A 255,659-nucleotide genomic window follows, 5' to 3' on the forward strand; every position below is an offset into this window, starting at 1 on the left:
CTACCTTATTGCAGACCAATTCAGACCTTATTGATCACCCCGTACCCCTTATACATCTCAATGTTCATCCTACAAAGTCCTATCACAAGGGAGAAACACAAAGTAGACAAACACATTTTTTTAGCCCATATTGAAACGGCTGTACGCCATATGGACCTGAAAACTCAATTTCCCTGTACAAGAATACGGGGTAAATCTTGACTTAAAGCTTTCGTGACTGCGGGAAATCATATTCTTTGGGTCTTTCGGTAAAGTCACGTAGATAGGTTCAGAAAAAAATACAAAAAACCACGACGTTTCAATCGCAACACAAGCGGTCGTCATCAGGAAGAGGGGGTTAGCTTCTAAAGACAAACTGTTTATAAAGGTTTGAAATGGGCGTAGCCCAAATGTCAGCAGCTAATGTTAATGTGAGTGGTGGGCAGCGACTGTGACGGTGGTGGGTTTTCCACCAATCAAAGGGCTGCCAAGTAAACATTGGCATGTTAATGTGAGAGATTAGCATGTTAATGGGAGATCGCCGAGGTGGCTTTGTTAATGTGAGAGATTAGCATGTTAATGGGAGAGATTAGCATGTTAATGTGAGAGATTAGCATGTTAATGTGAGAGATTAGCATGTTAATGTGAGAGATTAGCATGTTAATGTGAGAGATTAGCATGTCAATGTGAGAGATTAGCATGTTAATGTGAGAGATTAGCGTGTTAATGTGAGAGATTAGCATGTTAATGTGAGAGATTAGCGTGTTAATGTGAGAGATTAGCATGTTAATGTGAGAGATTAGCATGTTAATGTGAGAGATTAGCATGTTAATGTGAGAGATTAGCATGTTAATGTGAGAGATTAGCATGTTCATGTGAGAGATTAGCATGTCAATGTGAGAGATTAGCATGTTAATGTGAGAGATTAGCGTGTTAATGTGAGAGATTAGCATGTTAATGTGAGAGATTAGCGTGTTAATGTGAGAGATTAGCATGTTAATGTGAGAGATTAGCATGTTAATGTGAGAGATGAGCATGTTAATGGGAGAGATGAGAATGTTAATGTGAGAGATTAGCATGTCAATGTGACAGATTAGCATGTTAATGGAAGATCGCCAAGCAGCAACCTTGAGAATGGCGCGCGAGGTAGCTGTGTTAGTGTGAGAAATTAAATCTGTTAATGTGAAAAATCAGAGAGCCGAAAATCACAACTAACATCGGAAGGTGGTAGGATGGGAACATCACAGCCAGTTATGACTTAAACTGGTTAATAACGTCCTTCCAATGATTGCTCCGTTTGTACCCATCTTCTCGGTTGAAATTGTGCCTGTGTCTAAATATATGGATGGCTTCATGAACGAATCTTTGTTGATAGCCAGTGGGTTTGCAGAGTACCTTCGTCTTAGAGAAATACATTTCGTGTGAGCCCACCGCATTAAAACAATGATCAGCCATGGCCGATGTATTGGTCCTACCGTGTTTCAGATCTGCCTTATGTTCACTGCCGCAAACACAGTTTAGTTTGTAGACGCCGGGGTATTGCATGTCAGGGATCACTTTATTTGTATTATTTTATTGTTATTTTCTTTAAACCTATCTACGTGATTCTAGATTTGAAGCTTTCGTGACTGCAAGGATTCATATTCTTAGTTTTTTTCGGTAAAGTCACGTAGGTAAAAACATTAAAATTAATAAAAATTAAAAATAAAAATCACGACGTTTCGGAGGCAACACAAGCTTCCGTCTTCAGGTGAAACAGTCACAGCAAAATATCTGTACCTTATATAGTGGTTAAGGGGGGAGGAGCCAGGAAGGGCAGCGGGGGAGGAGTTGTGAACATGGTCAAGCACCGCTTTTGTTATGCTGTTGGGTGTTGAAATTATTTGAATACGGTTAAGCCGTTCTTTGTTATGCTGTTATGCGCAACCGTATTCAACACCCAACAGTATAACAAAAGCGGTGCTTGACCATGTTCACAACTCCTCCTCCCCCGCTGCCCTTCCTGGCTCCTCCCCCCTTAACCACTATATAAGGTACAGATATTTTGCTGTGACGGTTTCACCTGAAGACGGAAGCTTGTGTTGCCTCCGAAACGTCGTGATTTTTATTTTTTATTTTTATTAATTTTAATGTTTTACCTACGTGACTTTACCGAAAAAACCTATCTACGTAACTTTACCGAAAAACCCAAAGAATCTGAATACGGGGTAAGACATATGGGTTGACAGGTATGGCAACCATTGGCCCAAATGTTTGGTGGGGACGCTGGAATAGAGCGATAGAGTCGTACCCACGACAAAGTCACCCATCAGAGATATTTCGCCTCTCCCATATATATGGTAGGTGTGGATCGTGAATCGAGGTTAATTATGTCGATTCCGCTCAGTCGATCCGGCACCACCAAGCTGAAAAGTCACAAATGTAGTTTTTTTTTTATCTTAAATTACATTTTGCGGTTCACGGATCGGTATTCACGTGCGATTTTTGTCCTACATTCGTTTGTTCATATAATCGATAAGACTGCTGTGTAAAAAAAAACGGACATAATAGAGTAAATAAGTGTAGAGGTATTAATCGGCACTCTCCATGCTGGTTAAATTTCGATTTAAAGCTTTCGTGACTGCAGGGATTCATCTTCTTGGTTCTTTCAGTAAAGTCACGTAGAATGGAAATAATAAAATAATAAAATAAAACATTATAAAATAATTCTCACGACGTTTCGGCCACAACGCAAGTAGCCGTCCTCAGGTGGAGAACAGGTCTGAGAGACAGAGTCTGACAGACCTGTTCTCCACCAGAGTCTGACAGACGTGTTCTCCACCTGTGGACGGCTACTTGCGTTGTGGCCGAAACGTCGTGAGAATTATTTTATTATGTTTTATTTTTATTATTTTATTAGTTCCATTCTACGTGACTTTACCGAAAGAACCAAGAAGATGAACTCCCCATGCTGTTAGCGGGTAGCTCCTCCTTCTCGTCAACAGGGGGCGGAAGCGGGAGGGGGGGATTGGGGGATGACGTCACCTTCCAGAAGGTTTTGGAAGGGAGGCGTGGCTAGGGCGGAGCAAGCCACGGACCTGTATATAAGCCGGACCTCTGAAGGGTCCGGCTCATTCATCTCCAAGCTGAAGAGCGAAGACGGAGCTGAAGGATAGGACCCTGGACCTCAAGCTCCGCTGTCCTTCTAAGGGCTGGAGCTCAGTGGCCTAAAATATTAACATAATTTATCATTCATTCTGTCGCGGATGAATTTTATCCTGTTACAGCGCTCCTGAATTTAACGATTCGCCGTGAATACTCGCACATTGAGTAGTAAACTGCCGAATGTAGCTTGTGGGAAAGAGAAAAACACTCATTAGTGTTGTGTATACGCTGCTGCTGCGGTGCCTTACTGATATGATTATTATTTTGTATTAAATTGTAATGCTATTAGAATTCACTGGTGGACCCAGATATGTTTTCGCAGGCCAAATGTTTTTGCTAAATCGGAAGGGCAATTAGAAATGTAAATATTGAATATTTACACATGTCGTATTTTCTTTTACACGCTTTAGTAAGCCATCAATAACGGTTCACATTCGCAAGTTTTTTTTACTATAAATGTCAAAAAACACAAGGAAGGAATTGTATAAAATTGCGCTGTTGCTGACTCAGCATTGCCATCATTACTATATTTATAGTTATGGCTTACATTTCCAGTAGAAATGTTGGTAAATGAACACCGGTAAAATAATTAGGGAATAAGAAACAGTTTCCCGAACAAGCAATTAAATCGTATTAATGTATACCTACAAATGTAACCTCAAAGATTAAAAACCGAGAAATTAAAATGAGCTACAGTACTGGATTGTTATACAATTCGCCGTGGTTAAAGCTTGTAGAACGATTATTGACATTCTTTATACGACACGTAAATCAAGTAAAATATAAAGCCCCTCTGTTAATCCACTGCTGGTGAAGGTCTCTGCATGTCACGTGTGTCATGAGGATCGTTTGACAATACTGGATTTAACTGGATTTATTTATATTCTCGACAATAATTTTCATAGGTCGTGGAAATAATGTACAAACAATGGGAAGCATAAAGTAAATGAGCATACATTGAGACATTACACAATAAAGTCAAAGCACCTCTCTGTTTAGCGAGTAATTGGGGTGTCGCGTATTTCCATTGGCAGCCCTAAGCCAATGGTAAATAAATCCATCTTCCAAGATAGAAGCTGGACTGTGCAAGGCTACTACTGTTGATTTGGCGCAACGCAATACTGGAGTGATTTTTATCAGTGAAAAGAGAAGTGACAGGCCATGTCGAACCCTGACGAGTATTTGAACTCACCAACTTCCAATTGTAAGGCAGGGGCTCTTATCTCCGCAGGGTTACCTGGTCAGGTAAACATTAGTCACAATAATCATGATCATTATCCTTATCATCGTCAGCCAAGATGTATTCACTGCTGGATGAAGGCCCTCCCACGCCGTTGCCATCTCTCATGATATCACGATGGAACGATCCATGTCGCTCCTGCACACCAGCTAACATCTTCCTCGTGATTGCCACTCTTTTTAAATCCTTTATATTAAGTTCACTTGCTTGCTTGCGCGCTTACGACCGTGCAAATCTTTCGGTCGTTTTTAACCCACTTCCCGTGATCCAATCGAGCTGACATTTTGCACACAGACTCGTTGTGCGTGACAATTTATTTTCGTAAAAAATTTTTAGAAATTTTTTACACTTTTTAGGAAAAAAGAAATTATATTTAATTACCAATTGCTTAATGGTGGCAGGCAATCATCTGACCCATAGGTGGCAGCCATCTCAAGCCAGAGGACGAGAGGACTCTAGCCGCCACGCATATAAAGGATTTATAGTGAAAAACTTTGTTTTTACGGGTTAATTTTTGTGAGTCTCAACCACAATTATTTTAGTAGCATCAAGTCGCCAATACGAACTGGAATAGTTACACAACGATAAGCATTACATGCAAGTTAGGCAGATTGTATTAATATGCTTAACGGCAGCCGATTTTGGCGTGATGTTGTGGTAAATGTCATGCCAATAATGGCGATGTGTTGTGTTTGAATAGTGCAAGAAAAACATTGATTACTTCCATTTTAAATGCATTTGATTTATTATTCACATTTTAATTTACATGTATGAAAGAGCAAACATTTAACTCACACGATTTTAACAGCATTGGTTCTTATTTATATTGCTGCTCTTGCCTAAATAAGAACATAATATATTTAAAAACATTTCAGCTATTATTGTGATGCACGTGACAAAAAAACACCCCAATGGATATTCATCCTCGGAAATCTTTAAAAGTCATGCATTTATGGAAGGTCACAAATTGATGGATCAGCCACGTTGATGCAAACCAATTAGCAAAGACACTTGCAAAGGCACTTCCTTCGTTATTGCACAACAAGCAAGTTTATATAATAACATTTGTATGTAGAGTATATATAATCTAAAAGCAACTGCATCTTAAGACAAGACATCATTTATATATCAACAAACTCAATTTCAATGCTGTGCAGCAAAGGCTTTTGTAATCTGGCTTTACGTTCAGAGGCAGATTTGGGTCAATTGATAATGGTAGTTGGCTTTCGGGCATTACGGGTTTCTCCTTCAGGCGCAGATGCACGCTTTTTAATGCGGAGGTCTCAATGAGCATGAAAAAGATCGGATAACTGTGTTGCCAGCAACGTGATAAGGTATGTTCGTGGAGCTGCGGAGCAGTGGTTAGCAGACCGCACCTTGAACACGACCACCTGAGTTTAAATCCCCAGGCACGGCTAAAATGAGTCCTAGCTGTCTGCCCTCTGTACCAACACACACTGACCAGTATGGAGCAGTTTGACCAAAGTGACACCCACAACCAACACGGCCTTCATCCAGCAGTGCAATGACAGAGGGCTGTGAATATAAACAAAACGTAAGAAAGTGAGACAAAGCAACTCATGTTGGTTAATCTAGGGAATAAAAAATGCCGCATGGTTGAACTTAGAATTCATACAGTTCTTCTTCTTGGTTCTTTTGGTAAAGTCACGTAGAAGGAAAATAATGAAGTAATAAAAATTAAACATAACAAAATACAATTCTCACGACGTTTCGGCCACAACGCAAGCAGCCGTCCTCAGGTGAAGAACAGGTCTGTCGGAAAGACAGCGTCTGACAGACCTGTTCTTCACCTGAGGATGGCTGCTTGCATTGTGGCCGAAACGTCGTGAGAATTGTATTTTATTATGTTTTATTTTTATTATTTCATTATTTCTCTTCTACGTGACTTTACCGAAAGAACCAAGAAGATGAATCCCTGCAGTCACGAAAGCTTTAAATCGAAATTCATACAGTTCTGTTTTTTTATTTTACCGCATTTTTGTGGGTAGGTTGCGTAAATGTTCTGATTATTATGGTTATTTAGGCGTGCGTGCAAATTTGCATTGCATAATCCGTTGCTATGTGAATTGTTTTGGCATCTGTCGATGGCATGAATAAAGGTAGATGCTCGTTCTTCATGGCAATATCAAAATGTGCTGCCATGCTTGGGAATTGATGACTGCCCTAGGATATCTAAGGTGACAGTTTCAATTCTGTTCTTGGCCACAATTCAGAAATGCGTTACTTTGCCAACTGGAATATTGCATTGAATCCAAGCCTGTCTGGTGGCTGGTTGGAATGCTGGACATTGTTCTGAAAATGAGGCTGAGAGGAAAACATTAATCTCACGTGAATTGCTATATGACCTCGTTTGATTTGAATATCAAGCGATCGCTGGCAGTCGGCTTGCCTTGACAAACATGAAATGTTGTTCCATGTTTGACAATGTGTTTGCTTTTTTATGGACCTATGCATCGGCTTAATCAAAATTTAGTAAATTATATGTCTAACCTAATTGGCAACGTTACATAACCAAAACAGGTATTACGACGGTCGATTCCAGCAGAGTATTGTTGAACAGTGTGAGGCTCGAGGGCACGGCGGCAGAGGGCATTTCTCGCAATCGTTGGGGTGCGAGTCAAATCCGAGTGAAGAATTGACTGAGCACTCATGATTCTCGGGTTGATGAAATGAGCACTGATATGTGGGGGTCGTCAGCAGTGGTCGTCCTATGGAACAACAACTCTCCTCTACCATAGGAATGTGGAATTTCCACGGCAAGTGAAGGGCTGTAAAAAATGAGCTCAGTGCCATTTCGTGCTCTACTGAGCAAATACACATTTTAACTTTTGGATGTTGAATAAATCAGCGTCTTACCTGGTTTGCTGTCTGCAGACTCGATGCTGGGAATTGTGCTAATGGAGGAAAATAAACATATATGTTCATCATTGTTCATCATGATATTCATAATCAACGTTGTTGGGTTAGATCGCGTTGGGTTAGATCGCGTTATTTATAAATGTGTCGTAACCCTCCACCACCCGACACGGCCAATCAGCAAAAAAGTGTCACGTTGACAAAAGACAAATAGTTCACTACTTTACCCCACCGGTGTGTTGAAGCGTGAAACCACAACATTTACAAATTTTGAGGACGACGTTTCGCTGGTAATTGCATCCAGCATCATCGGGCAATTCGCCAGAATGGTGTTTAACTTCATCATGATATCTTAACGTCTTGCCAGCTTTGTTCTACATGATAAGTTTGAGTGTCTTGAATGACCCATTGCATCTTAGTGCATGGCGAAGACTCAATGGAGACTGAAAAACGTTTGACTCGTTGGATAAATACATTTTCCCTATACATAGTGGTTGAAAGCTGCTTTGTTGCATGCAATGTTCTGATGTCCACGATTGTGACAGTGAGCCTCGTTGAAAGGGCTTGCAGGGGTGTTTTTTTTAAATCAATCATTGGGCCAGAACTAAACTGATGGGCTGCCAGTCACGAAAAACCAGTGTAGTGATTTAAAAAAAAATACCAAGGATCAGAAACAGCAGTCCGTGCAGTTCCACGTGACATCGTTTCATCCTCCCAGACACCAGCTGCCTGGGTGCAGAAATCATTCGGGAAACACTGAACAATTCAGCCAGGGCTGCAAAAATGTCATTATTGCTCAAGTCTTGAAATGACTATGGCTTTGAATAAAAACGCGTCTGATGAATCCATTTAGCACTAAGTTTTCAATGTCCTTAATTATTAATAGCACATTTTGGCACTCTTCATCACCCAATATCATTGATTCAGACCGTAGGTGTTGTCCGTACGTGATAGACTTCGCAGTAGAGTGGAAAAGGATAATTATACTGCAAACACTTTTAGTGATGAGGACAAATGGTTGGACCTAAAGCACCAATGAACACAGTTGGGTGATCTCTAGCTTGCTTATAAATCCATGATTTTTGTTGTCAGATGATGGTTAAACGAACTCTGCGATGCCCTGGCAAGCAATCACTTGAATACATGTGCAGCACCCACCCCCACCCCGCCCTAAATGCCAAAACGAATCTGCAAGAAGGTAAATGTGCGTCTTTTCTGCAGATAGATTTGAAAAACAAAAACAAATCGATGGAATGCAACCAATGTACAACGAATTGACGAAAAATGTTTCCTTGAAAGATTTCCTGCCATTGCAATGCATCGGTCGCCAAATTCACCGCTCCCACTGAAAACTCTTAATTTCCCTAATGTTTTATGCGTACAGTATATCACACGTAATTCAATGTTCTTGTTGCCGGTATAGGAGATAGTATCTGTGCTCCAGCAGCCAGCTGCAACCGATTCGCAAATCATTAGGTGGAGCGTGACATTTAATACTGCCCTTGCATTCGTCCAAAGTGAACCCAAGGCCATATTATCAAAGGATGTATTGCTTGTGATGATAGAATGCAATACCGCGCTCATTTATCACGCACAGCCCATGACTCAGAACAGCTTGTACACAGGGTTTCTCAAAAGTCACTGCCGACGTTGTTGCTCCTCCCCAAATCACAGCCCGAAATTAGAATGAATTACCATCGCATTAATCACCCGTGACAGCCAACATTTGCAGAAACTGCTTATAGCTCTTTGGGGTGAACTGAACTTTTCGCGACAATAAATGTATTCTATATACATCAGGCAGCGGGAAATATTAAGGTCACTCATACAGTATATAGATGCGTCATACAGAGCAAGGTTACACGCAACGTGGAATTAAATATTTAGCGTCGTAGAATTTAAAACGACATTTTGAGCTTTTCAGACGGATGATTCACACGCATCCGTGTGTTTTTGTGTTCATGCGGTACGTGCGTAAACGTAATGTGTCACTTTAAATGTTTTTTTTTCTGGACGTGGTAAGAAGGTATGCAAGATCTCTTCTGATGGATTTCATCAACTTAGAAGTGTAAATGTTTATACGTTTTTTTTATATTAAGGTAATTGCTTTTTCCCCGCATCAGTCCCCGGTTCTCATGGAATCAATGAAGCCTCGAATTAAATCGCAGGCTGAGCACAATTCTTGATGAAGGCGAGGGCAAAACACACTGCGTCGGGTTATCTCGACGGATTTTAATAAAATGATCGCTGAAAACGATATCATCACAGTGCATTCCATGATATTTATGCAAAATGCAAGAACGTCAATTCATTCACCTTCACTCTTTCATCTTTTTAATTGCTGCACGAAGGCCACCATTGCATCGTTTCAGTAATTTGTGGTTGTTTGACAATACTTCACCATGCTGGTCCATACGAGTTGGTGAAATGGGGAAGGTGGGGGTGGGGGTCAAGGACCAATTCAGAAATGGCTCGCCACTGATCTGAGCTTTGGCTGGGATGCAAAAGCTAAGTCATTGGGTTCAAAGTACCATGCCCTAATTGCGGCACAGCTGCTGCACCCAAAGATGAAACTAACCATAGAGATAGTCAACACATTATACAGGGCTATATTTACTGTAAACTTGTATAATTAAATAAATAAACCCGCCTAAAATTAACTGACAGTGTAAATTTACGAAAATTGTTCCCGCTTACAACCCATCGAACCAGAATTCATAAATAGGTCGGGCACCTCTAGGAAAGCTGAGTGCTCAATGCTATGTACAGTGTACGCAGATAAAACACCGCTGGATGAAAGGCATCTGGCTCACACCATTTCAGTCATGGGGCTTCAGTGACCGTGCTATCACACTGTTCAGTGCAATTTAGTAATGAGGGTGCCCAGAACCAGGTCAAATATTCCACGCCGCTGATTGTAAGCCAAGGCGGGGGACTCGAACGTAAGTCGCCGGGTTCATGAGCGCAGAGTGCTGACCACTCTGCCACCGCTCCGCCTCAACACACCTGAAGCGTTTTAAAAATTACAAGCTCCGTTATAAAACTAGAAACATTTTTTTATTTTATTTTACCAGGTAAGGCCCACTGAGCTATAGAGCGCTTTTACAGAAACGACTGGCCACAGACGATAGCTCAACAAAGTGAAAATGTAGAGCAGCCCTACACTCTATACGCGTGTTTCTATATGTGGAGGGAAAAACCGTAAGACCCGGAGAAAAATCCGCGCGACCACGGGGAGAACACGCAAACTCCACATGCACAGGCATCAGGGTCGGAGTCGAACCCACGACCTCCTGTAAATACCAGGCAAGGTCGTAAAAAATTTGCTACTGTGGCGACCATAATGTTAATGTTTTTGACGGCAACCATTAGCTACCAGGAGTTGAAATTTGTTCTACTGCTGAGGGGTGATTGAGAGCTTTTACAGATTATCATAGAGGGAACATTCGTGTCATGCATTATTGCACTCTGTGACCTTGGAATAAGTGACTATCTGGTTTCCAAGCGGTAGAGAGCTGGAATATTAAATGGAGGATATAAACATTGCGGTTTGCTGTTGAGCAATTTTAAGATTATATTCTTGGTTCTTTTGGTAAAGTAGCGTAGATAGAAAATAAAATTTAAATAAAATAATAATAAAATGATACAAGTAATAAACTCCCGACGTTTTAAAAACCCACGACGTTTTAATTTATTTTTAATTTAATTTTTTATTTTCTATCTACGTGACTTTACCGAAAGAACCAAGAATATGAATTCCTGCAGTCACGAAAGTTTTAAGTCAAAAAATTATTTTAAGATTGTTGCATCCACTGCCTACCACCACGTCTCTGCATAGGGATCAATGCCTTTCTCAGACACTGCTATGGGAATCTATTTTTTGGCGTGATTCCTCAGATTAATTCGTGATTTTAAAACAAACAAAATTCTCTTGTTGCTACGTTATTTTATTTTGCGGCATTGTTGTGGATTACAGATTTGCTGGGTTTTTTTTATTTAGAGTACAAACTAAACAATGCATATCACACGTCAGAAAGTCAGACGTCTCGCTGTGCAGGTGCATTACTGGCTTCAGATGGACAGGCGTCGTTTCACAGGGGAGTCGGCCGAGTCTGAAGCTACACTCTGTTTCGATTTAAAGCTTTCGTGACTGCAGGGATTCATCTTCTTGGTTCTTTTGGTAAAGTCACGTAGAAGGGTTTTCACCTGAGGACGGCTGCTTGCGTTGTGGCCGAAACGTCGTGAGAATTATTTTATTATGTTTTATTTTTGTTATTTTATTACTTCCCTTCTACGTGACTTTACCGAAAGAACCAAGAAGACTACACTCTGTTGTTCTTCTTTTGCATGGCGGGGAATTAATCAGGGTTGGAGAGTAAGTCAGTGGATGGCTTCAAGAGTAGCCCGATGAATATCTGTAATCTTGCCAGCAAATTATTTTTTTTTAAAAGGGCAGCGGTGATGCATGTTGTGCTCCACAGTGTGATATCGTTGATGGCGGTAACACTGTGGGCCATGCTTAATTGTCCTATGGTGTAGAAGATAGCTGATATCTACAATGTTCTGATGCGGTTCAATGCAGACCTGTTTGCGGGATGAATTTAAATTGGGAGCTTCTTCTGTGGGGTTGGCGATGTGGTACTTGTTAGGGATGCTGGCACTATCCCAGTTGCTCTACACTGTGCATCGTGATTGAATGTGGGCACTAAGCGGATTGAATAATTTCAATATTGACTTTGGGAGGTTCTGAACGTCCCCTTGGATAGGTAGGTTCGGGTTGATTTCTCTTTGTTAAGACGGGTTTCATAAAAAATGTCCTGCAAACTTGTATTTCTGCAGGTTATATTATATTCGGCCCGTTCTCTCACCGTAGCAGTTCCACACACCACACGAAATATGTAGCTGTTCAGGTATAAAACTATAAAGAAGATACGATTATACGTCATTTTATCATCATCACCAGCTACGATCATTCGACTGCTGGATGAAGGCTTCCCAAGGCCGTTGCCATCTCTCGTGATCCGTTGTTTCCAAAAGCCACCGAGCAGCACCTGCACACGACACGATTGTGTGGATTGTGTCACTCCATCCTCCTGGACGCGTTCCATTGCTTGGCTGCGTCTGCATCACGATTGTTGATCACCGATCATCATTCCTTCTCAACCAATGTGTCCTGCCGAAGCCCATTTCATGTTTTAACAGCTGGAATGATGTATGTGCAGTATAACACGTAGGCTTTCGCGACCAATATTATCCACAATAGAGGTTTTATGGTTAGATCTCGTAAATAGAAATGTGTCGTTAAACCCCCCACCACCCGACACAGCCAATCAGTAACGTTTGTCCCGTAAACAAAACATGCCAATTCGTTACTAGTGCAGCACACCGCTGTGTTGGAGAGTAAACATTACTAATTGGCTGTGTCAAGTGGTGGCGGGTTTAACGACACATTTATATTTACGCGATCTGACAAAAACAAACCCCTATCATGTATATATGTACATTCATAATCAACGTTTTTGGGTTTAGATCGCGTTATTTATAAATGTGTCGTAACCCTCCACCACCCGACACGGCCAATCAGTAAAAAAGTGTCATGTTGACAAAGGACAATTAGTTCACTACTTTAGCCCACCGGTGTGTTGAAGCGTGAAACCACAACATTTACAATTTGAGTACGACGTTTCGCTGGTAATTGCATCCAGCATCATCGGGCAATTCGCCAGAATGGTGAGGCTCTGCTCTGTCTCCCCAGCGAAACGTCGTACTCAAATTGTAAATGTTGTGGTTTCACGCTTCAACACACCGGTGGGCTAAAGCAGTGAACTAATTGTCCTTTGTCAACGTGACACTTTTTTACTGATTGGCCGTGTCGGGTGGTGGATGGTTACGACAAATTTATAAATAACGCGATCTAAACCCAAAAACGTTGATTATGAATAATATTGGTCGCGAAAGCCTACGTGTTAAAGTATATATGTACAGTATGTGTGTATGTTGTCTACTAATCAATGTGTCCCTCTGTCTCGCAATGTGATTCCAAGCACAACTAAGCCGGGTTATGTTTTCAAATTGACTCCGGCGAGATAGCGTCCAGAAAGTGTGAGGTTCTTATTGGAATAAGCGCGCGCACACACACACACACACGTGCTCTTAATCTAAGAGCCTGTAATGAAATCAATGTTGTTGTGAAGTGGCGTTATTCTACGGAACTCGTAGCGAGGCAGTCAAACTAGGAAAATAAAATAAGTGTTTGCAAGTGTCATTTGTCATCAACCGTGTTGTACGTTTCACACAAGGATAAAGGGTTTCATTTGCACGAATTATACGGAGCTCTTTGGAGCAGCTGCAGTATATGTCTGTGATACATCTCGCACGACACAAAGTTGTGGCTGATGTGGTGGCTGATTACGGTTGTAAAAGGAGGACTGGTATTTACAGCTTGAAGTGCGTAAATTGATTGTGATGAAAAGCACTGCATAGCACAACGCATGTGAGCGGTGGCGTAGTGGTTAGCGCTACGCTGCGCTACGAACCCGGCCACCTGAGTTCGATTCCCGCTCACGGCCAACACCAGTGATGATTATCTGAAGCGGTCCTGAGCCTTCGCTCGGTCGACTCAGCCTCAAATGAGTATCTGGCGTGGTGTGTAAACATCGCCACTCGGGAGACAAAGGCGGCCGGGCGTGGTGCTGGCCACCCACCCCCTCGTGCAACCTTGCCGGCCTTCATAGGTGCTCGCTAAAAGCACTTGCCCCAACAGTCTGTTAAAGCTATGCCGGGGGTGGGGGGAGAATCTTTGTCTTTGCGTATACACGTGTGACTGTCGGTACGTCTCATTTTGTCAGCCTTTGGCTCTGTGTGAATGAATCTGTATCCATTGCTCGCGCTCACGTCTCTCTGCATCTCCCGCTCATTCCTTATGCGTCCGACACGGCGCCACGCAATTGTATTTTCTCGTGGAACCTGCTCAAGTGATCCGAATGTGAGCGGCTCCCGTGAACGGGGTTGCGAATGTTGGATTTCGGACAAAACACGGGGCCAAATTTGGCCACGGCAACAGTATCGCACTTACACCATTGGAACCTCATTTGCCAGTAAAAAATATGATAATTGTTTTTTTACCCTTCTATCTGGTCCAACCCATGTGAGACTAGGCTCTAAGGAAAGCTGTCTCGGGTGTGGACCAATCAACTTCAAGGACAGTGCACATTATAAGAGTTGTGTTTTTTGTTTGCATTATGACTGCAGGTATTGTGGTCTATGTAAACATGACTCCTTGTAAAAAGGTGTCAGTTTTGTTGCCAGATAGAAAGGTAAAAAAAACAATTATCAATTAGCATCGCACTTGTTCCGCGTTGTTAATGAGTCAGGAGCAGCGTGTGGAAATTTCGCTGGAATAAAATCAGACTTCTTAACATTTACCACTTTGTCATGGGATCTCCTTTGCCGGTATCAAAATATGAGAAGAGGGTTTCCCATTTTTTGTGGCCTTTTAGGCGTCCTCTGGTCTAGCACCGTTAGAGACTAGGTTCGAAAGAAAGCTGTCTCTGTTGTGGACCAATCACAGAGAGAGAGACACACACACACAGAGTCGTAAATAACAGCTGACATAGGCAGGTAGGATGGAAACATCGCAGCCAGTTAAGACTTTACCTGTTTTGTGGCCAGAAAAAAGGGGAAAACATGTTCTCATTCACCACTTTGGTTTCCCCCCCCCCACACACAACCCCCTCTGTCTCATGATAGGTTGTTTTCCTCTCTCTCTCTCCAACTCTTTGGGCCATCATTAATGGTGTTGCGTGGTTCCGTCTCTGCTGGGGGTGAGTCATTTACAAACACCCAGCGGCACGATTCATCCTCAAGCAGAAGGATAATGGGGTTCGTAGTCTGGTATACATCGGGGGACCATCACCGCTGAGTTGCCAGCGTCAGGCACCGTAAAAAAAACCACACTGGCGAGCCTATGCAGAATATCAGCATCATAAGCCGCGTGGTCAACCCACTGCTGAATGAAGGCCTCCCTAAGCTCGTCGCCATCCGTCACACTTGTGCGATGTGACAATACACCTGGCCACCTGCACAGCGGCTGATTTATTTGCTCCATCTCCCTTGCTAGACGTACTCTCGCAATGCATTTCATTCCTCGGTTGCCGTTCCCGTAGCTCTTCTTAACCGTCGGCCATCGCCCCCCCCTCTTGTGACGTGTCTTGAACAATGTCTCAAATATGTGCAGAAGTTTCTATGGACCATCTGTCAATGTAAATCCAAGCAATCACACACTGCTCCATGCTTCTCGGAACACATTTCAGCCGTCGTTTTCATTTTTGTGTTGTTGTTGTTAATTATCGTGTTTCTAAAGCAGATGCCATAGCAGGTGGTAGGCAATGATTAAAAACACTATTTTATCGGGCACGTATGTATTTTAATTTTCACGATCAAGTTTCAGCTTTTTAAAAAAAATCACTGCGACCTGCTCTCGTCTGCCTCTTTATTTCGTCGCTTCAACTCCAGTCGGCCTTCAGTAACAAGAGCCATTTCATTATATCTTGCATATATATTCCGATTACACTGCAGCAAACTTTGAGCGACGACAAAGAAACGCAATGTGTAATCACGAACAACAGCAATGAAAATGTGTTCAATTGTAACGCGCGCGCCTAAAAAAAGATGCAGCCTGCCGTTAAAACCGTCGTGAATAGAAGCTGCGAAAAATTGCATAATGCATATTACCGCAAAGAAATGTACTCCCAGTTGCTGCTGCGGGCTTCTTATAACGCGTGGCTGCAGTAAAGTTTAAGGAGCGAGGCATCAGTCTCATCACGCTCCGCTGGCCTCAATCTTAGGGCAGCCAGGCTTGCACGGGACTGCATTTATTATCAAGCCTGGCTGTGGCTCCTCCGAGGGTTGCCATATGCCGCGGCATTCCATCACCTGCAACCGTTTGCCCAGCTTGGCATGCGTGCGAGTTAATGACCGTAACCAATTTTGACCCCGTTTTTTCTCTCCAAATTTCGGGCACAATAACAATGTAGCGCAAAGACCAAAGTTAATTAAACAACAAAAACATCTCCACCAAGGCCCGATCACAGCGAGGAATACGTACGATGCGAGACCATAAGCGATGACGTCTCTGTCTGGAAGACTTCGTCCACCAGTTGATAGATCATTCCTGCTGCTGCTGCTGCTTGTAATGGTGCACTTTATACAGCTTGCTGCTCCGTACCAATTTCAAACTGTTTGCCCGCGTTGAAATATGTCATGTAAGGACTAGTTCAGACAAAGTCGTATCCTGCTGTCTAAACGTACAATGTTGGGACAAACTGGGCAAGTAAGTCTGAAATCAATAGCCTTTGCTGCACATCGGGGAGCCTTGAAATTGGAATCTTAGCTGACTGCCTCCTAGAGGGCAAACGGGGGAGGGGGGAAAGAGATCATTTCATCCCCCGACCTATCTCCTGCACGGAACTGATTTACTGTGTGGTGTATTCATCCCAACGTCACCTGCTTTGCTTGCAGTAACTGTATTAGAGATCGGCAGGACACCCTTGATTTACCGGGGGCGATGGGCCAGCCTTCGTGCTTTCATGGTCCACAACTCACGTGAGATTACATCAATATTTCACAATATTCTGCCCTGCTCCTCCAACACCAGCGCACCCCGGTCAAGGAAAAAGTGAAGCATATTTCTTCGTTACCTAAGAAGAGGATCAATTACCCTTAATGCGACCTCCCGAACGCTGTCGTCTCTTATGTCTGTATCACGATGCTAAACTTTGGAAATCTTCATCGAAAGACCTTATTTTGTTGTATAAGAACACCGTGCCACGACAAAAGTGTACCGTGTGTAGATTTGAAATGCTGTATATATGTTTTGTCAAACATATCCACCTGCCATCCAGAGATGATTTCCCATAAAAATTCAGCAAGAGTGTCATTTCCATGTTTCAGAGAGCGGCTCGGTGCGCACCTGTTAGCCTGCCATTTCTTAAGTAAGATGCAGTCGATTTCGGAGGAGTGTTTCGGCAACTGAGAGTCGGCGGACCGACCCAGAGGCCTTCAGGTAAAATCAGAAGCACATCTGCAGGCAAGGAGGTTTTGCATGAAGGGCAGCATCGCGCATCCATCTCGCCTTCGCTGCCATAATTTCTTTTTTAAAAAGCATCCTCTCTCCGAGTGGCACATTGGAGAGAGTGTTTGCCTCAAATTGGATGGTTGCGAGCTCATATCCCCGGTTGGGGGTGTTCCTCAGCCCTATCATCTGTACGAGTTCGATCAAATAAGTACCGTTTGACGGCAGTTGTCATGCGGAGATAAAATTGGAATGCGGTAGTTCCATTGCCGGCTTCGGACCGCCCCCAAATGCTCGCCTGAGCAGAGAGACACTTCCACTCGAGTTCCACCCGCCCTGCTATTTGCTCAGTCGGGCATCTGTTCATTCCGTACATTTGGAGACTATGTGTGTAACCACCAGGCGAGGGGGTCATTGAAATTGCAATATGAACACGGGAGACGTGAAAAACGGCGAGATTCAAATTGGGAAACCACCTGCATTCCAAGTCAACATTCATACACGGTGCTGATATATCATTCCGTGTCTATCGTTACAGAGCCAGCATCTGCACCTATTATTGTCAGCATCGTTTACTGTTGCTGCCATTCCATCACGTACAGATTGTTGGCCGTTTCCATGCAGTATTTCCTTCGCCTGAAGGGACTGAATGGCTGCGTTAAATCAAAATAATGAGAGACGGGCCCTGCTTTATTGGTGACTCAAAGGTGGATAGGGCTCAGTCCAAGCAATTTCAAAAAAATAAAAGTCAGAATATTGTGGTGTGCCCACCAGAAATTCATAACTGTGCACGATTTCCAGCCGAGGAGCGACATCGGAATCTCTGACTACCTGCCAGATGCACAGTCCTGTTGAGCGCAGAAATGTATGCAAATGTAGGCACTTAAATTTCAGTATCGACAGAGAGAAACGTCAAGTCAATGAAAACCCTACAACATACGATGGTAAATACTTTTTTTTTTTACTTTTAGGAGATAACAAAACTTTATTGCAGTGTAGTTTCTAAAATGTTTTATGACAGCTGCTGCTTGTCCGAATATTAATCAGTAGTTCCACGATTGGATATAAAATTGGGCATAATTTAAACTCACATTCTAACTCACTTATACGATTGTATATAGTATCGACAACATACGGTGGTGAATACTTTTTTACTTTTTGGAGATAACAAAACTTTATTGCAGTGTAGCTTCTAAAACTTTTTTTATGGCAGCTGCTGCTTATCCTAATATTCATCAGTAGTTCCACGATAGGATATAAAATTGGGCAGAATTCTAACTCACATATAAGACTGTATATAGAGAAACACGGTTTTTTAATGCAAACTTTACAAAGATTGCTGGGAGTTTCATTGTTAAAATGAATAACGACTTTTAAACGAGAATTATAGATTGACAGGTTAAATCTCCATATATATACAAGGCAAAGTTGTGATTATGTGTCTGTTCAAAATGTTTAGCGTATTTCCCGACATGCAACAAACTTCAAATTTGCCATGTGCGTACTTTCCAGACTGTACACCATGCAAAAATTCTAAAAATGCATTTTGGGTGGGGGGGGAGCTCAATAATGCATATATTTTTTGCACGCCAAGTGAGCTGTGACGTCAAATCTGTCACGTGACCCGCGCACGTGGAAGCGTAACGCATTGTAGTGTAGCAGGTAGCGTGCTGCGCTACGCACCCGGCGACCCGAGTTCGATTCCCGCTCACGGCCACCACCGGTGACGATTATTTTAACCGGTCCTGGGCCTCCCCTAGGTCGACTCAGCCTCAAACGAGTAACTGCTGTGGTGTGTGAACATCGCCACTGGGGGGACAAAGGCGGCCGGGCGTGGTGAATCCAACTCCAGAGCGAAGCCGGGTAGTCAAGCTAGTATACCTATATATTGAATACTAAGCTGCATGCAAAATGTAATTAAACGGAGAACCTGCGATTAAAAATAAATGCACATTGTCCTCATATGGATAACTTTTAATTTACCCCAAAAATAATTTGTGTTGTAATAACCTTCCGATGAAGGGCTGGCACGAGTCAGCGATGGTCAATATTAATACATGCACAACCATTACTTGCACCGCTCGGATAATTTCACAACACCGCACCGTCTCTGCAAGGCGAAACGGCGAATACAATAAATGCCTACGTCCAATACACTTAATCAAAACTGTTTTGTTTTTGCTGCGTCTGTGCGTTGTTGTTGTTGTGAGCAATGACCGGAGCGTCTCGTGGCTAAAGCGCAGTGAAGTTGGCACGGTAGTCGGAGCAGGTGGTGCGTCTGCTCGACCACCAGAGTCTCTTCATCCAAACACACACTTGGGTCTCGTGACTTGTCAGCGAGCCATTGTCTCTCCGCGCGGATTCAACCCGCACCTTGCCAGCCGCAAGCGACGCAGTGACATCGCCGCCACTTAGGGGCGAATAGCATCTGCTCTTGCTGGAGCTGCGTGCTGTGGGCGGAGGATTGATGTCTCCGTGAAGCACAATGCACAATTTATGATCTCGGACAATGGGGTTAATTTTCTTGCCATGCCCGATGCAAATGACAAACTATGAGTCCTAACCAAGCCCGGGGCAAATCACAACCGATGCCATCAAACTAAAGCGTAAGTATTACATTTGAAACCGTGACTTCGAATGCTCAGCCCCCCCCCCCCCTGTAAAGCGCGGGGCCCGGGGCGGTCGCTCCGATTCGCCGTACCCTAGGGACGGCTCTGGCTGGAGGTGTCCAGGTGGCAGGCTATGAAGGGGGGGGGGCATCGGAGGGGAGTCCCAGTTTAATCCCTTGCACGTGGCCCCACGACAATCATGCTCCGCCACTGGTGTCAGATGAGTATCATCAAGCAGACAGACATGCAGCTTTGCACAAGCTCGCTGTGCGGTGTTCTCGTCTCAACTGACGATCACAAACAGCACTGCACAATGAGTCAAACATCGGACAATTGGGAATATATGGCAAACCGAGGCACGACAACAGCATATCGATATTCTATGGGTCTTTCGGTAAAGCCACGTAGATAGAAAAATAATAATAAAAATATCACGACGTTTCGATCGCAATCGTCTTCAGCAAACACCTGAAGACGATTGCTTGTGTTGCGATCCAAACGTCGTGACATTTTTTGACTATTTTTATATCTACGTGGCTTTACCGAAAGACCCATAGAATATGTATTCCTGCGGTCACGAAAGCTTTAAGTCAAGATTTAACAGCATATCTAGGTGTTTTATTTAACAGTCGAGACGTTTGACGGCAGCAAAGATTGTTAAGTCACCGTCGACAGCCTTTTAAAAGGGAAAGACGCCGTTAAAGGGGATAGGGAGATGGGCGAAATTGGATAGGCAGCTCACGGCCATGCAAATATGCATTTGTTAAGCTCTTGAGGGGCAGAGGAAAGTAACACGAATGTGGTTGCTCGCAAATTCGACATTTCCAATTCTCAATCCACACAAACCCGCCGTGCGATCCTCGCTTCGTCCGAGCTTTGCAAAATTATTCTCTTGAAAAGGGCGTCCCCGTAGGCAGGTGTCTCTGGTGGAATGGCAGCGGGTGTTTGGATCAGATTTGGACAACGAGCAGCAGTCTAACGGGCACGGTACAGGGGTGGGTGGTGGTGGCCCCCCTCCCCCTCTCTCTGATGTTGGGCCCCCCCACAACTGCACCAAAGGCCCCCCTCCACGTCTCAGCCAACAGCCGCCCACTACTACCCAGGTAGCCCGCCCTTTGCTGCCATATACAAAGAGTGGAGGAGCGTAAAATTTGGCACACACAAAAAAAACATCTAAAAATGTCGTGTTCGAAACCCATTTTATTCACAATCGGACCCTGCTCCAGCCCAAACCGGCACGTGGCGTTGCTTTGACTACGATCTTCTTGGTGCGCTCAACACTTCTCAGTCATTGTTGAATTCAATTGCTGGTGTACCCCCGATCTTGCTTCGTAAGACAAGGTTCAGCACTACTGGTTCAGCAGTTCCACTGCTGGATTATTTTTTCCACCCGAGGACGACCGCTTGTGTTGCGATCGAAACGTCGTGATGTATTATTTTTTATTTTGTTTAATTTTTCTACCTACGTGACTTTACCGAGGTGAAACTATGTCGCAGTGCTTTACTTTATGCAAAGAAGGAGATTCATGAAATACGTTTATTGAGTAAAACACATTTCGGTCTACATTAACAATATATCTAATAATACAAAAAACACAACCTTTTGTTAACCCACTGATACACGAAGGCCGTCCAAGTAATAGAGGATTTCTGATCACACTTAATGCCGGTTAGTGCGGGTTGATGATGGGGAGTGGCCGGGGACCGCATTAAATGTCACTCATTGCTGACTGCGCCAATTATCCCCAGGTCTACATTTAGAATGCGAAACATTTATCGGTAAATCTTGTCATGGGACACGTCTGAGACTGAGAGAGAGAGAGAGCGGGCGTCGACCAAGAAGATGGAGCGATGGAATTAGTTCATGTGCAGGTGCCATGTGGATTATTACGTTACAGGATCGTGCGAGGTGACAGCGGCATTCCTTCAGCAGTGGATTGAGCATTGCTGATGATTGTGAAATACAGGACTGTACTTCAGTACTCAAATTATACACAATTCTTGAGTAATAATTTTCTGCCATCTGCTGGGCTAGCTGAACATTTGAAACATTTGTCCAGTGTATAAACAATTTGTATCAAGAAGGGGAAAATAATAACGTCATAAATCATGGTGGTTTTCTTGAAATCAACATACATTTTCCGGCTCTGTAATAAGATCTCCCTGTCAAACTAACCAATGTCCATTACTTCCTTGCCTAATATTGACTTTCATCAGAGGGTAAACAGCTGTCTACTAGCCACCACTTTTTGTTCTTCACTCATTCATTCATTGAATGGATGTTTTTTGTTAATATAAAGTCTGATTCATTTGTAAGTGGAAATTCGTTTTCTGCAGATTTCTCTTGAAAAATGACCAAATCGGTGAAAAGAAATGGTAAATTTGGCAATTTGTCATGCCAGATTGTCCGTGAACACTGCCTTTCTGCCAACACTTGAATTAAGCCCTATGTATAAAACCAGTTACGGTATCTAAAGCAATAACTGAAGAATAATGCATAACAAAACCTTACATCACGCGTATTCTTGTTTAGTGCGATCAAACTTAACACACAGAAGGTGTGAAATCGGTGATACATATTTCTTTTCGCCATGCACTATCCTGTTAAAGCGAAATAATGGCATGTAAATTGTTTAATGTAAGTTTCAACATGAATCTGTTCTGTAGCGCATAGTAAATTTAAAAAATGCGGACCTAAGTGCAACGTCGTAGCATACCAATCCATAAGAGAAAACAATTTCACGCTTGTAAAAATAAGAACATACGATGTAGCTACGACCCATGAATGAAAGCCTCTTGAACTATTTCGGTTATGGCCCGAGGGCTTTTTGATCATACTTCACCACTCTGGTCAGTGTATGCTCGGACTGGTGAAAACCATCACTCATCAAGGTCAGTAAACTTATTACAGACCTTTGTTAAAGACACAGGCAGCGTCGGTCACAGGAGTTGCTTGATCACACTTCACCACTTGGGCTGGGAATACAACTCAGTGATGACAGGCTCATAGCGCAGTTGCGGTAACCACTTGGCCACCGCTCCAGCCCGTAAGGCGAAGTAAATGACGCCTGACTTAAAACGTTGATTGTAAATTGACTCTAAATAGGCGCATTGCTCCATTGTGTTGTGTTTACTCTGCTTATATGCCAGGCCTTCCGTGACCACTGGAGCGTTGTGTACTAAAACCAATTGGGCGTACGTCCGCGTATTAAAACGTGGGTGCGTTTCATTGCCATTTGCGCTGCTCCAGTTAAAATGTGGAAGCTGTTTGAAAAGGGCTGTGCTTTGACCATTCCCTTCATTGACTCGACTACTTATCTATTTTGCGGGGGTGCTGTATATTATTCTGAGCACGTGACAAGTTCGCCTCTAAAACAACATAATCGTCATCAATATTATGTTTTATTAATGTCATGTAATCGGGGGCCTTCTCTGAAATTGTGTTACTCATGCCACTGCTGGCGAAGTGGTCTCCACTAGAGGGAGCTCTAGGCACAAACATTGATTTTCTACAGCACGGGTTTCCCAAACTCCAGTGCTCGCGTTTACCAATTTGCTTCGTCACAAACAAATAGTACAAATTGACACGTTCAACGCCGCACGCGCCTGATGATTGTTAACCACGTCCCACGTGACGGGCCAAGCAATTAACGCTGCCTGCGTTGATAGGAGCCGATTGCAAATTTAAGAATCAGAATTTGTCTGATTCTGATGAGCACGTGAAGCAATTCTTCACGGATGATTGAGACCTCAAGAGTGTGCGTGCACACGTGTATACACGTGTTGCCACGCGTGTACACGTGTACGCGTATTCCATGCGAAGCAGGCAGCGTTAATGTTTTAGCGCGTCGCGTTGGACGTGTTTAAAATACATTCGACGACGTTTCGGGCAATGTCTCTTTTATGATGCTATTATTTTACGTGCAACGAAGAAGGGCAATTGCCCGGCACGTCACCTATTGTATATATATCCCTTTTAAGGTTATTGACGAATGTGTTGAGCTATCACACGTCAACTAAGATTCGTTTACAAAATCGAATTTAAAAACTGTGCGCGTGCGTATATATTATGAAGCGACAAGCGAATTTAAAACATTGAAACGGCCATCCGCTAGAGGTCGCCAAAGATGCATAGTTACCATAAACGCCAACGAGAAAGCCCTTTCTCGTGCCAAACCCCTATTTTTGACTTGGGAATTCTCTCCTGATTTACCCTCACCTACTCTTTTCAAAGAGACAACGATAAGTTTCAAATCAAGATTAGACAACGATACGTTTGGCAGGAGTGGGCGAGATGTCGCCACGTGCTCTCCGAATTGAATATTTTGCGGATGTTGTTTGAATATAATTTGGCATATGTGGAACATGACGTTGGCAACAACAGCAAACAACAAAGACAAAGATCCCTCGTGTAGCCTTAACAGACTGTTTGGGCAAGTGCTGTTAGCGAGCACCTATGAAGGCCGGCACGGCACACGAGGGGGTGGGTGGCTAGCACCACGCCCGACCGCCTTTGTCTCCCCAGTGGCGATGTTTACACACCCACACAAGGTGAACAACATAACGTTGGCACACACATCATCGCAGCATAACACACAAAACTCAAAATATTACACATAACGCCATCACATTGGATTTCTTTATATTTATATTCATGTGGCTTTGCAAACTGCTGGGATTCTCCGTCATGTCTTTGTCTCCTCGAGCCTGTATTTCTACAAAGCTCTCTATATGAGGGTTCCCTTTAAGTTCCATCAACAGGCTGCAGATGAATTTCGATTTAAAGCTTTCGTGACTGCAGGGATTCATCTTCTTGGTTCTTTCGGTAACGTCACGTAGAAGGGAAGTAATAAAATAATAAAAATAAAACATAATAAAATAATTCTCACGACGTTTCGGCCACAACGCAAGCAGCCGTCCTCAGGTGAAACCAGGTCTGTCGAGGCGACAGCGTCTGAATGAAACAGCACACGAGCTTGGAGCATATATATAAGCTGGGCGCCTTGACAAAGGAATTTGCATATCATATGCTCCAAGCTCGTGTGCTGTTTCATTCAGACGCTGTCGCCTCGACAGACCTGGTTTCACCTGAGGACGGCTGCTTGCGTTGTGGCCGAAACGTCGTGAGAATTATTTTATTATGTTTTATTTTTATTATTTTATTACTTCCCTTCTACGTGACGACTTTACCGAAAGAACCAAGAAGAGGCTGCAGATGGTGCGGATCAGCCAGGAGTCTTGTGGGAACTAAGCACCGTGATCACGTGACGCCTTTCCTTTGCAGGGGTAGGAAACGTCCGGCCCGCGGGCCGTATAAGGCCCACGAAATCATTTGGTGTGGCCCTGCCAAGGCAACCGCAGGCGGGACTCGAAATTCAATAAATCTCGGAGCAAACCTGGAAAAGCAGTTGCGAGTAGCAACACCATCTATACCAGCTAACATCACCCATGCCTCACCATAGATAAGCAGTTCCAGCCATCACATTAGGGGTCGGTTAATTAAATGTTTGACCAAATATAACAGGATAATTTTTAAGTTGATAATTTTGTATGGCCCGCGAATGATGTTATAAATATCCAAATGGCCCTTGGCAGAAAAAAAGGTTCTCCACCCCTGCTTTAATGGCTGCCTGTAAAGTCACGAATCGTGTACAACGTTCTATGTATAACCTCACAACAATGGCCCTGCATACCTCACTGATCTACTACCCCCATGAATAGTTCAAAGTAACCTTAACACGCTCGTCAATTGCTCTGCCTTAAAAATAAAACGTTTAAAACAAGAGGCGTTGTGGGCAATGGCTCTTCTTCACGGTTCAGATGTCTTGTTATCCCCCGTTACATTCTCTAAAACTTAATATATATATATTTTAAGTAAGGTTTATTTAAAACAGACATGAACGTGCAAAGGGAAACATATGAGGGGTCAATCTGGAGCGCCTGGTTGGTAAGTCAGGGTGGCAGAGTGGCTAAGTGAGGAAGACAATCGCTTAATGGTCGCTGAGTTACTACTCTTTGGTTCTTTCGGTAAAGTCACGTATAAAGATAAAATAATAAATTAAATAATAGCATACGACGTTTCGATTGCAACACAAGCAATCATCATCAGGCATAAATGAAATAGCAACAAAAATCTCTCTGTGTGCCTATGTGTTGCTCTCTCTCTCTCTATGTATCTTGGTGATATCTGTCTGCTTATATGTCTGTCTATAGTTTTCTGGTTAGATTTTTGTTGCTATTTCATTATACCTGATGATGATTGCTTGTGTTGCAATCGAAACGTCGTATGCTATTAATTAATTTATTCTTTTATCTTTATACGTGACTTTACCGAAAGAACCAAAGAGTAATTCCGGCAGTTACGAAAGCTCCAAATTAACGCTGAGTTACTTTTTTTTACATAATCCACTTAGCGATGCATTCCTGACCCCCTATGCCCCTACATGGCATCTGAGATCCTGTGATTCATGTTTGAATGTTCCTCTTAAAACAAATTCTACACTTGGGGGACGCTCTCTCAGCTATGATGCACCCTTACTCAACCAGTACCTTGAGGGTTTTATGTATAAACTAAGGACGGCTCCATTCGGGGGGGGAGGGGGGGGGGTTCAGGGGTTAGCTTTGTCCCTTACATTAGCAATCGCGAGTGCATATAATTTGCCCATATATTTTTCTTAATTGTAAACTACTAAAAATGTATTTATAAAGGTGTGCAGTTTTGGGCGGCATTGTCCATGCCTGTGCCCTGCCCCCAAATTCCGCCCATGGACGAATCGATTATATGTCTAGCTTTTCCCTCGAGTTATATCTCATTATATAGCCCCGATCTGTTGTAATGAGGTAAATCACCTCTCTTTTGGAAAACTGCATTATTAAACCGTGTATTTTTGTGCGTAAATTGTACGAGTTTCTCGATATGCCGAAGTTGGTGTTCATGTTTTCTGTGACTGTAAATGTACTCCTTGTTGCTGCTTACACTCTTGGATGATTGTAACCTTGTAAAGTGCTTTAGGGTAATTATCGGGATATGGCGCTACGTAAAATAAAGTTGAGTTGAGCTGAACTGGCTCGCGTGTGCGTTATTCGTGCTGCCCAATTCGAACAGGAAAACATTTTACTCCACCGATGAAATCGTGGCGTCACGCGACTCATAAATACTTTCCTAAATGATCTCTGTGCCCAGACGCGTGCATGCAACCACAACTCGCGAAATACCGTAGACGGTAATCACAAAGCCAGTAAAGAGGGCACTGCCTTCATTACGTTTTCGAATCCACACAGACACGGGGGCGTATCGTGATGAATTACTCACCATCATCATCAGCCATGGTCGATCTACTGCTGAATGAGAAGACCTCCCCCGAGCCGCCACCTCTCACAAATCCTCTGAGATTAATGAACGGGATACGAATACAATTACGGCCCTATGCACGTAGGCAAAAAAAAAAACCACACAGTTCCAGCGAACACCGGCTTTTCCTCGTTAGCAGAGCACGTGGAATTGGCCGTCGAGTAAACTGCCGTGGAGTACATTTGTGCAAAGCGACTCGTGGGCACACGCGATATTGCTTTGGGGCTCCACCCAAATTCTGCATTAATAGGGAGCCACGGCTGGGAGAGGCTCAGAGACAGCGGAGAGGCGAAAACGTGCGGATTGTGGTGGTGGCGGTGGAGATGTTGTGTGTGGTTGTATTGACGCGTGTGGGTGAGAAGCAAATTCTGCTCGGTTGGACTGTGGTTGGCGTGCCCTGTTCCAAGAAGATGCCATATTTGTCTCGAATTTCACTCCACAGACGAGGTAGGGGCATTCTGGTGTAGTTGAGGGTATTGCATGCGTCGTGGGAGCGTGAGAGCTGGGTGGTGTCTGTAACTGTGAAGACGGCGTTACACTCGTGCATAAAGCGTGGGTCGCAAAACATACATTGTATATACAAGACATGTATGCAATCGGTTTACAAACTGCACTGAGGTTTTTTTTTAATGAACATCGGGTTAAATTGTGCTCTGCTTATAACTGCTCCTGAAATAAAATCACAAAAAAACCATAATAAGCGACGTGATGTGAAATTGCCCTTCAAAGAAGTACCTACAATATCGCCCATCTCTCTTGTGAAGGACATTTTCCAAAACGTCGTCTGTTATATGCTGTACATTTCGTGTATTTTTTTTTTAGTTTTTACGTTTGTTCACCACCTGCCAACGCAGTGATTGCATATTTTACCTGTGCTTGGTAAATAATGCGCAAATTCGCAGTTGTGGAGGGTGGTTGCGAGTTCAACTCCCGGTTGAGTCCGTATTTTGGCTCCTCTGTGGGGGCGTAACCGTGGAGCGAGACCCACTCCTGGCCTGATGAGAACGTGACATTTCTATCACCGACTGCATGTACTGTATGTTCAACTTCTTTCGCACCACACGTAGTCAACCATGCTAATCGAAGATGTTGGTGGGGGGGGGGACAACAAAGTATGTCATCAACGGAGGTGGGAACCACTCGGATATGTTGACGTAAGCCACCGGGAAAGGGGGAGGGGCACGCTAAATTATTTTGAAGTTACTGTGTGTTTAGTTTCTTTAAATCACGGTGTTATTGAAGAGGCGATTCTCCTGTCATGCTTCAACGTGTCACTCGTTGTAAGCAAGCTTTTTAGTCTTTGTTATAGCTGAACAGCATGCATTATTATTGAATCCAATACTTCATGAATACAAACTATGAACGCGTGGAGCATAGTAATAGTTCGATTATCGTGCGTGGCGAACATCGATGGAGAGTGAGTGAGATCTAATATCACGTGTTCGAGATGTTAAATATCTCCCTCGGTATGCAGGAGGTCGTGGGTTCGACTCAACCCTGGCTCCTGGTTAACTGCAGTTTGCCTGTTCACTCCGTGGTCGCGTGGATATTTTTTCCGGGTCATCCGGTTTTTCCCTCCACATTTAGAAACATACGTTTGGAGTATTTGTCCGCTGTGGATTTCTCACATGATGAGCAGATTCGTCGGGCTATCATTCGTGACGGCCACGTTGGTTCTGAAAAAACAGCTCTGTAGCTCACCGGGCCTTGGTGAAATGAAATTAGTTTTTATAGTCATAGAATTTGCACTAAATGTTTGTCAAGGGAATCGCGATTGGTAAATGATACTATGCAATCGTGCTGGTCAAGACTAACGACGGAACGTAATGAAGGGGGGCGGTGTGGGGCTAGAACGCGCCCTGGAAGGATGTCTCCATCCTTGGAGATGTGGCAATTTAAAGGCTCCCATGCGAGACCGTGTGAGATGACGCCGGCTTACGAAAGACCTTCATCCAGCAGTAGATGGATCATGGCTCGTGCACATATTTACACACAGCTCCGCAGTGCGTACAATCGGGAAGTATTTATTGTGGACTTAATTTGAGGAATAACAATTCGTTGTGGTTTTAGTATATACGTGAGACATACACCGTATGACGGCGTCAGCTCGATGTTATGCCTGAGCGCCATCATGTCGCCTGCATGGATTCACCGCCCGACTTATTCGGGGTTTATATAAGGGATCCAGCCCTCGATTTGAAGTTTTCGTGACTGCAAGGATCCATATTATTTGGTTCTTTCGGTAAAGTCACGTAGGTGAAAAAATAAAAATAAAAAATAAATCGATTGGATCCAGCCCTCGATTATTGGTTTGTCGATTTTGATTACACACTCTTACGATGCATATGTTCGAAACGCGTAATAACAATTATATATATTTTTTACATTGTAATTTTATAAAGTGTAAGAATGTGCGCTATTCGATGCGTATGTCTGGACGGATGAGGCTGAAGGTACCGTCTCAGCATGGAGGTCAATGCCGCACCATACGCGATTGAAGATCCAACATTATTCTAGAACTGTATTGGCCGCTACAAACATCAACCATACTATAGTCGATAAGGCCAAGCCTATACTTGAATTATCGCTTGTTAAATTAGCAACAATATAAGTTCTTGAAGGATAAATACATTTCTTTGTTGTTGGAAACACATTTTTGGAAGAAAAAAAATGTATCTCGGAATATGCTGAACTATTTTCAACAAAATTTGTATTTTGCCAAGTAAGTCCCATTGAGCTATATATCTCTTTTTTTAGAAGCAACCTGGCCACAAATGATAGCTCAACAAAGTGGATTATCTTGTGGAAAGTTCTAGCAGCCAAATGCTCTAAACGTGGAGGAGAAAAACCGTAAGACCCGGGGAAAAATCCACGCGACCACGGAGAGCGAGAGAAGCACGCAAACTCCAAATATACAGCAGCAGGCGTCAGGGTCGGGATCGAACCAACGACCTGCTGAATACCAGGGCGAGTAAGTGAACATCTCCCAGCCACTGTGGCGCACCCCTTTTAAGCGATGCGAATCGGGAGCGCATGCAAATGACGGCGCGAGAAAGTGAGTAGGCTGGGGGCAGGGCACGGCTAGAATGGATGACGACGGATGGGGGAGACCCGTGACGGGCAGGATGGCAGTCAAGCGAGAACGTGGCCGAGGAGAACACGAGGGTCGCGGGAAGCGGCGAGACGAGCTCGCGTGCAGTTCGGAGTGCGAGATGGATGATGGCATCGCACGGTTGAAGGATGGCAACGTCGTGCGGGAGTGGGGTGGTGGTGGTGGGGGGCGAATCTTTATCTGGCAGTTTGACGGGACCACGTTTATACTCCGGTTCTTTGATCCAGTAAATCCTCCCAGTCACGAGCCTCGCTCCATCATTAGTCCGACGCGATAGCGCCTTGTGCTACAAACAACACGACGTGTGTTAACATTGACGTATGACTTGTGCAATGCGCAGCATTTGCCGAGCTTGTGGAGACTTAAAGGAGCAATATTAAATCGCATTCACCTCTCAACCCCGTTTGGAATACTTACATGCATCCGTCCAACTTGTCATTTGCACTGCCAGAACCAGATGGGACTTGATGCGCGTGTCGGCGTCGTATCTCGGAAGCGAAGCAGATCTGAGTCTCGTTAGAAGGTGGATGAGCGAGAGAGAGAGAGAGAAAGTGCTTTCATGAGTTATTGGCTTGGGCTAAGGTGTGGCCAGATGGCGGTAGCCAAGCCGTGTGCTCGCCGATCCATCTGTGCGGATGTTTGAGTGTGCCCTCGGTGGATTCACGTGGGTGCAAAGCCGAACATGAATGGAATTGTTTTTTCGGTAAAGGCACGTAGGTAAAAAATAAATTAAATACATTAATTAAATCACGACGTTTCGGAGGCAACACAAGCTGCCGTCTTCAGGTGGAACCGTCACAGAAAAAATACTGTATCAAATTATGCTGTGACGTTTCCACCTGAAGACGGAAGCTTGTGTTGCCTCCGAAACGTCGTGATTTAATTTAATTTATTAATTTTCTTTTTTACCTACGTGACTTTACCGAAAAAAACAAACAGTATGGACCCTTGTAACGAAAACTTCAAATCTAGAATGAATGGAATTGGCCTAACATCACAATTCGGGACCGTCCTTGAAAAAGGCTTCGTGCTCGGTGAAGCTTGCCGGACAAAATGCATTCTAAAGTAAGTAGTTGTACGTACTTAATTCTAGATTTGAAGCTTTCGTGACTGCAAGGATTCATACTCTTAGTTCTTTCGGTAAAGTCACGTAGGTAAAAAATGAAATTAAACTTAATAAAATAAAACAATAAAATCACGACGTTTCGGAGGCAACACAAGTATCCGTCATCAGTTGGGACCGTCACAGCGAGATTTGCTTAGCTACGTGACTTTACCGAAAGAACTAAGAGTATAGTTGCACGTACTGTCGAAGCGCTGTGCGGGCAACGTCCTTTGGTGACGAATTTATCGGCCACTTAACCCGCGTGTGACGCTACCACGGTGTGATTGGTTAACACACTGGGCTTGCGATCCGGAGGTCGTCGGCTCGATCTCCCGCTGCTGCAGCTTAAACAATGGGCGAGTTTATTTTAAATTATCCCCACCTCATCAATGGGTACACGCAGTCGATCGCCAGGTCGCCTGTGTGTGTGTTACTCAAACCTCTTCGTGGGCGTGGGAGAATCGGTCAAAACTCCTCGCTAAATGGTTCATCTAAAGTGGAGGCTCTTCTGCCAGCAATGATATTGACAGGTAATTGCAGGGCTTCACCTTTACCCGCCTGCATGCACCAAGAGTGCTTGCGCGCCTGCCGGGTGATGTCAAAACAAGCGCACGTGTGAAATAGACCTGAGCACGTGGCGTGCAGCTTGTCGCTACAGCAACTCCCGTATCACAATGGCTCACGACCAGACTCTATGAAATGAACAGCCACCGTAAGTTTTTTTTTTAATGTTTATTGGACGTCGTTGTTCTGCCCCCGTCTCGCGCAGATTCACTTGGCAGTCCGTGATCTCTGGAGCAGTTCAAGTTCAAGTTCATTTATTAGGTATAGCCCTGTGAGCCATTCAGCTCTTGAATCGGGTGCAACCGCAACAAACAAAAAACATGAACAAAAAACATCTTAAAGTGAATATGTGACTAAGTGCAAACAGAAAATTCAAGAAAAGACTGCAAAAATGTTGCACACCCTTCACGCGAAATGTCGGTGCCCGTGTGCTGTCGGCGGTCGGCCTATGCATATGTCAATTGCCCCATACATTTTTATTTTACATTTTATTTATCGAATCGTTAAGTTGTCTGTCCCCGATTTATTCAGACCCACGTCATGGTCAGTGGTCTGTGTGAAAGGGGCTGTGCGCGCGTGTGCGTATTTGTGTGTTCTTGACTTGATGTAAAATTTGTGTGTATGGTTTATGGCTGAGCAAATGAATTTCCAGCGATGTCAAATTTATTTGCATATCACCGCTCAATACGGAATGGGGCGCTTTTGAGCAAGCGTGCTATAAGCGCCAGTTTTAACATCAAGTGGAGTTTATGGAGAGGAAATGACGTGAATTTTCATGCCCTGTTTTATTTATTACATGTAGTTTTTATACAGGATGCATATGACGTGAATTCGCGAAGTGCATTGTATTGCACATCGACTTAATGGCATAGAAGACCCTAAGGTGGTTGGCAAAGGTGCAGCCCTGCAACTGCACGCGAATGCCGCTGCTGGAGGAAGAACCTCCCACGAGTGAGCTGTAGAGAGCACCTCGGAAAGGTGAAGTATGTGTACAAACAAACAAAAAAAGAAATCTCACAGAGCCGACACGACGAGGAGAGACATTTAATCCAGCAGTGGATTGACACGTGTCACTAAATACAAACATATGGTATGTAAAGTATGACGTGTACCCTGACGAAGACGCTTATTTAAAAGTGCATTGTTTTTTGGAAGACGAAAGCGCTGTTCCGTCATGGGAGACGTAAAGGGAGTACGAGTCATAGTTCACAAATTTTGGCAACCTCAACGCACTGTTAATGCCGATAATTATTCTCTCCCGATGACATTTAACCATTTGAGGCCCATTGGTATTTTTCCCCTCCCAAAGTAACTTGGTTAGTGCACAGTTACATAGAGCGACTATGCATTTGTCTCATTTGGTTGCGAATAAATTTCTCATTCGATTTTTGCAATTGAGATATGCGTAAAATTGCTACTTTATACTGTTTTCTATGATGTCGTGAGACTGAACATCAACTTGATGTGAGACGTGCCGGCATGCTTCGTTATTGCTCGTAGTTGGGACAAGGGTCGGTTGTGGGAATGAACTGCGTGTGACCTGGCTCGCCACTTCTGAAAGAGTGTTACGATTCATCTTCTTGGTTCTTTCGGTAAAGTCACGTAGAATGGAAATGATAAAATAATAAAAATACAACATAATAAAATAATTCTCACGACGTTTCGGCCACAACGCAAGCAGCCGTCATCAGGTGAAAACAGGTCTGTCGAGACGGCAGAGTCTGAATGACACACCCCAGGCTTGGAGGACGGCTGCTTGCGTTGTGGCCGAAACGTCGTGAGAATTATTTTATTATGTTTTATTTTATTATTTTATCATTTCCATTCTACGTGACTTTACCGAAATAACCAATAAGATGAATCCCTGCAGTCACGAAAGCTTTAAATCGACAGTGTTACGATTGTTTTGTCTACATCGACACAGCGCTATATAACCATCCAATTATGGCAGCTTCGGGAGAGAAGAAAACGTTGCTGGGGCACGGCAGACGCGGTCACCTCCTTCATCAAAGGAAAATGAAGAACAATCCGCAATGTGACTGCTACGGTCACCAGAGACAGACCATCAGTCCCACAATGCAGCACGGCCCGCGACTCCGTTTGAATGACATTTAAATACCTCGATAATCACACGCGCGAAATGTAGCTACTTCCACCCTCCCATAGGAAAGGAAGGAGAAACGATGCCCGCAGTAGCGCGTGGCGAAAGATCGGGAGAAGAATTTCTACAAAGGCGCAACCAAAGCCGGGAAACCTCACTTGGGATGCAAGCGACTGCGACAACGCTGCGTGTGAAACAATTACATAGAGAGCCGCGTTGCCTTCAATCATTGCTTCTTTCTTTCAGACTGTGAGTGCTTTAAAATAACAGTTGCACAACGTTGATTACGCGGCGTGTTTCTTTACCCAATCCTTAATGTGCATCCAAATTACACCGTCGACTGGAAATGTTGTACATAATCGAGCAACCCAGCGGCGATTAGGTACTTGGCCTCTGATGTAATTGGCAAGAGTAGAGAGCATCCGGTTATGGGTGGTGTAGAAAGAAAGCATTTACACTTCCTCCTAACTATATTTAGTCCTATCGCTGTCGTTCGGCGTGTGAATATAGCAGCACTAATGTAGTCATCCAGTGCCAATTGTATCCAGGGTGTGTGTGTGTGTAAAACTGTCCTGAGCTAAAATTATGGCCATTCGCCAAAGTGCCATTTAAGCAATTGTGGCTTCCGATTGTGTATAGAGACGGCAGATAATGACCGATTAAACTTAATATCATAATCGTGGTACTTATTGCAAACACTAACCGTTATTTTTGTTGTGTGAAGCTGAGAGAACGTGTGGATTGAATAACACTGGAACGAAGCCGTTGCACTTTTGTTAAATTGAAGAACCATTCCTCGTGGTAAATTTTCATTGGTTAAACTATATAGTCAGAAAATGTGAGACTATTAACACGTTCTTCATTACAATACATTTATTTAATAGTGAACTATAAACGGCTTCCAAAATGCGAACCGCCAATGCGTGAGAATTGAAAGAAAAACACGTAATAATATCTAACCGTGTCGGGTGGAGAAAAGGTTCATGGTTACGCTTAGAATACAAATATTAACCTATCCAGGAAAGCCTCACGACCGGCTCCAAGGGGTGGGGGGGGGGGGGGTCCTGCTTAACGTGTTTTTTTTGCGAATTCCTTTTCTATAGATGGATTTACGCCCGAGAGTAAGCGGCACACCTGAAGAAGCCTAATACAATAGCAGGGGGGGGGCGGGGGGGAAACGCCCCGAAATCTAAACAAATAGGGCTACCCTCCGCTGGTCGTACTGACTTCTACGGGGCACCTGGAGGCAGGTGGCTTGCCGCGTACACGATGATCTTTGTGTGATCCACCAACACCCCGACAGAGAACGCGGGCACCACCCAGCGATCTAAACTACGTAATAGTATGTGCCCTAATGTATCCTGTGTGCGATATTTGGTGCGCATTATAGCCCTCCGACGTGCCTGGCTTGTTCGCTACTCGTGGTTGTTGCGGGCGCGACCCGCAGCCGTAACGCCGCTCGTCAACCTGTAGATCGCGTCCGCGCTGTTCGCCGTCAAATTCTCATCCCGACCGCCGCCAAATATGCGTGCGGAAGCGTGGCGCTCAACATGCGGGGAGAGGCTCTCAACTCGTCGTCCTGCACGCCCACCCACATCACCGCACCTCCTCCTCCTCCTCTCCCTCCTCCTCCTGCTCCTCCTGCAGTGCCGCCACCCCCTCCTCTGCCTTCCCCTCCTTCCATGAGCTTCTTTTGAGGGAAGACAGCCCGCGTCGCCTGGAGCCCCCTTCGTTGAAATAAAGAAAACTAAATGAAAAATACAAATAAATAAAATCTGCCGACACTTACGGAATGTTTTAGGATTGGGGTAAAACGCGTTTGATTGCCGATTCGGAAATCGATCGCGCGCTTCTCGTTTTTGAAGTGAATGAGCAGCAAGTCATGAGCTGCTCTGACAACAACTGATCGGTTCCTGTGGTCGAGGTTCTGCGCAGTCGAGGTAAGAATCGTGGGGAAACGCCCGAGCAGATTTATTTACCCGCCCTGATTTCTACGATACTAAGTTTGGACAATCTCGTCCGCAGCCGAGTACACGTTGTACTCGCGTGCATTAAGACAGTTGCGCGTTGATTCATGCAGTCATCTGTGTGTGTGTGTGTTCTATGACGTTAACGCTTAATCTCTAAAGGTGGTCATCGCCCATCATCTATGCGAGTCGTGTAAGCCACGTCTCAAAGCGCTTGTATAAACGGTGTGTGCACTAATTGTGGCTATAGACTTGATATCGCTCCTCGCATGATTTTGGCTCAACAGCTCGTCGCGTGCGATTTGCTGAGCTCCTCCAGCTTCTACGTAACAACAAGGATCGAGCATTTGTGTTTTTTTAATTATATAAATGTGCACTTAAAGACGTATGTTTGTGGAGAATGAAGCATGCGCTCAGATACGGTGTCGGCTGTCCACAGATTGTGTAGCGCACAACAACCACGGACAATTTGCCTCCGCGCGTTGACAGCTTTGCAATGTGACATTGAAGTCATTCGTGTTGCAAACGTTTTCACATCGAGGCTGAAGGCGACGCGGGGGGGGGGGGCGGTAGAAGAATATTACAAGAATAAGTAAAAGGCAATGTTACGCATAAACATGTTTTGCTATTATTTAAAAATGTGTGTTTTTGTTGTCTAATATTAGTTTAATAGTTGTATAGTAAGGCGTGGCTTTAGCAGCGGTGCGGATTATGTAACGTCAGCACCCTGGACAGCGACACGGCGCTGAACCAGAGGTCCCATTCAAGGCATGTAGTACGAGCTCGCATTGAATGTGGTGCTTTATTCCTAACCAAACGAACGATATTAATTCGTAAAAATGCTGAAGCCAAAACCACTTTCCAAAATACATTTAAAGAAATTCCATAACGTTATGATGTCATGAACTGACCTTGGCAGCATTATATTGCGTTTAGTATTGCACTGCCCTTAAACCATAACCCCTCTATACACAGGATTTTAGTTATTGCAAACGAATATTGCAATTCACGAATTAAATATATGCAAATGACAGTGAATTGCATACGCTTTAAATAGATCTCTGTGCAAGTGAAAGACAGTCGCTTTTGAAACAGAACACATAGCGTCTATGAATGTTACTTTTTACACATTGGCCGCGCTGGTCTTCATCAGAATAGCTGCAATTACAATAGCCGTGGCATTGCACACAAAAACAAGTGTTGTCCTACATGCAAGTGTTAGACAATTTTACCTTTCTCTATTTTTTATGGTGAAAACTGCACGATTTATCAATGTAATTGAACAAATCGGGAAGACGAAGCGATTCAGCCGTGCTTTTGAACGTGCAAATGTACCACCCTCGTTGCATCAAGAATCCAGAGTTGTGAGATGCAGATGCATTTATACGCCGTTATAGATAAAAAACATTTTATTTCTGAGCTTTAGTTAGTCGCTTTAACCAAAATGTGGTGATCTTTGGCAAATAAATACGCGTATGGAATGCGGATTCTATATGAGTATGGATCTATAACGTGTTAGCTGCTTCATAATGTAAAATATTGCACGTTCTTTTTTATGATTTTTTCCGTTGTCTTTGATGTTTCTGAAAAAAAAAAACATCGAAATTGAAGATGCGCATTCTGAACAAATTTAACGCATTCCACTTTGGAGCATTTCTCTACCGCTAAGTGACATTTCACATTGTTTTTTTTTGGTTATTCTTTCCTTCTAAATCATTTTTTTTTATAAAAAATGAAATGTCTAAAACTCAACAACTTTCCGAATGCTCAAGGCTCACGCTTGTTCAGGCTGTCGTACGAGGGACGGTGAGCTTTGGGTTCTCCGCGCCTCTGAATTCTCGATGGAACATTGCGTACGATTCGTGAAATATGCGTGCGTTGTGAATTGTGTGTGTTTCTTTAAATTGGGCTATTAAAATACACGGTAATGTAAGGCTCGCCGTAATTACACCACGTTTAACATAATAAGTGAAACCCCATGTAAGACTTATGTAATAAACACCAACGTTATTATACAATTTAAGGCTATATTACTCATCTTAATGAGTAAAATAAATATTCAAGTATTATAATATAATTGTAGAATGTTTCAATTCAGTAATGCATGAAGGCATCTTCCCCATTTTATCGTCGGTCACAGGGGTTGTTTGACCATATTTGACCACGCTGCTTAGTGCCGGTTCATGAATCTGGGATAGGGGGGGGTGTCTAGATCCGATTCAACTATCACTGGCCGCTGGTATTAGCCACGGACAGAAATCAACCTCAGGTGGTCGAGTTCGTGGGCGTAGTGCGTTAAGCGCTGCGCCACCGGTCCACGAATTCAAATATATTGTCTTGCAAATAGAGTAACGACTTCATCATTACAACGTGCGTGCGTTCCGGCTCTAAAATGTAGTTGTTATCTTTGTCTATAAAGACATGTTGCGAGTGTGTTAAACAGCACGCGTTGTGCGCGGTGTGTAAGTGCCGTGTTTTGTGGTTTGTAGAGCGCAAACAAGATGGTGCGTGTGCGCCTGATCATCCTGGTCTTGGGCTGCATCGCCTCGTTCCGCTCGGCCACCGCTTGCCCGGAGCCCTGCAAATGCCTGGACAAGTTCGTGCACCAAATTGCCAACTGCGCCTACAAGCAGCTGGAGACGGTGCCAAAGGGGCTGCCCGCGAACATAACCTCGCTCAGCTTATCCGCGAACCGCCTGCGTAGCCTATCACGAGACGCCTTCGAGGAGATTCCGCTCATGAGTTCCCTGTGGCTGTCCCACAACGAGCTGGTGAGCATCGAGAAGGGTACCCTGGCCGGCCTGGTGCAGCTGCGCAACCTCGACCTGAGCAACAACCAGCTGGCCGACTTCTCGTGGGAGGACCTGCGCAACCTGACGGCGCTCCAGGTGCTCAAGCTGAACAACAACAATCTGGCGCGCCTTCCTCGCGACGCATTCGAGACGCTGACCGACCTGCGATCGCTGCGTCTCCACAACAACCTGTTCGCCACCATCGAGGAAGGCACCTTTGAGAACCTGCACGCCCTCTCGCACCTGCTTCTCTACGAGAACCCTTTGCGGTGCTCGTGCAAGGCGCGCTGGCTTCCGGCGTGGCTCAACACCACCTCGATCGACATCCCCAGCAAGGAGAAGATCGCGTGCGCCGAGCCGGACGAGCTGAAGGGGCAAGCCGTGCAGCAGATGCCCGACGTCGAGTGCGTGGCTCCCACCGTGCGGCTCACCAGCAGCCCGGACGTGCGCGAGACTCGCCTCTACCCGGACTTCGCGGTGGTCCTCGATTGCCAGGCCGATGGCCTCCCCGCGCCCACCGTCTCGTGGAAGCTGCGCAAGGACGGTGGCGAAGTCGACCTGGGGGTCTTCGACGAGGAAAAGGTCCCCGAGGAAGCGGCCGTCGAGACCAACGACGTGCTGGACAAGCGCGTGATGGCCTTCAGGAACGGGACGCTGCTCATCCCGCAGTTGAGCGAGAGCGAGGAAGGCGCCTACACCTGCGTGGCGACCAACGACATGGGGGAGAGCTCGGCGAGCGCTCGCATCACGCTGGCGCAGCGCGGCGGCTACGAAGCGCGGCAAGGCCAAAGTCAACCCGCTCCTCGTCCCGGGAACGTCGAAGAAACGCAAGTACGCCTCGTCTCAAGCGAGCATCACCGACAAGAAAGGCGCCGGGAAGGATCGCGCCGGCGGCTTCGTCGAGAGGAACGACGTGTCCGCCCACGGCGACAGCGACGACGACTACGACTATAACGAACACGGCGCGCCCTTCCCGACCCCGGTGAACACGGCGTGCGCGCTCAAGCACGCGGGGGGTTCCCCGCTCGAGCAGGCGCTGAATGGGACCCCCGTGCCGGCGTTTGGCTACGAGCAGCGGCACCGCTTCGAGTTCGGGGTGATCGCCCTCGAGGTGTCCGACACGGACGCGCGTGTCCAGCTCACCCCAGGTGCCGCGCGGCGGCGACACCAAGCGCGCGCTGCCTGTGCGCCAGGGCGACAGGGGTTGGTCGGCCCTCAAGCAGCAGCAACAGCAGCAGCAACAGCAGCAGCAGCAAGCAGCAGGCGAACGGCAACCTGGGTGCCGCGGCGAAATTCGAGATGATGTACCTGTGCACGGGCGACGCGCCTGACTCGTCGCCCGTGCAGTGGTCGCTGGTGCAGAGCGAGGTGCACTTCTACCGCTTCCACGGCCTCAAGCCCGGCACGCAGTACACGCTGTGTCTGAGCCACGCCGGACAGTCGTGCGAAGTGCAGGTGCCCTTCGAGACGCGCAAGCGCATCCCGTCGCTGCTCATCATGGTGGTGGTGAGCTCCTTCCTGCTGGGCCTCGCCACCATCCCGCTGCTGGGCGCCGCCTGCTGCCACCTGGTCTACCAGTACCGCGCCAAGACGTACAAGCCCATGGAGAAGCCGCAGCAGCAGCAGCAGGAGAAGACGGGCAACGGAGGCGGCGTGGCGCAGGCGGCCGCGCGGGTGGTGGCCGGCGACCAGCGGGTTGTGCACTGCGCGCAGCGGGACTCGATGTGCGACTCCATCGGAGAAGTGGGCGACCACGCGAGCCTCCAGCCCAGCGAGGAGGAGGCGTCCATCGCGCCCGCGGGGTGCAAGGACGATGCCGTCCAGTTCGACCTCGAGTCGGAGTGCAGCGATCGCCTCCCGCTGGGCGCCGAGGCCGTGAACATCGCGCAGGAGATCAACGGCAACTACAAGCACCCGGCTCGCTGAGACGCGAGAGGCGACTCGGTGGCGTAGCGCGGTTGGGCATTGGGGCCGTGGTGCAGAGGAAAGAAATGGGGGGGGGGGTGGGGAGCCCCCTGTTCAATATTTACCCCTCGTTCATCCGACGCATGGGCACCTCCGCCCCTATACTCATAGGGCCCGTGTGCAGTTGCACCGCCGGCACACTCGATGGTAGCTACGCCGCTGACCCGACCGTCTCCGCTCTGGTTCCCCTCTGATGATGTTGTTGTTGTTTAAGATCGCGCGAATGGTCTTTTTAAGCAAACAAACACTTTTTTGTTTGTGTCCTTTACGGTATTCAAATTAAGATACGCACACATATATGCACCACATACTTTATCAATCGGATTTGAAGCTTTCGTGACTGCAGGAATCCATACACTTTGGTTCTTTCGGTAAAGTCACGTAGGTATAAAATAAAATAAAATACGTGACTTTACCGAAAGAACCAAAGAATATTTATCAATCGGCTTTGCCATGTGTCTCAAAAGGTGACGATAATTCGAGTGTACGTAGCGGCTTTACACCCCCCCCCCCCCCCCCAGCCCATATCAACCCTCGTAGACGGCACAGCTGGAACCAAAACACCAAGGGGCGAGCAAAGCGATAGAATAATAATAATAATACGACTCGGGCCGATTCGGCAGCGGCGCGACGCGACACACCACACACACTCGGGTGCATCGAGGCGACATCACGCGTTCCAATTCGTAGTCCACTTCAATTTGAATGAATGTGCGGTGAAGCCCTCTGCCAATCCTCTTCTGGGTGAGCGGGTCCAGGACCGGTTCCGCTAACGGTCGTCATCGATGTCGTTCGGACGTGTGGTCGAGAATCGACCTCGGGCGGAGTTTCACAGCGCTGCGCACTAACCAAACCACTGCGCCACCGCTCCATCCAAACGCATTGCTATTGAAGGGTATACGTTACAGCCTAGTTATAAGAGGTGTAGGCGACAGTAACAAAACTAAACTCATGGCTTGATGCTGAGTTCTTGACCTGTTTTTAAAGAGTACTTGTGGTCTGGCTGGATTGTATGCATTGGGGGCACAAACCGCCTCTCGTTGCATGTCGATCACGACCCAATCGAGGCACGCACCGGTCACTTTACCTGCCATGAACAACAGCGCAGGTTCTTCACCAGTTTGCTACGCGTGGCAGTCATGTCGCAAAAGCGTCCGTGTTTTTTTTTTACTACCTACATCAGATTTCAGTTTTTTGTCCAATGGACACATATGATCTTGATTTGAAGCTTTCGTGACTGCAGGGATCCATACTCTTTGGTTCCTTCGGTAAAGTCACGTAGGTGTAAAATAAAGAGTATGGACACACATGCTGAAGATTTCTGTTTTTGCCACTTGTATTTTCCAGCGGATGTGACGGAACGTATTTGTTGAACTTCTTTCGCACCGTACGTAGCCAGCCTTCCATCGTACGTAGGTGCGATGGAGGGAAAACAAACCAAACCTTAACAGCAGTTCAAAATAAATGAGTTTTCAATCTCGATCATTTAAAAGTGCATAGCTCCAGTGGCTTCCTAATATCGGAAGGAAGAGCGATTCCAGACGGCCGCAGAAGCGCATCTGAAAGCGTGAGATGCCGTGACCGTCTATTGAACGCTCCCTGTGTAGTTAAGTGCGCGCGGCTGTCGTTTGGAAATATTTAATTCAGTCATGGAATAATTTTCGCCCCTCCCCTACCTAAAACCCTTCCATTACCTTGAGAACAGGGCGGAGGGGAGGGGGTGGGGGGGTTATTTTCCAGAGCTCAGCCCCGGTTGAAATGAATCCCTTGGTCTGTAACGTAGCTTAACGCTGTGGCTTTAGCGATGTACGCAACGTAGTCTCAGGAGTGACATTCGTGAAACACTCAACACAGGGTTGACTGGCGTTGCTTGTTTCGAATTGCGCTGTGCTCTAGATGTCATCCGTTTTTCAGGTTAAAGTACGTGGCTCTGTGCATTCAAGGCAGATTATATATACAGTATATATATAAGCCGACAGTTCAGTGTCATGTCTTTTTTCCTATTAGCACTTTCGATGCCTTGACAAGCTATAGTGAACAACATGCTATGTTGTGAAGCATAACATTGAGAAAAAAATGTACGATAACGTCAGTCTATAAACATTTGTACTAGTTCTGTTAGACACGTTCTGTCTCTCGTATGTATTTTACTGGGTGTGTGTGTTTTTTAATTTAAACAAAAACAAACTAAACAATGTAAACTAAATCGGTTGCATAATTTGTGCGTGGTTTTTTTTTAAATCAAACTAGGGGCGAGGATCGATGCTATTCCAGGTTTTATTATTACGATGGATTTCATGTGATGGCAAACATCCGGCTCGACTCAAGGTTTTTTAAAATCTTTTTACCCGTCTGTGTATGAGTACGTAGATGTGCAACAACAGGTCGCTTGAGTTTAACACGTGGCAGGCTTTCGCGACCAATATCATTCATAATAAAGGTTTTTGGGTCGATCGCCCAAGTATAAATGTGTCGAAACCTCCACCACCCGACACAGCCAATTAGTAAGGGATTTGTCACGTAAACAAAACGCCAATTAGTTTTGGCAAAACGCCAAATAGTAACGTCGTTTTGTTTACTAATTGGCTGTGTCGGGTGGAGGAGGGTTTCGACACATTTATACTGACGCGATCTAACACCAAAACCCTTCATTATGAGCTCGCTTGAGATGAACGTTTTTGTTTACAAACCTGTACATACAGTTGTGATCCACAGCTTTGTCCATCCGTACGCGTGCGACGACTCTCGCCATTCGTAAGGCTCTACCTTTGCAGGAGGGAGAAGACGCACGAATTCCCCGCTGATCATTGCAAACGAAAAAAAAGGGGTCAAGGTTCATCCATAGGCGGAGTTTGACTTCTATATTGGCGGGGCGGGGGGGGGAGTTTCGCTTTGTCCGTCACAATACGAATCGCGGGTGCATATAATTGCGTTTTTAAACTTAATTGTAAACTACTGAATATAAATTCGTGAAGGCGTCCAGTTTAGGTGGGGTGGTGTGCCCCCCACTCCGCAAACTGGGGCCGTGGCCGTTCATCTCGCCACTCTGCTGGCGGAAGGGCCGCTCGAGTCGAAGCGGGTCACAGCGGCAGCAGCAGCAGCAGTTCGGCGTGACCGGCAGCAGGTCGCGTGTATCGTGGTCGGGTGTGGGGGTTCTCTCCAACCTCGTCCAAGACGGTGCTCGCCTGGCCAGAGTGGGACAACTTCCCTCGAGAGCTCCGTGGTTAAATTTCGATTTAAAGCTTTCGTGACTGCAGCGATTCATCTTCTTGGTTCTTTCGGTAAAGTCACGTAGAATGGAAATATTAAAATAAAATAAATAAAACATAATTAAATCATTCTCACGACGTTTCGGCCACAACGCAAGCAGCCGTCCTCAGGTGGAGAATAGGTCTGTCAAGGAGACAGAGTCAGAATGACAAGTCCCAGGCTTGGAGCGACTATTCATGCTGGGATGGAGAGGGCGAAGAGCGCCTTGACAAAATAATTTGCATATCAAGAGGAATTTAGCATATTTATGGCAAATGCAGATATGCTATAGTATCTAGTGCTTAAAGTTTTGTGGAATCCCACCCGTAGTGGTGGTTAAATTTCGATTTAAAGCTTTCGTGACTGCAGCGAGTCATCTTCTTGGTTTTTTCGGTAAAGTCACGTAGAAGGGAAATAATAAAATCTTTCTTTACCGAAAGAACCAAGAAGATGAAGCTCAGTGCTTCTCCTTAACCTGCGGTGCACGCACCCACTGGGGGTGCGAGATGCCCTCTCTGGGGGCGCCATGCATGGCCAGATTTTTTTTTATATGAGGTAAATCATCGAAAACACACAGTGATCACGGGCACGTAAGTACAACTACTTTGTTTCATAAAACCTATGTGTTTATTAACATTATAAAAAATGTTTACGATTAAGTACCCAAAGGGATGCATGGCTGCAGTAAAGGTTAAGAACCATTAAGTGACGAGGGAGCGCTCTCAAATTTCCGTCGGAGTCGAGAAGAAGGAGCGGAGGGGTGGTGGGGGTATTTGACCTACTCTTCCAAAGCTGGTCAGACAACGTCTTGAACGAGGTGGAAGTAAAACCTTGACTTAAAGCTTTCGTGACTGCAGGAATTCATATTCCTTGGGTCTTTTCGGTAAAGTCACGTAGATGGAAACGTCATAGTTTTTGTTATTTTTTTTTAAACCTATCTACGTGACTTTACCGAAAGACCCAAAGAATACGAGGTGGAAGTAACCACACACCTTCGCCCCCCCCCCCTCATACACGCGACCTGCTGGTCAACTCCACGTGTATACTGCGAGGTGGACACAGGGGCACACGTGGCACACGTGGCACACGTGGCACACGTGGCACACGTGGCACACGAGGCACACGTGGCACACGTGGCTGTGACAGGCGTGGTGGGTGATTGCGCGAGTATCGCGGCGAGGGCGAATGAGATGAATGTCCAGTAGAAGGCAGCACAGCAAGTAGGGCTATCACCCCCCCCCCCCGTCTTCTGTGTGTGAGTTTCTCAGTGCAATCCAATTTTCTCCCATGTATACCATGTGCCCAAATGGACTTTAGGCTAATATCCCCAGGCCAAGACCTTCCTGGGGAAAAAAAAAACACATTGAGACCACACTATTACTACAAGATTGTTGTTCACGTTGCTTGCTGAAACCAGAGCTCAATTCTCTTCGTAGTCCGCACAGTGCATTAATAACTTGGCCTTACAAGCAACCGCTTTCACAAATCACCACATGGCCAGCAAACACGTGGAAAGCATTGATGCATAGCTCGGGTTTGGACATGCGGATACTATTCTAAGGATGTGTATATATAAATTTCGATTAAAAGCTTCGTGACTGCAGGGATTCATCTTCTTGGTTCTTTCGGTAAAGTCACGTAGAAGGAAAATAATAAAATAATGAAAATGAATACATAATAAAATTATTCTCACGACGTTTCGGCCACAACGCAAGCAGCCGTCTTCAGGTGGAGAACAGGTCTGTCGAGAACTCTGCCCTTTTCGACAGACCTGTTCTCCACCTGAAGACGGCTGCTTGCGTTGTGGCCGAAACGTCGTGAGAATATTTTATTATGTTTTATTTGTATTATTTTATTATTTTCCTTCTACGTGACTTTACCGAAAGAATCAAGAAGATGTAATATACTGTATAGTTTTTGTTGTTGCTATTCCACTCCTGGTTTGGTGGCAACACTCTCCACCCACCATGCCGTGCAGCTCACCGGTGTTCGCTGACCACGCTGCTCGGTTTCGGCTTGGTCGAATGCAGTTCCAAAGAAAATTGATTTCGCTGCACTGCCTTTCGGCTGTCCGCAACGCTTCCAAGCCGCTCGCATCTCACCTGGTTTTAATTCCTTATCGGAATCTCCATCTTTAATTCAGACCGCTCCCGTCATTCGATTTGATCGCCCATTCCAAGCACTGTTCAGAACTCAAGCCCGGTTTCGCTTTGAGTATCTGATGGTAATCGTCGTATTCCACGTGATGTTGTTTTGTTTTAGCCGTCAGCTTTATGTAGGAGAATTCAGCAATTCGCGAGTCGCTCGACGGCAATTATGGCCCCGATACTCTCTGCTGCCGATGCCTTCACAAGCTCGACAGCCTTCATGAGCAAACACCGTCTAGTTACGACTTGCTCTAAAACAGGCCGGATGAAATGTTTTTATTTGGTAGATATTTTCAACATTGACGATACGCGTGTGTATGTGTAGTCTTAACTTTTAGACGCCTCGATGTCCGTGATGTTACCTTGTCTTTTGTACAAAGTGCAAATAAACGCGTAAAATGAAACGTTCTTTTTTTAAACATGAAATCCATGGTAATATTTGTTCAAATGCAACACGTTTGGATGTTGTGTTCAGGCAAGGCAGTGGTATATGTACTTTGTAAATGATGTGCGTGTGTGCACGTCTGGTTATGCACCGTGGGTGTGTTTTGGTCCATGCAATGTTTAGTGCATGCATATGTCCATTAACAATGGGGAGCAACACGACTTTAAGTGGTAATAAAACAAAGCTAAGTTTATTTTCTATTCATCCTTGTTTGCATTTGATTACATTGTCAGCGTGTGCATTTTTAAAAGTAGATCGAGAAACACAACTGTTGATACATTCATTAACAAAATATATATGACGGTGCATTGTTCTTCGTGTTATATTCATGTTTTCTGATGGCAATTTATATAGCTGAATTGAAATAAAGTACAGTATATGTACCCCTAATGGTTCAGCAAGTGAGTATTGCATGCAATTTGGTTCGTCTCATTAGTGTTACGTTTCCCACACTGCACACTTTCAATGTCTGGATGATCTGCCAGTGTTAGGGATTTCGTTGTTTAGCACAAACTCAGATCTTTTTTTTCAATTCTTTTGTAAGCTTGCTAATGAACGCTCACTGCCAGCATGGTACAGACATACTTTTACAAGTACAGTCTCGTTAATGCTAAGCACAGTTTAGTGCCAAGTATTGCACTGCATTTCCAATGCGTGACTTGGTGTGGCAATGTATTGTGTCTGGCGGGGGGGGAGGGGTGCAGTGGTTAGCGCACTGCGCTATGAACCTGGCGAAACCGAGTTTAATTGCTGTTCACAGTCAACATTGGTGATGAATATCGGCAACACATCCTGGGCCTCCCCTAGGTCGACTCAGCCTTAAATGAGTAGCTGGTGTGGTGTGTAAACATTAGCGCTGGGGAAGACAAAGGCAGCCGGGCGTGGTGCTGGCCATCCAACCCCTCGTGTGCCGTACTGGCCTTGAATAGGTGCTCGCTAACAGTACTATCCCCTACAGTCTGTTAAAGGCTATACGGGTGATCTTTGTCTGCACATATTCCGCACTTGCAGCAAAGGATTAAAACGGCATTCGTGTAAATTTGCATTCATAATTTTGTAAAAAAAAATGAACAGTGAAAGGAGAGTAGCTTTATCTGTTTGCCGTTTGTTATTTTGGCACATACAAATTAAAACTTTGGCAAATGACAAATATTCGATGTAACATTTTCTGCACTTGGTTTAGATTTAAAAAATGATGCTTCAGGGAGCTACATTGTGCAATGGTGCTGTTGTGAACGATTAGCAATCATCTCTGCAAATGCTAAACGCACACACACACAAAAACCCCACCTCTGCTGCTTTAATCATTGCATGAGCTCTGGTGATGGATGAGAGCAGCCAGAGAAAAAAGACCCGGCCACACACCCAGTACCCACTTCACTACGACCTCAGCAAATTTCCGCTTTAGGCTTCCAGCCTTTCTTCGATTGCTGTCGGACACACTGATTAGCGCGTCACTTTGTCAGGGAAGGCGCTGCCCCACCGCCCCTCTTTGTGAACGAGAGGCACCCAGGCGCTCGCGGTTCCACGTGTTCTGAACTGTCTATCTTCTCTTGCGCTTGTTTTGGCGTCGTCATTGTTCAACGTTTGTACATTGTCCGTGCATAGTGGTGAGATGTTAACTACCTCGACTGGTAAGCAGGAGTGCGTAGGTTCGATCCCGACCCTGACGCCTGCTGTATATTTGGAGAGTTTGCATGTCTCTCTCCACCGTGGATCGCGTGGATTTTTCTCAGAGTCCTGCGAGTTTTCCCTCCACATTTATAATCCAACATCACGCGTTTAGAGTATTTGGCTGCTATACATTTTCACACGATAAGCCACTTCGTTAAGCTATCATTTGTGACCAGGTCGCTTCCGACACAGAGCTATACACCTCAATGGGCCTTACCTGTTCAAATAAAAATTGTCGTTTAATTCGTTTAGTTTCATAATTTTCACTACATTCGACTGCAACTCATAACTCCCCGTCGTTATTCTCACTTTTTTTTTTCGTAATAACGTAAATGAACTTTAACTGAACGAACTTGATTTTTTAAATCCTTTATATTAAGTTCGCTTGCTTGCTTGCGTGCTTGAGTGCTTGCTTGCTTGTTTACGACCGTGCAAATCTTTTGGTCGTTTTTTAACCCACTTCCCGTGATCCAATCGAGCTGACATTTTCCACACAGACTCGTTGTGCGTGACAATTAATTTTCGTGAAAAAAAATGTCCAAAATTTTACACTTTTTAGGACAAAAATATTATATCTAATTACCAATTGCTTAATGCTGGCAGACAATCATCTGACCCATAGGTGGCAGCCATCTCAAGCCAGAGGACGAGAGGACTCTAGCCGCCACGCATATAAAGGATTTATAGTGAAAAACTTTGTTTTTACGGGTTAATTTTTGTTGTTGTTAACACCACTAACGTATCCGGCTCATCATTGTCGTCAGCGCCAGCAGCCAAAACCGTCAACATCTCTTCGCGGACGATCTCGCCATTGTAATAAGTCGAGCACGGTGACGATTCAGTCTTCTAAGAGAAGACTGATGGATACGACAACTAAATGTACCTACACAGACCTACGACCATAATCAAAGGACTTGCATTACCGATGAAACCTTAAGGGGGAGAGAGCGGCGTTGGCATTTGTACACAGATACAAATCAAACAGGCTCACCATGCACACGTCATCGACGCCGGTTTATATAACAAGGAAAGCCATTAATACGCCGATATGTTGAGGAGCATTAGTAGCTTTCTCATATATTTGTTTTTAACTCATGCAGTGTTAATCACGAATGCAGTGAATATTTTAAGAGAGTTACAAAAATCCAGGCACGTGGCGTTACAATGATTCACATTACCGTTGTTTGTGTACACGTGCTTTCATGTAAAATCTAGGCTATGGATTCACCTTGTATATGGTTTAATTGCACTTGCACAAAATCTGTCACTCCATCGTAACCTGCTGTGTCTAAAGCTTCTAGATGTGCATTCTGTTTCTATATAATTAGCAATAGGAACAATTTATTGCTGGATAGGGACCTCTCCATGCTGCGTTGGTCATGGAGGTTGTTTGACCATATTTCACCACGATGGTCCATTCAGACTGGTTAAGGGGGGAGGGGGGCTGATGGGGGGTGAGTGGCTTCAACCTAAGATGTATTTACAATTTACGACGCCGTGTAATGTAACGCAAATTCGACAAGGCTAATTCTATATACCCTGTAACTCGCTATATATCTCGTCGAAAGGCATGCAAGGTGTGCAGTTCTGTCCAGAAAGGCCACTGAAAATTACAAAACTACCGCTTCTAACACTCATACATTGGCGAGCGATGCTGTATGATGTAACGGTGGCGTGGCCGAGCAGCGAGCGCTTTTGACGTTTTGTTGCACAGGTTTTGCAGGTTCGAGCCCCATGGCTGCCCTGGTTAATACTACGGGTGTATTAACCATAAATGCACGCAGTCTCGACTAGCAATGGACGCGAAAGATCCTGTAACGTTATTCTATAAGAATAGGGTTTCCCCTTTTTTCTGGCAGCAAAACAGGTGTTAAGATATTAAAACACCAAACTGAAACCTTTTTCAAGGAATCATGTCTACATTAACCACATATACTTGTGGTGAAAATACAAACAACAAACATGCTGTGACAGTATGTGCATTGTCTTTGAAACTGATTGGTCCACACCAGAAACAGCTTTCTTTAGAGCTGAGTCTCAAACAGTGTTAGACCAGAGGACGCCAAAAGGCGTACACAGCACAAAGACAATGCACTATCAGAGTAATGCGAGCTCGGGGTGAGCAGCTACATCATGGGACCTCATTTGCCAGTATCAAAATATAACCTCCTTTTGTTGCCAGAAAAAAGGGGAAAACCTATTCTTATATTTTGATACTGGCAAAGGAGGCCCCATGATGTAACGTTATTCTATATAATAGTGGGTCACGTGTGCCAGCGTCACGGTCCAAATTTGAAATATGACTCGCCGATTGCCGAATTGGGTAAAGCCGCATAGCAGGCATCGCGCCCTCCTGAGAAACTACTGTCGACTAAACGCCTGTGAAATACAGCGCCTCCGTATTAGCCTTCGTGCTATAAGAATGGTACAAATACCAACGTATCCATGATACCCTTTGGTTCCTTCGGTAAAGTCAAGTAGGTATAAAATAAAATAAATCACGACGTTTCGGGCGCAACACAAGCGTCCGTCATCAGGTGGGAAAGCATGGTCTGCTTCAGCAGACTGCCTCTGCAGACCATGCTTTCCCACCTGATGACGGACGCTTGTGTTGCGCCCGAAGCGTCGTGATTTATTTTATTTTCTACCTACGTGACTTTACCGAAAGAACTAAAGAGTACGGATTCCTGCAGTCACGAAAGCTTCAAATCAAGATGGTTTTCACGACAGCCCAGCGCTGTACGAACGGTGCAAATACCACCGTGTCGCGCTATAAGAACGGTGCCAGTACCAACATCACTGACGGGTATGAACACTCAAACAGGACGCGCGTCATCGCCGACCTCGGCGGTCACATCTTCTCCGTTTCGCCGCCGGCCGTGAGGCCTCCTCCGTTCGTGTTCGTGCTGTGTGCCCCCTGGGCGGGCGGCGGCGTCCTCTTGAGGGGCAGCAGGCACGGGTTGCGCAGGAGGGTGTAGGCCACGAGCCAGCGGCTGCGGCTCTGGTGGGCTCGGAGCAGCCGCACGCCCTGAGCCCTGCGCTGCACCAGCTGCACTCCTGCTGGTGACGACAGATAACCATCACCACCAACCACGCCACACCGTCAGCGCACGGATTTGGCTGACGAGGCGTTCACTTCTTGCAGCGATGTGTTATCTGGATTGAATGTTTTGGATTTAATATTTCAAAGGAATAGAAAGCAGAATACCTGGCCTAAATGTGACATTTCGGATGATCCCAAAAAAACGTTGTTCCGACAAATTTACGTTACTTTTTTGGCATTGCTTCAGTGCTATTTCCTGCCAAAAGTGCCCTCTCGTGATTTAACTTGATGATACGTGACGTCACTGTTGCTGAGGTTATTATTATTTAACTTGGTCTCAAAGATAAAGAACGACTTGAAGGTATGAAGAACCACAGACAAGCGGGAAGGCAGCCAGGCGTTGATGAATCGGTGCCAACAATTTTCCAAGCTCTGCAGTCCTCATGTGTGAAGATGGTTTCAGCCAATTAAGGTGTGCTTACACATCTGGGAAAAACTAAAGTAATCTGAGAAAACCCAAGCGTGCGAGGTGGGGGGAATGGGGGAGGGTGTAGGGTGAGGCAACACTCCCTGTACAGATGGAAAGAGATTGAAATGAACCCACTTGCTGTACTGCCATCTCCTGGCAAGCGAGGGAATGGTAAGGGCGCCACGGTGGCGAGATGTTAACTACCTCGCCTGGTCTACAGGAGTTCGTGGGTTTGATCCTGACCCTGATGCCTGTGTATTTGGCGTTTGCGTGTTCTCCCCGTGGTCACGTGGATTTTTCTCTGTGTCTTCCGGTTTTCCCCGCCACGTTTAGAAACGTGCGTTTAAATTATTTGCCTGCTCTACATTTCCACGTGATAGTCACTCCGTTGAGCTATCATTCGTGGCCAGGTCGGTTCTGAAAAGGAACTAGATAGCTCAGTGGGCCTTACCTGCTAAAATAAGAAATAGTTGAGTGTAGTGGTGACCTCGACGCTCAGTGGAAGGGTAGTTTCACGACATTTCTGTGATCCACAAACCCTCGCCACCACGGCGCACCATTACGAGCGTGCATAGCCACCGTAATCTGTGGCTCAAATAATGTTGAATTGTGCTGCCAACAAAAGAATTAGTAAAAATTGCACCGATACCAGGAATTCGCTCCTCTTCACAGTTACAGACTGAGTAATTTTCCTGAGACAGATGTTGTATTATTTCTAAGCCGAACGTTCAATACGTGAAATTATGAATTCAGTGGCGTGAAATAATGTGACGCTAAAAAACGCCGAAATGAATTTTGGCTCCGGTAACTCATTACGTCTTTGCATAGTGCACACGGTACATGGTGAGAACATCGGTGCGTGGTGGCAGTTAATTTCTCAACGCGATGTTGTGTTTGAACATCCACCAAGAAGACGGAGCGACGAGATCCACTTGTGCGCTGGTGCTCGGTGGATTATTAGGAAGGATCGTGAGAGAGATGGCAGGGACTCGGGAGAGGCCTTCATTCAGCGCTGGATCGATCATGGCTGATGATGAAGACGACATCTCTTCGGGAGTCCACCGCTATGAGACAATTTTGCCCGTGCTGAGTCAGTCGTCAGTGTTGTGATTGTTTCACGCAGCTCTATTGACGCCGTTGTTGAGCTGACGCCTCAAGGCCCAGACCGTCAATTGGCCAGCGTCATACAGCAAAGTAAAAGTGGGAACAGGTCGTGAAAAGTCGCGTGCATTAAGCATACCCTTTGGAAACAGGTTTAAAGTTTTGTAATATATACTACAACAACAACAACCAAAAAAACACTTTCGATTATAATCTCATGATACCCCAACTGATGTAACCTGATACCTTCCGGGCACTGTTTGTTATGCATGATGAGCTAATCCCAATTTGCCTCTCAGCATGACCATATGTTGCTTCGAATATCAGTTTGCTTTTTGATGTAAGCGCCCGTGCGTGTGCCCACTGGCTTGTTTCGCCCTGTTCATGCTAACGTTGTCGATGTTTACGAAGCGATTCGACGATTTTGAGTGCCGGTGTATGCGTTTCGTTTTCATTGGAAAACACTGCGCAGTACAGGGAAAGCTGTTTGTATCACATCAGCTATGTTCTATCCACTGCTGGATGAAGTCCTCCAAAATCCGTTGCCACCATTGGAGGTCTGGCTGTTGTACAACCCACCTTGCCGCTGCACATGAGCTGATCTCATTGCGTCATCTTCATTGGTGGGGATCTTCTTGTCTGCGATTCCATCGCCAGTCGTCATCCATCAGCCATCCCTCCCTCCCTTCTTGCGACATCTCCTCTTCATGTTTCTTCAGTCGTTCTGTTTATATTTTGCGTCGCCCGATCTTCATGTTTCACCCCCCCCCCCCCCGTATCTCAGTGGTAATTCCAAGCGAGTATCTCTCTCCATGCTTCTTGGGATTCTTTTCAGCTTTTGTTCCATCTTCTCTGTTATTGTCCCTGGTTCTGATGCATATCTTTGCAGGTGATATGCAATAATTCACAACATTACCCTGGAGATAGACTGATATGCAACTTCTAATGCGGTCATACAATTCAGTTTTACAAAGGCTTTCATGTAATAATTTTGATCCAGGTCCGCCTTCAAATATTTCCCGAGATATGCACAATCTTCAGTATTTTCCAGTTGTGTGCATACGTGGCAGGTGGATGAGTGGCAGACCCGAAATATGGCACGTTATTGAAATCTACAATGCGAAATGACGTTGACATTTTTTTTCTCTCATATAAATATAGGACCCTATTTAAAAAAGCCTGAAATTTGAGAAATGCCTCCCGTCCCGTGGGGAAGTTTCTAGATCTGCCACCGAGGTGGATCGGTGGTGGGGCTGGATGGTGGGGATGCTAGGTGACAGAGCTCTCACCTTCCTCCACGTCGCGCGTGGGGACGACGCTGGCGGAGCAGCTGCTGCTACTCGTCGCCCTCACCAGGGCCTTGCAGAATGCGCGCACCACGGGGTGAGCGTGCGACGCCTCCAGCTGCAGGAAGCCCACGTAGCAGCGGTAGCCTGCGCGGGGAGGCAGGGCGCTCTCGAGCTCGACTCCACTGCCATCGACTCACCGCTCATTCGTCTGTACATTTGTACGTGTGCCCGGCAGGGCCGAATTAGGGGCTGCAGCCCAGTGGCCTCCGTCAGCTGGAGGGCCTCCAGAGATGAAGTGAAAAGTTATTTCAATTGTGAATGCTGAATTTTTATTTGTTGTTAGCCTTGTGAAAATAAATTTTATTTTTCTTAAACTTTGTTATCATTTTGAAAATATTACCGGGGGCCTCACAGTACCTGCAGCCCAGGGGCCTACAAAATCTGAATCCGGCCCTGGTGCCCAGTCGTATAGCTGGCGTTCCAATTATATATCCACACCGTAGGCCGTGGTCAACCCACAATCCACTGCTGGATGAATGCCTTCCCCGAGCCGCCGCCGCTACCTACCACTGATTTTGTTACTCCATCTGCTCGGTGGTTGTACTCTCGGATGCATTCCATGAACGGGACACGCTCCCCTCCGTGTATAGTTAGCTACCCCACTAAAGTTCTATCGATTTGGACTCGGCCGGCGGTCATCATTGATTCCATGCAACTGCCATTATCATCATCATCATCTCTTCGCTAAAATATTCGGGAGAAATCAACATTTAATTTCAAAACCTCTTCATGTCTCCCACCGATTGCAATACACATGTTAAATCCGTGAGCTATCAAGCCAAGCTCTATTGCTGTACTGATGGCACCGAGTCACCTTGCAAACCAAGCCGACAACACCTGGTACAGGTATTTCCAGGCAGCTTCCCTTCCAAGTACTAACCCGGTGCTATTCTGTTCGCTTACGAGAACTGACAATCGCACACGTGCAAGCTGACCCAGTCCCTATGTGCAGCCGAATGGAACGAACGATATCTTCCGATGAAGAAAGTTCAATGCCCTTTCCGATTGTCTCGGCTTGCCTGGGTCATAGAGCGCCACTCCTTGGCTGAGTAGGCTCACGTCCATCCTGCACAGGTGGACCGTGTTGTACATGGCAGTGATGATCAGCCTCCAAAACCCCGTCAGCACCCCGACGAAGATGTTGTAGCAGAACAGCATGTATGTGGTGATGTACAGAAGTCGCCTGAAACGGCAGACAGGGTGAAGTGAACAAAGCGACGTGAATGAAATCACCGGGGCACGTAGGGATACGCCGCTGCGTCGGTTTTTCGCGGTTGCGCCGCGCGGCTTCTCTCGATGTGTTTTCCGGTTGCACCGCTCTACGTGCTGGGAGCTTCTTCGGGAATTGAATTGTTAAATTTCACACGACACAAAAACCGTATAAAGAGCACCGAGCCTTTTGTGCAGTGCGCTAAAAACCCCATCAGCAGTTCCTGATTAAGTGCATCGTAGTCCTTGTCTTTAAACCATCTTGCTTTTGTTATGCAAGCAACAAAAAAAACTCAATACATTCGTCAATAACTGCCCATGAAAGTAAAAAAAAAACATAACATTTCGAGCAACGACAAAGGGCCATTGGCTCGATGAAATTGTGTGTAACGCAAAATATATTTCATAAAAAACGTACAGATTGTCCAAAGAGGAATGGTGCTCGGATTTCTTCAGGAAGACGAGCCTGGCAAGAAGATGCTGAACCACGATGACCAGCACGAGCATCAACCAGAAGGGCCTGCGGCAAGAACAATGCGGTATGAGCATGACACACAACGGGTTTGCTTAGGCAAAGTGATGCTTACGCTTTAATATTCATGCTCCTGTGCGAGAGACGGTGGCTGTAAAATTCCCTGGAAGTGTCACCTGCAGTGGACAGAGCCGTACTCCTGAGTGCCTTCAGGTGGAGTTTATGGGTGGTTTATTACCGATTAAATTGGAATATAGCATCCTTCTCAAGTCCTTCCTATTATGCATCACTCAATAATGTCACGAGACTAACTCGTTTCGTTCATTTTAGGGATGAAATACAGTGAAGTGCATGGCAACGAATATAAATTATCTCGAATTCCCTCTGGCAGAGCAAATGAAACCTCCAGCATGGCATTAACAGCCACATCATATCCAAATGATGCTGCTATGGTGCAATGGTTGGCACACCGGACTTGCTGCTATCCAGTGGTCACTGGTTCGACCTCCTAGCACAGCGGTGGAAACAATGTGCACATTTCTTAACCCCCCACCCCTCCCCCCCACATCTGTCCACCCAGCAATAGACATGGGTGCAGCCAGAGTTGATCAGTAGGTCGTTTGCGTTGAGGTAATGTGTGGGCACGGCCACCTCTTCCGAAATGTCTGGCCAGTGTGAAAGAGTAGTCCAGAAATACCCTCCAGGGGGCCTCTCTGGAGCTCCTTCTAATGTCGGCCCTCATGCCAGCCATGGCATGAGCAAGTCATTGCAGGGCTGCAACCTTACCTTCTTTCAACTTTACCATGTCAGTATATCGCTGTGCGCTTTGCGTGTACTGGTTTGTAAAGCTCTTGATATTCGTGTCCGCTATTGCGCATGGAACAGGGAGGGGGGTGCGGCTATAACGACGATAACGACAATCTTGACTTAAAGATTTCGTGACCGCAGGAATTCATATTCTTTGGGTCTTTCGGTAAAGTCACGTAGATAGGTTCAACCTTTTTTTCTCCACCTGGCGATCGAAACGTCGTAGTGTTTATTTAATCATTTTTTTTAACCTATCTGCGTGACTTTACCGGAAGACCCAAAGAACAAGATACCGACAACGTTGATCCGTTGGGGGCACTCACCACATGTTCCGAACGATGTTGAGGGCGACAGCCGTAAGACCGTACATGGAAGGGATGATGAGCAGGAACGCAATCGCCATGGAACAGATATAGTAGATGATCGCCTGTATAACGAACCCTGCATTCGACAGAGCAGAGCACTGTGACCACTCCTGCCGCTATACTATATTCAGCAACACGATGCCGTACGGTTATATATGTCATGGCGGTTATCATTTTGCCGTGACTTTGAAATTGTATTTCACATTTTTATTATATTGGTTTTTGAACTTTTGCTGGATTACCGTCGAAAAAAAGGTTTCTTAAATGTTTTTCGACTGCAGCTCACCCAGCGTATGTCTGTCATAAGTGTTTTTCATGATTATAATTTATAACGCACAATTTAAGTTACGTCATATGTTTATTAAATTATTACGCAAACTGTGGAATTGATTGTCGTATTATCACCACGCCTTCCATTAGTCTGAAAGATGTTTTGTTACAAAGATTAAATTCGATAAATAATAGCTATTTATTTATAAATGTAAATGTTGGGTTTGTTATTTCACAAATATGATGTTAGGGGATGGTTAAGAAACATGCAATGAGCAAACATAATTACTGCATCACAATATTTCGCAAAACGGACGATACGATTGTTGTAGATTTCATAGTGTACGGGACCTTATATGTATTATATATATGGTATACCATAGTATTGCCATAACGTGACGCAACTCTAATTGTAACCATGAACACACGAGTAAGTCTATCAACCTGATGTGCATTATGCAAAAGAGATTTGTTAAGTTGGGATTTTCTTTTTTAACTCAGAATGGAGCTATGGAAAAAATAAAAAGTGGGTTCGTCTTTTTTTTTAATCTAATTTCATTCTTTAAATTTGATTCGGAAGCTGACAATGTTCATTCTTATTGAAGGCCTGAATATTGTGAAACAGAAAATGGTTTCTGCACCCTGGACAAAAATGAAAATTCTCTTTACATTTGCGTTCATGCTCCCTCATGCATATGCAGCACTTTGGGCATCTGTGCCTTATTTATATTTCACGAGTCTGGATAATTAAACAAAATGCAATAAACAAAACGCAAACAAAGTGGCACGAGCCAGTGAAATATTACAACCGAGGCATTTAGAATGCCTTAGTATTTAGCGATGTTTTATATGATGAGTAAATCTTACCCAGGAATATGCACGCCGTTTGAAAACCACTGTAGGTCATCCAGGACACCTGGTGAATAATTAAAGGGGCAATCAGCATTTTCTATTGATTTATTTTATAATAGTGTGTTTTTTTTGCGTCTGCTCTGCCTGCACGAGTCTCTTAGTTTTAGATTTTTTTTGTGCACAAGGCATTGACCGGAATTTTAATGAGATGTCGAATAGAATTCACCAAATAGCTGAACGGTAATTATAAGAACCATGTATTTTTAAAGTCATGCATATGCTTTAGCACCAGCAAACAAGCTCAGCATAACATGCTCACTAGTGTGGTATGTTGAAAAGTGGAATATATTTTTGCACGTGCATAAGGTCTTAGAAAAATGTGTTACATGTGGGGGCTTTGTAAAAACAGATTTGTATTCCTTAAACACAACATTTTCTGTACATATCGACAGGCAACTATACTATTTAAAACATATATCACTCCATTGTACAGGTTCACAATAGACAGCATTATAACAAAATGTATATTTCTACAAACTAAAAGCCTTGGCTAGCACATTATCTCAGTGCTTGCTGGGGTTTACATGGGCATCAAGCATAAATACAGGATTGGAAAAATAATTCTTAAAATTATTTTTCTTTACCACAGACAATCCTGAAGATGGTAATGATTGATTTTTTGGAATGATCTCAGACGTGTCTCCTCTGTACATTTGCAGGAGGTGTTCTCTGTAAAGGACAAAGACAAAAAAAACATATTAATGATCAAGACAGGTCTAGAAAGAGAACAAGTAGATTGTGTGATGATAGTCCAAGTTATATGTATTGAGGCAGCGTTCATATCCTGTTTAGAATTCCTAGAGATAGTCGTGGAAATTCCACATTTCTATGACAGAGGCGAGTCTCTTATTTTATCGGCCCTGAAGGGATGGTGGGCTGTGTGATGATGGAGAAACAAGAGTTGTGATAAAAAAAATGCTTTCTGCTGACTGGTGCAGTTACTGCCAGGAACCTAAGCACCAGTATTAATTAATACCCATTATGTGCTAATGGCTTTCATAAAAAAAAATCAGTTAAGTGCTACACCTTGCCACGAGTAAATGTTTTATACCACATGCAATAATGGAAATTAACAGGCCACAAGGCTAAACTCTCATTTAAAATTCCGATGTTTGTATCTGCATGCTCAAATGAGGGCCGGAGTCATGCTTATCTTTGTGGTGGCCCGGGGCCATGTGGAGATACCCCCCGTGCTCATTCTGGAGAACAATCTTCCTCCAGGACGACTATTGACTTTTCCCAAAATAGTATTTACTTTATTGACCCCTAGGGGGTGATTGCCTGATGTTACCCCCTTAATCGGGTTTTGTTGAGTTTGCAAACCTCGTATTGTGAGTCGCAAGCTCGAACCACAGTGTGGCTCGCAGGTGCGTAACTGAAATAAAATTTGTAAATGATGAGAAAGCTCATCATGAACGGATAATCATGCATGCTGGAAAACTATACGTTTTAAAGGAGACAACAAAAAGTGTTTAAAGCCACACAGCCATTGTATACATTTCCTGAAGAAGTGCATTGTGGTCCGCTTGTTTGATAGCAGCAGTGATGCTGTTGTCTGACAAGAGCCGTTTATATTTGCTTTAAAATTTAATTTGATGGTGATCTAAGACAAGAGGACCACAATGGACCTATGCAGAAAATGTGCTTTGTGATCTTTCAATCACAGGAGCAATATTGTTTGAAACTTAAGATGCATATCTCTTCACCCTCATGATGAACTGATGAATTGTCGTAATGTGTGGCCACGATTCGACTCAATTCTCTTTCTCGCTAATTGTTTTCATTATTTCTGACTGTGTTAGCCTGACTGTAACATTGCCATATTATTTGCATCACAATTTTTGTAGGCGATAAATTATCACTTCTTCGACGCACAATTAAGAATTTACTTATCAGATTAATCACCGCCACGTTATCAAGAGCGACACCCAGCCCGAAATGACACATTGTATAACATCTACTTGTAGTTGTAAACAAGAAACAACTCACGTGGGAAAATAACAAACAGCATAAAAATATTGCCGCTGCATGATTGTAGATGCAACGTTGGACAGTGTGACGTGTGTGTGTGCATTGTCACACACGTCACGCATGTGGCTTGTACCTCTGCATCGCATAGGTCCTCAGCAGCATGTAGATGGTGATAAAGCAAGCAGCTGCCACACTCACCACGTAGCACACTGCGACAAGAAAACAACGTTACCTTGGGCACACTTTAACAATAAATGGCGGCCACTGCGCTCAAACACAACGTTTAAATGTGTCGCATCACGCTTGCATTTCATCATCGTCGTCTGTTCCTTCCGTGGGCTCGTCGCGCGACAATTCGGGGGCCAGACAATTCTCCGCCGTGGTTCTCTTCCTTGAGGCGGCGTTACTGCGTCGTTCAGTCTCAATTAATTTATCTTCTGGATTCGTTTTTTATTTATTTTACCTCTGCATCTATCCACCCGCTTTTCTGTCTCCCCCCTCCTCCTCCCTCTGCACTTGCGTCGTTTGCAGCATTGCCAAGTGCGGCATCCTGCCCGGGACTCGTACTCATAACGCGTCCTAACCGCCAGTGGCCTTCTTCTTGATTTCGTCAGTCTCCGCAGTCGTGATGCCACGGTGGACCTCTCTCTCAACGGCATCAGAACAACACAATCCCAGGTGTGGATATTTCCCTCCACTCATGGAAGATGAACCCGGTGAGGTGCAAACCATCGGGCGTATGTAAATGACGCCTCCTCCAATACAAAGTGCGTTGTCTGGTGGAACGAGTGGACTGCTCAACTCAGCTACCCAGGATGCCGTGGAATGGTGTACATCAACAGAATAATTGTCGCCTCTTCGCTTTTTTCAAACGCTATACGAAAGAAGAAGAAGCAGGCTTGATACTCCCCATGATTGTATCTTTAAAGCTTTATTGATCTAAATTGTGTGGTATTTTTTTTTATAAAAAAAACCTCATTGATGTAATGTTACGATATTAATGAAGGTTGCTGTGACCACAGGTGACCTGAGTTTGATTCACAGCCACAGCTGACATCAGCGGTGACATCTGAACCTTATCGTTTTTACCTTTCACCAGATTACACTGACTTGTGTGGTAAGCTATGGTCAAGCAAGCCCTATGACCGTCATAGTGTGGGGAGGCCTTCATCCAGCAATAGATTTGAAGGTCATGGATTCAATCCCGACCCTGACGCCTGCTGTATATTTGGAGTTTGCGCGTCTCTCTTTCCGTGGTCACGTGGAATTTTCTCCAGGTCCTCCGGTTTTCCCCTCCACATTTAGAAAGATGCGTTTAGATCACTTGCCTGCTGTACATTTGTACATGATAAGCCACTTCGTTGAACTATCATGTGTGGCCAGGTCGCTTCTTAAAAATACCGAAGTGGGCCTTACCTGGTAACACAAACGTGGTTTAAATCTTCACTTAAAGCTTTCGTGACTGCAGCAATTCTATCTACGTGGCTTTACCGAAAGACCCAAAGAAAGCGTAGTTTATCTTCTTGGTTCTTTCGGTAAAGTCACGTAGAAGGGAAATAATAAAATAATAAAAATAAAACATAATAAAATAATTCTCACGACGTTTCGGCCACAACGCAAGCAGCCGTCCTCAGGTGAAGACCCGGTCTGTCGGGGTGACAGCGTCTGACGCTGTCTCCGTGAGAATTATTTTATTATGTTTTATTTTTATTATTTTATTATTTCCCTTCTACGTGACTTTACCGAAAGAACCAAGAAGATGAATCCCTGCAGTCACGAAAACTTTGAATCGAAAAGCGTAGTTTAGTTTTAGTTTCACATTAATTGCTCAAGTTTATTCTTGCGTTTCAAGCATCTCGCATTGCCGGTGTGTACCTTCCAGGACCCATAAGAAGTGCTTGAAGATTTCCACGGCCTCCGCGTTGTCCTGCGAGAGGATAACGCCGAACCCGGCCAGCAGGTACACGATGTCCACCGACACGCCCGAGCGCACCTTCTGCAACAGTGGAACGAGCAACACCACCAGCACCAGCGCGACCTGGAGACATGCAGAGTCGCGCAGAGATGCAGCCGCTGGTCAGTGACGCCCTCACTCAAATCCACGACGTTCATTCAGGCGCTTGCGGCTAAGGTAGGTGCTGCAAACAATTGTTACCTGGTAGATGGTGATCGCAGAGATAAGCGCTGTGATGACCATCTTGGTCGGGTAGCAAAAGCCTGTTCGACAACACGATGGTAAAGGTCATTGAGAACACCGCTGTGTTGGAATCGTTCGTGTCTTCGTGCTCCAAGGGAGCGCTTGTGGGAGTAAACTACACCGGGAGATCCACATTACTGTGGTGATAATAAAACAGCCACGAAGCTGAACTTATGTTTATCAACCACTCAAATAATGGCAGTCAAGTTGTGGAGGGCACGTTTGGTAGGTTAACTTGTGGAGTACATTATTTATTGATTTGTTGATACCCATTTGCTGTTTGCCATGGTGAAGATTGCGTGGTAGAAATGAATACGGGTATAAAATTAGTGCAAATATGAGTGCCAGGCTGCAACAAAGTAATTTGGCCCTGTATTTGTTCGTGTGGATTTTACAAAACCAAATTACTTAATAGCATGAATATACGCATCATCTATTAACAGACAGTACTTTTCCTGAAACAATATACAATTGTGGTTTTATATACAATACAGTACTGCGTATATTACTCCCAATATGCAATTTTTTTTAACATTTTACCTTCTGTCTGGGAGGACATATATGTAGTTATGAGCGATGAAAATGCAAAGGAGGTTGTTTTTCTATAAGAAAAGCGAAAAAACAGGGCAAAACGTCAGCGTTAAGTTGAAATGGCGGTGCAAATAAATAACTGCAGGTAATCGGCTGAAAACAACATTATCCTTGGCTACAAACAGAATGCGTCGCATTCGAACAAAGTTGTTCCGTGCAATTATAATTGGCAATTAATATTGTGCACCACCACCTGACTTTCGGAGCTTTCCTTTTGAACAGCCATCTGACGTACTGTGACTCATAATCCTCTTCTTGGCAGCCATACTAGGAGGGAAATTGGTTTGCGGAAGAAAAAAAGATGAAAATTGTAATCGCGTGCTTGAAAAATGGTGAACGCGGCTGACATTGCACTTAAAACGTGTGGCATTTCTGCGATGCTGAATTTTCCCATCACTGGAGAGATGAAATTATAACGTTGCGTTACAGATGTTTTGTGACGTAAAGCACTTCCTAGAATCTGCTCAGCCACACGCGAGAGAGAACCCGAGGTCGTTTGCATTACGAGGAATGAAATGGAGAGAGAAAGAGAGAGCAGACATGCTTCCAGTTATTTGTGAGCCACACTTACCACCGGCTTCTTGCATGCTGAGACCAACAAAATTGGGTATCGGACGCTCAGATAGAGCAGACACAGCATTTGCGGGAGCGAGGATAGTAGGTCGTAGTAGCTGTGTAACTGAAATGTGGAACAACGCACACACACGCGCGCGCGCACACACACAGCATGTGTCATACTCACAATTATTCAGACATTTAAACAATGCGATTCGGAATCGGCCACGGTCAATCCACTGTCGGATGAAGGCTTCCCTCGAACAGAAGCTGCCTCTCACAATCCCTTGCAATGTAACAATCCACCGAGCGCAGGCACGAAAACCGAGTTCATCGCCTCCGTCTGCTCGGTAGGCGACCTCTCAGAGGACGCGGTTACGGTACCGTGTTTATTTGAATGCTGCTGAATTTTCGACACTCCACGCAATCTCTGTAATCAAACGTCGACCTCCGGTAGATGGGACACAGAGAGAGTGGAGATTTTAAAATTTAGAGACCGAAGGTCACTGGCTCTGCACCGGCTTTCAAGATCGATGTATTGTTGTCTGAGACCACAGTCAGTCACACAGCAGTGAGAGAGAGCTTTGGACTTGCTGAATTTGCTGGTAGTTCAACATCATATTTCTTTCTCAGTGGCCTTGGCTTTCATGTGGTTTCATGCATGTCATCATCATCATCATCATCAGCTGTGTTCGATCCACTGCTGGATGAATGCCTCCTTAAGCAACTTCTCGGCGATCGTGAGATGTAACAATCTACCCCAGCACGAGCACATACACAGATTTCATCACTCCATCTCCTCAGTGGGCAAACCTCTCGGACACCTTCCCACTAACGTGGAATTAAATTACTTGAGTAAACTAAACTAAGATGATTATTATTTTAGCAGGTAAGGCCCACTGAGCTATGTAGCTCTTTTTCAGAAGCGAACTGGCCACAAATGATAGTTCAAGGAAGTGCCTTATCATGTGCTAATGTATAGCAGCCAAATGCTCTAAACGCATGCTTCAAAATGTGGAGGGAAAAACCAGAGGACCCGGAGAAAAGTCCACGTGACCACAGGGAAAATATGCAAACTCCAAATATACAAGCGTCAGGGTCAGGATCGAACCCACGACCTTCTGTATATCAGGCGAGGGACTTAACATTTTACCACCGAATACTGTGAGGCTTTGGGAAGTATTTAAGGTTAAGTGTTAAATGTATTTTTATCGTATTTAAAAACATATATATGCTGTTTTTTCATTAATAAAAAAGATTTTTTTAATTAGGATACACAAATTAAAATGTTCTGCAATTGAATGCGTGACATTATAATTAACGCGTGTTTTATAAACCGGATCGTAGCGAAGATAACAAGGTTTACACATGCACAAATATATCAATGCAGCGCATGCATATATTACGCATTTTCACGTCGTCGTTTTTTAAGTGACCTAAAAATCTACTTCATCCAGTTAAGGATCCACACTTTTTTCCTATGCATATTAGAATGTACTGAAACGGAGGAGATGTTTGCACGTGCGCCTTCCTAATGTCTCTTGTGCTCTGCGTGCATGAGTACAAGAGCACAGTTTGCCAATTATTGCACAATAGAAAACTAAAACGCAGGATACATTTCGGCATCTAAATTTTCAGATATTTTAGCTCTGGGAATTAAAATACAATTTTACTTCATGGGACTTTCTTTGCCAGTACCAAAATATGAGAATACGTATTCCCTTTTTTTCTGGCAACAAAACAGGTGTTACAATGTTACAACACCAAACTGAAACCTTTTACAAGGAATCATGTCTGCATTAACCACAATACGTGTGGTCAGAATGCAAACAAAAACATACTCTGATAATATATGCATGTATGCATTGTAAAAGGTTTCAGTTTGGTGTTTTAACATCTTAACACCTGTCTGTGGTCAGAAAAAAGGGGAAACCTCCAATTTTGCTGTCATGTCACAAACATTACTCTCATATCGATTTAAAGCTTTCGTGACTGCAGGGATTCATCTTCTTGGTTCTTTCGGTTAAGTCATGTAGAATGGAAATAATAAAATAATAAAAATAAAACATAATAAAATAATTCTCACGACGTTTCGGCCACAACGCAAGCAGCCGTCCTCAGGTGAAGAATAGGTCTGTCAGAAAGACAGCGTCTGAATGAACACCACCAGGCTTGGCAGCGTATATTTAAGCTGCTGGGTTGGAGGGGGAAGAGCGCCTTGACAAAGGAATTTGATATGCAAATTCCTTTGTCAAGGCGCTCTGACAGACCTGTTCTTCACCTGAGGACGGCTGCTTGCGTTGTTGCCGAAACGTCGTGAGAATTATTTTATTATGTTTTATTTTTATTATTTTATTATTTCCATTCTACGTGACTTTACCGAAAGAACCAAGAAGATTACTCTCATATGCAGAGTGAGCAGGACGAGTGCTGCCCCCTGCTGTGTGGACCACAACTCTCGAAGGGATCTCAGAGGTAGCTCCCTGACATCCGCTTCCGCATGCCCTTCTCTAACACGAAGGGTCGCACTGCTCTGCGAGATATCCGAATGGCTCCTCCCAGAACCGGCCCTAGACCTTTGGGGGCCCTAAGCAAAATTTGGTTGGAGGCCCCTTTGATGTATGATTTTTTTTCACCCACTAGCTCGCAGTGACTCTAGGTGGCCCTCTGCTGGCCACGGGGCCCTTTCCAATTGCAAGGGTCGCTTAGTGGCTGGGCCGGCTCTGGCTCCTCCATCTCGTGACGATACGCCAACAGCAACAACCGGGATGAAATTGGCGGTGGGGAGGTGGGGGGGAGAATAACAAAAAAAAAACCTCAAATACGAATAACTAAATAAAACACGAGTTAAATAAGCGCGGGCTCGACACTGACGGTAGGAGATCGTGGACATTCGATCTTGTGGCAGATGAGGGTCGCCAGGTGGAACCAGGAGAAAAGGGCACCCAGGATGTGAGAGGGGCGGCTTGGAACCGTGGCGCACGCAAGGAGTGGGTAGTACACCAGCGTGTAGTAGAGGAAGGCGAGGATTTTCAGCAGCTCTGCAAACGGATAAAAAACACACACGCACAAAGAGCAGCGATGACTGCCTTTGCGCTCGTTACATACACACTGACTCATCGCTCGTCCGTGAGCATTCTGCGAGCATGCTTGCCATGGCGACGTGACACCGAAAGCGTGGTCATGCCGGCACTGAAGCACTTCACACGATTGTGCAACCGCTAGCGGCAGCAGCAAGTACGATGCCTTGCAGAATAACTCGCAGCGTGCATGCAAATTTTGTGTCATTTTTTTTAAAAACACGTGTGGTGGAGCCGCTCGAGATGATTATGTACACGGATATGTTGTGTTATAACGACATCGACAAGTCATATTTTAATATGTCCTGGGTCTTCAATACTCAGTCAACCCAGCATTTGCGTAATTATTTAATTACAAAGGAGAGCCACATTGCATAGCAGGACTTTATTTGGGTTTTTATTTCAAGATGTTTTCAGCCAATTAACAAGCGGGAGGAAACTGCTGTGTGGACAGAGGCTGGGCGGGGGGGGGGGTCGGATTAAAAAAAAATTCCCATTGTTTCAACTGCCGCGCACGGAGATCCAATTGAATCGGCGACTTAACCATTACACCACGGTAGCATCCCTGTGTTTGTGGCATCAGTTTTCAGGACGCCGTGATGGCGAGATTTTGACTACCTCGCCTGGTACACAGGAGCGCGTGGGTTCAATCCCAACCCTGATGCCTATATTTGGAGTTTGCATGGATTTTTCGCCGGCTCCTCTGATTTTCCCCCCTCTACACTTAGAAATTAACGCGTTCAGAGTATTTGGCCGCTACAAATTTCCACATCATAAGCCACTTCGTTGGTCTATCATTCGTGACCCAGGTCGCTTCTGCAAAAGAGCTCTAATATCGCTCGATAAAGTAAAACGTAGTCGTGTTTTAAGTGTCAATCAAGTCCGGGATCACTGGACGGTCAATCGATGAACCTTGCATCTCCTTGATGTCTCCTGTGGCGAAGGGCAGGGGGGAGTCCAGGAAGGCCACTCGGCACAAGGTGCAAAGCACGACCCCAAAGCCTGCCGCAAACAGCTTGCGGTTGGGTCTGTTTTCCAGAAGTGGACGGGCCTGCAAAGTTCAAAATGATGGATTGTTTTTTTTAATGTCATCACAGCTGGTGAGGATTTTTTTCTCTTCATACGCGTTTGCTAGTCTGGTCAGGTTTATTATCATGCACATCGTAGAAAAAAAAAACACTTTGGGATTCGCGTGAGCGTTGAATGTGGTGGGTGGAAGGAATGCACGCGCGCGTGTGTGTGTGCGTGCGTGCATTATCTGAACCGGTCCTGGGCCTCGCCTAGGTCGACTCAGCCTCAAATAAATACTCGGTCCGGTGTGTAAACATCGCCACGCGGGAGACAAATGCGGCCGGGCGTGGTGCTGGCCACCCAACCCCTCGTGTGTCGTGCCGGCCATCATAGGTGCTCGCTAACAGCACTTGCTCCTACAGTCTGTTAAGGCTATAAGGGGGATCTTTGTCTTTGTTTGAATGTAGGCATGGTGTATGAGTGTCTTGAGATAGATTTTTTTGTTCCTTGCTATGACAGTTTCCACAAAAGACGAAATAATTAACTCGCTAGAACCTACAGTAATTATAGGGGTGTAGGTATTGTCGTGTTTCCCGAGCCTGTAGCTTAACTCCAGAGGGTCCAGTTACATCCTTAGCATCACAGTGGTTAGACTGCCCGCTGCACAACCGGAAGGGCATGAGTTCAAATTCCGGTCATGGGTTGACTCCGGCCTTCATTCCTTCCTTCTGCTGCCTTCCCACAACATCGGATGTCCCTCTTGATGGGAACTCAGCGGTGGGTTTTCCCGTGGAAAAACTGAACCTTGCCATAGGAATACAGAATTTCCACCACTGCCTCTGAGCTTTGGACTGGACATGAGCATCCCCTTTGAGTGCTAAGCTACTTTGATGTTTTTTGTTTGTTCCATGGATGTTACACTATTCTTTGGATTACGAGATGCTCGGCCTCAATAACGTTACACATATTCCGGATTATAACACGCAACCACAACTTTTGCTTTAAAATCTAGGGGAAAGATACGGTGTGCCTTATAATACAAACAATACGGTAGGAGCTGAAGGATGCTCACATGGTGATGATTGTTATTATAATTTAGACGTAAAGTTTTGCATGTAAAATGTACCCTGTTCTCCATGATTCCGAATTCCAGTGTCAGTTTCAAGTGGCTGGCAAATAGCACAATCTGTTTTTGGTTCACAAATACATCTACTGAAGTTTGATGTTAACAGTAACTGAAAGAAAATATTCAATGTTGTGTAATGTTTAAAAATCTTGTAAACAACGACCTTGATCATGGTAGCACCTATTTTTCACTCGAAATCTTGGTACATATCTTTGTTGAAATGTATTATCGTGTCCATTTCTAAAAAGTTGAGTTGGGTGCGAAATCCACAAACCTTAGTCCTTACAAAGCTGTCAGTCAGTTTATACTCGGGCTTTTTGAACGCTTACATTTCAAAAGTCAAAGTGATTTCCTACTTAAGTGAGCATCGAGGCGGTGCTTACCTCTTGTTTACAGCACCTCAAATTAGCACGGTTGGCTACGTACGGTGCAAAAAAGGTCAACATACCGTACATACAGCCCTAAGTCAGTGGTGGAAATTCCACATTATTGCAATGGGGAGAGAGTCTCTCCATAAAACAGCGAACGTTGACTTCCCCACAATGTGGTATTCACCTTATCGACCCCAGAGAGATGATGGGCTAACGTTCAGCCTGCCAATTATATGTATGGCTATGACGATATCACCCGGAATATCCAATCTCGTCGGCTAAGCAGGTTGGAGCCTGGACAATGCTTGGATGGGCGAGTGCCGTGCATAACATATATGTGGTAGGCTTGCTACAGGGCTACATTGGGGCCAGTATGTCAAAATCCATTGTTGTACTATACTATGTTTCAACGTCTATGCTCCCCACCTCCAGCCTTCATTGATCAGCAAGGTGAAGTATGTTCGGATAACCTCCATGACCCACCCAAATGAGGACGTTTTCATACAGCAATAGATTGACAAAAAATGGGCTGTACATTTACAATTGTGTATACAATTCAATACAATAACAATTAAATATATTATACCAGACTTGATCTACGATTCAACATTAATGACGTCATCTTATTGTGCAGATATTTCTCGATAAGAGACAGGACTAGCTTTTGACGCTTCACTTTTACACAGTGATAAGATCATTCAAGTTCATTATTCCAGTGATAATAACTGTTCAGTCCCTTTCAAAAAGTGTTTCATGAGCAAAAAGTTCCGTCAATTATTTTTGATTCTGCAGAACAAATTTGCAGAAATCCAAGTTCCACAATTTCAAGGATAGGTTTCGAGCAATGGATTATAGCTTTATTTTATTTGGTTAGATATAACTGATTGTGATTTACGTAAATTATGAATGTGGCCCCTAAATTCTGTGCCTTGGTTCTTATTCTCGCTTGTGGTGGCGGGATGTTATCTCCCTCGCCTGGTTTGCAGGAGGTCGTGCGTTCGGTCCCAACCCTCATGCCTGTATATTCGGAGTTTGCATGTTCTCCCCGTGGTCACGTGGATTTTTTTCCGAGTCATCCGGGTTTTCCCTCCACATATAGAAACATGCGTTTAGAGTATTTGGCTGCTACTATGAATTCCCAGATATATGATATGCCACTTGGTTGAGCTATCATTTGTAGCCAGATCACTTCTGGAACAGCGGTAGTCACTCTGTCGGCTTTACCTAGTAAACGAAATAGTAAATAGAAAAATAGTAAAGAGTTTAATTTTACCTGGTGTAATTACACTGAAACCTCGTTATTAATCACGTGATGGACCACACATTGACATTACTAGCAACATATTAACGTGTTAAATACCGCGCAATGCTAGAACGCCTTTTTTTCACACCGAATGTGCATCACAACAAGAAAATGTCGTGTATTCTAGATTTGAAGCTTTAGTGACTGCAAGGATTCATACTCTTTGTTTTTTTCGGTAAAGTCACGTAGGTAAAAAATAAGATAAATGAAAACAACTAAATTAAATCACGACGTTTCGGGCGCAACACAAGCGTTCGTCGTTTAAACAGTCTTCATCAGCAGCAGGCCATGATTTCCCACCTGATGACGGACGCTTGTGTTGCGCCCGAAACGTCGTGATTTAATTGAGTTGTTTTCATTTATTTAATTTTTTTACCTACGTGACTTAACCGAAAAAAACACCAAAGAGTATGAGTGTAAAAATGCCGTGTACTTACGCCAACAGACCCGGATATCCTTTGGAGCAATTCTTACAAAACTGTCGTCGCTTGACAATGAAGGAAAGTCCGAGTGTGCAAACGAGCTGTGGGCGAAGCACATTTGAGCTCAAAATCTTATCGAGAAACAAATTGATAAACAAGCACGTTCCATAATACCAAATACATTTTTGAAACAGATCGACGCCTTTTGGCGTCCTCTGGTCCAACACCGTTTTGAGACGAGGCTCAAAAGAAAGCTGTCTCTGGTTTGGACAAATCAGTTTCAAGGACAATGCATATACTATCAGAGTATTTTTTTGTTTGCATTCTGACCACAAGCATTGTGGTTAATGCAGACATGATTCCTTGTAAAAGGTTTCAGTTTGGTGTTTTAACATCTTAACACCTGTTTTGTTGCCAGAAAAAAGGGGAAACCCTATTATCATAATTTAGTACTGGCAAAGGAGGTCCCATGATGAAGATCAACGGCATGAAGCGATTGTACTTTTCACGAGTGATGTTTCACTGCTGAGTAGGGTTTTCACGGTTGTGCTGCCGCACAGCTCTCTGATGTGCTTTCAAGTTCCACCATGTATCGTTCGGTACGATTGTCCGATGTTTCACCCCGCGTGCCCGGGGGGTTTATTTTAGGAAGAGAAATCAGTGCGGCACAATCCGAGAAAAGACATCGGAGAGCGTGACAGCGGCTATCGTTAGGTGATCTTACCGATGCCACGCCAACCCAAGGGTGGAGGAAGTCTCCCCTGAACTTGGGTTCACACGGTGGCTCGGGCCTAAAAGAAAACGCAAACGCAAGGTCAGTTTAACACAAAACGGCTGTTATCTGCTTACCACGCTTTTGTATCCATTCGAGGTTTTGTTGAGTTAGATCGCGTATATATAAATGTGTCGTTAAACCCGCAACCATCGCCCGACACAGCCAATTAGTAAGGATTGTCACGTAAACGAAACATGACAATTAGTTACTAGTTCAGCACACCGGTGTGTTGGAGAGTAAACCCACATCATTTACAACTGTATGTCGGTGGTGGAAGGTTTTACGACATGTTTGTATTTACGCGATCTAGCCCAAAACAACTCTATTTTGGCGAATATTGGTCACGGTAACCGACGTGTTAAGTGTTTTTGTACGTGTAGCATTTGTGTTCTATGTGCTGTGCTCGTACGGTGCGGTGTGTGTGTAGCAGTGTGTTCATATACCAGTGACGCTCATCTGAACCGGTCCTGGGCCTCCCCTAGGTCGACTCAGCCTCAAATGAGTACCTGGTGCGATGTGTAAACAACGTCACTAGGAAGACAAAGGCGCCCGGGCGTGGTGCTGGCCACCCATCCCCCCTCGTGTGCCGTGCCGCCATTCACAGATGCTCACTAACAGCACTTGCCCCAATAGATCTTTGTCAGCACTTGCCCCTAGAAGTCTGCCATACACTGGTATGGGTGTGTGTAGCAGTAAGTTCCATGTGCCGCAATGTTGGGTGTGTGTAGCAGTAAGTTCCATGTGCCGCAATGTTGGGTGTGTGTAGCAGTAAGTTCCACGTGCCGCAATGTTGGGTGTGTGTAGCAGTAAGTTCCACGTGCCGCAATGTTGGGTGTGTGTAGCAGTAAGTTCCATGTGCCGCAATGTTGGGTGTGTGTAGCAGTAAGTTCCATGTGCCGCAATGTTGGGTGTGTGTAGCAGTAAGTTCCACGTGCCGCAATGTTGGGTGTGTGTAGCAGTAAGTTCCACGTGCCGCAATGTTGGGTGTGTGTAGCAGTAAGTTCCACGTGCCGCAATGTTGGGTGTGTGTAGCAGTAAGTTCCACGTGCCGCAATGTTGGGTGTGTGTAGCAGTAAGTTTCACGTGCCGCAATGTTGGGTGTGTGTAGCAGTAAGTTCCACGTGCCGCAATGTTGGGTGTGTGTAGCAGTAAGTTCCACGTGCCGCAATGTTGGGTGTGTGTAGCAGTAAGTTCCATGTGCCGCAATGTTGGGTGTGTGTCGCAGTAAGTTCCACGTGCCGCAATGTTGGGTGTGTGTAGCAGTAAGTTCCACGTGCCGCAATGTTGGGTGTGTGTAGCAGTAAGTTCCACGCGCCGCAATGTTGGGTGTGTGTAGCAGTAAGTTCCACGTGCCGCAATGTTGGGTGTGTGTAGCAGTAAGTTCCACGTGCCGCAATGTTGGGTGTGTGTAGCAGTAAGTTGCATGTGCCGCAATGTTGGGTGTGTGTAGCAGTAAGTTCCATGCGCCGCAATGTTGGGTGTGTGTAGCAGTAAGTTCCACGTGCCGCAATGTTGGGTGTGTGTAGCAGTAAGTTCCACGTGCCGCAATGTTGGGTGTGTGTAGCAGTAAGTTCCACGTGCCGCAATGTTGGGTGTGTGTAGCAGTAAGTTCCATGTGCCGCAATGTTGGGTGTGTGTAGCAGTAAGTTCCACGTGCCGCAATGTTTGGTGTGTGTAGCAGTAAGTTCCACGTGCCGCAATGTTGGGTGTGTGTAGCAGTAAGTTCCACGTGCCGCAATGTTGGGTGTGTGTAGCAGTAAGTTCCACGTGCCGCAATGTTTGGTGTGTGTAGCAGTAAGTTCCACGTGCCGCAATGTTGGGTGTGTGTAGCAGTAAGTTCCACGTGCCGCAATGTTGGGTGTGTGTAGCAGTAAGTTCCACGTGCCGCAATGTTGGGTGTGTGTAGCAGTAAGTTCCACGTGCCGCAATGTTGGGTGTGTGTAGCAGTAAGTTCCACGTGCCGCAATGTTGGGTGTGTGTAGCAGTAAGTTCCACGTGCCGCAATGTTGGGTGTGTGTAGCAGTAAGTTCCACGTGCCGCAATGTTGGGTGTGTGTAGCAGTAAGTTCCACGTGCCGCAATGTTGGGTGTGTGTAGCAGTAAGTTCCACGTGCCGCAATGTTGGGTGTGTGTAGCAGTAAGTTCCACGTGCCGCAATGTTGGGTGTGTGTAGCAGTAAGTTCCACGTTCCGCAATGTTGGGTGTGTGTAGCTGTAAGTTCCACGTGCCGCAATGTTGGGTGTGTGCGTAACATTGCACCGTCCAGGTTCACGTGACACGCTGCGTCCGACGCGGTTGTGCGGTGTGTTTGACCCGAGCGTACGTGGCTACTGGCTCCTCCGGCAGCTTTACGCCAATCTCGTAGTAGTCGTAGCTCATGTCTGTTTCGTTGAGGGCTGCCATTCTGCTTATTTTTTATATTATCAGACTCCACTTGCTGCTTGGTTTGCAGGTGTACCTGAAAATAAAGAAATCACAAAGTATTTTTTAAATTACACTGGACACTGCATCGATATTCAACTGTTTACGATTTTGGCTTGGAGCAATTTCAAGCAAAGCCCATCGTAAGTAACTCTAACATGACCAATGCTGACATACGTCAACATTAGAATTACACACTCGTAGTTAATTTAAATAAAACTTGGCCAAGATACGGCCACACACGGTTGGTTTACGCGTGGCATACATGTGGGGCAAATATAGACAATATAATGCAGGAACTTGCTTCATGTGAAGTGCCAATTATCACGCTGAAGGTATTGTGCGTGTGCAGCAGCAATATGCCACGTGGAGCGGTGGCGTAGTGGTTAGCGAACTGCACCGTGAACGCGATGACCTGAGTTCACTTCTCGGCCATCAGTGACAAGTGATATCTGAATCGGCCCTGCACTGACCAGTGTGGTGAAGTATGGTTAAACAAGTCCCGTGACGCACAGAGCATCGGGAGGGCTTCATGCAATAGAGGATTAACAAAAGACTGTAAATTGTTATTATTATTACTTACATTGTGTAGCATAATCAAGCCACCTGTGTGCTTGACCACAATAAAATGTCGATACATCGTGGACCTCACCTGCACTTCGCGAGACTTTTCTCACCGAAGCGAGCCACACTGACGTGCTCCTGAAAGTTGCTCGACATCATCAAGAAGCGATAGAAACTCACCTGCGCGTCTTGCAAGCGAGCACCACCGGGCGGCCGCCTGACGCGGAACACACGTCGCGGCAACCTCCCAGTTGGGGCGAGCGACTTGTTGGGCACCAAGTCCTGCACAAGAGTGCGAGCGAAAGGAACGTAATCCTGTTCGAGGCGGAGTTTATCCCCTAAAGCTCCGGCAACGAATTAAATCCCAACTCTTCCCCCATTACTCCTCCTCAAGTGAAAGCCTGGACGAAAGCCAAAGAGGGCCCGCTCACAAGTGTCGCTCATTGCGCGCGCGGGCGAGTTTGCAGAACGCTCAACGCCACAAAAACAGGGCCTTGTGTGAGCACTGCTTCATCAAGCTTCTCCCCCACTTGCAAATAAGAATAATAATAATGATTCTTGCTCATCTATCTGCACTGTAAAACATTGTCTCTGGTGCGAAGCTCCAAGTTTGTTGAGGATGTTGTGAAAATAAACGTGAGAACACATCGTCATCACGGGGCCTCCTTTGCCGGTTACCAAAAAATGAGAATAGGTTTTCCCCTTTTTTCTGGCAACAAAACAGGTGTTACGATGTTGAAACACCAAACTGAAACCTTTCACAAGGAATCGTGTCTGCATTAACCACAATACTCGAGGGCAGACACAATTTAGAGACATCGCATTGCCTGTTAAGAAAGAGTGAGTAGGCTTGCTGGACAGGGCACCTCACTAAAAACAGGGACGATGGGCGGTGGTTAAGACTCGTGACGAAGTGGCAGCCAAGGAATGGAGAGTGCCCGGGAGGACGTTGACACATCAGCTTGTGCGCTGGTGCGAGCAATGGATTGTCACATCGAAGGGCTGTGAGAGACGGTGACATCGCTGGCTTTGAAATTCCCATGTTTCTAATTTTAATTACAACTGCGTTTAAAGTGTGTGCCGTGGTGATTACGATGCGAGTTTGGTAACACTCGGTAAAATAAGGGACATTGGAGTGATGCGAATTAAAAACAGAAAAGAACCCTCCAATGCCCTTGTACTTGGAAAACTTAAACGCATGCAACTATCCACGTGGAACGAGCGAGGCAAAACAGACCACTGTACCAGCAACAAGCGTGCGTGCAAACGGACAGTCAGGACAGGCGACCATGTGCCTCGGATCGGTGCAGAGTGATTCGTCGAGGGGCGAAGGTTCAAAAGAGGCATTCGAGGGGATTTCTTTTTTTTTACGTAAGAGGCGTGGAAGCGAAGGGTGGACGGTCGGTGCGACGGTTGACAACCAAGGAGGAGGACGGCGAGGATTGGATGAATGGAAGTGGGGGGGGTGAACGAAGCTTCCAGAAAGGGGGCTCGAGGGGGTGGAAAAGAAGGGGACGTTTGGGAAGAGGACGAACTTCGAGCATCAAGAATGAAGTCCCACGCGTCGTCGCTGGCGCTGCGTCCGAATAAAAGGGCTCCGAATAGCAAGGCGTGTGTCGGCGTCATTGCATATGTGTTATATTGTACCCTTTGTAAATTGACCTCTGGATGAAGGCCTGGTCATGAGTGTAGTTTGACTATACTTCACCACGCTGGTTAATGAAGTTTGGTGAAGGCAGACCGGGGGGGGGGGAGCAGGATAGGTTCAGATGTCACTCGCCACTGATGTTAGCCGTGGCTGGGAATTGAACCCGTCACCCGGTTTGTAGCCCAGTACACTAACCACTGTGCCACCGCTCCTCTCATACTACTATATGTGATAAAGTCACCTTATATGAATGCATAAACGTAAAGCAAGGTTCTGCACTTGTCCCAACGTCTTCCACCCACACTCGTCGTTAACATTGGCCCGTGTTAATGATGGACGTGGGACCGATATTTAATTACGCATTAATTTTATTTTTCTTTGAAGTTAAACCCATTACAGATGTTGCGAAAGGAGCGCAAGTCGATTCACACGCGAGAAGCCACCGTGCAGCAAAAGAGCTTTTTTGTTTGTCCCAGACACACTCAGCAGAGCCCACTATCGGTTTTCATGCCTGTGAATGTGCGGGGCATTAAAGGATTGAGAGCATTGGAGGCATTTTTCCCTGCCGATGGGGGCCGTAGCAGCCCCCGCTCCCCCCTCCTCGTGCAGCTTTTTTTCAAAAAGACTCACTTCAGAGTTTTGCCGTAAATTACACACAACAGACGCACAATGGTGCTATTATGTTGGCTGGATATTTACTGGCCACTAAATTTCCCTCCACTGAATGCGGGGCCGATCGACTCGCTGTTCAACTTACGCAACGCATTCAACATGCGCAGAAACATTTTTAAAACGTTCTTCTTTTGGAGACTCTCAAACTACTTATTTTCACTTACATATTTAACGTGATGTGCATATTTATCTTATTAAATTATGAAGTCTTGTCTCACGCCACATATTCAACCACTGGCACACGCAAGCATGTGCACATCTATATAAGAACAGCAACACTGACGCCAGCGAAATACTTGTGCCAAGATAGGTTCACTTTGAAGTCACAAGGCCATGTGCATAAGTACATACTAACGCAATAACGGTCAATAAAAGAAAGAATACCACAGTTACAGTATTGGTATCATTCGCCATAAACATTATATACATGGATTATTTGGCACTTTCACACATGCAAGACATTAACGTATTCAAGCGTATTAGAAATAGCAGTCCATCGTCCAGCACACTTAAAATCACTTAAAAGTGATACACCATTTTTCGATTTAAAGCTTTCGTGACTGCAGGGATTCATCTTCCTGGTTTTTTCGGTAAAGCAACGTGACTTTACCGAAAGAACCAGGAAGAGTGATACACCATTTGAATATATACAGGATATTATTCACCAAAACAAGACATAGTTTAAGGCATATGAGGACACGCATTTAACAATACAGTCAACACTTTTGAACACTGTCTTTTAAAACAAAGCAGTGGTTTTTTTTACGTATTTTTAAAATCAGTGAATTACCGATTTTTCATACTCAAACGACGTACCTGTGGTTTAAGCGTAGAACATGCAGCCTATGTTTCTGGGTGCACAGAACTTTGAGCCCTGTCTTTCGGTGAAACTTTGAGCTCTCTCTCTCTGTCCCTTCCTTTGTCTGTCCATGAATGCACATGTACACACCACGTACACATCGAGCTCACAATACAAAGTCCTCGAACCAACGTGCGTAGATATTCCCACAGCGATGATGCAGCTCCTCAAGAATCGTAGTGTTGCGCTGCAGAGATGTTTAGAACAATGAGAGCCAACTCACCTGTTTGTTTTTTTAATTGTTAAGTCGCCAGACCTTGGAGTTTGTGGCAGTTGCGTCGCGATATGAGAGGCGTCACACGGCGGTCCTGTTGAAGAGCGAAGCAGGCACCCACCGCGGGGTGGAGCATCACAAAAGGGTGACTCGCTTATCAGAGAATCCTTGAGTCTTATCTCGCAAAATGGCAACAGCGGCTGATAAAAAACAAACTTCAGCGTCGACAGCCAAGAGTGTTAAATGTTTACGGGTGTTATTTAAAAGTTCCCGACTGAAAGCGATACCAATGATAACAAACTGAAGCAAAAAATAAAAGTTCAGCAGACCTGCAACGGAGCGCACTCGAGTTAACTGTCACGAAGCTGATAATGGCTTTTTGAGTCAGATTTTTTTTAAAGTATAAAAATATCGTGCAATTACGTTAATGCAACGGCGATACACATTCTCGCTGGCTGTCGTTAGAATCTAATTCGATGTAATGCACACACTTTAGATGATACATTATGGTTTTAAATTGCACTTGCAACCCCACTCACCCCCCCAATAAAGACCTGTGGTGTGGTGTAAAGCTTATGCTGTGCATTACAGAGGCGCATTGCAATCTGTAATTAAAGCGTTTCTTAAAAGCTTCATAGTGTGCAGTTTACAACAGGTGTTTAGCGTCTGACAACCCATTTCAACTCACTGCACCTCAAATGAGAGGAGCCGGTGCTCGCAGACCGTATTCTTATACACACGTCGAATGTTTATTGTTTAGGTGTCTCAGCACAGATCAATGCAACAATAAAACAAACCCTTTTGACCGTGCAACACACGCATCTTTTGCTTGTGTTTAGTCTATGTTGGTTCACGGTGGTCAAACAAACCCGCACAGCCTGAACAGCACGTGGAGGCCTTCATTCAGCAGTGGCTGTACATGTAAGTTGAAGTTGAAGTTAAATGAGTTGCTAACAAACGGTTGTCCGATGTTCCTATGGAGCAACTGACCCGTGACACGTGAATGCATCAAGTCTGCTGCCCGTTCAGTGTTGCCAGCAGACACGAGTGGCATCCCAATGCTCACTTTTATCGGCGAAACACTTTGTATATTTGGCCTTTGTTTCAACACAACGTTTAAAAGTGCAACGCATCGCTAACAGCAAACATATCTTACCCGCACGTGCATCGTTAAGGAACACTCCAAATTCACACCCCAGTTCATTCCCGGGGCGCTCGTCAACAGATTGCGTTGTGTCTTGGCAACAGTGGAGTCGCTGCCTGACACGGTGTTTGTACACCGACGCTGCCAAAATAACACAGCGTCCGTTTAAACACAGAAAAAATAATATATAAGCCATTTATCATACGTGTTTATTCTGCTCAAGTAGTATTTGTGACGGTTGAAAATGGTAGAATATATTTTTGTTCGTCGCAGGATTTTGCCGAGATAATCTTTCGCCGCCAAGGATTATTTAAAGTCAGGGATGTATCTCATTGTGGTTTATCAACAAGAAAAAAGGGTGCCCATCGAAACTGACCATTCCGTTTCACACACCCCACCCCTCTGCTTTGTGCACACTCACTCTTGCGTTACGAACCGAATTGATCGTCACCAAAGCAAACACGGTGGTGTGGGTGGCTGCTGCCGGCTCTGTGTGTGTGTGGTGTGGTGGTGTGACCGTGGTTCAATCAAACTGTTTATATTTCTCAGCCCGGTTACCAATGGAGCCGTGACGCGGATTTTCTTCTGACGCCTTGGATGCCGACTCTCGCTCTCCCCACAACACGGATGACTCTATTTAACACAAGTCTATCGGTGCTTACTTGGGGGAACTGATCTTGCATGAACGCGCTTGGATATCAAGCAGAGAGATACACACACGCACACGCAAAGCGGTGGATTTTGTCATAAAGTGTCACCGAAGGATACAAAGGTAAGTTAGAATTATAATGTCACACGCATTCATCGTTAAGGTATATCAAACCGTTATCGTCTTATCATTCAAGTGATATTCACTTTAAAGTGACCGATCGTAAGTTATTAAGTAATGATTTATGATTAGATAATTACTCATTTCATTATTTGGTAGAATATATGAAGCCATTGCAAGTGAAAAGAGTACATGTAATTAAACGTAACGTTGAATATTGTGATGTGAAGAGCGATGCGTTGTCGCAACACGACGTTGCGTATGATTGCGTTGCGTTTCCAGCGAGGTTATTGAGTTCTTCATGGCACTCGATCAATTCCCAGGGCGAGCTCGGAACAAGTTGGAAGAGTCACGTAGAAGGGAAACAATAAAATAATAAAAATAAAACATAATAAAATAATTCTCACGATGTTTCAGCCACAACGCAAGCAGCCGTCCTCAGGTGAAGAATGCGGTAACCGATACAAGTCAGACCTGTTCTTCACCCGAGGACGGCTGCTTGCGTTGTGGCCGAAACGTCGTGAGAATTAATTTATTATGCTTTATTTTTATTATTTTATTGTTTCCCTTCTACCGAAAGAACCAAGAAGATGAATCCCTGCAGTCACGAAAGCTTTAAATCGAAATTTAAGTTGGAAGAGAGTAAATAGAGAAACAGAAGGCACTCCTAAACAAGTTATAACCGAGAGCAATTGCCCTTCCACCTTACTGTTGGGCTCCCTTCTTTCCCCTGCAAGGCACGGCACACGAGGTTGATTGACACGGAGACGAGCCGAACATCTTCAACGCCCCGCCACTGAGAGACCCCCAGCGTATCGAGACCAAAACGACGGCTGGAACAAACAAAAAATTAACCCGTAAAAACTAAGTTTTTCACTATAAATCCTTTATATGCGTGGCATTGGGGCGGCTAGAGTCCTCTCGTCCTCTGGCTTGAGATGGCTGCCACCTATGGATCAGATGATTGTGTGCCAGCATTAACCAATTGGTAAATAAATATTTTAAAAAAATTCCCTAAACAGTGTAAAATTTTGAAAAAATGTTTCACGAAAATTCATTGTCACGCACAACGAGTCTCTCATGCAAACGCTCGAGTACAATATTAGATGGGGAAAGGTGAGACCTGAGAGAGATTGCTCATACGGCAGGCAGCCATCGTGAAGAATGCGGTAACCGATACAAGTCCTGACTATGAAAAGCTGCACGCACGACCGCGCGTGCCCTTTTAAGTTTAAACTGGAAGCCGGAACGGCACAAGACTTGGAAGCCATTCATCCCCTGCTATTGGGGCAGTGGAATTTAGCAGAGTTAATTTCCTTTTTTTTGTGTTGCCACTCACCCCGGCTGAAATGCTGAGTCGACGGCTGCTGCTTTGTGTTGCTGTAAAAGTCACCTCCCTTAAAGCAATGGCAGCAGTTGGAGTCTTCCTCTTGTTGCTGTTGTTGTAATTGCGGGCTTGGCAAATCGCACAGCAGCAGCAGCTGCTATAGGCTTCAGAATGTTTCTGGGGAAAAAAACGCTGCCGCGTTGTGTAACGTTATTTCTCACAAAGTAAATAGGCAGAGGTCTCGTTAATGAATCTGTCTCTCCACATGAAGATTCATATTTATTGTGCAACCCATCAGGGGTGCATAATTTGCAGCAGCATTGATTCAAGACATGCAAACTCTGGACTGGTTTTGACACAGTCACGCTTTGACACGCAGTCAGGTTGTGATACACAGTCATGCCTGCTGGAACCATTGTTGGTGAATTTCCAATCTTACAGGCAAAGGGCCCTCACCATACACTTTGGGGTCCCAGTTCCACGCAAAATTATATCGTGAAACTTTGCTCTAACGAATGACGCCAATGATTATTTTGAGTTATTTATTGCAAAGGGCCATTTGTGCCTCTGCTTCCTGGGTGTTTGCGGCTTCGTGCTGCTGTACGGCGCTCCAAGGGGTTTTTCTCTGCTTGTACCGGCGCATTGTTTCTGCACGATGCCCATCGTTTTGCTGCGCGTGCTGGGTGGAAGTTTCCGCGGTACAGCCAGAAAAAAAATCGGAGCGGCCGTTTTGCGTTTGTCAAACTGGTGGTTTGGGAAGAGTAAAATCGTGAAGATGACGACCGCTTGCGTTGCGATCGAAACGTCGTTATTTTTTTTTACCTATCTACGTGACTTTACTGAAAGACCCAATAATATAAAAACGTGAAGATATGCGCATGTTTTTCTTTCTCCATGTTTTGTTGCATTAAGTGCACTGGCAAATGCAGATTCAGGTGTGAAGCATTGAGAGAGCGTAAACACCATAAATGATCAAATTAACCGATGATTAATTTTTAAAAGGGCGTTCTGATAAATGTATAAAAGCCAAGATTTGTATTGGATGCTGAGTTCCGCATGGAAGGCTACGTGCAATTTATAGCCATTTCTCCAATTACAGAGTCAGTCTGTTTACGTGGCAGTCAGCTAAGAGCATCAGCCGAACCACATCGCATTGCCAATTTTCCCCCTTTGTAGAGATGGGAAACCAGGACAATGTCTTGAAGATTGGGTGAAGAGCAACACTTGTCAAATACTGAATTTGTTTTGAAATAAGTCTTGACATCAATATTGAAACGGTGTGGTCTGCCATTCGTGCTATCTCAATAGGCTATGTGTGATGTTTTAGGTTCGGGATTTAGAGTTAATTTCTCATCTTTTCAGAACCATTTCTGCCTCAATTTTTTTAAAATCACAATGTCTTTTGCTACAGCCCAAGCAGAACACTTTTTGTGAGTTTACTCTTTTCTTTGCTGAATTAGCATTTGTTGTAATTGCATCCACATTTTATATCATCATCAGCATTCGTCATGACAAAATACACTGCCGGATAAAAGCCTCCTCGAGTCATCGTAATCTTTCATGGTTCTGTGATGAAACAGTCCACCTCGTATCTGCACATGAGGTGGTTTCATTGCTCCATCTCTTCCTCAGTGGATGTAACCTCGGATTGCATGCCATTCCTTGGCTGCGAATCTCTCACGCTCCATAATTATTGGCCATCGGTCCTTTTAGCGACTTGTCCTCCCCAAGCCAACTTACTTAAACTTGGGAATGACGTCTTTAACATGTGTGAGTTATTCAATTCACGTGTTCCTCTTTCTGTATCACCATGTTTCTGAGCCATGTCACAGCAAAGGGTAAACAGATATTATACCACTCTGTGCAAAAGTATTCACGGCACTTAATTTACGTGACGTCAAGTAAAAGTATCTCTGCTAAAACGAGTACGGTAATGGGGTGGTGCTCATCCATAGTGGCTGTGGTGGTGGCTCCGAGTTTACAGTGGGAAGTTCACAGGACGAGCACTGCTGACTTAATATCGAGTAGTATACATTTGATCAACCCTGGAAGCCTGATGTTCTGTCAACCTTCAACCAGGATTTAAGCTTGCAACCTGCTCATGGTGAGCAACGTGCTCTAACTTCAACACCAAGTTCAAGTTTATTTTGTTTAACCCGCAGGTGAGAACTCAAGAGACCAGGATAGTCTCATTTTCACGAGTGATCTGGGTCAACACAATGTCAAGGGGAGAGAAATAAAATAAAGTACGGGAATGCTGCGAATAGAAACCAGGACAAAAAGCAACTGCGTCACATGAGAAATAAAAAAATATATTGCACAATCATAAATTAATGTGAAATCGTCAAAAATAATTACAAATGTATTAAATATACAATTACAAATAAAATTTACAGAAACGTTTAAAACATATATAGGGTGACTATTGTACAAATTTACAAACCGCCCCATGTTAACATGCACCGCAATCCTCGTTCTGTTTTAAACAATAAATATTTGACGTTACAAAAAACGTCAGTACGGTAACGGTAGAGCCCTGTGATGTTTTGTTCGCACCGCTGCTGGCAGAAGGACCTTAACTAGAAGGCCTACTCTTCCATGTTGGCCAGAAATCTTGCAAGAGATAGGAGTGTTCACACCCAGGAGATAAAGACAATGGGAATCGTAATTTAGATGAAATAGTTCACGTGACAGTGTCGACAGGTCCTGTTTTGCTCTCTCTCGAAATACAATTTTCGTTCGGGGTGTTTACATGGGGATGAGTCAATATTCCTACGGTGGCTTTGATAGCTCAGGACAGAAGCGTCACCCCACGGAGACATTGCCTGCACATCCTTTGTGCGCGAGGATGGGACCCCCCCCCCTATCCCCGCTGAGCCGATGCAATCTCCGCTCCACACGTGCGTCGTCGCTGCACGACACCCAGCGTGTCCCGAGATTACAATGCGTGCCCCAACCGCAGGGGTCGGAGTGCACTGAGTGGAATATTTTTACAATAATATTCGGCTCTTAATTTTCGTTCATCTGTGAGCAAGCGTGGGTCTCTAATAAAGTGTGTTTTTGGGGTTAGATCGCGGAAATATAAATGTGTCGTTAAACCCGCCACCACCCGACACAGCCGATTAGTAAGTGTGGGTCGTTATTAACTTTTTTCGCACCGTACGTAGCCAACCATGCTAATCGAGGATGCGGGGAATGACCACAAACTACACACAAAAATCAGTTCTAAAAAAAGGAGTTTTCAATATTGATTTAAAAGTGCATTGCTTCAATGGTGCCTTAATTAATAGGCCTTTGAGTTTACGAATTACACAAGTCTCTGATGTGTTTACGAGTCGAGCTGCCTCGCTATTTTGGCGTGACATCCAACGATACGCTGCAGCGTGCTGGGAGCGAAACGTTGGACAAGTGTGCTGAACAACGCACAACCCGAAATCACATCGGAGAGCTGTCCAGAACAACCGCAAAAACAACCTACACGGTTGTTGCATATTTGCAGATTTCATGCGATGTGAAAAGCACTCAATGTGGAATGGAACCATTTTTGAGTTTAATGGTCGTAGCTCAAATTCTGCAATGAAAGCTTTCCGCAATGGGTGTAGTGAAGCTCATTTGTGATTTGTGATTTTATTTTTTACCATTAGGCTTTGGGCAATTTGGATATGTAGCAACGCTCGAATGTCCCTTTGAAGAGTGGAATGCAGCACACAACAGCGCCGTAACCAAGGGCAAATAAAATGCTGCGGTGCAAAGTTCGACGCGATATCACGGGAGGCAAATCAATGCTGTACACGAGGAGGTTGCTGCCATCCTCTAATAGATTGTGCTCAAATGGCTGTCTGGAGTAGAATTCATCCACAGCTGCACTCACACGGGCAGCACTCAAAAATGGCATGGTCTTGATCACATTCTACAAATGCTCTGTGATTCACATCGTTTTTGATGGAGTGCCACACGCTTGGAATTACAGGAAGAAGAACACATGAATCAGCGAACATAGGACATTATAAACATCACGTTGACTTAACACGTAGGCTTTCGCGACCAATATCATTCATAATACAGGTTTTTTTTGGATTAGATCGCGCAAATATATAAATGTGTCCTTAAACCCGCCATCACCCGACACTGCCAATTAGTAAGGTTTGTCTCGTAAATAGAACATGCCAATTTGTTGCAAGTACAGCACACCGGTGTGTTGGAGAGCCAAGCCACAACATTTACAATCTGAGTACGACGTTTTGCCAGTAATTACAACTAGCTTCATCAGGCGACAGCCAGATTTGCTCTCCAACACACCGGTGTGCTGTACTAGTAACGAATTGGCATGTTTTGTTTACGTGACAAACCTTACTAATTGGCTGTGTCGGGTGGTGGCGGGTTTAACGACGCATATTTTACGCGATCTAACCCCAAAGAAACATGTATGATGGATCACGTTGACTGTTAAGAACAAGACATGTTGCTAGAAGGGATCATGGCCAGTGGTTGAGACTAACAAAGGTGTGGCAGTTAAAGGAGGAACATTCTCAAGAAGAAGTTCAGCGATGAGGTGGGGTGATGTAGTCAGCTCACGTATCGGAGTTCGATGGACTGTTGAATGGTGATGATGTACAGATGCCTTCATCCAGCAGTGGATATGTAATGACTGATGATGATGCTGCTGCTGGTGAAGCTATACCAAAGACCGAGTTTGAGTTTAACATCAGTGGAGTCTCAGAGGACATTCAGGATGAGCTGTCTTTTAAAGCTTAATATATAAATAAAAAAATATACCATCAATGATTGATGATACTACTTTTGAAGCTTTCGTGACTGCAAGGATTCATATTCTTAGGTTTTTTTTACCGAAAAGTTCCGGGTAATTAATCTATAAGAGTATGATTGATGATAATTAAAATAGAGTGGTATTGATACAATATGCAACATGGAACTTTATTAAAATATACCTGGAATGGTCTTAGTTGAAATAACGTAAAAAGTCATTTATAATGTGATTATTTTTTCTGTAGATAACTAAAGCAAGTGGTAAAAAGGTGATTTGGAATCAATAAAGTTCCGGGTAATTAATCTATATATATTTATAGCGAAATTTAAATTATATGAAATACAAATTTTTATTTAAGTTCAGTTAATGTATTGTGTGTGTTTGTTCCAAGTGTATTTTTCATAGTCCAGGGCAAATTTGGTTCATGAAGAGTTTATGCAGTTTTGTGTAACTTTTACCATAACCCCGTGCTGATTATTTATCTTTCTACATGCCATGATTTTTCAGAAAACAGATGAGGTCCTTGCATTTTGGATGGGACAATAGTGTTTTGCTTATTCTAGCAAGACAGGGTTTGTTGAGCCTGGAACTTGTGATAATGAGACAAAAACATTTAATAGACGTCATTTGTTCTATTTTCCATAGAGATGAAGTCTAAGGAGTAAATAGTTTATTCGTAGTTCAACTGGAAAGGTTGATTTTTGGAAGGGAGCTTTTGCAGTTGTCAATTATACGATTTGTGTCCATGCATATGGACATGTTTTCCGCTTTATTTATTGAACTTATCACATTGTATGTGTCTCTGTGAGCGTTTGGATAAGGTTGAGTTTTGTTAGCAGTGTTTATTTGGTTTCATTGCTTTTGCATTTAATCTTTACTCAAATTGGATGAGGATTTTTTTCCGTTTACATACAGAAGATACAAAGTCTGGTTAACCTATAAACAGCATTTTTTTCACAGCCCTTTGTCAATATACTGCTGAATGAAGGCCACCTCGTGCTGTGTCGGTAACGAGAGTGTTTGAAAATGCTTCTCCACGCTGATCAGTGTGGGTTATTCAAGAGGGGGGTCAGAAAGATGTAGGTATCACTCGGCCACTGATTTAAGCCATGGCTGGGAAAATAACTCGGGTCTCCTAGTTATTAGTTCAGGTCATGATCCACTTTTCCACCTCTCCTCCTCCACCTATTTCTATAATCAGTCTGTAAATATTATGCACACGTTCTCCCACCTCTAGTTTTGTGCTACACGCGTAAGTGGAATTCATAAAGAGTGAACACGCGTGTCATTGCATATGAACCATTATAGCTTACAATTATAATTCCCCTCAACGATGGAGTGTGCCAGTGTGTAGGCAACTATCTCACCTTGGGGTAATCCGGCTTCCACACGGCTACCATCCAAAAGCATGAGAGATATGAGTTTTTTTTTAATGCTTAACCTCAGGCCTACACCAACTTAAAGTTGATAGGCATATTACAATTTTGAAGAAATTGGATCATTTTTACGAAAGGGTTAGGAAGAAAATTGCATTATTTTAAGTTGCTGTATCGTTATTTACCAAATTTTGTTTATCAAGTGCATTTTTTAATGGCGTTGACCTCTGTTTGAGATGAGATCATTGCAATTAAATTCCATTAATCACAGCTTGGGATTGTTAAACCATTCATAAATCTTACCTCTCGCCTTTGAGTTTAGCTTAACTTTTGAAGGTAATTGTGCATGTCAAGTATTTGTGGTTGTAATGAATACTTTTGCTAGAAAATGACTTAGCCATGGTTCCTGCTGTGAAAAAAAATGACCCGATGACACTTGTGGCAGATCACAAACCCAAATATGAAAGTTGCCCAAAGAGGCATGGGGAGATGCGTGCTTGGAATAGACTTTAGACAGGAAGAGATCAGAGAGAATGTGCCAGTAATAAACGTCACGTGGAACAGCAAGAGGGCTTAAACAGGACACTTTGCTGGATGGGATGGTGGCTGGCGGTTGAGATCATCGATGGATTGACAACCAAAAGAGGAAACTCACCTGAGAGTCCATCCACCCTTGAGATGGAGTGATTCAATCAGCCGATGTGCAGGTGCTCGATGGATTGTCGCATCTCAGAACCATGGAGGGATGGCGATGGCTTGGGGACATTTTATTCGGCAGTATACTGTATTGATCACAGGTGCTGATGGTGATAATGACAACGGTGATGATCTACTTTACAATTCGATGCGTAGTTAGATACGTATTTAAATGCTGCCACATTTCAGACGGTATGGGGGTAATGCTTAAAGTGAAGCCCATTAAAGATAGCATCAAACCACTCCTTTGATCGTGGAGCTCACACGTGTCCATAATTCCCCGCTACAGGGCCAATTGCTCGGCTTTGACTTTACGATGCTGTTTGAGCCGTGGGCTGCGAGAAATCGTTCGAAGACGCTGCTGTTTATATAGCTGCAGCTTGTAACTGTGGGGTGAGCTTGGAGTTGTTTGCCTTTTTGGCCATGGAGAGAACGCTATGCGGGTCCTCCACAGCCAGCCCCACCCCCCACAACAAACGCTGGGCAGTACGCACTGACTGCACTGTGATCGCATGGACACTCGTCCTCGCAAGGCAAGTGTGCGTTTCTTTGCGACGTTGCTCTTCCTCGGCTCTTTCGTGGCGTGCCTATGCCGCCTACATGGAGTGTCTTCTTGGTTCTTTCGGTAAAGTCACGTAGAATGGAAATGATAAAATAATAAAAATAAAACATAATAAAATAATTCTCACGACGTTTCGGCCACAACGCAAGCAGCCGTCCTCAGGTGAAGAACAGGTCTATCAGCCGTCCTCAGGTGAAGAACAGGTCTGTCAGCCGTCTGAATGACGCTGTCTTTCTGACAGACCTGTTCTTCACCTGAGGACGGCTGCTTGCGTTGTGGCCGAAACGTCGTGAGAATTATTTATAATGTTTTATTTTATTATTTTATTATTTCCATTCTACGTGACTTTACCGAAAGAACCAAGAAGATGAATCCCTGTAGTCACGAAAGCTTTAAATCGAGATACATGGAGTGTGCTCGTGAATCTGTAAATCATGACGCACGCTGCTGGCCTAAATTCTTTGTGGAAAATTACATCTTGCGTGTGGTCTGGCATTTGTCAACCCTACGGTTTGTAGAGGCTGTGTCAGTGGGAAAAGAGGCTTCAATCAAGGGTTCTCTCTGAAAGCACTTGCCCCATTTGACCTCAACAATCGGTGGGGGGGGGGGGGGTGAAAGGGCCAAAGTGAGACCTAAGCCATTTCCTTCAGCTGATAGGGTGAACTAGGTTTATCTGATTGATTGTTATAATCACATTTTCTCGTAAGAGTCCTTTATAGTGATGACACCATTAGGCACTGTCCTCTTTCTGTGTTCACTACGGCAATATGTTTTGAATTCTGTTTTAGATGGTGGTTTATAAGGGATAAGGACTTTTTGCTTGTATATATACGTATTCATATATACTATTGGCAACATGAAGAAAGTCAAACTGGCGAAATAGTAATTGTATTTCTTGTATTGTATTTTTGTAAAGTGTATTTTCTATAAGGGACATTAAAGAATATGTAGTTATTTTTACTTAGACTTGATTGCGTGTTCGTGTTATAATCTGCGTACGACTTACATAGATTAGCAATCATTAATTAAATGAAATGTTCTTTTGCGCATTTAAATTAAAGAAGAACTGCCCCTTGTATGTTCACATGGGTATCTGGCTTAAACACTGAGCTCTGATACATTAATTACATTACAGGCAAAATATAAATGCAAGTTGTATAATGGCTGTTGTTGTACCGAACATTGATGGTAACATCTTCTGAATGTCCTCAGGTCCGGCTGTATCCAGGCTCAACCCCATCGCAATACAGAAGGATATAAGGAGTACAAACCCACAAAACATTGCTATCGAACACCGAGATGGCCCGAACCAAGCTCAAAATTGAGGAGAAGCGACTGGACTTCGTTTTTGAGATCCTGAACGTGCAGTTCAACGAGAAGGGCCGCTACCAACTGCGCCTGATGGTTGAGAACCCTTTGCTGGAGAGCGCGGGCAAGGGTGTGATGATGCGTGAGGCGAGCTCCAGGGAAGTGTTGCGCACCAACGCTGTCTCCACCGATGTCCTGGAACAGGCCAACCTCACCGCCACCTACAGCTTCAAGAAGAGCAAGTTTGTCTTCACCCTGCCTGCAGGTTAGAGGGCTGGTTGCATCGGCGCTGTTTCTGCGACGCATTTCTTTTGAGGTTTCAATCTAACACGTAGGCTTTCGCGACCAATATTATTCATAATCAACGTTTTTGGGTTGAGATTGCGTTATTTATAAATGTGTCGTAACCCTCCACCACCCGACACGGCCAATCAGTAAAAAAGTGTCACGTTGACAAAAGACAAATAGTTCACTGCTTTAGCCCACCGGTGTGTTGAAGCGTGAAACCACAACATTTACAATTTGAATACGACGTTTCGCTGGTAATTGCATCCAGCATCATCGGGCAATTCGCCAGAATGGTGAGGCTCTGCTGTATCTCCCGTTCTTATATAGAGCAGCAGGGTGACGTCATCATTAACTCATCAGGTGCAAAGATTTGAGGGGTTTCAATCTGTGTAAAAAGCACACTAATTAAAGGGACGCCTCACACCGCTGCTGGCAACAAGGATCTCCACTTGGAGGGACATCTCTTGAGCCCCGTTACAGGGTAGTTTTAGTCTACTCTTCCACGTTTGGCAAGACGTCTTGGTTGTAATTGACGTTATGATTGGAATTGATATGCATGAAGATATATATGAACCTTGTGGCGGGACCCCGGGGTCCCGAATAAAGTCAAAATCGCAATGAATCTATTTCTTTTTTGGCGACTCCGTCCCACCGCGCACATAAACGCCGCGACCCGCCTGGCGCAGATCGTTCTGTTGTCATGTCGTCCAAGCGCAGCGGCGAGGACGAATGAGCAGAAGAAACAAAACTTTGAATTTTTGTTTAGTGCATCGTGTAGAGCTCGTCGAGAGGAATAGAGTGCCGCACCGTTCGCTTTCAACAGACATAAAATGACGTCGCAACGCAGTTTATGGGTCCCGCCATTGGGTTCATATGGTCTTTTTTGATGGGTAAGAAGAAATCATTTTCTAAATTAATGTTTATGTTTATAGAGCCAGATTGTAAGTATGTATGTTCAACTTATTTTGCACCATACATAGACAACAGTGCTAATCGGAAGTGCATGGGGAAGGACACCAAACTTAAAACAAAAATCAGTTCCAGAGAAATTAGTTTCCATTTCGAAAAATGTACTTATAATAGAAACTTACTTCATGGCATGTTTGTGCAAATTGCCTTTCGACCAATGCATGAATTAGGCCCAAATTGTCTACGTGTGAAACTAAAAGCAATTTGTGGAATTTACGTTTTTTTCTAAATGTAAATCTGAATCGTAACGTGTTTATGTAATTATGAATTTGACCGCGAGGTACTGTATACGCACACAAGTGTAGCATATAAGCCCATAATAATGTGTGGTGGGGAGAATAGAAATATATTTTGGCGTATGACCTTTTGGTACAAAATTGGTATGCCCAACCATTAACTGTTTTGATTGTATACGTAGGAGAAGCTATTTGCACAACTTGTGAACTATTTATTTCACAATATTAGATTTTTACTGGGCGTCGCGGGGATTCAATGTGTGTTCCGTCTAATTTCGTGCAGAATTTTAAACACTGCACTACTGCTCCACACGCAGGTGTTGAGTACACATGAATACAAGCATCGACTCTATAGGCAGTTGAGAACTTATTTTGAGAATCAATGCACATTACACATATCCCAGTGCAGAAAAAAAACACACCGCAATTGTAAAAATCAACAAAGATGAAAAAAACATGTTTTACAATACTCAAAAATGCATTTGATCTAAAATATATAAATTAACATAGAATACAAAAAAAACTGTATCATTTAGAACCACTATTTTTACATTTTAGTTTGTGGATAAATGCATCGACATGTATCTTTGTTACATTATCCTCTCAGCGCACTGTTCTTTGTTCAATGATTATTTATCAGCGCACACTACACACACACAAGTCGATAATGGTCCCGCTGTCTTCAATGCACGATAAACATCTCTCCGTGTGCTGCATTTGAAAAAAAAACTTTTTTTTAATGGTGTGCTGGACTATTTGTTGTTTGAACACACCGAAGTAGTTGATGATATATATATTTTGGGGGACACACACATCTTCTGGGTTCTTTCGGTAAAGTCATGTAGAAGGGAAATCATAAAATAATAAAAATAAAACATAATAAAATAAAATTCTCACGACGTTTCGGCCACAACGCAAGCAGCCGTCCTCAGGTGAAGAACAGGGCTGTCGGAAAGACAGCGTCCCAATGAACACCGCCAAGCTTGGAAGCGTATATTAAGTTGGGTTAGAGGAGGAGAAAGAACCAAGAAGATGAATCCCTGCAGTCACGAAAGCTTTAAATCGAGACACACACACACACTTTAACACTAACTTTAAATCATGCGTGGAATTAGATAGAGGGCAGACCAAATGAATGGGACAACAACGGCAACAAGAACGTTTCCAAATACATATTCCACAATCGTTGTGGATAGCTTTTTCTCGGTGGCGCATTCTCTGGCGTTGGTGTTTGCGTTTCTGTTCACGTTTCATCCACGCGGGTTTTTCCGCCGCTGCCTCTCACTCCAGCAGCACCGCGTGCAGTAGGAAACCTTCTCAGCTGCCGGCAATGTACGGACACAAACCCGCACAAAGGACACTAATAGGATTTGCCATCATCTTGGTTGCCCATTAATCCAGTTATCCATTTTCGTAACAGGATTACCCTTTTCTTGCAGAACATGCAAAAAAAAATTGTGTTGGCCTTGTATTTCTTTCATTTCGTGGTCATGAATGGCTGTTAAGTAAACACAATTAAGTTGCAGATGCGGTTAACAAATACTCGGCGCCTTTGTGACAAATGGTTATATTTGTATTTTTTTTTATTTTCTGAGTCAATATCTGGGTTCTATGGGGATTTCTTCTTAATTGTGACCTACGTTCACTCATCTGCATCATGTCACAAGGTGCGCTAATGGGCGCTTGTTGCGAGGACTCAACGGATGACATCTGCAGCTCAAACGCATACACAAAAGGCCATACCTCAATACTTAAAACGTTATCCAGCTCAGCATAGATCCTATTAACTAATACCACACGAGTAGCAGGTACAGCAATGCATTTTTAAACAGCCTATATCCAATTTTTATTTAAAGCTTTCGTGACTGCAGGGATTCATCTTCTTGGTTCTTTCGGTAAAGTCACGTAGAAGGGAAACAATTAAATAATACAAATATAAAACAATGAAATTCTCACGACGTTTCGACTGCAACACAAACAATCATCACCAGGTGTGAAATCCACAGCAAGAAAATTAGATTTTTTTTTATTAAAATGGCCACTTTGTTCAAATTTTCTTGCTGTGGATTTCACACCTGATGATGATTACTTGTGTTGCAGTCGAAACGTCGTGAGAATTTGTATTGTTTTATATTTGTATTATTTTATTGTTTCCCTTCTATGTGACTTTACCGAAAGAACCAAGAATATGAAGCCTATATCCATTCAACTATCTGAACGTATTCATGCGTTTTTAGATTAGGCAGCACTCGGTGAGGCTTGCTGTGAAAGTGAAAGAGCTCACACAAGTACTACAGCAGTCGTGAATTTATTGTTCATTAACGTTGGTACGAGGCACCGCTACTTCAACGTTTATCGCAGTGTGGCACAATGAAAGCGGCGTGCATTCAATAGCATCGCGAAACGATCACCAACTCCCCCAGGCTATTCTGTGCTGGATTGGACTTCTGTGTCGGCAGTCTGCAGGCTGCAACGCAGCCACGGTATTTGAACCACTGAAGGATACTTTTAAGTCCTGCTGATATGCATAATCAGTTTTAACCTCTAAAGAATGATAGAAATAGCGAGCGAGGCAATTCACGCTCATTTGAAAAACTTGCTATTCACAATTTAAGCAAATAATATACATCTCTGGCGGATTCATAGTTTCAAATTTCATTCTAAAATGTGTCATCGTTTTCTTGGTTCTTTCGGTAAAGTTACGTAGAATGGTTGTCATCGTTGTGCGTGACTCCTGCAGTCTAAGCACGTTGCCTATCACCAAATCATCCGCAACTAGCCTTTTGCCCGTCCAAGGACGGGTGAATTGCAATAAATTTGAAACTTGCAAGCGAAAAGCAGAACGCGACGTGATATTCATTGCATCACGTGACACAGACTTATTTCATTTAAAGGTGATAATCCCTTGTTCGTTAAGACGTCCTTTTTACTTTGATGTCTCAACAGCGTGACGGAGATCGCGTGACGTGAGGGTTCTGCCTTTGTAGTGAGGGTTGTCAGTTGACGCCGAGGAGGGGGGAGGAGGCGCCTCGCCTCCCCCCCATGTGGAGTGACATGACCCGCTAATTATTGGGGGGTGTCCATTTTGAAGACGTCACCTCTTCATGATTATTAATGAGGGGGGCTGTTCGATGTGGAGTGACGTCACCTGTTCATGATTATTAATGGGGGGGGGGGGGTCCATGTGGAGGACGTAACCTGTTCATTATTATTAATGAGGGGGGCTGGCCGATGTGGAGTGACGTCACGCGCGGGACACACAGACATTCTTGGCTCAGCAAGTAAAAAAAACCTGGATAGCGCCGTGATTACCGATCACCATTCATATCAGGTGTTACAGGCTGCTTCCGTCTCTCCCGCTGCTCCTCGCCATGCCCCCTGCTCCAGGCTTCTGCAAGAACGACAAGAACCACGACGTGCGCCTGCGGGCGGTGGCGACGCGCGTGGAGGGCCAAGAGCGGCAGCGCGCGGGCGAGGGCTTCTTCGCCATCTACCCGCGCACCGACACGCCGCGCATCAACCTGTACGCGCGCCGCGGCCAGGACCTGTACCGCTACCGCGGCGTGCTCGCGCTGCTGCGTGTGCGGCGCGACGAGCTGGCCATGCACTGCGGCCGCCTCGCCTACGAGGTGGCCCTGCACGAGCACAAGCCGCTGCCGCCACAGCCACCGCCGCCGCTACTACCGCTACCTCTGCCAGAGCCGGCGCAGAAGCACGAGGTCGAGTCTGACCCCGAGCGTGACCCTGATCGCGACTTGGATTCTCATGGGAAATCGAGAGAGGGGCCCGCGGTCGGGGTAGACGCGGCGTCAGCCTCGTGGGATTCGGCAGCGCGTCAAGATTCACCTGCCGGAGAGGTGAGTCTGCCAAGGGTGTCAAGTCCTGCTTGTTTGTTGTTGGGCTTCATGCGCATGGGATAGTTTAGTTCTCACAGTATGTTTTGAATCAGTCTACTAGCACCATGACGATCATCATCATATACCATGGAAAATTCAACTATGGATGGAGGCCTCCCAAATTGACCTCCATTTCTCGTGGTCCGGAAATGTAATTAATGAAAATATATCTGCGCTATTTACCCAAAGATGTATATCTCATAAACAAAATAGTATCAGTGAGACCACCCTGGGAAAATAAAAGACACTAATGTTAATATTATTATTTTAAAGACACCCACTCAATGTTTTTAATATAATTAACATTTCAGTCACATCGCAGTACAATTCATCGTGCAATATTTGTCAAAAGTTTTAGTTGATTTTAATCCATGGTGAACCGCGGGGTTAAGACTCTGTCACAAATTGCCTTTTGTACCTGTGGGCTGAACTGGAGTGGCTGCAAAAACTTCCAGGCACGGGGAAACTGTCCCGCTGGTCACAATGAAAATTGGATTTGAGCTGCAGTGGCAGAGTGATGTCTGTGGGGAATATCGTTTTAATATCCGTCAGAATTAACACCTGCGGACTGCAATAATAACGTCCTTGAAAATGGCCTCGGGCAGTATGGAGCGGCAAGAGGGGAAGGCAAGATCACCGAGCTGTGAAAATGAGGCTTGGCAAAAAAAAAATGTGCGGAGCCCTTGTGAAAATGCTGCTTGAAATATATATATTGAATTTTGTGATTGCTGCTAGTCATGAAACTTCTGTGATAATTGTTTTGCATGAATTAAAATGAAGGGAAATACAAGGAGCCATTAACGATGGCTATTTTTCCTTTAAACGGAAACGCCTTATAGAAAATACATTTTATAAAAAAAAATGTTTACTGTATAAAATGATTTAAGTCAAAATGGCAAGATGCCTATGGGAATAATATATATTAATAATAGAATATAATAATATAATATAATAATATTAATAATATATTATAATAATATATTATAATAATATAGTATATATATAATAATATTATATATATGCATCCTGTCCTTCACAAAGGGAGGCCAACCAACGTTGTTATGCATTCACCCGCCAATGAATCACACGTTAATTACATTTGGTGAGCAGATACAAATGCATATGAACACAATAGCAATGCACAATGTTATCGCTATTTGTTTCCAAGTCTGCGACGGGTTTCTCTCATCATTTGCAACAAAAAAGTGTTGGATTTGCATGAATGCAGATTGAGCAAAAATCATCTCCTTTCAAATATATTCTCCACTGATAGTTACTTCATCGGTAAAATAGCGAGTGCACATGTTGTGGCTTCGCTCTTACCTCTGAAACCGCTCCTCCCATGTTTCCGTACAAGGGGACAGTCTTCCTCTATACAGGCCCCAGTGCTCTCTGGTGGGTGTCCCACCCACAAGGTTCCATCCCTTGCACCAAGGAAATTTGCCCTGCATGAAATGAACACCTGCTCGTGGAGTTTGCATTAAGCAGTGCTGGACACGCACGCACGACAGACGGCTGATGAACTAGGCACGATGGATGTAAACACACTGAGATCAGCACACACGTGCACACAGACGGTATCAGAATATTGCTGTGTATAGACATTCGCTATGTTGTAGCAACAATTTTCTTTTCTTTTAAAGAGGCTCAACAAAGGGGTGATATCGAGATATAAATAACGTTAAACTCCATTGCAGAGTTAATAATAATACTACTACATTCTGCTGTATATTTATTATACGCACATAAATGGATACCCATTGAGAGCGAGTGTAAGTCAGACATCATGTTGAAATTACATGGACTATTGGCGGGACACGGCGCAAAGCAAAAACGATGGCAGATAAAAGATGGGACATGCCCGAAAGTACGACCACCACAGAGACAGAGCCATGAGATTGGTGCAAGTGGAGGAGTGAGATGGATTGTGGCATCACAAGACCACCGTGGTGGGATGGCGTCGGCATTGGGAGGGCCTTCGTCCAGCAATACATATTTATTTGGAACTGATTTTTTGTGTTTAGTTTGTTGTCCATCCCGCGCACCACCGTTCAGCACGGTTGACTACGTCCAGTGCGAAAGAAGTTCAACATAAATACAAATAGATGTCTGATGATAATAATCATCACCAGCAGCATCATAACCATGACCATTATACACCCGTTAAACCGTTGACCGAACGGACAAGCGTTGTCAGCAAGCACTTATTAATGCTTGCACTATATACAATAAGTGGCTGGCCATCGCGACACTTACCCACCATTGTCTGCCCAGTGCTAATGACCTACACTGTTTAAGGCTGAGTTGACCCAGGGGAAACCTGGGACGGTCCCAGATACCTGCTTGCCACCTTCTGGTGATCATGTCCAGAATTTGAACCCGGGTTGCCATGATGATCATAGCAGTACACAAATGACTGGGGCTGCCCTTCTCAAAAATCAACAGACGTGAGCACACACGCACATTCATTTTTATTAGTATAGTTCCTAGCAACCTCTAGCGTGGTTAAAGACAATAAACGTTTGACAACAACACACAAACATATAGCTAAATCAGTGCCGAGAGACACAATTACCATGTAAAAAAAAAGTATGGTGAAATTGTATTATCCATTAATAGAAGAGTTTATCGTTCAATTTTAAATTTTTGTTATTTATCGGCGTAGACTGGTCATGTGTCATTCGTGAGACGCCATGTGCTTTGATTGCGCTCGTCCGGGCCAGGCTGGAGGAGGAGCGCCTTGTCTTGCTTCGTGTTACCGGGGGGCATCCGCGAATACTTTACGGCTCCCAAGGAGCGTGATTGGTGAATATTTAATCACCCGGACACGTTATTATCAATCAGCCTGACACGACCGCATTTGATGGTGGGCTTTTACTTCTCCCCAGATTCACATAAACTGCAGTGTGGCGCGATTATTTACGGCTCTTGATGTGAAAATTAAATCTTTTTGGGGCATAAGTACCGTCAGAGCTGTGTACCTAATATGATTACTCCTGATCCAATGGGTAACAACGTTTTCTACAAAAGACATAAGACAAGAAACCTTTCAGCTACTTTATTGAATTGCCTTTACATTTTGTACATTAAATGGAAGTGGTCCTATTTTAGTTTGTTTTATTTGATGTATTGGAAGTCCATTGGCCGGCACTTTGTCTGACAGAATACACCAGTGGTGCGTTATTACTCGCATTTTGGTTCCTTTATCTTATCACCTATCTCGTGTTTTCTTTTTTTTGCTATGATTACAAAAATAATAATGAAAAATTGATCGGGGAACATGAACGCAGTTTTCTCAATTTTAACTGAAAAGGTCCCCCACCAGATGATAAAATCGGCACTGGTGTCTGGCTTTTTAATGACCACGGGTGGGGGCAGTGGCATTGTGACACAACATGGCCCAGTTCTCTATCTGTTTGAGATCTCATGCGAGCAAGCGGCACGAGCCGTCTCTGGATGCTTTTACCTGTAGATAAACGGCGCACTGTCCGTCGGTTTTTATCCATTCACATTCATCATCCCTTGGATCTGAATGGGATAAAAAAAATATAGACTTCTAACGGCATGCAGCGTCTGTTCTTGTGTGAAGTCCTAGTGGCGTTATTCATATTGAAACACAAGAAGGTTATATGTGTTAAAAGCAGGTGCCAAATAAATAGTGTTTGTGTCCTTTGAAACCTTGCCGTTTTGTCCAGCTAGGAAAGCCACAGTTTCTCCCCTGGATCTATTGGCATTTCAACTCGTGTGTAGCATTAACGTGCATCGTCGTTTTGCCTGTGACAAAATCACATGGAATGTGCCCATTCTCATCGGATATTGGAATCCAAGTACGATTCGTTCTTGGATAGTGCTCGGATGGGTGACCACCGTGCTTAACACAGGTGCTATAGGCTGCATATGCAGGGCTATGTGCAGGTCAGCAGAGACCAGTGCGGCAAAATGCACCGTTGTACTCTACATTCTAGGCTCCCGCCATTTATGGTTCACGCCTTCACCAATCCACGCTGACCAGCATGGTGAGGTATGGTAAAATAACCTCACATTTTTACTGGCACGGCATGGAGAGGCTCTCATCCAGCAGTGGATTGATAAAAAAGGACTGCTCCTTTACAAGTACGATGTCACTTTAAATGAGCACTTGTTAAATGGCGATGATCCAAACATGGACATTCGACATTTATATGGCAGGGCCAGTCTCCCTATGACCATTGATGACTTCCCACAGACTGAAGGGTTGATTGGCTTTTGGCTATGTCGACTTCCAACAGGAAGATGAACTTGCAACCTTCGGAGTGATTGCGAGTTGATTACTGCGTGTAATAGATAGTTTGAAATGTCAATATAACATTTTTGTATGCGAAAATGAACTCAACACGTTCGTCAATAACATTTCCTTAAAAACGAGAAATATATAATAGGCGGCGTTTCCGGCAATATCCGTTCCTCATAACGATCTTTAGCACTTAAATGTATGTGCTGTTAAGAAGGGTTATTGCCTGAAATGTCACATCATATATATATTTTCCTTTTAAGGCAGAGTTGTTGACAAATTGTACTTGTGCGCCACTGCCAACGCAGCGGTGCCACAACACACTTCGTTTACATCTTTATAATTAATGTCGGCATATTTTTTTTTATACATTTACCTTCAAAATGCAAGACATTCTGTGTTCAGGATCTGACAGTTTGCGCGTGTGGCCTGCAGCCTGGCCAGGAGCCGTTCGGAAACGCTTCCCCGTCACCTCCGGAGTCGGAAGAGGAGCAGGTCCCTCCGTCTCCACCCTCATCCCCAGAGCCACTCGGCCCCTCTCCGTGGCCTCGTGCCAGCGGGCCGCTGCGCATCGTTTCTCCTGACAGCGGTGCCGAGACCTCGCCCCTGCAACACGTGAGTTCTGCCAAATGTGGCAAGGCCGTAATTATAATATATATTGGGTCGGGACACACATCCCCCCCCCCCACCCCCAATATTCAAATATGCTTAAAATGCCCCCCCCCCCAATATATTGCTAGTAAATAGATTTCTGTTTATATGATTGTGGTTATGGTTGTACTTTATTAATCCCTAACCTCTGCCATTGCATACAATGAAACAAGAAAAGGTAAAAAAAGAAAAAACAGAGCAATGGAATACAATATACTATTAGACATTATTGTAAAACATAAATAAGAAGTCCATCCATATGTGTTAGTGAATTTTTTTTATATTTTAGGCAGGAAATTAGTTTTCAAATTTCGATTTTTTTTTTTCTGGAGGGGACCCCCAGACCCCCTGGAAGATTTGGTCTCCCCCAATGTTGACGCCATGGCTACGGACTTGAAATGCGGCCACCTGTATTTACAACTTCACGTTCTACTTCAGTGATCGTCAGCCCCCCCTTGCCCCCCCCCGCCACCGTGGTAATTGTTTGAACCTGTGTGCATGGGATTTGCTTATTAGACGCCCTGATTATTCATAAACCTGATATTGTAATCCAGAACGACTGGCACCGCGTGCATTCTGAAAATGTTAATGATTGTAATTTCCCCCAGGCCCGTGCAGAATTTTAATACATTGGGTCAATTGCACGGCGTATTTTTTGAATAATAGAGCGTTGAGACGTTTACAGCCATCTCCTCTAACCGTTGAGATGTAGGGTAGCGTGAATGATCAGAAGTGATTTTTTTTTCAGCAGCAGCATGAAGATAGGGTGCACTTGGAAATAGTCGAATTAAAGCGTAGAGCCATTATTAATGCAAGTACACTTGTGTGGTGGACACTCCCTCGATGAATAAATCAATTTAGCTCGGCGTCCATTATACAAGACGCTCCCAGCGGAGTCGTGCCCGATTTCTTTCCTTGGAGGTCTAAGTGCCGATGAATTCGGGACTGATTATGTTTCACCTCTGAATTTCAACGGCGACAAAGGTCAGCGCGATCACTCACACTGGGCACGGTTGGCTGGCAGGTCCCGCTGAACACAAGATTCGCGTGGCGTTGGGAAAGTCACAGTGGCCCAATGTGGGCCAGAAAGCGTTCGGATTAGGGGTAGCGCACGGCTAATGGCAGGGGATAATGAGCACGTGTGCCCTTCTCTCCGCCGACACACCACGTCCTCAGCTCCCCTCGGAACAACGTGTGTTTGAATTGGTAAACAGCTTTCAATAAATGCTAAATCCATCCCCGTGAGATTGATGTATTCTTCTTCTCACTAACTCCTGGCTATTCGACTTCGTCTGCGAGAGGAAGTTGAGCCTGCAGCGGGGTGGGCAGGGTGGGGGGGGGGAGAATTTGGGACTTTTGTAAAACAAAAAATATCTTGCTGGATCGTCCGTCATGTTGCTGTGTAACGTCAGCCAGAGAAAGCAGAGGCATCGCCAGGGAAAAAGTAAACATCGAACGTGAAAATGATAATGCTGCAGGCAAGGGGTGATTTCTGGACAGCGACAATTTGCGCCATTCTCCCATCATTACACATGCAGTGTGGCAATGTCACATGACATGCAAGGCGATTGTCACAATCGTACCTTTTGCTGTCTGAAAGTCACATTTTTGTGGGTGCGCAACTACGCCTTTTCGTTTCCAGCCTGCTTGCACTGCTCGGTTTGGTGGCTTTCCCATTTTTTTTTTATAGAAAGCTCTATATTAGAAAAGGAAACATTCAAACTAATGGCAAAACGTTCCTGTGGTCGGTTGACGTTACCTTCTAAGATGTATTCGGTGACAAAGACCTACACGTACAGCGAGGTTGCATGCAACTGAGCGATGCACCTTGGCCGAACTGCTCAAGTGATATCGCAATGCATCTATTTTGAAAACTATAACAGCTTCACCTGGGGTGCACGCACCCCTTGGGGGTGTGAGATGCCCTTTCTGAGGGCGCGAGACATGCCACATTTTTTTAGAAGGTAACAAAAATTAAGCACGGGCACATAAGGTACAACTACTTTGTTTTTATCAAACCTATGTATTAATTAACATTACACTTTTTTTTACGATTGAGAACCAAAGGGGTTGCAAGGCTGCAGCAAAGGTAAAGAACCACTGCATCATAGCTTTGACAGTGGACCCTGATTATTTTTTCTTTTAAGTTTATGAGCACGAAACAGGTTGTATATTTTATTCGCTTGCGTTCGACAACGTGTTGAAAACAAAATTCTCTCTAACACACATCGGCGGTAATGTGAAAGTGCATTTAAACACTAAGTTACAATTTATTGGCACTATAATGACCCACATTCACTATACATCCTTTATTTTTGTACTCGTAATGTTATTGCGGTGATTTTTTAACGTTTATTTCCAGTCACTGATATGATGTTACTATGTTTGTGAACATCACAATTAAGTAAATGAATAATCACCAAATAGTATTTTGAATGTTATTTTTTCGAGGAATACTGTAGCAACAGTTTTTGACAGAGCGTTTTAAAAATTGCAAATGCTTAACTGCATTAGTGTGCAGAACATAATTCAATCTGAATTAAGAAGGTAACATTCCTGCGGAGGGAGATGGTAGGAACGTTGGGTTGCTCGGTCAATGGCCAGGGTCAACGGCGGCGTGGTGTATTCCGCAAATATGCCAGACTTTGAGGGCGGGCACAAGCCGGCTTGAGTAGGTTAAACGTTGAGTTTTATAAGGGCACCACGGGGTGACCAGCCCCTCTCCACCCAGCCCCACCCCTCCCACCCCCCACCCAGCCCCACCCCTCCCTCCCACCCCCCACCCAGTCCCACCCTCCCCACCCAGCCCCACCCTCCCCATCCCCACTCTCCCCACCCAGCCCCTCCCCACCCTCCCAATCCAGCCCCTCCCCACCCTCCCCTCCCCACCCCACCCAGCCACACTCTCCTCACCCAGCCCCACTCTCCTCACCCAGCCCCTCCCCACACTCCCCTCCCCACCCAGCCCCTCCCTCCCCACCCAGCCCCTCCCTGCACGACGGACGGACATACTACTCCCCTGTGGGCTGGTGTAACCAGGAGGTTCCAACCAGTAATATGTATTTAGAGTAATCGGGTGCTATACATTTCCACATGATACGCAACTTAGTTCAGCTATCATTTGTGGTCAGGTTGCTTCTGATAACGAACCAATGGCTCAGTGGCCTTTTCCTGGTAAAATAAATTTAGTGAATCGTTGTAAGCAAAATGAACAAGGACACAGTAGCTAATTACCATTATTGAATGTTGACTTCAAGCTTTCGTGACGGCCGGAATTCATATTCTTTGGGTCTTTCGGTAAAGTCACGTAGATAGGTTCAAAGAAAATAACATAATAACAAAAAACTACGACAGATCGATCGCAACACAAGTGGTCGTCATCATGCTATCTAATAGGACTGATGACGACCGCTTGTGTTGCGATCGAAACGTCGTAGTTTTTTGTTATTTTATTTGAACCTATCTACGTGACTTTACCGAAAGACCCAAAGAATATTTATACCATTATTGACCCTGAAGTATTTTTGAGGAAATTCCACATTTGTTTCGCATAAGCCAGTTGACTTTCCACAAAGTGGTACTACTAATTTTAAGGACCCTTGAGAAATGATGGGCTGACTAAGCCTATAAATGGGATTGCAATTTCCAACCTAATTGCCCGAAACGTGACCGATTATACATTTATTTGATTTTCAGTGAGCGTTATTTATTGATTTATATGTTGAGCTTTTATTATTTGTGCTTGTGCACCGCTGCCAACACCAGCATCAGTTTCTTTCACATTCAAATATCGAGCTTATTTGCATTGCGAATGCATCCGTCTCTGGCAGCAGCAAGTGCTTGCTTAAACCAAACAAGAAGAGCCGAACGTGCTGGGTCACAGCTGCAGCAACTCACGTGTTATTAACGCCTGCAAATGCCCGGTGCCAAAGCCATTATTACTGGAGCCTGACAACGAAACACAATTGGCATGGCTAACCACGCTTGTCATAATATTACAATTGTGGAGTTTGTCGTTGATATTTCATTACCATTTCGCATGCTTGTGTGGGCCGGAGCATTGGCACACTGGTTAGTGCGCTGCGCTATGAACCCAGACAGCTGAGTTTGATTCTCTGCCATGGTTAGCATCAGTGGCAAGTCGTATCATGCTCTCTCCCCTTTACCTACCCGCACGGACCAGCGTGGTGAGGCAAAGTGAATAAAACCCCGTGTCTGTTATGGAATAGGCATGCTTTCAGATTGAGAATGGCAGGCATTAGTCAATTAATGAAGCTATTTGTTTATTTATTGCGCTGATGCACAATATCATTTGTGCTGTTGTCTCTCGTAACTGACTATGCAAGTTCCACAGTAGTTCTCGTCTGGATAGTTCGAGGCATGCTGATAATTCCTTATGAGGGGTGAAGCACACGCATCTGTGCGATATTGCAAACGACGCTTTACATTATTGCAAAGGACAATTGGATGAAAGATTGAGCTGTGTTTTTTTCCGGCGAGTATATCTTATCTTGATTGTTTTTTTTATCCTCTATATTTGCTATTATATTTGTGATAGCGTTATGCACTGTCAGGGGATGCTATGGGTTTCTTGATAGTTTTTGCTGTCGTCTCTAATTGCCAAGGTGTGCAACTTCAGCTAAGGAGGAAAGACATACAGCATCAGCTGCAGGCTGCACAACGTAACTTAAGTGGATATCTTTATTAGGTTAGCATTTCCCTCTCTGCCAGATTTAGTCGAATAAGAATTGTAAGCTTGCAAACATGCCTCAGTGACCAATTAAAATCGTAACAAATCTTGCATAAAAAAATGATTTCTACAAAATGCTGCATTAAAGCCTTGCTTGCTGTATGCGCTGGAATACAACAAATGGCAAGGTTTCTAACGGTTCCAACCCAGGCCCCACGGATGCTGCCCTGTAATTGAAAGGCAAAGCGGCCAATTGGCACTCTAATGGTACGTGTCATTGCTTACATAAGGCCCTGTCTCTCCGGCACGCTGTTGACAAGCGATAGATTGTGGTGCTTGCGGGGAGCCGATTTATCTCCGTTTGGTTTGTGGGATGGTCTATGGGTGTTGGGATGTTTGACCTTTTCACTGTGACCTCTGCCCCTAACCCCTTCTTCTCTCTCTTCTCATTGAGTTGTGAGCTACACCTGCTTAAACCAGGAGATGTTGTGATGTGTATCTCCATTGGTATTCCTTGTTGTTACCATCTCTGGTGGTTCATTAAGCGTGGAACCGAATGCTTTAATGAGAAGACAATATTGTGAATGCTACAGTGAGGGTCGTCGTGGTTGTACTGTTAAGCTCTTTGATGTGGGCTCTGAAAAGACAATTTGTGGTGACTTGAAATTTCTGTGGTTAAATCATATTTCTTTATGTTGTAGGTAACATAATTTTGTACATATAGTTGGGCTGTATGCGTTACAGTTTTCTCCCTTTGTTAAATAACATTTTATCACATGAACAAACATTCACAATGAAAATCTCATTTCGACGACATTTATTACATAATAGTCGAGTAGTAAAATATATTTATTGCTTATGCATATATGTACTGTATTTCCTCACAACTTGGCAATAAGGTCGATAATGTATCTGTTTACATTTAGATACGTTCACTGCATTGCAATAGAATATAAAATCGTCATTGTAAATGTAAACACTTACCATAGCATCCAAACATTACTCAGATGGCCATTTATATTACAGCAATTGATCCTTATGGCGGTACCCCACCATAAGGATCGCGTGCCGATGTTTGAGATTTTTTTGGGAGGTGGTGGGAATGACTAATATTTCTCAACGTGTGGCTGATTTTAGATTACGTAGGTTGAAAAAACTCGATTTATTTTTCAATAGCATGCTGTGCACTGCCAGTGGAGCGCACACAGAGCCGAGCTAGCCCCCGTGTGTGTGTGTTTTTGAGATAAGTACGCCTTCAAAGGCTAGTGATGTAGAAAGAATTGCTCGTCCGAATTGGCAGCTGATGATTTAACAACATTTTCGTAACAAAGGCATTGTAATCTACAAAATTTAGGTGTGTAATTTGTAAGCTTAGCATGCATTCATACCAGGATAATTTTAGTTACATGTGACTTTACTGAAAGAACCAAAAATTTGTAATACCCGATTTTTATGTATTTACTTGTGCACACGTCTTGCTTGGATGATCAATATATATATACATTTCATCATAATGCAGTTAAGTGCAGTAAGTTTTAAAGAGTGCAATAGCCTTGTGCAAGGTGGTGGTTGTGTGTGGGAACTTATTCTTGTGAGGTTTTAGTCATATTTGCAGTGTTTACTTGGAAATCTGTCAATGCACAATTTGTGATATTTCGACCAACAATATTTGCAATGTTACACATAAATGGTTTGACCATTTTGAAATTTAACTGGTCGATCAAATAGCGTATCTATATTCATGAACATAGCGTTCATCATTTGGAATGTAAAACTGTAATATGTCACGTGACCTTGTCAATCCACTGTTGTATGAAGGCCTCCCTTCACCACTCTGGTCAGTGTGGGCTGGTGAAGGTCGTGTCCAGGACCGGCTCAGACATCAATCTCCACTGACGTTAGCCGTGGCCAGCAATTGAACTCAGGTCACCGGGTTCATGGTGCAGCTAGGCTCTGCGGTACCGCTCCACTCCCGTTCTAAATGCATGCTGCGCTATTTCATTTGCACTCATTTGGTTGACTTCACGTTATATCTTAGGCTGCCACTGCCTTTATAGGAATGGTTTATATACTGCGGTGTTTCTAACATTTCTCTGCATCTGACTTGTAATCCTTGAGAGTGTTTGATTTCAAGTCCCAGTTCAGGTCGATGCTCTCCCATCATTAATTTGTAAAACGAGTACGTGCATATGTACAACCCTTATTCCAATCCACTGCTGGATGAGGGCCTCCCCATGCCAAGAGGGGTTATAAAGGTGGTGGAACATAGACTTGGGTGCATAATACAGTACAGCATTGCATTTCGCTGCACTGCCCTCTGTTGACAACGTAACATGTCTACAGCCTGCAACACCTGTCTCATACATGGTGAGATCGGGCGTCATTAGTTTGATTTTGTGACAGGCAAATGAGATGAGTGCCGTACCACCTCGTGGAAAGTCAACATTGTCTTTGTCGGACTTGTTCCTGCCATAGGAATTTGGAATAATTTTCACTACTGGCGGTAAAACTGGCGATGGAGATGATAGCTTCTCGATGCTCATTGAAACGCGAGGACATGTTGAATTTATTTTGGTAGCACAAATGCATCAAGTATTTCGTGCAAATGCATTTCTCAAACAGTGTATTTGCCGGAAGAAAAATAAACCGGTTTATCTGAAACGTGGGCTGTTGAAATCACAGAGTCGCAGACAATTGAATGTGGTCTGCACCTACAATAGTAAGCAACAGCCAACGGTGGCTCTGGGGGAAAACCTCTCACGGTGGGGCCCGTTGCCTAGAAATGTGAGCCTCGGTCTCTCGACGCAGCACAGCCAATGGAATGAGCCTTTACTGCAGGGCGGAATGTAGTAAATAAATAACACTTCGCCAAAAGTGGCTTTTGCCTTTAAAGCCACGAACGACCGACGAGACGCGTCGTCGTTGTTGTTGTTCATTGATTGGACGCTTGCCTTTTCTTGTTTTCCATGTTATTAATTGCCTCCACCGTACAGCGGAAAGGTGAGATGAAGATTAGTTGCGTGCACGCATTTTACAAATTTTAATTTGCGGTCCTTTTTTTTTATAGCCTCCTGCCTTGTCGTGTGCGGTGGTACAGCCGAGCCGAGTGGTTGGCACGCACTTTACTGTGCATCACTGTCATCGCCAGGATAATTTGTAGTTTCAAAGGCATGTTCATACAGCCAGTCAACCGTGTATTTATGGCATGGTATGCCTTGTGCTCATAATTCAAGTTATCGGCATCAGATGTATGTTGTAATTGGGTCTTTTGCATTTCACCATCCCCTGCCTGAAAGCACGCGTTTCAAAATAGCGTTGCAATGCAACCCTGCTCGCAATTATTTCAACCATTTGTTATTTTTAAAAAAGCAAATTGCTTTCGTATTCTAGAGGAATACATTTGCCGTTAATTAACACTGCAAAGCCATCCCAATTACAAGTAAAGGATTGTATTGAATTATTGATTTGTTTGAAGGGCTCCATGTGTATAAATTTATCACGGAACACTGTCTCAATTAGTGTTACCAACGGAATCATTAATGCCAGAAACCCCAGCTCTCCTCGGGTGCTTGCTGACCATGCGTGTGTCGCGTTTCACGATGTCCATCAAACGAGGGGGGCCTTCAGTGGTGTATTTCGCCGTGTTCATGGGACCTGGTCGGGTCGCAGACGGCCTGGGTAGGTCCTGTCCTGCGGATGTGCCTGGCTGGTATGGGGTGCGGCTCTATATACAGACAGAGGAGCAGAGTCTGGCTGGTAGGTAAATTCATTGGCTTGGTATTGAGACGAAAGCTTAAATGGCTAAATCCGTTATGGCATACATTGGTAATTTTGCATCCTGCCCGCGATTCGATTTGTCACGATTTTGGGGTCATGATTCGATTAAAACAATTTATTTTTGGATTGTTTCTTAAATTGTCTGTCTTGTTTGAGCAGGTGTTTTCACGCCCATCAGCCTAAATGAAACAGCCTAGCATTTGCATGTAATTTCCATCATAACTGAACATTCTAACTTAATCTGAACGTTATTACTTAATCTCGTGTGTCAGGAAATGGTCCTTTCTCAAAGATCTAAAGAAGGGCTTATAAGAGGGGGCATTGTCTACCAATTTAGGGTATTATTAGGCATGTAAGCACCCAACGAATCACCAATTGATATGCATAGAATCATGCTCATGATAATTGATTTACTATGTATAAATAAAAAAGCACATGAAATGTTAATGTTACATTGATACCCACGTATTGAACACAACTGTACAAATGAGAAAAGGAATATGAAAAATACGAACAAGATGGTGATATTGAGACGAAAAGGAATTGATTCTTTAATTGTGACAATTCATCTAATCACTGGGTGAAGTGGTAGACGCATGTGTATTATGTGTTGTTCAACTACAAGCAAATGCAAATAACAATGGCAGTTTAAGTATTTCCAGCCTATCAAGTGATTCATCATATAATTTTGTTTTACTTAATTTCATACGTCTGTGTTTCAGTTTCTTATAATCGATGCTTATTTTATATGATTTGTATGGATACTAGAAATGATGTGTTTGTGTGTGTCGTGGGAGATGGTGGCACAGTCGTTGGCACACTGTGCCATGAACCGGGTGGGCCCGAATTCCATTTGCGACCATGGCTAACATCAGTGGTGATTCTCTGAAGCGGTGCTGGGACTCCCCTGAGTCAACTCAGCCTTGAAATGAGTATCTGTTGCAGTGTGTAAATGTTCAGCACCATGGAGACGAATGGCCACACCACCCCCTCGTGCGCCGTGCCAGCCTTCATCGGTGCTCGCGAATAATACTTGTCCCAACAGTACACATGTAGCCTAACTCGGGTGATCTTTATATATATATTTTTTGCTTTTCTCATAACAGACATTACAACGCGAATGAAATATAGAATTTATATAAACCCTGGAGCTTCACACTTTCCTTTCGTATATTACTCCAGCGCAGCATGAATAAAAAAAATTGAGATGATTTGCTCTTGAAACAATTTTTTTTTTGCTGCAGGTGCAGCTTTCATTGTTTGTTGAGGATTTAAAATGCTGTTCCATTATTCATGACTTTTTGGCCCCTGCACATTAGATGCTGCCTGAAATCGATATTTCAGCTGACGCCGACTTATCAAGAGCAAACGTGGTGTAATGGAATATGGCAGTGGCATGCTGGGCGCAGCTTCCTGTGGTGTGGAATGGATCGTCTAAGTCCTGATATCGTATTCCCAAGAATGATGCTGAACCCTTATTAATGCATGAGAAAAAAAAAAAGTTCCAACACAATTCATGTTTTGGTTAATTTTGTTTTGAAACATTCTGAATGAAGTAGAGCGTTGACTTGGTGAGTAGATGAAAATGTGTATTTGGAATACGACAAAAAAATATGTTAACACCTTACTACTGCAATAGGTGATCAAGGTTGTGTTGTTTAGCTCTCCGATGTGCATTCGGTACAATGTCTGATGCTTTGCTCCACGTACTGGGTGCTTCTGCCATGCATAGAGAGAAATGTCAAGCATCATAGCGAATCACCCGTGGGACGACCAGAAAGTGTATTTTATACCTTGCAGGGCTTTACTTTTGGGTCTACTTTTGGTTAAAGCTACAGTTTCTCTGTTAGAAAATGGTAATTTCATCTCCTTTTGATGAGGTCTATTCAGCCTTTTATACCTCAAGAATGATTAAAATGAATACCACCTTGAGGGAAATAAGCATGGTGGTCGTATGGATATGCCCATCTGCTCCATATAGGATTTAATGTGGCATTTACAGTAGTGGCAAGAGACGAGGAACACTTTTACGTTGACAATATTCTATACAGAACAGCTCTCTCTTTATATACAAGCCTAGATTAGCCTTTGGGGCTATGCTACACTTCCATGCTGATTAGAAACCAGATCTGAGTTGTGTTTGGTTTCTTTCGTGATCATGCAAGTTTGCATTTAAACCCCCCCCCCCCCCCCCCCAAAATAGGAGTCGAGCTTAACATGTTTTAATGCTTCATAGCAATAAAACACAAAGTTCCATGGCATTAAACATGTATTATCTGCTGAGTGTCTCAATTCTCAAACGAGCATTGGGCTGTGTCGGAGACCTTGACACCGTGGTGTATCTTCACATTTCTCTCACGCGGGCCATAGCAATTTAAAACCTTTAGCAAAACACGGGAGGGTAACGCGGTGGTGCATGTTTATTCATGTTTGTATGTTGAACTTCCTTCGGAGCCAGCCGTGCTAATTAGGAGGTGCATGTATGTTGCACTTTTTGGTTCTTTCGGTTAAAGTCGCGTAGAAATAAAATAAGTTAAATAATAGAATACGACGTTTCGATTGCAACACAAGCAGTCGTCATCAGCTAGAACTAAATTTGAGAGAGAGACAAAACACAGACACGGAGGCACACAGACAGACACACGACTGCTTGGGTTGCAATCGAAACATCGTATTCTATTATTTAACTTTTTTATTTCTACGCGACTTTACCGAAAGAACCAAAGAGTAATTCCTGCAGTCACGAAAGCTTCGAAATTATGTTGCAACTTCTTTCGCACCGTACGTAGCCAACCGTGCTAATTAGGGGGTGCGGGGGTTAGCCCACTGTGCTATGAACCTGGTGACACAAGTTCGTATTCCTGGCTACGGCTAATGCCAGTGACATCAGAAACACTCGTGCCGCCACCACACCCCCCTCATTATCCTGCACTGACCAGCATGGCGTGATACGAAAACATATCCTCGACTGACAATGGCATGGGGAGGCCTTCATCCTCTGTTCGATTGTTTTCTTTTATAAGCACAGCTGCTGAGCACAGGCCCAAAAGCTCAAACGCTAAGCAGCCAGCAACAAACAGTGATATTAAAGTTGTTAATAGACAGATATGTGTTGAGAATGTGTGGATAAAATTCCGTCATTTATTTATTTAACTACTCAGATTAAGCATATTGTTAAGATCACACACAAAGCTTACTCGTTTGAAACAGTAATCTCCTTTTTTCACGCCGATAGTTTCATCTATAAATGGCAACATTTGAAAAAAATATCATTGCAATTCTCTTATTTTTTTAAATGCCAATTTCAATGTGAAATTGGTTGGTTTCATGTCTGGCCTTCATTCCCCAGGGTATGCCGTGATGAAGGAACGTGACCCAATGCTCATGTTTGCAATGACGGGGCTAACATTTCCATCAACCCTCAGCTGTCCATCACAGCGAATTCCCCAGACCTACAGGACATTCATTCTGGCTGTCTCGGTGTTAGCAAACACACGTTGAACGTTCATTTCTCCACCCTCCACTCGTAATTAATTCCCACTACAAAATCTCAGATCACCAATCTTGAACGCAAAAGTCGAGCTTATGGGTTTTAGATGCAGGCAGATATCACGGTCCATTCCACACGCCGAGGTGTAATCGATACCACACTGGATTTCCAATGCAGAGGCCGCCGGTTCGATTCTATCGCCCGGCGCGATTGCGGAAACAAGGGCCGAGTTTCTTAATAAATCTCCCATTTTCTTGGTTCTTTCGGTAAAGTCACGTAGAAGGGAAGTAATAAAATAATAAAAATGAAACATAATAAAATCAAATAATTCTCACGACGTTTCGGCTACAACGCAAGCAGCCGTCTTCAGGTGAAGAATGAGACACTGCCAAGCTAGGAGCTTATATATAAGCTGAGTTGGAGGTGGAAGAAGAAGAGAGCCTCAACAAAAGAATGTGCATATCAAGAGGAATTTAGCATATTCATGGGAAATGCGTAGGATGAATATGCTAAATTCCTCTTGATGTGCACATTCTTTTGTTAAGGCTCTCTTCTTCTTCCACCTCCAACTCAGCTTATATATAAGCTCCTAGCTTGGCAGTGTCTCATTCTTCACCTGAAGACGGCTGCTTGCGTTGTAGCCGAAACGTCGTGAGAATTATTTGATTTTATTATGTTTTATTTTTATTATTTTATTACTTCCCTTCTACGTGACTTTACCGAAAGAACCAAGAAGATGAATCCCTGCAGTCACGAAAGCTTTAAATCGAAATTTAAATCTCCCATTGCCTCTCTCCATCCAGTGATATGAATGGGATACGCCACGGTTAGTCAATCAGCAGCTTGAAAGAGTAGGCCAAAATACCCACCTTTTCAGGAGCAGTGGCGTGAATAAGTGAAGTCTTGGGTTTCATCTTTACCCAAACTTGATCAACCACCGTTATTGTTTATAAAATGGCTGTTATACCCTTTGTTTGCTCATATCCTGCATTCTTGCTGAGATGTATTTAATAAGTTATAATATATAGAGTGAGCTGTTAATTTGACCAGCTAAAAGAGTGTGCAAAGTTCAAAGGTGGATAACACGTTGATCATAAAATCACTGCTCTGGTGACAAATTAGCGCACGAGAAGCAATATATTCCTGGCAGCAGTGGACTGAAGTAACAGCTCGCATCACTGTACGTGTTTTTTCAGCGTTCATAGATTCCGTCTTGTCATAAAATATTCGAGTGAATTGCCGCCAGAACATACCACACCTATTGTGCGCCAAGGAATTGGCGCTGATTGCAGGCGTGAGTAGTGTTCGCTGCCGATGCACAAAGCTTAGTGATTTGCAACTGGGACCTTGCAAGTATGATTGTTTGCCTTCTTCTTCTCTATAGTTCATGCGGAAGACATGGGAGAGACATGCAAATTAGACATGCGGCTGTCATAGGTGCACTTGCCTGCCTTTGGGGACTGAAGTAGATTCGGTTTCTAAAATAACGGGAACAGTGGATTATGATTTACACGTTCCTTAAAAATGTATTCCATTAAGACCGCGCATTTCAATTGCGGGGGGCTTTGAGGCAGTGCCTCGTCTCTGGCAGATGTACTGCACGAGAACATTCGTGGCGAAAAAAATAAAATCCAAAAGGCAATCCACTTACAGCATTTGTTAAATACCGCCTCGTGTTTCTGTCGTTTTTTTCTGTGAGCAATAGCAGACTTTGCAAATAAGTTACAAAATAATACAATCGCCAGCGATAATTTAACAGTAGCTTCACAGCTGTCTTACAATGTAGGTTTGCTTATCAAACAACTGTTGTTTTGTGGAGTAGTTTGCGGGAGAGGCTTAGGGGTTCAGTAGGCGGCGGCGGTGGTGGTGAAAGAAAAAATACATTTTTGAAATGGCAAAACATTGATGGCTGGGCCGCCGTGACCGGGCACAGTGTCCCTTGGGAGACCGCTGGTTCGGGGTGCTTTGGTAGGGGGGGTTGATGGTGGTGTGGAGGTGGGGGTAGAGATTAAGAGGGGCTGCTAGCCATGTGTTGTTGTAAGCCCATTGGGGGTTGGGGGGCCCGAAACACAAATTATTTTTTGCGGCCCGATTCCAATTTCTAAATTCCTAGTGAGCTAGAGCCAAGAGATTTAGATATAGTGAGTTGTAGACAAAAATTGTAGACAAAAACATAGAGATGCCGTGAGATGAGAGAAGAGATGCAGACAAGATAGAGATGAGCGAGCTTCATTGACTTTTTTGACGTTATGATTTACAATGGTTTGAATTTCAGCCGACATTTTATGCACTCCATCGTTTTCATTGATCTAAGGCCCTTGAGCTGTGCGCGGGGGGGGTGTCGGGCCCGAAGATTTTGCCTGGTTTGCTTATGCCTAGCGCCGCCTCCACCACCGGTTGCTATCCGTGTGGTTTGCGGCCTCAGTAAATCACACACTCCAAGCTCCCTGTTGCACTTCTACATTGGGGCTCGCCGATGATGGAGAGAGAGACCAACCCAGCCGGAACAGCAGCACTGCACCTGCCTCCTTCTGGGAAATGAGAGGATCGAACCTCATGAATATTCTGCATTGAGGATGCGAGCACATGGATGTGAAAACACTGACCGGTCTATTGGGATTGAGGGGAAGCAAATTCCAAAGAACACAGGATGAGATGTTATTATCCTTTGTGCAAGCACTTCCAAGAGTTCATTTTAAAATAAATGAGGAATAAGTACAAAGTTTGGAGAAGGATCAGCACCCCCTGGCACATTGTCGATTTGCAATATTTCTGATACGTTTTGACAATTGAGTCGTAAGTTGGTTGGCTCAATCATTTTTTAAAGAAATGTTCAATTGTAATTTATTTACTTGTATATTTACAGCCTTTTGTCAATCCACTGCTGGATAAGGACCTTCCTTGGCTGTGTGGGGTTATTTGACCATATCATGCTGAATAAGAACGTGGCCACCGGACTGAATAAGAACGTCCTTTTGAATGCGGGGATCATAGAAGTAGGAGCAGAGCAGTCTAGTACAACATGTATTTATTTTTCTACACTGCCCTCTGCTACCCACCATGTAGTCTGGCAGCCTCCTTTAGCAACCTGTTTGTAAATGCTGGTCACCAATCCAGCAAATATCTGGGCTCTCAACCCTGCTTTATTTCTGATATTTGATGGAATTTGGTGCATTCCAGGTCATTTGGACAAAAAAAAACTGTTTAGTGTTTCAATAGCCAAACACGCATGAGGAGATGCTTACCCATCTAACAAAAATGGCCACTAAATCACTTGCTTTGAGATGTGCTTCTGCGGCCGTGTGGAACACTCTTCCTTCTGATATTATGAAGCCATTGGAGCTATGCACTTTTAAATATAGGTCGAAAACTCACTTGTCTCGAACTGATTTTTGTCTTGAGTTTGTTGTCCTTCCCCCACACTTCCGACAAGCATGGTTGGCTAGGTACGGTGCAAAAGAAGTTCAACATACATGACATGGTGCTCGTGCCCATCGGTGTCCCGAGGCTCGTGATATACGTTTCATGTTTCCTCTGTTGGGGGACCAGTATCCTCAAATACAGAGATGGGATTGGAGGAAGTCGTGACCCCACCCCCATCATCTGAGGTTAAACTCACGATGTTTTGATTGTGAGCCGAGTTTTTTCATCAGCAGCACCGGTGGCTGTAGGAGCCCTGTACCAGAGAGGGGCTTCTGACTGACGCCCAGTCATGGATTTAGTTGGGATAAAATGTTTTCGTTTAAACCTCGGATACATTCTGAAGCAGAGACACATTTGCATATGTATTGATATTAGGGGTGGAACGATGCATAAAATCACCGATTAATATAAATTCTTCAGCTCACAATTCACATTTCACTCGGCACTGATGTTAGTCATGGGGTGAGGAATAAAACGCAGGCCTTCGGTTCCAAAAGCCGTAAGTCTTCTCGATGAATAATTAATATTTAAGATATTAGAACCTATTTGTAAACATTTGTAGAAAAAATGTTGGCACATGTTTACTTTCACTCGGTAAAAAACAACTAAAATAATATTCATATGGAAATAATCTCAATACTGAAAACTATTAATTTTTTATACAAAATTCAGCGATGTCAAGACAACCGTTGGAAATGGTATTAAAATAGCTGCATTTATTTTTGTAATATTTCCATGTGTGAAGATAATCAGGAGTGGCATTTATTGAGGAAATGATTATGTTAGTAAATTGAGTGTGCTTTAAATTACATTACTCATACCCTTAACAAAAGTAATTATGTAAAAAAAAATCATAATCGTAAGCCATGGTCAATCTACTGCTGGATGAAGTTCCCCCCTAAGTCACCAACACTTCTCACAATCTTGTGATTAAACAATCCACCAATCACCTGCACGTGAACTGATTTGTCAAGAATTATGGAGTCTGTTTTAAGAAATTTGTCCGTGACTGAAAAATAATCTTCTGCAAAAGACAGGAGAGTTGGATAACTACCATAGGCTTTTTTCCTACATGTTGTTCTTGTAATGCATTCCTACTCATGAATATTTCAAAACCTTAATTCACACTACTGCATGTTGAAATCAACACCATCGACTGTCTCACTGCATACAATTGCATCAAGTTGTGCTGAACCATAGTGCATGAAAAAAACGAGTTTCATTGCCAATAATTCAGCACAGATAAATGCACAATTCCTACATGGAACAAAAAGAATAATTTAATTCTGCTACCAACACTAACCTCAATGTTTACAATTGCCATCGCTTTTGATTGTCAATGTCACTCGCCGTAACTTGTACATGTGTGTGTGATTCTATAGAGCATGCACAGTGCCTTAGCAATGTGAAATATTCATCTGGCCCAGGTAATGGAGGGAGCAGCGAGGCCCTCGGAGCCGCCCGTCAATGCCGCCACGAATTCCTGGCACGTGTCAGCGCCCGGGCAAGGAGACGGTGACGCTAATTCTCCACGGCGTGAGCAGCCTGCCCCCGCCGAGCGACGGAGGAGTCCCGCGACCATTCGCCGCCGTGTAAGTGCTGCGCGTCACGCGAGCGTGGAGATCATCCCTCATTACCGCCATCTCGCTCCTTGCTCTATATCGGGGATGGCGGCGGCGGGGGGAACTGTTTCCTATACCGATTGCCAAAGAAAACTTTCAAATTTCGTGTCGCCAAAGGCGGGACCGCACATTAGCGCATGCGTCGGTCAGATGTAACTGAGCGTGCCGAATTTATGGATGCGGTATCGCCACGTCGAAAGTGGGCCCCCCTCTCGTACCCTGATGAGTGCGGCTAAGGTGCAGTGGCTGGATAACTATCGAAGGCCTCACGTGGCTGTGCGGGCCGCGTGATATGCAATCATAGGGCATAGGTTCTCCACCACTGCCCTACGTGTAATGTCTGTATCGGCTGTTTAATTGCTGTGGCTGGAATGTTGTGAAGAATGGAGATGTATATTATATATGTCGTCCGCAAGATATCCATTATAAAAAATAGTATAATTAGACAGCAGGTTGAGCTAGGCTGATTAAACCAAACTCACCACATATACCTGGTAGTGTTCATATTTTATCACGTGAGTTTCATCTCTCTAAACCAGTGGTTCTTAACCTTTACTGCAGCCTTGGTTTTCTAATCGTGAAACAAAGGTATGTTAATAAATACAAAGGTTTGATGAAACGAAGTGATTGTACCTACGTGCCCGTGCTTAATTTGTCTTTCGATGATTTACCTTCTAAAAAAATGTGGCCATGTCTCGCACCTCCAGAAAGGGCATCTCGCATCACCAGGTTAAGAACCACTGCTCTAAATGGAATGATACGTGAACCAATTCTGGTGCAGCTCCCATGCAACCCCCCCCCCCATTCGCTGATTCATTGACTAACGTGGTGAAGTATGACCAAACAACTCCCATGCCTGACATTCTGCTGATAATGCCACAAGGAATATGTTGCCAAGATTTCAACCACCCAGATCTGACACCATGTATATGCTCAATTGTGATGCAGGAATGTTGTAAAAAAAAAATGTTGGAAAGAGGTCAGTTGTTTTTTCAAAATGTATGACTGGTAGATTAAAAATAAATAAGTAAATTATATATGTGGCACTATTTAACAAAAGTTATTTTTTTTGATATTCTGTTGTATAATTAGCTGCTAATATACTTTAAAGAACGCATATTCAGTCTTAACATGCGCAAATATTACAGACAAATAAGATGATATTTAGGATTTTGACCGCAAGCGATAATTGCTCTCTGTGAATGTCACTCGACGTTATTGATGAGGCATTGGGAGGTATTGCATTTCTTCCTCCTCACTCACTCAACGACATCGCTGCTGACCGTGTTTAGACAGCCGGCGAGACAGCCCCTGCCTTTGTTTAAATCCCACCGAATCAGAAGCCCATTTCTTGCTCCCCACTTTCGTTTGACCTCCATTCCAGGTCTCTATAGTGACGAGTTTGGCACTTGACAGAGCAAAACCCGCACAGTGCAGGGCCTTAGACAGTTGATCTGACACTCAGCTCTGCAACCCTGATGTGGCTTGGCAGCCCGTAGAATTCACAAAATAGGACGGCTTAATTTGGACTTGTCGTATTCCATTTGTAGAGAATAAGGCTTACGCATGGACTTTATTTTAAAACTAGAGCACGTGATACATGTTTGCTCGTATGCTGTAATCCTCAATGCACTGTGTATTGACATTTTACCATCACGAGCCCTTTCAGATGTTATTAACACATTACACCTAGACGACCCACGCAATCTTCATTATCATCATTATCCAAAGATATTGAAGGCAAGGGTACAACGCTGCCAATTAGGCCAGTGCTTAAACACCAATCTATGTTGTTGCTAAATTCCTTGGCCATAATGGAAGGCATATTGATCCCTTCCCATTGGCTTTGCAAATCGACTACGTTGCTCTTCAGAGACGGGGAGCGGCACGTCCGTCTCCACCTCATCGGCAAATCATCAGCTTTGTCCCCAATGCGCCGCTTCATTAAACTTTTATTTGGGCCGGGAGATGGACAGGCTGCAGATGAGAGGCTCGGATGCATGCAGAGGCACGAACCCACCTTGATTGTTGTCCTAGGCGTCGTTGTTTAGTCGTGTTCACGTCTCGAATCGGTATTCGTAAATGCGAGTGCGTGCGCGCGTTTCGTACCGTTGCCTTAAAATTGTTCACAAATGCACGTGTCTTGATTTGACATTGTCATCTTTCGTCTCAGCTGCTGTCAGTAAGACCGTCGTATGCGAGTGCCTGTGAGGTTAGTGCAAATTTCCATTGAGAAGATATTGCCAGTCCTAAGCTTGCGATGTTGACCACATTGTATGATTGGCAACCGTTCGAGGTATATTTAAGTGCAGCTGCCACTGAACTCTTATTTTGGCACAAAGCATATATATTACACACACAAAATTATGACAGTATCGGAATGTTCATTGTGCATAAACAAAAAGCATGAAAATGAATGGGATTATATCATGGTTAACAATAGTTATTTTAGTCATTTGTAAGGATCTGATGAAACTTGTCATCACCAATGATTGTGCAGTTTATTGTCATGGGACAGTGGAACGATTCAACCTCGGCGATTCTTCGAATTGTAGCAAACCAGGCATGAGATTCGACTCGAGCGTTCATTATATACATCGTTAGCCGTGAATGGTATTGACTTTAAGGTTGATGTGGGCTATGTGAACCCATTTCAATTCAGCATAAACAACGTTGGCCACACACTGCTTCTTACACACGTCATTCAGTGCATATAGTGTGAGCCGATTCACTAACCGATGAGTCTTTCCAACCCGTATCATCGTCACGTGATAACAACAACGCCGTGTACAATAGTGGTGTGGAGATTGTGGTGGTGGTGGGTGGTGTCCATGGGTGAAAAAAACCCGATTTTTACAGCGGCAGGCATCGGGTTTTTTCTTTAATACAATTACACCCGATTTCGGGGAATTAAAATCTGGTTCAATGAATACGAAACTCTGATCCAAGGCTTGGGCTGCTTCCTCGTCGGTGCTGCTATCGTACTCGGGGGGCCGTCGGGCACAGGGTAGTCGTAGAATGCGGTGGGCAGGTTGGTCTTGATGAACACGAAGAGCTTCTCCTCCACAATCGTGGGCGCCAGTGAGTTCCTTCGCTTGGAATGGATGAAGCCCATCGTTGAGAAGTTGGCGAAGTGCGGTTCTGCAATTAGAACCAATTAAACCGGATTTCTCCCAATCTCAGATGATCGGGTTTAATATAAAAAGACACTTAAACCCGATTATAAAAACACCCGACTGTGCCACCCTTGGTGTCCACGGCGTTTTAGGCAGCGACTGGGCTCAAGCCGTTTAAGGAGGGCACGTGCTTGGGCTTAAGTGCGAGTTTTGCCGAGGCTTGCCACCTCTCTCAGTTTCACCAGAATGCTCTCTCTGTTTTGAGGTAGGTAATCTTACTGGGACACTTATAGCTCCAGTGTTTTGTCAGTTGGAGAACAACAACAAGATGCACTTACATGTTGTTCTCCCCTCTTCTGGGATCACGAGATATGCTTCCCATTTATGTATCCTGCGTATTTTGTAGCTCAGAGGTGGCTACCTTAGTTGCACCGTGTCAAAATCTTGTTCAACAGGGGGCGCTTAGTAGCAATTTTAATACATTAATGCTCTTCCATGGATCAGAGCATAAATTGGTAAAACCTAAAGTAAAACAACTTTAGTCGTGCCTATGTATTTACATGGTTGATAAGGTTATCACATAATTCACTGCTATTGGCCACATTTTAAACCATCACGCAAACTCCGGTCATCCTCGCAGTGTCTTTTGACTAACCATCGAACAAAGACGGTCACTGCATCACACGCTTTCAGATGCTGCTTCTGCGGCCATCTGGAGTGCTCTTCCGATATTAGGGAGTCACAGGAACTATGCACTTTAGATCTAGATTGTAAACCCATTTCTTTAGAACTGCTTATTGTGTTTAGTATGTGTCCTTCGCCTGCACCTCCGATTATCACGGTGGTATGAACAAGTGAAATATCTGCTCTCACCTCATGGACTATGCACTGTGATTTTAATTCATATCCACTTTCGGGACAGTCCTATAGATCACGAAAACGGATTATTTTCAGTTTTTTAGTTTTTGTTTAACAATGCATGCTATGTCAATACTCCTTAAAAAATTACAACTCGCAGTATTTCTCTTATTGGCAATGACATATTATAGCAATTAAAGATGTCATGTGATTTTATAATAATGGGAATACTGTGCATGGCAATGAAGAGCTGTGAATTGTACCCCATTCAAACGGCTAGCATTTGAATATCTTTAAAAAAATGTTTTACATACACTCATACTTACACACTTTTTCGGTTTGAAAATGCCACAGAAAACATCAATTTAAAACAGTATTTCATCATATTTATAACTTCAAGAAACAAAGGAAAATATTTTAGCTTGTTTACATTACAAACGTGTACATTACTGACATATAAGGGGGTTTGCTCATTTCTGAGCAAGTATTATTTTTGAGTAGTCGAAACGATTAAATTCCACATGTGTTTGGGACTGAATTCTGTATGTATGTAATTTACATTTAACAATTTTACATTAAAAAAACATCACGGCCTTCAGGCACGGCCCAGACTGTGAAAGGAAGTGAGGTGTCATCAATTTTTCATTAGCCCTGGTCTGGTTTTAATATTGATTTTATGCCTCGCCTATGTTCTCCGACTGATTTTAATGGAAATTCCCTTCACCTTGCCAATACACTTTAATGACTTAAGCCAACACATTTCTGCACCAGCAAAATGACTTTGGGGTAGGGGAAATTATTAGGATGCGCACGCGATTTAAATAACCCGAAGATTTACTTTGTGCGTGAGAAAAATAATACTTACTGTAAAGTGGCAAATAGGAAAGCCGTGCTATTTTGTACAGCTGGAGCTAAGAATTGGTTCGCACGCATCAATTGAAAATCTGATCTGGAATCCAACCATATGTGCTCATACCTCTAGGCATGAAACCACCTGATCTGCTAATTGGCTGATGAATATTTGCGAAGGGAAGGAGAGGCCACCGTTAATCCCTTTTGGAGAGCCTCGGCTCACGCTTGAGCACTATCGTGTGCGCTTAGTTGGTGTTTTGAGAGGGAGCGCGTGGAGGTCCAGGCCATAAATATTACATCACAGGGATAAGGCTGAACTCCCCCCGAGACTGCCTACACACACAAGGACCCTCTGTTAGCCAGCCGTCTGAGCCCAGCCTGCCTCTCGGCCTGTTTGCCCAATTAGAGGGATTTGAAGTCATCTGACTCGGTTTGTGCTTCTGGAATGCATTGCTGGTATTAGCATTCAATTACAGATGGCTCCATAGTGGCAGTGTGAACAGGGAATTTTCCACAGGATTTACAGAAGCACAAATTGAAAGCAACACGCGAATGGCACTAGGCAAAACTGTATGTGCTATTCGCTCATTGTATTTGTTTTCATTGCGATGTCTTTTTTTAAACATAACAACCAAAGAAAATAGCGTACAAAGCAGGGACAATGCAGGAACGATAGAGAAAAATAATCAATTGTCTCTTAAATGGATTGAATTAATAGTTTACGAATGTACACTGTTCAGATGTGGTTTTTGTATTATATGAACAGTAGTGTTAATGCCTGAAACATTAAATTAATTAATCTGATGGTCTGTAGCACTGTGGGCCAATTTTACGTATAGTAATTATACAAGTTGAACAAAACGTACTAGAAGAAAGGTAAAATTTAACAATTTATACTTATTTGTATACTACCCTGTAATTTATATTTGGAGTAGGCAGGTAAAAAAAAGATGCAGCAGTCACCTGATGACATTGAACTTGTAAAAAAAACGATACAGACTGGAAAAGGGTCAGCATTTCCATTCTCAAATCACCACGGGATCTATGCTGATCTCCACTGGTGGCCGTGAGGCGCTGATGGAAATGCCACGTTCCCATTGCGGGTGAAAGTGTATCCATACCATGACCACTACCAGAGCTTAATTTCAACCGAAGCTGTTTGTGAGCCAAGCTCTTGAGAAAAATATTTCTGACGGGGGGGGGGGGGAGGGATTCGATTAGAAATTAATCCCTGATCACTGCTGGTACAGTTTTACATATTTTCATTGTAAGTTTACTTTTGTAAACACACAATTATATTCACCCTTTCCTCCGATCCTGACACCCACCCCACTTGCGGATTATTCCTTCCCTTCCACAGCGGACACGTCCATTCCTCGGCCGCCACCCCATCATTATTCTTCACCGTAGCTCATAATCCCTTCGCGCAATGCAACGCGATATCTTCAACCTACGTATGCTATCTAAAAAAAGACGACAAAACGCATGTTGGAAACCATTCATTGGGCGATATTTATTTCTCGTTCTGGAATTGTTTGCACCGGCAGAAAGAGCGGCACAGACGAGCAGCAGAGCAGGGCAGCCCAGGGCGTGACGCACGCCAGCAGCCAGGCCACACACTCGCCTTCGTGGGAGGAGACCGTCAGTGTGGAGATAGACGAGAACAAGGCAGATGATGAAGGTATGGTTTAACAAACAGGTGCATCATCGTCGTCGTCGTCATGAACATCATCAGTCATTATTAATCCACTGCTGGATGAAGCCCTCTCCAAGCGGCTGCCACCTCTTGCAATCGCTGCGAAGTAATACTCCACATAGCACCTGCGCACGAGCTGATATTTCATTGCTCCATCTCCTCGGTTGGTACCCTCTCAGACACGTTCTGTCACTTGGCTGCCACTCCGTTATTATTCGTGACTATTGGTCATTCATTCTAGATTTGAAGCTTTCGTGACTGCAAAGATTCATATTCTTAGGTTTTTTCGGTTAAGTCACGTAAGTAAAAACATCAAAATAAAAATAAAATAAAAATAAAAATCACGACGTTTCGGAAACGTCGTGATTTTTATTTTTATTTTATTTTTATTTTGATGTTTTTACTTACGTGACTTAACCAAAAAAAACCTAAGAATATTGGTCATTCCCCACATTTGGTTGCCGGCTTACCGTATTCTGTCATTTCCGGGCACTGCAGGTGGTTTGCTTATTACCTCTTTGTGTGATTAAACCTGGCCACGCTGTCTTAACACATTTGGATTCTGATTGTTAGTTTATTACCGCCTGCAAGTTTACTGGAATAGCTCTCGATAAGTACCATGTGCATTTGCGCCCAAGAGTTGGATTAAAAACAAAACCCCTTTCAGACTAACATTTCTCAGCCCATTTTTATTGTTATGGACCATGGCTAATATAAATAAGGATATTTGGGTAGGTTTGTAATTGGAATAAATTATTTGAACATGTAAATGTTGAGGAATGAAATATGACCTTCAGGCCGACTGATTGACAGAGCTGTCTTTCGTGATGTGACTGGCTCTTGTGTCACATTTATGTCCCAATTTTCATTCTCATTCAGCAGGGCCTAGCCATTCTTCGGGCATGAACTTGAAATGCATTTACCCATGAATGCCTCTTCCGAATCTCTCTGCGGGTGTCCCCTGGAAATTGTCTGCAGCCATTGAATTGGATTAGCGAAACTGAAATGCCGGCTTGAATCAAGCATTTTCCCCCCAAAGCTGATTGTTTTTTTTGCCCTAAAGCGGAACATTATTTATTTACGTATTACCTTCTGCACCTCTAAATTGCTGCCATTACCTTCGTTCTGAGGGGAAAAAAAATCTCACTTAAACCAAATCCCCGATTCTCAACTACCATGGTATATTCTAGCGTTCCAATCCTCAGCGAAGTATCTGCAAGAGTCACCCATACTTAATCGAGCAGTTGACACGCCATTGTCCACTCAACCCAATTTAACCCGGCTTCTATACTGGCCTTTCGGATTGAGATTGCCTCTCATCACGTGGTCAATGGTCATCTTTCCTGTGGCCACGGTTCACTTTCACACCTCATTTTGCTTCATCCCGACACTGCTTTTGACACCGGAGACACACAATAGCCTTCTTGATGCTCTTGAAGACTGTATTCTACAAATTACAGTCATGGATCCAACAGGTGATTGACAAAGGGACTGTAACTTACAAGTCAAAATTTTTTTTAACAAAATTAAAATATAGATGTGACATGTTTTTCAACACTTACACTGATGAAGGCGGAGGAGTATCTATTATTACGTGCCGTCGAGATCATTTATATTCACAGTGCGTGATAATAAAAATCTGACCTATTTCAATACACGAGGGGATACCCACACACTACGTATTAAACTGCATTCTATAAACGTTTGTATTGTAGTGGTATAAATCCATCGAGTAAACAAAAGAGTATTCATTTTATACACATTTCTTAGTATTGTCATAGTTTCTATTCGAGAGCACTAGTACAGGTGTTCGTGTATTGTGCAATGTTTGTTGTATATGATCTATACACAGGGAGACTCTGTCATTATGGGATGCCCTAAGAGAAAACAAGTGTTCTTATCACATTCATATGTTAGTATTTATAATAAGCCTGTTAGATGTCTTTTTTATACTAATATAATCTACAGTACCTTGTCAATCCACTGCTGGATGAAGTCTTCCATGTATGTATGTATGTTGCACTTCTTTTGCACCCTACTTAGCCAACCGTGCTAATCAGAGGCGTAGCGGTGGCGGGACAACAAACTACACACGAACATATTTTTTTTTGTTTAAAGCAAACGAGGTTTCCCTGAGAATGAGCATTGGGGAGGGTGCAGAACCGGCTAAGATGCCACGATTCACTGACGTGAGCCATGGCCCAGGAATTGAACTCAGGTTGTCAGGCTTGTAATCGTAATACACGTATTCCTGTGCCACCACTTCCCCAGTGTTCTTTTGTTGTCTTTTACACGTATTTGACACACCCATGTGGACAGATGTTTTGAATTATGTCCTCTATATGACCCTTTCATATCGATAAAACAAACACGACACAATAAGTGCGGTCGTATTGCCAAGCAGGGTCATCCATGTAAAAACATTTCCATTTATAGAGGTTTTATTGGGTTTGATCGCGTAAATATAACTTGTTGTTAACCTGCCACCACCTGACACGGCCAATTAGTAAGGTTTGTCACGTAAACACAAACGGGTCAATTCGTTACGAGCACAGCACACCGGTGTGTTGGGAGAGTGAACTCACGACAATTATAATTCGAGTACGACGTTTTGCCGGTAATTACAACCAGCATCATCAGGCGACAGCCTGATTTGTGGAGATATCCTCCTGTTTTGTTATTAAATGGTCGCGAAAGTCTACGTGTTAAACTGACATTTCCATTTCCTGCACAGTGGTGGTGGTGAACGTGGCAGATGAAAACACCAAGGAGCTTCTAGTCAGCTATAGGTTGCCCGTCTGGTATTTGCAACCGTTCCACCACTACCACCTGGAACTGGTCAAGGTATTTTGATCGTTTGTCCAACGCATGCAGCTGAAATTAAACATCTCGTTCGCTCAGTTGTTCTGGTGATTTTGTTTCTTCTATAACCGTCACCTTCTGCTCCCTAAAGTAAACTAGACAACTAGAAATGTATTTATTTTGACCAGGTAAGGCCCACTGAGCTATATAGTTATTTTTCAGCAGTGACCTGGCCACAATTTATAGCTTGACTAAGTGGCTTATGTGGAAATGTATAGCAGCCAAATACTCCAAACGCTTGTTTATAAATATGGAGGAAAAAACTGGAGGAGCCGCAGAAAAATCCACGTGACCACGGGGAGAAGGTGCAAACTCCAAATACACAGGTTTAAGGGCGGGAATCGAACCCACGACCTCCTGCATATCAGGCAAGGGAGTAAACATGTACGGCAGTAGAAAATAAGCATGTCTTGGTTTTCTAGCACTATCTATTTTGTCGTGCATTTACCAAAACAAATCATTGGTCTTGCCTTGAAATACCGTCAGCTACTTTGTAAATAAAGCAAAGCACACATGCGTGAATTCATAAACACAGCAATAATGCAGACCGGCTTTGTTTTGACTGAACACGTTGGTTTTCGTAGCCAATGTTACGATTTTTTATTCATTACGATTCACAAGCATAACGATCTGCCATAATACCCTCCAACTACCTGACGTAGCCAAACAAATCTAATTAAATGTACGCGTTTGCAAAGCAATTTAAGGTGGCTGTAGAATAATCTGCACTACAATGCAAAGTTTACGTTATACGTGCATAGACTTTAACATCTAAATTAATGACTTACACAACAGATGCGGTCTTTAAATTGCAAAACGGGAACCTTCTTGAAGAATGAATACTACTGCAATGAAATGGCAAAAGTTTACGTGAAGAAGTTATTTCAATAAACCTGCTCGGCACGTGCTTCTTTTGCTATACAATATGTTTAACGCACACGTGAATGCACAACAAACACAAAACAACAACAGACACACATGCAGTGGCATGCGTGAATGACGACACGTTTAGCGCTCGTATAAAAATGTGTTTTGATAATGAATGACCCCTTGCGAAAAACGTCCTGGGTGCCCTCAGCCTGACAAGCGGATCGCGGTTGGGATCCGGCTGTTTGCCAGCGTGGTGAGGAAGGGCAAGGCCATTCCCAGGCAGCACGGCTTCGCCTTCACCAGCTTGGAGGTCAGGCGCGGTTGCACAATCCTCAACCCCCGCGCCAAAATGTCTCTTCCCCCCCTCCTCCACCTGTTAGAATATTTTAGCAGGCGTAGTAGTAATGATACAAACAAATCGAAGACAAAGTGATTTCCTGCTCAAACGAGCATTGAGGCGGTGCTCATCCTCCGATCGCAGTCCTGAGCCAGTGGTGGGAATTCCACTATCATATGACAGGGGCGAGTATCTGCGTAGGACAACTAATGTTTACTTATCTAGAAAGTGATAGTCATTTTATTGACCCTGGACGGGTGATTGTGGCCGAGTTGACCCGCAACCAGGATTTGAACTTCGCAACTTCCTTGCTCTACTGCCAAGCACCAGGGTGAATTAAATAATAATAATAATGCAAAAACCCTAAAGTGCGTAGAGAAGCAGGGGCATATGGACGGTTGGAATTACACGAAGAGATTGAAAGATGACCACTTGGGTTAGAGGACATCTGCAGGTTAAAGACGTAATTCGTTAAGAAAAGTAAGTGGGCTTGGGCGGGATGCTTCGCTGGAAGGGGGGATGACGGCCGATGGTCAAGAATAAAGATGGAGTGGCAGCGAGGGAATAGAATGCATCCGAGAGGAATTCCATCAAGGAGATGGAGTGATGAATACGCTCTTGTGCAGGTGCTAGGTGGATTGCTGCATCGCAGGATTGCAAGATTTGGCAGAGGCTTTGTGAGATCTGGCTGATGATGATGATGATGAATAATAACAAGTGTCCACTACTTATCCATGAAAGCCTCGAATGCATCTGTAATTTCTCAGGATGTGTTATTCTTGGAATGTTTAGTCAATTCCTTACCGTGTGCAGTGATGTTCATATGATAATTATCTGGACCACTTGGATATTAAAAAAAACACCCACACATGTTAGCAACCTATTTGCTGTACTGCCGCCTACTGACCACCTCTTAGCCCTGCAGGTTGGTGTCTTATGACCATGATGATCTGTGCACAATCCACCAATCCCACATGAAACACAATTGTACTTTAGACATGAACTACCAACGCCTGGCTCGTTTTATTGTCATGTTTTATTTATTTTGTGTAAAGCTAAATTTGGGCTATTGGTTTTTATTTAGGCCATCCCTCGGTAGCATAGCAAAAAATGCAATTTTTTTTAATAAGCATCTAATTATTATTTAATTGGAGTAGGCAGACTGCCGAATGACGATAATGCCATGTGATGCCTTGGCTTAAATTGCACATGTAATGCAAAGAATGTTAGTAGGATAGACTGCTGTAACTAATGTATGTGACTGTAATTCCTTTCATTTTACATTTCATTTTTACCGCTGACTTGTGTTTGTGGACACTCGTCAGTATTGGTAAACATCAAGAAAGGAACTCAGTTGGTTGGGGTCATAGACATGCACAGGGAGATGGATTAGTGCACAGTGTGTATATATTCACATGGGTGGAGCACTGCTCTATTATCTCAGTGACCTGAGTTTGATGCCTGGCTACGGATAAACATCGCTTGTGAGCAATATCTGAACTGGTCCTGGGCACGCACCTCGCCAACTGGCACTGACCAGCATGGTGAAGTATGGTCAAACAACCCCCGTTACTCCATTGGAACCTCATTTGACAGAAGAAAAAATATGATAATTGTTTTTTTACCATTTTATCTGGCAACAAAACTGACACCTTTTTTTTACAAGGAGTCATGTTTGCATAGACCACAATACCTGCAGTCGTAATGCAAACAAAAAACACAACTCTGATAATGTATGCACGGTCCACACCCGAGACAGCTTTCCTTAGAGCCTAGTCTCACATGGTGTTGGACCAGATGACTGATATGGTGTGACGAGACCTTCATCCAGCAGTTGTTTAGCAAGGGGATATACATTGTTTATTATCATATATATAACTACTGACCAAAGGATAAACAATTATTTCAGCGCAAATACACCAATAACGGAACGTCCAGTGGTAGTTCTACAATTCTTATAATGCTTAATACATTCACAGTAATTGGTATTTATGCATTATATTTTGAGTTAACTATTGCATAAACTTTAAATAATACGTTTGCTCATTTATTTTCTATCGCTGTAACCTGAAAATGTCCAAGGCTCTACGTAATGATTCTGCCAAATTGAACAAATGTAAAGTCAACTTTGAAAAAGATGGGATTACATTATCCGATGTCAACCTCATCATCAGCAGCAGCCATTGTTTCTCCACTGCTGAATGAAGGCCTCCCCACACTGTTGTAATCCCTCAGTTTTGTGATGCCACAATCCATCTCATTTATACTAATGAACTGACCATATTGCTCAGTAATTAGAAATTTTAAATGTATAAAGCGTCTAAATGCAGGAGCGTATTAAGACAAGACAACACGTATATATACGCAGTACACAAAAATACAATAAAAAACGTTAGTTGGGCAGATTGAGCAGCTGTACATCACCACGCACAAGCTGTCTGAAGACGTCACAACTGCCGGTCAATTTACTATAATGTGTATAATTCCGCCCCCCCCCCCTCCCCCAAAAATGTATTTTTTTATGTATGGCAACTGCACATTGAGAGTGAGTAGCTGACACGGATGTTGTTTTGCATGGCAGGTGCTGCTACGGGCCGTAGAGAAGCCCCTGAAGGACCCGACAGGGCCCATCCTAGCCGCCGCTCGCATTGTGCCCGACTTCGTCAGCTACAGGTTTAAAACTAAAATAAATACGAGGTTTATGATTTAGTGAGAATGATTTATGTCCATTGCACAAATTGGGATTTTTAAAGGGTGGCAGCAGGATGATGCTTGTAGCATTCATGACGAAAGTAAGAGTTGGAGGTGCATCTTATAATCCGGTAGGTGTGTGGGTATGTTCAGATTTGCGTAACTTTAGTGATACGTGGCACAGTTTTGTGTGGGTCTTGCTTTTCAGTGTCCTTTATATTACATAAATATAGACGAAGGTTACTGTTAAATGTATAGTTTGACGCAACACTTGCATTATTGCAAACTACCTCATTTGTGTCTTCCATTTCTTTTTACTTTACTTGACGAGGAATAATCGTTATATTTAATAGTGCTAATCTGCGGGATATTGACGCACTGATGACCACAGCAAAGTAGCATGTCCAATTCCCATTTTCACAACGGCACGTGCAGGCACGCTTGCGTGTGCACACTTGACTTTTTCACTTCTTCATAGCGTGACTGTCGTTTTATTGGATATGCCTCCCTGGAGCAGGTTATGGGATTTAGAGGTAATAATAAAAAAAGCCTTGCTCAGCTGTTTCTATTTTACACACAACATCATAAGACATGGTGGTGGAGCAGTGGCATAGTGCCCAGAACACTGCGCTCTGAATCCAGTTACCTGAGTTCCATTCCCGGTCACGGCTAACAGAAGTAGTGAGTGATCTCTCCTGGGTACCCATCCATTCAATCCACACTGTCCTGCATGGTAAAAGTATGTGCAAACATGCCCCACCACTGATACGGTATGGGGAGACCTTGTTCCAGCAGTAGATTATACAAATTTGCTGTAAAAAGATAAGACACATTATAGCACATACTGCATTTTCTACATATTATAAGGCACACTTCTTTCCCCTGTATTTTAGAGCAAAAGCTGGGGGGTGCATCTTATAATCCAGTAAGTGTCTGTCTGTGTGTGTGCGTGACCATATTTTTATAACTTTACTCACATCGGGTTTACGTTTGGGTTGCGGCTTACTTACTGAGTCGTATGATAATTCGGAGAATATCACATCACAATCCTTATATCACATCACAATTCTTTCAAATGGTGCCAATAATTTGTTTGCTTTGCTTTTGTTGTTTACCTTTAGATCTCATTCCTACCCCACAACTTATTTTCTTATAGGAGATGTGTGGAAAAACTAAAGTGGTTTTTTTTGTGACACGTATTTTTATGCCAAAGGAACTCCCTGCTTCAAAGGACTCCGAGGGCCTTCGGGATCAACATAACAACAATCAATTTCCCCATGCAGCATTTGGCAGCATTCCACACGGTGACCAGCCAGGGCCACCCGCAGGTACCGATATAATGCGAGTGAGCGAGAAAACCACAGCCAGCGATGAATGTGCCTCCCACGCTCCGCCGGCTAATTGCGCATTAGGCACGTAATCATTCCCCTCCGCCAAGAGAATCGATGGAGCATCGTGAATCGGGGTGTTGTGCGATTTGGTTCATGATTCTACTATTTATTTTCGTCCCATGTTTTACCATCTCGTTGGTGTTGACTTCCTGCCTCTGCACATGTTCAGGCTAATCTTCTCTGCCTTTGACCGACTGCCTTTAGTCTTGAAAGAGATATACAGTATAAGTCCCCTGTAATAGAAGTCCCAACTGTTTTGCGCAGTGTCTTGAGAAACATTTGCAGTTATAGTGCGTTCTTTTGTTTATAATTGGTTCTGAAATGTGTACATTTTTGGTCAAGCCTGAATATTAATAATGGATTCAAAGACAAAGATTCCCCTGTATGGCCTTAACAGACTGTTGGGGCAAGTGCTGTTAGCGAGCACCTATAAAGGCCGGCACGGCACACGAGGGGGTGGGTGGCCAGCACCACGCCTGACCGCCTTTGTCTCCCCAGTGGTGATGTTTTACACATCGCACCAGGTACTCATTTGAGGCTGAGTCGACTTAGGGGAGGCCCACAATCGTTTCAGATAACCGTCAGTGGTGTTGGCCGTGAGCGGGAATCAAACTCGGGTCGCCGGGTTTGTAGCGCAGCGCACTAACTACTACACGACTGCTCTACACACACAATTCGATACTTGCATCATGAATATAAAAATGAATTTACTCGATAAATAGATGCATTGTCACATGCCTAGTCCTTATGATTTGGGACACTTGTGCACACACACACAAAATCTATGCAGATTAGCATAGTCCTATTCAAATTCATATCATGTCTGACTGATTCCTTAGTAAATAAAATATTACAAAATGCTCTGCTTAGAGGGCTAATACATTCTAGAATATTAATACGGTGGATACTACATCTGCCCACATATCAGTTGATTTTGGACACTGCGATAGTGTGAATTTGTCATGTTTTTTTACATTCCTACCAATGACTGTTACTGTTAGCACAATAAATCATTATACTGCATCTTAAGTGACGTAAAAGGACTTGAGGAAAAACATGCATTGTAAGTTTTGGGTAATCTACTTCATTTAATATGACAAAAAATGCTTTGAGCTTCAGAATACTGATGCAATCCCTAAGAGAATCAGTTTGCCGGTAAACCCTTTTTTTGGCCTCATTATTTTGTTAGAATGTCCTCAGGTTTCCGCTATGGATCTTGCATTGGCGTACGCAGGGATTATGAAATGGGGGAGGCTGAGGGGTTGATGGTAATCAGAGGGTAAAGCCATGCGATTTATTTGCGTGGGAGGAAGAAACCTCATAGGCTTGTGTTCTGCCTGACCAAATGAAGAGGTCACCTGAGGTTGAAGGCCTGCAGTGTGGGTTCGCACGTGACTCTCTTGTTCAGTTGTAGCTAGGTAATGCCTTGGCAGCTTTGTCGCTCCACGATAATGGCATTCGATTATGCGGTCACTTTCTGGTTCTTTCGGTAAAGTCACGTAGAATGGAAATAATAAATAATAAAAATACAACAAAATAATTCTCACGACGTTTTGGCCACAACGCAAGCAGTCGTCATCAGGTGGAGAACAGGTCTGTCGAGAAGACAGAGTCTGAATGACACACCCCAGGCTTGGAGCGTCTATTTAAGCTGCAAGCCTGAGGTGTGTCATTTAGACTCTGTTTTCTCGACAGACCTGTTCTCCACCTGAGGACGGCTTCTTGCGTTGTGGCCGAAACGTCGTGAGAATTATTTTATTATGTTTTATTCTTATTATTTTATTATTTCCATTCTACGTGACTTTACCGAAAGAACCAAGAAGATGAATCCGTGCAGTCACGAAAGCTTTAAATCGAAATGTATGCAGTCACTATTCATACTCGTGAGAAATTATTGGATTCCGAGGAGAATGTCCTCTGTGGAGATGGAGCAATCAAATCAGCTCCTGTGCCTATGCTCGGTGGATATGTTGTATTGCAGTACCTTGTGATATGGCAACAGCTTGTGCAAGGCTTCATCCAGCAGCGGATTGGTCATGGCTGATGATGATGCCTTTGCTGATAGTAATTACAACAAATGAGCAATTTTTTCTTGCTGTGGTCGTTCCCACCTGATGAATGTTGCTTGTGTTGCAATCGAAACGTCGTGATTTATTTTATTTGATTTCTAACTACGTGACTTTACCGAAAGAACCAAAGAGTATATATGTTCACGTTTAGAATTGTGCTCACATGATAGGATGATAGTGTTTGTCCAGCTGAGAGACGACCCTCCGCCGTAGGCATGTGGAATTTTCACCAACGACTGAGGCCAACGAATAAGAGATTTAACTCCACCCAGTGCCATCGTTTAGTACGGACACTGTCATTCGCTTTGCTTTCACTGCAGTGATATCTACAATTCTAAAAATTTTTTTTATTGATGTTATGGTTGCTGAGCCCAGGCCCAAAGGCCCAAATGCCAAGTGGCCAGCAACAAACAGCGCTTATTGAAGTTACGATAGATAATAGTTCGCACTGTACGTTTCTTGAATTGAGCAAGGTTGTGGGAATTTGGGAATAGAGACGATAGGGGAGAATTCCAACGCCGAGCAGCGTCAGGGGAAAAAGCAGAAAAAGAAGTGTTTGAAACTTGCAGTATGGTGGTTGAACAGAGTATGGGTGAGATGAAACATTAATTCCAATACACCAAATCCTCAACATGGGTGGAGGAATTAAAAAGTGACGTTCACGGGACGATTACAGTAGCGATTACGGAGTGCTAAGGAGGTGACCGGCCACCTATGAGCAAGTGACCTGGAGTTAATCGGTGAGTGCTGGGTCGTCAATCGGCCCGTAGAATTCTATCAGGCACAGTGAAGGAGGAATAACACTGGTCAACAAAAAAAAAACATTTTTTTTATGGCCTGGAATTTTGCAGCTGTTTTAGACTAATTTCAAGGTGCTGATTCCAAATCTGATCTCAGATTTGCTCTATCACATCTCATTTTATGCTATCGGCATACCCCATTTTCATTGATTTTACCCGAAATTAACGCTGTCACTTATGATTGCAAGTTGTTGCGAGTCAGTGACTGCTTTAGTGTTAAAATATCATTTTATGTAGATATCCACATTTATTTAATATTTTTCTTCTGCAATATTTGATATCTCAAAAACCTGATGTGATAGACAAAAACTGATGCCAGATTTGGAATCAGCACTCCAAAGTTACCTTAAAACCGTTGGAATACCTTATGCCAGCAAAAGTGTGTTGACCTGTGTAATAGTATTTCAACTACGGGCCAAATGTGTGCTCTGTGTAGTTGTAATGATTATTCAGAGTTCTGAAATGTGTAGAGCAAAGTCAACGTGCGGTCATGTCACTTACAATTACTTTCATCGGTTAATAAGTTATGTTTTTTTTATGCCGAAAGTAGGGAGTGCAAAATACAATTTAAAAAAAATATTGCATGTGAACATTACACACGTGTGTTTTCTCCGGGTGCTCCGTTTTCCTCCCACTTGTATGCACGCTCATCATTTATTTGCTGAAAAATCTTAAAATGAAACAAACAGCCTCAACGCAAAACCCTCCAGAGAAAGAGTCCAACGACTCAGTGTGGCTGTCCCGGATAAATAAGTACATTTCCAATTAAATTACACTCCGTTCCCCACGCGCAGATTTGTTTACCCTCTCTCGCGTTTGTGTTGCGGGTTCAATTAAACACGTAATAAAAACAAAAGACTCTCCTAAGATGTCCATCCCATAGGGTGTGTGCTACCAAAAAGCTAAGATGTAACGTTAATGCCACCAGCATGTGAACATTCGTCATAGTATCTGATGCCAGCGTGTGATATGTGCTCCCATGTAGGTCTCAGCTGGAGGATTTCCTAAGGAGCAGCCCCAATGGGACCATACCTTCTTGTTCCACAGCAGAGATTGCGCCACCGCTTTTACAGCTGATGCCGCGCTCATCTTAGAGTTTTACCAGCTTAGCACAGGTGCAATTCATTGCAACACATTTCATTGCCTCCTCACAGCAAACGCAATCACTCGCAGCGATAACGACATCCACCGCCAAATGCTTTTCGGCGGCGATTGCTCCAATCACATTTATAAACTTATTTAACAAACCCAGCTTGATTGAACTAAGCCTCTCCGTGTGCTGCCAAAACGTGTCAATGCCATTGATTTGATAGAGGAGAAAAAAAGCTTTTTCCATTCAACGTGTGAAACTTGGCACACTATAGCAGAAAAAGAAGTGTGGAACAACAGCCGGCACACACGACTGTGGTACAAAGAAACGACGGGATAACACAAATGAAGACGAATGCCGGAGCGCGGCATAATTGGGCTCTCGATGGCCAGCTATTTTTAATCATCGGTGGCTCTCTCTCTCTCTCTCTTTTTCGTGGCAGTGATGAACGCCGCAAGCTGGCACTCCGGCAGCCCCGTTGGCATCTCGGTGGTGCCGCTAGGAGATGACATGTACCACCGGCTCATGGAGGAGGGCTGCAAGCGGGGCATCCGCCTCGACCACGTGCCCGTTCACGTACGCTCGAGCGTGGATCACATGGCAAACGTGTTGGGTCTTTTTTTAACACAAAAAACTGAAAATGCCAAATGATAGGAGGAGGAAGAGGGGGTAAGGAAGAAAAGGAAATAAACATAGCACCTTGATTAACAATATCTAACAGCAGGGGCCACATTACATTTGATGGGGGCTAGGGGCAGTTATTATTTTCATTGCCCGTCTGGATATTAAATTCCTGGCGTGTCATGTTTGACCACTGTCATTCACAGTCAGAAGCCAGTCACTTCATTGTTGTTTACCCTGGTTATATCAAGTTCTAGTTTTTAAATGTGAAGCTAAATAAAAGAAAAAATGAAGAAAACGATTGAAATGTTGGCATATACACTGTTAGTTATTCACATAGTGATGCTTTGGCTTTAATAAAATATATAAAGTTGACTCTTGATTATCCGCGCTAATGACGGGGAGGACGGCTGTGGATATTTCAAAATCGCGGATAATCAAAAAAATTCAGCATTTTCCACAGATCTCTATGCGAAAAACCTAACGATCGACCGATCGATGCGCGTGCTCAGTGATAACACTTTTCTGCTCCTGTGCAGAAGACTCCGCCTACTAAGTGGATAGCAGAGCCATGCCAATCAAAATCAATCAAACTCCGCCCCACTGTTGTAAAGATATGCAACTACTGTACTGTAGAGGCGATCACGTGGATTTTGGATTAACCAGAGCACATATTTGTTCGGTTTAAGTACGTGACTTGTAATACAAATTTCCAAGAATAACAATGTATAACTGTTTTTAAATTATTAATTTGAGCTTAAGGGAAAATCAATGTGTTATTAATTTATGTCAAAATTTCAGGTGCGTGGTTAATCGAGAGTCTACTGTGTATACATATTAGTTTTATGAAAGTGCAACGGTATTTCGTTTCGACCGTTAGGAAGCTGTTTAAATATTTGTGGGTGGGGAGCTCAAAATCCGATGCTTTAGAATGCAGCTCCTAAAGCCGAAAGCTCCTGTGTTAAACCAGCCCTGGAGAGAGCTCATAGAGATGCAAACAAATACAGACACGCCGTGCTGGTGACATCATTTCACGTCTGCGAACTCACCGATGCAGAAAAATATAACTCCACATCACACGTAGAACAATGTATTTTTTTTTCATAGAGTAACATGTGCAAGGTAGCCAACAGCAGGCAGCACAGTATGGATTCTTGAATCCGTCTGTGCAGAGGATTTGAGTGTTACCTCCTCATAAGTATGGATTTTTGATTGGCAAGATCAGTGTATATTTAGAGTGCTTTGTATAACTCAGTACAGCACTGTTGTTGCACCTCTGATAAACCTAAGACATCTTCCCACCACAGCGTTAACAGTTCCTTGGGGCCCGATTTTAACAGCACACATTGGTATGGATGGATGAATTTGTAATTATTATCACCACCCTAATTAGATGGATATGTGAAAGTAGTGGGGCTGATAATAACAAAAGCAAGCACATACCCTCTCAGCCCTTATGTCCTGTATAACCCGCATTTTTATAAAATCTTCCAGATAAAATCGTGGGTCATGACCTAAAAAATATAATTACAAGGTAGTCACTCGGCTGTCGGTTTGCTTGTAGCCATCACTCCACTGCAATGTTAATTGCAATTCATAACGCTTTAGAATGAACCCAGCAGAGCGAAAGTCAAAACCTGTGGATTGGAGGCCACATGAGTTATGTTCGTATCCAATAGAAAGCACACAAATATCCTGAGTTAAATTCTGTTTTATTTTATTGTATTGCAGAGTAAAGTCTTGAAGACTCAGGATGACGGCATTCCGTCTGTTGGTTTGATTCTACGTCTCATTGAGTCTGAGGTGAGTAAAACATATATTTTTTTCACTTAATTATTTAACAAAGCAAAGCAGAATGCACCGTAACATTGCAGTGATCTGTGGAGAAGCTGCGAAACGTTTGTGAGATTTGACGCTGCCTTGCCATTTTGCTGCACTTTTCAATGTGACTGTGACGTCTTTATTTCTCTCAGCCTCGGTTGAAAAAGTATGCCTTAATAGCCTAATAATTGGCTGCAAGCCTAATTTCAAAAGCAAATTGTCCATTACAAACAACATTACCCAGCGTAAATCTACGACCCTGGAATCCAAGGCCCTGGAATGATGATCCTAAACCCTAAAGCCCCATGCATTAAACTAGCTCCGACGGAAGCTCATGGATATGCAAATAAACGCAGACGTGCCGTGCAGATGACATAATTTCATGTCCGCAAACTCACCGATGCATGAAATCGTATCTCTACGTCACAAGTGAAACAATATGTTTGCCCATAGAATAAAATGTGTTTGAGGTAACCAGCAGAAGGCAGCACAGTAATGGATTATTGAATCCAACTATGCAGAGGATTCGAGTGTTACCTCCTCATACGTGGTCACCTCTTTATTATGTAATTATATATGTGTGTGTGTGTCAGATCGAGGTCAAAAAAATAGTGCACAGTTTTTTTTAGAAGCAATTCTGCAAGGTCATGGCCACGATACGTAATGTTGTTCGTAACTAGATTGCCTCGTTCAATTCCAGGAAATAATTTAGCCCTCGCCAGTGTAAGGCTTGCTACCCTTGGGCTGAATTGAGATCTGTAATTTATTTTCATGTCTACATAGATAATAATGTTAATAAATAAATAATCTAGATAGTAATCTTCTTCCGCTTTCACACACACGCACCGACAAGAATGTGCATGGCACGTAGCGGCACATTTATCATCCGAAATTGCTTCCGCAATTTGTCAGGGTATCTTTTTTTTTTTAAACGTCCAAATTTTTTTTACCCTAAAAATACAACACTCTATTTTAACTGCACAGATAGAATTATCACGATACGGGACTGTATTTATTAATATTAAACAACATATCTCTATCTCAAAATATCAATGATCTCACAGTTTTAAATCACAAACATGCCGTTGTGCGCGCGTGCATGTCAGTGAGCGAGCAAGCGGTGTGTGAGAGCCCTCGCACGCGGATTCTTATATACGATTCGAGAGCGAGAGAGAGAGAGAGGTTGGGAAAAAAATGGAACCGCTGATGTTAGTGTTATTACATCGCTCGTAAAACTGTCACCGTCAAGATCCGCGCCAGAGGGAAGGATGCGCCATAACCGTAACCGTGATGAGAGGAGAGAGACGTTTTAATCAGCGGCATGATGAGGAGCTTGGGGTGGGGGGGTGGTGCTGTAGATGCTCTCGGCAAGCTCATAAAAGCGGTATTGATGTGGGCTGTGGCGGGCGGGACCGACGGAGCGCTGATTAAAACGGCTCCCGTGGCAAGGCTCTCTGTGATTGACAGCTCCTCTCGCGCTCGGAACATCCCCGGCCGTGTGACGAACGTGCTCGTGGGCCACTGCGCCATTTATCTAGCGATGTACAGTGACAATGATTGTGCATTGTGCCCAAGATAGATAACTGATTTTTGTTTTAGATTTGAAGCTTTCGTGACTGCAATGATTCATATTCTTAGGTTTTTTCGGTAAAGTCACGTAGGTAAATCATTAAAATTAATAAAAGTGATTTTTATTTATTTTACTTTTATTAATTTTAATGTTTTACCTTACGTGACCTTACCGAAAAACCTAAGAATATGATTTTTTTTTGCCTCAGATTGTCCTGTATTCAGCATCGAGGTTACTGCCTTTTTTTAAGTGGAATGGTATGGGTAGTTATTGTTGAAGATTTTACATAAAAGTGAATGTTGAATAATTTCGATAATGCGACAAGGGGGTATTATAGCACGTTCCTGTGAAGTCATATAAAACGCATTTTAAAAGCCTATCCAAAGCAAATACATAGGACCCTAATGTTCTTCACATTATCGGACCATTACATATTTTAAAATGAATGTATACCTCAATTACAATACATGTTGCTTTTGGGAATGCTGTTTACTGCTATTGCTTAGCCACTGAGTAAGGACTATGCTTTAGAGTATTTTGGACGGAAACATTTATTCCGACTAAAAAGAATAAAACACTTCAAAACCTAAATTGTGCACTTGTTGCATGCCACGCTGCGCTGCAGAGTCAAATCAAAATGAAATTCCCAAGGCACAAAGGTTATATAAATAGAATATTAATAAAGGCTATGAGCCCTGGGGCAATATTTTTCTGGCTACCTGTCCGAGACAGGCAGCTGGCGTGGGTGGGTGGGTGGCTAGCCCGAGCCGACTTGCATTGCGGATCCTCAGCTGCAGAGGAGCGCACAATGAATAATTCACCACCAGTGGGCCACACCACATCCTCGTGGGGGACCTGCACGCTCAATACGTAGAGTGCTTTGTTTTGTAGCTTCCACAAATCCATGTGTGTGTGTGTGTGTATCATGTCTTCGTAAAGGGGTCTAAACACGTTTCTTTACTCGCGCTGTGTAGTTTGTGCATCGTTCGCCGCCCAAGTCCACGGGCCTATTTCAAAAATGAATAACCGTTAAATGTGACATATAAGAGTATTGAAACCATATAAATTGTGCTATTTCCTGTGGCTGAAAAGAGCGTTTGGTGCGTGATTGTGGTGGAGTAACGAGGTACGATTGAACTAAGTACATTTCAACGCTGAACCATTTAGCGTTTATCTTTGCCATACAACTTCGACGTTGAAGCACTTTCTGCTGCACGAACAAAAAATGGGTATCGATTGCGTTGACCTATTTTTTTTGCCTTTATAGTCCCTATCACGTCTCTCAACTCTCGATTCACACTCGATAATACCTTTCGCCTCGTGTGTTTTTTCGCGCTTGTGAAACTAGGAAGCGTCCTTACTTGCCCCTTTTTTTCCTGCTTTGTTTTTTGTTTGTTCTGCTTTATTGTGTCCGTCCCTCCAGAGGCCAGACTCACTGTTGACGACGGTGGACCCCGGCAGCTTGCCGGTTCTCAACAATGCCAGGGCGGTGTCGCCCCTCTTCCTCCCGTTTGGCCCTGACGACAACGGCGGAGAAGAGGGGATGGAGGAGAGCACGCGGTCATCTCCTAGGAGACCGCGTGGTCCTCAGCAGGAAGCTCGCCACGCGCAGAAGGTAGCCGCAACCACTTCGAGAAGCCGTCTGTGGCCCCTCGCTGCGTTTGCGCGCGAGTGGCCATGCACAGTAATTTCCACCCTTGCACGAATCACACGGCGCAGTGGGTTGATGTTTAATTTATTTTTTGTACTTTCAATGCGAATATATGCCAGGAGAAAACATGAGCACGATGTTAGTGTGACCGGAGTAAACACGTTAGACTAGGCATCCCAGTATTTTTGAGCTTGGAAAAAAAAAAGGAAATTAGAAAAGCGAGAGAAATTAAAGGTCGCGAGAAAGGAATGATGGGTCAATGTGTTTTATTATTTTGAGGTCCCCCCAAAAAACATTAATTAAAAATGTCATCCAGCCAAAGTAATACTTTTTTTTATAAATAAGTATACTACTCCATACATATATATACAAATAATGTATACATTTGTGAATGGAATGATGGTGCAGTGGTTAGCGCACTGCGCTGTGAATCTGGCGACCTGAGTTCTGTTCCTGGCCACGGTGAACATCTTTTTGCGAGCGATATATCAATCGGTCCTAGTCCCCCATCTTGCCCCCCTTCATCAACCCTCACTGACCACAGTGGTGAAGTATGGTCAAACCCTGTGGCCACACTGCGTGGTGAGGTCTTCATCTGGAAGTGGATTGACTAAAGGTTGTTCAATAATATGTTAATTATTTAGAAATATGCGGGCATTTAAAAATATGACAGCAGTTGTGATGAATCCAACTCTTACAAATACTGAATTATTCGTTAAAGCCGGCAATGATTTATGCTTACAATTTCATACCTATAATCACCGCACTTAAAAAAGAGGACGTTTGTAAGACTTGACAAGTACAAATGGATTATTACATCTTACTGCGTGCTACAATAATAGCATCCAGGCATGTCTCAGGCTTGACAGAATAATTGAAGCGCCACACTTTGTACAGTGTGTAAAAGTGTGCGATTGTGTCGTGGAGCGCAGAAATATGGTAAGTGAACTTCTAAACTGTACTGAAATAACATCAATCTGGGAACGATTCCTATGACCACGTTATTTTATTTGAGCCTCCCTTAGGTCAACTCAGCCTAAACTGAGTGCTGATATGGTGTGTCAACATCAGCTTTGCTATTACGCACAGAACGATGTGCACTTGCAGTGATTCCATGAATTGTCATGGTTCAGAATCGTGATTTAATTCAAGAACCATATTTTTTACACGTAATTTTTACCGTCGCTTATAATTTATCTTCTTTTCGGTCTTTGTATATAACATGAACAAACTATTTACAATACAATTTTCATGAATAATAAGGAATACATTTTTAGATGCACAATTGATTTATCTCATGAGCTCGCAAAATGAAAATACATTCGATTCATCGCTGCACCTTTGCATGCCCAATGCCTTGCAACTGTGCTAGTCCTACTACTCAAGTGTTGATTATCACCCCTAATAATGCCTGCCCCAACAGTCTGTTTAGGTCGAGTGAAAAATATGTAGACAGTTAAAATGTGTTTTTAGTATGTGTAAAACACATTGTATTCTTTCCTACAGTATTTAGGTTTACTTTATACGAGTCAATGTGATGTCCTGCCCATATGAGCGTTGAGGCAGTGCTCATCGCCTGTTTACAGCCCCTAGCTAGTTGTGGAAATTCCACATTCCTACGGTAGGAATGAGTCTATCTGTCAGACAAGCAGTGTTGACATTCCCACAAAGTGGTTCTCGTTTTCACAGACATGGAGAGATGATGGGTCGAATCATTCCACAGCCAGGATTTGAACACGCAACCTTTTACTCTGAGCCCTACACTCTACCACCTTTCATAAAATACGATTTTGTGAAAATAATGTTATGTTGCTCATTTAATATCACATCCCACACAATTCTTCAAATTTAAAATGATTCTCTGCACTCTTTGACAAAAAAAAAAACCATGCAGTTTAAATATGCCTGGCCAGATTACTGAGCATCTGCTCAAATGCACCAGCTGCCGCCTGCTGATTTAAATGCATTGCTGATTAAATAATAATTTATTTTCCAACGAGCGCTGATTGCAACTGTGCTGTGTGCTGCTGGATCAGCAGGATTGCCAATAAAATGCCACCTGTATTTGTATTCAAGGCCATGACTTCATTAGTCTTGCACGGAAAAAGGCAGTGCCGTTTACCCACGCGAACAATGGGCTGCCCTGGAGGCTGATTACTTCCAAAGGCGCCTCAATAATTTAGCCTAATAAAACGCGTTTTAACCGTGAAATCAACCAAAATGTTGCGTTATTTTAAGAATGCCACACTGCAGCACGAATGCATCACAATTACTTGCCATTACTGCCGGTAATTCTCTGCATTAACAATCATCAGTAATTCACTGCTTGTAAAAAGTGCAGAAATTCGTGGTACATAATGTCGCACGATATAAATATAAACATACAAAGATCCCCCGTATAGCCTTCAACAGACTGTTGGGGCAAGTGCTGTTCGCAAGTACTGATGAAGGACCGGCCAACACCACCCTTGCTGCTCCCTCAGTGCTGGTATTTACCCACCGCACCAGTGATTAATTTAAGGCTCAGTCAACATAGGGGATGCCCAGGACCAGGTGCAGATATTCGCCACTGTTTTTGGTCGTGAGAGTAAGTCGAACTCGGGCTGCCGGGTGTATAGCAGAGTCTGCTAACCACTGGACCACCACGCCACACACAGGCACTGTGTAATATGTAATAATAGGGGTTTCCCCCTTTTTTCTGGCAACAAAACTGAAAACTTTTTACAACCACAATACTTGTGATGAAAATGCAAACAAAAAACACACTGATAATATATGCATTGTCCTTGAAACGGATTAGTCCACACCAGAGACGGCTTTCTTTTGAGCCTTGTCTCAATTGGTGCTAGACCAGAGGACGCCAAAATGCATAAAGCTCAAATACAATGCTTTATCAAAGTAATGAGGGCTCGGGGCAAACATCTACATCATTAGACCTTCTTTGCCAGTACCAAAATATAATAATAGGGGTTTCCCCCTTTTTTCTGGCAACAAAACTGAAACCTTTTTATGTCTTGTAAAAATGTTTCAGTTTTGTAACCAGAAAAAAGGGGGAAACCCCTATTATATTTTCGTACTGGCAAAGGAGGTCTAATTACGTGTAATATATGTTTATAGTACTGTATATACACATGTAAAGCATAAATAAGCCAATTTTACATGGACAAGTTGATTGTCTCATGAGGTCAAATATCAAAGCTAAAGGTGCAGCCATGCACTTGCATGCTCAAGCCGCTGCTGGTAGAAGGGCCTCCACTGCAGAGAGCTCTAGAGGGACCCCTCTAGAGGGCACATATATGTTTAGCGCAGTGGTTCTTAACGTGGGGTGCACGCAACCCCTGGGGTGCGAGACATGGCTCGATTTTTTTAGAAGGTAAATCTAAAAAAAGTAATTAATCACGGGCACGTAAGTAAAACTACTTTGTTCTATCAAAACTATGTATTTATTGACGTACATTTGTTTGCGATTGAGAACCAAAGGGGTGAAGGCTGCAGTAAATGTTAAGAACCACTGGTCTTTTTTATCTATTTTTATGTAATCAATGCAGATGTCCAGTAGAGTGCACGTTGCATAGGAGAACAGTGTGTCTGCACTCTTATCGTTATAATATACTTGCTTAATATTAAAAAAATAATGTAAATAAATGGAGGATTTGTATATATCCTCAGTCGGATAATAGAAACACAACAAATCACTGTGTGGTGCATTATTCTTGGCGACCTACTTAACCTCATGCTCTGTCTGCCATGCATATTAATGTGACATTATGACTACCACAGCCACTTACTCATGGGAGAGAGTGCTTTTACTGGGGATTTGTACAATGAATGAACACTGCATGTGAGCAATTGTGTTACTTGTTGGCTTTGTAAAACTGTATTTATCTCATTATTCATGCAGTACATCTGTTGAAACTCAGGAATTTCCAGGATGCCACCGAGTCCTCAATTAATATTTAACAGTGTAAGAATCCTTACTAATATGTAGGTGATGTTGGCTTGGTTTAAACGTTAGCACACTGTTGCCATTCTAGATTTGAAGTTTTCGTGACTGGTTCTTTCGGTAAAGTCACGTATGTGAAAAAATATAAATATAAATTAAGAATAAAAAATAAAGAATTAAAATAACTAAATTTAATCACAACGTTTCGGAGGCAACACAAGCTTCCATTATCAGGTGGGACAACCACAGCAAAAAACATAATTACTGTAGTGGGCTATTTTATTGTTATTTTCACCTACGTGACTTTACCAAAATAACCAAAGATCACACTGTTACCAGTTTGATCTCTTGGCATGGCAGTTGAAACAATGATCAAGTTTGTGAAATCTCACCACTTCTGTCCACCCAGAAGTGTAAATGGGTGCATCGCAGTTCGTCGATCGAGAGTTTGTGTGTGGTGGGGTAAAGCAAGAGTACTCCCACCTCAACCAAAAATTCTGGCCAGCCTGGAAGTGTAGGCCTACTTACCCTATGATGGGGCTCGCTAGAGCACTCGAGAGTGGAGGCCATTCCACCAGCAGTGGCATTGGCAAGAAATTGCAGAGCTGCACCTATTAGTAAAATCGATAATATGCTGTATGTATGTATAATATTAACTCGACAAAAACATTCCCATGTTAGGCCTGGGCATCATAAAAACGATACTTAGTAGTGCATACTGTCAAAAATTCTGAACACCTTCGCATATAAATAAGTAATCATGAACATTAAAATAATGTACAGTCCTCTATCAATCCATTGCTGGATGAATGCCTCCCCATACCATATCAATCATGGGGATTGTTTGACTGTAACACTGATGATCAGTGCATATTGATGAAAATCGGTGCAGGACTAATAATGGCAATTGCTGCTGATGTTAAGTCATTGCTGGGAAACTCACCGGCTTCATAACACACTGCACTAACTACTGTGCCACTGCTAAACCCTGCAAATGAGTATGATATACGTAATGAGGTTAATCTGTGTATGTACATGTAATATCCAATACATGAATCTGGCCAGGTTATACGCTGGCTTAAGGGCTCAACTACCCACGAATATGTTGTGAATTCATTTTGTGGGAAACCAACAGTGCTCATTCTGTAGAGAGACTGGTTATGTCCAGAAGGGTGTGGATTTTACACCACTGTCTCAGGATCACCAACAGGGTTCAGCACTGCCCAAAATTCATTTGGGTATAGGGACACACTTTGATCTCACTGGGTATTTAAAGCTGTGATTTCTGATCACAAGCATAACATGTTGAGACGAGTAGTCGATAAAGTAAATACATGACAGTACATTGTAATCGACTACTTTTTTTTATCATAGATTACTTGGGTCTCTTTAAAAATGCCAGCCACCCTAACATTCTGCCTCCTGAAGGCAGGAAACCCCCTACAAGCAACGCCCAGTGTGACGAGGCTGATTGTGCCAATTATGTCACCTATCCCCGGCCATCACCTCCCGTGCGTACCTCCCATTAGCACGATTAGATACGTATGGCGTGAAAGAAGTTCAAAATACATCCAGCAGCACTGATTGGACCAGAGGTGCCACTTTTTTTGTTATCAACTATTTTCGTGTTATCCGATGAGCTGACTAGTCAAACCGATGATCGGTAGAGTGATTTATTACGTAAATAATTCGACAGCACTGCTCTACTTTTTCAGTACACGGTGCACATTTTATGTTTGAATGCATATTTATTTCCCATATACAATGTCAGTGTGGATTGAATACAGTGTTTTTCTGTTTGGCTAATGGACAGTACATAGGTCTTCCTAATGCATATGTGCCTAGCACACTCACTTGAAGTTGTCAGGCGACAGGCATTCAGACCCTGAAAAGCTTTTAGCAGAAGGTCAACGGAAATTGCTGCTTAGAAATGTTCTCCGCTTTTGTCATGCTGCTGTAAAAGCCTTTTATATTCAAGGATACAAAAGAACAAAATATATAAAATATATCCCGAGGAATGTCGAAAATGTTAATGTTTTTTCACAAGTCAAAAAAAAAGCCACAAATGACTTCAAAAGTCTTACGTAAACAAAAAAAACACTCTTTAAATGTTGTGTATATTCCACATAGTGGAAACAATACAACAACACAGCAGTCTGCTTTCCGGCATTGGCCTTGGTGTTTTTTGATATCTAACCAAATTCTCCATCTCAGTCATTAAAAATTTAGGGACCACCACAGACCAATAGGCAAATAGGGAGGTGATTTGGTTTGACCTGATGGTAATAGATTCTGGCAGTATAATATCACTCCAGGGGCTGTGCAGCCATAAACATGGACCGTATTTCAGCGTACGCATGGCACGACTGCTTGCCTGCAGGACCTGATAAGACTCTCGCTTGAAGTTTGTTAATGTGTGTAAATCTATCACTTCCATAAAATGTATCTCAGATTGCGATTGACCTCCAAATTGGGTCCAGGCAGGCCAAAGAATATTGGATATAGACTGTGACCTTACTGGGTGCAGGAGGACTGTTTATGGAAATAAAATGCACTGTTTTTTTATTTTTATTCACGTGTAGGGAGAAAACATCTTGGTACAATGAAGCACTATTATGTGCTTTTCAATTAATGAACAGTGGCTTTGGATGTTTGATAACTGCTGAAAATTTGGATAAATAAGCACTGTAATGTGTTTTTGGGTGACTGACCAATAGATTGCATTTGTGTCTTCCTTGAAAGATATTTTCTGTGTACGCACCCTGCTATAGAAGTACTTTATGGTATGTTCCCTCTCATGGTAAGTTTGTTAGAGTAAATTAAAAGTTACATGCGAAAAATACAGCACAGCACACGATTGAGCAAGTCGTGGGTGGCATTTTTGTTCGCCTGTTGTATAGGGGGGGCCAGATGTGGTGACCTCCGATTAATTGACCCCCTAGCATTTATTTCCTTTGCATATTCATTTCTGTTTTAAATGAACCTTAAAAATATGACGTTTTAGAGAATTAAGTGTGAGTCACAGGGGCATCTGGACACCCCTGTACAATTAACGCAACGACCTGAATTGTATTCTTGCTCATGGCTAGCGTCAGTGGCAAGTAACATCGGAACCGGGCTTCGGTTTCCCTTCCCCAGCCCACATCGACCAGCGTGGTGAAGTATGGTCAAAGAACGCCATGACTTACACAGCACCGCAGTCGTCATCCAGCAGTGGATTGACAAGAGGGCTGCAACTAAATGTATCCATCAGCAGCACAGTGTTGTGGCCATTGTGTTTTAAGAGTGAATGGCTATGTATGGATATTACTCACCAACGCCACATTTCCATCCCACACATATAGGTGCCATTAGTGGTTGCATTTTTTTGTGTGACTTTTAACATCAAAATGTGTGCATTTGTAGTAATTTCCTACTGTTTGCCTCCATTGACTGGATAATTAAAAGGCCAAACTGTAGAAAAATAATCACCATGTCCACAGATGGATAGCACTTGTAATTTCGGTAAATTGCTCATGAATAAACATGCCTCGTCTGGCTCAATTAAGTTATGCTCCTTGCTTGCCTAAATTATGTTCCTTGGACAATGTACAAGCCACCAATAAAAAGGCTAACCCCATCAGCTAAGCAAGAGCATGCATCTGTTTAAAGAGGCATTATGTGAAAATTAATTACATGTGGCCATGCTCTGAATTAACAAAACACTGATTGTAGGTGCAGAACAGATGCACTTATGCGATTCTTTTTTCGTTTTCTACATTGGATTCTTAACATTTTCTGGGAGATTTTTAAATCGCAACACCTGCTTATGTATGTACGTATTTTGTAAACGAACATATGTAGATGCATTTTATTTTTTACTTACGTTACCAAATATATATAGCAGTGTTTTCCATCATTATTTGTTCATCACTTTCGGGTTAACTTTGTGAACTGCTGCACCTCTCTCCAATCAATATCTACGCCAGTGTTATTCACGAATTCTCAGAAAGGGGGACCACTTTCGCCGATAAGACATCATCGATGTGAGGGCCGCCACACATCTGAAACCATTGGGCTTTGACAGCAGCACGTGATAAGCCACTTCGTAGGGCTTGCCTTTGTGGACAGGTGGCTTCTGAAAAAGAGCTACATAGTTCAGTGGGCCAAAATAAAAATAGTTAGTTTTCACACCGTAGCCAAACGTGCTAATCGGAGGAGAAATCCCTCAATATTCAGGATTGTCTATTATGGAAATATATGTAATGCCCGTGCATATTATTCTGCAACCTCCAGTTAGATTGAGGTTAAATACGTGTTTCTTATTCTGTTGCTCACAATTTAGTGCTAAACAGATAAACACTTTCTTGTAAATTCTATTAATACTTGCAGTTGCTTGTGTGATTTATCGTATGCTTTCCTTTAAGCCACACAATTTCCTTTTCTCATTACATGAGAACAAATCTTATTCCAATCCTGCAGCATGATCTAGTTTAAACGCGATGGGGCGACATTCAAAAGCTCAGCGACTCCGTGACACAATTAATATTAAACAAAAAGTGTTAAACACTAACAGGATGAGTCAACGCTTTGATCTGCTTTCTGTGTATCAAGCATTCTGCTCAAAGTTTCATCACCCCCATATGTATATGAGGAAAGAGGCTGCATTCAATGCCCATCGCTAAATTGCCACCTTGCGTGTTAAATATCTTACCAACACTTTTTGACTTGACGAAGCATTTTGACACGTAGGCGTTCACGGCCAATATCATTCATAATAACGTTGTTTTGGGTTAGATCGCGTTAGTATAAATGTGTTGTTAACCTATGAGACATCTCCTTTACCAGTGGCAAAATATAGATATAGGTTTTTACCCTTTCAACTGGTACAAAAACTGACACCTTTATGCAAGGCATCATGTTTGCAATAACCGCAACACAAGCAGTCAAAATGCAAACAAAAAGAAACAACTCTGATAATGATAATGATATGCACTGTCCTTGAAGTTGATTGGTCCACGTAAAAAGCTGTCTCGGGTGTGGACCAACCAATTTCAAGGACAGTGCATATCATTATCATTATCAGAGTTGTTTCTTTTTGTTTGCATTTTGACTGCTTGTGTTGTGGTTATTGCAAACGTGATGCCTTGTATAAAGGTGTCAGTTTTTGTACCAGTTGAAAGGGTAAAAACCTATTACTATGTGTTGTTAACCTTCCACCACCAGACAGCCAATTAGTAAGGTTTGTCACTTAAACCAAACATGCCAATTATTTGCTACTAATTGGCAAAACTGTCGATTTTTCCAGAATTCTGCAGCCTTCCCCACCGATGCTGCATGTAGTTAGCAGCGAAACTTCGTACTCAAATTGTAGATGTTGTGGATTTACTCTCCAACACACCGGTGGGCTGAAGTAGTAACTAAATGGCAATCTAACCCAAAAAAAACCTTTATTTTGATAAAGAATTTTGATGGTGGACATTACATCTTTAGCAGTGGGTGTGCGGTGGGGGGGAGGGACACAGCCCTCTGCAGCCCTCCCCAGCTATAAAGCTGCAATATAATTTGGTCCGTTGTTTCATTCACAGGAGCCTGACGCCGCCATTGCCTCCTTACGATGCGCTGGCGCGAGTGCTGCCCGATTTCGAGCAGCTCTTCCGTGTGGCTGCCCCTACCCAGCAGCCCTCGGAGAGGCAGCCAGACTCGCAGACCCAGCAACAACCGCCCACTCGACAGAACGCGGCCACACACCAATTGCAGTCCAGCAAAAACTCCACATCCTCGGACAAATCAAAGGCTCACCACGACCAAAATGACGGCCAGCCACCAGAGTGAGTAGATGTTGTCCTGCGATTAAAGTCAGTGCTTCACTACCTGCCGTGATGTGCGGTTCATGACAAAAAAGGATCGTGGTCATTAATAAAAGTGAACAGCAATGGAAACGGGCACAAATAAGCATGGGCAGATGCATGCTTGGACTTACATTGAGAGACAAGAAGAGATTGGAGAATACACGCTGGCTAATTACATGATTTAACTCACAGGCTTTCGCGACCAATATCCATAATAGATGTTTTTTTGGTTCGATCACTTAAATATGTAAACAGGTGGACTTCTCCACACATCTGGCTGTCGCCTGATGAAGCTAGTCGTACTCAGATTATAAATGTTGTGGCTTGGCTCTCCAACACACCGGTGTGCTGTACTAGTGACGAATTTGCCACGTTCTGTTTACGTGACAATCCTTACTAGTTGGCTGTGTCGGGTGGTGGTGGGTTTTAACGACACATTTAGATATTTACGCGATCTAACCCAAAAAAAACTCTCTATTATGAATAATTACATCATTGCTACTTTTTGCACGTGATCAAATTCATCATGATTTGCTAATAAAATACCGTGGTCTCATGCGTAACTCGGAATGTTTCATCCACACTTGAATGGTGATGGTGCATTAATTTTTGTTTACGTGTCAAGCCAATTACTTAATTTCATAAATGATGGATATTTTATCACGTCACCAAATCCTGACGGAAGCCGGGGGGGACGGGGGGGCAATCCAAATGACAGTGACTCTTAATCCTGCAGTCGACTTTGATTCCAGCACATTCTAACACTTTATTGTTTAAGAACGCCACCTTGTGGGCCGTGTATGCAATAACTAATAGTCTCTGTATTCACGATTGTGTAAATAGCACCGTTCTTTATTCCAGTACAGTAATGTACTCTATTCTGAATAAGTGCTGTGAAATGAAATACAGTGTGGTATAATCCCTGGCTACTGACTGGTGTTGTTGGTTGTAACTACCAGTGAAACGTCATACCCAAATGTGTTCAATGTTGTTTATTGTACACCAACAGACCAGTGTCCTGAAACAGTGATAAATTGGCGCACTTGTTCACGTGGCAAGATTATTAACTGGCTGTCGGGTGGAGGGCGGTGTGCAACAAACGTTTAACTTACAAGATCTGACCCAAAAAACGATTTTGAATCAAAATACAATGCAGTACTTTGTTGTTAAATTTCTGTGCATGTTTTTGTTTGTTTCAGTAACCTTGATGGAGATATCACCACTATTCACAATTACCAGATTAAGGTGGGTAAATAGAGCTGGTAGTGGATGCAAAAGCAATAATGTTGGAATATTTACCATGGCTAAATTCAGGCCCGGACCTGGGCCATAGGGCAAATGTCCGGTGGGCCGGTCCATTCCGAGGACCAGTGGGGGGCCAGTCTGTGGGAGAATTTGCAAATGTGATCAAAGTACAGGTTTCTTGGGTTAGATCGCGTAAATATAAACATATCCTATTAATTCTATAAAAATATACACGCGCTTCATTGCTTATTTACGCTCTCAGTTGGCAGTAAGTCCCCATATTCGGCAGGATCTCAAGATTCTTTCTCACCGGCCCATTTGTGTTTTGTGGACCAGCCCCAAATGGGCCAATGAGATCACACGGCAATTTTGACCCACTGTGTTTCCAAAACGCCCAGGCCGATTTTTTTCATCCCAGTCCGTCACTGACCGATTTGTAAATATTACAATCATGGTTTGACCCGGCGACCTTCTGATTTCAATTTCTTTAACTGCAGCAGCACCATCCGGGGTTTGATTTCCAAATGTGAAATCTGAATTGGTCAAATCAGTGCTTGATTTTAGCCGGAACAGTCCTGAATGATGTTCCAGGATTTATTTTTGGCAGATCAAATTCATTTCGCCTCATGTTTTCCACATGATAGTGTTCATATGATTAGGAACTTGTACATATAATTATATGAATTTAGGGTTCACAGATATACGATTATTATAGATACGTGTATCTTGAACTCTGGTGATATTGCTTTTTGCCAACAATCCTTACTTCAAGGTAGCCCTGGTTAACACCATCATTCATTATTTAAAACTGCACGTGCCATGCACATCATCAATGGCATGAAATCGGTGTGTGCCAACAGGAGGTGGAGACGTACCGTGTGGGCATGCGGCGCATGGCGGAGGACATCCTGTCCCTGAAAACGAGGTGATGCGTCTGGAGATTGAGAAGAGTGAGCTGCGACGGCAGATGAGCCTGCACAGGGATGCAGGACGCTTGCTCCTCAGCGATGGCCAGTTTGACGTCATGACAAAGGAAGAGCTCATTGGCCGGCTAGGTTGGTGGCATTCACCTCCCAACACAAGTGGTCTAATCACTGGGTCCAACTCTCGCACTTCAGTAACAATACCATGATACACCTGGCAACACTGGCTAGCCATCGAACAAAGACTGGTCACCGCATCGTGCGCTTTCAGATGCGCTTCTGCGGCCGTCTGGAACGCTCTTCTTTCCGATATGAGGAAGCCACTGGAGCTTTGCACTTTTAAATCTAGATTGAAAACTCGATTTCTTTTTAACTGCTTTTTGTGTTTAGTTTGTTGTCCTTCCCCTGCACCTCCGATTAGCACGGTTGGATAAGTACAGTGCGAAAGAAGTTCAACATACCATAAAACACCTGGCAATACAGCAGTTCTAAATGAGAGCAGCCCCGTAGCATCTGAGTGGATAGAGGGGGCTGAGCTTCTTCCTGCTGTCCTGTCAAAAAAGTGTTAGCACAATATTTAACACCAGTAGTAGATTTATCATTGGGTGTGAAGTTGCAAGTGAGCGATGAAAATGTGTAGGATTAATGCAGGAATTAACACCAATCCTGATTTGGGCCATAAATACCTTTCCGCCACTTATATGTGGGGAAATAATGTGTGCAATAGGGTCACGGATAAGAGAAGGAGTTGTATATTGTATTTAATCCTCATGGAGACTTGTATCATTGGTTTTCCTGACGTGTTTCCTTTTTTTCAGTGGAATTAAAACAGAAGCTGGCGAGCGAGACTGTCACTCTACGGAGCTACAAGGAAAAAGTTCAAAAACTGCAGAATGAATTGATTTGGGTATGTTTCTATTTCGGTAACTTTAGCAGCTCTTTTCAAGAATCCACCAGAACCATGACAATTACAATTGCCCATGAATAATTATGATGGTACACGGCTACCTTTGATAAAATGGTTAGTGCAGTGGACTTTGCAATCCAGAGGTCTGCTGGTTCTCTTTTGCCAGAGAGATAGATGGAGCAAAGTGTGTGCCCTTCAATCCCCGCGTCTCTGTCCACTCGGCGGTATAAATGTGTACACCACAGCAGTGGCGTCACGAGGGGGGATGCGGGGGGGGGTGCGGATCGCACCGGGTGACACCATCAGAGGGGAGTGACACCAAATGACCGTCTGTTAAATCTTGATTTGAAGCTTTTGTGACTGCAGGAATTCATACTCTTTGTTTATTTCGGTAAAGTCACGTAGGTGAAAAATAAAATTAATTACGACGTTTATAACCCTTGAGCTACACCCATTTCAAACCTTTTGAAACGGTCTGCCTCAGCAGCAGACCATGCTTTCCCACCTGATGATGGACGCTTGTGTTGCGCCCGAAACGTCGTGATTTATGTTATTTTATTTTATACCTACGTGACTTTACCGAAAGAACCAAAGAGTATGTCTGTTAAATGTTTGTGCAGTGTTTCAGCAGAAATTTATTATAAAAAATATTCCTGTAGTGAAAACAACAACATTTTTTTTCGTAAGCCCAGCTTACATGTACTGTATCAATATACCTACAAGGCTAAACTCGATGCTAATTTACTTTTTGAACCTTCTAATGCGCTCCGGTCAGAGCTGTCATTGTTACCCAATTACAATGACGCTTCAAATCACGTGGTTTCGTCTGCACGCGCTACAAGCACGCGCAGTATTTGTGAATCTATATCAATAACTTTTTTGAGAATTAAGTAGTAATTAAAGTAAATATTGTAATTTAAAGGTGTCATTTTAATTTTTCTAGTTATGTCACTACTATTGCCATTACATTCAGTGATATACGGGAATTACGATGTACGAGCAACATTAGTACAAAAAACATTATACTAAGGATTCTGTATGGTCTGGTACGGGCGGAGGTCCATGAGGGGTGACACCATGAGTTACCGCACTGGGTGACAGCAACCCGAGTGACGCCACTGCACCACAGTTAGTTGATCGACAGGTCGTGGGTGGAGGGGTAAATGTGGCTACTCCCACCTGGCCAGTGTGGAAGAGTAGGCCAAATACATTAGATGTTTCCACAAACGATAAATGCATAGAATCATAGGTGTGAAAATGTAATGGATGATTCCTGCAAATTATGTTCACATGTAACTTTCGGCTAAATGGAAAAATGCCAAATGTAACAGAGCACATGGTACAAGCAAAACACAAACTTGATTTGTTGTGTCTCTCTCTGTGTGTCTCTGTGTGTCTCTCTGTGTGTCTCTGTGTTGTCTCCCTCTGCTTGTGTGTCTGTCTGTGTGTCTCTGTGTGTCTCTCTGTGTGTCTCTGTGTTGTCTCTCTCTGCTTGTGTGTCTGTCTGTGTGTCTCTGTGTCTCTCTCTGTGTGTATCTGTGTTGTCTCTCTCTGCTTGTGTGTCTGTCTGTGTGTCTCCGTGTCTGTGTTTTGTCTCTCTCTCAAATGTAGTTCTACCTGATGACGGTTGCTTGTGTTGCAATCGAAACGTCGTATTCTATTATTTAATTTATTTTCTTTCTCCGTGACTTTACCGAAAGAACCAAAGAGTAAACAAAACACACAAAATAGATTATTTATCAATTCGTAACCCAGAATTATAACTTTTTCATCACATCGTTGGGGAAGAGATGGGGGTAGTGGGGGTGAATTGTTACACGCAGGGCTGATGGAGCAAACAGAACTGTACAAATAAGACTGAAAGGAAAATAGAAAAAAAAATGTAGGGAACATTTTTGAACAAAAATTTGCAAAGGTTTTAACCACGACCACGAATTCATCAAGTCGCTGTGGGGCTGGCTGTGATATCGTCACTGGCCGATTCATGTGGAGGCTTTAGGGGCCGCAGCCCTGCGATGGGATTTTGAGGACCACACAAACATGCATGCTACTGTATAATGGTTGAACCGCAATACAGAAGCGCTGTTATAAATGACTCGATTTTTTGGTTACCGATTTTAAACTATATAAATATAAGATAAAGGTAATTTGGTCTTTACAGCAATGTATATTACCACCAGTAATTAGCCGAAATTAAAACCATTTTGTTGGTTTTAACTTACGTTTATCTTACCAGATCACGTGTCGTTTTACAAAAATAACTGAACAAAATAACCAAGATAAATAACAATGGCATGTTTGGCATCGAGCACAGGTAAAGGGAAGGAATTCAATATACAAAGAGCAGCCGTCAAAACTTGAATGGCCACGTGCCCTCCCCCCCCCGGCATTCGACGTTAATCGACCCTTGGTTGTGTGTGTGGGGGTCGCTAGCCCCCGAGATCCCTCCCTCGATAATGCTAACGGCCGGGCTAGCATCATCAATCGCCCCCCCGCTGCTAAGCGAACCGCTGCTAAGTTCCTCACCCATGGGGTGGGAGCCGTCGCCCGAGGATTCCACTCCACCGCGGGTCCGCGTAGCAGGCATGGTTAATTACGTACGCGCACACCCACACACACAGCTCTGTACGGCACTCACTCTTGCGCTTCTCTGCGCCGCGCTGGCCGCTCACGTTACAATCGCGCACCTGGGGTACGCCGATTACGCACGCCGCGAGCTTACGCACACACAGTACCACACGCGTTCCCACACGCAACCCGCGCGCTCAGCTCCGCGCAGCGCTCACTCCCGTGGCGAACCACTGTGCACACAGCGCACCCACACGCTCACACTGCACGACAAGATCACGCGAGACCACGCTTCGCTATTAATGATTTATTATATGCCACCTGCGAATTGATGTTGAATCAGTGAGTCGACGAGGCTGGCCTATTCCACTAAACCTGTACCTATTCCCTATTTATCGGCTATGATTCTAATTCCCCTTCTTACTCACTGTTAAGTGTCCACGGCGGTCCGCTGATCCTTCTGTTAACCGCGTGCCTCGGTGCGTCGCACGGACGTCCGGGTCGCTGGCTCGAGCTGCGTCTGGTCGCCTGGCGCTGGAGTAAGAGAGCGATTTCCCCTCTGCGCTCCTCTATTTATCCTCCCTACCTCCAAAGGGGATGCTGCGCTGAACAATGGGCTCGTGCACCCCAAGCCCGCGCACGGCAGTCCCCAGGCGCTGTTGATATGCTAATCAGTGCTCGACGTTGGCGGCGTACATCCTAATTACTCCCTTACCCTTCCTAACAATGGGGTCTGCGCGCTCAAGCGCAATTATCCCAACCCCCCATGACTATGCGCAACAGCCCCTGTGACCCCGCTATTCATGCTGTCCCGTGCCTCCCCTGCTTGCCCCGTCGACTCGTGGGGGTGTGTGTGGGGGGAAATGCGCCTCAACCGCGGTGGCCGAATGCCCCACGCCGCGACCACACCATATTAAGGCCGGCCGCAGCGCCGCGGTGCCACGTAGCACGGGGAGGTCATCCAATTCCCTGATCGCCGGAAACCGTGAGAATTAATCCCGATAAGGGTCTCTCGGATAAAAACCGGTCGATCAAGTGACCTTCCCTTCCAGCTCTATGGGGGGGGGGGGGGGGAATGCGTGCGGGTGTGTGCTTATGTGGGGCGGGTGATGGGGGGCAGTGCGGTGGGGGAAGCCGGGCGGCTCCCTGGCTCGGCAGAGCGGCCCCGTCGTTGTGGCACCACATAGCCCCCCGGGGTGCCAGTCCCCGTCCCGGGTTGACTGGAGCACCTCGCCTGGGTTGCCCCCACGAGGTATCGCCGCGGGGTCCGCGGGATTCGCCCGGCCCTTGTGGCTGGCCTCGGGGGTGGCGGCTCCGTCTCCTGGGGCTCCGGCGGTGGTCTCCTCCTCCATTCCAACGGCTCCCCTCGGCCTCTGGCACCTGCGGGCTGGGGAACAAACTCAGAGGCGGTGGGGTTTAAGGGTCGCCGTCCTCGTCGCCCCCGGCCCCGCCCGGGGCCCCTCGGAGCCCGGGGCTCCGTGGGGCCCATGTACTGCGCGAGGCCCCCGGGCACGGGGGGTGGGGGGACCCCGGGGTTTCGGGGTACTTGGACGGCGGGGCTCCCCCCCTTGGGGGCTGCTCGCCACGGCTTCAGTCGGCGGATGTTGACCACCATCTCCCGGCCCCTCTCTCCTCCCTGAATCAGTACCGTCCAGGGTGAGATCTGCCGTCTCACAATCCAGGGTCCTCGCCAGTAGGTGGTCAGCTTCCCCACCTGTCCGGCACCGACGCGGGGAGTGTACAGCCACACCTCGGAGCCCGCAGTGTAGAAGGGGGGCTCCATACGGGGTCGGGCGCCCTGCTCTTGCCGCTGGTGCGCGGCCTCTCCGTGCGGGTAGGCTCGGCCCCTGGCCCCTCGCAGGGTCTCCAGCAAGTGCTCCACGGGGTGGCTCCCTTCCTCCCGTTGCGGCGGAGGGACACCGAACAGCAGATCTGCGGGCAGGCGAGACTCGCGACCAAACATCATTAGGAACGGGGTCTGTCCTGTAGAGGTGTGAACGGTGGTGGTGTAGGCGAACAGGGCATAGGGAAGGTGTTCGTCCCAGTCCTGTTGATTCGCGGCCGCCATGCGTTTAAGCTTCCCGGCCAGAGTCTGGTTCATCCTCTCTACCATCCCGTTCGCCTGGGGGTGATACGCCGTGGTTCGGTCCTTCTGGATCCCGAACTCTCGGCACAGCGCCTGAAATAGTTCGGCCTCGAATTCACTACCCTGGTCGGTAATGACTCGTTCGGGGATCCCGCACTTAAGTACGTAGTTTTCCACGAAGGCCCGGGCCACTACGAGGGCTGTTTTATCCGGGATAGCCACCGCCACGGGGTAGCGGGTGAAGTATTCCACCGCTACGAGAATATATCGGTTGCCCCGGTGGGATCGTGGAAAGGGCCCCTGCAGGTCGATTCCGACCAACTGATTCGTCCGACTGACTCGGAACGGCCTCAGGGGTACCTGGTACCTCGCCGGCTTTTGCCCACACTGCTGACAGGCCCGGCAGCCCTGCACCCAGGCGGCCACATCTTGTGCCAATTTGGGCCAGAGATACTGGCGACGCAGGGTCTCTCGAGTGCGTCGTTCCCCATCGTGGCCCCCGAGTGGGTGGTCATGCACCAGCCGTAGCAGCTGGGGTCGCACCTGGGCAGGAACACAGATGCACCCCGGCTGGCCGGCCTCGGTTAACTCCCGTACCACTCCGTTCCGCACACACAACCGGGCATACAAACCGCTCCAGGGTCCTGGTAGGGCGCTCTTTTCCTCTCGCAGTGCCGCCTCCACTGCCGCCAGATCCGGATCTCGCTGCTGGGTCTGTCTCAGCTGCTCATCGTTTAGGCCCGGGAAGGCGCAGCCGACGTCCTCCTGGATCCGTCCAATCGGGTCCCGAGCCGCGGGTCCCGCGCTTGCCGGGCGGTCGACGGGATCCTCAGTGCCACCTGTGAGGGTTTCCGTGGCGCACACTGCACTCTCTCTCGCTGGGGGGGGGTCAGTGGCCGCGGCCTCTCGGGGGTCCGTTGCCTGCCGGCAGCGTCCCCCCGTGAAACACGGGCAGGCCTCCTCCGCCCTCGTCTCGGCGTACACCGTGGGTCGCCTCGACAAGGCGTCCGCGTTTGCATGCGTCCGGCCAGCCCGATACTCGATTTGCAGGTTGTACTCCTGCAACTGCGCCAACCACCGGGCCATCTGCCCCCGCGGCTCCTTGAATGTAAGAAGAAACTGCAGAGCATAATGGTCAGTGCGTACGCGACATCTCCTGCCGTACAAATACGGCCGGAACTGTTTGCATGCGAAAATCACGGCGTACAACTCTTGGCGGGTCACGCAATAGTTCAGCTCGGCCCCACTCAAGGTCCGGCTGGCGTACGCGATGACTCGTTCCGTCCCATCCTGTACCTGTGACAACACCGCGCCCAGCCCGCTGCTGCAGGCGTCGGTGTCCAAAATAAAATCGGTGGTAAAATCGGGGAAAGCGAGGGTGGGGGCGTGGGTGAGGTGGTCTTTGAGAGTGGTGAAGGCCGTCTGGCAGGCCCCCGTCCACTGGTAGGGGTGCTTAGGGGAGGTGAGTTGGGTGAGGGGGCGTGCAATCTCGCTGAATCCCTTTACAAATCGACGATAATAGGTGGCGAGCCCCAAAAATGATCTGATCTCCGTCAGATTCCTTGGCCGTGGCCACTCCACTACGGCGCGTACCTTCTCCGGATCGGTGCGCACGCCTGCCTCGCTGACGCGATGCCCGAGGTACCCCACCTCGCGTTGTGCGATGTAACACTTACGTGGCTTGAGCTTGAGATGAGCCGCTCGCAGTCGCTGGAACACCTCTCGAAGCCTGGACCAATGCTCAGACAAAGATCTACTGAACACTATCACATCGTCCAAGTAAATCAGGCACTGTTCCCACTGCAAGCCCCGCATCACCAACTCCATCAACCGCTGGAACGTCGCGGGCGCATTAGTGAGTCCGAACGGCAACACTCGAAACTCAAACAGGCCCATCGGGGTGGTGAATGCTGTTTTTGGCCGATCCTCCTCCGTCATCTCCACCTGCCAGTAACCGGACGCCAGATCGAGGGTGGAAAAATACCGCGCTCCTGCGAGACTGTCGAAGGTGTCGTCGATGCGGGGTATGGGGAAGGCATCGCCGAGCGTGACTGCATTTAGTTTACGGTAATCGACGCAGAACCGGGTTGACCCATCCTTTTTCGTTACTAGTACCACCGGGGCTGACCAGGGGCTCGCCGAGGGCTGAATTATGTTATCGCGAAGCATGTCCCCAACTGCCTCTTTGATTTGGGCGCGTTCGGGTGCGCCCACTCGGTACGCAGGGAGTTTGATGGGTCGGGCTGCACCGGTGTCAATTTGGTGCTTAACAAGATCGGTCCGACCCACGTCCGAGTCGTTTTCACTGAATACGTCGGCATACTCCCGCAGTAACTCGCGCAACCGATCGGCCTCTCCCTTAGGTAAATCCGCCCATGGAACATGTAACGCGTCGAGCAGGGGAACGACCTCGGCTCGGGGAGTCGGGCCGACTCGCCAGGCCAGGTCCTGGTCACCCTCAGGACGCCCGGGGTCCTCAGCCCAGAGTGCGAACACCGAGTCGTTAGAGTGGCGTGCGTGCAGGGGGTGTACGGTGGCTATTGGGGTGCGCCGTCGCAGTATCGCTGGGGTATTGTGGGGGTTAAACATCCGCATAAACAATCGGTCCCCATCTGCGTTTACCAATGTGGCGGATCCCACTAACCCATACCGTTTTGCCAACTCCGGGTGAGGAGTTAGCATTACCTCTCCTGATGGTCGGAGCGCGGGGTCGATGGGGGATGTTGCCACCGGCACCAGCATCTCGGTGAGCGGGCCGATGGTGACTGCCGTCGCCAGGATAGCGGCCACAGGTGCGAAGCGGGGGCGCGTCGGTTCTCGTCCCAAGAATGGTATCCGCTCGCCGTTGCTCTCCATGGTGGCGCATCGCTGGCGGGGTTGCACGTTGAGTCCCAGCCGTTCTAAGAGGTCGGTACCTGCGATACACTCGTGACACAACGCACTCGACACGTAGAACTCCTGGGTGCACACCTGACTGCCTATGCGGACCTCTAGGGTGGCTCTCCCCAGCAGCCCCATTCCGGCTCCGCTCGCAGTGTGCAGCGCGCGGTCCGGTGCCTGCAGGTGACGCACGTCGACCCCGATCGCGCTGCAGTGCGCTGCGCTCACGAGCGAGGCCACCGCCCCCGTGTCCAGCAGGATTCGGGTACGCACCCCGTTTACCTCCCCTTCCACCAGCGACGTGGCCCCCGTGATCCCCGCCACCAGCTCCCGCAGCCAGTCGCCAGGAGTCACCGTTTCTGTGGGCGTTGTTGCTGGAACCTGTGTGGAGATCACTCGCTCGCCATTATTCTCATTATCGTCTATTTGTATCGGGACCGCGTCGATTGCACCCCTAGTTGGTCCGCTCACTAGGAGGCGTTGGAGTTTAACCCCCGCGCCTGCCTAGCTCGGGTGATTTCAGGACAGTCTCTCACTAGATGCCCTCGGCGATCGCACATATAACATGCCCGGGGAGGGGGGGCGGTTCCGTAGCGGGTCCCCTGTCCGCTCCCTCCCCCCCCATTACGCCGCTGTCCACCCTCTGCCTCTAGTCGGGCTACCCTCCCAGATAACCCTCCCACCGTGGCGCGTAGGTCCCCCATTTCGGATCGGATGGTCTCAACGGAGGATTGCAGTTGGGTCATATTTTTATTCGTTTCCTCGCGTACCTGGGTTACCCTCTCACCTACTTGGTTTACCTTGTTGTCTATCTGGGTTACCTGGCCGGAGACATCCTTTATACCCGTTTGTATACCGGCAACCCATCCCGGAGTTGTCTCGCGGGACACTGGAGGCTCTCTTTCCCGGCCCCTTACCGTCCTCGCGAGCTCCTGTTCCTCCTCCTCGTCTTCCGAGAGCAGGCTCGCAATGGCGCGCTCTCGTCCCAGCCCCCGGAGCTGCGCGCGTTCGCTGTGAATTCTTTCACACTTACGTGCGCGCTCGACAAGGGCGTTAAAGGGAAGACGTGGGCAGCTCATGTCTGGCTGCCACCACGCCGTGCGAGACAGGTACCGCTGGATTTTCTCGGCGGCCAGTTCCTCAATAACATCAGTTGCGTACCCCGGGCGTGCGATCTTTGTTAACTCGCGCACATCCTCGGCGTAATCACGTAGATCTTCGCCAGGTTGGCGCCGGCGCGCCTCTAAGGCCGATTTTGCTTCCTCCTCGTCACGCGTGCCAAACCGCTGATCGAGTCGGCGCATCAGCTCCTCTAGCTGTGTCTGTGCGCTCGCGGGTAACGCTTCTACAAAATCGGCTGCCCGCCCATCAAGATTCATATTAAGTTGACGTACTGCCTGCGCGTCCGTCCATCCATTAATTTCCTTGGCCCCTAAGAGATTGCGGGCGAATGCCTTCCACGAAGGGGCCCCCCGGCCGGTAAATATTAGTCTTATTTTAGCGTGAGGTAACGCGGGGGTCCGTACCGCTTCCGACACCAATTTGTGGGGGTCGCTAGCCCCCGAGATCCCTCCCTCGATAATGCTAACGGCCGGGCTAGCATCATCAATCGCCCCCCCGCTGCTAAGCGAACCGCTGCTAAGTTCCTCACCCATGGGGTGGGAGCCGTCGCCCGAGGATTCCACTCCACCGCGGGTCCGCGTAGCAGGCATGGTTAATTACGTACGCGCACACCCACACACACAGCTCTGTACGGCACTCACTCTTGCGCTTCTCTGCGCCGCGCTGGCCGCTCACGTTACAATCGCGCACCTGGGGTACGCCGATTACGCACGCCGCGAGCTTACGCACACACAGTACCACACGCGTTCCCACACGCAACCCGCGCGCTCAGCTCCGCGCAGCGCTCACTCCCGTGGCGAACCACTGTGCACACAGCGCACCCACACGCTCACACTGCACGACAAGATCACGCGAGACCACGCTTCGCTATTAATGATTTATTATATGCCACCTGCGAATTGATGTTGAATCAGTGAGTCGACGAGGCTGGCCTATTCCACTAAACCTGTACCTATTCCCTATTTATCGGCTATGATTCTAATTCCCCTTCTTACTCACTGTTAAGTGTCCACGGCGGTCCGCTGATCCTTCTGTTAACCGCGTGCCTCGGTGCGTCGCACGGACGTCCGGGTCGCTGGCTCGAGCTGCGTCTGGTCGCCTGGCGCTGGAGTAAGAGAGCGATTTCCCCTCTGCGCTCCTCTATTTATCCTCCCTACCTCCAAAGGGGATGCTGCGCTGAACAATGGGCTCGTGCACCCCAAGCCCGCGCACGGCAGTCCCCAGGCGCTGTTGATATGCTAATCAGTGCTCGACGTTGGCGGCGTACATCCTAATTACTCCCTTACCCTTCCTAACAATGGGGTCTGCGCGCTCAAGCGCAATTATCCCAACCCCCCATGACTATGCGCAACAGCCCCTGTGACCCCGCTATTCATGCTGTCCCGTGCCTCCCCTGCTTGCCCCGTCGACTCGTGGGGGTGTGTGTGGGGGGAAATGCGCCTCAACCGCGGTGGCCGAATGCCCCACGCCGCGACCACACCATATTAAGGCCGGCCGCAGCGCCGCGGTGCCACGTAGCACGGGGAGGTCATCCAATTCCCTGATCGCCGGAAACCGTGAGAATTAATCCCGATAAGGGTCTCTCGGATAAAAACCGGTCGATCAAGTGACCTTCCCTTCCAGCTCTATGGGGGGGGGGGGGGGGGAATGCGTGCGGGTGTGTGCTTATGTGGGGCGGGTGATGGGGGGCAGTGCGGTGGGGGAAGCCGGGCGGCTCCCTGGCTCGGCAGAGCGGCCCCGTCGTTGTGGCACCACATGTGCCTTGTAGTAATAGGTTTTTACCCTTTCAACTGGTACAAAAAACTGATACCTTTATACAAGGCATCATGTTTGCAATAACCACAACACAAGCAGTCAAAATGCAAACAAAAAGAAACAACTCTGATAATGATATGCACTGTCCTTGAAGCTGATTGGTCCACACCCGAGACAGCTTTTCTTAGAGCCTAGTCTCCATTGGTGTTGGACCAGATGACGCCAAAAGGCGTACAACTCAAAACAGCGCACTATCAGAGTATTGAGAGCTCGGGGTAAGCATTTACACTATGAGACCTCCTTTACCAGGGACAAAATATAGCAATAGGTTTTCACCCTTTCAACTTCAAGGACAGTGCATATCATCAGAGTTGTTTATTTTTGTTTGCATTTTGACTGCTTGTGTTGTGGTTATTGCAAACATGATGCCCTGTATAAAGGTGTCAGTTTTTTTGTACCAGTTCAAAGGGTCAAAACCTATTACTATATTTTGTCACTGGTAAAGGAGATGTCTCATAGTGTGTGCCTTGTGTTTCGCAGAAAGCCGATCGGGAGAAGGAGCTGGTTCGGTTGCAGCAGGCTCACCGGCAGCAGCAGGCGGTGCTGCTGCGCTACCAGGAGAGGGCGGCACGGCCGGCACGGCTGGAGGACACGGTGCGGCAACAGGAAAAGGTGATTTCGCCGCAGACTTCGAGACGTCTCGCTTCCACTGACGTTATCGCGCGCGCTGTAAACAAAACGGATTGTCTCGCCTGGCGATCGGGTCGTATTGAGTCACGCCAATGACTTGGACTCGTGTAGGAGTAAACTCCTACTCGTGTAGGAGTAAACTCCTACTCGTGTAGGAGTAATCTCCAAGCCAAACGAGGCCATAAGGAAACTGGAGCCCTGTGTGAGTCATGTTACATTGGTCATTGTAAGACTTATCAATGCGTAGATAGTTTATAACATGAGTGGGTGTTTTATATTTTCAATCATGCGTTAGACCACTGAAACTAAAGGTTTACTTTCCCAAGATACTTGGACCACAGAGGCAATAAAAAAAAAGTTGGCCTGAGCTATTGTGACCCCCACAAACTATTGGCCAATATCAAAACATGAGTACGATTTCGAAGGTCATAGAACTGCCTTTGTCTGAAGCAGTTACTTCCCCACGTTTCTGCGACGGGCAGATTCAGCCCGTTGCAGTCGGCGTACCGGAAGTTCCACAGCACTGAGATGACTCTACTAAAGATCACTGATGCACTCTATAAGATCATGGACTTGTTTCACACCATACGTAGCCAACCCGTGCCAATTGCTTCGAAACAAATGAGTTGAGTTGTCAACCTATATTTAAAAGTGCATAGCTCCATTGGCATCCTAATACCGGAGGGAAGAGCGTTCCAGACGGCCGCAGAAACGCATCTGAAAGCGCGCGAGGCAGCAACTGTCTTTGCAGAAAGGGTTGGTAGATCTGGAGATTATGCCCTCTGGGTTAGCTTAGGCATATTTCAGTCTTTAAGAGATGCATTCCAATATTTTAATGCCACATTAAGGTGCACATAAAGGAGGAGTAAAACTTTACGATGTGGGAAAAGTTTAACACGTAGGCTTTCGAGACCAATATCATCCATAATATGGATTTTTTGGGTTAGATCCCGTAAATATAAATGTGTCGTTAAACCCATCGCCACCCGACACAGACAATTTGTAAGGATTGACATGTAAACAGAACGTGGCCAATTCGTCACTAGTACAGCACACCGGTGTGTTGGAGAGCCAAGCCACAACATTTACAGTCTGAGTACGACGTTTTTTTACTGTTGTAATAATGTTGCATAGAGGCTGTGAGAAGTTACCCCATATACATGCATATGAAGACTTTTATATAGCCTTGTACTGTGCTATGTTCATGAAATATATGGGAAGGTAATATTGCGTGACAAGCGGTAATATAAGCACAAGCACACCGATTGCTCTCTGTAAATCACCTTTTGCGTGCATTATTCTTATAGGCATCTCTTAATGTCTACTGAATGCAATGAACTGAATGTGATAAACTCTGATTACAGTACTTATATAGTCATTTAACGTAATGGGGGGCGGGGGGTGTTTTCATAAATATATGCTTTCTATTTTATTTCTACAAGTTTTTACGACGCATGGCACAAATTCCGACAGCATACTGACCGAGGTTGCAGCGAGTAGCCACCGCAATTACGTAGCCTCTATCATTGGAATTTCACAAAGTTGCTCGTAGGTGATTCCATTGATGACTGGAAGACAGGTATCGTGATGTCAACCACCAGTGCTGGGTGTCCACTAGTTCTTCTGGGGACTTAGAGACCACATGCGCGTCTCTGATGGAGAAGAGACACTCCATCACATTTGTGTTATACTGGTAGGAACCCACTGGTTCCACCAGCCCACAGGGGATTATTGTGTCCGTCCGTCGTGCAGGGAGGGGCTGGGTGGGGAGAGAGGGGCTGGGTGGGGAGGGGAGGGTGGGGAGGGGCTGGGTGGGGAGGGTGGGGAGGGGCTGGTTGGGGAGGGTGGGGAGGGGCTGGGTGGGGAGGGTGGGGCTGGGTGGGGGGTGGGAGGAGTGGGGCTGGGTGTGGAGGGGCTGGTCACCCTGTGGTGCCCTTATAAAACTCAACGTTTAACCTACTCACGCCGGCTTGTGCCCGCCCTCACAGTCGGGCATATTTGCGGAATACACCACGCCGCCGTTGACCCTGGCCATTGACTGAGCAACCCAACGTTCCTACCAGCTCCCTCCGCAGGAATGCGTTTTACTTGAACTATCTGCACACATTCCCTGAAACCCGATGCAAAATGTGTTGTTTCCTTAAATTGGTGCCATGAGTTGCCACTGCTCTACCTCATTGCTTAACTTAAGCATGACTTTTTTTATATTTTATTTATTTGAGATTGCTTCGTACTTTTATTTTATATTTGGGAGTAATGTAGTGGACCTCATGTTATGTATAGGTCTCTTCAAGAATGTAGCTTTTTTAAAGGAGGAAGTTTACGCTTTCAATACCAATTTAATGATGAAGATGAGAAACCAATCCTTTACAAGCGGTGAAGTGTAATAATTTAATTGCAGTTCGTTTTAGGCATTTAAAAGTTTAAATGTATATACTCTCATGGACAGTTGTTTATGCCTAATCTGTATTCTAAAAACGATGGTATTTAATAGATAAATAGATTTAATTTATTTCAGCAGGAAGGGCTCAATGAGCGAAATTAAACTTTTTTTTTACCAGATAAGGCCTACTGAGTTAATTACATCTTTTTCAGAAGCAACCTGGCCACAACTGATAGCTCAACGAAGTGGCTTATCATGTTAATTTTTTTTATCAGCTGGGATCTTAGTTCATAATACCATGCACAGTCTATCGTGGTGATGTGTAATTTAAAGTTACTTACCAGGCTTCAAACTTCGTTGTATTTGATAAAGGCTATACATTGACATTACGATTACTCGTTATGTAAGTTGTATCTATTGCGTGCTGTTAAAATAAAGTATTTCCGTGAATGCTTTAGAAAACTAATGATTATTTGTATTAACTAACATTTCAGGTAAGCTGGAAATATTGGTAACTGTGGCCCATGACCGTTCATAATGTTTTAGCAAAGTTAATTAATAATTGAATTTCACGTGCATTAATCATGAAGTGACGGTCCTTACCATCATCCCCATAGGTGATAGAAAAAATGGAAAAATTGCTGGAAAGAAGCGTCGCATCAAATGCAAATGGAAAAACTGAAAACAAATCACATAAAGGTAATGTTGTATTTTTTACGTAATTCTATTTTCCTCTCAGTATTGTGCGATTGTTGTCATTTTGCAATAGAGGGATTGTAATTTTTGAAAGCAAGGTAAGTACATTACGGTGGTTAATTCGAGAAGACATACATGTAGTAATCGTGTAAAAAAAACTAAGCTAAACTATTGTTCACTTTATCAAGCAAAGACCCATTGAGCTATACAGCTCTTTTTCAGAAGCGACCTGGCCACAAATGATAGCTCAGTGATGTGGCTTATCATGTGGAAATGACTAGCAGCCGAATACTCTCAAGAACATGTGTGGCCAGATAGTTGAGTTGGCACTGCTAAGATCCTGAAGTCGAATCTAAGTTTCGGCCACGTGTGATTACACCGGCTTCTCAAGTGTCGTGAGTTAACGGTCTCCACCCATTACTTTGCAAGAGCTCCAGATTAATATTTCAAGGTCTCTATGTACAGTGAGGGAAAAAAGTATTTGATCCCCTGCTGATTTTGTACGTTTGCCCGCTGACAAAGAAATGATCAGTCTATAATTTGAATGGTAGGTTTCTTTGAACAGTGAGAGACAGAATAACAACAACAAAATCCAGAAAAACGCATGTCAAAAATGTTATAAATTGATTGGTTTTGCCACCAAGTAATAAGTCATGTTTTGCAGAGGGGTCAAATACTTTTTTCCCTCAATTAAAATGCAAATCAATTTATACAATTTTTGACATGCGTTTTTCTGGATTTTGTTGTTATTCTCTGTCTCTCACTGTTCAAATAAACCTACCATTAAAATTATAGACTGATCATTTCTTTGTCAGTGGGCAAACGTACAAAATCAGCAGGGGATCAAATACTTTTTTCCCTCACTGTATGTATGTTGTTGAACTTCTTTCGCAACCGTACGTAGCCAACCGTGCTGATCGGAGTGGAGTAAAATTGCGAAAGAGACACAAAATACAACGAGAAGTCTTACAGCTTTTGGAGCCGGAGACCTGTGTTTTATTCCTCACCATGGCTAACATCGGTGCCGAGTGAAATGTGAATCACGCAAAACAATGCTTGTATTGTGAGCTGAAGAATTGATATCAATCAGTGATTTGATGCATCGTTCCACCCCGAATATGAATATATATGCAAATGTGTCTCTGCTTTAAACATTTCATCCCGATTGAATCCATGATTGGGCATCATTCAGAAGCCCCACTCTGGTACAGGGCTCCTACAGCCACCGGTGCTGCTGATGAAAAAACTCGGCTCACAATCCAAACATCGTGAGTGTAATCTCAGATGGGGAGGTGTGGGTCACGACTTCCTCCAATCACATATCTGGATTTGAAGATACTGGTCCCCACCACAGGAAATATTAAACTTATATCAATAGCACCATCTCATGTATGTACATATGTTGAACTTCCTTCGCACCGTACGTAGCCAACCGTGCTCATCAGAAGTGCATGATGTCGATCAGACAAGTGGAGTACAAATTGCGAAAGAAACACGAAATATTAATTTAGAAAATTAGGTGTTTTTGTACGTAAAAAGCCACGTTGTATTCATGCTTTACGCGAAATTATGACGTCCGCCAGGTAATGAGAGTGAGCGCACCGCCAGGGACATGCAGCTGGTGCTTTTGGTGGAAAATGCTCGCCTGCGGCATGAACTTGAGATGATTCGGACAGCTGATGTCATCCCCACCATTCACATGGTAATGATGCCTACGGTATATGGTTGATCTGAGCATTTCCTGCCTAATGCTGTTATTGACCAACACTTATCTCTTTCGATTTAAAGCTTTCGTGACTGCAGGGATTCATCTTCTTGGTTCTTTCGGTAAAGTCACGTAGAAGGGAAGTAATAAAAAATAAAATAAAATAAAAAAACATAATAAAATAAAATAATTCTCACGACGAATGCTTCTTCACCTGAGGACGGCTGCTTGCGTTGTGGCCGAAACGTCGTGAGAATTATTTTATTTTATTATGTTTTATTTTTATTTTTTTATTACTTCCCTTCTACGTGACTTTACCGAAAGAACCAAGAAGACTTATCTCTTTATTACTTCCACCTGTACTTAAGTTTTTTTTCTGGTGCCTCTTGCTCTCGTATCTGGACTATTTTTTGTATTCCTCGTTTGTTAGTTGCACTCGTTAATATTGCACTCGTTCTGTGCAATATTGATGTTTTTCTCTCTTGTTTTTCTTGCTGCTATGCTCATGCACCCTCGTAAAGTAGCCAGGAAACCAGCTAAACGGAAGCATCTGTGCAACAAATAAAATAAACTTGAACTGTAAATATTGGTCTCCGATGTGTTTTAGAGTCGTACAGCACATTTTCGGTATTTTGTCCGACGTTTCTGTCCGCATCACTGGGAGCTCCTTTGGCTTCCAGCACGTGGAGAAAAAGGCCGGACATCGTGCTGAACAACAGGTCATACAATTCGAAAACACAACAGAGAGCTACTTGAAGCAACTGAGAAAACCGACTCTCTATTTTGTTTTAAAAATTCCCGCTGTGCGTTTTATACATTGTAATCATTTATTTAATGCTTCATATGCCACATTTTTATTAATGTGTTTTAAAGGTTGTTTGATAGGTTCTCTTTGCTAATAGAGTTTTTCCCCTTTTTTCTGGCAACAAAACTGACTCCTTTTGCAAGGAATCATGTTTACATTAACCACAATACTTGCAGTCAAATGCAAACAAAAAACAATTCTCTGATAATTTATGCATTGTCTTTGAAACTGATTGGTTGGTACTTGCAAAGGAGGTCCCATGATGTAGCTGTTTCACCCCGAACTCTCATTACTCTGGTAGTGCGTTGTCTTTGAACTGTGCGCCTTTTGGCGTCATCTGGTCGAACACCATATGAGACTAGGCTCTAAAGAAAGCTGTCTTTGGTGTGGACCAATCAGTTTCAAAGACAATGCATAAATTGTCAGAGTATTGTTTTTTTTGTTTGCATTTGACTGCAAGTATTGTGGTTAATGTAAGCATGATTCCTTGCAAAAAGGTGTCAGTTTTTCTTGCCAGAAAAAAAAGGGGAAAAACCCTATTAGTATATTTTGGTACTGGCAAAGGTGGTCCCATGATGAAGGTTCTCTTTGGTTTCATATTAGGTGGAGCCCTTTCATGACCAGGAGAAATTGGGTCTTCTTGCTCGACTGGAGAGAGCAGAAGGTCGCACACACTCTCTGGAGGAACAGGTATGATCGAGCTACTTTGGACACGTGATAAGAACGACATATATTGATTTAAAGGCCCTTTACAGCATCAATTTACCCACTGCCCAGGTACCATATTCAAACTGTTTGAGCAATCTTTATTGTCCCTGACTCACAGGATATTTAAAATTTTAGTGCCTTTTTATGGGTTGATTCATGCATCATTAGATTAGGGTACTTCAATGGAGTCCTACTTTTTAAGTTGATGGTTGATAACCATTGATATTAGAAAGTAAATTTGCACCACTGACTCATTGCCACTTTTGCTGAAGATCATTGCCCCATACTTCCTGAAAGAGGCAGATACTTTTTTTGGTGCATTAATCCACAACTTGATGTGTGTGGCACAGCATTCATCATACGACAAAAGTCAGCACATTTTGCCATTGCTATGCAGCCTGGACATCTGTAAAAAGAACAGCTTCATAGCTCATCGAATTCCTCCAGTCTGAATACAGATTCGTATTCTGAGTCACATGTTCACTCACCGTGGCGCTCATCATAAATATTGAACAAATGATCAGGTTGAACGATCGTGACTTCTCTACATTTTTGCCATAATTAGATTCAGGAAAATGCGAGAAGATGGGGCCAAGAGAAGCAGGACCTGTTGGACCGACTGACGGAACGGCAGCATGGTTTCACCAGAACGTCTACGCTCATCTTTGATGACGCGTCACCAGTAAGATGGCAAAGCCAGTCAATTAATTCCTTTGCATGAAATGCCTATAGATAACGTTGCGATGTTAACAAACAGTGTAGCCTGATTTTGGACGTACATCGCTTAAGTTATTGAACGTTTCGATTTAAAGCTTTCGTGACTGCAGGGATTCATCTTCTTGGTTCTTTCGGTAAAGTCACGTAGAAGGGAAGTAATAAAATAATAAAAATAAAACATAATAAAATAAAATAATTCTCACGACGTTTCGGCTACAACGCAAGCAGCCGTCTTCATTCTTCACTGAAGACGGCTGCTTGTGTTGTAGCCGAAACGTCGTGAGAATTATTTTATTTTATTATGTTTTATTTTTCTTATTTTATTATTTCCCTTCTACGTGACTTTACCGAAAGAACCAAGAAGATTATTGAACGTTAAAACAACTGTCCAACTAAGGCTGAAAGCATTAGTGTGCATTAGCTCCGTCCATCTGTTCGTCCTTGACCTGGGAGAGAGAGAGAGGGCATGATAGCTCAAGTAAAACATCTATTATTGACGAACCTCCACTATAGAGCGCAGCTTGCGACATACCCTATTGAACACTGGATAAATGTATCAAAAGGTTGCTCAAAGCTTGGAGGTGTACACCAGACCCAAATGGACTATTTGCGAATATGCAAATGTTTTTTGCCCTGACAGCCACAGCTTATTAAACACTTCCGCAGACTAACACATGTTGGAAAGCGTTTTGTAATTCATGCATTGCGTGGTTGTTCTTACTTATTGTTTGAATGGGAAACTAACCGTAGACTTCACAGTGATTCAGTTGGCTTGGTCCTCTATTTATTTGTATATAGCATATATATTTAAATATTTTTATTAGTTCTACTTATCTATAATAAATGTTACGTGAATATTCTGTTTCAGAGTGACATCATGGAGTCTCCAAGGAGGCATGGACAGTTGGATCCATTGTAATGGTCAATTAATGTTTTCAGAACATCGAGGTAGCTTATATATATTTTTTTCATTTTATTTACAGTGGAGAAATGCATTTGAAGGAAAAATGCGTACTAAATCAATTATGGAGTTTACATCAATACAATTTTTTTTATTAGCATTGGAAATATTTCAATTGTTTAAATGTCCTCTTATTGCACATTGCACACATTCTATTTATCAATATAGTTTGTTTATTTTTTATTCTGAAAAATTAAAATGTGGTTATTAGAAATGTATTACTATTACTGTACTAATTTAGTCTGCGATGTACACAGTGATTCATTTATAGATACCCCTACTGGTTTCTAACAACCCTCTCGCTTGCCTATTAACTCAGCAGGTGACTGAATATTGTCAAAGTGATGGCTTCATATTTTACACGGGCGAGAGTTAAAATAATTAGAAGTGGAGTGAGATTGGTGGGAAACATGTGGAGGCTTTGAAATCATATTGAGCTTTCTCTGTTATTTATCCCTACATTAGTATTGCTTTATTGCCTTTTCTGTATGCTGGGTCACCCTGCATATCTCATTATAACTGCAACCTTGAAATTGTATGATGATGAGTTTAAGCCCTGACCAGGGTCACCTTAGCCCCATCGCCCTTCTTTGGATTAGTGATGAGCAAAAAAGAATCAACGTTTATTCAGGTCGCTCCTCTGCTGTTCTATTGAAATATTTGTGCCCACTATAAGAACGTGTCATTTCCACCATCAAATCAAGACCACCAGAGGAGATGGCCACCGTCCAACACTTGTTCACGTTGGGAATTTTGAAAGTTCTTAATTTGATATTCCAACTCAATAATGATATGAAATGTATGTATAATGCTATATTTTATATATCCATGATTATGTATTTAATATTATTTGGAACAAAACAAATATATGTACTGTATTTACTATCAAATGCTCTGTGTAAAAATACTGCATTTGGCTGACAAGAGTTAGCCATGCGTGGGTAGATTTGTTGATTAAAAAGTTTACAACTGCTTTTAGAATAACGTCATCGTGTATTATAATTGTCTTATTATAATTGCAACATTACAACTACATCGAACAACGCGCCAGTTGTACTACATTGACACTGATGATAATGTGTTGGCTTCTCAGTGAAATTGCAGTGCAGTCAATGTAACTGAGGAGTTGTAATTAGTTGCATTTTTACTGTGGTCTTCTGAATTGCAAAATGTTTTAATAATCTAACATTTAGGAATGTTGCTATAACTCCAACTTGAATGCATCCGATTAATGACGCGTCGATCATTTTGATAGGCTTCACAGTCTTGAGTTAAAATGTTAGAATCTTCACTTCGACATTCAATACACAGGTGCGATGAGATGGTTAATATGAAAGTGATCAACATATTTTTTACATATCCCATATAAAATGTAGTCCTGTCTAGTATTGTATAACATGGCTCATAACATGACTCCTAAAGTTATAGAATTTTCACTCCGAGATCCTTACTCATTTGTCAAGATCCACTGGGGGGAATTTTAGAGCAATGGTTTGCTGGCAATCGTCACCGTAAATAATTGGTGCAGCTTGTGGCAAAGATTTAGGGTTCGAATCTGGCAGGCTGCCCTGTTAATACTGCGGGTGTATTGACCATAACATGCCATCTGCTAAATATTGGATGTTATAGATCCCTTAATGTCATTCTAAAAGAGTAGGACTTTGTGTGCAGACGTCGTGGTCCAACTTAGACAAATTATAACACTTTCCTTCAAAATGCTCAATTGGGATTGCACATAGCAACATCGCCCCTATTTCAAAACTACTGCAGACAATTTTTCGCACCTCCGATTAGCACGGTTGGCTACGTATGGTGCAAACGAAGTTCAAAGTACATACATACATGAAACAGCACTTTCGGATAGCCTTGCGCTACAAGAATGACGTGAATGCCAAACCTACTCATGATTTATTTAAATGATTGGCACCAGCATTTTTACATTGTAAAAAAATAGAATTTCCCCAAATATGAACAAGTCCCAAGTGGGCCATTCGGACAGCAGCTTCCAATCAGATCACATAGAAAGATCATGATTGATGTCAATCTGCGTACGTAAAAATGATGGCATCAGGTCACTGCATGAGTAGGCCATGATGGTTATTATTTTTATTATTATATTTTACCCATGATAATCTCACTGTGTCTCAGCAGTGATTTTCAAAATGGTCTTGTCAAGTTTTTGCAGTTGGGGCTGGTGATTGCGATGTATATTCCAATTGAGTAATTCGCAGGTAATTTTTCAAATTTGGAAAATGCGGACCATGATGCCTGCACACAATGGCTTACTCTTGTGAATGACTGAACGGGATCTTTCGTGTCTATTGCGCAGTAGATGTATGGTTTGGTGGTGTGATGTGATGGTATAGTGAGATGGTCTGATGATGTGGTGTGGTGAGAGGGTATGATGATGTGATGGTATAGTGAGATGGTCTGATGATGTGGTGTTGTGAGAGGGTATGATGATGTGATGGTATAGTGAGATGGTCTGATGATGTGGTGTTGTGAGAGGGCATGATGATGTGATGGTATAGTGAGATGGTCTGATGATGTGGTGTTGTGAGAGGGTATGATGATGTGATGGTATAGTGAGATGGTCTGATGATGTGGTGTTGTGAGAGGGTATGATGATGTGATGGCCCTTAATATTCATGTCATTTATAACGCGCATAATATTTCACAGACCTATATCACCATGACTGAGGCTGTGACTTAAGTTTCGCTTCAGAGCACATGTCGAGTAAATGCCGTGAATGTGCAGTGGGATGGCGTTCTGGATGGAGGAGACTGCCACGGGAGAAAGGACGCCTGGCATTGGCGATCCTGGTTCTTGGAGTAGGGAGCGGGTTCAGAGTTGAAATGCAGAGATATCTCCCATGAGCTGTAGTACAGGGTCAAGGGAGTGAATGAAGATACTGTGGACAACGGGCAGTATAGGCACGGTGGCAAGAGGCAGGGGATCTCGTGGACGACCCTGCTTGTAATGGGAATCCCGTGGAGGGAGCAGAGGGAGGTGAGGCAATCTATGTATATATGTTGAACTTCTTTCGCACCATACATTGCCCATTGCTCTAATCGGAGGTGCGGGGGAAGGACAACAAACTAAACACAAAAAGCTATTCTAAAGAAATGAGTTTTCAAAATAGATTTCAAAGTGCATAGCTGCAGTGGCTTCCGAATAAAAGTTCCAGACGGCCGCAGAAGTGCTCTGAAAGCGCACGCTATGGAGTGACCGTCTTTTTTTTCGACTTAAAGCTTTCGTGACTGCAGGGATTCATATTCTTGGTTCTTTCGGTAAAGTCACGTAGAAGGGAAATAATAAAATAATAAAAATTAAACAAAATTCTCACGACGTTTCGGCCACAATGCAAGCAGCCGTCCTCAGGTGAAGACCAGGTCTATGGCCGAAACGTCGTGAGAATTATTTTATTATGTTTTATTTTTATTATTTTATTATTTCCCTTCTACGTGACTTTACCGAAAGAACCAAGAAGATGACCGTCTTTTGTTGTAGAATGTTAAAAATACCCCTAGGAGGACCTGTCCAGAGCTCCATCGGGTGGAAGCCTCTTTATCACCTTTTTTTTCTGTCACCTCCACTGGACGTTATGAAAAAGAGCTGCATAGCTCATCGGATTCCTCCAAGGATAAATAAAGATATTGATAAAGATTCTGATTCTCTTTTTTTACGAATGAGTAAAACAATTCACAGTCGGCCTGTTCCTCAAGCAATAACCTTTCTGATGTCACTTTGAGTGCTCATCAGCTGTGTTGTATATATTGTGATTATTTAAAAAACTTATGAATAAAATAATATTACAAATTCGAAAGGTATTAAATGTTTTATTTGTGAGAAAACATGAATGTCATTAAATGTTAAGATAATAAAATGTGTGTTTAAGTGTTATTAAGGATGTGGATGTAGTTAAATAATGATTAAGAATGTGTTGAGTGTAATGAATAATGTTTGTGATTAATCAAGTAATTAATATTAATGTGTATGTAATTAGGAAGCGAGTATGCGTAAAGTTAACACAAATTCTTGTTATTAGTATTAGCTCTCGTCTAGCGGTATGATCAATCGTGATAATATCAATGATTCTCGCTTCATCAATTACGTGCAATTATGTCAGGTCTCAGGAATCAGATCTCACCGCAGGATACAATGATGCATGAGCTAGGGATGAAGCCAGAGCCGGCCCAGCCACTAAGCGACCCTTGCAATTGCAAAGGGCCCCGTGGCCAACAGAGGGCTCCCTAGAGTCACTGCGAGCTAGTGGGTGAAAAAAATCATACATCAAAGGGGCCTCCAACTAAATTTTGCTTAGGGCCCTCAAAGGTCTAGGGCCGGTTCTGGATTAAGCACTCGGAATTGTTTCGTGCACTTTCGATATTGGCGCGCGACTCAAATCTCCACTTATCAGAGTGTTATATCAAAATTCCTTCGCACACCTCTTAGCTTTTCACAACTCTTCGCTTAGTACAGTACGACTTCTCGAAGTCATTTACTCTGCAAGTGACTCAATATATCTTAAATGATCCTTAGGTTCAACGCTTCAGCGCGAGCTTCCATTATTTAATTATAATTACGTTGCTCATGCTTATGCCATACCTTGTGACAATTATGTACGAATAACAGTGATTGTTCATAAGAATATACAAAATAGTCATGTTGAAACCTTTTGTTCCTGAGCTGCATCCTCAGCATATGCTATCAAGTTAACATGTAATACCATGTTTGAAAATATTCCCATGCGGTGGTTGTGATTTTGAATGCTTCAACTTTCCAAACGCCAAGACTTGGAAAAAGTTAATAGCTTGGGTGGCGAGTTTTTTGTGCCATGAGCACAATTAAAACAGTCGGGTTTGCAACTCCTTTTGCCTTCCTATGGCTTCTTGTCTCCGTGTCTGTATCATTGGTAGTTATCAGCTCAAGCGATCAAGCCTGTTCCACTTCTCATTCGAATGCTTCGAACGCACTGAATACATATTATATGTCTACAAAAAAACGATGACATTAAAACTAGGCAATATCACACTTCATATTATTTTTTTGAAAAAGGCATATATACAACAGCTGATTCACGTAAACTTAAGAAATGCAGGGGTCATTCTTAAGTTTGGACGTGAACACTTGTCTGGATAGCTCTCATTGTTGTCAAGAGTGTACCACATGCCATCTTTCAAGAACCGAAGAAGCTCCCACCACGTGGAAAAGAAATGTGGAACATGCCAAACACCCTAAGCAGTAGTTAGTAGTTATTGGATGCTGGATAAACACGTACCCTGAAAGTATGTTCATTCAGAGGACGACTCTGATGGTGCACAACATAGAATCAAATATCTTCTTGGTTCTTTCGGTAAAGTCACGTAGAAGGGAAATAATAAAATAATAAAAATAAAACATAATAAAATATATTGTATTTTATTATTTTTTATTTTATTTTTATTATATTAAATATTTTTATTATTATATAAAATAATAAAAATAAAACATAATAAAATATATTGTATTTTATTATGTTTTATTTTTATTATTTTATTATTTCCCTTCTACATGACTTTACCGAAAGAACCAAGAAGATGAATCCCTGCAGTCACGAAAGCTTTAAATCGAAAAATAGAATCAAATACTGAAGGTTTTTTTTTATTGTTTTCTACATGAAGCAACAACAATCAAAGTTACTGGTCACATTGTTAAATATACATATGTTAATTTTCATAGAAAATTAATTTATTTCCATGAGAAGCAGTTCACGTAGCGGTTAAAACTTAACGTATAAAAAGAATTCTATAAATACTTTACTTCTACCCATTAATACATTTGGTACAATTTGTAAATTAAATCGACAGGTTAGAACTGCACGTATTTGTAAAAAAATACATCATGTGCAATTTGATGGAATAATTACATAACTATAAATATTGTAAATCTCATACGTTATAAAGTACATGGCGAAATGGAGTGTGTTGCACTGACAGTGTAGTTGTTTCAGTACAAAGCGTTCAAACAGTGGAATGTGTTGCACATCACAAATCTTCCTCTTCTGTAACATTTTACATTCGGGTCTGTGAGAGATCTTCAAAGTTGCTTGCGCTGTCTGAACTGTGTTGGAAAGGGATACAAAAAAAAACACCAAAAAAACATGATCACACTGGCGAATCATATACAACAAGTCGTTTACATTTACTTAAAGCACTTACTTCAAGCACGATATGCTGCATAAGATAAGTTATGAAAACACAAGGTGTAAGGAAATCGTTTAATATTATATGCACCATTCGATGTGCGTATTGTGAACTTACGAATTATATGTTTATCATGCGTAATTAAATGACCCGTGGCTATCATGATATACGCGAATAACCTCAAAGCCATGCAATAACATTTACCTGTTTGTAGACAAAGTGTTTTCCTGTTGCAGGTAGATGTGGATGGTTAGAGCTGGGTGTTAATTGCCTCTGGAATCTGAAATAGAGGAGCATAGGACATTTACTCTACATAATGTAAACAACCATATCACTTTATCTCAACATAGGAATCAATGAGCCTTATTTATAAATATTATTATTACGAGCATGAATTAGGCATTGAATCGTGTGGCATAATTGATTGTGGAAAACTTCCCAGGGGGGACGTTCACCACAGAGATGGAGCAATGAAATCGGCTCGTGTGCTGGTGCCGTGGTGATTTAATGCATTGCAGGCTGATGGAGCAAGCGAAACTGCACGTACAAATTCGATTAAATAATTTTTTTTTTACAAAAAATCTGGAGTAAAAAACATTAAGAAATGAGCAAAGGTTTATATCACTATCGTGAGCTAATCAAATTGCTGTGGGGTTGGCTGTGATATCGTTACCAACATTGTGGATTTAAAGCAGTAAGAATCAAGTGAATGCCATGGCCAGATGCCTTACCGTGACGGCCACTGCGATGTCTGCCTTTGATGGGTCGAGAGCATTCGTCGTAAACGCCTCATTCAAGTAGGCATATTCCACAAGATTATGCTTCTTGTCATCTGTGAAAAAAAAATGAAACGTTAATTCAAGTATACGCAACATGTAATGTAATTGATGTGCGCATGCAGAACTATTGAGACTTCATACATGATTTCCGTGTTGCATAGAAATGCAATACTAGGTTGATCAAAACGTTAGTTTTCTTGATTTTGATTATTAAGAATATGTTTTGAATGATTACATAACCATTAAAATGCAAAGAGCTGCAACAATATAAACTGTTGTACATCGTGGTCTGTAATGTATGTCCGTATGTTGAACGTCTTCCGCACCGTTATGTAGCCAAACGTGCTAATCGGAGGTGTGGATGAATGAATCGATGCCTATGACCAATTCACCAAGAGCGCGGTATATTTTGCCAGATCACACAGCGCTAAGCAGGCTTGAGATCACGACCAGTGCTTGGAGTGATGAGCACCATGTTGTTATGGGCCAAGAGACGAAGTGGTAGGATGCAGATGGATAGTGCAGAAATATGTTGTTCAGTACTTCTATGCACCCTGCCTTCACTAACCCCCCCCCCTTCCCCACGACATGCATGGTGTGGGGAGGCCCCTCATCCAGCAGTGGAATGACAGCAGGGGTCGTACCATGATGTGTGCATGAATTGATGTCTGCGCTGTTCTGGGGACGTCACGTGTTTTGTTTTTAATGCAAGCAAGTGTCTGCATTACCAAGGTCCTCCATCTCGTCCTCCTCGTTGGAGAAAAACTCCTCCAGCTTGTGCGGAGCCATGAGATGAGCACCAATCACGAGGCTTCCCAGCAGCAAGCAGAGTACGGCTGAGAATGCAGTGGGTTGGTGGGGAGGGGGAATTAGTAAGAATTAATAACACGATTCAACAACGGCGGTGACACCATGTAATGGCAGGTCAAGGCACGGCCGTGTGTGTGCCACGGTGGCGAGATGTTCACTACCTCGCCCTGGTATACAGGAGGCCGTGGGTTCGATCCCCACCCTAAAGATGCCTGTATATTTGGAGTTTGCGTGTCCTCCCTCTTGCTTCAAATCTAGAATTCCTCGCTCTTGGTCGTGTGGATTTGCATCTGGTTTTACCCTCCACATTTAAAACACGCCGCTGCTATATATAGCTCAACTTAGTAAATTTCGTTGAGTTATTGTGTATGTATATATAGCTTTTAGTGGGCTTTACTTGGTAAAATAAATTTTTAAAGTTCTTGCACGAGTCACTCCTGCCATAAAGAGCCTCCAATAGAGGGAGCTCTCGAGGGCAGTTTTATTCAACTATTAGAAACTTTATTTTATTTTAGCAAGTAAGGCCTACTGAGCTATATATAGCTCTTTTTTCAGAAGCAACCTGGCCACAAATTAAAGCCCAAAAAACTGGCTTATCATGTGGACATTTAGAGCAGCCAAACACTCTAAAACATGTTTTAAATGTGGAGGAAAAAAACCGGGGGACCTGGAGAAAAATAAATGCGACCACAGGGAGAACATAAAAAAAAAACTCCAAATGTACAGGCGTCAGAGTCGGGATCGAACCCACGAGTTCGTGTACACCAGGCGAGGGAGTGAACATCCCCAACTCTTTCACACTGTTGAGACGTCTTGGAAGCGGCAGAGAGTACCCACACTTTACCCCACCACACGCGAACTACCAATCAACGGATTTTGGTGGACAGAGGTGAGTGGATTGAATAAACTTGCACCATTGTTTCAACTGCTGTCGGGAGATTACGACTATTACGCCATCGCAGCATCCCTGACATTGGATAATACGAGGCGTATTTATACTGTTGGCTACAAGGTTGGGTAGTAATCTATGGTCGTCTTTTATTATTAACCAGGTATCGCTAAACTTTTCCCTCTATTTTAACTTCAATGGGATGTGTTATTTCCGATGACATATATACATGTTTCGCTGTAGCTATTCAAATAAGTAGAATCAACCTTAGTTAAAAATCAATTGCCAAAGCCAGGTTTTAGTTCTTTAAATAACCAAAAATGCACCAACATTTTAAATCTAAGGCTACTCTAACATGCTCTTAGGTTTTTTCGGTAAAGTCACGTAGGTAAAAAAGAAAATTATAATTAATAAAAGTAAAATAAAAATTGCTACTCTAACACACCAATAGCTGCAAACGATTTATTAGCAATGCTTTAATAATCAAATTGTAAATTGTCGTTAGGTCAAGTGGTTTTAACAATCACCCACTGTAAATAAATCGGTGGGATTTTGATACAAACGGGTGCACAAGTGCAGTATTGATGAGCGTGCCATTGCAGCCATTCATTCCGTGCGGCGTTTAACAATCGTTTCTTTTTCTTGGTTCTTTCGGTAAAGTCACGTAGAATGGAAATAATAAAATAAAATAAATATATATTATATATTTTTTTATTATTATTGTATTATATTATTTTACTTTATTATGTTTTATTTTTATTATTTTATTACTTCCCTTCTACGTGACTTTACCGAAAGAACCAAGCAGATGAATCCCTGCAGTCACGAAAGCTTCAAATCTAGAATCGTTTCTTTTTTGTTCTATATTGTTCTACACCATTGTGTCCAACGCTGTCCTCTGCTCACCGTTGGCGAGCGTGAGCCAGAAGCTGTATCCAAAAGTGGTTTGCAGTGAGACGCTCTCGAGCCCCAGTCGGGTTTGGCAGACCGGCGCGAGGCGCGTGCAGCCGAAGGAGATGAGCGCCGTCACCAGGAAGAAGCCGGTCATGAGCAGCGCCGCGCCGCCGTAGCGGAGCACGATGACGAACAGCAAGTTGGAGAGGACCCAGCAGACAAACGCGACCCTGCAGGGTTGGGGTGGACGCAGCGCGGAAGGTGGTTTCACGACGGTGCTCGATTTGGTCGTTCGCGAATTGCACGTGAGAAGAGCGAAAAGTCGTGGGAAGCATTTAACATCATCGGATGTTCCTTAATAAAAAAAACTGGCCGACGCGTTTCCTCGATGTATCCACCCCCGCGGAATGTATTCAACAAAACGGCAAATTAAATGGTGGAGGTTGGTACACACGTGATAATACTTGCAGATGCTGTTATACTCTCGCAATGGTAAACGAGCAATAGAATGCAATTTAGGTTTGCGTAGCATGTAAATGCGGCCACAATCTATCGATGCTGTGCAGAAACTGGCCATTTTTATTTCGTAGAAAAGTGCAATCGGTCATAGAGGCAAAATAAGGCATTGAGCCGAGACAGGGAGTCAATAGAATTGATGGCTTTTGAGGAAGCGAATTTCTCACTAAAGGTGCACCGTAAAAACCAATTGGGGTGGCTTATGTGCTGTCGATGAGCTTTTTTGGCAAAAAACTTTGGCAAAACTTTTTTACTTCCGCAGAAGTTGTGCGCCGTATAGCTCTCCGAGGCGTTTTTCGAGTTTGTTGCGCGTGTTGTTCGGCACGAATGATGCTCACAGCAACGTGCGGCGAAACGTCGGGCTCCGTGCCGAACAGCTCGCGGTACGACCCAAAAACACACCCTCCGGAGAGAGACCCCCAATTTTTTTTGTACTTGGGAGTTAAAACCACACGCGGTATGGAACTTAACCGTACGACATCCGCTCGTGCATGTTGGGCAAGTAACAAAAATGCTGCTGTGGCCTCACCAAATGAGCGCGGAGGCGTATCGCCCCGCCTGCGCGTACTGGGACACTTTGGCGCAGGCGCTGTTGCTGCCGAACGTCTCGGCGAGCTGCAGGATGGGCACGGGAAGGCCCCTCTGAAGAGCATGCTGGTAGTCGCCGTCGATGTTGCCGGATTGCCAAGTGAAGCGCTCGTTGTAGTCGATCATCTCGTTCAGCTGAATCTGCGGAGTTCCTGTGGTGAAAGTGACGGTGTCAGAACGCGATTCATAAGGAGGTGTGGTGGGGTGATATGACCACGCGTGTCATTTTTGGGCTTGACCGCATTGTGGGATGGATTGATTGAGGCTCCTTTTGCATGATAGATAAATATTACATTTAAAGCAGATGATCTACCTACCGTATGGATTAAGAGACGTGAATCACGCTGGTATCCCTACATGCGTTGTCAATCAATCGTTTAGTGCGATTGAGGTTGGATTGCAATATCTCCCCCATGGCATGTCAATAACACTGACTTTAAAGGAAAACAAATATATAATAGCTGACGTTTTGGGAAATGGCCCTTATTAATGGCGACAGCCCTTCTTCATAGCACCTGATGATGAATGTGCTATGAAGAAAGGCCAAACGGGACCTATTATACAGATTTCCTTTCAAGGCAGTGTTATTGACGAATGTCTTCACGTGTTTTGTGATGTCTGCTTGTGCGCCACTACCAATGCAGCATCACCAAATAGCATGCGTTCTATACATCACCCTGCATAGTGTCTTTATGAAATGAATATCACTTTGGGCAGTAAATATTGGTCGTATTTAGACAATGGTCCTTGAAAAATGAATGTGGAATCTGCAGCATTGGCTTGGCATCAGATGGAGATTAGCGCTGCCACTTTGGACAGAGACGCTTTATTTTGTTGCTGAATACTTTTTATACATTTTAAATAATTAGAAATTAGAAATGATATGCATTGCGGGTGTACGCGTGAATTCAAGTAATTTCTCCATTGGCTTTATTGACACACATCCACAGGGGGTGAGTTACTTGCATCACTGATGATCAGGGGAGTGTCTATTTGTAAGTGTTCAACATAGGAATTTAAATGTCTGGCTCACCCTGCCCTACGAGTGAAACCAATTTATTCTCTGGGATGCAATTTTGGGTGCCCAATTTTTACGTTATTTATTTTGACTCGGCTATATTTATGCCAAATTCCAGCTTTTTATCCCTTCTAGACAATCTGTAGTATTTACATTGGTCAAGAAGTAGTCAACGTATTGCTTGAATCATTTCCAGGACATTCATTATGATTCCCGTTAATAACAATCGCGCTATTCTTCTTACGTAGTAGGTCTTAGGTGCAGCATGCTTCATGGTACTATGTAGGCTTTCGCCATTGTGCTCGCATAGCTCTATGATGGGTTTCTCAGGCTGTGCATTATAACATGCAGCGACACGTCCAAGATCGTGCCGAACAACACGCGGGCACAACCTGCAAGCACACGGTGGGTGGGTGGGTGGGTGGATGGGTGGTGCTGTGTGTTTCGTAGGCTGGGCGTTATCCGGTACCTTTCAGGGTGATGTTGAAGCCGTGGAGAGAAACGCCGAGGCCGATGCGCGCCTTGATGGTGCTGCCATCCGCCACGCGGTACTCCGTCTGCGTCTCCACGTGGCCCACCTCCCAGTGCGTCTGGAAGTTCACCACTGAGCGGGTGACGGCGGGAGAGAGCAGAGTGACATCGTTCGAACGTTTATCTCCACAGTGCGAACCGCGTTAGCCACTTCGGATTAACTGCGTGCAGGCTCACGCTCGATGTTGCACAAGCAGCACTGTATTGTGGCACCAATGTTGTGAACACTTTGTGTTTTTTGCAATTCGTATGTTGTAAATATAGCTTTCCCAAAGATTATCTGTGTAGGTAAGCTTATCATTAATCGCGTCCCATCTTCACAGGTAATTAAAGTTTGTGGAATTTATGCAATGCGTAAAGAAACGTTTCGGATTTCTTACCGACTATCATGCATCCGATCAGCAGGCTGAGGAGCACTCGAATGAACCAGTAGATTCGCTGCAATCACAGATACATCAAAGGACATCGGAATGTTATAATACGTTAAAATAAACATTCTATTACAAAAGGTAACTTATTTAATCGCAGTGTGCAAAATAACTTAAGCTTCTGATCATTGACTGCACTAACCCATTGCCATTCCTATACGAATTATGAAACCATCTATACTCTCTATGTTAGTCGATGGGTCTTAATTATACGTGCATGGAGGATATCTGTGTTACGGATAGTGGTGGTGTGACTTTTGAGAAGAGGCACAGAATTGAAGTGCATGCAGATATAATAAAAAAATCTGGCCAGTAGACTCTGTATAAATAAATGTGACCCCTTCGGTTTATAACAACAAAATAAGTGTAGGTGAGAGTTTAACAATGTGTGCAGGGACAATGCGTGATGATTTACCGCTCGGCCTTTAAACAAAAGAAGTGTATATTCTTGGTTCTTTCGGTAATGTCATGTAGATAAATGTATATTTATTTAATTTTTATTATTTATTTAAATTTATTTTGTGACTGCAGGAATTCATATTCTTGGTTATTTCGTTAAAGTCGCGTAGATAGAAAAGAAAAAAAAATGTAATAAAAAAAAATTCTACTTTTTTTTTTTACGTGACTTTACCGAAAGAACCAAGAATATGAATTCCTGCAGTCACGAAAGTTTTCAGTCACAATTTTAAACGAAGCGTAGGTGAGAGTTGAACAATGTTAAATTTTGATTTAAAGCTTTCGTGACTGCAGGGATTCATCTTCTTGGTTCTTTCGGTAAAGTCACGTAGAAGGGAAGTAATAAAATAATAAAAATAAAACATAATAAAATTATGTTGAACAATGTTGTGCGGCGAAAGTGCGTGATGATTTACCGCTCGGCCACGGATGCCCGGCAGGATGAGCAAGAAGGCGACCGCGAGGACGCAGAAGACGACGATGACGATCAGCTGCTCCAGGTCGACACTGGCGGCTGTACGACGCTCGCCGTAGAACGGAGGGAAGCCATCTCCGATTGTCATCTTCGATTTTGTTAGCGGCTGATTTGAGGGCGACCTGCGCAATGAAACCCAAAGCTGTAATTACGCCTATGCCTTGGGGTGGTGGCTGATGGTATTGGGGAATTAATCGGACAATCTTTACCGCGCCAAACAGCTCAAGGGGGGAAAACTCGAATTCCTGAGGAAAGTCAGATGCGCCAAATATCAGCTCTACTTAAGATCTGAATGAACGTAATCGTAAGAATCGAATTCACATAACACAGCTAATTAATATCTCTCATCTATGTCTTTCTGGCATGCATCGTTGTCCACAAAGAGTTTATACATTTAAAGGGGAGGCTCGCAAACAGAATTTCTTAGGTTGCTTAACCGACTCTGTGTGTTTAAGCACACCCGATCCAAATGCCAAAAACAGCAGTCCTAAACAATAGCTGTAACTCTCTCTCTTCTAATTACATGCATATACGGCGGTGTACTTGCACTGGAAGTCTACGTTTCGTTTATTGCTGCCTGAGGATTTCATTCGGAGTGTTATTGTTTTAATCCCTCCTGCGGTTGCAATGAGCTTGGCCGATTGTAGAGCCGCGAGACGCGTTTGGAGTTATATGGTTTGCATTGGGGGACTCTGCTATTGAGAAAGCAGTGGAGCGTGAAAGCTGGAAAAGTCTGGAAGGGGGAGTTGGCTACTTTTTTTTTAAAGTCTCGCACCTCCGATTAGCACGCTTGGCTACTTAGGGGTGCAAAAAAGTTCAATATCTTTCTAGTTTATTTTACCAGGGTCGGCCCACTGAGCTAGAAATCATATTTTTTCAGAACGCAGTACATGCATACATCTTTCAGATTGCTACATTGTATGGTTGGTGAAATGCAGTTTTATGTGATGCGACTGGAAACTTGAGGGCTTGTTTTTAGTTTTGTATGCGAAGATATCCGGCGGGAGGTCAATGTTTCGTACATGAAATACGAACAATATAAATGTTGAATTACAGAGTGGGAATATTAATAGCACATTCAATGATGAAACAGCAACCTTACATTGCACACACACATTTGCTAATTAATGTGGGTAGTTAGTAATAAGCGCACTCATTACCAAAGTATTCGATCCACTTTGTCGTCTACATATCACAGTTCAAGGTTATGCACGAATCAAGTTGGCTTCATTATCTTTTACATAGCCGTGCTTACCTACGTAATACATCTCATTCCTAAGCTACTTTTAATGTTTCGGGAAAAAATACAATCGATAACAGGGTCGAGGTTTTGTACCTAAGTTTACTTCGTAATAGAACTTTAAGCATTGGTCATAACCTTTCTCAAACTAAGTACTGTGTTGAATTGTCAAATTCGTGTTGTTGTGCAGTTTTGTATGCGTGTTAGCTATTGTCCAATCATCCCCAGGTGAAATGGTTAGCAAATGTCGTTTTAATTATTCTACACAGTTTCAAATAAAAATTTGTTTAAACCCAAAATTTGTATTCGCCCGATTACATTTTTTGCAAAAGCGATGCGTGGGCAATTAACCTGCATCAATAAGAGCAATCAGCAAAGATAGCCTAAGCTTGAAGGGCACACAAATCTTTTGTCGTACTTTTGTTGCGATGTTAAGACAAGATTTGTTTCACGCATATGTTTTAGTATAGAACGATGGTCAAAACGCATATCGGTGTGCTCGTGACAATGTAAATGTGTTTTTTAAACATACAAGTTGCAAGAGAATGCACTACTGCACTAACTATAAGCTGAACTTTTTTAATCTCCATCCACACGAAAAGCAACGCAAGCTAATGTCTGATTATATATGTTTAAAATATAAGTACTGTAATAAGGAGAGTGGACAACTTGAAAGAAGTCCATTCGGTATACAGTGTATTAGTCATGCCTTACATCACATATCAAATTAAAGGCGATGCAGCAAATCGTATCTTTAAGCGAGGAAACCGGTGGTCTGTGTTAAGTATGGTTTTTTTCTTTACGCAATTTAACTGTGCCACTTTGCATTCATCGTGCAACGCGTGTGTCAAGAGACCGTGTGACCACGCAGGTTCACAATCATTGCCAGGTGTCTGAAACCATGTGCGTACGTACGCACAGCATCGCGAGTTGGCTATTCTTATTATGATTACTATTGTGAGGCGCGGTCGGCAAAATAAAAAGAGCTCGCTTCATATAGCCTGCAGGTGGCATTAGGTGAGCGTATTACGACAAAAAAAACGGGTATCGTCAAATATTGACACAACAGAAATGAGTAGGGAATGCGCGTCTAGTGTCATTCGTTGCAATTGTAATTCAAGTTGTAGCCAACGTGCTGCAAAGTTAGAGTCAAATGTCGATGAGATCTGTTTAATCCAAAACTGAATGTCCCTTTTTGTTGTCGATACACATCGACAAAAGACAACTTACTATTGAGACCAATCGCTTTTGCCGGGAAGCTGCGTTTGTACTCTTAGTTCTTTCGGTAATGTTACGTAGGTAAAAAATGAAATAAAATTAATAAAAATAATGCGTTTGTATGTTTCAATGAACCCAGCCACCCACCTCACGTGAGTGGAGGCACACAATACATTGTGTGCGGATTGTCTTCATATCGTTATTCAGTATCACGTGCCAAAGCCACAATCACATTTTTTTCCGATAACAGTTAAAGCTCCTAAAATAGCATTAAACTGAGGAAATATACGTTGTAAATTATCACAGGGTTGAAGTATATATTCTTTGTGGAAAAAAAATCGAGTTTTCTTCATTCGGAGAAAAAAAAAGATAGTCGTCAGTCGGATTGACTTCACGTTCTAGATTTGAAGCTTTCGTGACTGCAAGGATTGATGTATGTGACTTTATCGACAAAAAAACCTAAGAGTTGTTAAGTAACACTGGTGCCACCCCAGACTTCCGACGTTTCCCTGTTAAAACACGAGTGTCCTAAATTGAAGAAATTGAAGAAGAAGAAAAAAACACCTACGAATTCTAACAGTTTGAAGGAACACAAATATGGCTCAGTACCTGAACGCAACAATGCGCAACTGTTATTCTCTCGGCTCTGCGATTCGGCGGGGATCCTTCCTCTGTGAATTGTGCGACGTACCTGGATGGTAGTAGTGTTCGCCTTGACTCTTGTAGCTGTTGGTGGTAGTAGTGTTCGCCTTGACTCTTGTAGCTGTTGGTGGTAGTAGTGTTCGCCTTGACTCTTGTAGCTGTTGGTGGTAGTAGTGCTCGTCTTGACTTGTCGCTGTTGGTGGTCACCGGCAGTGTTTTATATTCTCCAACTGAAACTGGGTCGGTCAATAGCTGTCAATAAAATGAACTTACTCCCAAAATCGGTGCTCCCCTTTATAGGTCACGGAAACAAAGCGATTTGAATATTGATGAAGTCACGCATTCGTCAAACAATAAAACTAAATTTGCATCCAAGGAGGAGAGAGGGGGTTGGGGGCGGGGGGGGGGAAATTCTGCCAGTGCGTGTGGAGGGTGGTGCTGAGGAAGGTGTGGAGGGGTGGTGTGGGAGAGAGATCGAGGGTCGTTCAGATTGGTCCAATTATTTGCCTCTCCCTGTTTTTTTTTTAGCGTGGAGCCCAACTCGCACTCGAGCGACGTGAGAACGGATGCGGATGGACAGCTGAAGGTTGTGCGCATGTCTACCTAGCCCTTTAAAACTCCCCGCTTTTTACACAACCACAGAGATCTGCTATCTCTATTGCCGGGCTACAGCGCACTCGGCACAGCACGAGGTATTGTGTTTAATGTTTTACACACACACACACACCTCATACATGATTGTTAACTGCCTTGTAAAATACCGCGAAAAAACACCCTTGCGACTACTACCTTGTTATACAGCCGCATTTAAAAGGGGCAATTGATTTCTACAGTTCTTCCTCTTCGGAAATGTATGCGCCGCTTCGCTCATTAAGACCATTAAAGTCATCGGCTGTCGGCGTCAAATTGGCTTCCTGTTGGTGGCGAACGGCGCGCACATTGGCTCCAAGCAATCGGAGGACTGACTGAACGAAACTTTGTTTTATTTCAGCATTAGTAGGGCCCCGCTGAGCTATTGCGAGTTTTAATTTATTTTAAAAATTTTACCTACGTGACTTTACCGGAAAAAAAAAAAAACTATTGCGAATTGTCTATTTAAAAAAAAGAATTCAGAAGCTACCTTGGCCGCAACCGTCGATGGGTATCGATCGACGCTCATGGTTTTGCCCCATGTTGCCCGACGTTAAAGTTGTTTGCGCCCTCTGCCTTAGTGGGAAGCGCGCGTGTGTGCAATCGGACGCTCAAGGCGAGCAATTGTCAGCTGCGGTGGCAGTTAAACGGCGAGCGCAATTGCGAATTCGACGTTTCGAAACGGCGCTCGCTCGCTCGTTCGCTCGTGTGTGTGTGGATGCACCATTACTACGTTTGGGTCATCCGCACGCGGCACACGTCCTCCCGCCGAGTGCGTGCGAGCGAGCGAGTGACGCTATGGGACGAATTCCACCCTCCCCCCTGCTCTCCTCTCTCTCCCCTCCTTCCAATTAACACACATATAGTACACATAGGCTGTTTACAACTGTTATTTTTAACTTGGACTTAACAACAACGGCTCGAAATAGACGCATTGTCGTAGGCTATAACGATAACTTTGTCCAACCTGTAAACATTTTATTACACACGCATACTGAGCCGAGTGCCCCCCAATGTGCGTTCTTGAATTCGTTAGCATTTGCCTTTGTGTTTAGTTGGCATGGACATTGCATAGTTTATTGATACGAGTCGGTTTTCCCCATTCATGTATTATATAGTCGGTTTTATGTAGAATAGTACCGATATAAAATAAAATTAATAGCTTGAGACTACAATATACTCGATGGGGTCAGATAAGAATCAGAATGTATAAATATTTTGTCGATGACCAATTTCTAAATTGACATATGAACAGTTACTTTATCGTCGCTTTTGAGCAAGACAAGACAACCCCTTAAATGACCAAAACGTATGACTAAACAAACACGTTTAAATTTCGATTTAAAGCTTTCGTGACTGCAGGGATTCATCTTATTGGTTCTTTCGGTAAAGTCACGTAGAAGGAAAATAATAAAGTAATAAAAGTAATAAAACATAACATAATAAAAGATTTTATTATGTTTTATTTTTATTATTTTATTATTTTCCTTCTACGTGACTTTACCGAAAGAACCAAGAAGATGAAACACGTTTAAATGAAAAGTAACTTCCTATAACGTTGCTGGCACATTGCAATCCACTGCTGGATGTGCCGTCCACTCGCTGCTGGATGCGTCCACACGTGGTGTGTCCACTCACGGGGTCGTGTGTCCATACTTCACCACGCTTGTCAGTTTTGGGTTGGCGCAGGGCTATGGTCCCAGACCCGGTGAATATATCACTCGCCACTGATGTTTTTCCGTGGTCTGGGACCTGTGTGCTGTCCTCTAAATGTGGTCCTACGTGTTGGATAGGCTGCGCGCTCACTACAAAAGGTTGTTTGAGCCTTTGAGCTTTATTAATCTCCATTTAGGAAATACATTTTATGGTAGTGATAATGCTGCGATCAATCTTTGAAAAACGTTTTACTGACGACACGCCTGTATGTGTGTATGTTGAACTTCTTTCACACGGTACGCAGCCAATCGTGCTACAAGAACAAACTAAACACAAAAAGGAGTTCTAAAGAAATTCGTTTGCAATTTTGATGTCACGGGGAGGTTTTGCAGATGTATTAAAAACGTTCAGTCTCTTACTCATACTTTGTTACATGTGCGCGCGTGTGTTTTTATCTTATTTCCCATTTTTCTCTTGGGCAGCAGTGGTGCAGAGGTTAGTGCACTGCGCTGGGACCTAATTCAGCCAACTCGCTTCCAATTCCCGCTTACGAACAACATCAGTGACGAACATATTAACCGGTCCCGAGCCCCCGCTAGGTCCACTCAGCTTTAAAATAAGTGCCTGTTGTGGTGAATGAAAAAACATCCGTCACGGGGAAACAAATGCGGCTGAGGATGGAGCTGGCTCGCCACCGCGAGATGTTATCTCTCTCGTTTGGTATGCAGTGGCATTCAACGTGGGAGGGGGTACGTGGCAGTGCCCCAGGGGGTACGTGAGGTGATTTATATAAATGTATGACATTATATCGTACGTGGGAGTCATTGGTGAATAATCATGTACGAATCTGCCAATATAAAATGAATGAAACTGAAACATTGGAATCCATGTGTTGACCTACAACGGTGTCAACAATAGTGGGTTTCCAAGAGCGTCGAACTGGGCGCGAACAAATTACGTCACGCATGCAAAGCGTCCGTTGATTTTGCTTTATTCGCTTGCAGTTTTCAGATAGTTATGATTCCTCACAAAATGGACAATTGGTTAAAATAATGATGTTCATTATTCATACATTTATTTACAAGACCCACGTTGGGTCAGGCAAGGGGGTACTCGGTTGAAACTAAATTCAACAAGGGGGTGTCGTAGCCAAGAAAAGTTTGAGGACCACTGTACTGGTTCTTGGGTTCGACCCTGACCATGACGCCTGTATCTGTGGAGTCTGCATGTTCTACCCCGTGGTGGTCTCGTGGATTTTTCTCTGTGTCCTCCACATTTAGAAACGTGCGTCTTAGATTATTTGGCTGCTACACATTCCCACGAATGATGTAAGACACTTCGATGAGCTGTCACGCGTAGCCAGGTCACCTCTGAAAAAAGCTAATTGTTCAGAGTGGCCTTTTACCTGGTAAATGAAAATAAAATCATCTTGCACCATGCTGGCCTAAGTCTCGCGAACAACACTTGCCACAACAGGAAGCCATGTAGGTCTTGTCTATCTATACCAGGGGTAATAAATTTTTTTTTGTATTTTCCAACCTACTTACGAAAAACAATTGAGAACCCATCAGTGAAGATGGAAATAATTGATTACCTACCTGCACGGATTTTCTCGTTGGTGGTTTCTCATAATAATCCGTGGGTATTCACCCAAATGTAATTCGTCGCTCGAATGCAAATAAACTTTGAGGAATTTAACAAACATCCCCAGTGTGATTGGACTATTAACACACATCCAGAGGTAATTTTAAGAAAAACACATCAACCAGTCTAAGACCCAGGCAGCATTTCATTTGAAAACATAAATGTGCTTTATGAAACACACCGTCGTAAATACAACCGTTTTATTAAATGCTCCCAAGTTTACAAAGTTTCCCAGTCGACAACTAATGTTGGCTCAATTAGCCCTGCAGGTCGATGAGTAATCGTATAGGGTTGTATGATATCACATAGATTGTTTAATGTATGTATGTTGAACTCAGTGGGATATGTTTCTCTAACTTGATTCCCTCAATAGATTGAATACAGTATTGTTAAAACGATGGCTTCCTATCTGCATAGTACAGCGTGTTACAACAGTTAATAAGGGCATTGAGATTAGTGGAAGGCATGTGAGAGAAAAAAAAAAGGTTTTCTCTATATTTTAAAATTGCAAGGTCACTGAAAGGCGGCAACGGTTTGTCATTTTTTACCTACGTGACTTTACCGAAAGAACTAAGAGTATGAATCCTTGCAGTCACGAAAGCTTCAAACCTAGAATTGTCAGAGGCCTTCGAGCCGGGCGGCGTTGGCAACCGACGTGGATTAATCGCCACCTGTTTCCATCTGCACGGGGATTGAGTGCTGCCCCCTCGTGTGCGTGTGTTCCCTCCTCTGGGTTTCCTCCCACAAGTCGTCTACGTTGGGAGAAAAGTTTAACTTCAAAGTTCACACGGAGGACCGTCCTGAAAACGAATCCAACGGGTGGCTTTGCTGGATAATATAATTCAGTAAAAAAAACGTATCCAGCAGTGGATCGATCGTGGATGATGACAGCTTTGAGAGGGTTTATCTGTAAAACTAACACCTCTATATTTTGCATAAAAACTGTTAATGCATTGTGCATTGTTTTCCTGCTTGTGCGAGAGCAACCAAAATTTCACCCTTGGGCCACTTAAGATAGAAGATAATCTGTAAATATATAGACTATAGACAGCCTCGTTAAAGTCCTTTGTTAACTGCTCTGCAAACTTAAGGTGTTTGCACAATTTAAATAGTACACCGCGCTTAACTCTGATTAATTGACCGGTTGGGAATTTCCATTTTTGACTTTTAAGATCTATTTATAGTGCGGGTGGTTATACACACCAGTAAATTTATACTTCAACTGGCAGTTCATAAGTATATTTACTGACATAGGCACGTGCAATGTGAGCTCCAGTGGGTATATACATACGGATTATAGTCAGTTAAAAAAATGCACAGCAGGAAAATATTGAATACTCGTAGATGTTACAAATGCATTGGGTGCCCATTAAGGTATCGTCAATTATTAACACAAATAATTACAGTACTTATTTAGCCAGGACGCCTCCTGCAAAGAGTGCTCATACACGTGTATGTGCTCGGACATTACTTGGTATAGAGGGATGAAACTCGTATAAATTATATCTTCATCATATGCGGAGTTTAACTTCTATATTTGGGGTGGGGGGCGGGGGGTCCACGGGTTCACTTTGTCCCTAACATTAGGAATCGCGGGTGCATACTATTTATCAATTTATTTTTAATGTAAATTATAAGCAACTAAAAATAATTAATAAAGGTGCCCAGTTTGGGGGGGCCTTACCCCCCCCCCCCCCTGTGCCCCCCCCCCAAAAAAAAAACGTTGCCCATGATCTTTATGGTGTTACGATGGCACGATGTTAACTATTTCGCCTGTTATACAGGAGAGCATGAGTTGACACCTGTATATTTCGAGGTTGCATGTTCCCTGTGCCGTCGCATAGATTTTTCTCTAGGTTCTCCGGTATTTGGCTGCTATACATTTCCACGTAATAAGCCACCTTGTTGAGCTATCATTTGTGGCCAGGTCACTTCTGAAAAATAGCTATATAGCTCAGAGTGGCTTTACCTGGTAAAATACAATAAAAAATAGTTTCGTCATTATTACGCCGAAGCAGGGCTTTGTTCGTCTCTTTTTGGAACGCTCCTAGGCTGGCTTTCAGTATAGCTCATCGGCAAAAGGCACTACCACTCGAGTACAACGTGTTCCATCCACAATAATCCTCTATTAGTGTAGCCTACATCTCGACAATCCCACGAATGCAAGACAAAGCTAGAAGAATGTGGCGTTCCAAAATAATTGCCAGAACTGTGATTCAGACCGTTCTGGCTGAAATTAAGCGTTGGCAATAAGTGTGCGCGTGTTTAGTTGCATTTACGTATCTCAAACTGCTGTACTTCTAACGATGTATTTCTCTCACAGGAACCCACCCAGGCTGACACCGAGCGGCTCTTAAAGTACGGGATTTCCCGGCTGACGCGCACTTAATGGCATCAACCCGGCTTCTCTCTTTGTGTTTACTCTGTCTGTCCGCAGCAGGTAAGCTGTTTATATTGTCCCTTTACAATAAACAAGCGTCATTGATTCTAGATTTGAAGCTTTCGTGACTGCAAGGATTCATATTCTTAGGGTTTTTTTCGGTAAAGTCACGTAGGTAAAAATGTAAAATTAATAAAAGTAAAATAAAAATAAAATAAAAATCACGACGTTTCGGAGGACAACACAAGCTTCCGTCTTCAGGTGGAACCGTCACAGCACGATTACTTGTGATACAGCTATCGTGATTCTGAAACCCGACATGAGTCAATGACGCTTATGCGTCACTGGCTCAGTCGGGTCATTGACTCAGTCTGGTTTCAGAATCAATGCGTGTGACTACATTACATATTATGCCGGGCTTCCCGACAGCTCAGTGTTTTATTGACATGGTCTCACGCCTACAGTTCCTGTCCATTTATGCTGCCGAAGCTGCGCTTTGGTCGTTGGTCGGTCACATGTACTGTCTATATTTTTATGGTCGTAGGAATCATCATCATCATCACCACAACACATTTATTGCGTTTTACGTTACCGTTGCATACGCTCCTGTGGCACTATTGTATGAATGCTTTTAATAACTATGTCTCATCAGCCATATTTAGCTTCCTTTGCTTAAATAATGAATGCACAACGCCTGCGCGCGGTGAATGTGAAATATTTTATTGTTTTACTTCAAGACACATTCTACAGGAGATAATCTTGACAAATCACTGCCAAAGATTCTAAATTGTTTACAGATTAAAACCGGTTCAACGCGACGAGTAGTCGCCCTATTTCAAAAATGCATCACGGAGTGACCCGCATTGTAGCGCATGGAATAAAAACAAATTATAGGTTAAAAAAAACCCTCATTTATTTCCTGCTCACGACCAACATCTGTGTCGATTGATATCCAAACCGGTCCTGGGTGCACTCCCTTCACCCACACCCGACCCGCATGGTGAAGTATGGAAAAACAACTCCCCATGACCGAAATAGCACGGCGAGACGTTCATCCAGCAGTGGATTGACGGAAGGCTGAAAACGGGATGTATTTCTTGGCGAGCATTTTAACGCACGTGTCTGCATTGTTTCCGTCTGCAGATTGCCAGGTCCAACGTTACGATGGGTGGTACAACAATCTTGCTAACATTCATTGGGGAAGCACAGGTAACGGTCACTGCAAAACCGCACCCGGTAATGATTGTGTTGCAAGAGGGCAATACTACTGCCATTGCAGTCCGAATGGCAATCGTCTGCAATTTGTCAAAAGTAAAAGCACGTGTTAGTTAATGAATGTTACATTGTGTCATCGTTGTACGTGACTTCGTGCTCAACAAAAGTGACGTCGCCTGATGCCGTGTGACGCACCGCCGTTCCTCTGACGCCTTACTCTCAAATTGACCCCAATTTAATTTTGTGGATCATCCAAAATGTCTTCTCTGTGGCCTGCTTTAGCGGATGATTTTTTTTGTCTGTTCTGAAACTCGCGAACACATCTTAAGTGCTTACTATGTTAGAGAAACAGGGGACCCTAACAACCACTGCTCTATGATGATGGTGCATCATCAAATAATTAACAATGAAACTCAACATATTGATCAATAGGTGGCCTTTAAAGGGAAAACAATATACAACAGGTGGCGTTTTATGGCAAGGGGCCTTGTTCTTACAGCCACTAGGTGGCGCTGTTTGGAGTTGAGCATATACATCTTAAAGTAAACGTGTACGCCGTCCGACATCTGGCACATTGTACACAAATAAGCTAGCCTGTTTTGTGTAGCATTACTTAAAGATCGTAATTAAATTGTGAAAACGTTACATCTAAATAGTAACCAGTAGGACACTGGCAGTATAACATCGCAAACCAAACTGGGTGAGGTTTTAGGTAAATACTAATTTTGAATTGCAAGCTTTCGTGACTGCAGGAATCCATACTCTTTGGTTCTTGCGGTAAAGTCACGTAGGTAGAAAATGAATAGATCACGACGTTTCGATAGCAACACAAGCCATCGTCCTCAGGTGAAACAATACAGCAGGCGGACTGCTAAGGCAAGAGGAAATGTAGCGAGAGAGCTACGCTACATTTGCCTAAGTCAGTCCGTCTGCTGTATTGTTTCACCTAAGGACGATGGCTTGTGTTGCTATCGAAACGTCGTGATCTATGATTTTTCTACCTACGTGACTTTACCGAAAGAACCAAAGAGTATAAATACTAATTATTCTAGCTGTGCACTCCTTCTCACCCACTCAGGAATCATTTCATTGTATCCCCGTTTTAATACCTATTTTTTCATCTTCTTGATTATTACAGTTACTTTTAATTCACGTCATAACGTTCATAATATGTGAATATCATATGCGAAGGTCAGAAATAGAGTCGCTGATTTTGCGTGGAAATGTATAGCAGCCACATACTCTGAACAAGTGTTTCTAAATGAGGAGGGAAACACCGGAGTACCCTGATTAAAAAACAATCCACACGACCACGGTGAGAACACTCAAACTCCAAATATACAGCAGCAGGCGTCAGTGTCGGGACTGAATCCACGACCTCCTGTATACCAGGCGAGGTAGTTAATATCTCTTCACTGGCGTGGGGTAGGAGGCTCTCGTCCAAGTTGAAGCTCAATGTTTGCTCTGTTTCACCGGGTGACAACTCGAGCCACCGGGGAAAGAGTCTCGTTTTACAACAGCGACCTGGGTCACCAAGCCAGCAATGGGTTGACACAAACGGGGGATGTGTTCATGCACATACGCAGAAATTACAACGCTTATATGACAAGGCTTAAACGGACAAGTACTGCTCAAATGAACGTGCACAAGTCAGAGGGTGGAGCGGTGGTGCAATGGTTTGCCCACCGTGCTGTAAAGCTGATGACCTGTGTTATCGCTTGTTGATCCGTATCATCTTTGAAAAAGAGACCTGAGAATAATCGGTGAATTCGCTCTGAAGCAGATACATTCTATCTATCAGTGAAAACACCAAAATATGAGAATTCACTTTCAATACTTAAACTAATGTAATAATCTTTAGGTTTTATTCAAGGAGGGGGCCTGCTTGAGACCTTTGGCCAATTTCCTCATTATTGGGTCTATTGTTTGGTGTTTTTCACGAGAGTATGTACTGTATCTATGTTGAACTTCTTTCGCACCATACGTAGCCAACCGTTTTCATGAATCATGAATCAAACTCCTGAATCACGAATCAAACCAATCCTATTGCTACAATCAAAATCCTATCCTTATCATGCTAGATCAGGTCTACTGACCAACTTTTGCAGGCTTTGTTCAGAATGAGATTTCATACACTCTCCGGGTGATGTGATCATACTCCCAGAGCTGCAACATCCCCAGCTTACTCGCATCCCTTCTCCCTATATCCGGTCTGCCCCTAAGGGAGCAAGCTGCTGCGCCTGGCTCCGGCGTCGTTTGCCGATGGCGTCTACCAGATGTGGGACGATCCCACGGTGCCAAACGCGCGTCGCTTGAGCAGCGGCGTCATGCGGGGAGAGAGCGGCCTTCCCTCGGCCCTCAACCGCACCGTGCTGGCCGTCTTCTTCGGTACGGCCACCCTCGCCATGAATTTCCTAGACTCGGGGCGAGTGCTGCCTGCTGTGTGAATGTTTAATTTGCGTGAGGCCCTTCTGTGAATATTTGGCAATTAATCCGGGCATGGTGATGCAGTCGAATAGGAAGCGAGTTCAGGATTAGGTGGTGACGTCCCAGCGGTGGCGCTTTTGACAGCTCATTGCAGAGGTTCGCGGTCCGAGCCTGGTGGCCACCCTGGTTAATATTCCTCGTGTATTAAGATTGGCTTCTTCACAATGTATGTTAAAGATCCTATGATGTTATTTGAAAAGCAGTATGCCATGTGTACCTGCGTCACTGTTTGGTTAAAATTTGCTGCATTTTGTATATTTACTTGAAGTTAACTTTTATCCTTAAAGCCAGACTATACCTATCTGTGAAATGTAGCGCTGTCATGATGGACTCGTTCTATAATAATGGTGCTAATGTAAAATGTACTCTTCATAAATATTGTTATCACACTGAGATGGTTATGTTCATGAGATTCACGCCTGCAAATCTGTGAGCTGACCTGTAATGACTTCTCAGGTACACATGTCGGGATTTATCCCAGTACTTCCACCTATAAACAAAACAAAATTACTCATTTATAACTTCGACCAAACACATCAAACGAGACATTTATGAAGATAGTCCGAGAATCATTTATGGTTTTACTGTAATGCATTCATTCTCACGCAAATGTGTCTCGTCAAAGTGAACAGATTTTAAATCATTGTACGCAATTCCCCGACTTCCAATCACATTCTTAATCGCTATACCTTGGTGAAAAACGGCTCGAGTAAATGATCAAATAAGGATAAAAGAAACGTCTGTAGGTAGGCATGTGAATATTTTCCATAGAACATTTCAACACGAGATGGGGTCGTGTCTTAACACTTCTAAGGTTGGTGAGACATTAGCATCATCCTAGTCAGGTCAATATTAATGATCACATGGAGATAGTTACGTGCCTGAGATATATATACCTGCATAACTGACTGTGGCATATGTTTTGAGTGTGTAATTTACACTGGTCAACACACTTTTTCTGGCATAAGGTATTCCAATGGTTTTAAGGTAATTTTGGGGTGCTGATTCCAAATCTGGCATCAAGTTTTTGTCTATCACATCAGGTTTTTGAGATATCAAATATTGCAGAAGAAAAATATTAAATAAATGTGGATATCTACATAAAATGATATTATAAACACACTTTCCTAAAAATACAGCACCATATTTTAACACTAAAGCAGTCACTGACTCGCAACAACTTGCAATCATAAGTGACAGAGTTAATTTCGGGTAAAATCAATGAAAATGCGATATGCCGATAGCATCACATCTCAAAAATGAGATGTGATAGAGCAAATCTGAGATCAGATTTGGAATCAGCACCCTGTAATTAGTCTAAAACAGCTGCAAAAGTCCAGGCCAGAAAAAAAATTTTTTTTTTCTTGTTGACCAGTGTTATGAATGAAACAAAGAAGCAACAACTAAAGTTTTTTCTTTTTTTTCTGGGGTGATCGGTGGGGTGGGGGGGGTGACAGGTCAGCACATTGTGGATGAAATCGTCGACACACGACAAGTGGGCTGCCCGGCCGAGTTCCTCAACATCCCCATCCCGTGGAACGACACGGCCTTCTCCAACAGCCCCTACCACGTGCTGCCCTTTCAGCGCAGCCAATGGGACAAGAGCACCGGCTCGGCCCCAAACAACCCGAGGATGCCGGTAAGTCACGTGATTTGCGCGACATGGATGCTGCTGCACCTAAAGCAGCGGTTATCACACTGGACTTGCAATTCAGGGGTCACGAGTTGAATCACCCAGCCCACCAGAGTCTTCTTCTTCTTTTGCATGGCATGGAGGGGGGAACCAAAATTTATATCGATGATGCCATAGCTGAATGTTAAGGTCCTTCAACAAATCCAAGGTCCCAGTAGACACTACGGATTTCAACGATACGGCGAGGGTGTGCGTGGATGGCTCACTCGTCGGTGATGCTTTTGATGGTTTGGGGTTTACCACAGTCGCAGTTTGGTGATTATTTGATGTTGCATTTATGGAACGTGTACGTGGCACATCTCCCGTGCTGTGTTTGAGCGTGGTTCAGCATGGTCCACGCCGGTGTTAAACAATGGGCAGGTTTCTTCAATACCCCCACCCACCCAGCAGTATATAATTTGTTTTACCACACTTGGTGAGGGTATACAGGGAGGGTGCTTCCAACTCTTTCAAGATGCTTGACCAGCGTGGAGGAGTAGGACAAATACGATTCTCGAGCGGGGCTCCCCAGGGGTCTAGTTGGGTTCCCCAGAGCTCTCTCTCGCTCATGGCGGCTCTTCCGCCAGCAGTGTCGTGAGCCAGCAATTGCAGGGCAGGAACATGACATGTGGTTTCCCTTTGCAATTCAGTGAAATCCTAAAATCTGTGACCTCATGAAATCCATGGCATTTTCAGGGGGAAAAAAAGTTATAGCTTAGTGTGAAAAGTGTCAAATAATGAAGAAGCATATTGTTTTGGAAATCGAAATGGCAATATTGATATTGTAACAAAGTCCTTTTGTTTTTTTTGTTTCTTCCAGGTGAATAAGGTGACATCGTGGCTTGACGGCAGTGCGATATACGGTTGTTCGAGGAGTTGGTGTCACGCGCTGCGCACGTTTGACAGGGGGATGCTGAAAAGCAGCGAGAACGGCTCCCTTCCCGCTGTCAGCGACCGTTCTCTGCGGCTCATCGGTGCCCCTTCCCCATCCTACAAAGCGGGCAGCTCGGGGCACAACAATCTCTACGGTAACAACGCCGGTTGCATGCACGTGCTTTCTCGAAGTATAGCGCAGGAGCAATATTAGAATTTGCCGCGATCGATAACGGCGACGCTGCGACGGGTGCTACAATGCGAGTCCCACGGCAATTGCGTCGTCCGTTTTGTCAAATGTTGTGAGTTCGTGAATATCATTTGCTGAAATGTGTTTCTCTTATTGATTTAAATTCCTGACAAAATATTCGTGAAATAGCAAGCAAAAAAGTAGAGTTGTAAATCCATAGATATTAGCCGTAAAAAATAAGTACTTTGCAAAAATATCTTCCAGAGTCGTTGAGTAATTCTTTCAGAGCGGGGCGGGTGGTGGCCATGGACGTTGCCTATAATCGAGCAGTGTGGAGGCGGGAGCGAGGCTCGGTGGATTGTACAGATGTTGTTAAACTTCCTTCTCATGGGTGTTGAGATGTTGAGATACCATTTTTTTTCTTTTCTCCATGCTTGCATAGTAAACACTCGTCGTTGATTGGCTGAACACATCTTACAATACATTCCCAATGCAGGACCCTCCTGAAACAAAGTCCCTTGACTCAGTGGGGCAGCTTCTATGATTGTAACTTTCGTAGTTTGTTTATTGATTTGATATTTGTTGCATAACTAACAGCAATGTGTGCGTTGTTAGCGTAAGAAGTTTTAAATATCAGAATAACTATCGGTGGGCGTTTGGGGCAGGTGTGTGTAAGATTATATGCCTACCGTTGAAGACGCCTTGAGTAACCTTTCTTTCTTACGAGATGAACTGCAAAGCACAAAAAATGTAATAAAAATGTTAATACAATTACAAAGATTTGTAAAACTCATATCCTGATAATCGTCATGTCGTGATATTTGGTATTGAATCGTAATCATGAAAAATTTGAATTGTAACAACCGTCGTTGGTATCGATCAAATTTTCACAAAACAGTGAATGAAATGCCATCGGTTTGAGACACGCTTTGAAAGGGACAGAAAAAAATACATTGTGCTTCTGTGTTACAGAGTTTGGAAATTCACGAGGAAATGAGAGCCCTTTCCTGAAAGCCATCGGCACGGTGTGGCTGCGCTACCACAACCACTTGGCGGAAAAAATGCGCCAAGAAAACCCAGAAATGTCTGACAAGGAGCTCTTTATAAATGCACGCAAATGGGTCGTGGCAGTGTATCAGGTAGGGAGGTCACTTTCCAGCCGTGAGACGTCACATGCATTGCACAGCACTTACTTAACTGTATGCCGTAAATTTCGGTAACGATGAACATATTGGAAACTCCAGCTATTCGCTGCTGGTGAAACGCTTCATGTTGCATTTTTTTTTTCAGAACATTGTCCTCTACGAATGGCTGCCAGCAATGCTTGGGAAGAACACGGCGGAATACAAAGGTAGCGATGCATTATTAAAATTATATTCTCAATTCGGTCAGAAATTTCACCCCGTTCTCAAGACGTGTAACTTATTCACATGGTGCCTTTATTGGAGCTTTAAACACAGCAACCCGGGAGTGCATTTAAAGGGAGAGAGGAGGCACCCAAACGCAGAGGCCCTTAACTAGGTCAATGTTCCGATTTAAAGCTTTCATGACTGCAGGGATTCATTTTCTTGATTCTTTCGGTAAAGTCACGTAGAATGGAAATAATAAAATAATAAAAATAAAACATAATTAAATTATTCTCACGACGTTTCGGCCACAACACAAGTAGTACTAGTCGCATATCTGATTTTCCCATAAATATGCTAAAATTTCTCTTGATATGCAAATTATTTTGTCAAGGCGCTCTTCCTCCTCCCTCCCAGCTTAAATAGACGCTCCAAGCCTAGGACGTGTCATTCAGACTCTGTCTTATCGACAGACCTGTTCTTCACCTGAGGACGGCTGCTTGCGTTGTGGCCGAAACGTCAAGAGAATTATTTTATTATGTTTTATTTTTATTATTGAATAATTTCCATTCTACGTAACTATGTTAAACAAAATTAAAACAAACGTTGAAGACCAAACAGACGGAGTAACGTTACGATTTGTTCGTGTCCATCGCACATTCTCTTCTCGCTCTCACCCCCTGAGTACGTTGTCCCAAGGTGGAAGAATGTTAACTACCTCGCCTGGTATACAGGAGATTGTGGGTTCGTCCCCGACCCTGACGCCTGTATATGTGGAGTTTGCATGTTCTCCCCTTGGCCGCTTGGATTTTTCTCCCGGTCCTCCCTCCACATATAGAAACAAGCGCTTTGAGTATTTGGCTGCTATCCAATTCCACGTAATAAGTCACTTTGTTGAGCTATCATTTGCGGCCAGGTCGCTTCTGTGGGTCTTACTTGATGAAATAAAAATAGTTTTAGTTTCGTTCAGAAAATGCGGTGACTCCCTTTGCTTTATTGTGCAAACTTTGTCCAACCTACTCCAATTATTGCATACCGTTTGTATCTCAATATTGTTTGAAGTGTGCCCTCACGTACGTACCGAATTTAACATGTAACAACTGAGGCATTATTTTGAACGAATGCTTTCCATTGCACCACAGGGTATAAGCCCCAGGTGAACCCCAGCATTTCGGTGGAGTTTCAGGCGGCCGCAATGAGGTTTGGCCACACTATGGTGCCACCGGGAGTTTACAAGAGGTGAGAAAACGATCACTTGTGTTTGATTACTGTCATGACCTTTCACGTCGTCATTCATGACAGTGATTGTTTATTTTATATTTAGCTGTGCTCGAACGATGTTCAGGCATCTTAAATCCCCACACCGCTTTGCCACCCAGCAATATCAACAGGGACACCACAGTTTTGTTGATCGGCAAGTGACGTGTGGTCATTCAAAGTGTGGGCACTCTCACTCTATTCCAAGACACAGGTGCTTTAAAATAATACACTATTATCTGGCCAGTGTAGAAGACTTGGCCAAAATGTCTTCGGAAGGGGCTCTCCAGAGCTCTCTTGTTTTAAATCCTTTATATTAAGTTCGCTTGCTTGCTTGCTTACGACCGTGCAAATCTTTCGGTCGCTTTTTGACCCACTTCCCGTGATCCAATCGAGCTGACATTTTGCACACAGACTCGTTGTGCGTGACAATTAATTTTCGTGAAAAATTTTTCCCAAAATTTTCCACTTTTTAGGGAAATTTTTTTTTCACTAACACAATCATATATTTTCCTAAACACAGAAAATTATTCAAGAAAACAACAAAAATTTACAATATAAACAATCATACAAAACTGAAAACCTTATAATCCTTATATACGACTTTCCTTATATTTAATTTAAAATACCAATGTGATAAAAATGAAACTCTTACTCAAGAAAAACAGAAATGAATAATAAAATAAAACCGATGCCACGCATATAGAGGATTTATAGTGAAAACTTTGTTTTTACGGGTTAATTTATTTGTGGATGCCTTTCCACTAGCAGTGGCACGAGCAAGCAATTGCAGGGCTGCACCTTTACTTGTGATATGTTGACCTGTGGTATTGCAATTGGTAATCATTTGCAATGGAATCACGGTTCAGATCTTAATTGGTCCCTATCCCTGAGAACGGACACTCTTGTTGTTTGAGGTGTATGAGATTGAACACGCTGCATGCGCATTTAAAAAACACAATGAGCAGTTTTACGGGTCATTCAGAACGGTGGAACCAAATTTTTAATACAATTAATCGAAATAAAATTGCAGCGTTGATTTTTTTTTTAAAGGGTAAAACAATATATATCTAAAAGTACAGAACTATATACGTGCACATTACTGCATGTTGTAAATGTCCACGTTGGTAACATTGAATAATAATAATAATGAATAGACGAGGACCTCCCATAGCCATCAGTCAGGGACGTTTTTTTGCCATACTTCTTCACACAATAGTCAGTGCAGGATGGTGAAGGCGATGGTCAAGATGAGTTCAGATGTCAGTCACCACTGATGTTCGCCAAGGCCAAGACTCAAACTCAGGTCACTGGGTTTCCAGTGGTCGTATCAAACAAAACAAAACGTATGAAAAAAAACAAGAATAGGTTTGACCATTTCTGGCAATAAAACAGGTGTTAAGATGTTTAAACACCAAATAGAAACCTTCCAAGGAATCACGTTCGCATGGACCACACGTACTTGTGGTGAACATGAAACACAAACTTGCTCTGATAATATATGCATTGTCAAAACAAAAACACATCACCGATCTTTCCCACGTTGGATATTAACATTATGGAAAATAAAATGAAGGTCTTTCACGATTATATTTATGTCTTTCAGTGGAATCAACATGTTTTTGTTGTTGTTATTGTTAATTAGCATAATTGATTTGAGTTTGTTCTTGTAAACTTTCCACAGGGATGATTCTTGCAATTTTAAGCCATCTGATCCAAAGTCTGAATATAATGCAAGCCGCATGTGCAACAACTACTGGACCAAGGAGGTATTTTTCTCTATTTTAAATTGCATTTCAAATGGCTGAACGAGCTGTGAAATTCACCACACACACATTTTGCATTTTCTCCGGAAAAATCTAATTCCATTTCCTTTTTTTCATCAGGTTTTCCGATCAGGACACGAAGTTGATGAATTCGTGCTCGGAATGGCTTCTCAAATTGCCGAACAGGAAGACCACGTCATTGTCGAGGACCTCCTAGGTGAGATAATCGACCCACTGCTTCTTGCTTAACGGTTTCAGCTTCAGTTCATCGGCCATCATTTATGAGGCCTCCCCCACACCATCGCTACCTGACAGTCCCGTGAAGCCACAATCACTCTTACAAAAGAGCCGATGTCAGTTCTGCATCTCTCTACAATAGTTGTTTTGTTTTCTCTCCTTCTCCAGCATGTCCGCCTCATTCGGCTGTAATTCCATCACCAGTCTCGTCCATTGGCCATCATCGTTTCCAATGATGATGGCCAATGAAAGCAAAAGCCCCGTTTGCTTTCATTAAGTCAATGTGGTGACTATAATTTCCATTTGTTCACTCATCTCAGTGCAATGCCTGGCATGCATTTATCCACGCTTCTTTGCACAGTTTTCAGATTTGGATTCATTTCCTCTCACAATGTCCATGTTTCTGAGGCATGTACCATAGCGGACAATTTAGTTTTTGTTTATTTCTTCAAGCACATTCATAAGTGGCTTGTCGTGACAAAAATGCATTTCCCTAAAATAATTCCATCCTGCTCTCAATAATCGTTTTAGGTCGCCATTGTTGTCCCAGTCTGCCTTCAACAACATTGCATCTCACTTCAACAATCGTAACTCATGTATGCCTCACTCACCAGTATGAAATTGCGTTGGCAGGCCATTACAATCATACTCTTAGTTTTTTCGGTAAAGTCACGTAGGTAAAAAATGAAATTAAAATTAATAAAAATAAAATTATAAAATTCACGACGTTTCGGAGGCAACACAAGTCTCCGTCATCAGGTGAGACCGTCACAGCCAGATTTGCTGTATCAAGTGAGGCAGGGATTCCAAGATGCAAGTTCTTAAATACAAGTTAAGGGGGAGGAGGGGGGGGGGCATCTTGGAATCCCTGCCTCACTTGAAACAGCAATTCTGGCTGTGATGGTCCCACCTGATGATGGAGACTTGTGTTGCCTCCGAAACGTCGTGAATTTTATTATTTTATTTTTATTAATTTTAATTTCATTTTTTACCTACGTGACTTTACCGAAAAAACTAAGAGTATGAATTCTTGCTGTCACGAAAGCTTCAAATCTAGAATCCATTACAATCGTTGCACGCGTGCCTTTTCCCCATTGCTTGCTACAGACAGCATGTACGGCCCTATGAAGGCTTCCCGGCTGGACCTCATGGCCATTAACATCCAACGTGGACGGGACCACGGATTGCCCAGTTACGTTAATATGCGGAAAGCCATGAACTTGGACCCAATCACCAAGTGGGAAGATATCAATCCCACGCTTAGTCAAAGAAATCCAGAGGTACGTCGATGTGCGGTCTTGCGCAACCTTTTTAACGTTTTCTCAAGAACAATGAAAGTATATGTACATTAGCTCTGTCCTCAACTCGGGTCAGAGTGCATTATAACACTCAGGAAAGTTATTCTACGTGATCGAGCCTATAGTAGTAAGTGGTTGAGTGTCTCTATGTGTGTGCAAGATGATGGAGTGTCTGATGTTGATGACATCTTTGTGTATTTGTGTATGTATGTGTGTTTGTATAGATGGAAAGCCGCAGCGCAATGGTTAGCGCACTGCGCTGAGCTCGGTTCCCGTTCATGACCAATAATAGTGGCAAATATTTGAACTGGTCCTGAGCCTCCCCTAGGTCGACTCAACCTCAGATCAGTACCTGGTGCTGTGTGTAAACATTGTCACTTGGGAGACAAAGGCGACCGGGCGTGGTGCTGGTCGCCCCACCCCTCGGGTGCCGTGCCGGCCTTCACAGGTGCTCGCTAACAGTGCTTGCCCCAACAGTCTATCGGTGCTAAACAGGGGATCTTTGTCTTTTATCAGGTTATCGAGCGACTGAAGCAGGTTATAACGGTGACATCTCGCGGCTGGAGCTGTGGCCGGGGGGGCTCTTGGAGTGCCAGGGGGGGCCTGGGCCCCTGTTCTCGCGAATTCTCGTTGATCAGTTTGAGCGCATCCGCGACGGGGACCGCTTCTGGTTTGAGAACACCAACAACGGGTGAGGTGCTTCTACTCGTGCTCGTTTACTGCTCATTAAGTTCCAAGTTTCTTGCAATGGCGCTGTAACCCACTGATTGCCATTGAAACACAACAACTCGTGTTCGAATACAAGTGAAGTGCCACTGATGGAATTGATATGCGATTAAAAAAGATAGTATTTGTGCAACTGTTGGCAGGCACTTGTATTGCCAGTAGGCCGCGTACAGACCTGCAGAATGCCGCGGTGAAAGATTTTCCACATTTGCATGTAGAATTATAATGCATTGTGGTATTTTATACAATGATTGATTGTCCCTTTGTATGTATAATGCACTATATTTTAACTATACATCATGCCGCACGTGCAGTGTGCTTCTGTATGTGATTGCGCAGCAACAATGCGTTGAAAAATTGCTCGATAAAATATTCTGAAGATTAAGGGAATACTTTCACCTTCAGGCACCGTCTCATAAAAAAACGAACGCTTCAAATAAAAACTTGTCTGTTTACTTATTTTTATTTACTACTTACATTTCTCATGTTGTTCATCGCGCCACTGTTGCACTTTATTTTGCGCTCGGTTGTAATTTACTTTGCTCAGTCGGTGTTAGCCGCTGCGGGCATGACGCGTCTCTTTTCTAATTCCTGTTGCTATAAGTTTGTTTGTACGTTGAACGTCTTTTGAACCCATCTTCTTGGTTCTTTCGGTAAAGTCACGTAGAAGGGAAGTAATAAAATAATACAAATTAAACATAATAAAATAATTCTCACGACGTTTCGGCCACAACGCAAGCAGCCGTCCTCAGGTGAAAACCAGGTCTGTCGAGGCGACAGCACATTCAGACGCTGTCGCCTCGACAAGAAGATGAATCCCTGCAGTCACGAAAGAAGCTTTAAATCGAAAGTTTTTTGAACCGTACGTAGCCAACTGTGCTCATCGTCGCCATTCTGCTGCAATGTGCAGGCATGCCTAATTTATTGAGGGCGATATTGACACGTACAATCAAGATCGATTGATTGAATGCGATGGGATTCATCGAGCCATGTTTTGTTCTTACTCTCACCCTACATGCACCGAATTGTGCAATGTGAGAAGCAAGCAGCCCTTATTTTGACTCTGTGTGTGTGTCGGAAGCAATGAGGTCACTCAATTCGTAGCGGCCGACTCGAGGCGCGACGTTCACCGCAATCCAAAAAAAATCGAATCTTAAGAATTGATCGAATTGGTGAGAGCAATGAATATTTACATGCCTTCTCATTTCATTTGTTGCGTGTTGAAACGTGACATGGTGGCAGCTTGGGGAGGTCTTAATCCAGCAGTGGATTGACCATGGCTTATGATGATGATGATGACGACGATAACGAGGGTGATGATGAAACGTGTCTACTACGGGGAACCTCCTTTTGCCGTTCAGGATGTTCACGAAGTCGGACGTGGAAGCTGTTCGAAGGACGAAATTCTCGAGTGTCCTGCAAGCCGTGATGAGGGTCAATAACCGCACCATCCAGGATGAAGTGTTCTTCTGGAGAGCAGGTGAGGCCGACCGAGAGGTCCGCTGCGTTTTGCCATCGAGTGGGGCTATAGATGAATTGGAGGGCAAACCCACCGACCGTGTATGAAAACACAAACATTAACAGTACAATGGCGCAGTCACCGCAACTACTCCACCTGCACAGATCTTTGTCGGTTTCACTCCCCACATTGTGCGGGTAGTGGGGGTTAATTCAATATGCTTCACCGTGCTGGTCGCTGCGGTTTTTGGTGACGATGGGGAGCGTAGACGTGGAAGCGCAGGTGTCCGGCGCAGCGGTTGATTTTTCTCTCTTAAGTGTTCCATTGCTTTTGTGTGCCAGCTTTGGAATAATATTCTCTACCTTAATTTTTTTTCGCAAAAAACTTTACCGTAAGGTGAATGAAGGATTTGTATGAGGCAGCGCAGCAAGTGGGTTAATAACCTACCTGTCTGGCGCTTGAGTGTTCTGCCCACGTACTTGCAGGCATTGCACTCACTGTTCACAAATAGTGACAGGAAATATTCAATAAATTGGCAACACGTCCCAAACAAAAGTACAATTATTAAAGGTGTAGCCCTGTAATGTCTTGCTCTTGCCACTTGGCAGAAGGGCTCCCACTAGAGGGAGCTCTAGAGAGCCCCTCTAAAAGGGTATTTGGCCTACTCTTTCACACTGGCCACCCACACTTCACCCCGCCACACGCGTCGTACAGATCTTACTGACTCTCGTGGACTCCTCTCCACTGCTGGATGGACACAGGCTGGGAGGATTCATGAGACGTGCACCATTGTTTCAAGTGCCACAACCAAGAGATCAAACAAGTAACCTCTTGGAATGCACGTCAAGTGTGCTAACCATTTGCAGTATCCCACCAAGCAATACCCCTCCTGAAAAAATTGCCACATCTTGAGCCTCAGTAAGGCTTGCCTGGACAAATGCATATTTTCGTAATTTCTGCTACTCTCCAATTCATTGTGTGTTAGGAAACCCTTGCCAGCAGCCCAAGCAGCTCGCCGTGAGCGACCTGGAGCCGTGCACGCCCCCGGAGACCATCGACTATTTCTCAGGAAGTACGGGCAGCTTCGCAGCCACCATCGTGGCCCTACTGCTGCTGCCTGTAGGTACGTAAACAACACCGAGGCCTGGCCTATAGAATGGCAGAGGTGTGGACTCGAGTCATGTGACTTGGACTCGAGTCAGACTCGAGTCATGAATTTGATGACTTCAGACTCGACTTGGACTTGCATAAAAATGACTTTGTCCCACCTCTGAGGTGTGGACTCGAGTCATGTGACTTGGACTCGAGTCAGACTCGAGTCATGAATTTGATGACTTCAGACTCGACTTGGACTTGCATAACAATGACTTTGTCCCACCTCTGAGGTTTGGACTCGAGTCATGTGACTTGGACTCGAGTCAGACTCGAGTCATGAATTTGATGACTTCAGACTCGACTTGGACTTGCATAAAAATGACTTTGTCCCACCTCTGAGGTGTGGACTCGAGTCATGTGACTTGGACTCGAGTCAGACTCGAGTCATGAATTTGATGACTTCAGACTCGACTTGGACTTGCATAACAATGACTTTGTCCCACCTCTGAGGTTTGGACTCGAGTCATGTGACTTGGACTCGAGTCAGACTCGAGTCATGAATTTGATGACTTCAGACTCGACTTGGACTTGCATAACAATGACTTTGTCCCACCTCTGTAGAATAGTAACGATGCACAGTGACGGGTGATATTCGAACTGGTCCTGAGAACCGGACTGTACACGTGTGTAAAGGTAAGATATCTCCCAAGTACCGATCTGTGGTGAATATGTTTGTGTTTCTTTGAACAGTGTGCATTTTAGTGTTGTGCCTCGTGTCGCGCCAACGGAAGAAAAGCTTTGAAAAAATGAAAGATCAGCAGCAGCTGAAGACGGGAAAGAAGCCCGGAGCAGATGGAATTCGTGGTAAGCAATTGAACGTTACACTTTAGAAAGGGGTCTACATGGAGCAGGTAACAAAGATGTAAATATGCAACACCATATAACACTATGCTCTGGCCCTGATTAATTGTGCCTGGGTGAGTGCGTGACTTGCTACATGCCTCATATGGCAATTGTTGTTGCTTTAAACCACGATGTGCTTTCACAATTCCATTTTCCATTTTGGTATGAGGACTTCTGGGCAAATAGAATAGCTGTGGTTACTATGTGAATGTTCAACCAGGAATCTATGAGCACAATGCTGAATCTTTTGTCCTTTGGTCATGAATATGAAAATGTTGGCCAACGGATATAATAGAGCTTCCCTGCAGCCTAAAGCAATTATAGGTACCGCATGAACGTGTGGGATATCCTTTGTATTCATTGAGGTAGGCAGCCGGACAAAAATAATTCACAGGAGCCATACATTATTTGGGTAGTATCCTCTCAAACTTAATCACGTGTTTTGGCTGAAAATTAATGTGAAAGGACACTTGCAATTCGAAATACCAATGAATTGTCAATGAGAGGTTAGTTAAAAAAGATACAACATACAGTACAAATGCCCTCTCGAGGGGCTCTCTAGATCGCCCTCCAATGGAGGCCCTTCTGCCAGCAGTGGCGTGAGCGAGCAATTGCAAGGCTGCACCTTTTACCTGCAGTACAAATGCATTGCGTCTATCAGCCAGCGAATGGCAGGGCAAGAAGGAACCCCTGCGGGACGTGCGGTTGAGGTTCGACGACGCGGGCTCCATCAAGGTGCTGGACTGCGCGGGGGCCCTGCTGCGCAGCCTGGAGGTGAAGGCCCTGTCGGGCGTGGAGCTGCTCTCCGCCAGCGACAAGGGCAACCTGCTGCTGGTGCACGTGCCCAAAGAGTACGACCTGGTGAGGCAGCAGCAGCAGCGCAGCCGCACCGTGACGTCACCTGGCGTGCTGCGCACCGGCGTTGTGCCGTGCACCGTCAAGAGGTCAAGGGCCAATGCCGTTACGAGTGTGCGATACCGCGCACGATATGTGTCACCGCCTCAATGTATGCACGTGTGTTTAACTTCTTCTTGGTTCTTTCGGTAAAGTCACGTAGAAGGGAAATAATAAAATAATAAAAAGAAAACATAATAAAATTGTATTATGTTTTAACATAAATTTTATTATGTTTTAACATAATAAAATTTTATGATGTTTTATTTTTATTATTTTATTATTATTCTTCTTGGTTCTTTCGGTAAAGTCACGTAGAAGGGAAATAATAAAATAATAAAACAAAACATTACATAATTTTATTATGTTTTAACATACATTTTATTATGTTTTAACATAATAAAATTTTATGATGTTTTATTTTTATTATTTTATTATTTCCCTTCTACGTGACTTTACCGAAAGAACCAAGAAGATGAATCCCTGCAGTCACGAAAGCTTTTAATCGAAATTTATGTTTAACTTATTTTGTACCGTGCGTAGCTAACCGTGCTCATCAGAGGTCTACCGGTGTGTTGTACACCAACTGCCTTTGCAAGGATTGCCTTAAGCTTATGTTAAGCACACTGTTGGGTTAAAATAGAAAAAAACGTGTTTTCTCTGCCGGAACAAGTGCAGCATGTCCCGAATCTTCATTGAAGATTCCTGAACCAGTGGTCAAAATGCTGACTCTACTCTTTGCTCCTTCGTTCTGTGGTCATGAATGTGAAAATGTAGGCCACCTCCGATTAGCACGGTTAGCTACGTATGGTGCGAAAGAAGTTCAAGCTTCAAATCAAGATTCAAATCAAGATACATGGATACATTTAATTGAGCACTATTATAGCCAAAATATGCTATTCACTGCCATATACTTATGGAGAAGGGCAAGAGGTCATCACATCCAGTAATTTTTTTTTTATACCTGTGTACCGAAATATTACCATTTTTCTGTCTTCCACAGGTCCTGTTTTTTGATTCCGATTTACAGCGAACTAGATTTCAAGAAGATTTGGATACATTCTTAAGACAATTTGAGCGTCACTTCATTTCCAAATCCGGTGGCAATGAAAAGTTGCTGCTCATGAATGCAGTTACAAAAGAGCAACGGCAACTCATACTGGAGACATACTTCAGAAAGATCTTTGCAACGGTATTATTATAATTTATTGCTGTGATGTAAACGTTTTTTTATCACATTTTTCCATCGAAATGAAATTTGCAATTAATAAAATGCACCAAATAAACCAGATCTTGTTTAGCTTGTATATATATATGTCACAGGAAGATATTTCATAGAATATCGATATCCACACCTACAGAGAGATCACCAGCATATCATTGTATTGGATGTGGCAGGTTTTGCAGATTGAATCATTTGGACCACAAGACGAGCTGAATGTGAGCGCCGAGCCGATGAACGAATCACCTGTGAAGTGTGAGCTGTCCCCCAGTGAGCTTGGGGACTTGTTAGGCCTTAAACCCGACTCTACTTTCCTGCAACACATGTTTCGTCTGGCGGATGGAGACAAGAATGGCTACCTGTGCTTCAGCGAGCTTCTAAGCGTGCTGCTAGTCTTCATCAAAGGTAAGACCTTGCAACTGAGGTTACACATTTTTTTTTAAGTGCGGTGAAATTGATGAACGGCATCGACTGTGAATGTTGCGTCAGTTTCCGTCGTTGTGCTCTATAGCTCTCCGATGTATGTGTGTTTGTGTTTTAGGTTGTACTGCATTGCTTTGAATGATGTCGTACGTTTTGCGCTCCCACTCACTATGAGTTTCTGAAGAAGCTCCCAGAGTGTGGAGAGAAATGTCAGACATCAGTGCAACATGCAACATGTGGTACAACCTGAAAGCACATCAGAGTGTTGACCATTCAACTTTATAATCACTGCTTACCAATGTGTTTGCATACAGACCAATAACTTGTCTCTTTCCCGTGACCAGGAACTGCTGAGGCCAAATCTAAGCTGATGTTCCGTATGTACGAAGTCAGCCAAACTGGCTGCATGACGAAGGAAGAATTTGAAACTATGCTTAGGTTCGTAAGCCAGAGTATGCGTGTGCGCGCACGCACACATCCATATGAGACACATAAACTCTCTTTTTCATAACTCACCTCATTAGTAATGAGCCTAGTTTCTCCATTCACAATGAGCACAAATGCTAACTTTCTTACGTTTCTTTTTCTTTCCTTTGTCTACGGGGTGGTAACGTAGATCGTTTCTGGAGTTGTCCGATTACAGTTTGCCAAAGGAGGAGGAGGACAGCATCATGGAGTCGGTGTGCAGCGAGTACGGCCTCAGCGGCAAAACAGAATTCACGTGGCAGGACCTGCACAAGCTCTTGAATGAGCACTACCATGATGCCAGCAACCTGCAAATCCACGTCGCTGGTACAGAAGCGAAGCCACCACTCGCCACTCAGTCGGGGTGCACTCTGGGGGGGAAGTGGAATAGCATACGATCACTTAAGCATTAAGAAACCACGTTGGGTTTTTTTTGTTCCAGTTTGAACAAAAATGTATGTGTGTGTGTGTGTGTGTGTTGAAGCGGTAGTGTAGCGGTTAGCGTGCTAAGCTATGAACCTGGCGACCCGGGTTCGATTCCCGCTCACGGCCAACAACAGTGACGATTATCTGAACCGGTCCAGGGCCTCCCCTAGGTCGATTCAGCCTCAAATTAGTACCTGGTGCGGTGTGTATACATCGCCGCTGGGGAGACAAAGGCGGTCGGGCGTGGTGCTGGCCACCCACCCCCTCGTGTACCGTTCCGGCCTTCACAGGTGCTCGCTAACGGCACTTGCCCCTACAGTCTGTTAAGGCTATACGGGGGATCTTTGTCTTTGTTGAACTTCATTCGCACCGCGCTATTGTGTATCATTGGAACGAATATAATAACCTACAATTGTGCTGCATATTGCTCGATGGAAATATGCAAATATAGAATTAAATAGTGAATTTGCTGCCATTCTTAAATAGAGCATATTAATTAAATATACAAGATATATAACAGGTAAACTGAGAATGCACTTTCAATACAAATTCATTAGGGTGTCATATATTTTTTGTACATGTTGCTAAGAAATGGCCTACATATATCTGTATACACGTATCTACATTACACAAATTTTCAACACGTTAACCTGGTGTTTAAACAACGTCACATATGCTTCATTTCGCATAGGCTATTGTGTTCACCCAGACTTTGCTTGCATTGTTTACAGGGATGCACGTGCCAAAGACAAAGAGAATCGAGCACACCATCTCCTTCATCCATCATCGCAAATCGCACGATGGGTAAATCGCGAGGTCGCTCGCGTTAATAAATAAATAATTAAATGCCGTCACGGCACTTGACTTCTCGAGAAATCGCGCTCGCTCCCGCAGAGCCGCTTGTGGGGGCATTTAGGCCTGCACATCCAGTGTGCCCCCCCACCCCCCCAACCCCCCCAACTTTACTTACCATGGATCCATTAACATCGTTTCTCAAACCGTTCGGTGCTTTGCATGGTTGTTACAGTGTCGGAGTTAAGGGGTGGGTGGAACGGAGGGCTTTTAAACGCGGTCAAAAAGGGAAACTGGAAAAGAAAATAGTTGAAAACCCAGAAGGGCGCACCGGTGCGGAAAAGTCTACTTGGATGAGTGTAGAATTCGGAAAAGTATACAAACTGGTAGCGTGTGACTGGCAGGCACTTGCCAAAAGCAACAGTGTGTATTCGCTTGAATTGCTCTTGGAACACACACATGATATGCCGGAGTGCTTTTGCAGAAACACAGGCGGCCAGACCCCACCGAACGTTTAATCTTTTTGCATACGGAGGAAACAACAGCAGACACCGAACAAAGTGACTTGTTGAACAACAAAATCCTTCCACTAAAAGGAGTCATTCACTCTAAAGTTATGCAAATAATTTACTTTTTTAAAGATGTTTTTTATATTATCTAAATATCAGGCCAGGTAGCACTGTCAAAAAAAGAGAAATCACTCAACTCACGATATAAAGAGTTGCTAACTCAATTTACAGTTGGTGGTCAACTGAGTTGCACATCTCTTCAGTGTCAATAAAATCAGTATCAAGTTGGTAAGACTGGCTTCTGCCATGCAAATATCTGAATTTCCACTGCTAGTTGAAGACTGATAGAGATTGCAAACACTGTCCAATTCTCATACAAGCAGCGGTACACTGTTACAAGTTTAAGTGTAGCTTGCCCTTTTCACTCGTGATAAAATAAATAAGTCTTGTTATGGTATTAGTTCAGTCATGTCATCCCCAAGTGCTGTATATGGAATACACATATATGAAATACATATATGCTTCATATGCAAAATGTGCTTCATTTGTGTGTGTGCGTGCGTGTTAACCCATCAGTTCTAATGCTGGGAGAGTCGCTGGTAAACAAGATGAGAAGCCCGCAGAGTCTTCGCACAGACAGTGAGTGAAACTGATGCCCTCATTCTTAACGATATCATACAATTAAGATATACTCTTCGATTTAAAGCTTTCGTGACTGCAGGGATTCATCTTCTTGGTTCTTTCGGTAAAGTCACGTAGAAGGGAAATAATAAAATAATAAAAATAAAACATAATAAAAAAGAAGATAAGATATATTTCGATTTAAAGCTTTCGTGACTGCAGGGATTAATCTTCTTGATTCTTTCGGTAAAGTCACGTAGAAGGGAAGTAATAAAATAATACAAATAAAACATAATAAAATAATATAATAAAATAATATAATATTTTATTATGTTTTATTTTAATTATTTTATTACTTCCCTTCTACGTGACTTTACCGAAAGAACCAAGAAGAAGATAAGATATACTCGTACATGTCTTTGGGTTGTGTTCGGCACGACGTCTAACGTTTTGCTCCACATTCTGGGAATTTCAGGAACTGAATGAAGTAGCTCCCTGCGTAGGGAGCGGTGCAACCCGAGCATGCATTTGAGAGAAAAATTAATAACCATTTGCCTCCGCAAGAAAGGCTTTGTCGGCCTTTGCGAATAAATAATTTTACTCCCCGTTTCCCTGTTACGGCACGAACAGCCCGCGAGGTCGCTTGTTTACAGAAGCCCGGCGTCAACACTACAATCGAAGCAAGCTGGGGCAGTCGATGCAGGCCGTCAAGCGCTACGTGGAAAACTACCGCCGCCACATCTTCTGCGTGGTCATCTTCTACGGAATCATGGCCGGCGTCATGGTCGAGCGCGCCTACTGTAAGTCACATTGGCATTCGAGATCAATTAAAAAAATTCAACAACTACCCCCCACCGCACCCCCCCCCCCCCCGATTTTTTCTTACAGGAGAATATCAAAAAATGTTGTTGGAGAAAGATAGATGGCCGGAGGCATATGGATGCTTTCCGCCGAGATGGAGCGATGAGGCCAGCTCGTGCGTGCAGGCGCTCGGTGAATTGTTACATCGCAGGGCTGTATGAGATGGTGGTGATGGCTTGGGAGGCCTTCAACTCGCAGTGGCTTGAACAGTCTTCATCCAGCAGTGGATTGAAGTGTTGGCCAATGATGGTGCATGACGATTTGAATATTTAAACACTTGCTGCCATGTAAGGTTTCCACCAAGTCCTCAGGGTGTATAACAGCAACGAGCATTGGCACATCGAGCATGGAAACATTTTGACCTTTGTTTTTTTACTGCTATCACGCGCTGATGCTTTGGGCAGAGTGCTTGTGTTGTCCGGCATGACGAATGAAGTTCGGTTCCACGTGCTGGCAGCTTCCTTTGAGCTACTGAATCCATAAGAAGCTCCCGGCATGCGGAGCGAGACGTAGGACATCGTGCCAAACAACAAAGTGGTACAACACGAACACACGTCGGAGAACTCAAACAAAACCTGTGCAACGGCGCTCGTCTCAGAGGCAGAAGGTTGCGACTTCAAAAACACCTCAAAGTGTTGGCTCCTTCATGGACCACTTGACTCAGGACCACCATTGGATATGAGCACTGTCCCCCATGCTCATTTGGGCAAGGGCCACTTTGGCTTTGATATTAGCTGCGAAACGTTCATTTCATTCGTTGATTTTTTTTTTGCTGTTACTGATTCCACCTGCCTTTCTACCGTAGATTACGCAGTTGGTGCAGAGCACTTTGGGATCCGGCAGGTGACGGAGGCGGGGATCATCCTGTCGCGCGGCACGGCGGCCGGGATTTCATTCTGCTACTCGTTCATCCTCCTCACCATGTGCCGGAACATCATCACGGCGCTGCGCGAGACGGCGCTCAACCACTACATCCCGTTCGACTCGGCCGTGGAATTTCACAAAATCATCGCAATGACCGCCGTCATTCTGTCCAGTGAGTTTAGGCAGTGTATTTTTATTTTTATTCTTCATCAAATCAATAAAGCACATGACACCAGAATGAACAAACCGATTTGAAATCAAAACCTTTCCAGACGTGGATGTGCTTGCTTTGTATACTGGGTGTGTGGTGGTGAATGGGGCATTCGAAGCATAAATAAGGGAGTGAAAGAGGGAAACAAATGTATTAGCAGCACTCCTGGACCTCCTAAGCACCCCCCCCCCAAGTAAAAAAAACCTACCAATGTATGACAAAGAGTTTTACAGATTTCAAATCGACACTTCCATGCATCCGCTTAAAGTAGACTTGCGGAGGAGGTGACGCTATGAAAGGTGAAATCAGTGGTGTTTCGAAGATTCAGTTGAACATATTTGAAATACTGCTAGCACGTCCTTGAATTCATACGGGATACACAGCCGGGATGGAGGGTGGTGGTGCGAGGTGTGGTGTCACTACCGTGCGCACTTGACCACCCACGTGCCAGCCAGCCAGCTAACCAGGTATAAAGATGTTTTTTAAATAATATGATTTTGTAAAAAAAAAAACGCCTATCGCAGTCAGGGTATGTGTGGTGTTTTTATTTGGCACTGACTTTTTTGGCTTCCTGTTTGTAGTTCTTGGTCATGTATCACATCAATGAACATCTGAATGTGGACCAGACCTTCCTGGGGGAATTCAGTCAAACATCGAGACGGTTACTTGGTGCACTGTCTACTGAGGCGACAAAGGAAGCTGAGCAATGCGCTGGCCACATCAGCACCATTAATTTAAATACGTGGAGACATCTGCTTGAAGCATGCAGCGCTATCCGCATACTGGCTAAAAAACTAAAAACATTGAATTTTTTTTGCGTCTAATATTACAACTTTTCCACAATGTATCGTGATGAATGCAGTGTTAAACATGACTTTTATGTTGGAGTCAGGATAAAGAACGTTGACAAGTGACCCACCAAGATGTATGGCCATCAGGGAAGAGAAGGCTAAAAGTGAAGGGTTCTCCAGAGCTCCCTCTAGTTGGTCATCCTTTCGCCGGGAGTGGCGTGAGCAAGTCGATGCACGGCTGCACCTTTACCCAAATTTTCACGTAGCAAATGCTCGGTGAAGAGGGAAAAAGAGCAAACGTCCAAGTGAACTGCAATTCTGTTCGTGAAATTATGTTGGATACATAGCAGAAAATCAAATGAAAAAAACAGACCTATCCATGATTGCACACTTCGACAAAGCATGAAAAACGACATTCACCTTTACAAACCTGTATATTTTCACTTTTATTTCATTCCACCACCACCACACAGATTCATATCAGTGTACAAATTAATGCATAAGTGCCAAACACAAGGAAACATGCCACTTCATTTGAATTATGTAGGATTGTATCAAGTCACAATATGCAAATATAGTCTGAATATTGAGCTTCATAGAGTCCGTGAATCCTTGTCTGTTTACTTCCAAGATTGACAATATGCTTTTTTCACACTGTGATTTGTCAGCATATTTGGATAATTTGAATGTTTACAAAAGTTTAGCTTTCCAATATTTTTCAACAATAATTGTCACATTGTACGCACAATAATCAATCAAAATAAATTACCCAAGCGAACGTTTGCTGCGGGAAATGTATCACACATTACGCTAGATTGATTTATGTTTGCGCAGTAATTTTAGATTCCTCCTTAAATGTGGTTGTTTTTTTTGCGCCGATTTCTAATTCGGTTGGTTGACCTCAGATTTGTTTTCATTATTCGCGTCATTGCTGTTGTACTTTACCCCCATTGACTTTTGTCGTTCTGGCGACCCAGGTTACTCGAACAAAATGAGACTACACCCTGGCCTCTTGCGTTTGGCCCGGGTTAAACAAAATACACTTTTTTATGTGTATATTAACGGTTCCATTGTGTGGTAATACTATTTGTGAAGTGTGCACAATTTGATCTGATGGCTTTTTTTGCGTGTCTCATCCTTAGTCCTGCACAGCATTGGCCATGTCGTGAACGTGTACCACTTTTCAGTGCTGCCACTCAGCGTGCTGTCCTGCCTCTTCCCAAACGTGTTCTTCAATGACGGGTGAGGCTCGCAATGACAATGTGGGTTTTCTCATTCATGAATTCATTTTTTTTTACTCTATTAACTTCATGCCCTTTTGATGCTATGCTTGCCACGTCAATGAATGCTGTGCAACTGCTTCTATCTTGAAACTTAGGTCCGAGATGCCTAAAAAGTTCTACTGGTGGTTTTTTCAAACAATACCAGGTACGTTTGCCAGGATGGTGACTCACTTATTTCCGTGTTACATTACACGGCTCGCAGACACACACCTTTTTATCTCAAAGGCTTCTTTATAGGGCCATTCGACAGTATGCAAAACAACTCACTTGCATATTGCTGAATGATATTGCTCAATGCTGGGATTAATTGGTGATTACATTTTCCAGTAACATTTTGAGCTGGCCTTTCCGTGTACCTTGTCCGTGGGTAAGTTAGTTCATAGGTGACACAATATGTTCGTATTAATGTAAATGAGGATTTTTTTCTTTCTTGTTTTTATCAGTGTGCTGATCACTGTCCCATCACTTATCCCCTGCCAGGTATGACAGGTGTGCTGATACTGGCGGTGCTTGCGGTGCTGTACATATTCGCCAGCCGCTTTGCCCGCAGTCACACCTTCAATGCCTTCTGGATCACCCACCAGCTGTACATCCTGCTCTATGTTTTGGTAGGAAGCTGTTCCGTTCAACTATTGACTCATTTGTTGCATGCAATAATGAATTTGAATTGGACCAGATGACGCCAAAACCCATGTAAGACTAGGCTCTAAGGAAAGCTGTCTCGGGTGTGGACCAATCAACTTCAAGGACAGTGCACATTATCAGAGTTATGTTCTTTTGTTTGTATTATGACTGCAGGTATTGCGGTCTATGCAAACATGACTCCTTGTAAAAAGGTGTCAGTTTTGTTGCCAGATAGAAGGGTAAAAAAAAATTATCATATTTTTACTGGCAAATGAGGTTCCCATAGTGTAGATGGTTTCATTATTTTATTTTGTCAACCTTGTTACATTGGTGTGCAATGCTGATACTCACACTTGTACATTTGATTTCTTCTCGTTTGCCCTTCCGACACAGACCATTCTGCACGGCAGCGTTGGCCTCATCCAGAAGCCTATGTTCTACGTATACTTTCTGCCACCAGCTCTTATTTTCCTGGGCGACCGTCTCTTGAGCCTGAGCCGACGCAAGGTGGAGATCACTGTGCTCAAGGCTGAGCTGCTTCCCTCAGGTGCTGCCTCTCATCCACGGGCCTCATGTCTCACTCAGTGGTCTCCAGAATGTTGACGTCGCATGCATCATGCAATCTGAGAGTACAAATTTTGTTTCCTTTCGATTTAAAGCTTTCGTGACTGCAGGGATTCATCTTCTTGGTTCTTTCGGTAAAGTCACGTAGAAGGGAAATAATAAAATAATACAAATAAAACGAATGTAAATTATTTTGTCCAGGCGCTCTTCCCCCTCCAACCCAGCATAAATATACGCTCCAAGCGTGGTGGTGTTTCATTCAGACGCTGTCTTCCCGACAGACCTGTTCTTCACCTGAGGACGGCTGCTTGCGTTGTGGCCGAAACGTCGTGAGAATTATTTTATTATGTTTCATTTTTATTATTTTATTATTTCCCTTCTACATGACTTTACCGAAAGAACCAAGAAGATTTTGTTTCCGTTGGTGATATTTAAGGACAAGGAAGTTACATTCAAGTACTGCCCTGAAGGCCATCCGGTAACCCGGAGCATAATTCATAACCGGTGGTTTTTTTTTGCATGCCACTGCAGCATAACGAGCACCAAATAAGAGAATCTGGGTGTGGCATGCAATTATTTGTAAGCACTGGTGAAGTTACGCAAATATCGATTCGACGCAATGAAACAGCGTCATGGAGTCAGTGTCTCGCTGCTCAAACGAGCAACGGGCTGGAGCTCGTCTCTTTTGGTGGACCTGAGTTCGTAGTGGATTGTCCACATTCTTACAGCGTGAATAAGTCCGTGCAAAGGATGAGCACTATTGACGTCTCACAAAGTGGTCATTAGTTTAAGAGCCACGTTGGGTTGTTAGGCTCAATCCCTGCCAGGATTTGAACTGGCAAGCTTCACATTGTGAGTAAAATACTCTCATTGTTTATCCTGGGTCATACCTGATGATGATGATAATAATAATAATAACCCTGCCCATGCAATAGCATGTGTAAAACATATAAACGTGTGTAATTTAGATCTCAACAAATATGCCAATTTTCATGTACAATTGTATTTTGAAATACTTGAGATATGTCCATGGCAGGGAACCCAACAGGAATGTGACCACAATTTCTTTCTGGAAATAGACCGATGTTTTACACAACACTTCCCCCATAAACAGGTATGTTTAGCTGTGTTAGTGTATGTGAACTTCGCTTCTTATATTTGTGAAATGGTGGTCACACACCAATGAGCACCAAAAACCCCACTTGAAATTACAATAGTGTTGTCACCCAGCCATATCCTGGGCTGTTACAAAGCTTCAAATAGCTTTGAAATCGAACCATCTGTCTGACAAGCACATTCTTGGTTAAATCGAAAAAATATGCTTCGTAGAGATACAACAGCAGCGCTTCATAAATCTGGCACCTAAATAATGACTGCAAGGAGCTGCAGCGTGGAGGTACGCAATTGTGCTGACGTGTTCGTGATCCTCTGTGTTTTCGGGTTCTACCACCTGCTGTCTGAGAAATTCACTCCACTTTGGGAGCTTCTTTGGAAAGACATCGGGACACCATACTGCAACGGGGGTACAACCGCCAAAAAAAACACATCAAAGAGCTATTCGTTTAACAAACAATTTTTTCCAGTAATAGAGGTTTTTTTTTCCCCCCCCCGACAAACCTTGTAGACCTGAAGTAACCTCTTGAAACGATCAGTATTTGCACCTGTGCGTGTCATTCTGAGCCTGCGACTGTCCTGGGCGTGTCACCGAGCGCTTACATGATCTGACCTCGATTTGCAGGAGTGACTCACCTGCAGTTTAAGCGCCCGCAGGGATTTGAGTACAAGTCTGGGCAGTGGGTGCGCGTGGCCTGCCTTACCCTGGGACGGAGCGAGTACCACCCTTTTACGCTCACGTCCGCACCCCATGAGGGCACCCTGAGCATCCACGTGCGTGCTGCGGGCCCATGGACCACCCGCCTTCGTGAAGTCTACTCTTCAAAGAGCATCAGCAGTGATGGATGCTTCTCCAAGGTTTGATGAAATACATGTATAACTTGAATGTCACTTCAAATGCTAACTTGTAAAGCCACGTGTTTAATAATTTCACAATTAGCACTACATTCATGTGGAATGATCGAGTGCAAGGACAAATGTGTCTCAGCTCAAGTAAGTCTGGGGCAGTAAAAAAAATCTCAACTGATGAAACTGACCGAAAAGTGGAAATTCCACATTCCATCTGATAAGAACGTTTAAGAGAAACGCTGCTTATTTATCAGCGTTTCTGGAATTAACATACAACTTCCTGATTCGTGAGTTGAATTATCTGCCGCAAAGCTGCCTGTCTGACTTGCGATTCGACAGGATGAAGGTAAATGTAGCAGCGCTAAAATGTCCTGCTCACACCACTCCTGGTGAAAGTTCCTCCATACGAAGAAGCATTAGAGAGCCTCACTAGCAGAGGGTATTTTAACCTACTCTTTCACACTAGCCAGACTTCTTTGAAGAAAATAGGATGTACAAGGCAAAGATTCCGCGTATAGCCTGTAAGAGACTGTTGGGGCAAGTGCTGTTAGCGAGCACCTATTAAAGCCGGCACAGCACACGAGGGTGTGGGTGGCCAACACCTACGCCCGGCCGCCTTTGTTTGATTGCACCAGGTACTCATTTGAGGCTGAGTCGGCATAGCGGAGGCTCCGGACCGATTCAGATAATCGTCACTGGTGTTGGCCAGTAAGCGAGAATCGCACCCGAGTCGCCAGGTTCATAGCGCAGCGCTGCTAACCTGCTACACTACCGCTCCCCACACGAGCCAGACTTCTTGGAAGAGAAATTGGATGTACCCACACTTTACAATCCACCACATGCAACCTGCTGATCCACTTCTCGAGGAAGTACCCTTTTAATATTACTGGATGGTCAGAGGCAGGGATAGGATTTAAGAGATCTGCTCCATTGTTTCAACTTTCATACCAGTGATCTCTGGATTGCTCCATCATTACATCACGAGTGCATCTGGGACTGAACGGCGGACTGATAATTTTTGTCTTTGTGTACGTGTACAGATATACCTGGACGGTCCATTTGGAGAGGGCCACCAGCACTGGAATGACTTTGAGGTGTCTGTGCTGGTGGGAGGAGGCATTGGCGTCACTCCATTTGCTTCCATCCTCAAGGATGTCGTCTACAAGTCTTCCATTAACTGCCAGGCTCATTGCCTGCAGAAAGGTGAGTGACGAGCACTTTCAAGTCGAAGCAAAATCTTTAGTAATAAAAAATATATATGCGAGACCACGGAACTCTCGTGTCCGTGAGCAATTTGGATTTATGCTTCGGTTTGTTGACTCATTAATGTCAGAATCGTAGTAAATGGAAATGTGATGGTGAATTAAAAATTAGGGATTGTTGTTTTTGGTATCGCGTGTGATGGGCGAACAGCTGTACTTCATTTGGGTGACACGGACCCAGAGGCAGTTCGAGTGGTTGACGGACATCATCCAGGAGGTGGAAGAAAACGACAAGAACGACTTGGTGTCCATCCATATCTACATCACGCAGTTCGCGGAGAAATTCGACTTGCGCACAACTATGCTGGTGAACAATAGCACTCCATCACCTCGTAGGCTTCCGCTGTTGTGCGATAAAGCTCTCCCAGTGTGTTTTTTCGGGGTAGTACAGCGTGTTATCTGGAATGACGTGCACAATTTTCGCTCTATGTCCTGGGGGCATCTCCAGGAACTGGAATTCGGTGCAGGAACTGAAATTCAGTTGTACATCATGCTGAATAGCACACGGTACAAACCAAAAAGACGTTGTAGAATCACACCAAATATGTCATTCACCGGCAAACAGAAATGGACACTTAATTGTATTAGACTATGACATGTAAAGGTTCATCCCAAAAAATTGCTTGCTCAAGAGAACCCATTCGAGATGGTATTTGGCCTACTTTCCCTCGCTGGCGACTTGATGTACCCATTTCTACAGCTGGATGAGTACATGTATGTGTTGAACTTCTTTCGCACCGTACGTCGCCGACCGTGCTAATCGGAAGTGTGGATGTGAAACGAGGAAGATTCAAGAAACTTGCCCATTGCAAATCCAATACCCTAAACAATCCACTCACGGAAGCATCCCGAGCATCAATGAATAACTTTACCAACGTCGTTCTTTCTTTTTCCTGCAGTACATCTGCGAGCGTCACTTCCAGAAGGTGTCCAACCGCAGTCTGTTCACGGGACTTCGCTCCATCACGCACTTTGGCCGCCCGCAGTTTGTGCCCTTCCTCAACTCCCTGCAGAAACTGCACCCAGAGGTGTGTTTTGTTATTCGGATAAATATGCTTGTACAATGTCATCGGTGCACAGTGATTTTGAGTTATTGTCTTCAGAGAAGGCTTAATCGAATGTTGTTTGGAGTTGCAGTGGTTGTGATCACTTGAGGTTTATCATCCAATGCTCGTTTTGGTGCAAGTGCTTCTGTTTACTCTTATTGGGTGTATGCAAAATGTATTTTTTCTTCTTTAGAAATGTGTTTATGGAGCTTAATTGTTTTATTAGCTGAACAGAAGCACTTTCATCTGCGTTTGAGTATACACACGAGTTTGCCGAAGTGAATGTTTATGCATTGTAACGAGTGTGACACGTACTGGACATCTGCGAGAAAGAGCTTCTTAGCTCATCGGATTTGTCCAGGTTAAGTCAAGATACTGATCCTGACGTTTTGATTTGCTGTTATTGTTTTTGTTGTTTTTCGTTGTTTGGTTTTCAAGGTTGGAACGGTCGGCATTTTTAGCTGCGGACCCCCGGGCCTCACGAAGACCGTTGAGAAGTCTTGCCGCCAGTTAAACCGCTGCGATCAAACCCGCTTTGTCCACCATTACGAGAACTTCTGAATTCACAAATGTTGCACTCATCGCATATGCCTGATATATATTTTACTCATCAATAACAAAATGATTAACTCGCTGGTCATGAAAACCGTTTTAGAATTTTACTATATCACAAGTGGTACACTTTAAACGGTCAGCTATGTTGTGATATTTTTTATTTTGTTGCGTTAATTTGCAGTCAGAAAATAAGCAGAATAATATTTCCTGAAGCAAGGCTTTTCAATATTCAATATTTACATGGAATTTAGGCTCTCTTTGTCCACCATGACAAGAACTTCTTATTCCAGTTTCCATTCTAACAATAATATAAGAGAAATATGTTTTGAAATAACTATCACTTAAAAGAAGTGGAAATGTCCATCGGTCTTCATGATTTTCAAGGTAATTATCAATCGAATATTATAATTATGGAAGTTTGATTCTCAAAGGGACTTCCTTTTTTGGTGGAATTTTGTGTGGTGACAGAGTACCGCTTAAACAATTTAAAAAAATCAATAATTTTGATTTAAAGCTTTCGTGACTGCAGGGATTAATATTCTTGGTTCTTTCGGTAAAGTCACGTAGAAGGGAAATAATAAAAAATATATATATATATTAAACAATACAATTCTCACGATGTTTCGACTGCACCACAAGCAATCACCATCAGGTGTGAAATCCACAGCAAGAAAATTTGAAAATTTGAAAAAAAAATTTATAATTTTCTTGCTGTGGATTTCACACCTAATGATGAATGCTTGTGTTGCAGTTGAAACGTCGTGAGAATTTTATTGTTTAATATTTTTATTATTTTATTATTTCCCTTCTACGTGACTTTACCGAAAGAACCAAGAATAAAAATCACTAATGTTAAAGACTACCTAACTTGCTTAAGGATGTTTAACTTGTTAATTTGTTTAGCTTAGTGCATCACTGAAAGGTGTGTTTGATTTAATTTTACGAGATTTGTGCATAACATAACTACAAAAATCATGCAATAAATGGATACTCCAACATAATATTGCTTTTATAGGTCATTTTACTACCAAAGTGTAAATGTGATTTGCTGTTTTCCTTAATACCAAATAATACGTTCCTATATTGCACTTTTTAGACAAAGTTACAACAGTTTTTTCGTATATATTTTAAGGTTCTTACAAAATGTTCGTTTCATTTTTTTGCTATTTTATATATGGACGTATTGGCTGTACACCGGTGCAGCATAACACAGTCTAAAATCTACATTTTAACTCACATTCGTCTTCCAACTGCTTCTTTATCACGAGAACTGATTTTGATGCACCGCCACCCCACAAGATCTTCAGACCGGAGTTGCAGATCCAGCAAAAATACAGAATTATTGCAAAAATGTGCCTTTTTTAATAGCCTACACTACCGGTGCACCGCCCCAAAACGTTCGTATTGGCATTAAGGTTTGTTTTCTTATAGCTCAATCATCTTACAATGAATCTGTTTGAAGCTGTTCGCATTTTAATGCCATACCATTGGTGTACATTTCTTGTTGAATGGGTTCAATAAATGATCTATCGTAGTGAATATATATCTGTTTTGATTTAGTTGAATACAGCACACTTTTAACATGGTATTTCAATTAGAACAGTGGTGTGCATTTTTCGATTTAAAACTTTCGTGACTGCAGGGATTCATCTTCTTGGTTATTTCGGTAAAGTCACGTAGAAGGGAAGTAATAAAATAATAAAAATAAAACACAATAAAATAATTCTCACGACGTTTCGGCTACAACGCAAGCAGCCGAAACGTCGTGAGAATTATTTTATTGTGTTTTATTTTTATTATTTTATTACTTCCCTTCTACGTGACTTTACCGAAAGAACCAAGAACAGTGGTGTGCATGTTAACATTTTGAGGCCAACAAGCCATGGGAATATATCTAATCTTAGTGGGTAGAGCGACCTTAGCGGACCAGTAAAAAAACGTAAAAAGCATCTCCCCCCGTGTGAAAGGAGCTTTGTGGGATGCTCGCCTCCATTGACAGTCCTGATTCAATGGTGGGAATTACACATTACAATTGCCGTGACCCTGTCTTTCCATAGGACAGAAAAGCACGTGTGTTTATCTGGGGTTGTAATCCATATGGCTAAAACCTTTTTGAAGAAGAATAATCTTTTATTTAACCTTCTCAAGAGGAGGCAAATATCCCGAATACAGCCTTACCCTTAGCATTTAATTGAGAAAGCAAATTCCTCCGTGCATATGTGTCAGTGTCCATTACGCGAAATGGCAGATGTCCAGCCGAAGTGGTTTGCTGCATACTGCGCTAACCTTTGCGCCTCGAGTTCAAATCCCACCCCTGGCTAACGTCAGTGGTGAGTAATGTCTTAACCAGTTGTCCCCCCCCCCCCACACCATTCGCTAACCTTAACTAACCAGCATGGTGAAGTATGGTTAACACTTTGATCGACGTGGAGAGGGGAGACCTTCATGTAGCAATGGCTTGACAAAGCACTGTAAATTATGACAATTGTGTGCATGCAGTGCAGTCAACTTATAATTTACACAATTAAAATCCTCAATTTAACACGCAGGCTTTCGCGAACAATATCGTCCATAATACAGCTCTTAAGTGCTTTTCCAAAAACACTTTTTTCAGCGTAAATATATGGACAAAGCACTGTAAATAAATTTACACGTTCTAACAAAAAAAACTGTGTTATGAATGAAAATCCTGCAGACAGCAGCATCCCTTCTCTCTGGGATTACGTGAGGTGAACTGCGCTCAACACTTTGTATTTGTACCTGTTAAAGTGTTTCTGGAAAAGCACTTAGGAGCTCATTTTGAACCACTTGCCTTTAATTAAGAGTGTCAATGGTGTCCATTAGAGAACTTGAGAGCAACACTTCACATTTTTTCAATACTCCTTTCCTCTATTGTCATAGAAAACCAAGCGAAGCAGACCACCTAATACACAAGACTCCTTCCTCTAAGTGTACATTATGGCCTGAGACGGGAAAAAGGTTCACCTCAGCTTACATTCTCTGAGAACCGATGATATCGATATACGGAGAAACTGTTCTTGATGAACACAAATTAGTCAACTTACAGAATTTGAATTCGACCTACCTATGAAGTCAAGTTTTCTCGACTCACTAGCTTGTCTCCGTGCTCTCAACTGGCTACCCATCGCCAGTAGGGTCACATACAAGACCGCCTGCCTCTGCCACGATGCCTTCATATCCGCCTGCCCGCCGTACCTTTCTTCTATATTGACAACTTGCAGCTCAGCACACGGCAAGATGCCTGCGCAGCGCGACTCACGACCTCCTCTTGATACCAAGATCCAGGATGGTCATGTTTATGCGCCGCTTCTCGGTGGCAGCCCCAACAGTCTGGAACGATATCTCTATGCACATTCGCAGCATCACCTCAATCGCTTCCTTCAAGAGAGACTTAAAAACTCGCCTCTACAATCATGCTTTCGAGCGACTCTGAGCTTGGCTCAGCGCCTCTGAGTTGCGGCCACTACGTCTGCAAATTTGCGCGCGTTATGAATTTAACTATTATTATTATAAGGCAAATGCTTGGCATCTGTGCTATTGGGTTTCCAGAGGACTCTTGAAGTACAATCACAGCATTTCCCCTCCCTGTCCCATTTGCTGCTGAGCCAACTGAGAGCATGCAAGGTGAAGGGATGGCAGCACAAATTCATGGTCTTTGGCTCATATGTGTGAACAAGTGTTGGCGCACGAGCACCAATGCGTGCATCACTGGATTTATAAGGTGAAGGGCCTGTGAAATCAGTTGGTGGAGAGCAGGCTCTGGTTGTGTGGAAAAACGAAAGTACAGTGCAGTATCTTCTTGGTTCTTTCGGTAAAGTCACGTAGAAGCGAAATAATAAAATAATAAAATTTAAACATAAAAAATACAATTCTCACGACGTTTCGGCCACAACGCAAGCAGCCGTCCTCAGGTGTAGAACAGATCTGTCGGAAACTACTGCACAAATCTACACCTCAACCTAAAAGTTTGTATATCCCGCCACACACAGCCTACATGTCATGTAATTACATTTTGGTACGCGCGCCTATTAAGAACTTACATGGAAGAACGTCCCAAACAACAGACAGGCGCAGTCTTTCAGCCTTAGTCAACAACGAATATGTGACAAAAATCACAGAGCATTGTTTGTCAACTGTGACAACCACAGCTTAAACTTAGCAGGAGTACACTCAGCTAAACAGGATCCACTTGTCGTCACAATTTTTGGAACAGTTCAAAGTATATATTTGTTTTTCTCTCGTTCAACAATTCGTTGGGAAGAGTTAAAAACAGCTGTGCCCATCACAGTAAAGCGGGAGTCTGAAACACGCTGGAGTGCACGATCAGAAGCTGTTAAAGCTATCTATGAAGGACTGGATGAACTAGTAGGGCTGCTAGACAAATTATCGGAGGACGTAACTATGGCGCCTGAAACCAGAAGTGATGCAGAACAGTTAAAGGTATGCGTATTAAATTTTAACTTCATAGTTTTATTACATTTCTGGAATGTCATTCTTGGAAAAATTGATCGTGTTCAGAAGCGCTTACAGGATCCTACTATGAATTTCAAGTAAGCAGCAACTGATCTTGAATCTTTGGAGCATGAATTTGTCAAGCTTCGTGATGATTTGAGCCAAGTCGCTGTAGAAAACGCCAAAACAAGATGCACAGCCTGCATGGGAGATCGATGTGGACAGAAGAATTAGGCGACGTCGGGAGATGCCAGGAAAACTGGCAAGAGATGCAGGACTTTCAGCAGAAGAAGAAATTGTGTGCGTTATGAAGAGCGTATTTTATCGACTTCAACAGGAGATGTCAATACGGTTTTCTGCTGGACGTCAAAACTCTTCTATCCGACACAGATGTCGATGCAATTCGTCGAAATTGCACAGATTTCGGAAATTTCTATGACACCGATTTCTATGGTCACGAACTTTTCACAGAAATTGGACATTGCAAAATGCTGTTCTACCAGAAACTCCTTTGGATCTTCTTGGTTTTATTATGTTTTATGGAGATGGAGACGACATATTTCTGAATTTGCGAATTTCACTGCAAATTGTATTAACAATAGCAGTTTCAATTGCAAGTTGTGAGCGGTCGTTCAGAAAATTGAAACTTATTTTGTCATCTTTGCGTGCTTCAATGGGACAAGATCGTCTCAGCGATCTTGCTCTTCTTAGCGTTGAAAGACAAACATTGGAAAAAAACAGATTTTTATTACGTGATTGACCAGTTTGCGACAGTGAAATCAAGAAAAATGTATCTTTTGTAGACTATGTCAACCAGTCTACGACAGTGACTGAGTGAGCCATGTAATATAATTTCTATAAATGTGCTTCTTTAAATACAATGTTTCATTAAAATTTTAATTGTTATTCCTTATTCGATGCAAAATATCCTAGCTACGCCTCTGGTCACGAGTAGCCAGCAGTTGCGTAGATTTTATTAAACTACCATCCGGTGCATTATAACTTCCCTTGTCTGCAACAATGTGTCGGGGCGGGGGGGGGGGTCTTCGCAGAACCCATTTGTAATGTAACCAGTAACCACTTCTTCTTCTTTGGCACGGCTGATATCGATGCAGAGCAACAACTACAATTTCACATTCAGGTGGTCAAGCCAGATAACCGCGTCAGGAGCAGCGGAGTCTGTCGCTCTAATGTCTCCTTCGTAGTTGCGGATCGGTGCACTGCGTCTTTATACGTTGCACGGTCTGTTCTGGATGACCGCAGTCGCACACTGGAAAGTTTTGTTATTTTCCAATTGTGCACGAGGTATCTGCATCTGCCATGATTTGTGCAGATACAGTTAAGGGTGGGCCATGAGCTTCGTGGTAGATCAAACCCAGGGATCTTCTGATTGGGACTTTGACAAGGTGTTTGTGAGTTCTTTTGAACTCCATTGAGTTCTCCAAGCTTCATTAGGGTTGAACTCGCATTGTTGAAGGTTAAGCGCATGTGTCCAAAACCTCAAGTGATGACGAGGGCCATAATGCGGTCCTGATGAATTAGAAGACGACCGTTTTCCTTGATTCTCTGGAATTCTCAGAGAAATGCAGCATTGCCGCAGATGGGTGAAGGAGAGATTTGTGACATCACAGGCAGCCAGCTGTGTTGGGGTGGATTTGAGGGTTCCAGTGATACCCTACATTGCAGTGTTCAGTTGAACATCAACAAGTCGAATGTGACTACTTCTGATCCATACTGGTGCACAGTACTCGGCTACAAAGTACACAAGGTCCATCGTTGATGTCCGTAGCACTGGTGCGGATGCTCCCCATGTTGTGTTTATCAGTTTATGAACGAGGTTGAACCATACTCTTTCAAGACGGTCTCTTGTGTTGCGATCGAAACGTCGTGACTTATTCTTTTTTCCACCTACACGACTTTACCGAAAGAACCAAAGAGTATGGATTCCTGCAGTCACGAAAGCTTCAAATCAAGATTGAGGTTGAAACATATTTTGGTCTTGGTGGCTACATTGTTCAGGTCGTTGTGGAAGTTTAGTCTACAGTCCAGCGTCACTTGGAGAGAGGTTGGAGTGGGGTTGTCTCGCACAGTGTTGCCGCAGAAGGTCACTTTCAGAGTGTGCTTGGTGCTCCTGTTATCAAGATGAAAACCAGTGACTGTTGTTTTGTTGGGATTTGGCTTGAGCCTTCATTGAAGTATTCCCCCACGGTGGTTAGGTCTTTGTTCAGAGTGGATTTGATGTCGTTGACAGTGGCTGTTTGCGTTGCCAGGGCAAGGTCATCCACAATTTTAAATTTGTGTGACCCAAGTGGGCAGCATGTTGCTCGTGTAGATACTGAGGGGCGTACTGAACCTTGTGGCAATCCATTGTTGAGGAACTGGGGTGAGCTGGCTTTGTCTTCCATATAGACACGCAGTCGCCTAATGCTCACCATCGTCTATTTAAGGCAGGGGCGGTTTCTTCATTAGGGCGATTGGGCGATGCACCACCAATGTCATTGAACCACAGAGTCACGCGAGCCGTCACTGTGCTTCTGGATATGGTCCAATCAGCGTCACGTCACGTTCTGTGGAGTACCGCCTCTTTTTGGGCGATTTCACTCCAGCTGAGAATCGCCCCGAGTGGCCCCATAGACTTACATTCAAAGATGTTTTTTTTCGAACGGCGGGCGCTCCAATGCATTCTCTATGGCTTCCGGGAGGGCTCGTCCTAACGTGCTTACGTCATCATACGTGCTTACGTCATCATACGTAAGCACGTTTCATCCAACAATATAATTTATCGTTACCTAGTGGAATCTTTAATAAAATAAACTTGAGTGGTTTGTTTTAATAGTGAGTATAGAAACAAACAAGATGTATTGTAAGAGTCACTTTATTTTTCATTAATATTAAAGAAGTTAAGTTGCCTTTACATGCTTAAGCTGTTAATTTATCCATTGCATGGGTGGACCTTATCCTTATCAATCATCCAGACATTTGCCCCCCCTGAGAGATTTTGCAGGAGCCGCCACTGATATAAGGCATATTGTTTGAGGCAGGGAATGGCAATTGCCATGCTTCAACATCCAGCTCTTTATCCAGACTGTGCCATAGGCCGATGACAAGTCCACGAAGGCTGCACCAGTCTTGGATTTCTTTTGGAATCCGGCCTCGATGATATTGGGCCTATATCACAAGGGCCAACACTTGGTCACAACAGCTACGTCCAGGCCGGAATCTCGCTTGTTCTTTAAGGAATACTGACTCTATGGGGGAGGAGGGGGTGGCTGATTCTCCCCAAGATGATGCATTGTGGGAGTTTATAGGTCATGCACTGGAGTGATATCAGCCTATAGCTTCTTGGGTCGTCAGTTGACTTGCCCAGTTTGGGTATTGCAATGACCATTGCCTCCCACCATGTTTTTGGAATGTTTCTGGTTTTCATAATTTTGGTGTGCAGTTTTGCCAGCCATTTAGCCCTCCAAGGCCTAAGTGATGAAGGGATTCTGGGGGGACACCATCTCTGCTGGCAACTTTGCCTTTCTTCATTGTGTTCTCCACTAGTTTGGAGGATCTAGAGCTGGGCAGGATGCTAGTGGTCCAGTATTCCGTTGGATTAGCAGAATCCAGACGTCATAGTAGGGTCCAGGCATGGCAGCTAGAGTGTGAAGTCCAGGCCTTCAACACACTCAACCCACCACTGACATCTGACTGAGTCGAAAGACTCTAGCAGGTAATTTGTCACCTGTGGGCTGCCTGACTGGTTGTGATGTCGGAGCAGGTCCTGGGTCTGTTTTGTCCAGTAGGGAATGTATTATTTCTGGAATTCTCGGGGGATGCTTCTCATGGCGGCCTTCAGTAAGGAGGCCAACACAATGGTGATAGCATTCCAGTGTCATGGGAATTCGACTCTTTCTACAGCCTCCTTATAGTGGTTCTAGTGAGCTTTGACCAGGTTCCACATTGGCAATCGTTTTGACAGAATCACGGGGATTTTGATGATGATGCAGGTGATATTGGGCCTATGTTGACTTTTGTGGAAGCTTACGAGTATTTTGCGGGATGTGTGAAGTGTGTTCTCACTTTTATCTTTGTGAACGATGGTGAGGTCCGGGTTGTAGTTGTGTTGCCAACGAGCAGAGTGGAAATGTGCTTGCTGCTTCGGATGGAAAAACGTGCAGATATTTGGCGGGCATCCATTCAGTGAGGTCTTCGCCGTGGGCCTTATTTACTGCATATCCCCACATAGTATGGTGGAATGTTAAAATCACCAACATCTAGGGATGGGATTGGTGAACTTGAAGGCATTGTTTTTTGGCTCTTTTGCGTTAAGGGTTTTGTACACGTTGGTGATGTGAAGTTCCCATATCCTGATGCTGGTGGTGCAGGTGGCTTCTTTTTCAGTTGGTGGGAAGGCGTATAACTCTGTGAATGTTTCTTCATGCATGTGGCCAAGCCATATTTCGGATGGCAGTGGCTTGCCGGGAGGTTGTATGCATGGATATGATGGCAACTGGCATGTAGGACATCCAACAAAACGTGGGTAGTAGTTAGTGACGTCACATCACGCTCGCCTCCGGTACGGTGACGGGATGTCCCCCTGTGGTGTTTAAGGGGGGACCCGTGACGTAAACGGGGTCATCGTGGCAGTCCGGGAAAGGCGAAGTGGGAGAGTTGGGATCCAGTGTAGGGCAAATCTAACACGAGACTAAGAAGGGCTCGTTTCCCGACTGACTAAAGTTGGATGACCCCTCGGCCAGTGCAGTGGAAGGAGCCCAGATAGGACGGGGGGTGTTAGGAATTCCCAGTACCCTTCCCTGGGGGGAGAATAGAATAGCCAGAAGTGTAGGCGGGAGCGGTAACAGATTAGGCGTAAGCCTCCAAATAAACCTTGGCGTCAGCCCTTCTGAGGATCTGCCTCTGCGTCATAATTTGCACCACAACACATACATACATATTTATACTTCTGAAGCACATACATTAGTTTCCTCCATGTTTCAAACTAGTTTATTTATTATTTTTGTCTGGGAAACTATGTCTAGCTTTCATTTTCTATTGTTCACACATATGACCTTTTCATATATTCACATATTTGTGGGTAACTTCAGATGAATGCCAAATTATTTCAAGCAAGGTAAGTGTTTTACAGGTTCATGGTGATCCCACAAGCTTTTGCGGAACCATAGAGATCAATTGCAGCTGCTGTTGTTTCTTTTTTAATATGGAGAAATATTGATACTGGGTTTAGTTTATTTTGACGGAAGGCCTCCACCTCCAACGGTAATCCCATATAATGATGTGAACAGTTGTGTAAGGTTAGTTAAACAATTTTATACATGTGCGCGCTGTTTTTATTTTAAAAGGCGTATTATACTGTACACCCTTCGGCCCCGAATACATTATTGTACTACACATTATACTACACACAGACTTAATTTTTGCTTTTGCTAAACATTTTTTCTGCACAGAAGAAGTCAGCTTCTAATATTCACATTGAGTAAACTACAAATTCATGAACGTTTATACTCCTACACAAACAGATTAGACTTTTTTAAAATGGAAAACAGGAATGTATGAGAATGCTTGGCGTTAATACATGTCTTACATTACATATCTGTGATAATATTATCCAAGTGAGGTATAGGGATCCGTGAAAACTTTTCGTTACGACCTTATTCCTCTTATGATCCACATTTTTTTCCCTTGTGGATAAGCGGAGTAAAGAATTGAATAACCTTGCGGATCACAGCATCCACAATGTTGGTCCCGCACATCACCACATTTAAGATGAATTCTGTACAACAAATCCTGGAGTAACAATAATAAGTCAATATGCCTATTAACATGTCACTATACATACTGCACTGTATTTGATTTCCATCATACAGCAGCTGACTTTTCTAAATATTTTGATGGGGTTCCAGCTAATTTTTACATAAACAGCACATTCTCTTTGGTTCTTTTGGTAAAGTCACGTAGTTGTGACTTATTTTATTTTATATTTTATTTTATTTCTAACTACGTTACTTTACCGAAAGAACCAAAGAGTATGGATTCCTGCAGTCACGAAAGCTTCAAATCAAGATTAAACAGCACATTGCTTTCCCAAACACACACACACACCAATAACACTGCCCTCAAAAGAAAAGTAAATAAAGCAGTGGGGCCATTACAGCGCTCTCAACTCTGAGCCACCTCGCCACCTCTAGTCTTTCCCACCTAAAGGGAGCCATAAGGTAACTATTTGTATAAAGGAGTTGGGTGTTATAGGACAGTTTAGGCAAATTAGCAAGATTCATACCATCAAACAGAACAAAGTTGTATTGAGGAAGTGCTTATTTGCATAACTGTGAATTGCAGTAGCGTGCGGTGAGGTCAATGGCTGGGGAGGCACTGGCTAGTGTCAGAGCCAGATTCACACACTGAGGGGGGTGTGTTAGACACGTCCCCCTCAGTGAGGCAGATGTGATAGCTGCCTCCCCTGGTGCTTTTTCATTGCAGTTTCATGACGAGATCAGCGAGCCTAAATATCTTTATACACATACGTGAAATAATTTACCTGGAGTATGGAAGGCGAGGACATGAAATGAAGGGGTCTACAAACATTACATTGGTGACACACAGAGAGATAGTAACAGGAACGCGCTTATTGCCCTCGCTCCATCCAGTTACTGAGGGGTTGCGCAATCAGAGGGGAGGCTGAGCTCGTCGCTGCCTCACCTCTCGTCTCTTCTTGTATTTGCAGCGGAGCTCCGCAAATTTGGCGATTTTGACTATAAAAATGATTGGAATTTATAACACAGATCAGTGCGAAAATCTTAATATTTATTTTATTTGATCATTCTTTTCTTTTACTTTTCGTAACAGCTATTTTCATTGGAGCATGGCAGGTGAGGCTCTGCCTCCCCTGCCTCCCCTGACCACATGTCCCTGGTGAATTGAGTCTTGGTGATAAAACTGCAAGTGACCTGGCCAAGTGGGAGGCAAGAAGACTGGTGATCAAATATTTGTTTCCGTGCTGACGGTGATAATTATGTCATTTCATAAGGAATACCTGAAAAGTTTATTAACATTTCCACTAAATGTCACTACACTTTTTTATGAGGCGGCATTGATGTAAGTAGCAAAATTTGAGAACAGTTTTTTTTACTTCAGTCTCAGATCAAAGGTAGCCATTGATGCCTGCAATGTATAGTGACAGCAATGATCTGTATCAACATTATTTGTACTTTGTAAAAAAAAATCAGTGAAGCAATGATGAAATTGTAAGATCACAAAGTGTTATTATAATTTTACATATTATTTTATAGTATTCTGTATATGTTATATTCTTGGTTCTTTCGGTAACATCACGTAGAAGGGAAACAATAAAATAAAATAAAACAAATGTTAAACAATTAAATTCTCACAACGTTTCGACTGCAACACAAGCAATCATCATCAGGTGTGAAATCCACAAATGTTCTTGCTGTGACCATACAGCATAGACAATGGGAGTGAAGAAAGCGATGAGTTACGGCATAAAAACACATAAGTCACTGGGCCTTTATGTAAGTCGTTGATATTTGGGAGATTATCAACTCACTACACTTCAGAAACCTATTCTTTGGGTCTTTCGGTAAAAAAATATAAAAAAATATAATAAAAATATCACGACGTTTCGATCAAAACACGAGCAATCGTCATCAGGTGAAAAAAATATATAGCGGGAGAGCGGCTGAGGCAGGAAAACATAGAAACCTGTTTAATCCCAGGGGGCTGAAACGAGGATTCGAACCCAGGTCAGTGCCTCTGATCTGACTTCATCATTATGAACCACCTGAGCCAACCGGCCACCTCAGGCTCCATGTAAATGAAATAAAACATTGGTTTGGATATCTGACTTGTTGAAGTGTAAAAGGTATATGCTGGTAGGGGCATGGGGACAGTTGATAAGAGCTGGTACTGGGTACATAACAAGCGAACGAATGAGAAACCACTGACCGACAATGTGCGAGAAGTGAAATAAGATTGTGGGTTACTGTTGTTCAGACGGTCTTGAAGTTGAAGGCAATAAATGTTGCAAAAGCCGTCATCGAGATTTGTTACACTTGGGAAAGATCGGTGGGTCCTGACTGCCTATGACAGTAATGGATACTCAGATTGCACCAAACAGATAAGGGTAAGAAAATGTTGCAATGTTTGTCAAGTGGAAACATATACAATCACGTAGCCACCGGCATAGATCTGCAATAGGTCATCAGTAGTGGTGGGAATGCCCCGTCACAATATACTTTGTTACGTATGGATGTGGTAACACTGCGATCAAATGCATGCCATAGTCAAACAGTATTTTTTAATCGGTGTTCTCGTTTTTTTGTAAGTGTACAGGGTCAAAAGCGGTGAAGTTTGATGCGTTGCATCGTATTTACGCAGTGCTGCGTGAGCTTTACATGCAGTTATGTGCAGTAAATTAAACACCTCAACTTACAATACTACATTTAATAGTTTAGTGCAGGGGTCGGCAACCAAAATAACAAGAAGAGCCATTTCTTTCCAATTCGGTACAAAATTCAGTATTTCAAGAGCCGCAATGCATCTGAGTACATACTGTACATATGTGGTGCCACAACGACGGGGCCGCTCTGCCGAACCAGGGAGCCGCCCGGCTTCCCCCACCGCACTGCCCCCCATCACCCGCCCCACATAAGCACACACCCGCACGCATTCCCCCCCCCCATAGAGCTGGAAGGGAAGGTCACCTGATCGACCGGTTTTTATCCGAGAGACCCTTATCGGGATTAATTCTCACGGTTTCCGGCGATCAGGGAATTGGATGACCTCCCCGTGCTACGTGGCACCGCGGCGCTGCGGCCGGCCTTAATATGGTAGGTCGTGGCGTGGGGCATTCGGCCACCGCGGTTGAGGCGCATTTCCCCCCACACACACTCCCACGGGTCGACGGGGCGAGCAGGGGAGGCACGGGACAGCATGAATAGCGGGGTCACAGGGGCTGTTGCGCATAGTCATGGAGGGTTGGGATAATTGCGCTTGAGCGCGCAGGCCCCATTGTTAGGGAGGGTAAGGGATTAAGTAGGATTTACGCCTTGCACGCGGCACACTGATTAGCATATCAACAGCACCCAGAACCGCCGTGCGCGTGCCAGAGGATCGCGAGCCCATTGTTTAGCGCAGCATCCCCTTGAAGGTAGGGAGGATAAATAGAGGGGCGCAGAGGGAAAATAGCTCCCTTCTCTCCAGGCCAGCGGACCAGCAGGACTTCCAGCCAGCGACCCGGACGTCCGTGCGACGCATCGAGGTACGCTGTTAGCGCAGAGAGCAGCGAACCTCCGCGGGCACCAAGCAGTGAGTGGGGAGGTGAAGTAGGGTATCGTAAGCCGATAAATAGGGAATAGGTACAGGTTTAGTGGAATAGGCCAGCCTCGTCGACTCACTGATTCCACATCAATTCGCAGGTAGCATATAATAAATCATTAATAGCGAAGCGTGGTCTCGCGTGATCTTGTCGTGCGGTGTGAGCGTGTGGGTGCGCTGTGTGCACAGTGGTTCGCCACGTGAGTGAGCGCTGCGCGGAGCTGAGCGCGCGGGTTGCGCGTGGGTACGCAGTGATTCTGTGGTGCTGCGGCTCGCCTCGGGGGAGCGCTGCGCAGAGCGGTGAGAGAGTGGGTGTCGCGTGTGTTCGCTCCGTGTGTGATACAGGCGCGCGAGTATAACGTGAGTTGAGTTGGAGTGCGCGGAGCGGCGTGTGTGTGGGCGTGCGTGCGTTCGCCCCGCGTGGGTTGCAGGCGCGCGATTAGGAAAGGGAAGTATCATAGTAGAGAGGGGCAGAATACTAATCGGTAATTAACCATGCCCATTACGCGGACCCGCGGTGGAGGGGAATCCGCGGGCGACGGCTCCCACACCATAGGTGAGGAACTTAGCAGCGGTTCGCTTAGCAGCGGGGGGGCGATTGATGATGCTAGCCCGGCCGTTAGCGTTATCGAGGGAGGGATCTCGGGGGCTAGCGACCCCCACAAATTGGTGTCGGAAGCGGTACGGACCCCCGCGTTACCTCACGCTAAAATAAGACTAATATTTACCGGCCGGGGGGCCCCTTCGTGGAAGGCATTCGCCCGCAATCTCTTAGGGGCCAAGGAAATTAATGGATGGACGGACGCGCAGGCAGTACGTCAACTTAATATGAATCTTGATGGGCGGGCAGCCGATTTTGTAGAAGCGTTACCCGCGAGCGCACAGACACAGCTAGAGGAGCTGATGCGCCGACTCGATCAGCGTTTTGGCACGCGTGACGAGGAGGAAGCAAAATCGGCCTTAGAGGCGCGCCGGCGCCAACCTGGCGAAGATCTACGTGATTACGCCGAGGATGTGCGCGAGTTAACAAAGATCGCACGCCCGGGGTACGCAACTGATGTTATTGAGGAACTGGCCGCCGAGAAAATCCAGCGGTACTTGTCTCGCACGGCGTGGTGGCAGCCAGACATGAGCTGCCCACGTCTTCCCTTTAACACCCTTGTCGAGCGCGCACGTAAGTGTGAAAGAATTCACAGCGAACGCGCGCAGCTCCGGGGGCTGGGACGAGAGCGCGCCATTGCGAGCCTGCTCTCGGAAGACGAGGAGGAGGAACAGGAGCTCGCGAGGACGGTAAGGGGCCGGGAAAGAGAGCCTCCAGTGTCCCGCGAGACAACCCCGGGATGGGTTGCCGGTATACAAATGGGTATAAAGGATGTCTCCGGCCAGGTAACCCAGGTACGCGAGGAAACGAATAAAAATATGACCCAACTGCAATCCTCCGTTGAGACCATCCGATCCGAAATGGGGGACCTACGCGCCACGGTGGGAGGGTTATCTGGGAGGGTAGCCCGACTAGAGGCGGAGGGTGGACAGCGGCGTAATGGGGGGGGAGGGAGCGGACAGGGGACCCGCTACGGAACCGCCCCCCCTCCCCGGGCATGTTATATGTGCGATCGCCGAGGGCATCTAGTGAGGGATTGTCCGGAAATCACCCGAGCTAGACAGACACGGGGGTTAAACTCCAACGCCCCCTAGAGAGCGGACCAACTAGGGGTGCAATCGACGCGGTCCCGATACAGATAGACGATAATGAGAATAATGGCGAGCGAGTGATCTCCACACAGGTTCCAGCAACAACGCCCGCAGAAACGGTGACTCCCGGCGACTGGCTACGGGAGCTGGTGGCGGGGATCACGGGGGCCACGTCGCTGGTGGAAGGGGAGGTAAACGGAGTGCGTACCCGAATCCTGCTGGACACGGGGGCGGTGGCCTCGCTCGTGAGCGCAGCGCACTGCAGCGCGATCGGGGTCGACGTGCGTCACCTGCAGGCCCCGGACCGCGCGCTGCACACTGCGAGCGGAGCCGGAATGGGGCTGCTGGGGAAAGCCACCCTAGAGGTCCGCATAGGCAGCCAGGTGTGCACGCAGGAGTTCTACGTGTCGAGTGCGTTGTGTCACGAGTGTATCGCAGGCACCGACCTCCTAGAACGGTTGGGACTCAACGTGCAACCCCGCCAGCGATGCGCCACCATGGAGAGCAACGGCGAGCGGATACCGTTCCTGGGACGAGAACCAACGCGCCGCCGCTTTGCACCTGTGGCCGCTATCCTGGCGACGGCAGTCACCATCGGCCCGCTCACCGAGATGCTGGTGCCGGTGGCAACATCCCCCACCGACCCCGCGCTCCGACCATCAGGGGAGGTAATGCTAACTCCTCACCCGGAGTTGGCAAAACGGTATGGGGTTGTGGGATCCGCCACGTTGGTAAACGCAGATGGGGACCGATTGTTTATGCGGATGTTTAACCCCCACAATACCCCCGCGATACTGCGACGGCGCACCCCGATAGCCACAGTACACCCCCTGCACGCACGCCACTCTAACGACTCGGTGTTCGCACTCTGGGCTGAGGACCCCGGTCGTCCTGAGGGTGAGCAGGACCTGGCCTGGCGAGTCGGCCCGACTCCCCGAGCCGAGGTCGTTCCCCTGCTCGACGCGTTACATGTACCATGGGCGGACTTACCTAAGGGAGAGGCCGATCGGCTGCGCGAGTTACTGCGGGAGTATGCCGACGTGTTCAGCGAACACGACTCGGACGTGGGTCGGACCGACCTTGTTAAGCATCAAATTGACACCGGTGCAGCCCGACCCATCAAACTCCCTGCGTACCGAGTGGGCGCACCCGAACGCGCCCAAATCAAAGAGGCAGTTGGGGACATGCTTCGCGATAACATAATTCAGCCCTCGGCGAGCCCCTGGTCAGCCCCGGTGGTACTAGTAACGAAAAAGGATGGGTCAACCCGGTTCTGCGTCGATTACCGTAAACTAAACGCAGTCACGCTCGGCGATGCCTTCCCCATACCTCGCATCGACGACACCTTCGACAGTCTCGCAGGAGCGCGGTATTTTTCCACCCTCGATCTGGCATCCGGTTACTGGCAGGTGGAGATGACGGAGGAGGATCGGCCAAAAACAGCATTCACCACCCCGATGGGCCTGTTTGAGTTTCGAGTGTTGCCGTTCGGACTCACCAATGCGCCCGCGACGTTCCAGCGGCTGATGGAGTTGGTGATGCGGGGCTTGCAATGGGAACAGTGCCTGATTTACTTGGACGATGTGATAGTGTTCAGTAGATCTTTGTCTGAGCATTGGTCCAGGCTTCGAGAGGTGTTCCAGCGACTGCGAGCGGCTCATCTCAAGCTCAAGCCACGTAAGTGTTACATCGCACAACGCGAGGTGGGGTACCTCGGGCATCGCGTCAGCGAGGCAGGCGTGCACACCGATCCGGAGAAGGTGCGCGCCGTAGTGGAGTGGCCACGGCCAAGGAATCTGACGGAGATCAGATCATTTTTGGGGCTTGCCACCTATTATCGTCGATTTGTAAAGGGATTCAGCGAGATTGCACGCCCCCTCACCCAACTCACTTCCCCTAAGCACCCCTATCAGTGGACGGGGGCCTGCCAGACGGCCTTCACCACTCTCAAAGACCACCTCACCCACGCCCCCACCCTTGCTTTCCCCGATTTTACCACCGATTTTATTTTGGACACCGACGCCTGCAGCAGCGGGCTGGGCGCGGTGTTGTCACAGGTACAGGATGGGACGGAACGAGTCATCGCGTACGCCAGCCGGACCTTGAGTGGGGCCGAGCTGAACTATTGCGTGACCCGCCAAGAGTTGTACGCCGTGATTTTCGCATGTAAGCAGTTCCGGCCGTATTTGTACGGCAGGAGATGTCGCGTACGCACTGACCATTATGCTCTGCAGTTTCTTCTTACATTCAAGGAGCCGCGGGGGCAGATGGCCCGGTGGTTGGCGCAGTTGCAGGAGTACAACCTGCAAATCGAGTATCGGGCTGGCCGGACGCATGCAAACGCGGACGCCTTGTCGAGGCGACCCACGGTGTACGCCGAGACGAGGGCGGAGGAGGCCTGCCCGTGTTTCACGGGGGGACGCTGCCGGCAGGCAACGGACCCCCGAGAGGCCGCGGCCACTGACCCCCCCCCAGCGAGGGAGAGTGCAGTGTGCGCCACAGAAACCCTCACAGGTGGCACTGAGGATCCCGTCGACCGCCCGGCAAGCGCGGGACCCGCGGCTCGGGACCCGATCGGACGGATCCAGGAGGACGTCGGCTGCGCCTTCCCGGGCCTAAACGACGAGCAGCTGAGACAGACCCAGCAGCGAGATCCGGATCTGGCGGCAGTGGAGGCGGCACTGCGGGAGGAAAAGAGCGCCCTACCAGGACCCTGGAGCGGTTTGTATGCCCGGTTGTGTGTGCGGAACGGAGTGGTACGGGAGTTAACCGAGGCCGGCCAGCCGGGGTGCATCTGTGTTCCTGCCCAGGTGCGACCCCAGCTGCTACGGCTGGTGCATGACCACCCACTCGGGGGCCACGATGGGGAACGACGCACTCGAGAGACCCTGCGTCGCCAGTATCTCTGGCCCAAATTGGCACAAGATGTGGCCGCCTGGGTGCAGGGCTGCCGGGCCTGTCAGCAGTGTGGGCAAAAGCCGGCGAGGTACCAGGTACCCCTGAGGCCGTTCCGAGTCAGTCGGACGAATCAGTTGGTCGGAATCGACCTGCAGGGGCCCTTTCCACGATCCCACCGGGGCAACCGATATATTCTCGTAGCGGTGGAATACTTCACCCGCTACCCCGTGGCGGTGGCTATCCCGGATAAAACAGCCCTTGTAGTGGCCCGGGCCTTCGTGGAAAACTACGTACTTAAGTGCGGGATCCCCGAACGAGTCATTACCGACCAGGGTAGTGAATTCGAGGCCGAACTATTTCAGGCGCTGTGCCGAGAGTTCGGGATCCAGAAGGACCGAACCACGGCGTATCACCCCCAGGCGAACGGGATGGTAGAGAGGATGAACCAGACTCTGGCCGGGAAGCTTAAACGCATGGCGGCCGCGAATCAACAGGACTGGGACGAACACCTTCCCTATGCCCTGTTCGCCTACACCACCGCCGTTCACACCTCTACAGGACAGACCCCGTTCCTAATGATGTTTGGTCGCGAGTCTCGCCTGCCCGCAGATCTGCTGTTCGGTGTTCCTCCGCCGCAACGGGAGGAAGGGAGCCACCCCGTGGAGCACTTGCTGGAGACCCTGCGAGGGGCCAGGGGCCGAGCCGGCCCGCACGGAGAGGCCGCGCACCAGCGGCAAGAGCAGGGCGCCCGACCCCGTATGGAGCCCCCCTTCTACACTGCGGGCTCCGAGGTGTGGCTGTACACTCCCCGCGTCGGTGCCGGACAGGTGGGGAAGCTGACCACCTACTGGCGAGGACCCTGGATTGTGAGACGGCAGATCTCACCATGGACGGTGCTGATTCAGGGAGGAGAGAGGGGCCGGGAGATGGTGGTCAACATCCGCCGACTGAAGCCGTGGCGAGCAGCCCCCGAAGGGGGGAGCCCCGCCGTCCAAGTACCCCGAAACCCCGGGGTCCCCCCACCCCCCGTGCCCGGGGGCCTCGCGCAGTACATGGGCCCCACGGAGCCCCGGGCTCCGAGGGGCCCCGGGCGGGGCCGGGGGCGACGAGGACGGCGACCCTTAAACCCCACCGCCTCTGAGTTTGTTCCCCAGCCCGCAGGTGCCAGAGGCCGAGGGGAGCCGTTGGAATGGAGGAGGAGACCACCGCCGGAGCCCCAGGAGACGGAGCCGCCACCCCCGAGGCCAGCCACAAGGGCCGGGCGAATCCCGCGGACCCCGCGGCGATACCTCGTGGGGGCAACCCAGGCGAGGTGCTCCAGTCAACCCGGGACGGGGACTGGCACCCCGGGGGGCTATGTGGTGCCACAACGACGGGGCCGCTCTGCCGAACCAGGGAGCCGCCCGGCTTCCCCCACCGCACTGCCCCCCATCACCCGCCCCACATAAGCACACACCCGCACGCATTCCCCCCCCCCATAGAGCTGGAAGGGAAGGTCACCTGATCGACCGGTTTTTATCCGAGAGACCCTTATCGGGATTAATTCTCACGGTTTCCGGCGATCAGGGAATTGGATGACCTCCCCGTGCTACGTGGCACCGCGGCGCTGCGGCCGGCCTTAATATGGTAGGTCGTGGCGTGGGGCATTCGGCCACCGCGGTTGAGGCGCATTTCCCCCCACACACACTCCCACGGGTCGACGGGGCGAGCAGGGGAGGCACGGGACAGCATGAATAGCGGGGTCACAGGGGCTGTTGCGCATAGTCATGGAGGGTTGGGATAATTGCGCTTGAGCGCGCAGGCCCCATTGTTAGGGAGGGTAAGGGATTAAGTAGGATTTACGCCTTGCACGCGGCACACTGATTAGCATATCAACAGCACCCAGAACCGCCGTGCGCGTGCCAGAGGATCGCGAGCCCATTGTTTAGCGCAGCATCCCCTTGAAGGTAGGGAGGATAAATAGAGGGGCGCAGAGGGAAAATAGCTCCCTTCTCTCCAGGCCAGCGGACCAGCAGGACTTCCAGCCAGCGACCCGGACGTCCGTGCGACGCATCGAGGTACGCTGTTAGCGCAGAGAGCAGCGAACCTCCGCGGGCACCAAGCAGTGAGTGGGGAGGTGAAGTAGGGTATCGTAAGCCGATAAATAGGGAATAGGTACAGGTTTAGTGGAATAGGCCAGCCTCGTCGACTCACTGATTCCACATCAATTCGCAGGTAGCATATAATAAATCATTAATAGCGAAGCGTGGTCTCGCGTGATCTTGTCGTGCGGTGTGAGCGTGTGGGTGCGCTGTGTGCACAGTGGTTCGCCACGTGAGTGAGCGCTGCGCGGAGCTGAGCGCGCGGGTTGCGCGTGGGTACGCAGTGATTCTGTGGTGCTGCGGCTCGCCTCGGGGGAGCGCTGCGCAGAGCGGTGAGAGAGTGGGTGTCGCGTGTGTTCGCTCCGTGTGTGATACAGGCGCGCGAGTATAACGTGAGTTGAGTTGGAGTGCGCGGAGCGGCGTGTGTGTGGGCGTGCGTGCGTTCGCCCCGCGTGGGTTGCAGGCGCGCGATTAGGAAAGGGAAGTATCATAGTAGAGAGGGGCAGAATACTAATCGGTAATTAACCATGCCCATTACGCGGACCCGCGGTGGAGGGGAATCCGCGGGCGACGGCTCCCACACCATAGGTGAGGAACTTAGCAGCGGTTCGCTTAGCAGCGGGGGGGCGATTGATGATGCTAGCCCGGCCGTTAGCGTTATCGAGGGAGGGATCTCGGGGGCTAGCGACCCCCTCACATATCGTCAAGAAGCAGCCCGTAAAGAGCCGCATGCGGCTCCGGAGCCGTAGGTTGCCGACCCCTGGTTTAGTGTAACAATACTATGTTCATCTCATATAGTGCCATTCGTGCTAATAACATCCCATAACGCTGTATATTGACTATAAATATGAGGATAAAATTCCACTTACAGCTACTACCCAGCAAATGAAAACCCTACCAACAAGCAGAACAATGAATAAACAAAACAAGAAGAAATGGCACCAAAACAAAAGGCACAACAACAAAAGAGTTGTGACAGCAGATAAATTGGTTCATTGGTGCATGCAATACATTTAATCAAACTGTTTACTCTGCACTTGACAAAAATGTTATTTATACCATATACACACACATTGGATATGTATTGTATGCAGTATATTTACAATTGTTTCATTTTTGTTTGAAGTCGTCATGCAATGATGATATTTTTTAAATGACAGAAAACTATGGCATCAGTTTTAAAGTCATGTTTTTTTTATTTAATGACCAGCAAACACTGGGAAGACTTTTTGTAACTCAAATGAGACGTAAAAAAAAGTTCAACGTGAAAGAACTGAGCTTTATTATGAAAATTAAAACAATGTAATATAAACATTGTTTTAATTTTCAAGTGATTCTTGTTTTACTAATTACGGTATATGAAACAGATGTACACTGTAACAGATATATTACATTGATGTGACTGCCAAGATTAGCACGATGTTGTCACAATGTCACGTGTATAATTGCAATGACTTCCCATGTTCAGGCCTCGATCATATGCTTTGACTTGTATGGTAAACCATGCGCCAACTCCACTCCTGGTGCTGCTATAAAAGTGTTCCACTGTTTCATTGTACTTCATATTTCATAAGAATGACGGAATTTAAGCAATACTCCATTATCAAGGCCACCCAGATATTTCTTGAGGCCCGGGTTTGGAGGCCCAGGGCAGAATCCCTGTCGCGGGGCTTCTTGTGTGTGAAGCAGCGGTAGTGTAACGGTTCGAGTGCTGTGCGACCCGAGGTCGATTTCCGCTCACGGCCAACACAGGTGACGATTATCTTAGCCAGTAATGGGCCTCCCCTAGATCGATTCAGCCTCAAATGAGTATCTTGTGCGGTGTGTCGTCATCGCCACTAGGGAGACAAAGGCGGCCGGGCGTGGCGCTAGCCACCCACACCCCTTGTATGCCGTTCCGCCCCAACAGTCTGCTAAGGCTATTAGGGGGATCTTTGTCTTTGTGTGAGGCCCAGGGATAATTGCCTCTTTTGCCCTGCTTTTCTGAGCATCCCTGTCCATTACAATACCAGTGGGAAAGAAATGTTGTTTGTAACCTTGAAAGAAAATCTCTTTTAGTTCTGTTTTTACTTGGAAGGTAATGAGGCATTCTACTGGCTTATATTATTGAGCACCGAACTGTAAAATCCATTACACTCTCGTAGTTTCAACAAACGACATTTCCATTCGTCAGAAATACCATACCATTCAAGTCATGCAAATTTTTGGTTTCCACTTAAAATAGGCAATGCGTTTACAAGGCGTTTCTGTACGTTAAATATAGACACATTTGCGTGTCTGCACGCAGGCAGCTGTCAAGAAACACCAACATTGCAGGTGACTAAGTTTGCTGCAGGAAGAAACGTAAATGCAGAATTGTACCGTGCAGGCATCCCGCACATTGTCGTGAATCGGTCGTTGGCGACGATAAAAGTGGCACGAATATAAAACATATTTCGCATGTTTCTCTTATAACAAAGCATGACGATGCACGACGAGATAGTATGCTCAATGTGCAGGAGTTATCATTTATCTCTTCTGAAAGCTATGCAAGACTGCAGGAGTCAGGTACTAGCAAGTACTTTAGATGAGCAGCAAGAGGCACCTTCATAGTAAAACGTGCAAGCCATTTACTCCCGAGCAATTAGCTGAACATGAATGTCTTATGTTTTATTGTTACAGATAAAAGTCATCCTATCTTGACGTGAAATTGTACACGTTAAAAGTCAACTGGCTGAGAAATGTGGAAGTTTTATGATGGTTTCATGGAAGTACATGTGTGAATTGCCCCTTTAAGAGGAGCGTAAGATTGTTTTGATGCAGCAGTAACAGCAGCATCGGTAGAATGATCATTAATTAGAAGCAGCATCAGGAGCATCATTACATACTCTTAATGTTTTTTTCGGTGAAGTCACGTATGTAAAAATAAAAAAATAAGACATATAAATAATAAAAATGATAATAGAAATAAAATAATAGGAATCTGTGTGGGTGGCTTTCTTGTAGACAGAATGTCCCAAGGAATACTCTGACCGCACTATCCGCCAAGCTGTCTCTCCCACCATACAGAAACAACCACTTGAAACTCCGATCAAAACTATCACGTTGCCATACATAGCAGGCGTGACCAAAAAGATCTCCAAAATTCTAAACAAACATAAGATCCAACTCCGATTCAGTACAGTACATAAAATCCGTGATCTAATCCCATCTGTAAAAGATGTCATTTCTGACTTGCAATACCCTGGAGTCTATAAACTGAGTTGCATCTGTGGTGATTGTTACATTGGGGAAACGAAACGTCATGGTTCCGATCGTGTCCGCGAGCACAAGTCAGATCTGAAACACGGCAAAATTGAGTCTTCCGCCGTTGCCGATCATTGCTACAACGCTGTGGGCTCTCATGATATTGTCTTTTCCGAGACCAAGGTGCTCTGCAAACCTTCTGGCTACCATCAAAGGTTTGTACACGAAGCCATCCAGATATACAAACACAGACATAACTTCAACCGTGATGATGATTATAAACTGAGTAATCATTGGAAATATGTTATTAACCATGTAAAAAAGATTTAACTACGCATATTTGTACCATCTTATTTGACAGGTACTATTCTACTTTACCGAGTGTTGACATCCCAAGCGTTTAACAGTACTGCTATTTTGTATTTTGGAGTTGTCAGCCAACATCGGCCGCAACCCCAAGTTGAGGTGCACCAATTGTTCTCTTTTAGCCCCCCCCCCCCCCCCACCATTCCATTCCCTGGCTACCACATTCAGATAAGCCCCTCCCCCCCTCGCCCTTAACTTGTATTTAAGAGCTTGTTTCTTGGATTTTTCTCACTTGATACAGTAAATTTAGCTGTGACGGTCCCACCTGATGACGGAGACTTGTGTTGCCTCCGAAACGTCGTTTTACCTACGTGACTTTACCGAAAAAACATTTAGAGTATGAATCCTCGCAGTCACGAAAGCTTCAAATCGAGAAGCATCATTACAATCAGCATTGCTACCACCTCGCAGACCCATCCGTTCGTGATCCACCAATGCCCACTACCAAAAACGATGTCTTTCCAGCTTGTTACTAATACAATACATTTCGAATTCAAGGGTGTGAAAACAGTATTTTACAATCACTCAAAAGTCACCGTTGCATTAAAATTCCCACACCCTAGGCCTTCCATGCATTTACTGTCTTGCAAGTATTGTACTTCACAGACGCCTTTTCTTAAAAAGTTAGAGCGGTTGAAGACTGTCAAAAGGACATGGGTTGGCATACAGGAACGGAGAAAGAAAACTCAAAAGGGGGGACATACAAAGACTGTCACGTTCGAGGAACGGCCCGCGACTTCATTTCATACGATCCGCTGTGCCCCACATTGGGCTTTTGCACCTCTCGTACAGACAGCCCACTTGACGAGAAGGAACGGTGACCGATAACTGCCGTGGCCATTTCACCCCGAGGTGGGCAAATGCTGAGTAGGTAGTCCTCGCGTATTGGAGTTCATGGCGTCTGCAAGTCTACCTCGACAGCACAAATAGCTCCACGGTGACCAAATTAACGCATCAAAATTGAGAGTCGGACAACGGAACTTGCGTCCACCATGTCAGTTGCAGCAATGTCTGTTGTCCTTCCCCATCCCCCAGCATGTCCCAGTAGCACCGTTAAACTGAACTAAACTTTTCTTATTTCACCAGGTAAGGCCCACTGAGCTATATAGATATTTTTTTCAGAAGCGACCTGGCCACAAACGATAGCCCAACCAAGTTGCTTATCACGTGGAAATGTATAGCAGCCAAAAACTCTAAACGCGTGATTCTAAACATGGAGGGATAAACTGGGGGATCCGGTGAAAAATCCACGTAACCATGGAGAGAGAGAGACGTGCAAAACTCCAAACATACAGTAGCAGTAAAGTCACGTAGGTAAAACATTAAAATACATTTTAATGTTTTACCTACGTGACTTTACCGAAAACACCTAAGAATATGAATCCTTGCAGTCACGAAAGCTTCAAATCTAGAATACAGTAGCAGGCATCAGAGTCGGGATCGAACCCACAAACTCCTGCACACCAGGCGAGGTAGTTCACATCTCGTCACCGTGACGCACTCTATTTTGCCTGTCCAAGGACGGGTGTATTTCAGTAAATCTGAAACTTGCAAGTGAAAAGCAGACCGCGACGTGATAATCATTGCATCCATTTGTGTGCAATTTGTAAGGCCGCGGTGACACAGACTTCGTTCTTTTAAAAGTTATAATCCCTTGTTCATCATGACATTCTTTTTACTTCTATGTCTCAATAGCGTTACGGAGATCGCGTGACGCGAGGGTTCTGCCTTTGTAGTGACGGTTGTAAGTTGACGCTGAGGAGGGGGGAGGAGGCGCCTCGCCCCCCATGTGGAGTGACGTCAGCAGCTAATTATTATTGAAGGAGGGGAGTGTCCATTTGGAAGACGTCACATCTTCATGATTATTCAGATTTACTGAAATACACCCGTCCTAAAACGGGCAAAAGGCGAGTATTTAATAATTGTCTCATATGTTGTGTTCACTATTTTACAGGCGTTCATTTGCAAATGTTGACCTTCACAGTTCAACTTCGTAAAACATGCTTTGTTTAATGTTCCCAGCCAAATTAGATTAATTTTTTTATTTTATAGCGAATCTAATTCATTAAAATTGTATCTAATACATTACATACAGTATTAAAAAATCTTGATAAAAGAAAAAAATTCCTTTTCAGATTGCTAAACAAAGGGTTGTACAGTGAATTATATTACTGACTACCGGTACTACGAACATGATTGGTTAAATTGGAACTTACGTGGCAATTATAAACTATTTTTAGATTTTCACAAGTATTTTACACTTGGTACAATGCTCTTTCCACGAAATAAACAAATAATGCAATAACATTACAAGACTTCCCAAACGCACATTTGAGTATTGCTCTCTTTGACATCTCTTACTTAAACTAAAAGTGATATTGCATTTAAAAAAATAGTCTATTATAGTTTCAGAAATATACTGTATATCTGAGGCCTTGTTTAACAAAATATATAACTAGCGATAATTTTATGGTGAATATTATACTGTAAAAACGAAAAATAGCACATAATTTTTTTTTAGCAGAACTGGTTTCAACATACTCCTTATCTGCGCACACCATGGTTTGCTGGCAAATTTCAAAACAATAAAGCAACAACGCAAAATGAACCTTACCTTCCTCCATTTTGCATTTGAGGCTAATCTTTTCTGGGAAACAACAGTTTGCGTTTATATGCTGTTCAGAAGGGCCATTTCTTGGAACATTGCGTGCACATATATTTATTTATTTTAAGGAAGTGGTCATGAAGAATGCTTTGAGTTTTTGTTGTGCAGTGCAGTTTCTATCAGTATATCGGTAGCGAGTATATCAGTATAAATGGGACACCACGGTGGTATACAGGAGGCCATGGGTTCAATTTACACCTCACCTCAGAAAGGACTCAGGGTCAAAGGAGAAAGACCTCATTTAGAATATTTTCCGGGGCCTTCAAAAAGTTTTCGTGGTCCTGTCTTAGTAACTACGTTCCTGTAGCTGTATGAGCCGTAAAGACACTGTATATTTGCCAGTTGTGGCAATAATTTAGCTTCTTCTACCGCTGTTTATTTTCCCACAACATG

General features: G+C 44.4%; 5 protein-coding genes across 7 annotated transcripts; 3 read left to right on the plus strand and 2 right to left on the minus strand.

The window, feature by feature from the left end:
• The first annotated feature begins 35,399 nt into the window (after window positions 1-35,399).
• Window positions 35,400-43,001, plus strand: LOC133346583 (immunoglobulin superfamily containing leucine-rich repeat protein 2-like). Its single transcript, XM_061558247.1, is given in 5 exon segments — window positions 35,400-36,094; window positions 38,589-39,687; window positions 39,689-40,060; window positions 40,062-40,163; window positions 40,165-43,001. Coding segments are annotated over 4 exon segments (2,214 nt in total). The 5' UTR covers window positions 35,400-36,094; window positions 38,589-38,622; the 3' UTR covers window positions 40,840-43,001.
• An 8,049-nt stretch (window positions 43,002-51,050) lies between these two features.
• STRA6 (signaling receptor and transporter of retinol STRA6) lies at window positions 51,051-79,454 on the minus strand. Of its 2 annotated transcripts, XM_061558249.1 has the most exons (23): window positions 79,326-79,454; window positions 78,179-78,263; window positions 77,913-78,019; window positions 74,957-75,058; window positions 74,115-74,249; window positions 71,742-71,808; window positions 71,033-71,118; window positions 69,939-69,949; window positions 67,697-67,825; window positions 66,579-66,745; window positions 63,721-63,828; window positions 63,343-63,416; window positions 63,099-63,160; window positions 62,517-62,578; window positions 62,237-62,399; window positions 60,495-60,570; window positions 58,975-59,059; window positions 58,346-58,394; window positions 57,167-57,284; window positions 55,983-56,084; window positions 55,375-55,538; window positions 54,296-54,439; window positions 51,051-51,453 (listed from the first exon to the last, which is right to left on the minus strand). In XM_061558249.1, exons 5-23 carry the CDS (start codon window positions 74,192-74,194, stop codon window positions 51,245-51,247), a joined length of 1,956 nt encoding a protein of 651 aa, XP_061414233.1. In that variant the 5' UTR covers window positions 74,195-74,249; window positions 74,957-75,058; window positions 77,913-78,019; window positions 78,179-78,263; window positions 79,326-79,454; the 3' UTR covers window positions 51,051-51,244. The 2 variants fall into 2 exon arrangements, with proteins under 2 accessions (XP_061414233.1, XP_061414232.1); XM_061558248.1 differs by lacking the exons at window positions 69,939-69,949; window positions 71,033-71,118; window positions 71,742-71,808; ... (3 more) ...; window positions 78,179-78,263; window positions 79,326-79,454 and having other exon boundaries at window positions 51,051-51,450; window positions 67,697-67,853.
• Window positions 79,455-79,772: 318 nt separating this feature from the next.
• LOC133346344 (coiled-coil domain-containing protein 33-like) lies at window positions 79,773-176,955 on the plus strand. The gene is given in 27 exon segments (XM_061557840.1): window positions 79,773-80,085; window positions 90,024-90,384; window positions 95,000-95,469; window positions 100,214-100,393; window positions 117,237-117,305; window positions 117,307-117,401; window positions 123,805-123,938; window positions 126,688-126,797; window positions 127,894-127,995; window positions 130,604-130,695; window positions 131,927-132,041; window positions 135,959-136,088; window positions 136,506-136,639; window positions 138,416-138,487; window positions 141,499-141,690; window positions 148,759-148,911; window positions 151,142-151,479; window positions 152,700-152,745; window positions 153,606-153,660; window positions 153,663-153,800; window positions 154,487-154,575; window positions 165,527-165,658; window positions 168,677-168,758; window positions 170,339-170,457; window positions 171,869-171,955; window positions 172,539-172,655; window positions 173,559-176,955. Coding segments are annotated over 26 exon segments (3,576 nt in total). The 5' UTR covers window positions 79,773-80,085; window positions 90,024-90,110; the 3' UTR covers window positions 173,610-176,955.
• Window positions 176,956-179,277: 2,322 nt separating this feature from the next.
• DUOXA2 (dual oxidase maturation factor 2) lies at window positions 179,278-191,614 on the minus strand. Of its 2 annotated transcripts, none has more exons than XM_061558252.1 (11): window positions 191,442-191,614; window positions 190,371-190,514; window positions 187,163-187,343; window positions 186,243-186,300; window positions 185,801-185,935; window positions 184,255-184,465; window positions 183,222-183,439; window positions 181,345-181,452; window positions 180,569-180,669; window positions 180,042-180,117; window positions 179,278-179,754 (listed from the first exon to the last, which is right to left on the minus strand). In XM_061558252.1, the coding sequence occupies exons 3-10, from the start codon at window positions 187,307-187,309 to the stop codon at window positions 180,088-180,090; spliced, it is 1,008 nt and encodes a 335-aa protein (XP_061414236.1). In that variant the 5' UTR covers window positions 187,310-187,343; window positions 190,371-190,514; window positions 191,442-191,614; the 3' UTR covers window positions 179,278-179,754; window positions 180,042-180,087. The 2 variants fall into 2 exon arrangements, with proteins under 2 accessions (XP_061414236.1, XP_061414235.1); XM_061558251.1 differs by lacking the exon at window positions 191,442-191,614 and adding an exon at window positions 191,111-191,430.
• LOC133346585 (dual oxidase 1-like) lies at window positions 190,731-229,138 on the plus strand. Its single transcript, XM_061558250.1, is given in 36 exon segments — window positions 190,731-191,013; window positions 196,575-196,691; window positions 197,775-197,840; window positions 200,070-200,234; window positions 201,791-201,972; window positions 202,826-203,033; window positions 204,041-204,207; window positions 204,359-204,419; window positions 205,557-205,653; window positions 207,356-207,440; window positions 207,558-207,654; window positions 208,782-208,954; window positions 209,489-209,507; window positions 209,510-209,663; window positions 211,060-211,178; window positions 212,143-212,280; window positions 213,003-213,116; window positions 213,817-214,016; window positions 215,053-215,241; window positions 215,448-215,676; window positions 216,039-216,132; window positions 216,311-216,486; window positions 217,317-217,389; window positions 218,463-218,525; window positions 219,138-219,307; window positions 220,174-220,404; window positions 222,377-222,476; window positions 222,613-222,662; window positions 222,998-223,125; window positions 223,535-223,688; window positions 225,444-225,676; window positions 226,708-226,856; window positions 226,858-226,870; window positions 227,081-227,236; window positions 227,829-227,957; window positions 228,414-229,138. Coding segments are annotated over 35 exon segments (4,557 nt in total). The 5' UTR covers window positions 190,731-191,013; window positions 196,575-196,639; the 3' UTR covers window positions 228,537-229,138.
• Window positions 229,139-255,659: the final 26,521 nt, after the last annotated feature.

This window comes from Lethenteron reissneri, chromosome 24 (genome assembly GCF_015708825.2).
Source record: "Lethenteron reissneri isolate LAM-NWPU_2019-01 chromosome 24, ASM1570882v1, whole genome shotgun sequence".
Lineage (NCBI taxonomy): Eukaryota > Metazoa > Chordata > Hyperoartia > Petromyzontiformes > Petromyzontidae > Lethenteron > Lethenteron reissneri.

What these genes read in the sequence shown, in the direction of transcription:
- STRA6 (XM_061558249.1), bottom strand. Translation starts at nt 74,194, where the DNA reads ATGGCAGCCCTCAACGAAACAGACATGAGCTACGACTACTACGAGATT. An exon ending in AATGTCCACGATCTCCTACC is followed by an intron (nt 63,829 to 66,578) that starts GTCAGTGTCGAG and finishes TCCACATTTCAG; the next exon opens with TTACACAGCTACTACGACCT. An exon ending in CACGCGCGACGTGGAGGAAG is followed by an intron (nt 51,454 to 54,295) that starts GTGAGAGCTCTG and finishes TGTCGTCACCAG; the next exon opens with CAGGAGTGCAGCTGGTGCAG.
- DUOXA2 (XM_061558252.1), bottom strand. Translation starts at nt 187,309, where the DNA reads ATGACAATCGGAGATGGCTTCCCTCCGTTCTACGGCGAGCGTCGTACA. An exon ending in GATCGGATGCATGATAGTCG is followed by an intron (nt 185,936 to 186,242) that starts GTAAGAAATCCG and finishes TCACCCGCTCAG; the next exon opens with TGGTGAACTTCCAGACGCAC. An exon ending in CTTCAACATCACCCTGAAAG is followed by an intron (nt 184,466 to 185,800) that starts GTACCGGATAAC and finishes CTTTCACCACAG; the next exon opens with GAACTCCGCAGATTCAGCTG.